Here is a 244121-nt window from a genome sequence, read left to right as displayed (position 1 = left end):
AGATCAACCAGGAAACGTAATTCGGAATCAAATTGACTACATAATGGTGAACAAGAGATTCCGTAATGGATGCCTATCGGTTAAGGGTTACCCCGGTGCTGACGTATCATCAGATCATGTTCCTGTTGTTGGTAAATTTAGGTTTAGATTCAAGAAGGTTGCAAAAAAAGTGGGACATGAGAATACTAAAAGATAAGAAAACAAAAGCGACAGTCGCACATATTCTTTCAGAGAAGCTAATTAATATGGAGCAAACATATAATGTCGAAAAATCACTCCAAAATATATGTGAAACCTTTAACAGCATCAGAGAAGAACATCTAATAGAAAAGAAAGAGATGAGAAAAAGTTGGATGAACGACAATATATTACAACTTATGGAAGAAAGAAGAAAATCAAAAAACAACAAAATAATGTACAACACGATTCAGAGACAAATAAGAACTGAAATAAGAAAGGCCAAAGAAAATTGGTTAAAATCACAGTGTGAAGAGATAGAGTCGTTAGAGCAAAAACATGATACGTTTAACATGCATAAAAAGGTGAAACAAGCAGCTGGTCTTCAGAAATCCAACAGCTAGCAAATTGCGAGACCAACAGGGGAATATGATCACAGACAGAAATCTGCATTTGGACAAAATACATAGGTACAGTAACTCTTTGATGATACTAGATCACACATCAGATGAAGTGGAAAGAGCAATATCACAACTAAAAGATGGCAAAGCTCCTGGACCTGACCATGCATATGCTGAACTCATAAAACTATTTAACACCGACGGTACTCAACGCCTAACCAAAATATTTAATGACATATATTTAAGCGGAGTAATACCAAAAACATGGTTGAAGTCGACGTTTGTTGCTTTACCAAAGAAAACAAAGTCCGCATCCTGCAGTGATTTCCGAACCATCAGCTTAATGAGCCCTTTTTTAAAACCATTTCTAAAAATTATACATCAAAGGATATATAGACTGTGCGAAGAAAAAATCAGCCGAACACAGTTTGGTTTTCGAAACGCAGTGGGTACAAGAGAGGCTCTATTCTCTATACAAGTGCTATTTCAACGATGTAGAGACGTAAATTGCGATATTTGTGCATGTTTCATTGATTACCATAAAGCGTTCGATACAGTAAAGCACGACAAGCTGATCGAGATATTAACCAATATTGGAATTACCTGTGATTTAATAATTATCAGCAATCTGTACTGGAATCAAACATCCTCTATCCGGACAGGCAGGAGAATCCGACGATATCAAAATCAAACGTGGGGTCCGTCAGGGATGTATACTATCCCCACTGCTGTTTAACATCTACTCTGAGGAAATCTTTCAAGAAGCAGTGGATGATGTTGAGGCCGGAATTCGAATTAACGGAGAATGTATCAATAACATAAGATACGCAGACGACACTGTGGTATTTGGTGACAGTTCTGAAGCCCTGCAGGAGTTAATGAACAGAATTGCGGAAGTCAGTCAGAGATACGGACTTTCACTGAACACTAAGAAAACAAAATGTATGATTATCTCTAAGAACAAACAGCAATTTGGACGAATAAGTGTGAATGGTCAACAAATAGAAAGAGTAAAAACATATACCTACCTTGGTATGAACGTCAATGAAAATTGGGACCATTCTATAGAAATCAAATGTAGGATAGAGAAAGCAAGATCTGCATTTCAAAAAATGTCAAAGTTGTTCAAATGTCATGATTTGTCGATACCCATATAAGTCGGATTACTGCGATGTTTTATCTTTCCTATACTGTTGTACGGAGTTGAGTCGTGGACTCTCACAGACGCCACCTGCAAGAAAATTGAGGCTTTTGAGATGTGGCTTTATCGTCGAATCCTGAAGATATCTTATACCGACCACATTACTAATGAGGGTGTTTTGCTGCGAATGCAAAAAGAAAAAGAGCTGTTAATCAAAATAAAAACAGCCAAAATCGAATACCTCGGTCACATCATGAGAAAAAGTGAAAGGTATGGACTGCTGCAACTGGTCTTAGAGGGAAAGCGAGGACCAGGAAGGCGAAGGATTTCGTGGCTGAAAAATCTACGTACGTGGTTCTACACAACCACTACAAATCTTTTCAGAGCAGCAGTGTGCAAAGTACAGATTGCCATGATGGTCGCCAACATCTGAAACGGATAGGCACTACAAGAAGAAGATGATAAGTCTTAGCAGTTCATACCGCTGTCCCCTCATTACGTGTTCCAGATATTGTAACTTTCTTATTTTTATTGTGTTTATAATTTCGTATTCTTTGCCCATTTCTCGCAATTCTTCCGTGTTAGTTTTTTTTGTGTCAATGCTTTTCTAAGCATCCTCCTGTAACACTACGTTTCAAAGGACTGTAGCTGATTTATGTGTTCTTGTTTCAATGTCCAGCTTTCAACTCCATATTGCAGTATCGAAAACACGTAGCATCTCAAATCTCTTACTTGTAAGCCTCTTAGTTCTAATCTAAGGTCTTTGTTACAGAGAATTGTTTTTATTTTTACAAACGCATTTCTTGCTATTTCTAGCTTAGCACTTATTTCTGTTGTTTGGTCATTATTGTCTGAAATCCAGGTTCCTAGGTATTTGTATTTATCAACCCTTTCTATCCGTACATTTACCAAATGTATGTTTGTATATTCTTGGTTTTCTTTGTTATTATCATGTATTTGGTCTTTTTTATATATATTTTTAGTCCATATTTTTCACACATCTCGTCAAAAATTGTCCTAAATTGAACTATACACTCAAACGGCCTATAAAGGTTTCCTGCTTTCATTTGGGCACTTTTCTTATTTTAATGGTGTAATTAGATAGGTACAGGTAATAAATGAAAAATATCAAATATTTTTTGGAAAAAACTTTATTAGAAAAATGTAAATTATAGATTCATATAACATGATATTTTTTGTGGTCCTATTGAAAGTTTATCGAAGATATACAGATTATCATATAAAGTGATATTTCTAGTGGTCCTATTGAATTTTTATCAAAGTTATACAGATTTATCTAACAATCGGGATGTAAATATTCCAAAATTTAATTTCGTATTAAAAGCTAGTTCGTTGTATAAGTATTATTTGAATATTTTAACCAATACTAAATACTACCATCCGAAAAATGCACTAAAATAAAATAATTTCAATTTATAATACAAAGTAGACAATTATTTTTGGTATTGTCCATTAATACGTATCTATCAGCTCTACAATGTTTGTTAAGAGTTTTCATAGCATAATTTTTCAAATATACAAATTCTTTCTTATATGTTCAATGCGCTTGCACATAGTATGTCAAAACTACAATAAATTAATTAAAAGATGGTGGAACAGAGGACAGCAAACTAACTACTAAATGCACTAAGTTCATCCCACAACATAAAAATATGTTATGTTTTATCCAGCTTAAAATAAATTGATGAAATTGCATCAACAAAATTCAGATAATTTGTAAAGTGAAGCATAATTAGTGTAGGAAAACCTGTGTTGTTAAAATAAAGTTGCCATTATAATACGATCAAAAATACTGTAATAATACAATCTTACAAGGGTATTTGTATTGGTTAAAAAGTTGTAACACTAAAAATAAATCGTTTTATAAGAACTACCCATTAAAAGTTCCCAAAATATATTATCTAGTTCTCCTAGCCTGTCTTAGTAATAAGTACTGCAAACCACTTTATACAATTGAGTCCATGGTTCCTTACCCGTGAGTCATTAATACCTGGCGAGATAAAACACATACTTTTTATCTAGCATCATTGTCTTCCACGCATGAAACTAAAGACCAACCAGCTACCGCCTGTTATTAAGTAAAGACACATGTTACTTTTATGAACGCTTTAGACTTAGTACATCGAAAAGAGATAAGTGGTGGAAAAATACGCTTGGGAATGTTTTCAACTGGAGTACAATTTGTGACGTTTCTGGTTTGTTTACTTGTGGCTGTCAGTTTGTTGGATTTTTTGCTGTTTTTTGTCCTGTTATGCTGTTTTTCTTTAGAAGTTATTTATATTACACAAACAGTTGTTTTTAAACTAATTTTATATTGGAGTTTGAAATTTTATGGTGTACATATAAGTTTATTTTATTTTGCCATTAAATTATACACCTACAAAGTTAACCTCAGTTAACACAGTTAAGGAACGGTTTTGTTTCCGTTTTTGTTAAGTTTCCGCAAAAGTGAAAGAAATGACAAAAAGAAAATATTTTATTGATTTTTTTTAGATTATGCCTGGTTATTATATTTACTATAATATATATTATTTTTTGAATTAAGCTACTTCAAATGTAGCTGTAATTCTGCACAAAAATTTTAAAGCAAAACTAACATTTTACATTTTATTTATTTGATAACGTCAAATTTTATAATAGAAGTAGCTACTGCTCCGTCATCGGAGCAGTAGCTACTTTCTGTCATTTGCTGTTGCGTGGGGTAAATTTTCGACTTATTTCGTATGTTTTAAATAATGATGCATGGGCAAAGAACCATGGACTTAACTGTAATTATTACATACATAAACCACCAAATGAAAGTAGTGATTTGTTAAAAGTTTCCATAAAAAATTTCATTAGAGCTGATTCAAAGTGGAATTTTTTATCATGTTGAGCAAGTTTTTTCTAATGTAGAGAATTCAATATTCCAAATAAAATTCAATACTGATACTACAAGAACGTAATGGGAGTTTATAAAGCGTGGTACGCAATTATTTCTTCCCGGTATTTTTTTCTGCAATTGCAGCCGATATGGTCAAAGGCAATGAATGTCTACTATCGTAAACAGTACATGGGATTAAACCACAACTGAATGTAATGAGGATTACATTTTATATTATTCGTATTCCTCGCTATATCATATGAGATTGCACACTGACGAAACACCTATGTCTTTCCCACTTTGACTTTACAGTATAGGGAACATAGGCAATGCATGAGAGTTTTTAACGCGGTGATTCCGATTTTATCAAAAAGAACTTGTAATCGAACATTAGCGAGATTAAATTAAAACTGTTTTAGAAAGGCAACCTACAATTTAAAGATTCATATGCGTAATAACTATAGTATATCAAATAAACTTAAACTCATACGAATCCTAAAATTGTAGACTGTCTTTCTACACTAGTTTTAATTTAATCTCTCTAATGTTCGATTACAAATTCTTTTTGATAAAATCTGCATCACCGCGCTAAAAACTCTCATAAGGACTGCATTGCCTATGTTCCCTATACTGAAAAGTCAAGGTGGGACGGACTATAGCCATAGTTTCTTACTATAACATTTGAAATTGCACACTGGCGAAAAACCATAAATGTACTCCACGTGTATCATATGATTGACAGTGGAGATTAATTCATATTCAATATACCATACGCTAAATACACACACACCGATTTTGGACGATCGATTTTATATAGGCCGTCCAAATTCCGATAGTGAACCACAGGTTTTAACGGGATATTTCACACACGCCGACCGCTTATCGGTGCCGGCGTGTGTGAAATGTCCCGTTCTAACATGTGGTTCACTATCGGAATTTGAACGGTCGATACAAAATCGGTGTGTGTATTTAGCGTTACAATTGTGAAATTTGTTACAATAATTGCATCTTTAACCCTGTTTCAAGTAGCTAGTGCCGATGCACACTAGCTAAAGGGGACCGACACATTACGTGCTGTCGAAGCACGGTGAACGGTTCGTTTTCTTTTTAAAAATAAAATTGTCGCCGGGACCGACGACTTTACGTGCCCTCCGAAGCACGGTGAAGAGATTGTATATAGAGTACACACTGGAGAAAAACCTTAAATGCACTCCACGTGTAACAAACGATTTACAGTGGAGGGAGATTAGCATAAATATTCATATTCAATGGAGAAAAACCTTACAAATGTGAAATTTGTTACAATAATTGAATCAGTAATTTTGAAAAGGTCACCTCCACTTTTTTAAATTTCACAGAAGGTAAAAAAACTTTTATGTTTAAGACTATTAGGAAAATATATGTTTTTATGTATTCTTTGGTTTTAATATTTACTATACTGTGACTTGCTGTTGCGTTTAGTAACTTTCAATTTCCGACTTATCATCGACTTATTTCGTATGCTTTAAATGATGAAGCACGGGTAAAGATTCGCGGACTCAACTGTAACAAACGATTTACAGTGGAGATCAGCATAAATATTCATATTCAATGGAGAAAAACCTTACAAATGTGAAATTTGTTACAATAATTGAATCAGTAATTTTGAAAAGGTCACCTCCCCTTTTTTAAATTTCACAGGAGCGGTAAAAAACTTTTTATCTTTAAGACTATTAGGAAAATATCTGTTTTTATGTATTCTTTGGTTTTAGTATTTACTATATAAGCTGATGAATATTTTAAAAAAGTTTTTTTTAATTATGAAAGACCTAGAAACCGCAATTTTTTGAAAAAGAGATGACCCGTTTTCATAATGAACAGGTATTTACAGATCATGTGGTAGAATGGGAAAATGAGTCATTTCTAGGAGATGACTCCTTTTCAAACTGAATTGATTTGCGGGGTATGCTGTGCTTACGGTAATAATATTGACCCGTTTTCATATGGAATAGACGTGTCTATGTGTATTAAATACAAATTCGACAGAAAGTGGAAATGTCAAAAAAGTGGAGATAACCCCTTTTCACAATGACCGATTCAATTGCATCTTTAACCCTGTTTCAAGTAGCTAATGTCGATGCACAGTATCCAAAGGGGACCGACGCCTTTAGGTGAACGGTTCGTTTTCTTGGTAAAAATGAAAATGTCGTGGTTTGTGCCGAGACTCGAACTCGTGCGCTCTGGCTTATGAGGCCAGTATCAACTGCAGAGTTACGGCCGTTCATAATTTGTTACAAATTAAACTTTAACGAAAGTTGGAGTGGAGAAACATCTAGCGATCGTGTTCCTTACTATAGCATTTGAGATTACAGACTGGAGAAAAATCTTAAATGTACTCCACGTATATCATACGATATACAGTGGAAATTAGCATTAAGATTCATATTCAATGGAGAAAACCTTACAAGTGTGAAATTTGTTACAATAATAATGTACCGAAAGAGCTACCGCAAGTAACAGGTTCCATCTCTACACCGCAGAAATATCTAGATGGAACACGTGATGAGGGAAGTGAGGTATTCCGAGCGTCCTTCGCGTCTGTTCTCGACCACCTCATTCCAATCGTGACGTGTTCCATCTAGATATTTCTGCGGTGTCGAGATGGAACCTGTTACTTGTGGTTGCTCTTTCGCTACAATATCGTATGGCATTTTTGCCGGAGGGATCCCTTCGGATTGTTCCGGCGCCAATTGCATCTTTAACCCTGTTTCATGTGGCTAGTGCAGATGCACACTAGCTAAAGGGGACCGACACATTACGTGCTCTCGAAGCACAGTGAACGGTTCGTTTTCTTTTTAAAAATAAAAATGCCGCGGGGACCGACGACTACGTGCCCTCCGAAGCACGGTGAACAGATTGTATATAGAGTACACACTGGAGAAAAACCTTAAATGTACTCCACGTGTAACAAACGATTTACAGTGGAGATTAGCATAAATAGTCATAGTCAATGGAGAAAAACCTTACAAATGTGAAATTTGTTACAATAATTGAATCAGTAATTTTGAAAATGTCACCTCTAGTGATGTAACGAATATTCGCATTCGCGAATATTCGCAAAATTTGTGCAAATGTTTTGCGAATATGAATATCAGAAAAAAGTAATTTGAAGATAATATTAGGTTAATAAAATCAAAATATCTTCACATCTCATCTTTTTTTTTTATTAAGGAAAGGTAACTTAACTTCGTATAATCACATTATCAGCCTTTACTTTATTTTATTATTTGGTCTTTTTTATTAAGCCTTAAGATTCCTTAAGAATCAGATTTATTTACACTAGATATCAATTAACTTCTCATTATAAATTTAGAAAATATTACAAAAATAGAAACAAATTAAAAAAACTGAATATTCGCATCCGCATTCGCGAATGTCGTAGCAGGTATTCGCATTCGTATTCGCGAATGTTCAAAAAATGACATTCGTTACATCACTACTCACCTCCACTTTTTTAAATTTCACAGGAGAGGTAAAAAACTTTTTATTTTTTATCTTTAAGACTATTAGGGAAATATCTGTTTTTATGTATTCTTTGGTTTTAATATTTATTATATAAGTTGATGAATATTTGAAAAAAGTTTTTTTAAATTATAAAAGACCTAGAAACAGCAATTTTTTGAAAAAGAGATAACCCGTTTTCATAACGAACATTAAAAGAAAAAAATAGTCATTATAATGTGAATATTGTTTATTACACACAGCAAACTGCTAAATACTAGCTGATGATTATTTTAAGTGTTTTTAAAAGACCTAGAAACCGAAATTTTTTGAAAAAGAGATGACCCGTTTTTAAATTAAACAGGCATTTACAGATCATGTGGTAGAATGGGAAAAGGAGTCATTTCTAGGAGATGACTCCTTTTCAAACTGAACTGATTTGCGGGGTAGGCTGTGCTTATGGTAATAATATTGAAATTGGAATGGAATAGACGTGTCTATGTGTATTAAATACAAATTCGACAGAAAGTGGAGATAACCCCTTTTCATAATCACTGATTCAATTGCATCTTTAACCCTGTTTCAAGTAGCTAATGTCGATGCACAGTAGCCAAAGGGGACCGACGCCTTTAGGTGAACGGTTCGTTTTCTTTGTAAAAATGAAAATGTCGTGGTTTGTGCCGAGACTCGAACTCGTGCGCTCTGGCTTATGAGGCCAGTATCAACTGCAGAGTTACGGCCGTCCATAATTTATTACAAATTGAACTTTAACGAAAGTTGGAGTGGAGAAACATCTAGCGATCGTGTTCCTTACTATAACATTTGAGATTGCATACTGGAGAAAAACCTTAAATGTACTCCACGTATATCATACGATATACAATGGAAATTAGCATTAAGATTCATATTCATTGGAGAAAACCTTACAAGTGTGAAATTTGTTTCAATAATAATGTAACGAAAGAGCTACCACAAGTAACAGGTTCCATCTCTACACCGCAGAAATATCTAGATGGAACACGTGGTGAGGGAAGCGAGGTATTCCGAGCGTCCTTCGCGTCTGTTCTCGAACACTTCACTCCCCTCGTCACGTGTTCCATCTATATATTTCTGCGGTGTCGAGATGGAACCTGTTTCTTGTGGTAGCTCTTTCGCTACAATATCGTATGGCATTTTTGCCGGAAGGATCCTTTCGGATTATTCCGGCGCCAACTGCATCTTTAACCCTGTTTCAAGTAGCTAGTGTCGATGCACACTAGCCAAAGGGGACCGACGACAACGGTTCGTTTTCTTTTTAAAAATGAAAATGTCGTGGGGACCGACGACTTTCCGTGCCCTCCGAAGCACGGTGAACAGTTTGTATATATAGAGTACACACTAGAGAAAAACCTTAAATGGACTCCACGTGTAACAAACGATTTACAGAGGAGATCAGCATAAATGAGGCACTCAGAGCAACAGTGACCTAAAACCACAATCCACTATTTTACCAAAACGCTTTTATTACATTAAACTTATCCCTTATTTAAGTATTTTCAGATAGTGGTTTTGCTTGAGCCACTCTGCATCTGAATATACTTAAATAAGGGATAACTTTAAGGTAAGAAAAGCTTTTTGGTAAAATTGCGTGTTGTGAGTTAGGCCACTGTTGCTCTGAGCGCCTCAAATATTAATATTCGATGGAGAAAACCTTACAAGTGTGAGATTTGTTACAACAATTATATTGTATGGCATTTTGCCAGGAAGATCCTTTCGGATTGCTCCGGCGCCAATTGCATCTTTACCCTGTTCCAAGTGGCTAGTGTCGATGCACACTAGCCAAAGGGGACCGACACTTTAAGTGCTCTCCGAAGCATGGTGAACGGTTCCTTTTCTTTTTAAAAATAAAAATGTTGTTTGTGCCGATATTCGAACTCTTGCGCTCTGGCTTATGAGGCCAGTATCTTGCCGCTAAGTTACGGCGATTCATAATTTGTTACAAATTGAACTTTAACGAAAGTTGACTCACGATTGGACTGGAGAAAAACCCTACAAATGTAAATCCTGTTTCAAACGATTCACACTGGAGATTAGAATCATTATTCTAATCCAAGAAAAGCATTTAAAATGTGTATCAAACAATTTATGCTGGAGAATAGAGTCAATATTTATATTCAATGGAGAGAAACTATACAAATGGAAATGTGAATCAATATTCGTATCCAATGGAGAAAAACCTTACAAATGTGAATCAATATTCATAACTATCGAGAAAAACCTTACAAATGTGAATCAGTATTTATTCAATGGAGAAAAACCTTACAAATATGAATAAATATTCATAACAATGAAGAATAACCTTACAAATGTGAATCAATATTTAGGTATACTTATTCAATAAAGAAAAAACTTACAAATGTGAAATGTGAATCAATCATATTCAACCCAGGAAAACATTACAAATTAATGTGAAATGTGAATCCATATCCATATTTAATGGAGAAAAACCTTACAAATGTGAAATGTGAATCAATATTCATAACAATGAAGAAAAACCTTACAGATGTTAAATGTGGAATTAATTATATTCAATGCAGAAAAATATTACAATTAATCTGAAATTTGAATCCATATTCATATTCAATGGAGAAAAACCTTAAAAATGAGAAATGTGAATCAATATTCATATTCAATGGAGGAAAACCTTGCAAATGTGAATCAATATTTATAACAATGGAGAAAAACCTTACAAATTAAAATGTGAACCATTATTTAGGTACATATATTAAATAAAGAAAAACCTTACAAATGTGAATCAGTACTTATTCAATGCAGATAAGATTACAAAAATGTGAAATGTTATTCAATGTTCATATTCAATGGAGAAAAACCTTACAAATGTGAAATGTGAATCAATATTGATATCCAACGGACAAAATCCTTACAAATGTGAAACGTGAATCAATATTCATATCCAATGGATAAAAACCTTACAAATGTGAAATGTGAATCAATATTCATATTCAATGGAGAAAAATCTTACAAATGTGAAATTCCTTTACAACACAGATTGTTGCATTAGTAACTAGGGAGAAAGCTTGCGCTATTAGTTTATTACTACGGCACAAATCAAAAAAATAACTTTTTTCATATTTTATTTTGGTCCAATATTATCTACATTACCATAGCGTAGATTATTGTAATGAACTTAAGTGTGAAATTTGTTTCAAGCAGTTTTTTAAATACTTGTAAATCCGCGGACAGACGCGGATAAATAAATAGTTAATGTATAATTTGTTTTAAGCAGTTTACTCAAGACTTGTAAATCCGCTGACGGACATATACCGACAAACGGCACAAACCAAAAAGAACTAATCTTTTTTCATGTTTTATTTTGGTCCAATATTAATAACATAGCGTAGATATATAGTGATGAGTTCCCTAATAACCGGCAAAATATCGTAAAAGATGGAAAACAGAGTACGTTGTGAAATAAAAAGGGATGAAACTAGTAGGTGGGAAATTATCAATAGAAACCTCTAAATTTATTTACATTATGTTGATAGTTTCCCACCTTCAGGTGTTTCGGAGGAGTTGGGCAACTACCACTGTGACAGTGACAGTTTTAGTTGACATACTCCTCCGATACATCTAAAGGTGACAAACTATCAATATAATGTAAATTTATAGGTTTGTATTTAAAAATTACCACCTCTACTAGTTTCATCTCTTTTTATATATCACGACGTATTATGTTTTCCGTCTTTTACGCTATTATGCCGGTTATTAGCGCACTCATCACTGTATTACAATGAACCCAAGTGTGAAATTTGTTTCAAGCAGTTTTTTAAATACTTGTAAATCCGCGGACAGACGCGGATAAATAAATAGTTAATGTATAATTTGTTTTAAGCAGTTTACTAAAGACTTGTAAATCCGCTGACGGACATATACCGACAAACGGCACAAACCAAAAAGAACTAATCTTTTTTCATATTTCTTTTTGGTCCAATATTATCTACCTTACCACAGCGTAGATAAACAGTGATGAGTGCTCTAATAACCAGAAAAATAACGTAAAAGATTGAAAACATAATGCGTTATGAAATAAAAAAAGAGATGAAACTAGTAGAGGTGGAAAATTATCAATAGAAACCTATAAATTTACATTATGTTGATAGCTTCCCACCTTTAGACGTATCGGAGGAGTATGGTACAACTACCACTGTGACAGTGACAGTTTTAGTTGAGATATTACTCCGATACATTTCAAGGTGGGAAACTATCAATATAATGTAAATTAATAGGTTTGTATTGAGAATTTCCCACCTCTACTAGTTTCATCTCTTTTTATATTTCACAACGTATTACGTTTTCCGTCTTTTACGTTATTTTGTCGGTTATTAGCGCACTCATCACTGTATTTCAATGAACATAGGTGTGAAATTTGTTTCAAGCAGTTTTTTAAATACGTGTAAATCCGCGGACGCACCGATACCGACAAGCGGCACAAACCAAAAAGAACTAATCTTTTTTATTTTTATTTTGATCCGATATTATCTACGTTACCAAAGCGCAGATATATTGCAATAGGACGGGATTCTGCAGAAAGGACAAACCACACATTGTTAAAACTGAGATATTAGCCAAAAAGTTTACGATAAAATTTAAAATTCTCTATTAAAAATAATTATGGCTTAACATTAGAATCGTTAATATTGTACCGATTCTAATGTTAAACGTTAATTATTTTTAATCGAGAATTTTAAATTTTGTCGTAAACTTTTTGGCTAATATCTCAGTTTTAACAAAGTGTGGGTTGGATCCTTTCTGCAGAATCTCGTCCAATAAATCGTTAGTGCGAAATTTGTTCTAAGCAGTTTAGCTGAGCGTAATATTTGTAAATCCGCTGACGGATATACAGTGATGAGTTCGCTAATAACCGCCAAAATAACGCAAAAAACGGAAAACATAATACGTTGCGAATAAAAAAAGAAATGAACCTAGTAGAGGTCGGTAATTATTAATCGAAACCTGTAAATTTACATTATATTGAAGTTTCTGACCTTTAGACGTAGCAAAGGAGTTTGGCAACTAGAACTGTGACATACTCCTCATATACGTCTAAAGGTGGAAAACTATCAATATAATGTAAACTTATAGGTTTGTATTTATAACTTCCCGCCTCTACTAGTTTCATCTCTTTTTATTTCACAACATATCGCACCTCCGCTTAAAGAGTGTCTTAAGTCAAAAAAACAAAGTTTCGAGAAAACGACGTTTAAAGTTTGTCCTACAACATTTTTGGGTTTAATTCAAAAACTATTAAAATTAGAATAATAACTATTTCAGTCAGTTACATGGTTTTTAAAGCTCTATAAAATAGCCTATTAAAGTATATTAAAGATATTTAAAAAAATGAGTTGTGACACTATACAGATAAAATAACGAAAAATTTACGAAATACACTGACCGGCACAAAAAACGGCCACCCCACAAAATGGGTCATATTTAATGTCTCGAATTTCCTAAGCCTGTTGTCCGATTTAAGTGATTTTTTAATATTATAAAGCCATATTCTTTAACAATATCGTTGTAATAATATTGTTGCTAGACAGGTAAATTATCATTGTATACCGGGTGTACCAATCAAACTGTGTTTTTTTTCTCAAAGTTTACCACACCCTGTGGTATATTCTAGTATTTATAAAATACTGAAATTAAAACCCGACTATAGCCTCAGGTTTTCTTAACATTCTGTTTTTTTATTCATTCGCTTATGTTGGATAATAAAAAAGTTAGGTACTTTAACAACTAGCCATTTTCTTCGTCAATACAGGGTGTTTCTAAACAAGTGTGACAAACTTTAAGGGGTAATTCTGCATGGAAAAATAATGACTGTTTGATTTATAAACATAAGTCCTCAAATGCTTCATTTCCAAGATACGGGATGTTGAATTTTTTTCTTACAAACTGTCGATTTATTTATTGCTCTAAAACCGGTTGAGATATGCAAATGAAATATGGTAGGTTTTAAGAGGTTATTATTGCGCATTTTTTGACATACAATTAAGAATTTTATATTCACGATTGGCGTGCATGCGGCTAATATTACCCCTATGCGCGCCACTGGAGATTATAAAATTATTAATTGCATGTCAAAAAATGTGTAATAACTGTGTCTTAAAAGCTACCAAATTTCATTTCCATAGCTCAACCGGTTTTAAGAGCAATAAATAAATCGTTAGTTTGTAATAAAAATTTCAACATCCCGTATCTCGGAAACGAAGCATTTGCATACGTTTATAAAGCAAATTATCATTATTTTATCATGCAAAATTACCTCTTAAAGTTTGCCATACTTATTTAAAAACACCCTGTATTGACGAAAAACAAGGCTAGTTATTAAAGTACCTAACTTTTTATTATCCAACATAAGCGAATGAATCAAAAAACAGAATGTTAAGAAAATCTGAGGCTATAGTTGGGGTTTAATTTCAGTATTTTATAAATGCTACAATATTCCACAGGGTGTGGTGACCTTTGAGAAAAAAACACAGTTTGATTGGTACACTTGGTATACAATGATAATTTACCTGTGTGACAACAATATTATTACAGCGATATTGTTGAAGAATAAAGCTATAACATAATAAAAAAATCACTTAAATCGGACAACAGGTTTAGGAAATAAGAGACATCAAAAATGACCCATTTTGTGGGGTGGCCGTTTTTTGTGCCGGTCAGTGTACTATTTATCAAAAGTGACACTTGCAGTACAGAATATAATATCATTATTATTATCTGGTTAACAGACTTATACTTTTTAATGATGTAACTTTAAATACGAATAACAATATTAAACACAAAATACTGCAAAAAGAAAAATAAATAAGTGATAAAAGTGTCACTAATAAAGTAATCGCATATACTGTCTTAACTCGACAAACGACGTTTTATACACATCTTAGATGGACAATTGCTTTGTACAAGTCGATATGTAACACTGTTTGTGTTCGGTGCGTCGTCGATTTTGGATAATCGTATAATGACACTAGTGTCATCTAACGATAAATATTTGACCCATAGACGTGACACTTTGTGAGATAGGAGTTTATTGTTTTATTAAACTGTTGGTGCAATAAAACCGATTTTAAATTTTTTTGAGTTATGACATTCTTTGAGCGGAGGTGCGATATTATGTTTTCCGTCTTTTGCGTTATTTTTACGGTTCTTAGTGCACTCATCCACTGTATACCGACAACGGCACAAATCAAAAGGAAATTTGTTTTAAGCAGTTTAGTTGATCATATCTGTAAGTCCGCTGACGGACATATACCGACAAACGGCATAAATCAAAAGGAACTAACCTTTTTTCATATTGTATTTTAATACACTATTATCTACGTTACGAAAGCGCAGATATATTGCAATAATTCGTGAATGTGAAATTTGTTTCAAGCAGTTTTTAAAATATTTGTAAATGCGCTGACGCATGACGGACGGATACCGAGAAACGGCACAAACCAAAAAGAACATTTTTTCATATTTTATTTTGGTCCAATATTACCTACGTTACCACAGCGCAGATATATTGCAATAATTAGTTTATTTGTTTTAAGCAGTTTAGCCAAGCATAATACTTGTAAATCCGTTGACGGACATATACCAACAACGGCACAAACCAAAAAGAACTAATCTTTTTTATATTTCCTTTTGGTCCAATATTATCTACCTTATCACAGCGTAGATATGCAGTGATGAGTGCTCTAATAACCGGAAAAATAACGTAAAAGATGGAAAACATAATGCGATATGAAATAAAAAGAGATGAAACTAGTAGAGGTGAGAAATTATCAATAGAAACCCATAAATTTACATTATATTGAAAGTTTTCCACCTTTGTACGTATGGAATGAGTTTGGCAACTAGAACTGTGACAGTGACAGTGTTAGTTGACATACTCCTCCGATACATCTAAAAGTGGGAAGCTATCAATATAATGTAAATTTTTATAGGTTGTATTTATAATTTCCCGCCTCTACTAGTTTCATTTCTTTTTATTCCATAACGTATTATGTTTTCCGTCTTTTACGTTATCTTACCGGTTATTAGCACACTCATCACTGTATTGTAATGAATCCAAGTGTGAAATTTGTTTCAAACAGTTTTTTAAAAACATTTAAATCCACGGACGGGCGGATACCGACAAACGGCACAAACCAAAAAGAACAAATCTTTTTTTTTAATTTTATTTTGGTCCAATATTATCTACGTTACTATTCGCTCCGTGCATAACTGATGCGACACCTAGCGTAGTCGCCTGAAATTTTTGGTGAACACAATTTGACGTAAAACATGTAATACACATATGACAGATTTGACGTTAATGTAATATTTATTTACCATTTTTGATAAAATTTATTATACACACAATAAGTTCGAGTGTCAAATAAACGTCAAATTAAAAAGCGGATATTTGGAAGTTTTCTGAAGAAAGTATCAATTTTAAGGGTTTTTCTTTACTTTTCGTTATAGTTTAGTTAGCGGTGTTAACATTAATTAAGTGTACATTGAAAGTAATTAGGCAGTGTGAATTTTAGTACCAGATTTTAGCATTACCTGGGTCTATTGAACTATTAATTTTGTGGTGTGTGTGTAACACAAAATGGAAATAGATGACTATAGGAATATAAAACCAGATAGGGGAAGGAAAGAAAGTCAGTATGAAAATATACAATATAAATAATAAAAATCAAAACGGCAATAATAAGGTAAGCGAAATATCTATTGAAAAAAAAATTATTATTCAATCATTATTCGCCAAAGTTGTCATATTTCGCCCCTACAGGCGCTGGCATAGTTTCGCTGCTTCCCCACCATGGTCACGCACGGAGCCAATAGCAAAGATATATTGCAATGGACCTAAGTGTGAAATTTGTTTCAAGCAGTTTTTAAAATATTTGTAAATGCGCTGACGGACGGATACCGACAAACGGCACAAACCAAAAAGAACAACATTTTTTCATATTTTATTTTGGTCCAATATTATCTACGTTACCACAGCGCAGATATATTGCAATAAATAGTTTATTTGTTTTAAGCAGTTTAGCCAAGCATAATACTTGTAAATCCGCTGACGGACATATACCGACAACGGCACAAATCAAAAAGAACTAGCCTTTTTTAATCATTAATGGGAAATTTGTTTTAAGCAATTTTCAAGCAGTTCCCATAGCATAAAATATGTTTTTTATTTAGAATATTGAATACCTTAAAAGAAAACCTACTTTCAATTTGCGTTTTTTACAACCCAACAAACCAGACTTGATTTCTGAACTATACTTAAAATGTAGTTTTCTAATCTAGATAGTTCTGATTGTACAATAAAACAATAGTATATACAAAGCAATTTGATATTAATAAAAATATATTACTGGCCTTTAGTATTTTTGACAACCTTTATATTTATCCAAAAATAAATATAATCCAGAAAGCAGTATGTATGATAAGATTAGTTATGAAAATTCTACATTATGTGAAAACGACTAATTTACGATGGAATATTGTAGTTTTCCATACTGTTTTTCCAGTGCAAAAAACTGAGCATATCAACTATGCGTGAAAATAGATTTATATGGTCCTTCCGAGCCGGATAGATGATAAATATACAGCTAGAAGGACCATTTTATATTTGTGAAAATTAACAGACCTGTTGCTTGAAGGTAAACGGCAGAAGGACGATGAATCATCCCAAGCAGGGAAAAACACGATTTTTTATAAAAACTTAAAATATGTTAACAGATATTTGTTAGATTATTAATAAAGTATTTAATTTTTAAAAAACGTATTTCTAAAGTATTTCTAAAGAAAGAAAGAATAATTTTTAAGTTCTAAAACTTGTGAAATTTCTGTTATGTACTATATTTGATAGGAATAAACCGCAATTTTAATTGAAAATCCATTATATTTGTACATAAAAGTATCTATATAATAAATAAAACAGTTTTTTGTTTGGTTGCTTTCAGGTGGTGAATATCTAAGATATCGTAGCAGATACAACCTTTGCTAATATTTTATTATATCGCAAAATAGTTGTAGCTTCTATTTGAATACCAACAGTATGAATATAAAACAAGTACACATGCGCAGCAATTTGTTTTATATAATTGGCTTTAAGTATTTTTCACATGATGTCGAATTCATTAATAAAGTTTATTCTTTAATACAAAATACTTTTGTAAAGTGCTCTATCCTCATTATAAACATTAATACAGTGTTCCCTAACAGTAAACATTTAGAATATATCAACAATAAATTATATAACAAGTGCTTATACTTGAGGTATGTGTGAAAATAACCTAATCACTTATATCTTTCTTGTACTTTATTTTATATGTTAAATGCTGAACATGGGTATCATAGGAACTGTGACCTAGTTCCACATTAAGAGGAAACAGTAGCGATCAACAGGTAGCGAAAACGCGTTCCAAGATTGCGGCTGTAATTTGGAATATTTTTTCGAGATATTTGGCACACGTATTCGTAATATAATAAAGAATGGCGGTACAGAGCCCAATTTAAAAAATATATTAATATGTGGAAATTGCTCTGTAATTAAATACAATATTTAAAAAACGAGCCTGTACCACCATTAAGAAGAACAAAAAAATACACTTTCTTCAAATAAACTTTTTTATCCGATGCCTAGATTTTGTGTCATTTTGGAACTACTAATGAAATAAAAAATTTTAGTAGTTCCAAAATGACACAAAATCTAGGCATCGTATAAAAAAGTTTATTTGAAGAAAGTGTATTTTTTTGTTCTTCTTAATGGCGGTACAGGCTCATTTTTTTAATATTGTATTTAATTACAGAGTAATTTACACATATTAATATATTTTTCAAATTGGGCTCTGTACCGCCATTCTTTATTATGTTACGAATATGTGTGCCAAATATCTCGAAAAAATATTCAAAATTACAGCCGCAATCTTGGAACGCGTTTTTGCTACCTGTTGATCGCTACTGTATCACCTTAAACAAAAATACAATTTACAATACCTTCAATGAGCAGGCATATGAGCAAATGAACGAATACTGAAGATTTTCATTTAAATGTGAAAGTAGGCCTGATGGCTCAAATGGTACCAGAAGTAGAAGTGAAGAGTGAAGACACCAAGTCCGTTTTTCCAAATGCTTTATAGGCGCCAAAGACGAAATGTGAGATGTTTAAGATATTGTCTGGGTAGCGAGTGACTCACTAATGAACTGACTAACTCCTCAACTCAATATAAAGCTGCCAGTCCACTGAGTTATAGAGTCAAGGAAGAACAGTGTCTAAAATTGACATGAAGCTCTAAGGAATCAGACTGAATGGAGAAATACGATAGAGATCAAAGTTCATCTAGATCTATGGCATAAAATAAGTGGTTATAATGTACATAACAAGTATTAAAATACTAGTACCTACTGTTTGTGTTTCTAAGTGATTTAGATGATTTCGACACAAACTCATATATTTTTGTAACCGATATATACATATATACCAAATAACTTCTTTTTTTTAATATAGTACAAAATCTACAGTTGACAATCTGTCCAGTCTTAACCGATTTAAATTTGACGATAAAATTTAAATTGCTTGTATACAAAAATTATTGCGAAGTTATCTGCTAAATGTACATAGCATTTACATAAGGTACATTAGGGTTGTAGAAAGTTTATTTCTTAACGTGTTCTTGAATATATATAAGCCACTATTGGTACTTTCAGTAATCATTATACAAAATACAATATGACTGAAGAAAATATACACATTATCTAAAAACTTTATTTGTAAATCAACAAAAATGCAATATTTTTTGAGAATGCATCTCGACATTTCGAGAAAAGCAAAATTAAAGTACTCAATGTCATTAACAAGAATGTCGCTCTACTTTTACAGGTAAAAGCACGTTTTCTGTGCCCTTTAAGCACAAATGCTGATCCCAATGTATGAAGACTTTAGAAACTTATGAACACCAACAATTCAATGCGAAAATTCAATGGAAAACGGAGCCATTAAACGATTTATATTAAAATTTCACGATTCATAGTGTTATAAACATATCGAGAACAGAAAGTAATAGAATACATAAATCTATTAAAACTCGATCAATTACAAATTGATTCATCTTCTAAAACAAAACTTCTTGTTGATTTTACACAGGACAATCTTTTCATGTTTGTGTCAGTGTCATTTGCCACTTGTCAAATCCCGTGACATCTAAACATTTTACAATGTTATTGGGTAGTTGTTTTTTCTTCATCACATTAGTTCGTTGGTTTTTATTTTGTAAAATTTGTTTTTTGGTACTGAAAAGTAACTTGGTTGGTCTACTAAATGGTAGAGTGCTCTTTATATACCTTTCAAATAACAAGAATTTAAAAAGTTTGCCCTTTGAAGTAGTTCTAGATGTAGCTTATGATTGTATATCTATATTCGTTATATCTTGTACTTTAATAATTCTTTTCTCTTCATTTCCTAGCAATATAAGTAAAACTGAATATAAAAAATTTGCCAGGCCACCTTCTAGTTGGTCATAGCTAAAATATAATACAGTAAATAATATTTTGCAATATTTTTGTTGAAGTAATCATTTTTTCAAACATAACACCATTTTAGTTTGTCTAATAATTTAAGGAGTTTTCGATTTCAACTTAACATTAAAATAAAAAACTTTATCATAAGCTCTTATCAAAATTTAACAAGTACAATACCGTAAAGTTCACCTAGAAAGTACAAAGAGTAATACATGTTGTTTAACATGACAAACATCTCGTAACGCGGCAGTTCGTAACGCCACAAATGGTAACGGCAACACTTTGTAATATCGACGTCAAAATCAATATTTACAGAGATTCTGGCAGTAAAGAAACCACTCACGAAATCAAAACTAGTCAACAACCTGACAATAGACAATAGAATGTCTTTAATATGGGTGCCAGGTCACGAAGGAGTGCATGAGAATGAACGAGCAGATATATTGGCAAAACAAGGCTTGAGAGAAACTTTTGAAGGCCCACAACCTTTCTGTGGCATCACTAAAGATGCTACGAACAACGAGGTTCAGAAATGACCGATAAGGAATCATCAAAAGAAATGGAGTCACTCAAGGGTAAATCCAGCCTAGAAAAATAATCAATAATATTGATAAAAAAACTCTCGAACAATTTGATGAACCTCAATAAATGAGAGATCAAAACGGTCACTGAAAGATAACTGGACATTGCCGTTTAAGAAACCATCTATACAAACGAAATGGAAGAAGACACTGCGTTACACATACTATGCCGTTAGAATGTACAAAGTGATGTGAGGCAGGATTTCACTGGTCAATTGAGGTTTGAACCAGAAGAGATCCTAAAACTACCAATAAGAAAACTGTTGTCTTCGTTGAGGCCACAGAACTCATTAGAGTTTAAGGAAAAAACAAGGTATGCTACAAAGCTCTTACCACCAAGTGCGAGAGACTAATGCGTCTCGCCTGATTTAAAAATATATTTCCTTTATCGTCGAAAATTGTAAATATTGCTTTCTTTATACTTTGTAGATGTACTTTCTTATATTTTAACACACAATAACAAAAAATTAGCATTATTATGAACCTGCCATTCTATAAAAAAAATACCCACCTTATTACTTAAGTTAAATTAATCCGAGACTTACTTACACTTTTTGAGTATTAGTCTAATTCGTGGTTGTTAGGTGTAGGTATTGAAGATTAGTGAGACTGTGATAATTGGTGATCAACAAGAAATGATTAGATTTAATATGCTGGACTAGTTACAGTTGTCGTTTGCCGACTGACTACTCTTTCTCCTTGAGCAAGTTGTCCACTTTTGATGGCCTTGAACTTAAAGAAACCGTCGATTCCGTACGCTACCATGCCGCAGAAGCCGAAGAACTAGAACAAAATAAACAAAATTAGCTTTGAAGGCAATAACATTCAACAGTTCTAAGTTAAAATGTGTGCAGAACGCTTCACCAGTTATTAAATGAACCTGGTGGATATCTCTTGTCCTTCACACAAGACGGGAACCAGCTTCTGTAGTGGTTGATAGCGTAGGCCTCGTACATATAAGGGCGGTTTGTCAACGTTGACGTCGCGGTTTACCTGAAAAACCCAACCACCGCGGTTCAAGTTAACATAGAAACAGATGCAACCGCTAGTTTACTAGCGTTTAAACTGGTAAATTACGGCATCGACGTTGGCAAACCGCTCTTATATGAACAAGCCCTTAGACTCTGATAATTTTTGTCGGCTCAAGCAAGGTGTAAATCGGTGTTGAAATGAGTAATAAACTTGGGAGGTAATTAGTTTATTTTGTAACACAAACACTATTTACAAATCACTGTACAATAATAACTATTACTGGATTTAATACAAAACATACATAGGTACATTTGCTAAAGTATTTTCCAGCTAAGAAGACCGCTTTGCAATTAAATGCCGATAACTTTATTACTAGCAGACCAGATAAGCGGCGATATATTTTACACTATCTTTATGAATAACATTTTACTGGTCTGTTGTGTCAATCACCACTACTCAACAAGTTTACGTTTATTCGTTTTAATATTTTATTGCAATAGTACGGAATATACACATACAGCGCGCTGGAATAAGTGTTACACCTTACCAACTTATTTATTTTTAACACATAAGTAAACGCTCGGACAGGTCGATTTTTAAAATAATCATAGTATATTATAGCATCAATGTTTCGAACTTTACGCGGTCCCTCTTCAGGTGACAGTGATAACTTTGATTTTTTTAAATGGGAAAGTACATCATGTGACACCTCATTTAAAAGCTTTTGAAAGACTGATTATAAAAATGTATAATACTTTAATCCTTTTTGGAACCGTAGGCGCAAAATTTCGGTCGAATTATTTTGAAATGTATTCATTTTTTTTTTTTCGAATCCTGAGAAAACTAATGAGTATTTTTGAAAAATGTATACGCAGAATGAAATATTACAGTATTATCGAGGGTAAAAAGTCCTTGAGAACTTCTATTTCAAATTCAAATATATCATTCAAAAGCAATTTTTGTTTATTCTAAGGGACTTTCAGCCCTCGGTAATAATGTAATCTTTTATTCCGCGTTTAAATTTTTCAAAAATACTTATTAGTTCTCAGGATTAGAAAAAATGAATGCGTTTAAAAACAATTCGGTCAAAAAACAAAGCAGAATATATAGGGAAACGTAATAGAGCAAAGATAGCAGTAAGGGAAGCGAAAAAGCTTAGCTGGGAAGAATTTGGAAAAGGATTGGAAGCAAATTACAAAACAGATAACAGAAAATTCTGTAATCGTATAAAGGGTTTAGAGGGAAAAAAGATAGGGAACAGTAGGAATCAAAGATAAAAATAACCAATTGAAAATAGAGACTACACAAATATTAGAAGTATGGAAACAATACTACGAAGATAAATTCAAACACGAAGAAGTAGAAAGAAATGAAGCAGGAAGAAATAGACCAGAACTGGAAGAGGAAGAGGAACCAGAGAGTATAAGGAAGGAAGAACTGAAAGAAGCTATAAACAATATTAAACTTGGAAAAGCGGCAGGAGAGGACCAAATAGATCCAGAAATGATAAAATGGATGGGTGAAAAAGGAGAGAACTGGCTATTACAGATATGCAAGGGAGCATGGAGTACAGAGAAAATCCCAGATGACTGGAAGAAAAACATAGTTCTACCAATATACAAAAAAGGACAACATAATGAATGCGAGAATTATAGAGCAATATGCTTGTCATCGGTCGCCTTCATGGTATACACGAGAATTATAGAGAAGCGTCTAAGATCAGTGATAGAGAAAGAATTAGAAGACGAACAGGCTGCATTCAGATCAAACCGTCAAACAAACGATAACGTCAAGATTATAAGGAATATAATAGAGAGACAATGCCGTAAAGGGGATGAACTATTTCTCATGTTCGTTGATCTGAATGCGGCATTTGATACGATAAACAGAGAAATAATGTGGAAAATATTGGAAAGCTATAATATACCAAAAAAGATGATAAAAGTCATAAAATCTATATATATGGAAGTAGAAGCCCAAGTACAAATAAATGGAGAAAGATCAGGCACTTTTAAATGGGAATTAAACAAGGAGATAGACTAAGCCCCCTCTTGTTTATAATAGTCATGGATACTTTAATCTAAAATACCTATAAAATAAAGATACCCTATAAAATACCAATAAAGATTAAGTCCCTTCTATACGCTGATGATATAGTTTTAATCACAGACACAGTAGAGAAAATGCAGAAACTAATAGATATTTGGCAAAAAGAGATACAGAAATTAAAAATGGAAATGAATCTCAACAAAACAAAACTTATGATAATGAATGAAGATGAGAAAAGAGGAAGGGATACTAATATAATAGTAAGGAAACAAGTAATAGAACACGTATCTACTTTTGAATATTTGGGAAATATAATAACAGATGATGGGAAAACGGACTTGGCAATAAGTAATAAACTGAAGAAGGCAACTAACGTGTATTACTCTTTAAATAATACAATTTTTGGAAAGTCAGAAATAAACAACAAAACTAAACTCAGAGTATATAACAGCATAGTAAATCCGATAATGACATATGGGGCGGAAACATGGATTGTGCAAAAGAAACATGAATCAATGATAAACGCGACCGAGATGAAATACATGAGAAGAATAGCCGGAGTTACGAAGTTTGATAGATTCAGAAATGAAGATATCAGAAGAGAGCTGGAACAAGAACCGATAATGAGGAAGATCGAAAACAAACAATTAAGCTGGTTTAAAAAGACTTACAAAGAAGGTACATGAAGCCAAAATGGGAAACAAAAGAAAAAAGAGAAGGCCGAGGAAGACATGGATTGACCAGATCCAGGATATAGGTGAAAGGAGACATATGAGTATGAGGGATATGAAGAACCTGGCCACCAATAGAAGCGATTGGAAGAAATGGATAAAAGGCGGAACCCGACATCCGACGCCCTGAAGGGCACTAAGGATTATGAGAAAGAAAGAAAGATATTTTTTTACCTTTCCTTGAATCTGTGATACATTCACCCAAAAAATATGTCCTATTGTACCTACCCAGTCCCATAGCTAGCTTATGGGTGATCAAATCACAAACTACACCGGTTCTGAATCGGCCATGACCGCCTCTTGATATACAGAAAAAAATTCAGATCCTTGTAACTTTTCCATACACATACTCACACAGCCACAAACATGTTCCCCTTCTTAAATAAAAATTGAGTAAAATTTCTGAGCACAGGCAACTTTTTAATGGTATAACTGATTTTAAAAATTAAACCTGCGTTGAAAGGGCATTGACCAATATTATCAGAAGCAGCAGAGGTCGGAATTAAATTTTCGAAATTGTTGGGAGTTTTGGGGACGAGAAAAACAGACCCTAAATGTTGAGGGCCGTAAAACTCACACCCTTGGACCAAACTGGTTGACATATGGAATTGGTCTTACCTAAACTTTGAGATGGGATTTGGTCCAGTTTTAAATTCAGTCAAGTTCGCATAATCGAAAACTTCTCGTACGTATATAATAATATAGTGTCGCAAACACATGCAAAAATGCATATAGGTGTATTTAAACCTATTTAATACCGGCAATATGTTTTTATAATACTACCTAATACAGAACAGAATGATCATGATCCTGTTGTTTAGTTTACAATAACTGTGGCCACCTGTTATTGTACATAAAAGAACGGTGATCATAGCGTGATTTAAAAATCATATTGATAGGTATACCATACCATCACAGTGTATACTGTTAATGATTTATATTTTTAAAAATTCGGGCGTTAATCCCGATAATTTCTTATCACCCTCGTATTTTACTAAAACAAAATAATATTCGTGGAATCCTTTATCATATTGTATATCCAAAGATTGGTTCTATTAATCATTTAATTCATTCTTATAACTAATTTGTAGGCGTTTATACAAGTACTTCAAAAACAGGTGCTTTAGTGTTTATCTCTTTAACTAGTACAGCAGAGCATTAGTTGAATAATAAATATATTCAATATGTATTTATTAATACATACTGTAATATCGAATGTATTTTCGTGATTTCATCTACTTATCCCGCATCCTTTTGCCTTTTTCTTCTTGTTTGTGTTTTATAGCTTTAACATTCTTATGTCTTCTTCCGTGTGTTCCTTTCTTTGATGTATCTGTTACCGGCCAAACCCGATTTCAGGACAAACTAGTTTGGCCTAGGCTAAACTAGTTTGTCCTAAGCGCGTTAAGATAAACTATATAGTATGGCCTTGGCCAAACTAGTTTGTCCTATCTCGCGTAGGCCAAACTAGTTTGTCCTAGGCCAAATTAGTTTATCCTGATATAAATACACACACTTCAGGCCAAACTAGTTTATCCTGAAGTGTATGTTTTTATATCAGGATAAACTAGTTTATAAGTTTATAAGTTTAAGTTTAGAAAACACTATTAAGAGTTGTAAGTATTTAGGGTAAATGATAAACCGAGATGGCACTTGTATGAAAGATATAGAAATGAAAATAGTGCTGGGAAAACAAGCCACGAAAGCACTCCATGGAGTGATATGGAAGAACTTCTTCTTGATGTGCCTATCCGTGAGGAATGTTGGCGATCATCATGGCAATCTTCACTTTATCTGCAGCAACGCGGAAAAGCTGCACAGATGTTACATTGAACCAGGTTCTGAGGTTCTTTAACCAGGATGTTCTTCTTCTTCCTGGACCTAGCTTTCCAAATATTTTTCTTTGCAGGATGGCTTGTAGGAGGGCATATCTGGATTCATTTCGCATAATGTGTCCAAAGTATTCCAACTTTCGAGATTTGATGGTGGTTAGTACTTCTCGGTTCTTCCCCATTCTTCTAAGAACCTCCTCATTTGTGACCCGATCAGTCCATGGGATTTTAAGAATTCTCCGATATAACCACATCTCAAATGCTTCCAATTTTCGGCACATATCTTCGTTCAAAGTCCATGACTCAACACCATAAAAAAAGACAGAGAAGACGTAGCATCTTAGCATTCTTACTTTTATACCAGGTTGATATAAAGAGAAAGGTTGTCATTTTCGGGGAAAATTTTCGTCGAAGTAAATCGGGAAAGCACGTCTGTATACAGAATTTAATTACGGTGAATTTTTTATTTGGGTGTTATTGGTGTAAAGTTAAAATCTTTGGGGGAAATGAATTTCGACTCAATTCAAGCTTTCTGCTTAACCCAGGTATAACATACCAAAAGGCACCGCCCGGAAAACATTCCACTTTGCGGTTCAGAGAGCCCATATGAAACGAGTCTTTGTACTCTATGCAGAGTATGGCATTAACAAAATAAGAAAATCTACGGTTTCGTTTTGATCAAAATCTGTCTTTCTCCATCCCCCGATAGCACTATTTCTAGGTCTACCTGTAGTCAAGGAGGCTCTAAGGAAGACAGATTTTTACCATTCCGACCGTAGATTGTCGATATAAATTAAAATAATTTATATCGCAGTATGGATAGAACGCCCTCTAACGGGGAATAAGCGAAATGAATTTCGACTCAATTCAAGCTTTCTGCTTAACCCAGGTATAACATACCAAAAGGCACCGCCCGGAAAACATTCCACTTTGCGGTTCAGAGAGCCCATATGAAACGAGTCTTTGTACTCTATGCAGAGTATGGCATTAACAAAATAAGAAAATCTACGGTTTCGTTTTGATCAAAATCTGTCTTCCTCCATCCCCCGATAGCACTATTGGTAAAAATCTGTCTTCCTTAGAGCCTCCTTGACAACAGGTAGACCTAGAAATAGTGCTATCGGGGGATGGAGGAAGGCAGATTTTGATCAAAGCGAAACCGTAGATTTTCTTATTTTGTTAATGCCATACTCTGCATAGAGTACAAAGACTCGTTTCATATGGGCTCTCTGAACCGCAAAGTGGAATGTTTTCCGGGCGGTGCCTTTTGGTATGTTATACCTGGGTTAAGCAGAAAGCTTGAATTGAGTCGAAATTCATTTCGCTTATTCCCCGTTAGAGGGCGTTCTATCCATACTGCGATATAAATTATTTTAATTTATATCGACAATCTACGGTCGGAATGGTAAAAATCTGTCTTCCTTAGAGCCTCCTTGACAACAGGTAGACCTAGAAATAGTGCTATCGGGGGATGGAGGAAGACAGATTTTGATCAAAACGAAACCGTAGATTTTCTTATTTTATTATTTTAAAATCTTTGGGGTTATACAGCAAAAATTGAAAAAAATACGATTTTCGGGCGCCATTCTGTTTATAAAAAAAGTAGCACATTATCTGCGGACTTTGCATACCTATATTATTAATATATACAATCATAAGATTCGATTCCAGCAATAAAATTGCTGGTAAATAACTTTTCTCTATTCTCCGATAATATGCCCAGACTAAATGGCCTATTGGTTAGAATACTTGGCTCCTGGATTTCACCCAGGCGAGTCGGTTTCGATTCCCGGCGTCGGAAATCCTTTTTGCTTTTAAAATTGACATTTTGACTTGAAAAATAATTGTTTTTATAATACTTTTTTATGTCGTGTCGTATAAATGATAAAAACGTGGTATTATAAAAACAATTATTTTTCAAATCGAGATGTCAATTTTAAAAACAAAAAGGATTTCCGACGCCGGGAATCGAACCCGACTCGCCTGGGTAAAGCCAGGAGCCAGGTATTTTAACCACTAGGCCATTATAGATGTAAGACACGGAGATAAATTTGACATTAAAGTTGTCGGGTTCTTCCATCTACTTTCGTATTTTATCTTTTCTTGCCTAAAGGCCCCGGACTCGCGCCAGCTGACAGACATCTTCGTTATCAAACAAGTACTATCTACCAAAATAAATTCATAGAGTCCCTGTTAAAATCACCGTAAAAATGTGACACTACCTCTCAGACAATAATTATAGAATTATTTCGTTTATCATTAACTTTACGACACACATAAATAAAAATGGAGAGAATTATATTTTATATAATTTTGATTTCTTTCTATATCTTGTTTGATAAGCGACAGTCATCATCATCATATAGGAAACCAGAGTAAACCGCATCATTATTTTCATTATGTTATCAGTTTCTTAGAAATTCTGGTATGCTCGTTATAGAAAATATTTTAGTAGGTTTTGGGACCACACTTTAACCAACATGATTCCTGTCATTTGACATGTTCTTCGTGTTCCACTAATTAAAATGCCCAGTTGGTGATAGACACCAGTCTGATTTTTGCATGAGAGTTTAATGAAAGGGCAACAAATCAATTGGATGTTCTATCCGAAAAAATACATCTGACGTTTTCGTAGTCTGACGTTCCAAATTTTTAACCTGTTCCACCATTAAAACTTCCCCTGTTCCAGTGTTTCCATATATCAAAGTTTGTCCGTCTAGAAACCGTTAAGCTATTAACAAATTTTCAGCTTGCTATTAATCAACTTTTTTTTCTTATGCGGGATCCAGAACTAATATTAAAGTTCTATACAGTAAGGTCTCATTTTATGCGGTGGATATGTTCTTCAGAAAAAGCACATATAAAAAAAATCGCATAAAAAAAGACTTTACTTGCATTGAAGAAGTAGGGATATGTTCCGTGGTTTTCTAAAATCACATAAAATGGTGGACGACGTCCACCAAAAATTGTGTCTTTGCTATTTTTTTCTCCATTGGGCCAAATAAAATCTTAAAGAAGGAATTAAAAACGCAGACTAACGATATTGAGATTGCAAAAACCTCTTCTTATGGAACATAAAATTTTACGACACTTAATTAAATGTTTCAATCCAGAAATCAAAACGTGCTGTTTATTATACTGCTACTTGAAATCAGCAACATTTAAACTCTTAAAGACTTAAACATTCAAATTTAATTTCAAAACAATTACAGGATATACTTTTCAACTTTCAATGCGAAACTCAGATTGATGTAATATATTGTACATCATGTAACAAGGGGAATACCCGAATTGCAAATCCTCAGATTACTGGCAACTGGATGGGAATAATTAATTATACTAGTTGTTAATAATATAAATTTTTGTATGAAATACAAACCGCACAACTTCAAAATTGCATTAAAAAAATCAGCAAAAAAAGAGACCTTACTGTATTTAAAAAAAGACCCGAGTTTCATTGAAAAGTCCCGGATTTCAGGTATTACTTTTCAGCCATGTCCCGAATTCGACTGAATTTGAGTTGGTCACACTTACTCATGAGGGCGGTAATATTTTTTTTAAGTGTGAACTAAGTGTCTATATTGATTTTTCTAATAGTTCTCAATGTTTAAAAAATCTTAAAAAACTGTAAAAATACTTACCCCAGCTGCAATGTAGGCTTCTTGGTGAAACGATATAGCTAAAGACGCCGCTATCAAATATAATCCGGTCCATACGGCACAAAATATGAATTCAATCTTTAGCCATGGCACCCTGTGGAATTTTTCTATAAGGTGGAATAAGTAGAAAGCCAACAGGATTCCGGTAAACCAAAATCCAGTCATAGCTACGAAATTGAAGAAGGCCCCTCTTGAGTGAGTCGCTAGCCACCCGCTGCATTCGATACAGATGAATCCTATTAAGTTGAGCGTCTAAAAAAAATGTTCCATCATAAATATATTTTTGCAAATACAATAACTAAATGTTACACATATCAATAAAGACAATTTACAAGTTTTAACAACGCTGCATTTTTTTACAAAAAAAAAATACAATATTTATTAACAATTCAAAGTTTTATCTCAGAAGAAAAATAAAACTTTTAATGAGACCAGGTTTGTGGTTACGCCTTCGTGGTTTCTATTGTAGACCTGGATCCCGCATACCAAACAAAAGTTGATTAATAGCAAGCTGAAAATTTGTTAATAGATTAACGGTGTCTAGTCGGACAAACTTTGATGTACGGGAACACTGGAACAGGGGAAGTTTTAATTGTGGAACAGTTTAAAAATTTGGAACGTCAAATTACGAAAACGTCCCATGTATTTTGTCGGACAGAATATCCAATTGATTTGTTACCCTTTCATTAAACTCTCATGCCAAAATCAGACTATTATTACTAACCAACATGATTCCTGTCATTTGACATATTCTTCGTGTTCCACTCATTAAAATGCCCAGTTGGTGATAAACACCAGTCTGGTTTTTGCATGAGAGTTTAATGAACTGGTAACAAAACAAATCAATTGGAAGTTCTGTCATACAAAATACATGGAACGTTTTCGTAGTCTGACGTTCCAAATTTTTAACCTGTTCCACTATTAAAACTTCCGTTAAAGTTTGTCCGACTAGACACCGTTAAGCTATTAACAAAGTGTCAGCTTGCTATTAATCAACTTTTTTTGGTACGCGGGATCCAGGTCTATTGCCAAAGTGGCAAATTCCAACGAAAACATGGTCTCGATTAGTGATGTAACGAATATTCGTATTCGTATTCGCATTCGCGAATATTCGTATATTTTTGCATATTCGCGCTCGCATTCGCATTCGCGAAGTTTGTGCGAATGTTAATATCGGAAAGAAAAATAATTTGAAGATAATATTAGATTAATAAAATTAAAATCTATTCACGTCTCACCTTTTTTTTATAAAGAAAAGGTAACTTAACCTCGTATAATCACGTTATCAGCCTTCACGTTATTTTATTATTTGCTATTATATAATAAAGCTTAAGATTTAGATTGATATACACTAAATATCAATTAACTTCTTAGTATAAATTTAGAAAACATTACAAAAATAGAAACAAATTCAAAAAACGAATGTGCGTGTACTTTGTACAGACGTAAGTTATACTTCTATTATATGATTTCAACGAAATAAATATATTTTATTTGTATTTTATTATTTAAAGATTAAACTAATTTTTACTTACACTTTCCAAAAATGTTTATTAAAATAATACAAAAAATGAATAAAAAATTAGAAAACACACGGATTCGAACCGGGGACCTTTCGATCTCTAGTCGAACGCTCTACCACTGAGCTATACTAACTTTGTTTTTACGGATTACAAGATTTCCAGACATAGTGACAAATAGATCAAGTGAAGTATAAAAATACTTTAAATATTACTTACTATCTTATTCCCGAGGAAGACAAATCCAGAGACACAAGAATTATAATAAATTTACTAAAAACACTGATATATTCTTTCCACACCCTTTTTCGACTGATACATACATAACTTAAAAGATTTAGCAACGAACTCCATACCGTCTGTGTGCGCATGCGCGCAGAATAATAAGAATTCACTCCCAATCGCGCCTAAAGAGGTATGCTTCTTTTCATGAGTATTTTTCAGTGCGTCACAAATGATAGAAAAAAGGTAAGTCCGTGATAATATACATTTTACTGACATGACATTTTAATTAAATCTGACAGTTACATTTTATTTGCAATTTGGCATAAAATCAAATCAAATTATATATTGTGATTATATTCGTAGATATTTTATATTATTCGTAAAGAATTTTTTTTTCGATTATAGCGCCATCTATTGACAACTAGAATAAATGTCACCGACGAAATGTAATCAGCGACGTGCGTTTTCTTCTGTCACATGCAATTTAATGAGTTAGAAAGAAATCGAAAAACTGTGACGCACTGAAATATCCGCATGAGAAAAAGCATATAACTTCAAAAACTGAATATTTGCATCCTCATTCGTATTCGCGAATGTTCAAAAAATGACATTCGTTACATCACTAGTCTCGATACTCATATACCGGATGGTGAATTGGAAAACGGGCCATAGGAAACTCGATGTAAAATTCTAAATTGTGTAATTCCTGCTTCCTTATTTATTTTAAGTCATGAGAAACTATTTGTGGAGGATTAAAATCTGTATTAAAAACAAAAGTTAAAATTGTTCTACGATTTAAACAGAGTCCAAAATTTTGAAAAATAGAATACATTTGCCATAGTAAGTGCGTAAAAGTAAGGCCACACGTTACTAATTCTGACAGTACGCAAACTACTGACTGAATAAAACATCTTTATTATTACTACTTTCTCCTCAACTGAGGACATCTTTTCGACTTTATTGTTTTTAAACAATAAAAACGATAAAATAAAAATACTGACAGTTCAAAATATTGTTAATATAATAACTTCATTGTGACCAAAGGCAACCTTATACACATTCTTGCACTGTGTGTGCCATAAATTTGGCAAATACTTTGATAAAATTTATTATATTTTACAAAATTTTGGAATGTGTTTAATTCGTAGAACAATTTTAACAATTGTTTTCAATAAAGATTTCAATCCTCTACAAATAGTTTCTCATGTCTTTTGATGTAGAATAATTAGGGAAGCAGGAATTCAACAGTTTAGAATTTTACATTGAGTTTCCTATGGCCCGTTTTCCACTTCACAACCCTGTAGAATAAAACTAATACAAAAAAAATTGGCCATCAAACGAAATCAAGAGACGTATTATATTTCAGCTTGTTCAAAGAGCGCATAAACAATCTTACTGGTTTCATTCTCATTAGAAATCATCAGAGGTTGTATATATGGATATCTCTGAAGAAACTAAAATAAACCATACGCCATATAAAATATAAAATAAACCATATTATAATACGTCTCTTGTCTTCGTTTCACGGTGAAATTCTTTTGAATTAGTTTTACTCCTATCTGAGTATCGAGATCGAGACCATGTTTTCGTTGGAATTTTGCCACGTTGGATAGACGGGTAGTGAGATTCAAATTATAGATCTCCCCTTAGTCTTCTTTAATTCAACATTCTTATGGTTTGCAAGTAATAGAAACCACGAAGGCGCAACCAAAAATTGGATCTCATTAAAAGTTTTATTTTTCTTCGGAAATAAAACTTTGAATTGTTTTAGACAGATATCGCTACGGCATCCATATGCTGTTTTTTGTCGTGATTCGATACTAGTAGGCTCGGTTTATTTTAGTTTGTTCAGAGATATCCATATATACAATATCTGATGATTTCTAATAAGAACGAAACTAGTAAGATTGTTTTTGGCGCTCTCTGAACAAACTGAAATACGCCTCTTGTTTTCGTTTCACAGCGAAATTCTTTCACAATATTTATTGTTTTTTAACATAAAACATATGGAAATTTAAAGAAAAATGTTCTAAAAAACATCAAACTTCATTTTTATATCGATAAACTTGTTCGGTGTTATTGTAAATTTCATGGCAAGAAGTCTCCAAAAAGTATAACGGCCAAAAAGCCAAGATCAGGCCCCACAGATGGGAGCCAGAATGTAGAACGATAATTATTTTATCCGGACAAATAGTGACTTTAGGTGGTAATAGCCGATCGTACACAAAAACAATTAGGCTCGTTGCTAATTCTCGGGAGCGTCACTGGGAGTGGATATGGATATGAATAACAGAAAGGTAACAGCTAGATAACAGCCAAGCTTTGACCAAAAAAAAACAAGAAATACTTAATTCTAGGAAACTGCAAAATAAACGCCAATAGATCTTAACCAGATATTTATAAAGCAAAATTATTCAGATAGCAAAATATTACATAGGCAAATCAGATATTACATAAGCAAAACTATTCAGATTAACATGCTTGTTTATATTAGGCTATTGATTATATTCAAAATCAGATAGCTAAAAGGAACTACAACGTTAACGGTGTTTTATTATTTCTTATGGTCAATGGACATCTATATATGAAAAAACCGCGGAGTGCTACCATTTAGAGGGGTGCGTTTTTGAGAAATGGGTGAATTAGTCCCTGGGCACAGGTTACATTAGGGTGAGTTCTATGCACTTTTAGTACAAACATATCTACATAAAAATTGTTCCTGGTGAAATTTCCTATCTAAATATCACTTTTTAAAGTCAATGATACTTTTTTTTACAAAAATATATTCAAAAGAAAAGCACAAAGAAACCCAAAAGAAAGAAATTTTGTTTTTTGTCCCATAACTTTTGTCTACGAGGATATAGGTATAGACATTGCTCTACAGAAAAAAAACCTACATATCTATTCTTTAAAATGTTGTTTAGTATAGGTAATTAGGATTTATAATTTTCGAAATATGATTTTTCAAAGTTCGCCACTCACAGCAATTTAGGGCAATTTTCCTTGTTATTTCGCAAATATTGTTCTGTAAATTTTTTCTACGTAACTTTAGGTATACACGTAATAGGAATAGAAATCAATTACCTTAAAAATGGTCTACTGTATAACGTTGTAAGACTTTTTTTAAAGAGATTATGGTTTTTCAAGGTTTTCTACTTTTAACGATTTTTTATAATATAATATAAAAATAAAATAATATTATTATAGAATATATTATATATTATATTATATATAGTATATATACTATATATACTATGTATGTATACTATATATAGTATATATTATATAATATCTAATATAAAAAAATATTATTTTTTACATTTTTTACGATTATTTTTGAAATTTCTCATTTTAACTTTTTTTTTCTTATACATGAATATACTATATATTGCTCAATAAAGAGGGCTTACTTTCTGTTCTTTAAAATGGTGTATCATCTATATTTAAATACATAATGGAAATCGAGTGATTCTTTGATATTTCTTTACCTGTATTACTTAAAATTATGTCTTTTATAAAAATTACATAAACATTAGTCTTAGAAAACATCACTTTAGTTAAAATTATTTAAACGTTGACATTTAAATAATTTTCAAAATCAAAGTCCATCTCTTCCTTCCTCTGACACCTCAGTTATCTTAGAGTGCCCACAATTAGTACCCATGCACATGCACCCTTTGCAGAATATTGAACAACTAATTTCTATCTTCCTACAACCGCAGTTTTTTGTACATCCTTTGGTACATTTACATGCTATTTTTTCAAGCAAAGCTTGTGGTGCATAAGCTTTGACAGTAAATATTGGAATTAATTCATATTTTGAAGTTTGCCCGGCCGAGTCAAGTGGATCCAAAGTATTACCTATAAAAAATAAGATTCAATCATAACACACAATCACATAAGAAAGTTATAATGAGGAATTTAAAAAATAATCCTAAAATCAAAAATCGTTGCAAGTCGTATTACATTTTGAAAAAGCATATCTTATTAATCCTAGAATTTTTTATAATACACCATTTTAAAGTAAATAGAATAAGCTTTATTTTTTGGTATATAAGATATACCTAAATGTAGAAAAAAAAGTTATAATGGGAAATTTAAAAAATAATCGTAAAAAATATAAAAATTCGTTAAAAGTATAAAGTTTTGAAAAAGATCTCTTTAAAAGAAGTCGTACAACATTATACAGTAGAACCTTTAAGTGTAATTGATTTCTATTCCTCTTACATGTACGTAGAAAAATTTGCCTAAAGTTACGTGGAAAAAAGTTACAGAACAATATTTGCGAAATAACAAGGAAAATTGCCCAAAATTGCTGTGAGTGGCGAAATTTGAAAAATCATATTTCGAAATCTGTAATCCTAATGACCTCTACCAAACATAATTTTAAACAGAAAATACGTAAGTTTTTTTTTCTGTGAAGCAATGTCTATACCTATATCCCCGTGGACAAAAGTTATGGTACAAAAAACAATTTTTTTTTCTTTTGGGTTTCTTTGTGCTTTTTCTTTTGAGTATATTTATGTCAAAAAGAGTATCTTTGACTTTAAAAAGTTATATTTAGATAGGAAATTTAACCAGGAACAATTTTTATGTAGAAGGGTTTGTACCAAAAGTGCATAAAACTCACCCTAATGTAACCTGTGCCCAGGGACTAATTCACCCATTTCTCAAAAACGCACCCCTTTAAATGGTAGCACTCCGCGGTTTTTTCATATATAGAGATTCATCGACCATATGAAATAATAAAACCCCGTTAACGTTGTAGTTCCTTTCTATAATACATAATCAATAGCCTATATTTATAATGCAAAAAATTATATCGCCAATAGAACAAAATCATCAAAAATAATAAACTTTTATAGCGACATAATCTACTAGCTAAATAAATTGTGGTCCTCGAGTAAATAAAAATATAGCAGTTCTTCAATCTCGCGGAAAAGAGTTATGACGCAAAAAGAAAAATCTGTTGTTTTTTTCGTGTTTTTTTGCTTCGTTTTTTTAATATAAATATTTTTGTCAAAAAAGAATTATTTTTACTTTAGAAAGCGACATTTTGATAGGAAATTTAATTTTTAATTTAATTTAACTTTTCTGAATATGTATATGTACAGTATTGTACAGGGTTATTCACTATATTTTGACCCCCCTCTAAACTGCCTTATTTACAGAATTAGAAAAAAATGTAAAATACAAAAGTTATTAGATTTTTAAAATATGTTTTGACATATAGATCGTACTAGTGACGTCATCCGTTTGGGCGTGATGACGTAATCGACTATTTTTTTTAAATGGAAATAGGGGTCGAGTGCTAGATCATTTGAAAGGTTATTCAATTCCCTATTCACTAATATAAACATTAACATGATTAATTATACAGGGTGCCCAAAAAAAATTTTTAATTAAATTAATTGACACAAAAAGAAGAATGTATGTAATTTATTTAATTCAAAATACATTCTACTGCTGTTACTTTTATTTCTGTTTTCTAACAGCAGTCAAATGTATTTTAAATTAAATAAATTACATAAATTCTTCTTTTGGTGTCAATTAATTTAATTAAAAAAAAAATTTGGACACCCTGTATAATTAATCATGTTAATGTTTATATTACTGAATAGGGAATTAAATAACCTTTCAAATGAGCTAGCACTCGACCCTTAGTCCCATTTAAAAAATAGTCGATTACGTCATCACGCCCAAATGGATGAAGTCACTAGTACGATATTATATGTCAAAAAATCATATATGTATTAAAAATCGAATAACTTTTGTATTTTACATTTTTTTCTAATTCTGTAAATAAAGCAGTTTACAGGGAGTCAAAATATAGTGAATACCCCTGTACAAACAGGCATAAAATTTATCCTAATAGGGATTAATTTAACCCTTTCTCAAAAACACACCCTTTTTAATGATAGCACTTTTAATGGTTTATTAATATGTGGGGGCCTATGTGACTATTTGGCGGCCTCTAAAAACTACATCAAAGAATGTACTACTCTAAACTATATTCAAATATTGCATAACGATACTTTCTTTTACGTAAAGTAATATAAGAGTTTTATAAATCAATAAATATAAAAACACAAGTAATCACCTTAACGACCTGACATCAATAATTCATCATTGTTAAATAATCTACTTGTTCTATCGTTTTCGTCATAAAATTGCATTAAATGTTTATTTCGTTTTGACACGTTTACTTAGATTTGTGGGTCGTAAGCTCATTTACCTATTGGTCCTACGAACCATATTTATGTTGTAAATAAAGTAAACTTAGTTCTAGTTTAATATTAAAAAGTGATGTATTTTATCACAGTATTTAATTTTACTAATGTGTCTACACTTTAAAGTTTTAAAGTCTCTAACTGAATAGGTTTAGGAGTGAGGGCTGTTTGTCTAAGTTAGTCATTCTGAATTAAGTATATCTATATATTTTTTTAATTTATTAATTTCCATAGATTCTAATGAAAGCTTAAGGCCTTTATTTTAAATATGAAGAATTTTTAACTGTTTATTAACAGTAATTCATTAACAGATGATGATCTAGAATCTGGAAGGTGAAGTGTGTACATCTGAATAGTTTATAGTGTATGTATTTCTATTTAATGCGATTTACGGCCTTAAGTACACCCATTTAGAAAACCATTACTTCTTGGTATCGTATTTTCCAATATTGAAATGAATATTAATATTTCCCGGTAGACAAGATCAATACTCGTTTAGGTTAAACACCCTTAGAAAAAATCCCGTTAACGACAAAATCGATAGATATGATCTCCTAAAAGTAATCTCATTATTCATCACCGATAAGCAGAGTTGAAAGACCTAATCAATAAAAATTAAAGTATTTTTAAGGTTTTTTTAATTATACTTCTATTAATAATTCACGTTCACTTCAATAAAATATATTTTCAAGGGGACATGACACTGTGCCAAGTGGTTGTTCAGTTTAAAATTATTCACGGAAATTTGGACAAGGAAACAATGCGCCCACTCATCTACTGAAGGTTTATTGCTCGGTATATAAGATAAAGGGGGCATATAATGTACCGATAAATAGGTTTTACATTATCTACAGTTCAGATATTAACACCATTTTTTATCATAAAACTATAAAATTATTCTATTGTATTACAAAAATAAAATATCGAAAACAATACCGTTTATAGAAATATCTTTTTTCTGGAGCTGTCCCGAAAACTAAACTTTCGGTATGATTTTTATTAAATCAAAAGTTCTATAAAAAAAAGTGGTTGCAATGTTCTTTAATGATATACTTCAGTCAGGTAACATTCCTTTCTCACTTAAGCGAACAAAGATAATTGCAATTCCGAAACCGGGAAAATCAAACGATAAGCCAGAAAACTACCGCCCCATAGCTCTACTCAGCATGATATATAAACTATTAGAAAAGCTTCTCCTCAACAGAATTAGTCACAGGATACTAGAAAACGTCCCCATTGAACCTGGCTTCCGCCCTCATCGAAGCTGTACGGACCAAGTGCTGTCATTAACAACTTTTATAGAAGCTAGTTTTCAAAAGAAACAAAAGACAGCAATAGTATTCATAGATCTAACAGCAGCATAATATGATACTGTTTGGAGACAGGGATTAATATATAAACTGGCCCGTATTATTCCCTGCAGAAAGATAATTAACCTCATTGACATGCTGACAAACAGAGCCTTCCAGGTCATAATGGGAAAGGAGACGAGTAGACAGATGAAACTTAACAATTCCACAGGGTTCTGTCCTTGCCCCTTTACTTTTCAGCCTCTACATATATTGCTGACATGCCTGAAACCGAATCTCGGAAGTTTGGATATGCTGACGACTGGACCCTTGCAACAAGCCACCAATCTTTAGAAACTACAGAAATCACTCTCACAAATGACCTATCCATCCTCAGCGAATGCCTTAAGAAATGGAGACTACAACCAAGTACTACAAAAACTGAAGTATCAGCTTTTCATCTCAACAAGCTGGCAAACAGAGAATTGCGAGTGTATTTTAATAACAAGCTGTTGAAACACAATAAATACCCGAAATACCTTGGGGTTACTCTAGACAGAACGCTCACATTCAGAGAACACCTGACGAAAACAGCAGCAAAATTGAAGACACGCAACAATATAATACAGAACCTCTGCGGCACTAAATGGGGGTCCACAGCATCAACTTTAAGATCCTCTGCTCTTGGCCTGATATATCCGGTGGCAGAATACTGTGCACCAGTGTGGCTAAATAGCAGGCATACCCACCTGGTCGACACTCAACTAAACCGTGCTATGCGTATGATAATAGGCACAATTAAGCCCACCCCTACAAAATGGCTACCTACCCTTAGTAATATAGCACCACCCAACCTACGCCACGAACATGCATTGGTTAAAGAATATAACAAAATAATGGACAGTCGCCAGCTTCTAGTCCACAACGACATCCCAGATATTCTTGGAAACCGTTTCCGATCCAGGTTAGCCTCTCTACAATCTGCTCAAGCGCTGCAGCAATCCAACTTTGACTTAAATGCCCGATGGAGAGAAGATTGGGAAAGTAAAACAGATCCGCATTAGCATAGTCTACTGGACATCATAGAAAAAACTGGCGAATTTGAACATCCTCGTAAGATTTGGGCAGCCCTTAATCGAATTCGAACAAATTGTGGAAGATGCGCCGACTCCCTCTACAGATGGGGTAAACTTCCCTCGCCTTCTTGTGGCGGTGCTGCAAGACAGACGATTAGACACATTGTTCAAGACTGCCCACGCAGAGCATACACAGGCGACTCTATAGACTTTGTAATGGCAACCGAAGGGTCAATCGAATATATAAAAAAAATTGGACATCTGTTTGTGATGCATTGTATAATGCAAGGGTGACCAAACTGTGGCTCGCGAGCCATGTGTGGCTCTTTGAAGGATTATTTGTGGCTCTCAATGGCAGCCATCATTTAGTCAACATGTGAAAACTCAATTTGGGCTCAAATGGTACCCTGAGCAGATTACATGTGATATTTTGTGCATCCATGTTCAATTCCACAATTATAATCAATGTTTACATGACGGATCAAGTTTAAAGGGTTTTTACCCGAATATTTTTGAATTTTGGTGGTTAGCATGTCAACATCTTGTCAGCACTGATGATGATCTGTTATCAGATCGAAAAATAGTTCTGTGATGGAGCCCTTTTTAGGGAATTTTAATAAATATACCTTTTATAAAGGATTTTACTTGTTTTTTTTTAATATAAATTAAGACTGTACATGCCAATTATTATTCACCCAATTCTTACATATGGAAGTAAAAGCATAAGCTATACATCAGTGGGAAATAAATAAGCTGCTGGTATTTGAAGAGATCTGGTATCTCAAAGAGATGAATTGACAGGATGGTGTAGAAGGCGCCGCAAAACTGAATTGGTGACTGTGTATGGTACTGAAAACTTGGTCAGACATAATAAAAGCTAAGATAAGATTGGCAGGTCATGAGGTAATATCAGAGGAAGACAGAGGATGGAAGGATGATGAGGAATCGAAGTATCCTGGCCTAGTAAAAGCTGCTTGTAGAATCATTTGCATATTTGAAACAACCATTTTTATTTCACTTTAAAATTCGTGAAATCCAAACACTGGGAGAAAAATTTAATACTTTTTTACATTTTTTCAATAATTGCGGCTCGCGAAAAATTCCAAATTTTGAAAAATGGCTCGGACTATCAAGGAGCTTGACCACCCTGTATAATGCATAAATCTAAATATATTCTGTGATGTACTTAAGCCATACGCTAAATAAAATAAAATTCTATAAAATAAAAATTCCATTTTTATTCAGTTGCAATGCGAAGGCAAAACCGTCTTATTTTTCACTTAAAACAGAGAGCTCAAACCAGCACTCTAAATCGACGATTTTCGACTCTATTTGGAGGCATCGTCAGAGAGACGTAGATTTACTGCTCTCTGCCCGAAGTGACAAAACTACGAAAGCTTATCCCCGCATTGCAACTGACGTTTATGGAGTAGGTGACTGCTGTGAGTAGTCACCTACTCCATAAACGTCAGTTGCAATGCGGGGATAAGCTTTCGTACTGCTGTGAGTAGTCACCTACTCTATAAACGTCAGTTGCAATGCGGGGATAAGCTTTCGTAGTTTTGTCACTTCGGGCAGAGAGCAGCAAACCTACCCCTCTTTGATGATGACTCCAAATAGAGTCGAAAATCGTCAATTTAGAGTGCTGGTTTGCGCTCCCTGTTCTAATAGCCCGGCTACACACACCGTCTTGCCTGAGAACATGCCTGCAGAGACTCGTTTGTGCAGGTAAGAGCGTGTGTATGGACGGCAAGACTGTATCGCACGCAGACCTCCAAGCGCGGACTGTACTCTCGTCGACATGCTGAAGATTTTACCTGTGCAGTTTTAGGTTCTACAGTTTTACTTGAACGTGTGGCCGGCAGTTCAGTCCGTTCTTCAGTTCCGCAAAAGTTTTCGAGGTGGATAGACCAAGACCAGACGAAATGAGCGGCATAAGAAGTGTTTCAAAACAATCTTAACTGAATTTATAGACTTATACAAATCTTTGCCGCCATTATGGAAGGTGAAGAGTAGAGAATATTCCGACAGGAATAAGAAAAATGAAGCATACGCTTTTATTTAATACGTAATATTTTATTTTTTTATTTTTAATTGATTCTAAAATAGGGAATTCTTAAAATCATATAATTTTTTTACCGTTTATAATATACCGTTAATATACTGAAACTGTTTTCTTGTGGCATGTTTAATGTAGTATTATCATTGTCAGTTATAGCGAAAAATGCCAAAAAACGCATTTTTGGATTTTAAATCGCTTATAACTTTAAAACTATTATTTTTTGAAAAAAATGTCAAGAAACTTATTTTATTTAGAATATCCCAAAGAATCTAGAAAAAATATCTATCGGAGGAAAATTGGAGATTTTTGAAATAGAGTGCGCCGCACCGGCAAAATAATCGGATGGACATGCATATTTAACAATTAAAAAACGACGGTTTAAATTAAGGTTAGACGCAATCATTCTTCAGAATCTTGAAGCTGAATGTTTAAACTTCAATTTAAGTACCTGGCAACCTCAAAAATGCTAATTTAAATATGAGATTTGAGGCCTCGAAAATGCGTATTTTCGCATTTTTCAGATTTTAAATCGCGTATATCTCGAAAACTATCAATTTTTGAGAAAATTTACAAGAGACCTTTCTTGTTTATAATGACCCACAAAACTTAAAAATATATGTTCCGGAGCAAAAAAAAGATGATGTTTTGTATTTGTTTAAAAAAAATTGTTAAACAATTTCTGCCCAAAAATTCCGGCCGGCACCCTTCAGATTTGTTTAAAGGAGATATTTTTGAACAGGAATCCAGAAAGAAACCAAATCAGAAATTTTTCCAGACTGGAGCGGTCTCACCAATGGACTAATATTGATTCTATACTGATTCTATATTGAATAGGGGAGTGCATATAAATTTTCACTTCGGAAAAAATCAAACAAGATAGAACTTTGTGTAATTTTATTATGAAATGTTAAATAAACAACATATCAAAAAGTTCTACTCGAGAAGTGGGTGCTTCATTTTTTATTAAACAAATGAACTACGAAATTAGATGATTTTTTAAATAACTCCGAAAATATAAATTTTAGACAAAAACTGACTTGACCATTGAAAAATTCAGAAAATTTTACAAAAAAACACCTTATATAAAGAATTTTCTAAAATTAAATCTGTATCTTCTATAATTTTTTATTTATAACGCTAAAGTCACCCTTCTCACAAACATTGGCGCACTGTAAACTAACGTATGTCGAAGTGCACGGTTGAGTTATTTTAATGTAATTCTTTAACTAATTGATCAAATAAAATTTTACAAATTGAACATGAAAGAAGAATAATTAAGCTATCTTATGGTTATAATAGAAAGAAATAAAATGTATGGGCATAAGTACGGTGTGGGCGGAAAGTGAGCCTTACATGAATTTTGTTTAAAAATGATTTAAAAATGTGTAACTAATACAAAAACTCTCAATTTTGCACAACTTACCTTTCAAGCATCTTACTAAATGATGTTTCATTCAAAAAAAATCTCAAAAATTTAATTCAAATGATATGACGTCTCAAAAATTAATTCTTAATTACTACAATTAATTGTAATTTTTGAAATCTTCGTAGTTTTATAGAATTACCACCACCTCAAGTTTGAACAGATCTATTATTTCAGATCTATTACAGTTTTATAAGTGCTTTTTTAAAGCTTAGGATGTAATCTTTAAAATGCACTGAATTATTTTACTTTAGAAATGAAATAAACTATTTCTTTTTAAGAAAATTAAGAAAGATAAAAATAATATTAAATAATAAAATTAAATAATATAAAATATATAATAACAAAAACCGAAAATTACCAGCTAAAAAAATGTTTATACAAAGTGATCAAAACTTTTTTCTGTAAAACTTACCTAAAATAAATTTAATAATAAACTTCAACAATAATAAATGTTCACCAAAAAATTTTTTTTAGCTCTTATACAGTATGTCTGCGTAACTTGGAACCTATTGATAACTTTTTTATTATCAGTTTTACGAAAAAAAATTAATCTTTATAAAATACTCTGCATCGTACCTATATAATCTAAGATGCAATCATCAAATATCAAATTTAATTAATGTTATACGAGGTATGTCAAAAAATATGAATTTCACTCAAGAGTAAAGTACCTTTACATTTCACAATATCGAAAATTGTTATTAAGAAAAGTTGTTTGGAATTAAAAAATTTGTTTTAGTGTACAAATTACATCCTTCAATTAAAACATTGTGAATAATAAAGGCACTTAACTCTTAAGAAAAATTCATATTTTTTACATACCTCGTATAAAATTAAAAAAGTTTGATATCTGATGATTGTATCTTACATTTTAGACCAGGGAGAGCATTTTATGAAGAATATTTTTTTTTTTTTTCGTAAAAGTGATAATAAAATAGTTATCATAATTGTAATAAAATGATGAGTATCCGTAATTTGAGAAAAAATTGAATTTTTTTTCGATTAGAATGATGTAACTGTATATTTAGACATAGTTTCGAATTTCAAACAACTTTTCATAATAGCATTTTTTGATATTCTGGAATATAAAGGTACTTCACTCATTAACCAAATTCATGTTTTTGACATAACTCGTATAAAATTGATAAAATTTGATATCTGATGGTTGAGTTTAAGATTTTTGACTATCCAGAGCATTTTATTAAGAATAACTTTTTTTCGTAAAATTGATAATAAAAAAGTTTTCCATGTGGTTACCATAACATGTATATAAACTAACAAAAAAGGTTTTAGAAAAATATAAGCTTGTTTGAATTTTTCCGAAACAATGCATGTTTTCGTTCTAATTGCACTCCCCTAGAAATCAATTTTAATGTTTAAGTAGGAACTGAAATTGTTTTCTTTAAAAGCGATCGATTATTGAATATTATAAAATGCATTAAGCTTCCAAATAGCCATTACGCAGTGCATGTAAATTATGAAATATCAGAAAAGAAAGGAAACACCTATCAAGTTATCGACTTAAACGAGGTGTTTTATCAACGCCAAATACTTCAACTTCAGGCTGCACTCGTTTGATATCAAATACAAAAATCATTAACAAGTTCATGGTCGACACGCTCGTCTGGGAGATAAGTCTCAGAGGAAACAATGAAATAATCTGCATATTTTAATTTTAATATAGCCATGTATTTGCATAATGACATGAATGTGCTATCCGTGTATGTGTTATTAGACATTTGATATTAATGGCGCTAATGGTTCGCTATAAAGAATGCCTATACACATTTTACAGGGATGAACAAATTTTTTATTAGCAGACTGTAATTATGTATTTCCCATCATCATGGAGCCTTTATGTTTCAAAATCTACAGGGTGAGTTTTAGTGTGACCTAAGTCGATAATAATATTGTCCAGGCTTGGATAATATGCAGAATTCTACATAGTGATTAATATCTACATGATAAAGCAAAAATACAATTTTTTAAATAGGACAGCCTGTATATTTTCTCATATTTACATTCCTCTCGTAATCCTTGATCTTACAATTTGAAGTATGACAGCACTATACAGGGTATTTAACGAGTTATTACAATTTTATTTCGAAATCAGTTTGAAATGAACACACTATACAGGGTGAGTCATGAGGAACTGTACATACTCCTACCTCGCATAGAGGCCCCTATGGGGAATAACAAATGACCATTAACAAGTGTCTGCTCCCATTGTTTAATATTATACAGGGCGACTTTCGCATTTTGACAGACATTTGTATTTGTCATAATTTTTGAACGGTCGGATCGATGTGTCTCTTATTTTGGTCAATCGTTACACTATTACCACCTAATCAACTGATTTATTCAAACTAGAAAAAAATCAGGTCCGGCTTTAAAAAATTAGTTCTTTTGGGTCTTAGGAAAAATTTCACCCTGTATACGCTTTTTGAAAACTCTAAAATGAATTTTAAAAATTAGACTAATGGTCAATTAAAATGGCATATTTATTTTTTCCCCACACGATTACTTAATTTTTTATAAAAAAATCAAATTTGACTATGAATTAAAAGTTTGGTAACATGAACCAGATTTTAAAAAAAAATAACTTTCGTTACAAAAATTAATTTTTTTTAAACAAATATTTACTTTATGTTACCACCCAATCAACTGATTTATTCAAACTAGAAAAAATCAGGCCCGGCTTTAAAAAATTAGTTCGTTTTGGTCTTATAAAAAATTTCACTCTGTATACGCTTTTTGAAAACTCTAATATGAATTTTACAAATTAGACAAATAGGCAATTAAAATGGCATATTTATTTTTCCCCACACGATTACTTAATTTTTTATTAGAAAATCAAATTTGTCAAAATCGCAATTTTACCATAAAAATAAAAAAATTACACGTTTTTCTTAGAATTGAAAGTTTCACCATTTTTTTTTTCTATAACACGTCTACATCTAAAACTCCCCATAACACTTCTCTTTGGACTCTATAGTTTAAAATAGACGTGATCAAATAGATAAATTTTAAATTTTTTCACTTAATTTTTGCGATTTAACTTTACAATTCACGAATCTGCACCTTTTATTTTTAAAAATTCATAACTTTTACGAGAAGAAGACTGAAAGTCTACAACAATTTTCATAGTCTTTACAATGGTAAGAGATATGTGCTGTAAAAATTTCAGAAAAAAAATATTAAAATGGAACAGAGTTGTAGTGAGTTAAACCGTGATTTCATTTTGTTTTCATTTTTAGGTTAAGAGGATCGGTACGTATTTTCGGCTGCAATGCTATTCAAATGGGGATTCATTTTTTTCGAATCCTGAGAAAACTAATAAGTATTTTTGAAAAATTTAAACGCAGAATGAAAGATTACGTTATTAGCGAGGGCCGAAAGTCCCTGAGAACTTATATAATGTTTATTTAAATAAGTTACAGGTGTGAAAAACTAAGAGAAAATTTAGTGTGATTTTTAATTTCAAATATCTCATTCAAAATAATGTTTTAATTATTCTAAGGGACTTTCTGCCCTCGGTAATAATTTAATCTTTCATTCTGCGTTTAAATTTTTCAAAAATATTTATTGGTTTTTCCAGGATTCGAAAAAAATGAACACAATTCTTCTTCTTCTTCTTTTTTGTTTTTGGTTTCGCTGCAAGGCGATTACCAGCACGATTTATAAGCGATCTTGACGTAGTCTGGTTCTAAGCCATACCAAAATCGCTGACTATGTTCTTGTAAGGAAGCTTTTGATGAGGTGTGATGATTATAATTAAATGAGATTAATTGGGTCAGGTTAAGTATGATTAAAAATTAAAACATAAATTAAATGACAAATAGCAACATAATATAACACGGATACATATAAACAGTTGAGCCTTGCAATTTGTAAGCTTATTTTGTTAATTGCTAGAAAACGCATTGCAGTTTATAAGCTTATTTGGTTAATTGCAAGAAAACGCATAATTACATTGACTGATTCTTCCGTTAAGGAACTTAGAATATTGTATATAGAGAGCGGTGTTTTGAAGTTCATGGAAATAAATTTTGTGTATATATCAAAATTAGGAATCACATTAATCGGGCATTCAAAAAAGATGTGGTTTAGATCCTCGAGACGACCACATTCACAAAAAGGATTATCTTTTATATTCATTTTATACAGATGTTGTTTTGTTAAACAATGGCCTGTGCGCATTCTAATGATGGTGGTAGTGTGTCTTCTATTTCTATATGGAAAATTTGAATACCAAGGTTTTGTAGGAAAGAAGTCTTGAATTGTTTTGTATTGCGAAGTCTTCTTCTGGACTAAAGATTTCCATTTTTCTTGGTACTCTTTTGTAATTTTTCCTCTGATGACTGATAGGGCATCCTGGGAATTCAGTTGTACTTCCATGGGTACATTCAGGTCTCTTCCTATTTTTGCCAGTATGTCAGCCTGGGTGTTACCAAATATATTAGAGTGTCCAGGTATCCAGGAAAGGAGAATTTTGGTACCATTCTCATTGGCTGAAGATATAAGTTTCTTTGTTTTTAGGGCCCTTATATCTGCTGAAGCAGATATGTTACATGTTTTAATATTGGTTATTGCATTGAGCGAATCAGAAAATATTATAGCTTTCTTTAGATGTTTTGTAGTTGCGACTTCCACCGCTTGATGTATTGCTATACTCTCTGCTTTGCTTATGCTTAGAGCTCCAGGAAGTCTTGAGGAGAAATTATATTCAATACTCGGGATGCATATCCCAAAACCTACCCTTTCTTTGTTTTTTGAGGCATCAGTATATATAAAGGTATGGTCTTTTCCATATTGTTCAGTAGTCATAAGGAATTTTTCTTTAATCATCGGGTCATATTTTTTGATATTACAATTTAGAATTGGAAGTGGATTCATTAGTGTATCATAGTCTAATTCATAGCATGGAAAATTTGGGCTTTTGTATATTTTTTTAAAATATGGAAAAAAATATTCTAATGCCGAAACCAAGTATGGTACATTATGCCTTGTATAAAAATTAGGTTTGTTTATAAGTCTTTTACGTATTTCAATTAGGAGTAATATTATGGGATGATTCTCAATAATGATGATTTTACTTAAAAATTTAGAGGCTAACAATAATCTTCTATGTTCTAGGTCCATTTGGGCAGACTCTGCCAAGATTGCCAAATTTGGTGTAGACTTCATGCACCCCAAACATATCTTAAGTCCCTCAAAAAATACTGCATTGAGTTTGTTGTTGCATTTTTGTGATATTGGGTTGAATAGGAAGGAACCATAATCGAGATGAGATCTGATCAAGGCATTAAAAACCATTAGGAGTGTTCGTGGGTCAGCTCCCCACCAGACTCTACATATTGCACGTAGGATGTTAATATTTTTCTTTGCCTTGAGTATAATATTGTCAACATGTAAGTCCCATGATAGATGCTTATGAAAAATTATGCCTAGAAATTTCACTTCATTTTTTAGAGGAATGGCTGTGTTGTTGATTTTGATTTCTGTTAGATTATCTCTTCGCCTACCCTTTGTGAACCATACAGCTTCACATTTGTCTTTGGATAAGGACAAGTCATGTTCTGCAAGCCAGTGTAATGTGTTTTCCAATTCTTTGTTTATTTTACTTACCATGCTTTGGATATCATATCCCTTAATATACAAAACCAAGTCGTCTGCATATCCACATATTTTAACTTCATTATTGCTAATACAAAACAATTCTGCTATATAAATATTAAACAAAATGGTACTTAAGGGAGAACCTTGAGGTAGCCCCTTGGTTGCCATGAAAGGTCCCAAAAAGTCACCATCATTAGATCTTGAATATAAAAGTCTGTTCTGTAAAATTTTGAACACAATATTATTTATTGCAGATGGAATATTTCGAAGTTTTAGTTTACTATAAAGTTTGTATATATTGACATTATCATATGCTGCTTTGATATCAAGAAAGATGGCCAAAACCGATTGGGAGGATTCAAAGGCTTCCACAATTGTGGAATGAAGGAGGGTCAAGTTGTCAGCAGTGCCTCTTCCTTTTCTAAAACCTGTCTGATGGTTGGTGAATGAACAGTTATGTTCTAAGGACCAATCTAGGCGATTCTTGATTAATATTTCTAATGTTTTAAGCACACATGAGGATAAAACTATTGGTCTGAAACTACTGGCCAAGAGTGGATTTTTGTGTGGCTTTAAGATATTTATAACATTATGGTTTTTCCAATCTTCAGGAAGGTTGTCACCATTTAGACAATTATTGTAGATATTCAACAGAAAATGTTTAGCTTGTAGTGGTAGATGTTTTATCATAAGGTAAGGAATGTCGTCCATACCTGGTGCCGAATTTTTTTTATTATTTACAGCATTGTTAAGTTCCCAGATTGTAAAAGGGGAAACTTGCTCGTTTATATCGTCAAGCTCAAAATTTGGATCAATAAAAACTGCAGACATGTTCTGTAGAATTTCTGTTTTAATGTTATCTGCTGGGTTATGAAATGTCTGGCCGTAATTTTTGTTATTTGAGAATTTTTTAACTTTATTCCAGACATAGGTAGTGTTAGATTCCTTATTTAATGATTCACAGAAGTTTATGAATTTATTTCTTTTTTTAATTCTGAGGTTTCGTTTAGTTTGGGCGATTATACGTTTAGCGTTTATATAGTTCTCTAAGGAAACAGATTGTTTAAAGTTTTGAATTGCCTGTTTGCGGCTTTTAATCCAAAGTGAACATTCTTCATCCCACCACGGATTTGAAGGTTTACCCTGTGTTCTACAGTTTTTATAGGGAATTGAGTTATCTGCTACTTGATTAACTACCTCCAAAAACTCATTGTAATTAGAGTTTACCGGTAAATCAAGCATTCCTGTTATCATCCCAGTGTGGAATGTATACCAGTCTGCTCTTTTAATATTTCTCATTTTGTATGTTTGTGTATAGATGCTATCATTTTTGTTAAACTCACAGTTGTTTATTATGACAAAGGTGGGGAAATGGTTGCTATTTCCACAATCTTGTATGACACCCCAAGTAGAACATAGAGCCATATTATTACTTGCTATGGCTAGATCTACAGCGCTAAGATTATTATTAGGAGGTTGAAACAATGTTGCTGACCCATCATTTAGGATAATTAATTCTTTATCAAAAATAAAATCATAAATATTTTTTCCTCCCTTATTGGTAGGACATTTATCCCATAGGGGATGGTGAGAGTTTAGATCACCTAGTATAATTAAGTTTTCTGTAGGTATGTTTTCTATTGTTGAGCTCAAGAAAGGAAGAGTTATGGCATTATTTGTATTGGAGTAAATGTTTATTATGTATAAGTTACCAATTTTTGTTGTTATGTATTGGATTTGGTCTGAGTTGTATTTCTGAATTGTAGAAAAAATAATAGATTTCTTGATACAAGTAGCTACTCCACCATATCCGTCATCTCTGTCCTGTCTGACAACATTATAATACTTCAAAGAAAAATTAAAATCTTGTTTAAGCCAAGTTTCATTAATAGCAATTATGTCAGGGTCTTCTTTGAAAATTAAGTTCGTTATGTTTTCCCTGTTTGATTTAATACTTCTAATATTCCACTGAATAATTTTTAATTTCTTTTTTGAATTCATGATTATGTGATTTGATATATGTTTAATTAATTAAAATCAGAATCAGATTTATCCTCTTGGTCCATATAGGACTCTACGTTTAATCGGGAAAATAAATGGTTTTTAAGTAAATTTAAGTTTTCTGATGATGTATTACTAATAAAATTTAAGCATGAGTTTAAAAAGTCATTTGAAGAAAAGGTATCAATATTTTGAAAGTTTTGCGATGCACTGGATTGCCAGGCTTGATTGGAGTTTTGTGATAAATTAGCTGAGGTTCTTGATTTGAAAGGTTCTGAACGAGAAAATGAGCTAGTGGGGGAAGAGGTTGGCTTTTCTGGTCTTAATTGCTGTGTATATATACTTTTTTCATTTGGTTGCTTATCTTGACGTTTTTGCACGACTCTCCGTTTGTTGTCGGAATTCAGAACCACCTGTTGAAAGGAACGTTTTACTGTAGATGATCTAAAATTGTTTGTTCTTCGTTGCGATGGTTCTATGGTGTTAGAATTATTTGTACTGGTACTTGGAGTATTTTCTAATGGCCTGCTGTTATTTTTAAAATTTGGAAAATCTCTCGGGTTATAAATAAATTTATTATTTGAGATGTATGATTTTGGAATAGCTTCACTTGCCTCAAAAAATGTCAAATTTTCATACGCCATCAGTTCTTTAATATTCTTTTGTCTTGTATATTCTGGGCAGCTCTTGTCAATAGATTTGTGAGAGTCCTTGCAGTAAAAACATTTTGTCATGCATACGTCTTCATGTTTGTTTTCCCCGCAATTAAAACATCTTTCTTTCCCTTTACAGTTTGTTTTTGTGTGGCCAAATCTAAGACAGTTATAGCACTGTGTCACTGGGGCAATATATGTGTCCACTAGTCTTGGTATGCCATAAAAAAACACAGTTTTGGGCATAAGAACGCCTCGAAATGTAAATAGTGTCGTACCTGTGGGTTCATAAGAAGTTACTCCATCTTTAATTACTCTTCTATTTAATCTTTTTATATGTAAAATTTCAATGTCATTTCCTGTATCGCAACACCGAAGAAGTTCTTTTTCATCAATATCTGTATCAATCTGTCTGACGATACCTTTGCAGGTTACGAAGTTAAAAGGTATATATATCTTGTATCCCTGATTTAGAAGTTGAGTGTTCTTAAGTAGCATGTTAGCCGAGTGAAAATTGGCAAATTCAACTGAAACTCTATTGAGCCCTTTACTATCTATTTTTTTAACGTCATTAAGTTTGAGGTTGAATATATCTCGAGCTATTTTAATTGTATTGAATGTGCCAATTTTTATATTCGGTATATTTGTAGATTCAAGATATACTACAAAAGGTCCATGATCTTTTTCGGAGTATGTATTAACCTTTTTTTCTTCCTGAGAATTATTGTCGGAAGTCTGATTTTGATTTTTTTCGGAATTATTAGTCATTGCAATTTTAGCCGGAGAAGAAGTATCAGGATAAGGGGGGACTGAGCCCCCCTTTTCCTCACTCATTGTAAGAAAAAACCAGTCAATGAAGTATTAATAACTAGAAAGCAAAAAGAAATAAAAAGAGCAAGCAAAACAGCATAAAAGAAAGCCGCTTGAAAAAAAAAAATATAAGCAAAAATGCTCAACTTACCTATATGCAAACACTTAAGCAACAACACCGGCGGTTGTTAGCTAGGTTAAGACCCTAAACTAGTGGCAAACTTTAACTGCTGCAAAACAGAAACTGTTCACACCTCGAAAGCGTAATGTCTAGTTTAGAAATATTAAATTTTTGGAAAATATTTCTTAAATTTAAAATACGCGGTCTGACGTTTCGTATTTTATTTGACGTTCACCAAAAATGAACACAATGCCGTGGTAATATTTTCCAAATCTATCTTTGTCTTACGACGCACTCAGCCGAATATAATATTGTCAGCATATTATATTGTCAGTCAGACACTGACAATCAGTGACAATTTTAAATATTTGACATTGCATCGGGAATATTTTGAGGTATTGATTAAATATTATTGATATATAGTATATTTGATAAATAATTGATGTAAGACGTGAACTTAATAAAAAGTTATTTATTGTGTATTATTTGTGGAAGATCCAAGCAGAGAATTCATCAGGATAATATATTCTGTGATCCAAGTATTTTGTTGTTAAAGATGTTCAAAACTGTAAGCGTTCCATAACAATATATTATTAAAAAATCACTTTAACACTTTTCCTCTTTTCTCGATTGAGTATTAGTTTTTGTTGTACAAATAAATTATTACAATCACTGAATACATAGTTAGTGAAAAAATTATCACAATTATTAACTGAATTAATAATTTGCAATTATAAAAATAACAGTTATCCAAGAACATTCAAAAGCCATCTCTTTAAATTAATGATGACATTTTCAAGTAGAATGACATTCTAGTAATGTTTACATATCCATACCAGTGTGAATTTTACTAAACGTAATTTGCCGTGTAAAGACAGAAAAAGTAGGGATACACGTAAAATATTTGTGAATTATGTACCCATAGCCTTAAAAAATGTAATTTGACAAATCTTGACAAATTTGATTTTTTAATAAAAAATTAAGTAATTGTGTGGGGAAAAAATAAATATGCCATTTTAATTGCCTATTTGTCTAATTTGTAAAATTCATATTAGAGTTTTCAAAAAGCGTATACAGGGTGAAATTTTTTGTAAGACCAAAACGTACAATTTTTTTAAATCCGGGCCTGATTTTTTCTAGTTTGAATAAATCAGTTGATTGGGTGGTAACATAAATTTTATATTTGTTCAAATAAAATGAATTTTTGTAATAAAAGTTAATTTTTTTAAATCTATGGTTCACTTTACCAAACTTTTAATTATTCATAGTCAAATTTGATTTTTTTATAAAAAATTAAGTAATCGTGTGGGGGAAAAATAAATAAGCCATTTTAATTGCCTATTTGTATAATTTGTAAAATTCATATTAGAGTTTTCAAAAAGCGTATACAGGGTGAAATTTTTTCTAAGGCCCAAACGAACTAATTTTTTAAAGCCGGACCTGATTTTTTTCTAGTTTGAATAAATCAGTTGATTGGGTGATAACATAAATGAAATATATGTTTAAAAAAAATTAATTTTTGTAATTAAAGTTATTTTTTTTAAATCTATGGTTCACTTTACCAACCTTTTAATTCATAGTCAAATTTGATTTTTTTATAAAAAATTAAGTAATCGTGTGGGGAAAAAATAAATATGCCATTTTATTTGCCTATTTGTCTAATTTGTAAAATTCATATTAGAGTTTTCAAAAAGCATATACATGGTGAAATTTTTTCTAAGGCCCAAACGAACTAACTTTTTAAAGCCGGACCTGATTTTTTTCTAGTTTGAATAAATCAGTTGATTAGGTGGTAAGAGTGTAACGATTGACCAAAATAAGAGACACATCGATCCGACCGTTCAAAAATTATGACAAATACAAATGTCTGTCAAAATGCGAAAGTCGCTCTGTATATTATTAAACAACGGGAGCAGCCACTTTTAATGGTCATTTGTTATTCCCCATAGGAGCCTCTATACGAGGTAGGAGTATGTACAGTTCCTCATGACTCACCCTGTATAAATAAGGAATAAATAAATATTTAAAATTAATGCTCGGTCCGCATTATTCCTTCATAACTTGCACTCTTATGTGCCAATACCAGTGATCAATCCAGTCCAGATGACTGGAATGGCGGTCTATTTTTCATTCCAGGTCGACACTGGCATGTGATCTACGGAAGATGGGGGTACAATAATTGGAGATTATTGCACAAGATCGGAAAGAGTGGAGGAAAATAGTGAACGCGGCTAAGACTGACGTACGAATTGTTGAGCCAAGAACGAAGAGGAAGAAGAATTTATAAGACTCGTAAATGACCAAAGGGTAATTTATATTCGTTAACATATAATTTATTATTCATAATAAATGTTTTATGAGAGTAAAAGGAAATTAATGAAAATACAAACTTGCTGTTTATGACTCTCTCTCCTGTCGTTTCCCCATTACTGAGGATCGTGATTTCTTCCAATATTCCTAACAATGTTTCTCCATTGGTCTCTATCTTCAGCTGCTCTAAGAGCTGCGCAGAATGAGTTTCCAGCTGAATGCTTTATTTGGTCAGACCATCTAGTTGGTGATCGTCCTCTTGATCTTCTCCCCGGAACGTTTCCAGAAACAATTAATCTCTCCAAACTGTCGTCACCTCTGCGAACTACGTGACCAAAGAATTGCAGAATTCGTTGCAGACATATTGTGGACAGCCTTTTTTTAATATTGAGTTGGTTTAGAATGGAAACGTTTGTCCTATGAGCTGTCCAAGGTATGCGCAGCATTCTTCTCCAGCACCACATCTCAAAGGCATCAATTTTTTGGCGCTCGCATGCGCGAAGAGTCCAAGTCTCTGCTCCGTATAGAAATATTGAGAATACAAGGGCATTCACCAGTCTCATCTTGATATTTTGAGAGATAGATCTGTCTTTCCAAACTTTAGTTAGGCGACTCATCGCATTTTTTGCCATACCAATACGTCTCCGAACTTCTGCTTCACAGTTACCATCGTTAGTTATACTAGACCCGAGATAGACAAAGGTGTTTACTATCTGGTATTCCTGTAATATGTTAGTCAGTTGAATAGTCTCAAATCTGTCGACCACCATTATTTTTGTCTTAGCTTTATTGATTTTCAGACCAACTCTATTGCTTTCGTACTCAACTCTTCGCAGAAGATCAAACATTTCTTGCTCATTTGCTGCTATAAGTGTAGTGTCATCAGCAAATCTTAAATTGGAGATTTTCTTACCAGCTACTGTTACTCCTCCGGCCCATCCTTCTAAAACCATCCTCATGACATGTTCACCATAAATGTTAAATAAGTCAGGTGACAACACGCATCCTTGTCTAACACCTCTCTCGGTCTTGAATTGGTTTGAGAACTTCTGATCTAGTCGTACTGTCGCTATATTAGACTGGTATAGATTTTTAATAAGTGTCACCAGGTGCATTGGTGCTCCCATTTCTATTAAAATTGACCACAGATTTATCCAGCTTACACAATCAAATGCCTTTTGGTAGTCAACGAAGCATATAATCATAGGTACTTGAAATTCTCTAGACTTTTCAATGAGTTGTCTCAGGTTCAGGATTTGTTCCCTTGTACCTTTACCCTTTACAAACCCCGCTTGTTCCTGAGGTATTTGGTAATGTAGATAGGTTTTTAATCTGTTTTTGATGATATGCAACAAGATTTTACTAGCATGTGTTATTAGTGACAGTGTGCGGTAGTTTTCACATCTGGTAGTAGTTCCTTTTTTGTGTAGTGGGATATAAATTGAGGTACACCAATCAGATGGCCATTTTCCTGAATTCCAAACAGCGACACAGATAGAATGGATGATATGTAATCCTTTGTCACCTAGTAACTGTAGTATTTCACATGGTATTGAATCAATGCCTGGGGATTTATTTCCCTTTAGTGATTTAATTGCATCTTTGACTTCAGCGAGTAAGACAGTAGGTTCTCTAGGGTAGTCAGAATGCCACTGATTTTCTGCTGATACCTCGTTATTTTTATATAGCTCGCCACAGTAGTTTCGCCATGTTTCCAATATTTCATCAGTATCGGTCTTTAAATTGCCTTCCTTATCTATTACAGACCACGTTTGAGGTTTAAACTCTCTGGTAAGGAGTTTGATCTTCTGGAATAAGTCACTCGGTTCATTTCGACAGCCATGTTCCTCTATCTCTCTGCATATTTGAGAGATGTAATCAGCTTTATCTTTGCGGCACTGTTTTCTGATTTCTCTCGATAACGCTCTGTATTCATCGTTTGTTCCGTATCTAGTTTTATGTGCTTTTCTGCGTTGAATCACAGTCCACGTATTATCGGATATCCATGGCTTACGGCCAGTGGAAACCGCTGCCTCACAGTCTTTTGCAGCCTCGATTACCTTATCTTTGAGATAGATCCAAGTGCTCTCAGGGTCATTATCTACTTGGTCTAAAGAAAGAGCATCTTCTAGGTTTTGTCGGAAGTCATTGATTTTTGATGGACTTAGAAACATGACTTTTCTCTGGGGTCTTCTTTTGGGGACTTTAAAACGAAGTCGAACGTTCAATACCAAGAGTTGATGATCGCTTCCACAGTCTGCGCCAGGATATGTTTTACAGTTGATGGACGACGATTTCCATCTTGATCTTATTAGGATGTAGTCTATTTGATTCCTTGTTCGTCCATCTGGGCTGCGCCATGTGTATAATCTCCGTGGATGATGTTGATATAATGTGTTTGTAATTGTAAGATGTTGTTCTACACAGAACTCCACTAGACGGTCACCATTCTCATTTCTCTGTCCTAGTCCATTTTTGCCCAGCACTCCTTCAATATTTTCATTAGATGACCCCACTTTGGCGTTAAAATCTCCTAAAATTATGACGAGTTCACGATTCGGAATAGCGCGAACAGTTTCTTCTAAACAACCATAGAACCTGTTGATGTCTTCTTCTTGTGCAGCTGTTGTAGGAGCGTATACCTGGACAAGGTGTAGGGTATTGGTGGATATTCTCATTTTAACGGATATTATCCTGTCATCAATAGTATTATATCCAATTACGCAGTCGTTAAGTAATGACAGTTACAAACTTTCTCAGTCTTTCAACTATTTTTAATGACAGTTAGCCAATAATATGCCGGTAAGTAACTACTAAGTGTTTTAAATATCCAGGAAAAAGAATTTAGGCAATTCGGACACGACAGAATGTAATTTGTTAAATAACCGAAAATAAAACAAAAGATTAAAGTCAAAAATAAATTGGCGCCTGATTGTAAAAACCCACACTTTATCATGTCGTGTGGTTTCACTGTCGCCATCACTGACCAGCCGATGAAAGTGAACCAGATATTATTAAAATGCAAATGAAATTTTCATGCCAGTGTCGCGGTAACGCATGCATGAGTCTCGGTGTAGTATAACAGTTTTGATTTACGGTACTTCTCATATCATAACATTAGTTCAATAGTTCAAATAATAAAACTGTTGTGACAGTTACGTCTAAACTAACCTTTAACGACTTAATAGGGAACTTGCATAAATTTTTAAATTCGAAAAAAATGTTATAAATCACAACAGAACATAATTTAAAACATGTATCAAAGATAAAAAAAGTTTTAGAAGAAGACTAAGTTTTCACTCTAATGGCATACAGCATATCCCACCAGAATGAAAACAATGGGAACCTTCTCTGGTTACACCTCCGAGGCTTCTACAATTTGCAAGCCATACGGATGCTGAGACTAAGGAAGATGAGGGAATTCTACAATTTACAATTCACGTCCCATCTGCTCAGCGCGGTAAAGTTCCAACGAGACTGGTTCCCTTCATACTCCACACAGAGTAAATGTAAATAAAAAATGAATAACCATTTTCAATTTCGTTGCAAAACGAAAATACAGCTGAACCATATTCCAGTCCAATCAGAGGGTGCTGCAAGCACCTCTACCGGTTTCGAAACTTATTAGTCTCTCATCAGGAGGCACATATGCTGCTCTCCCTGATCCAACCAAAACAAACCCCAGCGTGCAGTCCCGAATTGCAACGAACGAATCTATGCCGCTTCGTTCGTTGCAATTCGGGACTGCACGCTGGGGTTTGTTTTGGTTGGATCAGGGAGAGCAGCATATGTGCCTCCTGATGAGAGACTAATAAGTTTCGAAACCGGTAGAGGTGCTTGCAGCACCCTCTGATTGGACTGGAATATGGTTCAGCTGTATTTTCGTTTTGCAACGAAATTGAAAATGGTTATTCATTTTTTATTTACATTTACTCTGTGTGGAGTATGAAGGGAACCAGTCTCGTTGGAACTTTACCGCGCTGAGCAGATGGGACGTGAATTGTAAATTGTAGAATTCCCTCATCTTCCTTAGTCTCAGCATCCGTATGGCTTGCAAATTGTAGAAGCCTCGGAGGTGTAACCAGAGAAGGTTCCCATTGTTTTCATTCTGGTGGGATATGCTGTATGCCATTAGAGTGAAAACTTAGTCTTTTGCTAGCAGTTGCCGCTAGGGCATCTATGCCGTTTCGTTCGTTGCAATTCGGGACTGCACGCTGGGGTTTGTTTTGGTTGGATCAGGGAGAGCAGCATATGTGCCTCCTGATGAGAGACTAATAAGTTTCGAAACCGGTAGAGGTGCTTGCAGCACCCTCTGATTGGACTGGAATATGGTTCAGCTGTATTTTCGTTTTGCAACGAAATTGAAAATGGTTATTCATTTTTTTTTTTTTTTTTTTTAAAGTTTTGTTTGTCTTTCGTTTGGCCCCTAAAGACGATTAAAAATTCAAATTAAAACAGGTGGTCCAAAACGCATAGTGACGTCATATAGTTGTGCATGTACATTCTGCACCAACAAAGTAAACAAAATTGTATATAATTTTAAATTAGACACTATAAACGTCAGTAGAAAATACAGTTATGTAACGTCACAAGCGTTTTTGATCGTTTGAACTATTTTACATTGGCTAAGGGTTCTTCTAAACCAAGGCCAGAAAACAGAAAAAAATATATAGATTTTAAATTATCTTCTAAGTTATTATGAGCTTTTACCGCGTGAAAGTTTGGAAATATTATTTTTAAAGGAAACTGAATAATATTACGTAATAAAAAAATGTGTAAGTTCCCTCATAGGTTTGGCATTCGTTTTGACACTGACACTAAGTTTTATAAATATATTTGATAATTTCTATTTCTGATATATTTGAGTGTTTTTAAGATATATTTTTTAAAATGACCGAAGAGGGTTTTTGTAAAGGGCAGTCTGATAAAAGATAAAAGAGTGAAAATTTTTCCGTCGGAGAAGTTCGGGGAGTTAAAGCAGATAAGTAAGTATAGGTCTGGATCCCGCGTATGAAAAAAAAGTTGATTAATAGCAAGCTGAAAATGTGTTAATAGCTTAAGGGTGTCTAGTCGAATAAACTTTGATATGTGTGAACACTGGAACAGGGGCAGTTTTAATTGTGGAGCAGGTTAAAAATTTGGAACGGTCACAGCACGAAAACGGCACATTTATTTTGTCCGACAGAACAGACTTAAACTCTTCGAACAGAGATTAAACTCTCATGCAAAAATCAGACTGCTATTTATCACCAAATGGGCGTTTTAATGAGTGGAACATGTAGAATATGTCAAATGACAGGAATTATGACAGGTAATAAATAGCAGTCTGATTTTTTCATGAGAGTTTAATCTCTGTTCGGAGAGTTTAAGTCTGTTCTGTCGGACAAAATAAATGTGCAAGTTTGGAAATATTATTTTTAAAGGAAACTGAATAATATTACGTAATAAAAAAATGTGTAAGTTCCCTCATAGGTTTGGCATTCGTTTTGACACTGACACTAAGTTTTATAAATATATTTGATAATTTCTATTTCTGATATATTTGAGTGTTTTTAAGATATATTTTTTAAAATGACCGAAGAGGGTTTTTGTAAAGGGCAGTCTGATAAAAGATAAAAGAGTGAAAATTTTTCCGTCGGAGAAGTTCGGGGAGTTAAAGCAGATAAGTAAGTATAGGTCTGGATCCCGCGTATGAAAAAAAAGTTGATTAATAGCAAGCTGAAAATTTGTTAATAGCTTAAGGGTGTCTAGTCGAATAAACTTTGATATGTGTGAACACTGGAACAGGGGCAGTTTTAATTGTGGAGCAGGTTAAAAATTTGGAACGGTCACAGCACGAAAACGGCACATTTATTTTGTCCGACAGAACAGACTTAAACTCTTCGAACAGAGATTAAACTCTCATGCAAAAATCAGACTGCTATTTATCACCAAATGGGCGTTTTAATGAGTGGAACATGTAGAATATGTCAAATGACAGGAATTATGACAGGTAATAAATAGCAGTCTGATTTTTTCATGAGAGTTTAATCTCTGTTCGGAGAGTTTAAGTCTGTTCTGTCGGACAAAATAAATGTGCCGTTTTCGTGCTGTGACCGTTCCAAATTTTTAACCTGTTCCACAATTAAAACTTCCCCTGTTTCAGTGTTCCCATGTATCAAAGTTTATTCCACTAGACACCCTTAAGCTATTAACAAATTTTTAGCTTGCTATTAATCAACTTTTTTTTCATACGCGGGATCCAGACCTAGTACATATATTATGTATATTATACTCCCATTATACCTACTAATTTTATACTGTGATTTTATTCTGATTATTATTCTCATAAGTATTTAACGATAAAACTTAGTAGGTACACACTTCCTATTAAGTATAGTGATCAAAAAATGTCATTACAATATAAATATTTCCCGTATTTCGCGACGATGCTGTGGCCAAATACCCAAGTAGGTGGAGCAAAATAAACTAAAGAAGAAGAAGAAGAATATACTTACTTAAGAATATAACCCTCCCACATCACTGATATAACCATATAAAAAAACTAATGTAAAACTATGTGACGTCACGGGCCGTCTGAACTACTTTAAAATAAAGAAGACTTTAAATTTGTATTTCTAAGTTGTTATGAGTTTTTGAAGCGGGAAATTTTGGAAATCTCATTTTTATACAAAACTGAACATTATTATGTAATAAAAAAAAAATGTGAAAGTTCCCCATTATAGCTACAGCACTAAATAAAGCATTGTGATGCAATAATAGGCGAGTGGTTTAGCCCCTTGAGTAGAGAGTCAATCCAAGCCAAGTGGTCCAAAGGTGGTTGCTTGACTATTTTTTATTTTTCTACCTTTTAAACTTCAGTTTATAGAGAGTACAAAATTGCAGTTATTTTATTTTTTTTTAAATTATTTTGCCGATGGCGGCCATTTTTCTTAAAGTGTATCGATCATTTCCACGGAAAACATGGCTTCGCTCTTTAGCCAATATTTTCACTGAGGTCTGTCCTAGAATAAATCAAAAACCAAACTTTTTAGAAAATGTACGAATAGAGATAACCACAGAGGATAGAGTTTCTAAACCTTATAATACAGGGTAAGATCTCAGTAAGAAGCGGCTAAGACTGAAGAAAAACATCCAGGCGCCGAAATCTCCGAGAATAGTAAGAGTAAGCATCAAGAGGCATCTGCTAATCTGCTTCGAGCTGCCGTAAATAAAGTATTATTGCCAATATGATTGCCAACGTTCGATAATTAGACAGGGTACTGAAGGAAGAAGAAGATGTATGCAATTGAATTTTGGGCATTTATTGTTGAATTCAGAAATGGTTTGAAGTAGTGATGTAAGAAGAGAATACTCTCTTGAGAGTTGCTGCGTTATTAATCGTGCTAAGACGATACATAAAAAAGAAAAATGAAAAACGGAAAATGTGGATACGGCTTTTCTAAGTAAACGCGAAACAATGAGTAATTTAAGTATGGAAATAATCCTAGACAATTATTTGTTTAACAATTTTACAAGAATGTCAAAAAGTGATTTCGAACTATTAATAAATATGATAGGGCCAAGAATAGAGAAGAAAGATCAAACATGAGAAACGCAATACCAATGTCAACAAGATTAGCAATTGTTATTACATATACTAAAAGTTTTAGTTTAATGTATTTGTTCAGCGTGCACTACTCTTCCATTTGTCTCATATTTCCAGAAGTATGCCAAGTTCCACAACTCTGGACGTAAATGTACTGCATTAATAAACCTTGTGATTGTGATTTCATTTGACCACGTATTCATATTTTCGTATGTTTTGACAAAACCAAATTAAATTTCAACAGAGTACAGGAAATGAAGAGGAAATACAGAGCAACATGCAAAATTTTCCACAGCAGTTCGACTTTATCAGCAACGCATCAGGCACTGCAATAGTGTTCAAATACCAGTAAGATTTCGGCCACATGGCTCAGCCAAACGGCGATATTTTCATTAGATGGCTGTAACGTTGCCAGAAACATACCAAATATATATTTTCGGCTACATATTGCTTCAAATAAATAGTATAAAGAACAAAGAAGGTATAGAGACCAATAATATAGAAGAAATTATACAGATAACACAATAATATTATAAAAACCTCTACAATACAAAACAGAAACCAACACAAGAAATCCTTAAGCAACTACAAATAAAAATAAAAAATTTCAATTCCGACTTACAACTTACAACCAGAAATCAGTAAGAATGAGATAAAAAGAGCACTCAAGGAGATGAAGAATAATAAATCGCCAGGAAAAGATGGGATAACTGTAGAAATGCTAAAAAATGGTGGGAAAACAACTAGAGAAGTTTTGTACACATAGTTATGAATAAAATATTAATGACAAAACAAATACCCAACACTTGGAACGAAGCAGTAACATTGTTACTACTTATTTAAGAAAGGAGATAAAAAGGATCTAAAGAATTACAGACCCATAACTTTACTAAATGTGATTTACAAACTATTAACCAAGATATTAACAAACAGATTAACAACTAAATTAGATGGATACCAGGCAAGAGAACAAGCCGGATTTAGAAAAAGCTTCAGTACAAGTGACCACCTTTTAACGATGAAGATATTAATCGAAAAAGCTAACGAATATCATACCCCGCTATACATGGCGTTTATTGACTTCGAAAAAGCATTTGATAGTGTGGAACACTGGGCAGTAAAGAATTCCCTACAAAACAGCAGAATAGACTACAGATATACCGACTTAATTACAAATATATATGATAAGGCAACAACAACTATTAAGCTAATGAAACAAACGGAGCCTATTAAAATAAACCGAGGAGTAAGACAAGGAGATGCCATCTCGCCCACGCTATTCAACCAAGCGCTAGAAGATGTGTTCAAACAACTACACTGGGATGGCTTGGGTATAAACATAAACGGACAATATCTGAATCACTTACGATATGCTGATGATATTGTATTAATAACAGAAAGAAGTGAAGAATTACAAAGAATGATGGAAGAACTAGATAGAGAAGCGACAAAGATAGGACTGAAGATGAATTACAGTAAAACAAAAACCATGACCAATCAACAAGAAGAACTAATAATTACAGTGGCACAAACAAGAATAGAACAAGTAAAAGAGTATATATATCTAGGACAAATCACTAGATTAAATAAAAAAATCAAACAGAAGAAATAAAGAGAAGAATAAGATTGGCCTGGGCATCATTCGGAAAACTGTCTTATATTCTAAAGAACAGAAAATACCCGCAATACCAAAAAACAAGAGTATTCAATCAATGTATACTCCCTGTTCTAATATATGGCTCTCAGACATGGACGTTTACAAAAGAAACTATGGAAAAATAGCAAAGACTGAAAGATCCATGGAAAGACAAATGCTGAACATTAATATATGAGAGGAAAAGAAACGAATGGATCCGTAACAAAACAAAAGTGAAAGATGTCTCTACCCAAGTAGCAAAGCTTAAATGGAAGTTCGCCGGACACACCCTACGGCAGAAGGATGAAAGATGGACTAAGATGATTATACATTGGAGACCGTGGAACCACAAACGAAAAAGGGGAAGGCCACAGATGCGATGGTCGGATGACCTGAAGAAACACACTGGATCAAATTGGATGCAAATTGCCCAAGATAGAGAGGCATGGAAGAAGCAAGAGGAGGCCTATATCCAACGATGGATGTTTAGAGCTGATTAGATAGATAGATAGATAGATTGCTTCAAAAACTAGCCCGTCTAAATGCCCCTTTAGACGTAGACCAATCCGTGACTGAGCTGGCGACTCGTGAAAATAAAATCCCACAACTTCTAATCAGTACATTGAAATGCAGAATGTAGATGACCAGGATGAGCTAATGATAGAAATACATTCTGAAAATTTTAGGGCTCACGTTTTTCTGATTAATAACCACATCCATTACTTGCATTATTTGTTGATAAGAAGAAACTTTCATTTTTTTATCAAATAAATTTTGTGTTCTCTGTTTTTGTATTTTGTTTATATATAAATAACACTGTTGTTTAGTCTCATAATTTTGTATATAATTTCATGATTTTTTAATACCCTATTTCATGTTCAACAATATCCCTAAGTGCGTCATAGGGTTCATTCTCAGAAAATGCTCGAGAATATTATCTGAATTTTCATTCTCGAGAATTTTCCAACACTAGTTTGAAGTGGTCTATGCCGTAAGTTAAAATTTAGTCAAATAAAATATTACTTTATCAATATTTTTTAATGCCCGTGCATATTTCAGGTATATATTTTTATCAAAAGCAATAAACAAAACACAAAACCATGGTTAACCTGTTGACATGCATGCAACGTTTTGTACACATGGCTCCTGTAAATTACCTATGCATAATAATTATGAATCTAACGTTAATGAATACCATGAGAACTATGTGTCAGTTTTATAAATAGTATACTTCATCAATTTAATACTTTTAAATTGATGCTGACCTTTACAATAATAATCGTTTATAATTAACATATAATCACATAGAAATGATTAATTTATTAAAATTAGAAATTGTTATGATAGTGAGATCAAATCTACAAAAATGGCGTGAACAAATTGTGTGTTGTAATTATATCATATTTCATATTTTATTTAATACTCATTGATTACATTATCAGCTCAAACTGGTTTTAGTAAAACCGTTTTACCATTCTGTGTCAAACACATATAATACTGGATGACCACATCATTAAAAATTCGATCTAGAATTAATAAAATTAAACTTTTGTTTTCTACAACGCTAAATTACTAGCCACTGAAATGGATTTTAAGAGGATATCAGCAAGAAAATCTAGACTAGAACAGATAAAGGCACGTATCCACTATGTTCGCGCTCCGCGCTCCTAAACCGTGCAACAGTGCGTGCTCCGCCTCAGCGCTCCAATCGGTGGCGGTTTATATACAGGGTGTCCCCGAAAATAGTGCGTTCCTTTAAGGTATGGATATAAAACACAATGTAGAACACTATAACATTTTTTTCTAAAATTAACCGTTTCCAAAAAAAATTATATTGTTCTCCATATAAGCGAACTTTAATTTTCATGAAATTTAAAAAGTTGGCATCAGTGTACAAGAACTGTTAGTGATTTAGGTTATTGGCACCAGAAAAATATAGGTCAGACAGGTACACCTGCAAAATAATTATACCACCCCCCACCCCATGTTTGAAAATAAAAAAACAAGAATTTATTTGTTTAGGATGAAGACAGGGTTTAATGTAAATACTAAAGGCTAATGCTGCAGCTATTTTTAAATTGTGATTGTCTATGTTTAGTTTTTTGTATACATAGTTGTCAGATTTCAATTTACACACCAAAATGTATTTTGGTTTTTTGGCCAAACGGTTGAATTTAGAAAAAAATGTTATAAGACTTTTTGAAGTTATACTTCTTTACCGGCGATATGAGGGTGAATTTTTATATGTTAAAACCTATGATCCCGGCGCATGCGCATTATAACTTTGTTCTGATTGGATGTTCAAATGACATGTCAAAAATTATTCAATATGGCGGCTGTGGCACAGCTGTAGTTAGATTATTTATCGTTGTTGCGTTTTAAAATTTGTATAAAAAGAAACAACAAACAAAAGTTAATTAATAGTTATACTGCCTTTTTAAATAGTTTTCATATACCTATATTTTTGGACTATTTTGGACAAGGAAAACTCATTCTAATTTGGTAAGTAGTTTTTATTATGATCATATTATAATTATACATTTGAATTAGGTTGAAATACAGTAGAGCGTCGATTATCCGAACTAATTGGGGGACGTAGGTGTTCGGAAAACCGATTTGTTCGGATAATCGAACTACAATATATTGATACATATTTATAGTCATACATATTGATCCACAAGTGAATAAAAGCCATATTTATATACCTACATATTTATTTATATCTTGATAATGACAACTAGCAACTAAACAAAAAAGTGCAGTCTTTGCAACAACATAATTATTTTTGGATACAATATTGAAGAAAATTGAAGATATTTTAAGCGTCAATTACTAACGCTTGTTCGGTATTCGAGTGCGGGACGCGGGAGTCGATAGTTCGAATAAGCGGTCGTTCGGTTGATCGATGTTCGGATAATCGACGCTCTACTGTACATTTATTTTCTCAAGAATGGGGATTTTAGAGAGAAATCCCAAATTAGGTCCGATTTTTATTTTTAAATTATGATTTTTTGGCGTAGATTTATTTATCTAGTAGGTATGTAATGCTTTGATTTACATACTTAATTTGATTACCAACAAAAGTTCTACCAATCTTCATCTAATATATTGTTTTCTTACTGTTTTGTTATATTTTTATATTTTCTTCCACAAAATTTAAACTACATAATTTAATTATATTCAAAACAACTGTCAAACAGTGAAACGTTCAGTTACCCTATTTTTCCACGTGACAAATAATGTGGAATTGGACGAGTGAGTCTAGGCTTCGATTACGAATCAAAGCGCCACGAAATTCACGGGTTCGATTTCCGATGCAAGTTTTTATTTTTTTATGCATTTTATGATTGTAAGTATATTTGTTATATATTTTTTTTTCAGAAAATGCGTATTTAAAATTTTTGCCAACAATTTATTATCGTTCAGAAATCATTTTTTCTTTGTGGCATTTTTCAATGTGTTTGTGCGCGTTTTATTCTTTTATTTTTTTAAATTTTTGGTATTGTCTTAAAAATCACATAATATGTAGTAGAAGTATAACTTCTTACGTGCGTACAAAGTACACACACATTCTTTTTGTTTGCTCTACATGGTGCCTTCTACCTATACCTTATTAAAGGAACGCACTATTTTCGGGGACACCCTGTATAGAGGAGCGCATGCCGTATCCATTGGAACAGTTGTAGGAAGCGCGATGCGCAAGAGACAACAGCTAGTACGGACACGTAAAACGAATGGAGGAAAGAAGAATCCCAAAAGAAGTATTAAAATGGACCCCCACAGAAAAACGAAAACGAGGAAGACCGGCAACCACTAAAACTATATTCTAATCAGTGGCGGCCGGTCAGGGTCGGCAGTGCCGACCCACATATTTATAGATATAGATTTTTTAAATATTTGTATCTGTGAAATAAAAAAAAATCTATCAGATAATACAGACTAAATTTTATTCATGGTTTTTAAAAGAATTTGATCAATCCGAGCGTTAAGTGATCCCTGCGCATAACAGACTTCTCAAAAAATGAATGATCCGAGCCATTTATCTGACTTTTCGGCTAGCCGTCCCTAACATCCGTAGCTTGACAATTTACACGTAAAACTCAACGACATAACAAGTCGATGAGCAAGCGAACATTACTTTTCTCCGTGGGCAATAGCAGATACGGCATGGCAGGTTAAGCGCCAAGTACGGCACATTTCGGTCTGCCGGTCGGTGTTTCATTTGGAAGCATGCATCGGTAGAAATTGTCAAAAATAATCACGCCGTTTTACGTCGTTTAATTGATATTGTAATTTTTTTAAGTTGTCAGGAATTATCATTTAGTGGACATGATGGATCGAAGCATTTGTTAAAAATCAAAGTAATTATAGAGAAAATTGTTTTAGAAATACCTATTTACTTTCTGATTCGAAGTGTATTCGTAATACAGAATGAACTAATACATATAATCAAATATTTAAATTTTGAATAACGTTGTTGAATCTGAGATTTAGAAAACCATTTGCTTTTCACTGAAAGTAGATGAAACTTCTGATTATCATGTCATTCACAATTATCAATTATTTTGTTCGATACGCGTTACGTGGTAATATTTATGAGAGGTTTTTAGGTTTTAGAGATGTGAGTAAAAGCAATAAGGCAGAATATATTTTTGGTGTTTTAAAGAAGATTCAAATTTTTTGATACCAAAAATAAATTGGTAGGGCAAACTGGGGCAATCTTATGACGGCGTTGCTGTGCTGAGTGGTGAATTGAATAGTCTCCAGGCAAAAGTTAAAACTATTGCATCACAAGCTTTATTTACTCACTATTATGCGCATATAATGAATTTAGTTTTACATGATACGTGTAAAAAAATAAAGAATATCGTCTTTTCTTGCCAGTTTAGCTCACCTAAACGGATTAATGCTTTAGAACAAATTTGTTTCGAAAAAAAAAGCGAACAGTTTGTCAGACGCGATGAAATTTTAAATCTCGGTTAGTTTTATCTAAGCAGATTATCTCTTATAGTTTTAGTATCTGTAGCAGATTTTGATGAACAGCTTTTGGAAGTTTTTGATTTTATTATCGAAGGCGATGATTTTGAAAGTGGCGATACCTCGATCCGTGAAGCAATCGGTTTGAGAACTTTATTAAATACTAATGACTCTTTCAATATTTTTTTAAATATTTTTAAGACAGAGTTTGCCCAAGATATTCCTTGTTGTTCAAAATCAGTCAACTGACATTATTTATTCTAAAAATAGAATACGAAAGCTGGTGCAAAATCTCAGAGATTTTCGTAATGATAGTAGTTTCCAATATATACGCAGTGACGTTTTGAATTCGCTTGATATTTCGGAACCACCCCAAAAAAGACAACGACATGATACATATCTCGAAAAACGAGTAAGTATATCTTGAAATTTTGGATACCTACTATTATATATGCAAATAGATACTCGTTTTTTGAATTTTGAAGATTTGCAAATTGTTGACCTCTTTGACGATTTAAAATTTAAAAGTTACGTTCGCCAAAGAATTTCCAAGATATTTATTATTACAAGTTAGGTACTTAAAAATTATGCTGGTCCAAATATTTTCAGAAAGTGGGATAAGTTGCACAATATGTATGTATAATTCTATGTAGTAAGTACTGCAATTCATTACAACAAACTGTTTATCACTTTTCTTATTACCACCAATTTCTGCCTAAAAAAACGGGATTTACCTTGTCTCAAAAGAATCAACACGTATTGTCGAAACACCATGAAACAAGAGAGAATGTCAAGTACATCAAATAAAAAAAAAGCAAAAAACAACAAAATCTCCTATGATGAATTAAGCCTTTTAGTTTGATGGTATACCTATATGAGGAGACAAAAAAACCTTGCCGACCCTGTCTCCAAGGCAACGAGCCGCCACTGATTCTAATATGCAATTACATCCTTCTAATTGAAAAAAATTATTTTTTTGAAAATTATGGATAACTCACATTATTTTCAGTTATTTCAAATCTGATAACTCTTTTATTATTAATTTTACAAACAAAAGTGAATCTTAATAAAAAGTTCTGGATGGTCTAAAACCTAAAATAGAACCAACTTATATCAAATTTTATCAATTTTATATGAGGTATGTCAAAAAAGATAAATTTAGATCAAAAGTAAGGTACCTTTTTAGTTCAGAATATTTCAATTAGAAGGATGTAATTACATACTGAAACATAGTTTTTAATTCTAAATAACTTTTTACTCTTGAGCGAAATTCATATTTTTTGACATACCTCATATAGTGTCTCTGGTATAACATTCATAAAATTTGATATAAATGGTTGAATCTTGGGTTTTGGACCATGCAGAACCTTTTATAAAGAATAATTTTTTTCGTAAAATTAATAAATCGTTTTCCATATGGATACAGCTTACAGGGACATACTGTTATATTATAATACCTATATGTATATAAACTTTTGTTTTCACCCATTTTGAAAAAATGTAAAAACTATGAATTATCCATGTCTGTCTGTCCCAGAGACTTTGTAAACACAACTCCTCCGTCGTTACACAAGACAGAATGACAAATGAGGTATCGAATGAAAGCTAAAACCCAATTATGGTATTAAGGTGAGAAATTTGGCCTAGGACTTCCAGTTTTAGAGTTGCAAGCGGAAGAACTGTTTTAAAGTCGCCGAAATAGTACAAGCGATGTATTATTCGACGCGCCTTAGCAAAACGAGAACAAGATATACTTTTGCCTGTCTGTTCGTGATCATTTGACACTTTATATAGACATCACGTTGCGTTCCCAAGTAAACCTCCATATTCATTGTATAAAAGTTCCTTGCATCAGGCATCGCAAACAGCTTTATTCCATAACGGTTAGGTTTTAAAGGAATATTCTGACGAAATCTACAGTGCCCCCAAACACAGTTCCTTGAGAAATATTTAAATTTTGAGCAATGTTATTGTCCAGAAGATCCTTTGTTATATACCGCAACAATGGAATTTAATAAATCATTAGATAAACACTTTTCGTGAACCATTTTGACCATTAACTAAATTAAATTGTTCAAATAATGTCAGAAATTATTTCATCAACGCACACTTGATAATATAATTTTCAGAAAAAATTATACAAGAGATTTTATTGGATAAATGACTATTTATCATTGATTGGATGATGATCCAAGTAATTTGTGCCAGATATTACTTATTCTTTATGTTTATTTTATAATTATTTTAGTTGATAAAAATATTAGATACTGTTTATTAATTGAATGGTATGCTGGAACAATGTTGTAACTGCCAATAGTTTCATATGTAGGTCTTCCATAGAATAACGTTCTGTATGGGGAAAATAATGTACTGCCGACCGTGGAAAGATTACAACACTTTACTTTATGCATCATGCATGCATACAGTCTATCATATTACGCTCATAAAGATTCCTTTTTTTTTTTTCAAAATGATCTATTACCTATAACGTGATTTCTTCAAGTTGTTGACAAAATTTGATTTGATATTTACAGTTTCAGTATAGCGTTCAATTGGCAAAACCACATTAGTCCATTAAAAAATTACATTTAGGGTTTTGCATTTTTCGGAGGAAGCAATTTTTTGTGTGTAGGAGGGGTTAGTGTAAGCCTAAGTTCGTTTGTGGGGTTGCCGCCATTGCTCCCGACTGCCATCTTGGAAAAAGGGGTGCAAAAGGTTGTTCACGCTGTATCACAAAAACTAGCAGCCCTACAGAAAATTTTGTAAGACATTATTTCTAGTAAATTAAATTGTCCAAAAATTTATTCCGAATATTGTGTATCATAAAATTAAAAATAAAAAGTTATAGAGGTAAACAAAAATAACAACATTTTTGAACAAATTTTCTTTTGAATCTGACATTAAAGCAAATTATACAGGTTGTTTCAAAGAATAATTTTCATTACAAATTTGTTGAATTTTATTAATTTATCTGGGTTTTACAGTGTTCCGAAGTTGACAGAATTCTTGAATACTTGTAAGTAAGAATGCGATGAAAATGAACCATTAGGCCTAGTTTTCTATATTTTTTTCTTAACATTGATATGTTATTATTAATTTATTATCGGCTCTTTCCCCACCACAAAACTTAGAATATCATTGGTTTTTACAATAATTTCTAATCAGTGTACATTTAAGAGAATCATAAGCCTCAGGTAGAAAAGGCCCAAGTTATTGCTTGGAGACAAATGGACATCTGCCTGCTATTACTGTTATTACATATTATAATTTGCCTCAACTGAACATTGAACATGCCCGAATCACCTTAACTAGTGCCACCCACAAACTTCTTCTGATGTACTAATTCAAATAACTGGAGATATCAAACAAAATTACATTAGATATGTATCATCTTCCAAAGTTTCACAGAGTATGGAATTATAATCAATACCAATTAAACAAATTATTTTCTTTTGTTACTTGGTAATACCAAAAAATAATAATTAGGAAAAAAACTTATGATATAGTCGGTTCGCTAAACTCAGACACAACTGGCTAGTGATTTTAGTAGCTATTTTTTTTGTTTTTGGTCAATTTTACCAAAATTGGCAAAATTACTAACTATTTAGTAAATATTTTTTTGCCAATTTTACCAAACTGGCAAAATTAATTACTAAAATGACTAGAAAGTTGTGTCATGAGTTTAGCGAACCGACTATACCAGTGTTTCACATTAAGAATGGCAACTTCAACATTCCTAATTTAAAGTCATGCAGGAGTTACTAGAATTACTAGAACTGCCAGCCATTTCAACCTCTCGATCCTACTAATGACCTTAGTACTTGATGCAGTTAATTATAATAAAATTAAAAACAATAACCACTCAATCTAATAAAATTTATACACGAACTATCTGTCTCACTACATGTGTGAATTTTAATGATATAATACAGATTTTATTATGAATGATAATATTATGATAAGTGATTTAAGTGAAATATGAACCGATTATTAATGTAAATATTGATCTTTGATGAGTTGATTTAGTTTTATGAAACATATAATTTTCTGATTTTGATAAGATGTCTAGATACAATTAGGAGGGAAGAATGATATTCATATCATTTTTTTAGGGGCACACAGAATGAAGTGGTGCATCACTTCACCATTCTATATGTAGCTTCTTTTACATAGCCTCATACAAAATTATCAGTATACAGTAAAACCTCCGTTAACTGAAACATCGTTTAACACAAATGGCTGTCAGTTTCAATAATTTTGTCAATAAAAAGTAAATTAAAAAAAAGCAATAAAATTAAGGAAAATGAACATGCTTTGAGTGTTTTTTTAAAGAAATCTTCTATTTTCTTTTGTTTTTCGCTTTGACAACAATGTTTTGCAGCTATATCTCTCCAATACTATGTAATTTGATAAAAGAAGAATACAAAAAACAATGTTATTTTTAATTTGAACCAAAATTCTTGTTATCTGGAACGGCCTCCACCCAATTATTTCAGTTAACGGAGGTTTTACTGTTTAAAGTAAACGATTTATTAAAACAATACCAAAAATTAAAAAAATAAAAGAATAAAGCACACGCATACACATTGAAAAATGAAACAAAGAAATGATTTCTGAACAATAATTGAATGCTATGCTGGAACAACGTTGTAACCGCTAATATTTTCATATATGTGGGTTTTCCATGGAACAACATTCTAAATGTGCGAAAGAATGTACTGCTGACTGTGGGGAATGTTATCAGACTTAATTTTGCCTGTTTTGGTAGTTTGAAAATTAGTCAACCTTCAACTTTCGGTGTAACAACGTTGTATGTGTTACAGTGGGTCGTCTTTTGCACCAACTTTTCTGCATTAAAACGAATGTACAATGTTAAATTAGCAGCAACTGTGCTACTACACACTTGAGTTGCTAGTTTAACCTTTAAACTACTTAGATTGAAAGTATGCAGAAGCCCAGTGAGTTCTGCAACTTTTTGCCCCAATCTGTTTGCGAGGAGCAGGGCCTCGTTTAGGTCAAGTGACGCCCTAGGCAATTCTCTAGTAGCCGCCCTTCAAGCATGTACCATTTTTTCGAAAAAAAAATTGCAAGCAGATTTTTTTATTTAAATAAGAATACATAAAAACTGTCGTTCCAGTTCGATCACACAGATTTCTTTCTTGATTTTTCTTTGGAAAAATTATCTATAATGTCATCATAATTTATCGCCTTTGTTACATCACTTTCTATGGGCAAAATCGACAAATTGTTAAGAAGTGCTTGCGTCATACTTGATCGGAATTTATTTTCATGACTATTTTCAATTCTTGACATTTTCGAAAATGACCTTTCATCGGACACATTGGTTGGCAACTGGGGGGCACAAATAAATGCGCAAAGCAATATCAAAATTAGGGAATATATCTTTCAATCCACTCTTCTTTAAATATTTAGATATGTCAATTATTGGTGATTGGTGATTTTATTGTGGTATCCAAATGACCCTTTAAGTGAATGCATTCATGTATGAATGATGTAGGTATCTATTAGTGCAGTCAGTGAGGGTATTTGGCTTCGAATTCCATCCTACTGCATCAATTTACTTGATATTTTCACTGTAAGTAGGGAATAGCTCAAGAAACAAAGTCTACCCTATATCCTATGGCGCTTTTAACTTAGGGGTGGTTCCCACCCGTTCTCGTGGGTGGAAATTTTTTTATCAAACTTACACTGGAAGTGACCAGAGAACATAATTCTAAGCAAAAACTGTTTTATAAATTTTTTTGAAAACTCAATACTTTTTGAGTTATTCGTGGTTAAAAAGTTGCCATTTTCATTGAAAAATGACACTTTTCGGAGACTGTTTTTTGAGAATACCATAAAAATTGTGCATCTAACGAAAAAAACCATATAAAACATTTTTGTAGTTTATGAAAAATCAGAGAGATTTATTTTTTCATAAATCTTCTAGGTTTAATAAAAAAAGAGATGGTAGGTGGAAAAAGATTTTTTTTGTGCATGCTCAAATCGGTGTATTCAACTTAAAATAACAGAGAAATGGTCGATTTTAGGGGTATAATGGTACGAATACATTTTGTAGTGGGTAGAGCTTGAAAAAGCCTTTAAAACGAGAACTGTTAAATGTCGGTTACATTCAAACTAAGCGAGATATGGTGCAAAAAAACTTATGACTAATGTATTTTAAGGAAAAATTCGTATAAAATAAGAAATAATATATATAAATATAAAAAAAGTATATTTAACGCCTCATCCACCAGAATTTAAATGCATCGTTTTCCTTCTACAATACCTACTACTATAGTATTATTTATGTATTCAAAAAGTTGGGCGGGTTTAAAATGAATGGTTTTTGAAAAGAGTAAGATCAAATTATAGAGCACATTTTTAAATTTCCTTAAAAAATCTTCCTTTTTCTCCATGTAATTCGAAAGTGATAAGAGATACGTAAAAAGATACCTTACAAAAATGTAGGTTTTCTTTTAGATAACAATGTTATTTTTCTTTCAGTACTGTGTCTTATTATCATTTTCGAGTTACATGGAGAAAAAGGAAGATTTTTAAAAAAATTTAAAAATGCTCTCTAAAATTTGATCTTATTTTTTTCAAAAACCATACATTTTAAACCCGTCTAACTTGTTGAACATAGAAATAACACTATAGTAAAAGGTACTGTAGAAGTAAAACGATGCATTTAAATCTGGTGGATGAGGGGTTAAAATATACATACTTCACATTTTATCTTAAAATAAATTAGTTATCCTTTTTTGTTGCACTATATCTCGCTTAGTTTGAATGTAATCGAAATTTAACATTGCGGTCGTCTTAAAGGTCTTTTCATGCAGTAATTACAAAAGATATTTATAGCATTATACCCTTAAAATCGACCATTTCTCTATTATTAAGTTGAACACACCGATTTGAGCATGCACAAAAAATGTCTTTTCACCTACCATATCTCTTTTTATGTTATCACTAGAAGACTTATGAATGAACTACTCTCTTTGTTTGTATTAGTTTGAATGTAATCGAAATTTAATATTGCGGTCGTTTTAAAGGTCTTTTTAGGCAGTAATTACAAAAGATATTGATAGCATTATACCCTTAAAATCGACCAATTCTCTATTATTAAGTTGAACACACTGATTTGAGCATGCACAAAAAAATATCTTTTCACCTACCATATCTCTTTTTATGTTATCACTAGAAGACTTATGAATGAACGAATCTCTTTGATTTTTCATAAGCTACAAAAATGTTTTATATAGTTTTTTTCGTTAGATGCATAATTTTTAAGGTATTCGCATAAAACTGTCCGAAAAGGCGACATTTTTCAATGAAAATGGCAAATTTTCAACCATGAATAACCCAAAAGGATTGAGTTTAAAAAAATTATAGAACAGTACGCCCACTGCCTTTGCGGTGCTGCCGACGCACGACGGCCCAATAATCCCTAAATTTACAACTTCTATCCTTTTTGAATGAATAGTGTTAAGAAAGTGCAATTTGTTTTCTAGAAATGAATGCCCACTTATATTCCATTGATGGATGTACTATGTACTTAAATGTTATTCGATTTCAATTTTTATATACAAATATTTTTTATACAGTATTTTTGCCGCCCTCTCATAATTTGCAGCCCTAGGCAACTGCCTATATTGCCTAATGGATAAAGCAGCCCTGGCGAGGAGAAAAATGCATGATTCCATCAAGGTTGCAGAGTGTCATGCCATTACTGTTTGTTATGATAGGATTCAGATGTGAATCAACATACAAGTTGTCTCTTTGGCAGGGCCTACTTTGATAGGATTTCAAAAATAGAATAATCAAATATAGTTTGATAATATTGAGGAATAAGTTTGTCCATTCCCAGGTTCATAGACATGCAAATTAAATGCAAAACTGTAGCTGCTATAAATTGTTTTTTAAAATGATTCAACCCCCACATCCATGATACCTATATAGTAAAGAAAACCAAATTTTGATTTGAAAAATTGTGCAATAGTGCATTCTGCATAAAGACCATGCTTTAAAGAACTTACCACTTGAACACATTTTAGTATTCCAGGTATGGTTCTAATATAGAATGGATCAAACCGCACATTGGTTTGAACTGTAGTAGTACTGTTTGTATGTACTGTAGTTGTGGTAGCAGTCTTTCCTGGAAAACCTGGATCCGCCATTTTAACCTAAAAACCGGAATTCTTTAGATATTATACAATAATTTAAATTTATAGTTGAGTCAATAGAATACTAAATGATGTCATTCAAGGTGTAACTAAAACCGAGGATGTGATTAATTTCAAAAATCGAGGAAATCGTATAAAAGATACGAGATACGCTATTTTTATCTTGGCAATATGTCAACAGGATTATTTGTGTTTAATAACATTATTTATAAAATCATTGATTTTTATATCATACCTACTTAGTGTAAAAATACACTTGGTTCATTACCCAATTGATATCTTGTAAAATTGAAAACGTATGCTTACCTGTTATTGAAATTAACTATTGCTTAGAAATAATTTTATTTTACAGTATTTTCGCCTAGTAGGCTTAGAACATTATTTTATTTTTCACCACACGCTAAGCTACCTCCCGACGCTTATCAAACTCGACAACTATTTTTGAGGGGGCGTCGCCATAAAAAGCAGGAGAAACCTGTCAGATGTTGCGCAATCGCAGTATCAAATTTAATTATGAAATAGCAAGTACACATGCTTGTTAGTCAGGAGCGGGTAACTTTATCATTTATAGAGGATTTAAACAATGTATATGATGGAATAGTTCATCGATTTTAGTTCAGCAATAAAGCTAATTAAATTAACACACAACTTGTACTTCAACTGGAATTTTCATCTTCTGAAGTCAGGATTTAAAGCCATCTGATAGGATTGCAAAATATTCAAAGAAAAATATTACTTTTCCTCTAAAGTAGTACTAACATGTCTTATGTCTCTATACACAAAAGGAAGGAAGCTTTGTGTTCACATTATGTAATGATTAACTATAGTCATAAGTTTCAGTAGTGGTTCTTCAAACATTTTTTTGTAATTTACAACCATCTAAATTGTTTTATACCAATATCTTCTACTATTCTGCTTCTTACGTTCATGATTTAACGTGTAGCCCCATTCTTTAAGAGGCTACAGTAGCGATCAACAGGTAGCAACAAACGCGTTCCAAGATTGCGGCTCTAATTTTGAATATTTTGTCGAGATATTTGGCACACATATTCGTAATATAATAAAGAATGGCGGTACAGAGCCCAATTTCAGAAATATGTTAGTAAATACGTGGAAATTACTCTATAACTAAATAAAATAGTGAAAAAAGGAGCCTGTACCACCATTAAGAAGAAAAAAATAATAAACTTTCTTCAAATATACTTTTTTATCCCATGCCTAGATATTGTGTAATAATACTAAAATTTTTTATTTCTAACAAGAAATCGAACATATTATAACTAAATAACTAATTAGGCAACATAGAGAAATTATCACTGTCATTTTGACAAACCTGCATCAGATTTTCTCTAATCTGTTCTGTCATCTTTATCGATATCTCTTCCTGTTCAGTGCAGTAGTGTGTTCATTTAATAATTCGTTATTGTTGTTTCATAGGAAAGTAGTGTTTATTGATAGTTAATTTATTATAATATATTTGTTGTTGTATAAGTTGTTGGCCTCTTTGAAAGAATAGATTGTTGTTAATTGTGCGTTTTAGGCCCGGTCTTTTCACCTCCGAATAAATATTTATTAGGAAGTTTATCCGGCAGATTACATGTAAATATGTCAAATAAACCTCCGAATAACTTTTATCCGGAGGTGAAAAGACCGGGCCTTAGTTATATGTAGGTAGGTAATATATTTTACGTAAAAATATTTCGAATTCTAATGCGAGTATATAAAGTTTTAGGAAGAATTTTTATTCTAAAAATATTATCAATAGTTTAACAAAATGAAAAAAGTAAATCAAACGAAAAATAAAGTGAAACCTTCCAAGAAAAAGTCCATTAAAAACCGTGCCAAAATTATGCAAAAATCGAAATTTGTTTAGCTTCACAACAAAAAATGATTATATTTATTATTGTTTTATTATTAGATATTTCATGCAAATACCTTTCTAAATACCTATCTTAACATAAAATTTTTACCCATTTTGGTTTATTTTTATAAATATCTATTTATTAATAATAAAATCGTTTTCTATTACTTCCATTTAGCGCGACTATGATATTGTCAAAATATTAATCTTAGATAATGTCAAAGATTACCACTGTTGCCAAAGTTTATGATACTATCTCCCGAAATTATATTTTGTTGCTACCTGTTGATCGCTACTGTTTACTCTTAAGAGTAAACAGTAGCGATCAACAGGTAGCAATAAAATATAACTTCGGGAGATAGTATCATAAACTTTGGCAACATTGGTAATCTTTGACATTATGTAAGATTAATATTATTGACAATTTAACTCATAGGCGCGCTAAATGGAAGTAACCGAAAACAATTTTGTTATTAGTAAATAAATATTTATAAAAATAAACCCAAATGGGTGAAAATTTTATGTTAACATAGGTATTTGTACAAAAAAATAATAATAAATAATAATTTCCTTGTGAAGCAAAACGAGAGCAGTCTTATTTTATTTAGTTCATAGAGCGCCAAAGGCACTCTAGAACACCCTTTAACCCTTCTTAGGGTCCCATCAGAGGTGCATATTTCATTCTCTTTGAACTACTAAAATTCGGGCTACCGTTATCGGTTCACAACGAAATGATGGCATGAATGCCGTGGCGGTATCTGCTAAAGACGAACGAAAGTTTTACTTCTAATATTAACAATATCAAAAATAAAATAAAACTTAGAACTAGTCTTCTGGTTAAACCAATCGTGGCTTGTGGCTTCTAAAATTTGCAAGCCAACGAATTGCCGGAGCTAAGAAGGCCGAGGGAAATCTACCAGGTTAAGTCGTACTTCATGGAATGATTATTTATTATTTTGATTAGTTCTACTCGTAATCTGAGTATTCGGAACTAAGCTTTGTTGGAATTTTACCGTGCTGGACAGGCGGGAAGTAAGATGCAGCCTGATAGATCTTCCTCGGCATTGTTAGCTCCTGCACTTTTTATAAAAATACACTTTCTTTAAACTACTAATGAAATAAAAAATTTTAGTAGTTGCAAAATTACACAAAATCTAGGCATCGGATAAAAAAGTTTATTTGAAGAAATTGTATTTTTTTGTTCTTCTTAATGGCGGTACAGGCTCGTTTTTTTAATATTGTATTTAATTACAGAGTAATTTCCACATATTAATATATTTTTCAAATTGGGCCCTGTACCGCCATTCTTTATTTTATTACGAATACGTGTGCCAAATATCTCGAAAAAATATTCAAAATTACAGCCGCAATCTTGAAACGCGTTTTTGCTACCTGTTGATCGCTACTGTATCACCTTTAGCAAAAATAAATTTTTTCGGGTTCAAAAATTGCAATTTTTCGATTTTAAGTTCAACCGCGTTTATCTCGAAAACTATGCATCCTACGAAAAAACTTGTCAGAACAGTTTTTGCTTAGAATGACCCAAAAAATACAAAAAAAAATGTTTTGTTTTGCGAGAAATCGCTCTTATGTAATTCCTCAAGTTCTTTGTTTATAACAATCTTATCGACATCCGGATCAACTGTTACCCAACAAATTCGTGTTCTACGGGTCAAGATACATAAAAAATCTTGGGTAAGACCATCTGAATAAAGGAGGCCGTTGTACCCCCTTGGCGACAGGACTATGAATATCTACCTAAAAAAAATTGGCATTTGTACTGTAGTCAGGATTTCTGTACCTAAACATAGATTTATTACGAATTTCATTTTCATGGGAAACAACTTTTCACACTTTTTTTATGTATGACAACAGTAGATTACTTCTCATAGGTACTTACATTGTTAAAATTTGTGGTGGCTCCAATTTCGATGTTCTCATAATTTTGGCACAGCTTTTAATGGACTTTTTCTTGGAATTATTCGCTTTATTTGTCGTTTGATTAACTTTTCCCATTTCGTTAAACTATTGTTAATATGTTAAAAATAAAATATCCTCCTAAATCTTTATACTCGCATTAGAATTCGAAATGTTTTTACGTAAAATATACTTACCTACCTACATAGAACTGAACTAAAACACAATTAACAACAATCTATTATTTCAAACAGGCAACAACTTATACAACAACAACAAAAATATAATAAATAACTATCAATAAACACTATTTTCCTATGAAACAACTATAACGAATTCTTAAATTAACACACTACTGCACTGGACTGATCAATAAAGATGACAGAGCAAATTAGAGAAAATCTGACGCAGGTTTGTCAAAATGACACTGATAATTTCTCTATGTTGCCTAATTAGTTATTTAGTTATAATATGTTCGATTTCTTGTTAGAAATAAAAAATTTTAGTAGTTCCAAGATTACACAAAATCTAGGCATGCGATAAAAAAGTTTATTTGAAGAAAGTTTATTATTTTTTTCTTCTTAATGGCGGTACAGGCTCCTTTTTTCAATATTTTATTTAGTTATAGAGTAATTTCCACGTACTAACATATTTCTAAAATTGGGCTCTGTACCGCCATTCTTTATTATATTACGAATATGTGTGCCAAATATCTCGACAAAATATTCAAAATTAGAGCCGCAATATTGGAACGCGTTTGCTGCTACCTGTTGCTCGCTACTGTAGCCTCTTAAGCTGATGTGCTTTATTTTTCTAATATGGAAAACCCTTTTGTGTTCTGCGAGATTTAACGTATGTTAAATCTCCTATGAGTTTGAGCGATTTTCAAGTTTTTGGACAACCACAATAAATCAATCACCACATGTAAGTTATTGTTTTTCTGTAGCTGGTGTTATTCCTGTCCTTTTTATGTGTTTGGCTATATCAGTTGACATTTTAGTTGATATCTGTTATGTTTCTATTATAACTTCAATGTGGCTATGGATTATGCGAAATTAATCCAGATATACCCTCCTACAAGCCATCCTGCAAGGAAAAATATTTATAAAACGAGTGCCAGGAAGAAGAAGAACATCCTGGTTAAAGAACCTCAGAACCTGGTTCAACAAAATATCTGTGCAGCTTTTCCGTGTTGCTGAAGATAAAATAAAGATTGCCATGATAATCGTTAACATTCGTCACCGATAGGCAAGACATCAAGAAGAACATGAAGTGAAATAATGTAAGCTAATAATTGGTCAAGTTGCCTATTTATTCCTGTAAAGCATACCAGAACCTATATCGTCCACGTATATCCACCAATAATATTTCCAATAAATCCTTTAAATATCAGATATTTTTATGCATCATCTACAAACAAATATTTCAGAACGCCTGGTATTCAAACAGTTTTTATATTGGTGAAGATATGTGGACCATATAATGGTATGCTTTACAGAAACTAACAGGCAATTGGACTATTTGACCAATTATTTTAGCTTACATGAATGAACTTCATACTCCACAGTTACAATGAATTTACAATAAAAACAGAACAGAATTAGTCCATAAATTTCCTAGATTTCAAAATTATCAAACTTGAAAATAAACATTAGTGTTATACGTATTTCATAAACCTACCCATACCGACACAACGATATACAATTCAGTGTCCCATCCTACACAACATAAATAGAAAAGACATCCTCACACATACCCACAAAAGACTTGGGTTTTAGAAGGATTAGGTCCCAGGTAATTCTGTAGGAAGTACGCCGGCATTGTTCCACTTCTTTAAAATTATTTCCTTGAGCACATATTGCGGGATCGTCAGCATAGAGAAATGCTATCTCGAGGATCTCAATGGTTGTTGTCTCTATACCGTTTACGTTCGTTGTTCCCACAGATGAGACTATGGTTTGAGTTCTCACAAATACCGCAGTCCCATGCTTATCGTCTGGTATTTCTGCAATCAATTTCATACCTGAATCTTTCAGTCACTTTCAGTGTCTATGGGTTTCCTGGATGCACAATACCTCACATTTCGTGTTTTTGCAGAATTTTGATCTCTATCTATCTATAAGTGAGGTTTCTACAGCCTCTGCCGCTTCTCGCATTTCGACCGCCATCTTTTTCTGTCCATCCATTCGTCTTCTTTGATGGCTCTATCTCTCATGATGTGCCGTACATTTTCTTCCCAGGCAACTGAAGGCCTTCTAAGGTCAGTCAGGGTAATTGGAAACACTATTTGAAATATCATGACATCTAAGCATTTGAAATTTATTTAAAAATATAGTGTTTTATATTATAATAAAATAAATGCTTTTGGCTATTATACGATAAGTCTACAGTAGAATGTCTTAAAAACTAGTAATAAAAGTCACAAAAAAATAAAAGATATTCAAAGATTCCATTTACCCCAGAAATTTTAAGAAAAAAACTAAAAAACGGGGTAAAAGTAAACATCAACAATCTCAGACTTTTAAACATGTACGTACCAATACTGTTTTCATTTTTTGCTGACCATGCAGTAGACACACTTCCATCTTATCAGTTTGTATGTTTCTACCCTTTATGCGGTTGTAAATAACGCAATGTGGAATACTTTAGTAAGCAGCATCCTCCCTATATGTTATTTTTTTTGTTTTAACGTCTGCCACCATATTTTCTAATTCATTCAAAGAGTATTTCGTTGGTTCACTCTTCTGTATGTACTTGCTCAGCATTTTGAAAATGGCAAGACTTGTAATAAAACAATTTCCTTAACATAAAAATTTGATTTCCATTTAACTCAGATGGTTTCCATTTACCCCTAGTTGTTTTCATTTACCAAATGCTCAATATTGAAGGGGGTAATTGTGAACACTTACTGTACTTACTTCTTGTAGTAAAGAACATTCAAATTAACATTTTAGGCCATTTAAATATTCTTGCATTAGCTATAAATTATATAATCACTATACTTAACTAATACAGAGAGATGAAATTTGTAAAATATTGGCACTGTTTCTAAATCGATTTGTGTTTAAAAACATCCAATTTAAGTTGCACAGAATGGACATTCACTTGGCTTGTAAACAACTACTGAATAACATTCCACAGAATAAGCAAATATGGAATTTTAATTCTATGTATATGATATTGTTGCCATATTTCATTTCTAGCCGTAGGGAGTACTGTTTTCAATCACCCCTGTTTCCAATTACCCTGACTGACCCTACTTCTTCTTCTTTGTTGTAGTATGTAATTTAAAGCTTTCTTTGGCCATCTATCTTCATTCATTCGTTTCACGTGACCATACCACACTAGTTGTCTCGTTTCAATTCTATCTACATCTACACTAGAATATATACAGTATTTGTCCTCCTTCTAATATCTTTATTCCTGATGTTATCTTTTTTGGATATACCACCCCATATAGCACAGAACGTCCGATGGACTTCCATATAACGTACATTTAAAGTCCAAACGTCCATGGACCAAAACTGGACGTACTATGTACGTCCATTACGCGACGTCCATTGGACGTTTGATTTCAACGTACATTGGACATCCATTTGTGGTCCATGGAGATTTTACACAAAACGCGACTATTATTATCAGTAATTAAATGTAGCTTCTTGTTTCAATTAAAGCAATATTATTAGTAGAATACAAGAAGCTTCTAATAAATGTAGTCACATATTTTTTCATCATCGAATTAAAACACTGAACCACTATAATTATTTTAATTAAACCTATATAATATTAAATGATGATAAAACGATGGTAAACTTTTTCAGAATAACGGAGCTACATCGCGCATCGGTAATTGTAGAACTTACAATAATTAGACACTACCAATTTAAATCTTAAATGTGCATTTTGTAACTGTTAAATTTCCCGCCAAACTAAATAAGAATCTTCCTGACAACGTTGTCGCTCTTCACGCTATCGGTCGTAAAAGGTAGTATTAGGCAGGTACTTTTAGGGGATTATCGCTGTTAATTGTTGTGGAATACTGAAGGAGGATTTATTTATGATAATTCACAGAATGGCAAACCCGCTTGCAATTTACAACCGTACTGACTCTAAGTTCTAAGAAATAATGTTTGGAAGGAAACAGAACACTCAGAACAGAACAGAAATAAACCTCTTTTAATGTGCATGCTTCATAGGGCGCCATTATCTGAATTTTGTCTTTATTAAGTTATTACATACAATATAATACATCCTGTGATACCTTTGTGTTTGCTGTTTATCGTGCATTAATGAAGTTCCTATAATAAAGTATACATAATAAAGTTATAATAAAGAGAAATAAAAAAGGTATTTTGTGTAATATTTTAAAGTATAAGTTTAGTATTATAGGAACTATTTCCTATACCTAAAGGCTTTTTGCTATGTATGTATTCAAAAAATTATGGACACTAGATTGCTTTCTGAAAAGTGCCCTACAAAAATGTCCATAAGACGTACATTGAATGTACATCAGATGTACATTGAATGTACATAAGATGTACACTAAAAGCTTCAACAACGTACACTGTACGTTTGTAGAGGACGTTCTATGGACGTCCAATTTTGTGAACTCTGGACGTTCGTTGGACGGCCATCGGATGTCCATTGTACCTTAGCGGGACGTCCATTGGACGTTCCAATGTACACAGATGTACGTCCATTGGATGTCCATAAAACGTACCTACTTGTGCTATCTGGGACACGCTCTCCTTAGATAGTCCATTTCTACCTACTTCTATCCTTTTTCTATCTTTTTTCGTGATCTGCCAAACTTCTGCCCCATAAGTCATAATAGGCTCTACCAAGGTACGATAGATTGTCAATTTCGTTTTTTGTCTTATATCTTTAGACCATAGTAGAGAGCTTAGAATGTTTACCGCTTTTTTGCCCTGCTGCGTTCTGTTTTTTTTGATACAATGTCTTTTTTGACTGTATGATACCCTCAATATTATTATGCTCGCTATTGTCAGTGTTGGTTCCGAGAAGAACCGTTGTGGTTTTATGTTTGCCATCGGATTTGGTTTGGTCCGGTATTAGATAAAGTAGTTACACAGTGGGGTATACAAACTGATACTGTAGCGACTATAGTATTTTTACTACAAAAACGTTATTACGTAGGTCAAAATTTTTGACGTAAGAGAACTGTCAAAACATTAGAATGTGACTTTTCATTATTGCTATGTTTAGTATAAACACGGCAATAATGAAAAGTCACATTCTGATGTTTTGACAGTTCTCTTACGTCAAAAATTTTGACCTACGTAATAACGCTTTTGTAGTAAAAATACTATACCCACAAAGTTACATTGGTCAAACTGGTAGGACCTTTAACGAACGCATAGCAGAACACAAATGGCTTTCAATAATAGAAAAACAGATTCTACTTACGCACTTCACCTTCTTGAATCCATTACTTCTGGTTCACAGTGATCATAAAGTGACTCGACAATCCGTTGCGAATCTTGGTCTGTTCGCAAAGAAGTTGGCACTCCTGTCGATTCCTGACAACTTCCTTCCATCTTCTGACCCTTAGAATTTTCAGGTTACAATGGTCAATGGATCTTAAAGTAATTGAAAATCCTTGGATATTCTTGCTTTAACCTAGGGGAAGGTGGTGTGGTACACAGTGAAACAAAAAATGAATTATTGGCGATTTAATTGTTTTAATCATCGATAAGAACTGACAGCTTCAGCCATAATGATTTTTGGTATTTTGTGTATCACTTCCACAAATATAAAGGCCTAAAGTTTTAATTCAAAAAAGTTATGTAACTTTAAAAATAACCTTGCACATGTCTCAGTGTGTACCACCCCTGGTACACATTGAGACATGTTACTAGTACACAGTGAGACACATGATATATTCCATAGTTCGATAAGAAAAATAAAAAAATAGTCAATATAACTTCGTAAAATACTTATATATTTCCCAAGAAAATATAAGAGCTGATATCTGAAATGAAGGCTAATTAGCGAACGTCTAGCTGACCAAAATTTATTTCAAATTTATTGTAAGAAGCTGTCAGCCTCTTGTTATTGCGAAATGGAGTTGGATTTGGAAGAACAAATCTGACATCTTCTTTCTTCACAAAAGCAATATCAGGAACAGTGGGAAATACGAAACACGAGGCACCTATTTTGTTGGTTTTGCGCATAAAATTGACCTCTACTTCTGAAATGTTGCACGATACAACAAGTCCCACGTAAAATGTACTTTTGGGCTTTTCTTTGAATTTCACTAAAACATAATCACCCTCTACAGGGTCACGATTGCAGTCAAATGCTTCATCATCCACTGGTCCTATCCAAGACTCATCGTTATCATCACTATCTCCCAAATTAAAAGCTGGTTCACTTTCATCCGAAGAACTCTCAATGTTCACAACACGGGTAACTTTATGTTTCATTGTCGAAGAAATCAACTGGTTCCGTTTTGCTCGAGCGCATTTTTCTCAGGAGTGCTTGTGACGATACTACTTTTCTTCTTCTCTCTCGACTTCCTATTAACTTTTCTTGCCTTGGCCTTAGGATATCCTTGCAATATCTCTGGTGAAATGAAATTTTTATTTTCTTTGGTATTTCTAGAGGGTGTTTCAGGACATGGGTCTAGAGGAACAGAGTTTACAGCCGATGATGCTGGAAGGCCATTATTGAAGGACTCCTCTTCTACAATTTCCGTAGGACGATCTGTCACTGCCGATCCAAGAAAGTCGCTTTCTCTAAAAATATTTGGATTGAAGGGACATATTCCTGTTTTTTTAAAGCCTGACCGAATATTTTGAGGTACGAGAGCTTTATCGTGTGCTGTACCAACCAACTCAGCGATATTATATATTGTGATAGGCGTTCCTGGATGATTCAGTAGCCAAGCCTCACATGCAGCATTATAATATGCCTTGAAAGGCCCAAAGACAGCCACATCTAAGGGCTGGAGTTTGTTGCTATAATGTGGGGGCAACGTCAAAATATGGACACCTGCTTCTCAAGCCTTCACGGTTACTTCCACTGTGACGTGGCTCTCTTGGTTATCAAATATTAGCAGCGACGGATTTTCTTTGGAACTGCTGCTGTATTTGATAAAACGTTCTAATACTTTTAAAAAAGTTCTGCTGTCATCAAACCTGAAGGGTTAGCTAGTCCCAAACTACCTACCACGAGGTGCTCCATTTAGCATATGCTCTTTAAAGAATTTACGTGGAAACACCATCACTGATGGACAGTATGTGCCAAGGGCGGAAATTATACAACAGGTGGTAACGAGCACACCATGTTCACCACTAATGCAGTTATTTACTTGCTTAATCCCTTTTTCAGTCACAACTTTTTTAAGGTCGTGGACAGTTTTTGTGCTAGTCTCATCAAGATTAAAAATACGTGAACTCTCAATTAAAATAGGATATTTTGAAGATTATCAAAAACAGCTGAACGTTGTGTCGATTGAAAGAAGTTAAGCGTGCCAAGCTACATGCCTCAGTTTGTCGTATGCTCAACTTTTTTCTTTTCATAAATGCACGAAGCCAGTCGATACCGGCCATTCTACGTTCTGTCCATGATTTTGGTATCTTCAATTATTACATCAAATGCGATGCGTCTTACAGCTATGGTGGTTAGGCCGTACGCCATATTAGTGCAGGTTTTAATGTAGTTACACATAATATCTTCCTGTTCATCTGTAAAAATTTTGTTCACCGAATAATTTGGTTGCATAATGATTGGTAAATTTTCAGGATTATTTCTTTTCTTCTGCACATATATCTCTGAAGGGTTTGAAATTTGACATCAAATTATTGTGCGGCTTGTCTTAATGAACATATTCCATCAATGACAGCATTAAGAGCGTTGGACATCTGTTCAGCAGAAGCCTTGCCAATTTTGCGTGGAACATTAAGTTTTTTAGGCATCTGCAATAAAAACGGTATCATTATATTCAGGTAATTGTGTTAGTACTCATTTGTGGTACACAGTGAGACAGTCCTACTGTGTACCAGTAATGCTTGTCTCACTGTGTACTGTTGGACGTTATTTTGAAATTTACCATTTTGAAAAAGTACAACAACTTATATGTTCTAAACAACAACGTACCTTGTTCACAACACCTGATGCGTCAATATTCAGCTGGGATCACTCAAAAACTGCTTATAGTTTCAGCAAAATATTCCTCTCCTCTGAATATTGGTTTAAATGTAACTTTATACTATCGAAAACACGTTTTAGTTAAACACATTTACACCATATTGCAAAAATAACAATAGTAGCGACATCTGGGATGTAATATCCCTCCTTAAGTAGATTGGCGAAGCTAAAGGAAGAAAACTTAAGAATTTAAATTGATTGTCTTACTTTGTACCGCGTCTCACTGTGTACCACCTTCCCCTATGTATATTATTCTTTTTTCTTTTAAAAATAAGAGTTCTAGGTAAATATTTATAATTTGTTTAAAAAGCTAATATTTAGTAAAACATTTTTAGCTATTAGACGGAAAAGCGCCTTATAATATCCAGTAGTTGAAACATTTTTGAAGTACATTTTTCTTTCGAAAGGCTTTCAGGGAAAATTCATTCAGCGCCGCCTATGTGCTCATTAATTAATATTTTAAACGACTTTAGATTTAGAAAGAGGGCAGAGAAGAATGACCCCGATTTAAAATAAAAAGTTATAGACATTGAAAATATCTATAAAACCCCTTTAATATAAATAATTAAAAAGGCAGGGTTTTATCTGTATTGTATCTTTACATAGGTTTCAATTTTCAATTCAATTTTTTAAATAGACAGTCTCTTCTCTGTCAAATGTCAATTTACCCATGACAAGATTGTCACACTTTTGTCAAAAAAGAAATGAGGATAGAATAGTGGTCAGTCATCTTTAGTAGTAACCTTAATTTATTATGTACTTTTCACTTATATGTTAATAATTAAATAACTGTTGTATCGACCATTTTATACAGGTACTTGAAAATGTCTAACAAAGTTCAAAATCGGCGATCAAAATGGAATCTTGATTCTGTCAGGTTAGTACAACATCCATGTTTTGTATTTCTTGTAATAATTCATTGTAATTTTAGAATAACTCGTGTATCCACCGAACCGTTAGCTTCACCTCCAGGCTACAGCTCATCTACCATCGGTTCTAACAGTGAAGTGTCTAAAAAGACTGACGTGTCTAGATTAATAACAAAGAAATCATGGGACTTAGCTCTAGCCCCCATGAAACAAGTACCTATGAACCTTTTTATAATGTACATGGCCGGGAATTCCATATCAATCTTCCCCATCATGATGGTCGGAATGTTGTTGATGAGACCTTTACAAGCAATTTGGTCTACTAAGGCTACTTTTAAGATGATGGAAACATCTAACGCCATTCTACAAATGATTGTGTATGTGTTAGGTAACTTCGTAAACATAGGTTTAGCTCTGTATAAATGTCACAGTATGGGGCTGTTGCCCACTTACGCCAGCGATTGGTTGGCTTTTGTAGAGCCCCCAATCCGACTTGAATATTTGGGTGGAGGAATACAACTATATTAATTGTAATATTTTTTATTTATAATAGGTGTAGTTCTTAAAATTAATAAAAACATGTAATTAAGCTTAGATTATTTTTTCCTATGGCTGTCTGCAAATTCCTTTATTTTATCATATAGAGCTGTTGGATCATCAACTTTAGGCACCTGTAAAATAAAATCAAATTATCATATAGTAATTTAAACAACAGATGTGGCTTACATAGATGCATAATATGTATTAATAGTGAACCAGTTTGAAATAGACACTGAACAATGTTTTGACTGTGGTCACTATCAGTATGTTTATAATTTTTTTTTAATATTTTCATAGATAAATCAATATTATTTCGAATTATATGAGAAGTATAAAGAGGTATAGTAAATGGTAGAGATGTAATTCTTACATAAAAATAAGTAGGCTTAGAGATGTATGTGTCAGAGCAAATAAAAAGTACCTACCTAGATGAATACTATTAGCAGTACCAGTAGAAAATAGGATAGAGATAGACCAAGACTATGTGATAAGAATGGGAGAGGATTCCAGACCAAAAAGAGCACTGAACACTAGTACACAGCGATGTAAAACACAGTAAACAGCGATGCACAAGCCCTGTTAGGAGTCTGTGTATGGAGAAGAGCAGTCACAGACAAACAAGGGTGGAGGCAAAAAATAAAGGACGCCAAGGCTTAATTTGGGCTATAGTGTCATAGAAAAAGAAGATATACTGAGATGGAGGGTCATTGTGGATGAGGAATATTAGTACAGCAAATTGGCAACAGTTGGAGATGGACAGAAACGACTGGAGAAGGTTGAGGCTCAACTAGGGTTGTGGCACCACTGATGACGATTATATTATATCCTTTTTTGTTATAGTTTACTGTACCTTTTTTGGATTTGGACACTTGGACTTTTTTGATATTTCTTTCCATGATTTCCTCAAGTACTCTTAAATCTCAGTGAATAATAGCTTAACACTTTGGCTGAGTTTAGAAATAATTATGTTTTCGAGGTCGCTGAATCCGAATATGAAGTTTATTTTTATCTAGATTTGGTGGAACATGTTCAAAAATCAAATTTTATGCAAAAATGCAAAAAATCAATTTTGATGATTTTTCATATTTACCTCGCTGTATCTATGGTCGCTATAAACATTTCCTTTTGAAAATTTTACTGTGTCATCTTTGAAGAATTTAGATAACAATGAGATTTGTCTGAGATGTTTAAACAAATTAAAATTAAACAATTTGTCGTAAGATTTCGTTAGTTTCATGTTTACATAAAAAAGTTGGGTAACAAACATTTTAGGTTATAATTTTAATCAACACAGGATTAAAACATAAGTCATGAAGAAGTTTTCTGGAAAAGTTTAATTCAAAATATGTAATAGGAAAAAAGTTATGTGACTTTATAGATGAGTGGCACTCCCCCAAAAAAACGCTTATTTCTCGAGATACTGACCATGGTGTGGTAACTGGCTAATTTTGATCATACTTTATGTTTTTGATAGTGCTGAAAACGAAACTATTTATTTTGAATTTTAGATGGAGGAACATTGTCAAAATCGCAATTTTACCCTAAAAATAAAAAAAAATAAAATTACGTTTTGAATAAACTAAAAAGTTGGTTACTCAACTTTTTTAAGTACCTAAACATGAAACTAACGAAATCTGACGACAAAATGTTTAAAAATTAACAACTCCTCTTTTAATTTGTGTAAACATTTTGGACAAATCTGATTGTTATCTAAATACTTCAAAGATGACGCAGTAGAATTTTCAAAAGGAAATATTTACAGCGATGTAAAATTGAAAAATCATCAAAATTGATTTTTTGCATAAAATTTTATTTTTGAACATGTTCCACCAACTCTAGATAAAAATAAACTCCATATTTGGATTCAGCAACCTTGAAAACATAAAGAATGACCAAAATTGGTCATTCACCTTAAATTTGATTTTCGTGGTCGGGATAACATAATTTTAGGGGTTGCTACCGCTCGCCTACATATTGAGGATGTGCTGGAGGGTTCTATGGTGGCAGAGCACAGAAATGAGCAACGGTTTGCTGCAAATAGGTTGGTTCTGAACAACAGTAAAACTAAACAAGGTATTGGGTTTTTAGGAGTTCTTTTGGACCCAAAATTACAGTGGGGCCAACATATTAATACCTTGTGCAAAAAAGTCTCTATTTTGAGAACCCTTTCAAAATGAATCTTAACCCGCCATTACACGCGCTATGAGGAAATCCCTCACCATATTTGTTTATAACCAATGAAATTGTGTAAACTAATACGATAACCTTAAGCACCCAGGAATGCCTTTAGCATGGTTTATGAGAGGGTATGAAAAAGTTATAGAATATTTCAGGCGGCCAGTGGCTGTGTGATAATTGAAAGAAGAGACATCCCTCTTCAAGTGAGGGAATTCCTCACTGCGCGTGCAATCACAGTGAAATCACGTTTCTATTATCTCAAAGAAACTTTTAGGTTTTTATTTAATATTTAGGTAGGTTTAATTAAAATATTATTGTTTGGATTAGGTTAGGAACAGTGGCACACCGAGGAGGGGTTTGGGGGTTAAAATCCCACCCAGAGCATATAGAAATATATATAAAAGGAAGTAGGAAAATGTAACTTGTCTTTCACAAATAATACAAAAAACTTTCGGTGCCCAAGCAAACCCCCCCCCCCCCAGAGGAAAATTCTAGGTGCGCCACTGGTTAAGAATCCATTTTTAAATTTACCTATTCTAATTGGGAAATAAGCCACAATTTAACTTGAAAAATTGATTTTATTGACGTTTCGAATTCCACCTCGGACGTCGTTATCAAAATACAAAATATTAATAGTTAATCACATAAATGCCACAAAGAAATAGCTTCAGAACAGTTTTTAATTTTAATTTGTATTTTTAGTAAAATGAATTCGAGTAAAGAACGTTAATTTCTTCAGTGGCTTGCTGAAATTGAAAATTAAGAAAACTTGCTTTTGATCTATGTTATTTTTACTTTTGTTTTGTTAAATTAATAAAAAAAATTGGTTTACGAGACTTTCTATAATATGTGAGTACAACCCATTTTATATTTATACATGTTGACATTCATTCTTCCTCGAAATAAGTCGAATTGGTGTAGGTGAGGGCGACGCTCATACGCGTGCAACCACGTCACAATAGAAGACGCGTGTAACGGCGGGTTAATGGAGATTATATTTATATACTACATATCACTCCATATTCCACTCATATCTTTCATACTCTATCCTTGTCTGGGGTCATGCACCTGATACTCACAGAGTACAGAATATTTGGTCTTCAGAGAAAGGTAGTGAGGATCCATGCCGATTTGAGATTTAGGGAGGCCTGCTGTCAGGCTTATTAAATTCATACTCATTATGTCAGAGAATTCGTACTGTACCAGCATATTACTCCTTTGATTCAGGAAGAGGAATACCCACCTTTATAGAAGTATGGAAGATCAGCAATGGTTCAATACTAGGCACAAGCAGAATGTGATACCAGCATATTGGCATTAAAAGAGATGAAGTAAAAAATTTTTATTACCTGATAGGCCTGGATCCCGCGTACCAAAGAAAAGTTGATTAATAGCAAGCTGAAAATTTGTTCATAGTTTAACAGTGTCTAGTCGGACAAACTTTGATGTACGGGAACACTGGAACAGGGGAAGTTTTAATTGTGGAACAGTTTAAAAATTTTGAACGTCAGATTACGAAAACATTCCATGTATTTTGTCGGACAGAACATCCAAGTGATTTGTTACCCTTTCATTAAACTCTCATACAAAAATCAGACTGCTATTACTAACCAACATGATTCCAGGATTGTGCTTGTGCAGGAGGTAATCCAGCTGTTGATGTAGCACAAGCTTATGGTTACCTAAAATTTTACCAACTAAACTCTTTACCTAATGACAGAAATGTATTTTTAGACCAGCATAGGGATTACGTACATTCGATACGCATCGTATCCGCCATGTTTTCCCATAGCGCCTTACGGGAAAACATGGCGGATACGATGCGTATCGAATGTACGTAATCCCTATGCTGCATAGGGATTGCGTACATTCGATACGCATCGTATCCGCCATGTTTTCCCGTAAGGCGCTATGGGAAAACATGGCGGATACGATGCGTATCGAGTGTACGTAATCCGGGCCCTGGTTTTCTCTAACGATAGGGACTTGGTTGTCACAAGAGCGGGTGATCCTCTCTTGAACTCTATTGAAAATAGTTTACATCATTTCGGCTATGAAGCTAGTTTGATGGCCTTAAACACATCCTCTTCTTCATGTCTGTCCTATGATGAATTCTACTATGATTTCAAGAACGGCAACTACTTTGAGTTTAATAACTTCTTGGCTGCTATAGATTGGCAGGAATGCTTAGGTTATAGCGATATAAATGTATCAACTCAAGTCTTCAATGAAATTCTTGCTACAGGTATCGCTTTTTTTGTACCTTTGAAACGCTATAGATCTTCTACTTTTCCTAAGTGGTTTTCTCATGATCTTAGATGTTTGACGAGAGAAAAGAAGTATGCCCACTCTCTGAACATGAAGAATCGGTCTGATGTTAATTATTCCAATTTCTCTCGTCTCCGATCAGAATGTAAACGGTTGTCTGATGCATGCTTTTCCCTGTATATTAGAGGTTTAGATGCTGAATTCCAGAATAACCCTTATTCTTTTTGGAAATATATTAGGGATAAACTGTCTAGTCACAGCCTTCCTGATTTGATGTTTTATAATAAACGGTCAGCTTCTAATGGACAAGGTATTGCTAATTTATTCAAAGATTTCTTTCAAACTGTTTACTTACCCAGTAATACCGATCTCAAGTTACCCAGTGCACATTTAGATAGCAACATCGGTGCTTGCTTCAATATCACTGACTTTACTGTCACTGATATTTTTGATGGTTTATGTTCTCTTCCAAATAAAACTTCCAGCGGTCCAGATGGTGTTCCTAATTTCCTTTAAAAAAAATGTGTGCACTGTTGTTGGGCCATTACTGTTATTATTTAATAAATCCTTACAGTCTTCTACATTTCCAGGTGCTTGGAAGGAGAGTTCTGTTGTACCCATATTTAAAAAAGGTAAGAAGAATGACATAGAAAATTATCGTAGTATATGCATTCAATCCACAATTCCCAAACTCTTTCTCAGCACGGTTTCTGAATCTCAGCACGGTTTTTGCAGACAAAAATCTAGAGTAACGAATCTAGTTTGCTACCAATCTGATCTCTTAAAGCATATGGAAGATCGTAAGCAGATTGATGCTATTTATACGGATTTCAGTAAGGTATTTGATCGTGTTGATCACCAAATTCTCCTTGATAAATTGGCATCCATAGGTTTTCATGTCCATTTTGTTGAGTGGGTTAAAAACTTTTTATCTGGTCGTACCCAAATAGTTAAAGTGGGTGGTCTTTTTTCTGATGTTATTACTGTAAGTTCTGGTGTTCCACAGGGTGGGCATACGTCTCCCCTGTTTTTTGACTTATTTGTTAATGATATCGTTAATTGCTTCTTATATAGTAAATGTTTAATGTTGGCTGATGATGTAAAATTTTGGCGAGTTGTGAATGATATTGAGGATCAGAAACTTTTACAGGCTGATATGGATCGCTTATTTGATTGGTGCATTTGCAATAATCTTCAGTTATGTGTTGAGAAGTGTTGTTGTATTAGTTTTTCCCGTAAGTTAAACAGAATTGATACTGCTTATCACATAGACAGTAAACCTCTTAGATATGTCTCGTCTGTTAGAGATCTAGGTGTTATCATGGATGAAAAGCTCTCATTTGTCGAACATATCAATTCATTATCCGTAAAAGCTTCTAAATTACTTGGATTTGTTAAAAGAAACTCTAAATACTTCTCTATTGATGCTGTTAGGTTGATCTATTGTTGTCTAGTCAGATCTATATTAGAATATTGTTCGGTAGTTTGGTCTCCGTACCATCAAATTCAAAATTCATATTGACACTATTGAAAAAGTCCAACATAAGTTCCTAAAATACTGTGCTTATAAAACTCAGACTTATATTGAGAACCATGATTACACTGGGATTGAGCAACGTTTATCATTAGCTCCCCTTAGTGTTAGGCGTGATATTTCAGGAGGTGTCTTTGTTTTCAAAATCATTAATGGACTTATTGATTGTCCCAGTTTGTTGGATAGTATAAGATTTAATGTTCCATATCCAGGTTTACGCTACAATGTTACCTTTAACACTGCCTTTCACAGAACATCCTACGGTAGTAACATGCCTTTAGATAGATATATGTGCTTCCTTAACGGTTTTGATATGGATCTGTTTAATATAAGCCTGGGCCAACTGAGGAGATCTCTTGCCATGTGATAATTAGGTTTCATCTTGCAATGTTGTTGTATTTTATTATTGTATTTGTGTATTCTAACTGTTATATTTTGAATATCTTGCCTGGTCATTTTTCAAGCCTTTGCTTTTCTTATTTTTACTTTTTATATTTTAATGAATGATTGTACCTCATTTTTTTATTGTATTTTTACTGTTAATGGGGTTTTCCCGTGGGTAAATAAGTAAGTAAGTAAGTAAGTGATCCTTTTAAGGGCTGCTGTCACAGTCATTCCTTCATCCAACCAGGTCAACAACACCTGGAGAAGCCTTCGACGATAGTTCCGTTTCATAGCCTCTAAAACTCCTTGGTCCAGAGGTTGAATGAGATATGTGACGTTTGGTGGCAAGAACACAGCTTTAATGTCACTGCTAACCAACAAAATTTGAATCTGGATGAGATAGCGCGTTGTCCAAAAGAAGAATAGATTTTCTTGGTAGATTTTTCTTTTTTAAGTGGGCCTCAACAACGCAAACGAACTCGTCAAAAAACCAATCTTCAAAAATTTGGCTTTTTGAAAAATTTTTCAAAAATTTACTACCTCGGTTAATCCAGAGGGTCGGTTAGTCGGAACTCGTATAATCGCGATTCCACTGTAATATGAAAAATGTCGCTAAAAACTGTTGCTAAAAATGTAAACTCAAAATCATTTAAATCTCCTAAAAAGCCTTTAGCCAACTGAACTGATTTGCAGTCTTCCATCTTCCGAAAAAACGAATACTGCCCATCATAGCACCCATCCAACTGATCCAACTAAAACTTTACTAGGTGAATATGGTGGATTTATTTTTATATTTATCCGCACTTGCTAATCTGGGTACTACCAGTGCCGATATGATGACGTCACATTGCCATGACAACCGTTGATACTTGTGCAGATGAGAAACGAAATTTCATCCACGTCTTCATCTAACTGCTTGAGTCATAGAAGTCAAATGACACAGGTCAGGATCTGACCGTCAACGGCCTACAGTTTTAATTTTTGGATTACATAATGAAATTCTTTTTTAATTTTTGGATTAATTAAAAAAGAGTAGGTTTATAATTAATTTCAGCATTTATATATAATATATAATATAATACTACTTATATTTTTTTATTTTTTTGTCTCAATTTAATTATATTTTTGGTGAAGCTCATCTTCACCTACTTCACCTGGCCGGCCGCCGCCGGTCTTAGTATGTAGTGGAGGTTTTAATATCAATAGTTTAGATTATTAATAATATTATTCTAAATTTTTAAAGATATTCTGTATAGTTTTAATTTATTATAATTTTGAATCCTAATACTTAATGAAATATTAAATTATCTTATAAATGTACCTATAAATAATGTATTTATTGAATATTATCATAATGAGTTATGGTATTTTACTTTGTATTTATGGGTATTATGACTCAACATTAATATATAATTTGAATCGGTTATAAAACATATATATCCAATTTAAATATTCCATTGTTCAATACAATAGAAAATTGGCTTTTAACACATTAGCTGCCACTGTTATCAAAATGTGTTTTGTGCTACTTGAGTCAGGTGCCACTGGCGCCTTTTGGCGTTCATAACATGTGGGATTAAATGGGGTTCTTTTCGTATTGGCTCCATACGAAAGTGACTGAACTATAAGTGGCAGCAAATGTATTAATAACGTCAGTTAATAACACTAGTCAACAAATAAATAAAATTTTTTTGCGACAGATGTTAAAATGGCTGTACCGTGGAGTTTAAAGCGCCCTGAATGCGAATTCAAACACTAAAATTTTCCACCACATATAGATTTTGAGTTATCTTCTTCTTAAGGTGCCGTGCATTTCTGCGTAGGGGTCCACGCATACATTGTCTTGTCAGGTGAAATGTTAGATTTTTAGTTATAGAATGCATCAAATATTGCTGTTTATTATAAAAATTCTTTTATACTATATACACACAAGGTCAGCACTAGAAACAAAACTATAGTAAGTCTTTTGTACACAATTTTGTGCATATCCCAATTTTCCTATAACACTATGTGGATTAACACGAACACACATTTTATCCTGCATAGTAAAAACTAGGATAGCTCCTGGTTACGGTTCCTAAATATTATAAGTTTTACTGGCTAGTAAATTCCATTTAAAAAAATCCATTATTGTAATCTAGAACCTAGAGTTAAGCATGTCTTTGGACAAGTGAAGGTCTCGAACTAAATAATGTAATTCGGCTTGTTGGATGCAATAAGGTGCTTTTCGTCGCTTTCGTGAAAATAAGAATCATTCTTTTCTAATACATCATCAGGTTTACTTTTATCGCCATACATTTCCAAATCTTCCTCCCAATTTGCTGTGGGTCCTGGAACTGGTAAATCTTCTCCATGGAAAACCGGCTTTATTGCTGAGATAATATCTGGATATTCAATTTTATGCTTGCTTTTTCTTGAAAACACAGACACTTTTGTCATGCAGAAGTAACAGTTGTTAAAACGGTTTAGAACTATTTAAGTTTAAATGGGTAGGTTTTACTGATTAAGGATTACCTTTGGTTTATTCTTTATTTAGATGTTAATGTGTTATTCGTAGACATTAGATATCCCAGTGTTGTCAAATTATGCACAAGTTTTAGAAAAAATGGTAATTTGATAAAATCACTCCCCGATATATTGAAAATGCCTGTTTTAAAAAAAAATTAGTAAAATATTCATAACTCAAAAATCGTAACTCATTTCTTTTGAAAAAATCATAACTCAAAAATCTTAGGTGTTAGTAACTTTTTATCATCATAATCATATTCAGAGAGCCAATATTAAAAAAAAAACAGCATATTGCATTCCAGTCGCAAATTGGTTGTAAACTAGTGTAATCAGTCTCTTTTATTTGAATATATTTTTAAGAGTTTCTTCTGGAAATTGTTCATTGATTAGGTAAAACCGTATTTCATAAAGAATTTATTGAGAGTCTTATACAGTGTATATCATAACTTTGTCATTTAATTCAAAACTTTGATTTCCATTTTTTGTGAAAATTTTTAGGAATTACGTAATCTTAAACCAAAAATGTATAACTGTAAATATATTCTAATTATACCTCTAGTAATTAACCAAAAGTAAATAATTAATATCAATATTTGTTTATTTTATCTTGAACTTATTGGTGAGAAATAACACTAATTTACTGGTACTTACATCATAATTTTGGCTTAGATATATTCCAGCATAAAGGCCGATCAAAAAAGACACCTAAAAAAGAAAATTTGAAAAAATAATAAAAATTTAGAAAATTATTTTCTTACAAATCCCCTGAACATTTTTGAAGGTTAATTGACTGTCACTGTCAAAAGTGTCAAACTAAATGATAGTAGCTAAACGCGCGGCAACGGTAATTTAACTGTCACAGATTTTTTGCTCGACAAGATAAATTTGTTTTATGATAATTATGGGATAAAAAAAAGACTCTTTTCTTGATAGTTTAATGGTTAAATTTTACTTTTGTAATCTAATAAATCAAAATTAAAAATTTACGAGACAAGCAACGAACACACATTTCAGATTACTCAGAATTCAGAACCAGAACTAAAATGAACAAAGTATTTTTATTTTAATCTGTCAACCGTCACCGACTAAAAGGAAAGATTACTTTTATTTTATTTTTTTGTTTTCGTTTCTAGATTGATATTCTAGTTTTTAACTTAAATTCAGTAGGATGGATAATTCCCTAACAAATTTTGGTAAGCTATTTATAAAACCATATGATATATATTTGCTTAAAACCAACCATATTGAAGACCTATTTTTATAAAACACCTGATCTAGAAGTCATAAACTAACATGTTTACAAAAATTTAATAAGTTGACGATATCCAAATTTAGAAATAATTTTTTCATCAAATCAAATATATTATTCAAGGTTAAATATTTAATTGAAATTCTTTACTAATATGCTATTGCTACATTTAAAATTATTAGATTTTTGTGGACAGTTTTCTGATTGTCATCCCTTTTCCAGAGCTGTCTTCATAATTTATTATTATCTTTAAGATTATTTTATATAATATTAAAGTGTTTTGTTTTAATACAAAGAAAAACAAAAGCTGTAGATTTTATGCCACATAAACTTGTGCAACATATGGTTGAACACACTTTATATTATTTTATAAAATTATAATACTAACTGAAGCTGTTCAGAATGATCAAATGTTTTTTCATTGATATTTTGTCCAATTTTGTACTTAGATACTTATCAGGAAAAAAATTACTATTTATGAGTTTTATTCATGTTTATTTAACATAAGATAGGTCTTTTGTCTCTAAATATTTTATTTTGTTTTTTGGTAAAGATATGAACAGTTTTTTTATTGGGAAATTGCTGTCAGATGGATGCAATTTATCTAAAGCCCTTAATAAAGATAATATATTAAAATCTTTATTGCTGGGTTCATACAATTATTGAGTTTCAGTTACAAATTAATTAGACGGCTTAAAAGTCTACTGTTTACATATTATAAAGGCCATATTGGTTGTAAGGGGATGTTGCTGATGCTTTTAGAGGAGCATAAGAGGTATCACAGGGATGCAGTGGTGGACATAGACATTTGGGGCAACATTAAATTGGAGGGTCCGAGAAGTTAGCTACAGATATAAGGAAATGAAGCAGTGACAGTGTTGCCATGTGTTCTTAAAATAAATCGGAAAAGAGCATGTGATGTATTTTTATTAATTTATGTATTATCATGGAAAACATTAACTATGTAGATAAAATAACAAGAAAATTTTTTAAATTTCTCTAATTATGTCGACATAACAAGATTTTAGTATCAATAATAAAGTTAAAAAGTGTAAAATAAGTAAAATTCTGCTGTTTTAAGATTTTACTTAACATTGACTAAAGACAGAAATATTAAATATAATGTAAATAATAACAGACTCCAGAATATATGCAACTGAAAACACAGATATACAAACAAGTCCACAGAAATATTAAAAAGCTGTGATAATAACAGGCTCCAGAATATATGCAACTGAAAATACAGATTACAGAAGATACAGGTACATTAATTCCAAATAATAAAATAATAAAAAGAAATATTTATAATATAATAAAAAGAAAGTCTTAAAATGTATATCTGCAGAACATCTGTGCAATCTGGCAAACGCAAATTTAAACGTTCTGACTCTATTGCCAAATCTCACCAGGAATCTATTAGGGCAATTGCCACAAAAAATTTCTAGTAATTAACTGCAATGAATATCAAAACAAACAACAAATATTTATTCGTTCGTGTTTTACATGAATTAAAAAATATCAAAATCCATAGAATAATGTAAAAAGGTAGTTTTTGAAGCTTTCTCTGTATATTTGAAGCCTGCAATATATCATACATTATATACATTATAATCACATGGCAACACTGTCAAACTTCAATTCAACGTTCTATGAAAATCTAATGTGGCTAACTTCTCGGACCCTCCAACTTAATGAAGTCCGACATTTGCTTGTGGAAAGGGGAACTTTAAATGAAACACCAACAAAAAGACATAAAAAGAGAAACCCAAACTACCTACATAAAAGACATAAATAATAACTTATTGGGACCGTGCAAGTTCGGCAAAGCGACACCTATTTCTACGCTCTGCAACTTTATTCGCACTTCTAATTATATTGGCCAATTATATTAGTCCTGGTTACTGGATAATTGTCAAGGCCATAAACCAAAAAAATAATAAGAAAAAATAAGATTCAGGTTATGTTATTAAAACGTAGACAATTGTATGTAGTAAATAAAATTAGTTATTAAAATGCAGTACTGCAAGCAAAATACAATTAATTAAATTTACCTTTATATAATAATTGCATAATATCATATCAATATTGTGGAGCAACATATAATTTTTCTTCTTCAATGACAGTAGATATGAAATGTACGTCAATTTGACAATTTCAATTGACAATATGAATTATTTAAGTTCCCTTAATTTTCCTAACTAGAGGGTTTATTGGGTTGAATTTGTCTGTCTGTGATTTAAGTTTCATGTCAACTGATCTAATTTTATGTTTCAACCATTTTTAAAACCAAGCTTTTATAGTGATCTTGTATTAGTTTTTTTCCTAAATACAGTAAAATAAAAAATCGTCAGGACTTTATTTTATATAATGTGGTTTTGGGCAGATCAAATGCCAGTTAAAAAGGCCCCAAAATTAATTAAAAATAATAATAAATAAATGATAAACTTAATTAATTCAATTTTAAAAATATTTAAATTTTAAAAATACAAACAATCTAGTATCCAGGTTCTCATTAGTCTACAGTACTGCCTACTGTACTTTTTTTTTCTTTAAGAATTTTCCCATTTCCCTCCCCATGTATCCACCACTGCAGGGATGTCACTGCACCACTGACACTTTTGCTATTTGTCAATGAATACCAGTTAGTACCAAAATACTCAAAGTGTGTAATGTTCACAGATTATTTAAAATTGTATAAAGTAGTTGCATGTGAGGTTGATACCATTAATGTGATCTTCAAACTTATTTAAATGCCTTTTGAAAATGGATACAAGTTTATAACCTGTTTGCAGCCACAGGTATAATAGTTCCATTTTATCTTTGCCCATGGGGCACGATTCATTTTCAAATAAATTAAATCAAAACGTACACCAATGTGTGTAGTATATAGAATACAGTATACAAAATGTATATACACATCGACGTTCGTTTCACTTTATGTTTTGACTTAATTTGTTTGAAAATGAATCGTGACTCATGGGAAAAGTTAGAGTGGATGAATAATAACAATAATAATATTATATTGTAAGCTATAGAGACAGCTAAATATTTGCTTGTTCACTTTTTCATTTGAATACTTAGATTTGTTAAAAGAAATTGTGTTGAGCTAGATTTCTTTTTCAGTATCAGTTATTTGGTCTCTCTTCTATCAAACTGAAAATGGTAACAAAAGGCAAGAGGAGGAGGTTAAGAGAGACAAAATGCCCTCACCCCCCAGAATTCAGTTTTCTTTATTTTGTTATGTTCTACGTGAATAAATAATATCACTTAACTCAATTTTAGCCCACCTTTCCCCTCTCCTTATCTGCTAAGATGTTACTTGTTCGTTTTTATTTATTTTTTCTTTAGTAGGCTGCAATAAATTTAAAAATTTCAAAATTTTTATTTTTTTAAAAAAGTGTCTATTTTTTATAGACCTGTATGTTGAGCATTTTCCCCAACTCAAAAAACAATGATATTTTTTCAGGATTTTTAAAGAGTTTTTGTGATTTTTTGCATATTTTTTGAGATTGATACAATATATTTCTGATTTTTCAGATTTTTCCGTAAGGTGCGCCTTCAAAACCAAAAAGAAACTGTTTTTTTTTTCGTGGTTTTTGTTGAACTTTTCCATTGTATAGACTATAAAATAGATCAAATCAAGGTTTCTTACTGGTTTTGATGTGACTGAGTCCTTTAAGAAATTCAAAAATTGGGCGAAACACCTTTAAACCCCCCAAAAAACATGTTTTTCTACATTTTTGTGATTTTTAGCGAGGTTAATCAGGCTATTTGAGACTGATATAACTAGAATCACTTTTTTCATTTTTTTTAAGTTTTATGTGTTTATGAAGTAAGACTTGGAAATATATTTTTTCGGTAAGTTGCAGGTTGTAAGTTGAAATTTAAAAATTTCAATAAATTCACAGACGTAGTTCAGGCTTTTACAAAACTTGTTTAATTTTTAATTGCAACCAACCAAAAAAAAATAAAAATATAAAATGACGTTATAGCAGTTGAAAATGAAACTAAAGGACAACTTGTACAACTTTCAGTTATCTGTTATTGTATAGTTTGCACATTTTTTTTTATTTATTTATTTATTGCTAATTTACAATCTAGTACTTCAATACAATAATATACCTCGTCCAATTTACTTACCGTTGCATGTCATCCGCGCCATAGCCTGTGACACGATACCAACACGAAATATTTAGGCGGTGGGTGTGTTCTTTTTTAGAATCAAAATGATTCTAAAGCCTACCGCCTAGATATTTCGTGTTGGTATCGTGTCACAGGCTATGGCGCGGATGACGTGCAACGGTAAGTAAATTGGACGAGGTATAAGTAAATATGATGTATGTTCTTGGCTTGTGGCAGGTGTCGTCCATTGACGACTCTCTGGAATTTACATAGCAGCTAGGTCTTCTGGCCAAAGTCTTTTCAGACGTCTGTCAACCAGTGGGGGGTTGAATAATTCGTCTATGAGATGGTTTGGGTGGTCTGCGCTGCGATTCATGTATCTTCTGGAGTGGTCAGCAATCACATCATTGATAAAGGGGATGTTGAGGTCTGCATGAAGGGTTTGGTTTGACACATACCATGGGGCTTTAGCTAACATACGAATAGTTTTTGACTGGAATGTCTGTAGTATTTTGGTGTTGGATGGTTTGCTACAGCCCCACAGCTCGATTCCGTATGTCCACACTGGTTTGAGTATTGTTTTATAGATGGTCAGTTTGTTTTCTAATGAAAGTTGCGATCTTCTGTTGATTAGCCAGCTCATATTTTTAACTTTTAGGTCGAGGTGTCTTCGTTTGGCTGCAATATGTGATTTCCAAGTAAGTTTTTTGTCTAGATGAAGGCACAGGTACTTTACTTCTGTTTTTATTGGTATAGGTGAATTATTTAGGTGTAGTTGTGGACATCTAATTCTTCGATTTGTGAAATTTACTTGACAAGACTTGTTTGTGTTGACATTTATTTTCCAGCATTTAAGCCAGTCTTCTAGTTCATTGAGATGATTTTGCAATTTGTTAAATGCTAATATTTCGTTGATGTCTGATGCTAATATACCAGTGTCATCCGCAAATGTTGCCATTAGTGTATTTTCGCTAATAGGAATATCAGCAGTGAAGATTTGGTAAAGGAATGGGCCAAGTACACTGCCTTGAGGTACTCCGGATTTTATTTGGTGGTAGTTGGATAGAGTACCTTCGTATTTAACTTGGAAGTATCTGTCGGACAAGTATGATTTAAGGAGGAGGTAGATTTGGTCAGTTAGCTGAGTTTTTATTTTAAAGAGAAGACCCTCGTGCCTCACTCTATCAAATGCTTGCTGTATATCAAGGAATGCTGGTGTAGACAGATTTGTTTCCCTTCTAGGCTCTCTTTTATTTTGTTGACTAATCTATGGCACTGTTGTATGGTTGAGTGATTTGAGCGAAATCCAAACTGATGATCTGGGATAAGGTTTTCTATAGGTATTATTGTTTCTATTCTGTTAAGGATTAACCTTTCGAATACTTTTGATAAAGTCGGAAGAAGACTTATTGGTCTGTACGAACTGGCTTCAGTTAGAGGTTTACCAGGTTTAGGTATCATTATAATTTGTGCATACTTCCATTGCACTGGAAAATAGCATAGTCTCAGGAGGCTATTAAAAATAATGGTTATTAAGACGACACCTTTTCTTGGGAGTTTTTTTAAGATTTCGCCAGTTATAAGGTCAAATCCTGCAGCTTTATGAGGGTTAAGCAGGTTGATTTCGTTACGGACTTCGTTTGGTGAGAAGTATTTTAGTGGTAATGATAGCTGACAGGGTGCATTGAGGAAGTCTCTAATTTTCTCGTCGTTAATATCGTTGGCCTGTGGGGTGGAGAAGACGGTTGATAGATGTTCTGCAAATCTGTTGGATTTTTCTATATCTGATCAAGCCCAGGTTCCATCATTTTTCCTAATTGGTGATTTTTCATTACTACCGGCTTTTTTAATTTCTTTGTGCCTTTCCAAGGAGAGTTGTCGTCAAGAGAAAGGTTTGTGACATATCTTTCAAAGGATTCGTTTTTGGCTGTTTGGATAGCGGAATGAAGTCTGTGTGTGAGCCTGTTTAGATTTGTTTTATCTATCGCGATTTTTTGTTCTTTGCCATTTGCGACGGGCTCTTCTACTAGTGTTCTAATGTGGAGGGGTATACTATACCTTTCATGAATGGTTTTTTCCTTTACAGGAGTAGCTTTCCAAGCGGCCTGTTGTATTTGTCCCGTTAAATATTTTACAGCTTCTTCAATATCGTTTTTGTGCTTGAGTCGAATGTCAAGAGATATTTTTTCATTGATTTCTTCTTTGAATTGAACCCAATTCGTGTTACTGGAATATAGCCTTGGAGCAAGAGTTTTCCAAATTATATTGGTACTTAAGGTAATCAAGATGGGACTGTGGTCCGAATGTAGATCAAAACTGGGGGTGATGTCGCTGTGTACAGTGGGTGATCATATTATTAGAGCCACCTAGTAAAATTCAATGTTTTAGAGGAAGGGTATGTAATTGAGCTGTATCATATATTAATGGATTTGTTTCCATTTGGCTGTCTTGTTACACTTTATGAAAGTGCAATAAATAGTCTGACAATAGTGGCAACACGCATGTGTGTCAATGCGTGACTCAGATGCCATTGTTTGTCAGTGCTGCCCAGACTAGCTTGCAACTCGTGTGCCCATTATTTTGTATTCTTGGTGTTTAGAGTTTTAATAAACTTTTCGAGTTTCCATTGCTCTCTAGTGATATTCTGACAGGCCTATACTATTCTTTATGAATTTAGTAAAAATTGCGCATTCGTTACACTAGTGGTACCAGAACACCATGGGAAATCCAAAGACATCTCACCAAGCAAAATAGCAGAAATTAAAACTTTAATATTCAATACTAATCACTCCAACAGAAACATAGCATCCATTTCTAAAGTTTCAAAGGCAACGTGGACCGTATAAAGAAAAAACTTACATACCATTATTAAACAAAAGTATAATTTTCTGAGGTGGCTCTAATAATATGATCACCCACTGTATTTCAGGTATTCCCTTATAGTTCAGAGAAATAAGGAAAAAAAATATCGTGTTAGTGACACATCCCCCTCCAGGCTGAAACCAAATTTTTCGAGTAATATGGTCATCTATAATAATAACCTATATGTTTCCTGCAGCCTATTTTGATGATATACATAGTTATAAACAAATGAAGATCAAAAAACGGTAAATTTTCGCTTTTTTCGTCTCTTACTAAAAAATTGGGCATTTTGAACAAATTTGAGAGTAATAAACTCATAAACCGTATAAAAAACTTCAATATGGCGTTCGCTGAATATGTCTATCCTTATTGGTTACTTAGAAAATTGCCAAATAAATCATAAATTTTGAGTTTTTATAAATATTCATAACTTATGTAAAAATTAACTTAGAACCTTCTTATTGCATGGAATGCTGAGACTTATGGTGCTTAAATTACACCCTAAATTCCAAAGCAATTGGTCAAATAGTTTAAAAGTTATTTAATTTGTTTATCCAAAATTAATTTTTTTTGCAACACTATAAGTCAGAAAATGATGAAGTTACAGTAATATTTTGGATAGTTTATGAAAGAAGAAAATTTACAGTATTAATTTAATTTAAAAAAAACGACAAAAAATAATTATAGATATTGCAAAATAATTTTGCAAAAACATGTGAATTAAAAAAATGGGGGGGCTAACTTTGTCCCTAAGTGTCCTAGAACAGTTGTTTTTCTTTCTAAATGTGTATAAAAATTCAGTCTTTCTAAATATGAAAAAATAATTTTTCTACGGGTAACGGTTAAAAAGTTATTCTAATTGTTTTTAAGTAAGCAAAAAATGGACATGTTTTTGCAAAATAATTTTACACTGTTTAAAATTATTTTTTGTCATTTATTTTTAATTAAGGTAATAGTATAAATGTTCTTCTTTCATAAACTGTCCGAAGTATTATTGTAACATCATAATTTTCTGACTTATAGTGTTAAAAAGAATTTGGGAAAAATAAATTAAATAACTTTTAAACTATTTGACCAATTGCTTTGAAATTTAAAATATAATTTAAGTACAAGAAGTTTCGGCATTCCGCTTAATAAGAAGATTCTAAGTTAATTTTTACCTAAGTTACGAATATTTATAAAAACTCAATATTTATGATTTATTTTGCAATTTTCTAAGCAACCAATAAGGTTGGACATATTCAGCGAATGCCATATTGAAGTTTTTTATACGATTTATGAGTTTCTTACTCTCAAATTTGTTTAAAGTGCCTAACTTTTTGGTAATAGACGAAAAAAGCGATAATTTACCGTTTTTCGATCTTCATTTGTTTATAACTATGTATATCATCAAAATCGGCTGCAGGAAACATATAGGTTAATAATATAGATGTCCGAACTACTCAAAAAATTTGGTTTCGGCCTGGAGGGGGATGTGTCACGAGAAAAACCTTATTTCTCTGGACTATTAGTTATAGCAAAGTCTAACAGATCAGAAATTTTGTTGTTATCAGTGGGCCAGTATGTGGGGGTACCAGTTGTTAGGTATTTCAGGTTATTATCTTGTATGATCTTTAATAGATTTCTGCCTTTTGGAGATATCAGTCTTGCTCCCCAGGTTGTATGTTTTGCATTCCAGTCCCCTGCCACTAGGAAATGTGAGCCAAGTTGTTCAAAAAACTCTCTGTATTCCTCCAGATTGATGGTGTGGCGTGGTGGGCTGTACATAGAAGCTATTGTTAATGGAAAGGTGAGCGCATGTACTTTTATGATAGTACTCTGAATTTTGTTGGTGATATATGGAGCAAGTTCGTAGTGTCTTATAGCTGTACGAATTATTACAACTGAACCAGCATGGGCTGTTCCATCTGGATGGTTTGCGTAATAGACAGAGTAGTGTGGAATTTTTATAAAAGACCTCTCAGTTGTGTGACTCTCGGATATAAGCAAGATGTCTATTTTGTTTAATTTTAGAAATAGTATAATTTCTTGCACATGGTTTGTTAGACCATTTGCGTTCCACTCTGCTATTCTAAGTGAGTTAGCCATTACGACGTTCTATTTATCACTGTTGTAAGCATGCTTAGTATCATGCTGTTTTGGTTTATCAATTGTGCAAACATATTTTTAAATTCGTGGAGGAATTCTGTAAGTTTATTTGAAAGGTCTGAATTATTGTTGTTGTCTTGTGAAGAAGTATTAGTTGCTGCAACTTGAGCATATGTTACGTGTGATTGGTGTATGTGGTGAGCATTAGTGTTATTATTATTTAGGCTTGCAACTCTAGGTATAGGAATGCTGCTTGTTATATTTTTGTTTTTCGAATTTACTAGGTCTTTATATATAGCACATCCTTTATAGTTTGCTGGATGATTGCCATTACATAAGGCACATGTTGCTGGTGTGTCGCGTGCTTTTTTGCAGGTTTTTGTGTCATGTGATCCACCGCATTTAACACAGGCGAATGGCCTCAGGCAGTAACTTTTTGAGTGCCCGTATTTTTTGACACCTTGTGCATTGTACTATTGTATTTTTTATTCTAGGTGGTTCTACTGTTATTATGCAGTTTCGTAGGACTTGCAGGTTAAATATGTTTTTGTTGTTTTCATTTGGCTCTATATCGACAAAGAATAAGGGAAATGGTTCTTTGGTAACTCTATGTCTAACATTAATTATGTTGCGAACTTTAAAACTCTTATTATTTAATTCATGCGAGATATCTCCTGTGGGTATTGAATGGTGTAATCATCTTATGACAACTCTATAAGCCCTCTCTTGTTTCGGTTGGTAAGTGTGATGTACAATGTTTTCTTTTCTAAGGTGCTGTATGAGTGTCTTGTAGGTGTCGTGAGTTTGTAGGGTTAATTTTTACTGTATTATTTGAAATGGTTTTGGTGTAATAGGTTTCTGCCGCAGTTGCAGTTGAAAGGTTTGCTATCATAGCACTATAGTCAGTAACTCCATAAATATAGATTGGTGGCGGTGAGGGATCTTTTTTGGTGATATTTGTGTTTTGTGTATTTGATAAATTGTCTGTTTGTTCATCTAGATTTTCTTTTGAGAGGGAATCAAATCTGTTTTGTGTTTGGATTTGGTTGGTAATTTCTGAAGTTGTTTGTCTTTTCACCCTTTTTCTCTTATTGCCAACTTCTTGCCAAGGATGTTTATTTTCGTTTTCTGTTTCGTTAAGTTCTATGTCGCTATCGCTATCCGTGTAGTTATTGGTGTTTTGTGATGATGAGAGTGAGCATTGAGGGTTTGTGGATAATGTTGTGTATTGTGACTGAATAGGGTTTTGAGTGTTTTGAATATTTTGTGCAGTTGATTGACTAGGAAATTGTACTTGGTTTGGTATAGCTATTTGGGTTGGAATAGGTATTTGGTTTAGGCATGACATTTGATTTGTTATCTGGTTAGATGGTGTTTGATTAAAATACAAAAATGGTACTTGCGGTTTTACTGCCGTTTGGTTTGACTGGTTCTGGTTATTTATTGTTGGGACATCCTGTTTAGCAGCGGTGCTTAAAAGGTCGATCGCCAAAGTTTTTGAAGTCAATCGCGATTCACGGAAAAAATACAAATGGAAAAGATATTATGTCTGCTATCAAAGAAGTCCGGTTGTCACATCCAATGGTTACTAGACGTATCGAAATCATGGGCAAATATTTGGAAAGCTTGGAAATTTGGAAAGTTAAAATTGATAAATATTATGAAGTGTATACACTTTTCTTTGCAATTTGACGAATCAACCGATATGGCTGATACCGCCCAGTTGTGTATTTTCATTCGGATGGTATTTTCTGATATGTTGGCTAAAGAAGATATGTTAACAATGCTGCATCTGAAAGAAAAACTCGCGGAAAAAATACAAATTTTGTTTGAAATTTACAATGATTATAACCAATACGAGCTACTGATCTACAAACTAGTGTGTATTACAACAGATGTTGCACCCTCCATGACTGGCACTAACAATGGATGTGTTGCTTTATGTCGAGCTGACGATGACTCTCTATGGTTTTTTTTTATTTCATTGCATCATTCACCAGCAAGTTTTGTGTTCCAAAATTTTAAATATGGACGACGCCATGAACATGGCAACAAAAATTGAGAATTCAATCAGAGCGCAAAGACGTCTTTTTAAAGAGCAATTAGAAGCTAGCGACACTGTGGGACACATTTATTTACTTTTGCATAAAGATGATAGGTGGTTAAGCCGCTGAAAATTTTTTGATAGGTTCCAGGAGTTACTTTTAAAAATAATTTATTTTCTAGAAGAACGAGGGGACGACATTCATCTACTTAAAAACGAAAAATGGTGATCTGACTTTCGTATCAGATATAACAAATAATTTGAACCTCCTTAATTTGGAACTACTTTAGGGTAAAAATAAAACAATTACCGACATTATGAACGCAGTCCATTCGCAGTGATGAGAAGAGAAAGGATTTAAACAACTTTATATGGTTAAAAAAAGTGTAACCACCCATTTGAATTTTGTTTATTCTGAGACGAAGCTGCAATAAGTTCACATCGAGTTTAAAAGACGCTTTGCTGATTTTAAAAAAGTGACAGATATTGTAACATTCATGTCTAAACCATTTTCTTATAAAGAGATATAAAAAATTGCTACCGAAATATCCGTTACTTTTAATATGGAGATCATTTCTGTCCAGAATGAGGTACTGAAAATAATTCCCGATATATACATACATCTTAAATCCAGAGCGACCGATACGAAATTTTGGTCTATCATATCGTCTGACAAATATCCGTTTTTGAGACAAGTAGCTCTGCAGCTCACAGCATTCATTGGATCACCGTACTTTTGTGAGTGTGAATTTTCCCAAATAAATGTAGTGAAATCAATGAAAGTTAGTGAAGGTAGACTAACCGGCGAAAATCTCTCATCACTTGCGTCTGGCCCTCGGTAATTACGTGAAATCATATGAAAAACTTGTGGATGATATGTAGTGCTATGCATCAACATCCAAATTAATTACAATTCTCTGTAGTTACATCTTTTTATCAAATAGAAGTGTGCAATAAAGTTTTGTGTTTTCAAAATTGTTTTTTTTTTATTAGCAGTCGATCTCTGGACGCTTGCAGTTTATGTGGTAGATCCCACGCAGTATAAGTCTGAGCACCACTGCTGTATAGTATTCATTTGTTGATAAATTGGTTGGCCATTATTATCAAATCCTAATAAATTCCCCGAAGGGAACATATTTCTTTTGTTTGTTTCACTAATCACTTAGTTTTTGTTACTTTTCACTTTAACAATTTTTTGATGCTGATAGGATAATGACTAGTTAATTAGGTAGTTTTACGATAAGGAAGTTCTCTAGCGCTTTGAATGACGGTACATGTTCACGCTTCGAGAATCACATTGCTACTCATAGTTTGCACATGTATTTACAATCAGTTATCTTTTAGAATTAACTGAGAGCACCATAAAAATCGATCCAGATTCTGAAAACGGTTCTGGATCTGACAAAAGTGACCCAATGGAAATAGTAAGTATAGGCGATGCTGAATCTTCTTCCAGCAATAAGTCTGATGATGATTTCGATAACAATTTACCAAAAACTGTTACCCTTTTGAAACACGAAAAGACTGGAGCTAAGGTTTATCTTATTGGTACAGCACATTTTAGTAAAGAATCACAAGAGGATGTAGCAAAAGTAAGTGATATTTTTATTCAGCCGATATATCTATATAGTCCAGAAAGCCACTGCGCATCCGCTAGGAAAAATATTCTAATTCGGATTTTTTGCACAATCTTACTCAAAAAGGACTCCTTTTAACAAATTTGCATGTTGCCAGGACCAAAAGGTGGCCAAAAAAATTTTAAATGTTTTTTTTTTGTTTTTTTCCTAAAATGATTTTTTTTGCATGGAAAAAAGTTTTTTTAGGTTTTTTGGATCATTCCAAACAGAAAAGGTCTTTAGTGACTTTTCACTAAAAATGATAGTTTTTGACACATAGGCGATTAAAAATTTAAAAATTGCGAAATCGGCCATTTTTAACCCTCAAAAACTATGTGAAAAACTGAAAATTTGAATGTTGCCAAGGTAGGTAGATATTCTTTAAACATCGATTGATGAAATCCCGAAGAGTTTTTTGCAATACAATATTCAAAACTCCTTTGTTTTTTAATTGCCAATCAAGCGTGCGCGACACTATTTTCCACCGACAGTATGGTGCAAATGAAAGGAATAAATTCGTTATTTCGTAAACCGGCGACTTTAAGGAAAAATCCCGAAACACGTCGATTTTCAACGAAACCATTTCGTTTATAAATTCGCAAAAGTGTGTGTGTGTTATTGCGTTGCAGCTCCAGCAATACACAGATCAGATTTATCGATGGATTCTTATGTAGCTTTTCTTCTGAATCCAAATCTGAAAACGGCATTTCTATATTTCTAACCGTTTTCGAGACAATCGACCTCAAAGTCTAAAATGTGACGCCACATTCGTTTTATTTTCTGCCGACACACTACACGTCCAGCTGAAATCGTTGCTATTAAGTAGGCTAGTTTTTAAATTTCGATTTGTTAAGCAAAGCATAGGTTATTTACATTTGAGTTTGACACTTCGTGAATGTCAAACTAAATTTTAAATTAAGTATTGATAAAACATCAATTACATTTGATAGTGAATTTAATTATTATATAAAATAAATAAGATGTTCAAAAATACAATTTGAGTATATTTTAAAAGCAATAATTTATTAACAGCTTTAAAAAGGTTTATACGAGTATACGGCCTCTCCTTTATGATAAAGGGACTGTTCCTTTCGCTATAAAATTAAAATATAGTCGATTCGCTAAACTCGACACAACTGGCTAGTGATTTTAGTAGGTAATTTTTTGTTTTTTGCGAATTACTAATTGCCTAGTAATTATTAACTAATTAGTAATCATTTTTTTTGCCAAATTGGCAAAATTATTGACTAAATCACTAGCCAGTTGTGTCTGAGTTTAGCGAACCGACAGTATATGAAATAATATTGTTTGGTATAAAAAATTATGGTCTGATATGTGCAATTACATCCTTCTAACGGAAAAAAAATTCTCAAATTATGGATACCAACAACATTTTCATTTATAACTCTTTTATTTTTAATTTGACGAAGAAAAGTTATTCTTCATAAAAAGCTAAAAGCTCTTCATGTTCTAAGATTTATGATGCAACCATCATATATAAAATTTTATTAATTTTATACGAGGTATATAAAAAATATGAATTTCGATCAAAAGTAAACTACCTTTATAGTTTATAACATTTAAATTAGAATGATATAATTGCACATTAAAACATAATTATTAATTCTAAACTACTTTTCATAATAGCAATTTTCCATATTATGAAATAAAATACGTAAATAAACAAAGTTTTCGTTATGATAATGCTCGCATTTTCAGCTTGTTATTTTTAAATTATGATATTATGGCATATATGGTATACTAGTGACGTCATCCGGCTGGGCGTGATGACGTAATCGATGATTTTTTTAAATGAGAATAGGGGTCGTGTGGTAGCTCATTTGAAAGGTTCTTCAATTATCATAATTATTTATACAGGGTGTCCTTCTACTTCTTTTTTGTCAAATAATTTAATTTAATAAACAATTTTTGAACACCCTGTATAAATAATTATGTAAATGTTTATATTACTGAATAGAGAATTGAAGAACCTTTCAAATGAGCTAGCACACGAGCCCTATTCTCATTTAAAAAAATCATCGATTACGTCATCACGTCCAGATGGATGACATCACTAGTATATACTATATATGCCACAATATCATAACTTAAAAATAAAAATCGACCTGTTTCGGGATTTTTCCTTAAAGTCGCCCGTTTACGAAATAACGAATTTATTCCTTTCATTTGCACCATACTGTCGGTGGAGAATAGTGTCGCGCACGCTTGATTAGCAATTAAAAAACAAAGGAGTTTTGAATATTGTATTGCAAAAAACTCTTCGGGATTTCATCAATCGATGTTTAAAGAATATCTACCTACTTTGGAAACATTCAAATTTTCAGTTTTTCACATAGTTTTTGAGGGTTAAAAATGTCCGATTTCGCAATTTTTCAATTTTTAATCGCTTATATGTCAAAAACTATCATTTTTAGAGAAAAGTCACTAAAGACCTTTTCTGTTTGGAATGATCCAAAAAACCTAAAAAACTTTTTTCCATGCAAAAAAAAATAATTTTAGGAAAAAACAAAAAAAAAACGTTTAACAAATTTTTGACCACCTTTTGGTCCTGGCAACATGCAAATTTGTTAAAAGGAGTCCTTTTTGAGTAAGATTGTACAAAAAATCCGAATCAGAATATTTTTCCTAGCGGATGCGCAGTGTGGCTTTCTGGACTAATAAAGTTTAATAGTTGGTTGTTTTTTTTTGCTTATAAAATTTATACGAGAGTTATCAGATGATTTTAACTTGTTTTTCTTTTAGGTTATAACAAATGTTCTTCCACATATAGTTGTACTAGAATTATGTAGTTCGAGGACAAATATTTTATCTTTAGATGAGGAGACTGTCTTGGAAGAGGCCAAAAATATCGATATGCAGAAAATTATATCTACAATTAGGACTAATGGAGCGTACAACGGTTTGATGTATTTACTATTATTAAATTTGAGTGCGAACCTTACAAAGGAAATCGGAATGGCTCCCGGTGGCGAATTCAGAGTTGCTTATAAGGAGGTAAGATATAGATATCATAAACTAAGTAGATGTTATTCTCAACCTTTTTCCTTTTGAATTTCTTGAATATCAAAATAATTTTATGAAAACACCTCAAACGTAAAGACAATGATAAGAATCAGCTGGAAAAGCGACCAACATAAAGGTCCTAACGAAACTGAATAACCATACAGAACTAGTCTGTATTATTAAGATTAGAAACACAGCTTACATCAGTCATATTATGAGCCACACTAAGTATGAACAGCTGCAACTAATCTTGAGGGAATAATAGGTGTCTTTGTGAGCCTTGGCATACCTCAAAACATTCTTCCATCCCTCCCTGTTGATTGCCTGTCATCTCCATGCTCTTAGTTCAATCCTCCGTAAATCTCCCAGCACATAGTCCAGATATATGAGTTTACGTCATTTAGACAGTTTATTTTATTGATGGTTTTCATAATATCACATCACCAAAAGGTTATAGAGTTCAAGACCTTAAGTTAGAGTTCTTCATAGACCCTGTTCATTAACTTCACCATATATGGTTCTCAAAACGTTTCTTTCAAATATTCATAGTAACTCCTCATCTCGCTTTGTCATTTAATTACCTATGTTTCTGATCCATAAGTGAGCACTGGATATTATTGTTTTCTAAAGTTTGCACTTTGTTGCTTTTCTTTCTGTTGATATTCTTTTATTTCTTTGGATGTGTTTTTTTTTTCAGTCCAACAGTGCTCTTATGTAGCGGTATTCTTCTACCGTAGCTTTGTGACATATCTCAGGAATGGGTCAGTTTTTTGTGAAATGTTATTCAAAATCTGATCTAAAGCATGCCACACTGTTTGTAAGCTGTTATCACTGTCGGAGGATTTTTTAATAAAAGTGGATTTGATTTTTTACTTGAATTATCAAGTAAAATTGATAAGTTTTAGTAGAACTACTTTTAATAAAATTACTGTTAATAAAATAAAACCATGAAAATTTTTTTGCAAAATATAACTACTAAATTGTATGTTTGGCATTGTATAATAAAGAAATATTCTTTTTGTTTTGTAGGCCTCAAAGATTCCTCACTGTAGAATACATTTAGGGGATCGGCCGATAAATATTACTCTTCAAAGAGCCTTAGCAAGGCTTACCTGGTTCCAAACTATAAAACTGGCGTGGCATCTACTCACATCAAAAGATCCTGTTAGGTGAGTTAATATTTAGATTAATAAACCACGGCAAATCGTGTAAGACTAATTGGAAATATATTTCTGTTGATTACTTTAGAAAACACACTGTTGTACAACAAAAACCGAACTTTTTGGTGATTTTTAACAAAAACGCTATTATAACGGTTTAACTTTTGCAGTAAGGTATTTGTATTATTGAATTATGTTAAAAGCATTTTCCCCTTTGACTGACATCTATACTGTACATAAATATAAGGCTTTTAGGCATACTGCTACTGGACGGTATAATTCTTTTCTACCTATGAATTCTCCAGAATATTATGATTATTTTTCTGACCAGTTGGATGAAAATATTAAAGAAAAAATTCTGTATCATTAGAATTTCAAATCTCAAAAACACTTCTTCACAAAAAACTTTGACAATGAAAAATTTGGGAAATTTAGAGCATTGATTGTTGAACATCCCCTCTGTGTACCAGATTTAATTACTTGTGTCTTTTTGTAGTCATAAATCTTTTAAAATTCATGACTGAAAAGGTTGTCAGGAAAATGGAGGATGGTATTATGTGGATATTTTGAAGACTTCCCTGAATTGGGCTTTATGTAGGCAATATGTTTATTGCTGAAACGTTGGAGAATGTGTCTAAAGGTGAAGTACAGTAGAACCCCGATTATCCGTGCTCCTTGGGACCGGACGTGGCACGGATAATTGAAAAGCACGGATAATCCGAACATTTATTTCTCATATATGATACAATATGTACACACATACATATTTGTACATATGTGCCTACTTCTTTTTCTGGTGCCATATTAGGTCCCCTAACGGTGGCAATAACATTGGCGAGTTACTCACTGTCTTCAGCTAATCGGAATAGTTATTTAACACTGTGTATTCCTATCCAATCGCGAATGTTCTTGAACCATGACATCTGATTCCTTACAATTCCTCTGCAGCCCCCGATTTTACCTTTCAAGATAAGCAGAAGAATTTTATATCATTTGCTTGCCAATCAATGCCAACTTCATAGATTCGTGATAATAATGCGAAAACGTTCACCTTTCCACTTCTGTATAAAATCTCTGCCTGTTCAATCGATCGTTAAAACATTTCTCTTGCGTTTACAACTAGTTATTACCATTTTAAATATCAACACGTGTTAAGAATATAGCAGAGTAGTGACTCTAGCTTTCAACTAAATCTCACAAATTCGGCGTAACTTATAGAGTTTGTGTTGACTGTCGATTAACGGTGAGGCTATTTCGAAAAAAACATAGGACGGATAATCCGCAGCCCGGATAATCCGCACATGGATAATCGGGGTTCTACTGTAAATTGAAAAATAAATGCGCTTTAAATAAAAAAAGACTTAATTTTTGGACACTAGATCAAAACTTTTCACATTATCCTCGTACTCAACTAAACTGTTTTGGATGTATGTCTCTTTTAGTTTTGTGTTTCTTGGAATATATAAATACAAAAATCATAAAGCAGTCGAGTTATAGTGATGGACATGACAATGTGTTGGAATCATAGACATAATAAAAGGGTAGACCAGGCAAGGTATGGGCCGCCCTGTGCATCGAGGTGTAACGCCAATTTCAATGGACAATATTCACTTTGACTGGTCTAGCCATCTATGTCTCTCACATACACGGAATCGCTTTGTAAAAAGAGATAGACAGACCACCGACTGACTGCCCGCCTATGTCTTGTCTATCCTTAATATGTCTATGGTTGGATTGCCACAATACAACATTGGAGCATTTATAAAGGTAGGCAACTAAGAGCAAGACCACAGATGAGCTGGGTAGATGACATTAAAAAAGTAGCTGGAACAAATTAGAAGTATTTTGATAGAAATCGATGGCAGGAGTTAGGGGAGGCCTATGTACAAACATGGACAGTAGAAGCTTAAGAAGAAGATGATGACAATGTGTGGAAATATCAGTTGCGCCCAGGAGTTTTATAATGTTAGTTTAAAGAAAAATTGGAACTCGGGCAACACTGCATTGAGGAACTGTAAGTTTACATTACTCAGCAATAAAAATACATTATAATATGTACTGTTAAATATTTTCCAATAATATTAACCATTCATTATCACATGTTTAGTTTAGTTTCCATATAAAACTATGTAGTAAATGATATCCATGCCAATTAAATGTTAGGGGACAGACGACGCCACTTCTTCTAACTAAAGATCTATCTTGTAGTGATGTTGGCCACCACATTGACCTATCTTATTCACAGCATTTACAGCAGCTCGAAATAGATCAGTTGACTTTAGACCAGTGCACTTCCTAAGATTGGTCCGCAGGTTATACATCTACGTCCAGGGCCTCTCTTAAGATTGCCGTCTCAGTATTGCCTGTAGCATCAACTGTAGAAGTCGGTATTTACTGTTACGCATAATGTGGCCAATGTATTCCAATTTTCTGTTCTTCATGATGTTAACAATTTCTTTACTTTTCTTAGCCTCTGGAGAATAGTTATGTTAGGTGTGTGGTGTATATATGAGACCTTTAGCATACGTCAGTAGCGCCACATTTCAAATGTCTCTACTCCATAGAGGAGGACACTAAACAACTGAGACGACGCCACAGTAACAACTATTAGCAAATTAATTCTATTTTCTTTTTCTTATCAAGTGTTCTATTCGTACCCGACTACTTTCGTACTTTATTATTTCCATATTTTCTTCACATTTCATATTGTTTCTTGGAATATATCAATATTTAAATATGTTAACCAATATTTTACTAATTTGTGCACTATTTTAGTGTAGAAGAAATTGAAAAATGTAAAGAAAAAGACATGTTAGAGCAATTATTAACAGATTTGTCGGGAGAATACCCGGCATTTAGGGAAGTTTTTCTTGATGAGAGGGACATTTTTCTAACAAATTCTCTACAACAGGCAGCTGAATCAAGAAAGTCACCGGCAGATAGTAAGTTTTGCTTTTTTTTTATGTCATACAGTTTATCTCAAACCCTTTTTTCAGTGCGTCGTTAATTTTAACGTCACATAGGATTTAGTCGTCGCTGGGCCATCGAGGTGTAAACATCGTTAAAGCGCTCCGAAAAACCGGTGATTAAGAATTCTAATTATCTTATCAACAACAATAAAAAAAACCCATTAGCGATAAGTGAGGAAAACAAAACAATATGTTCCCTTCCGGGAATCTTATTGGGTTCAGAAATGGACAACCAGTTTATCAACAACAAAACATACAGAGTGATCCAATAAATCTACAAATGACACAAGCAACCAATAACCAACTACAGTGGCAGCCAACAATGATGAACCAACCAGAAAATTCAATGAACATGAATATGCCAACTATGCAACAACAGTATCATACAACTCCTATACAGACAGTAAATACAAACTATTACTCTCAACCAGTTCAGCAGTAAATACCGACATCAAGTAAAAATAGTGCAAATATCGAAGACAGAGAAACTCACTATATGACATCAACCAGCGAAGATGAAGAAGAAAATCAGACAAACAGTAAAAACGCATGGCAAGTCATGGGAAGCAATAAAAGGAAGAAAATACATAACAACAAACAAAATCCAAGCGAAATTGAAACAGGTAACCGATTCCAACCGCTGTCGAAAGAAACAGAAGAAAATACTGGAAACGCAGAAACCAACAAAATACCGAAACCTCCACCAATATTTGTACACGTGGTACAGGATTTCAACGAGATGACAAAGCAATTAGAGGAAATAGCGAAAGAAGAAGAATACCAGACAAACAGTTTAATAAACAACGTTGTCAAAATAAATTGTGAAACACCAGAAATATACCGAAAATTGGTTAAGGAGTTAAAGGAAAAAAATATATACCATCACACGTACCAACTAAAAGAAGAACGAGCCTTCAGAATTGTGATCAGATACTTACATCACTCAACCAATACTGATGACATAAAAAGTGAACTATCTCAGTTAGGGCACAAAGTGAGAAACATAGGCAATGTGAAACAACAAAAAACCAAATAACCACTTAATCTCTTCTTTGTAGATTTAGAACCCGCTCAAAACAATAAAGATGTCTATAATATAACAGGCCTACAGAACAGAGTAGTACTCATAGAACCTCCACGAATTCAAAAAAAAAACAGTATAATACAGTGCACGAGATGCCAACAATATGATACGGATAAGTGTGCTGCATAAAAACGCCTTATAATCCACTTATACAAATTAAATGAAACGTTATGGTGTATTTCTTTAAGTTTACATTAATAGAAATAAAATCCACAAGGAAAAGAATACATTTTTCGTGTAGTTGGCTGTGTACCATCAATAACAAAAATTGGAAAAAAATCCTTTGTAAAAAGTATAAAATTTTTATTAAAAATCTCTTTAAGGGCTACATCACACACCGTTTTCAATTTTATTAAAAATCATCATCAGTGTTAAAACAGGTTCTATGCCAGCTGAGCCACCAAAGAAATATTAGGGTAAAAACCCTTTAAATATTATATATTTGCATTGAAGGTGCATACTTAATTAAAACTGCATAGGATGGATATAGATGAAACATAAGGGCATTATTCTGTTTCATCTATATCCATCCTATGGAGTTTTAATTAAGTATGCACCTTTAATGCAACTATATAATATATATATATAGGGTTTTTACCCTAGTATTTCTTTGGTGGCTCAGCTGGCATCCAACCTGTTTTAACACTGATGATGATTTTTAATAAAATCGAAAACTTTCTGTGATGTAGCCTTTAAAGGGATTTTTAATAAAATTTTTATACCTTTTACAAAGGATTTTTTCCAATTTTTATTAATAGAAATATTCAAATAACATTTATACGCATACACAGTACGTAAATCGTACAGCTGGACATAGGGAATGTATATTGAAAGAATTGTGGCAACTGCGCTAACCTGTGTTAGTTGAAGCTCCTGTTCGAGTAGGCTACCTACGAGTTTTTGGTGCAATAGAGCTGTTAGAACGAATAGAATGAGTGAGTTTTGAAGCAAGGCTGTCCCATAAACAAATCAAAAACAAAGTTTATGATTAATGAGTTAATAATTTTACTTTAATTTTTAAAATATTTTTTATTTAAAAACTAATTTCAAAATTAACATTCTCTTAGGCCAAAAATATTTAGCTACTACATTGTCATATTTTGATGTTTATTTGTGTCAATCGAAATGAGTTGTTTAGGAATGACAAAAAGACTTATATTAAAAGCAAAAAATATTAATTTAGATATTATCATTGCATGGATCCCAGGGCATTCCGGAGTATTAGGAAATATTAAAGCTGATTCACTTGCTAATGTAGGTCGTTGTCTCAATTGTCCAGTAAACATAAAGGTGGAGAAAGATGACTATTTTCCCTTTTTAAAAAAAATGTACTGGAATGAATTTAAAAAAGAGTGGAAGGAATATTTTAAATATAAAGGTTAAAAAGGGTTCAAGGCAGGTTTTGTTTATATTCGATTCAGAGTTGGACTACCATCTCCATATAGCAACTATTTCAGCATCCTTATGCATCATCAGTGAAGTTTATGCAGTCACAACTCTGAAGGGAATATAAACATTCTGCCTCTTTTAAGGCAAACCATCGCGATGCAATGAACCCACCTTTTGAGACGCAATCCAGCGACATCTCTCGTATTACGAGGAAAACAACGACGACGAAAAGCCCCAGATACAAAGTTTACTACTTTTTAAACAATTAGAATAATATAAAGGTATTTGGTATCAACAGCTACAACCAGTTTTCAAAAATAGTCCTTGGTATCTCAATGTTCCTTACATAGATAGAAGACATATAACAACTATTATCAGAATGCGTACAGGTCACTGTTTGGTTCCAAATCACCTATTTAAAATGGGGATAGTAGAACATCCTTATTGTGAATGTGGTCAATTAGCAGATTTACAACATGTGATTCTTGAATGCCCTATTAATACTGTGCAAAATTTTGATTTATATAATGAATTAGCTAAAAATGGGTGCCCAACACCCATATCCCTTACAACCCTTCTTTATAAACCGCAGTTGGTTCTTATTAAACTTTTAATACATTTTTTGAATATACACAAAATTAAGTTATGAGGAAAGTAAAATATTGAAAATAAATTAATAACATAAATGAATATATTATAAATAATTTGAAAAATATGTCAAAAGTACACGTGAAAATATAATTCGTATAACCGAATAATATAATCGTTTGTTTCTATATAAACATTCTGTAATCACCTGGGTCTTTCACTATACCTATCTGAGGCAACAACATGGGATTGTGTAATGGTCAGGTGTTGCCCTGTATAAGAGAAGTTTGTGCCTTTTTTGTATTTATTCCATGCCAACTCAAAATTGCCTGTAAATAAGATATAGAAGAATAAGATTGTGTAATGATCAGCAGTTACCCCTGAGAGAAAAAAGTTTGTGTCTTGTTATATTTGTCCCATGCCAACTCAAAATTGCCAGTAAACTCAAAAAAAAAAGTAGAAGAATAAGATTGTGTAATGGTCGGCAGTTGCTCCTGAGAGCAAAGTTTGTGTCTTTGTTGAATTTGTCCCATGCCAACTCAAAATTGCCAGTAAACTAAAAAAGAAGTAGAAGAATAAGATTGTGTAATGGTCGGCAGTTGCTCCTGAGAGCAAAGTTTGTGTCTTTGTTGAATTTGTCCCATGCCAACTCAAAATTGCCAGTAAACTAAAAAAGAAGTAGAAGAATAAGATTGTGTAGTAGTCGGCAGTTGCCCTTGAGAGAAAAAAGTTTAATGTCGTTGAAAAAAAAAGTTAAGTTTTTGTATTTGTCCCATGCCAACTCAAAATTTCTCCTAAATCAAAGAAGAAAAAGAAGATTGTGTATTGATAGACAGTTGCCCCCTTAGACAAGGAAAGAGAGATTGTCCCTAGCGTGAAATTTTTTTTATCTTGTCATGTTTGTCCCACACCAACCAAAATTTCTAGTTAACTAAAGAAGAAAAAGATGAAGAAGAAGAAGAAACAAATTGTACAATGTACTAACTCCAAATTGTAAGTGAATAAGGGATTTTTCCCTTGTTCCGAGACGATGAGCTGGCCAAATACCCAAGTAGGTGGAGGCCAATAAACTGAAGAAGAAGAAGAAATGAGTTGTTAATTTTGAGGTTAATGCTCCTTAATTCTAACGACCATATTGGAGATAACAACCAGGAGATAAAAATAAACTATACAGAACTTTGGCCAATTCTAAAAGATAATATAAAAAATGAACACAATCATTATTGGAAGTCAAAAGTACAAATTAAAGGAAAATGATATTCAGAAATACAAGTAACATTTCCAGAAAAACCCTGGTTTCACAAATTCCCTTACATAGATAAAAGGCATTTGACAAATATAATAATAATGAGAACAGGGCATTGTTGCACAAGCTCACATCTATATAGATTAAGGGCCGGTTGTTCGAACGCTAATCAAAAGTGATCATTATCAAATATTTAATTACTGTCACCAACTGTCAATGCCAACTTGGTTTGGGTTGTTGAAAACATAATTATGGAATACAATGATATAATTAGTTAATAAATTATGTTAATAATTGTTATGTTAATTGATTAACTAATCTCATAATTATAATTAATTATGTTTTCAGCAACCCAATCAAAGTTGACATTGACAGTTGGTGACAGTAATTAAATATTTGATAGTGATCATTGTTGATTAGCGTTCGAACAACCGGCCCTAAAAGTAAAAGAACATCCTTACTGTGAATGCGGAAAAATTGAGGATCTAGACCATATTCTTCTACAGTGTCCAATAAGAGTATCCAAGCAGTTTAATCTGAGAACCGAACTTACCAAATTAGTAGTACCAAAGAATTCCAATGTTCAAAATATATTGCAACATCTTACTCATGAACAACTAGAGGCAGTGATTATTCATTTAAATATTAACAAAATGAATTTATGAATTTAAAATTACGTCAGTTACGTCCCCCAATATTCCCCTGGTTACTTGGTAAATCAAGGCAACATTTTTAGGTTTTTATTTCAGTGTTGCAGCATTGCTTATAGCAAGACGAGATGCAATATAATCAAATGTACTGGCAGATGCACAAGTATGCAAGCCAAGAAAGAGAGTAAGAAGAAGAAGAACAACCATATTGTCATCGAGAGAGCTCAGTTGCCACAATTATCTCAATATACACTCACCGGCACGAAAAACGGGCACGCTAAAAAATGGGTCATTTTTGATGGCTCGTGTTTCCTAAACCTGTTGTCCGATTTAAGTGATTTTTTAATATGTTGCCTTGTTCAGCCTTATTCTTTAACAATATCTCTGTAATAATATTGTTGCTAGACAGGAAATTGTCATTGTATACCGGGTGAACCAATCAAACTGTGTTTTTTCTTAAGGGCAGCCAAAGTCCGAAAATTGAATTTTTTAAGTTTTTTGGGTTATGATTGAAATTATTCTCTGAAATCTTCTCTTCCCAACGATATACAGGGTGTTTGGTAAAGAATGAGCCATAGCTTAACCTCAGGTTTCTGAGATTAAAATAGGCCGATTTAAGCTAACTTACCTTAGTACAAAGTTTATAATAACCGAGATACAAAGTGTCAAAGTTAAACTTTTTTTTTATTTATTATTGAATATTTCCTGACAGGTATGAGATAACAACATGAAATTTGGTATGTGGGGGTTTTTTGGGTCGAGAAAACTAAATTCCCTACCAAAAATTATATATTGCCCAGAGGGCGCCACATAGGCCTTTCAGCACTCATTTATTACGTTCAGTTTTTTTAATCCCTCACTCTGTATAATTTTGACATTAAAATTTTTAGTGTCCTATTAGTTTTACTTAAAAAAGGTATACTTCTTTCATCTCCCTAAACTCAACCGCTTTCGAGATAAACGCATTTTAAATCTGCGATACACCATCATTTTTAGCATAATATAGTTACACCCGAAAAATAACTTAAAACCATAAAATTATCCAAAAATGTATCGCAAATTTCTTCAAATGGAATTTGCGATGCAATGACATAAATTTGAGAACTGGCACAATTATAATGGTTTTAAGTTATTTTTCGGGTGGAACTAACATACAATGATATGCTAAAAATGATGGTGTATCGCAGATTTAAAATGCGTTTATCTCGAAAACGGTTGAGTTTAGGGAGATGAAAAAGTATACTTTTTTTAAGTAAAACTAATAGGAGAATAAAAATTTTAATGTCAAAATTATACAGAGTGAGGGATAAAAAAAATTGAGCGTAATAAATTAGTGCTGAAAGGCGTATGTGGCGCCCTCTGGGCAATTTAGTTTTCTCGACCCAAAAACCCCCACATAACAAATTTCATGTTGTTATCTCATACCTGTTAGGAAATATTCAATAATAAATAAAAAAAAAGTTTAACTTTGACACCCTGTATCTCGGTTATTATAAACTTTGTACTAAGGTAAGTTAGCTTAAATCGGCCTATTTTAACCTCAGGAACCTGAGGTTAAGCTATCGCCCATTCTTTACCAAACACCCTGTATATGTAACACATTATAGTATAAAGTATAAACTATCCATGGTTACAAAACTATTTGTTTTCTGAACGTTTGCACTCAACTTACCGTGTACCGGTAGCTTTATAGCCTATTAGAGTGTTTTATGTTTTTGAGATTTCCCGAATACTACGTTTTTAGCTTTTGATGTCAGATATCTCTGGTTCCTTAGATGATAGAAGGTCCAAATTTTTACAGTAATTGTAGATAGATACTATCTAGTCCCGCGTAAATTTTTATTGAAAAATGTAAAATAAAAAATAAAATCTAAACTTTTTTGGGTTTTTTTTGTAAGAGTATTTAAAATTTTTTTAAAATAAATGTTTCTTTCGCTCTTTATTAATAAATAAACTTTACAAAAATCTACGCGGGACTAAACAATACAGGTAGTTTCAAAATAAAACAAAAATTAGGTCTCTAATGCCCGATTTCACCAACGATACCTAAACAGTTGCCTTATTAAGTAATTCTTATCGATAGGAACTTCCTAAGTCAATAATTAAGAACAATAGCGTTTCACAACTAAAAGAACTGCTTATCTAGGAAATTCTTTCCTAGGTATTAATTCGGGTACGTTTGAACTATTTTTGATAAATAAAAAGAAGAATACGATGACATTACCTTACTTTTTCGATTATTTGTCATTATTGTTTGTTTGCCAAGTTGGTTTTATTCAGTTTTGTACTGTTATAGTTATTTTATTTAGTAGTTAGTTATTTGTCAATTAAGTTTGTTAAGTTTTGTATGTTATTTGTATATGTACAGTGAAATGGAGGAAAAGAAAAAAGTTGTAAATTTTACACATGACGAAAAATTAAAGTTAGTTGAATTGTCATTAATGAAATAATTTTAAAATAAATAATATGTTAAAAATTGCTTCTTTCAATATTAAGTTTTTAATGACATACTTTTAGTGATATCATGAATGGATTTTTGAAACACAACACTAGTTTGTTAGGTAGTAGGTAGACTACATAATTTTGTCAATAGACCTGTAAAACACTCCCAAATTATTTTCTATATTTTCCAACACATATTATATTATCAATATAAAAGAAAATACACGATTACAACTAATATACCTAATATTAAAGAATAACAGAAAAATAAAGGTAAGAAGCAAATTATTGACAAACGTCACAAGTACATTAGTCAAAATTGTAAAAATATAACCTGACTGTCAACGATAAGTAATACCTAAAGTTTAAGGAGATCGAAAACGGTATCCTAACGTAAGGTAATGCTTAAGCGGTTTAGGCAATTATTATCGTATGGTGAAATCCGTTTTAGAGTTAGTAAGTACCTAAACCCACTTAGGTAATTCTTAAATATTTAGGTATCGTTGGTGAAATCGGGCATAAGTGCTTTGGTTGCAGAGCTATACGACATAATGTTAACATTGTCGTTAAATGGGACTTTGGGTGCCCGTAAAGTTCGGAACACCCTGTGGAATATCCTAACATTTATAAAATACTAAAATTAAAACCCAACTATAGCCTCAGGTTTCCTTAACATTCTGTTTTTTGATTCATTCGCTTATGTGGGATAATAAAAAAGTTAGGTACTTTAACAACTAGCAATGTACTTCATCAATTAAGGGGTAATTCTGCATGAAAAAATAATGACCGTTTGCTTTATAAACATATGTACGGAAATGCTTCGTTTCCGAGATACGGGGTGTTGAATTTTTTCTTACAAATTGACGATTTATTTATTGCTCTAAAACCGGTTGAGGTATGCAAATGAAATTTTTTAGGTTTTAAGAGAAAGTTATTGCGCATTTTTTTACGTACAATTAAAAATTTTATATTCATCATTGGCGTGCATACGGGTCATACTACCCGGTCATGTTACCCGTATACACGCCAATGGTGAATATAAATTTTTTAATTGTACGTCAAAAAATGCGCAATAACTACCTCTTAAAACCTACCAAATTTCATTTGCATATCTCAACCGGTTTTAGAGCATTAAATAAATCGTCAGTTTGTAAGAAAAAAATCAACAACATGTATCTCGGAAACGAATCATTTGCGGACATAATATGTTTACAAAGCAAACGGTCATTATTTTTTCATGTAGAATTACCCGTTAAAGTTTGTCGCACTTATTTAGAAACACCCTGTATTGATGAAGAACATGGCTAGTTGTTAAAGTACCTAACTTTTTTATCATCCCACATAAGCAAATGAATCAAAAAGCAGAATGTTAAGAAAACCTGTGGCTATAGTTAAAAAAACACAGTTTGATTGGTATACCCGGTATACAATGAAAATTTACCTGTCAACCAACAATATTTACAGCGATATTGTTAAGGAACAAGGCTATAACATTATTAAAAAATCACTTAAATCGGACAACAGGTTTAGGAAATACGAGCCATCAAAAATGACCCATTTTATGGGGTGTCCGTTTTTCGTGCCGGTGAGTGTAATACAATGTATGTATTTATGTATATAAATATGTACCGGGTGTCCCAATAAGAATGGCTCTCGGCCATATATCAGGAACCGTTTATAGTAGAGCTTTGAAATAAAAAATTTTATAACAAAAGTTGCCTCAGGAAAAGCCTGGAAATTATTTTCATAATTGTAGGTCCACCGCTAGAGGGCTTAATTGAATATCAAAAATAAAAAAATCTAAATTTTACAAAATTTTCCTAATGAAGGGGCACTGGAAATTCGATTATTGTATTCTTCATCAAATTCTACGCATATTTGATTTAACAAGTCTAACTCTACCTTTGCAAATAAGAGGTGGGGGTGAGTGGGAACCTTGTTATGAAAAAATGTCTGTAAGTCCGGTTCTGCTAAATAAAATTTTAAAAACTGGGTCTTGTTGAAGACAGATCTTTTTCTTCAATGTAAGCGTGATAATTTTGTACATCCTAGTAAGTAATAAGCCAGCTGGGAGGCGTTATTTAACTTTTTTCAGAAATCTAGTTTTCTTTGGAAAATATTAAATACAAGTATGCATTTTTAATCATCCTTTATAAAATTATATTAAATAAGCAATAGAATAGCGAAAACCGCATGTCGATATCTTTTTTCTATCTCAAGATATCTCGAGAAACGTGTAAATTTAATACATAACTGTTACTATCACCGTTAAACTAAGCTAATGAAAAGTAGTGTGCTGTGGAAAAAAACCAAATAACATTTTCCAGATGTCAACGTATAAAAATATAATTAATTAAAACAACAATATAAAGAGAAACAATACTATTAAAATTAAATATAACACAGAACAAAAAGAACTACTTAGTGACGACCTAAATATTCAAATTGTTGCCCATCATACACTACTCTAGAATACATTATCCAGAGAATACTAAACGCCATTCAAAGCATATCGAGAGCAGAAATTGAGACTGCTGTTCAATCTACTCTTGAAAGAGTAAATGTTGGCAACGAAAATGATGGGCAAAAATTTGAACGTTTATGTCATCACTAAATAGTTGTTTTTATTTCTTTGTAATAGGGCTTTTTAACGCTTCTCATTTGTTTCAAGCCTCTGTCATATGCCGTATAATCCGTGTATAATATTAATATACGAGATATGAACGAAGCTCGAAACAAATGAGAAGCGTTGAAAAGACCTAATATACGTTGACAGCTGGAAAATGTTTCTTTGTTGTTTCCATAGCACACTACTTTTAATGGATTTCGTTTACCGGTGACAGTAACAGTTATGTTTTTAAATTTACACGTTTTGTAAGATATCTCGAGATAGAAAAAAGGTATTAACATGCGGTTTTCGCTATTCTGTTGCTAATTTTATCTAATTTTGTAATATGGTATTAAAAATGCAGGTTTGTATTTAATATTTTCCAAGGAACACTAGATTTCTGAAAAAAATTAAATAACGCGTTCTAGCTGGCATATTACTCAGTAAGTTGGTTCGAAATCATAACTTTTACATTGACGAAAAAGATCTGTCCTCAACAAGACCAAGTTTGCAAAATTTGATTAAGCAGAACCGGACTCACAGCCAGTTTTTCATAACAAGGTTCCCACTCACCCCCACCTCTTATTTCCAAAGGTAGACTTAAACTTGTCAAATCAAATATACGTAGAATTTTATGAAGAATACGACGATTGGATTTCCAGTGCCCCTTCATTAGGAAAATTTTGTAAAATTTAGATTTTTTAATTTTTGATATTCAATTACGCCCTCTAGCGGTGGTCCCACAATTATGAAAATAATTTCCAGGCTTTTCCTGAGGCAACTTTTGTTATAAAATTTTTTATTTGAAAGCTCTACCATAAACGGTTCCTGAGATATGGCCGAGAGCCATTCTTATTGGGACACCCGGTACAATGATGTTCCCTATGTCCAGCCAAACGATTTATGTACTGTATAATAAAATGTGTCTAGTGGCTGTAATTCCAGTGTACTTGGCTAAAAGATTCTAAAAGGAATATACCTACGACTTAAATATTTTGTGTTGTTATCATGTTATTTACGCGGGTGACGTGCAACGGTATTTATACTGTACGATCCATATCGATGGCCTAGAAGCAATACCTCGTAAGTGCATCTGTCAAAATTTGTGGTTTTTAGCAAAAAACTTGTTATCGGCGGCCTAGAAGCAATACCTCGTAAGTACCAAAAAAATCACGCTTTTGGCGCCGCAATACTGACATACTTTTTATATCAATCGCTAGACTGGTAAACTTTATAATATAAACTTACAAAACAAACTTTTACGTTATAATCGACATTAACTACCATAGCAAAACAAACACATACGAGGTATTGCACGCAAAAATATTTAGGGGAGGTATTGGCACATGATGAAAAGTATTGCTTTGCGCCTTTATACTTTTGGTGATTGGTAGAAACGGTTTAAATGAGTACTGCGGCACCAAAAGCGTGATTTTTGAATTTTTGGTACTTACGAGGTATTGCTTCTAGGCCATCGATATTTGATTTCAACTTATAGTCCGTTCTTTAACGGTAAAATATTGCAAAACCTCTAAATTTTAAAGAACCGTTTGGATTGACATGAAATTTGGCATACACATAGCTAACAAGTAAAAGAAAAAAAGTGATATTGTGCCGATATGTGCTTTTGCCCTGGGGGTGGTCTTCACCCCATTTTGGGGGTGAAAAAATATTCGTACAAAGAAAGTCAGGAAATGGATAAACTGGCTAATTTTAAGTAACTTTTGTTCTATAGATTTTTTTCACTAAGTCAATACTTTTCGAGTTATTTGGCAGTAAATATGTTCATTTTTTCAACAAAATAACCACGCTTTTAGACGGTTTTGCGCAAATAACTCAAATAGTAAGTATTTTGTCGAAAAAACATTCTTAGCAAAAATATAGCCTGTAAAAAATTTTAAAAAATGGTGTATATATCACGTCTCTACACCTAGTAGAAGCAGAGTTATTGCTAATGAAAAATAGGTTCATATTCGTCAAATTCCAAATGGAATACTTTAACGTGAAATAACCAAAAATGAAGCACATTTCGGGGAAAACTCATTACAACTTATTTAAAGTGTTTAAAAAAAGCTTCATTTTTGTTTTATAAAAAAAATTTCTAGCATCAAAATTAAACGAGTTCAAACAACGCTCAAAATAAAGTATAAAGTTAGTCCCTTTTGTTTTTGGTAAAAAAATCGAGAAAATCACCCCCTAATTAGTATCTTAAATGAACTTAATCGTTACGACTTCACAAGTTTCTTGACTCGTGTATATATTGTTTATATGATCTGTAAGTTTCATCGGTTCAAAGTCCCTATTATTGAAAGGGCTGTAGTTAAAAGGGGTTGAACGAGTCACTGATTACGAATGTATGCAAATTTGGAAACACCAAATCTTAATCAATTTTTGTCTAACAGAAAAACAAAAAAATACATGATATTCAGAAAAGCAAATCTGACTTTTTTGTTTTTCGAGATTTTTGGTGTCTCTAACAATTTTTAAGATATTTTGAAAAAAAGCATATTTTTCAAAATTTAAATTTTTAAAAATTTTACTTTGAAACCAAATTTTTTCAAAAATAAGCACTTTGAACCGATGAAACTTACAGATCATATTATAAACACAACATAAGTAAAATAATTTGTGGAGCGGTAACGATTAATCTCATTTAAGTTGCTAATTAGAGGGTGGTCTTCCCGATTTTTTTTTTTGCAAAAACAAAAGGGACCAACTTTATTTTGAGCGTAACTTGCTTACATTTAATGCTAGAAACGTTTTGTAAAAACAAAAGCAAAGCTTTTTTTTTAAACACTTTAAAAAAGTTAAAATGGGTTTTCCCCAAAAAGTGCTTAATTTTTTGGATATTTCACGTCGAAATATTCTATTTGAAGTTTGGTGAATATGAATCTATTTTTCATTGGCTATAACTCTGGTTCTACGAGATCCAGAGACCTAACGCGTACACCATTTTTTTTACTTTTTTGTAGGCTATATTTTTGCTAAGAACGTTTTTTTCTACAAAATACTTACTTTTTGAGTTATTTGCGAAAAACCGTCTAAAAATGTGGTTATTTTGTTGAAAAATGAACATATTAGAGAGATTTTGCACCTCTTATTTTGCAATTCCGTTATGGTTATCGTTATACTACGTCTGCGCAGTAGTGAATATATGATCCGTTATCGTTATTAAACATAAGGGATTCCGTAATTTACGAAGGTTTAAAGTAGTGCTTATCGTTATCGTTATAGTAATGGTTAAATTGCTTTGTTGCCAGAATGTAAAAAAATCAGTAAAATTACATTTACATAGATTCTAATTTTGATTACCTATAATATAAAAATATCAAAAACTGTGCAAGTATATGCTTAAAATTACAATAACGTTGTGAAGTGAGGTTATGTTTAAATAACGATGACACGAAAAACCTTCTTGACATTCTGCAAAAACTCTGCTTTTTAACGTTGCCGTAATCGTTATGCTTAATAAAGTTAACCATAGCGGAGTTAAATCAGCGGTTATTTTAAGAGGTGCAAAATCTCTCTAGTCACTCGCAAATAACTCGAAAAGTGTTGACTTAGCGAAAAAGCTCTATAGAACAAAAGTTACTTAAAATTAGTCAGTTTACCCATTTCCGGACTTATTTTAGACATATATTTTTTCACCCCCGAGAGGGGGTGAAAGTCACCCCCAGGGCAAAAGCACACATCGGCACAATATCACTTTTTTTGTTTGACATGTAAGCTATACGTATGTCAAATTTCATGTCAATCCAAGCGGTTCTTTAAAATTTAGAGCAAAACCCATGAAAGAATGGACTATTAACAATTAATATTTGCAGGTTATTTCGAGCCGGAACCTCTTCGTATCGTAGGAGTAGTCGGTATTGGACACGCAGCAGGAATAACGAAACTTTGGCCGCATAGTCAAGAGGAATACGTGGCTCCCATAATCAAAATTCCACCACCATCTGTAACTTCCAAAGTCATTCGACAGACTTACAAAATATCGGTTCTAGTTTTGGGAGGTTATCTTATATACAAGTATGTTCCAGTACCGAAATTTTTAAAAGAGAATGCTCACGTTTTTGCTCAAAAAGTTTTAACTAGTATAAGGGCTGAAAATACATTTAGGTTAAGTATAAACTGAGGTTGTTGTAGTTTTATATTTTGAGAAATTATTAGATCGTCATTTCGGTTGTTTTGGCTATGTATATTTTTGAATATTGGGTCTATTGAAAAAAAAAAAGAAGTATTTGCTTTTACTTCCTCGTATTTAAGTATATACTTAATAGTTATTAAATAAACCATTAAAGAAATGACCTTATTCAATTACTATTAAGTAAATACTTAAATACGAGGAAGTAAAAGCAAATACTTCTTTTTATTCAATAGACCCATCGTCTCTGTTTCGACTAACTTAAAACTAGCAAAATTCGCTTTATAAAAAACAAGAAATTTTGGACATCTTGGATATTAGTGCACCCTATGTAACGCACAGCTGAATCTTATGTTTGTGCGTCACAGTGTTGCCATTCCATTTCTTTCATAATTTCAATGAATGTTAAATGTACCTACAAGAATAATAGAATAAGAACGTTTACTTATCCGTCATTATATACTACGTAGAATGACAACTGAGGTGTCAAATGAAAGCTTATAATCCAAGGATAGTACTAAAGGTGAGAAGTTAGACCTAGATTGTCTGTCCCTCAAAAAATAAGCGTTAAATTGGGGATTTCTAATGTCGACATTAAAAGTTGCACTATTTTTTTTCTATAAAACATTTTGATCTAAAACTTACCAGAAAACTTCTTTGTACTCTCTACTTTCAAATAAATGTGATTAAGAAGCTAAATTTTAAACTTCGTCACACAACTTTTGCGATTAAACTTTGCATAACCTTTATCATAATAAGAATAAAAACTTGAAGCAGGTACCTTTGTCTTCAGAAATGTTAGAGCTATATACTGTAAAAATTTCAGAAAAAATATTAAAATGGAACAGAGTTGTAGCGAGGTAAACGCTATAGCGTTTTACATGTCTGCTCTAATGGGGATCAAGGATAAGATTAACTACATATATACTTTGGGTCGAAATGGGGCTAAAGAAGAAGAAACAGGCATATAAAGCTTTTTGCGATACAGCAGGTCGTGGAATCGTTAGGGGGGGGGGGGTAAGAGGGTTTAAAGAAGACTAACTACCATAACCAAATAAGCAAAGGATACTTACACAGACTTGAGGACTTTCCTACTATTTAAAGAAATTTGGACGCCGTTTGAAAAATCCTCAAATTCACATATCGAGTACTTACTGGACATATTCCGTACTTATGGGAACCAATTTAGGGACATTCATCTTAGATTCCTCATTGGGTCAAACTGGGCTATTATTTACCATCCTATGGCTTCTATGCCATTTCTTTTTCTTTACTCTAAAACTTATTTCGTTTGTATTAGACATCTGATTAATAATTCTCCAAAAAAAGGTTACAGAAATAAAAATAGGTACATTTTATAATGTTTATTTAAACCTTTAGACTTTATTTTTACTCTGAGAATAAACATGTTCTCAAACAGGAAATGAATAATAAAAATAACTATTAATTTTTAACAAGACTTTACCATTGACAATAAAGATTTTACAATCTTTTCTATTTCCAAAAATACACAAAGTTTATTTATTATTTCACATTATTTTTACATACATAATAACTCTTTAGAGCAGTGTATCAAAACAAAGTTTGACTTATGCTGTCAAGTCAAACGTCACTGCCATTTTATCTAATTTACATAAAACTTTCCGAGAGTCCATGTTGAAAACAAACTATTAAAATATTTAAAACCTTTACCAAATTGATATCCACTTGTGAATTTAATTAAAACAAATATTATTTCATACCTTTTTTAAAACAAAATCCATCGTCACACGTCAAACTTGGCACTTAACCAAAATTTTCCATCCAAGATTAAGGAAGCATTCAATTCTAACCAAACAGGAAACAGGACCAAAGTTGAGACCAAATCAGAAATCGCATCCGGGAATCAGGAATTGAATACAGGAATATTACCATAACATCATAAAAATAGCAACAGCTACACAAAAGACAGGAACCGCGCACTTCTTTACCGGCATACCAAACTGCATCATAATAATACTGTATACTCGATTTTCACATGAATATATCCAACGTAATGCTGTGAAATTTTGTACCAATATTCCTTAATATTTACTGGACAAATTGCAAGTCCTTCACTTCGTTTACCATAACGAAAAAAGCCAATTTTAAGCCGGAAAGTGCAGTTCTCTGCGAGTCTGTGAGTTCTACGACGTAAAGCGATGTTTATCTCTCAAACATGCCTTTAGGACTAACTATTTTTCTTCGTCACATCTCTCGCGCCACTCGCGCGTCCAGCCGGTGACTCTTTCGGCTGAAAACATTGACCAATCGTTCGAGACAACTCAACAATCTTTCAAAATTCAGGCCAATAATAACAAAAATGCTTACCGCTCAAAAGAAAGGGAAAAATACCAGAACTTTTCAAGGATTCATTCTAGAATAATGAATGTTTACACAAATAAACAGAAAATTTCCTAACGTTTTTCAATGTTGCGAAATATTGAAATATTTCCAACAGGAGCGGCTTAGGAAATTTTAATGATATATAAACTCGCACAATAAATTAGAAAAATAGATATTTTTCTTGGGATAGGATATAAAATTAATGAATTCTATTAACAAAACATTGTAGCAGAAATTTGTAATGCTACGCAAAAAACGTGATTTCATTTTATTATTATTTTTAGGTTAAAATTGCGATTTTGACAATGTTCCCCCACATAAAATTCAAAATAAACCTCATTTTCGTTTTCAGCACCCTCGAAAATATAAAGTATGAATAAAATTAGCCATTCACCCCTCCGTGGTCAGTATCTCGAAAACTAAGCGCGTTTTTGAGGGTGTCCCGCTCGTGTATAATATCACAAAAAATTGTAACGTGATAGTATGAAAAAATAGAGGATACGGCAACGGTGTTACAAGTGATGGTCGGATCCAATGCCAGAATCTACAGAGACATATTAGGGTGCACTAATATCCAAGATGTCCGAAATTTTACCAAATAATATTACGAAATTAAAGTTAACAATTCCTTTAAATTTCCTATTATTTTTGCAACAAATTTTCGTTATTTTTTTACTATTTATCCCGACAAATGCTAACACAGTATAATACCGATGTATAAAGTCATTGAATATTTAGTTTTGTAAAAAGTGTAAATTTTTCATGAGGATATTTTACCGTTGTTTTGGTCTATATAGAGCTTATTTTCTAAATAAAGTATGTTTATATTTATTGTTTTTATTTTTCTCAATACCTCAACCTCAGAGCACATAATATGAGTGCATCATAGGTGACAGAAAAAAGGTACGTGCGTGATTATACACATTTATAACATTTATTCTAATTGTTAATCGATGGCGCTATAATCGAAAAAAAAATGATTTACCTATTACATAATACACTCGCCGGCACGAAAAACGGGCACCCCAAAAAATGGGTCATTTTTAATGTCTCGTATCTCCTAACCTGTTGTCCGATTTAAGTAATTTAAGTAATTTTTTCAACACGTTATAGCCCTATTCGTTAACAATATCGCTGTAACAATATTGTTGTTAGACAGGTAAATTTTAATTGTGTACCGGGTGTACCAATCAAACAGTGTTTTTCCTCAATATTCACAACACCCTGTGGAATATTCTAGCCTTTATAAAATACTGAAATTAAAACCAACTATAGCCCCATAGTCCAGGGCCCATCTGTTTTGAGATGGACGTTGAGAGGTGACTCAAATTTTTTTGCAGAAATTGCTTGAAAATAACTCAAATAATAATATTTGAGTTATCCTCCCTCTCAAAAAGGTCCCTAACATTGTTTAAATAATTAAAATGTCAAAAAATGAAGGAAAAATTCGATTTTTTTCTTCGTTTTTTGATTATAACTTTAAAAGTATTCATTTCCCAGAAAAGATGTACTGACATAAAAGTTGCGTAATTAAATTTCCTATAATATAAAATTAGTTAAAAGTTGAAAAAATAGTCACCCTTGTTGCAAAATAGCAATATTTGCGAAAAAAATCATACAAAAACAAGTATTCGCATTTTACGTTTTTCAACCATTTTTGCTACACTTATGACCCTCATATTTTACCCAGAAAAACTTTATGATACAGTAAAATAATACTGTAAATTTCATTAAGATCGGTTCAATAGATTTTGCAATCCAGCTTTCGCAAAAACAATTCATTTTTTCAAAATGTTACAGGACTGAAAATAAAGCAGATAGCAAGTTGAAATTTTTTTTGCGTATAGAAGTGTACTGTACCTTTCATTGGCAATTTGCAAAATTAAAATCGATTAACTACCACGGCGTCAGAAATTTTTTTAAATAAACATTAATTATTGGTGCTACGCGCAGGACAGCGGTGTTCGATTCACATGAAGTTGATTTCCACCAAAATTTTTTCCAATCTTCATCTAATAGATTATTTTCTTACTCTATATTTTGTTGTATTTTAATATTTTAATTCCACAAAAATCAAACGAATTTTATTATTGTTTGTGAAATATTGTTTAAACAATTGTATATGTTTAAAAATAATAAACATTTATTCTCAAGTTAAAATATATGAACAAAGAAAGTTTTTGCTAAAAAAAGTGTTATTTCAAAGGATAGAGTACCTATGTGTTTTTATTTTGCAATAAACAAATTTATTTATTTATATCGAAATGCAATAAAAATTAAAATGTATCAATAATTATCAAAGGTCATTGGAATGCCCAATCAGAGCAAACTATCCGGTGTCCTGCGCGCAACACCAATAATTAATGTTTATTTTAAAAAAATTCCTGACGCCGTGGTGGTTAATTGATTTTAGTTTTGCAAATTGAAAATGAAAGGTACAGTACACTTATATAAGCAAAAAAAAATTTCAACTTGCTATCTGCTTTATTTTCAGTCCTGTACCAGTTTGAAAAAATGAATTTTTTTTGCGAAAGCTGGATTGCAAAATTTATTTTGCAAAATCTATTGAACCGATCTTAATGAAATTTACAGTATTGTTTAACTGTATCATATAGTTTTTCTGGGTGAAATTTGAAGGTGCTAAGTTTAGCATAAATGGTTGAAAAACGTAAAATGCGAATACTTATTTTTGTATAGTTTTTTCCCAATTATTGCTATTTTGCAACAAGGGTGACTATTTTTTAAATTTTCAACCAATTCTATATTATAGGAAATTTAATTACACAACTTTTATGTCAATACAACTTTTCTCGGAAATGAATACTCGTTAAAGTTATAATCAAAAAACGAAGAAAAAAATCGAATTTTTCCTTCATTTTTTGACATTTTGATTATTTAAACAATGTTCCGGACCTTTTTGAGAGGGAGGATAACCCAAATATTATTAATTGAGTTATTTTCAAACAATTTCTGCAAAAAAAATTGAGTCACCTCTCAACGTCCAGATGTACTAATATTTTTACAGATGCGCCCTGGTCTACCAGGTTTTCTTAACATTCCGTTTTTTTATTTATTCGCTTATGTTGGATAATAAAAAAGTTAGGGACTTTAACAACTAGCCATGTTCTTTATCAATACAAGGTGTTTCTAAATAAGCGCGACAAACCTAAAAAAGGGTAATTCTGCATGAAAAAATAATGACCGTTTGCTTGATAATCCTATGTCCGCAAATGGTTCGTTTCCGAGATACGGGATGTTGAATTTTTTCTGACAAACTAACGATTTATTTATTGCTCTAAAACCTGTTGAGATATGCAAATGAAATTTGGTGGGTTTTAAGAGGTAGTTATTGAGCATTTTTTGACATACAATTAAAAAATTTATATTCACCATTGGCGTGCATGCGGGTAATATGACCCGTATGCACGCCAATGATGAATATAAAATTTTTAGTTGTATGTCAAAAAATGCGCTATAACTACCTCTTAAAACCCACCAAATTTCATTTGCATATCTCTCAACAGGTTTTAGACCAATAAATAAATCATTAGTTTGTAAGAAAAAATTCAACATCCCGTATCTCGGAAACGAAGCATTTGCGGACATAGGTTTATCAAGCAAACGGTCATTATTTTTCATGCAGAATTACCCCTTTTAAAGTTTGTCGCACTTATTTAGAAATACCTTCTATTGATAAAGAACATGGCTAGTTGTTAAAATCCCTAACTTTTTTATTATCCAACATAAGCGAATAAATAAAAAAAGAGAATGTTAAGTAAGAAAACCTGGCGCTATAGTTGGGTTTTAATTTCAATATTTTATAAAGGCTAGAATATTCCACAGGGTGTTGTGAAAATTGAGAAAAAACCCAGTTTGATTGGTACACCCGGTACCTAAACAATGAAAATTTACCTGTCTAGGAACAATATTATTACAGCGATATTGTTAAAGAATAAGGCTATAACGTGTTGAAAAAATTACTTAAATCGAACAACAGGTTTAGGAGATACCAATCCATAGAAGAAGATACCATCAAAAATGACCCATTTTTTGGGGTGCCCGTTTTTCGTGCCGGTGAGTGTATATACCGGGTGGTGAATTGGAAAACGGGCCATAGGAAACTCAATGTTAAATTCTAAATTGTTGAATTCCTGCTTCCCTAATTAGTTTACATCAAAAGTCATGAGAAACGATTTGTAGAGGATTAAAATCTGTATTAAACACAAAAGTTAAAATTGTTCTACGATTTAAACAGAGTCCAAAATTTTGAAAAATATAATACATTTGCCATACCTAAGTAAGTGCGTAAAAGTAAGGCCACACGTTACTATTTCTGACAGTACGCAAACTATTGACTGGATAAAACATCTTTATTATTATTACTTTCTCCTCAACTGAGGACATCTTTTCGACTTTATTGGTTTTTAAACAATAAAAACGATAAAACAAAAATACTGACAGTTCAAAATACTGTTAATATAATAATTTCATTGTGACCGAAGGCAACCTTATTCACATTCTTGCACTGTGTGTGTGGCCTAAATTTGGCAAATATTTTGATAAAATTTATTATATTTTAAAAAATTTTGGAATGTGTTTAATTCGTAGAACAATTTTAACAATTGTTTTCAATAAAGATTTCAATCCTCTACAAATAGTTTCTCATGTCTTTTGATGTGGAATAATAAGGGGAAGCAGGAATTCAACAGTTTAGAATTTTACATTGAGTTTCCTATGGCCCGTTTTCCAATTCACCACCCTGTATACGATTAAAATTTAAAGTTCGTCCCAGTCTTTCAGTGTGTCATTAATTTTGACATCATATATGATTTTAAGAATTGCATGACATTTTAGGTAAATCTGACAGTTGTCAGAATCGTAATCAGCCAAATATGAAAAGGATATTGCAGTATAACCTTTTTATTTGCAATTTGGCATAAAAGCAAATCAATCGTGTTTATTGCATTTATAAGGTACTTATCTTCTTTGATTTGTATAGTATAAATTGTACAGATCATAGTCGTATAGATAATATGTAAATCATTTTTTTATTATAGCGCCATCTATCAACAACTGGAATAAATGTTATAAATGAGGATAATCACGGACGTACCTTTTTTTCTCTCACTTCCAACTTAACGCGTTACAAAAAAATCGAAAAAGTGCGATGCACTGAAAGAAGCCTCTGAGGAAAAGTTTTACCTCTCTATAAGCATGGTTTCTCCTATAACAAGAAGTAGGGAGATAGTTTCTAGGGCCATACGTGGTTGGGCATTCAACTAAAACACTTGGCGGCAAATTCAAAATGTATGTTTTAAAATGATTTATGGGTTGCATGTGTTAGCCCATTTCAAGTGGACTGTAGAAATAAAATTCCGACTTACTCACAATCTGTTTTGAGTCAAAAAGACGACCGAACCGGTTTCTGGCACTACAATGTACTGTCCATCTTCAAGTCAAATGATGCCGGTTCAAGGAATATAGTAAAATAGACGCGTACTAAGCACTCATTTATGCTATGGTGCCGTCTAGTGGTTTGCAACTTCATTACAAATCGAAAAAGTGAGATGTATCTTGAGAAGGTGATTGGGAAGCAAACTATTGTTTTTGAATTTTAAGATTAATTCGTGTGAATTGTTTCTTATTTATTGAAATTTTTTTGTAAATGATCGTGATGTAGTATATATAGGTCAGTTGCGTGCTGGCCATATAAATGAAACGGTGCAACCACCGAGAGGCCGGCCAAATAAGTTTTATTCACAAAACATTTTAGATGTAACAAATAGCCTGATAATGGAAGGTAAAATGAGGATGGGAGGCCGCTTTTCTATAAAACACCGGGCCGATTGAAAAGTTACAGCAAGCCACTGGCATAGGTCACTAAGTGGAAAAGAAAAATTCACACATGTAGATAGTGTCTAGGGTGATTTTGGAACGAAATAAAATAGGATAAAGCCACCTGTCATTAATATTCGCGATTGAAACGGAATATAGTGGGCAGGTCGAATGCAGGAAAATGGCCGATATAAATGGTATAAACAAACATTCAATCGAGGAACACAACAATACCGATTTGATTTAAAATATTTTAATGTACTCATAATGCTCAAATTTACTAAAAATTTCTTAATATTGACCAAATTCCATTCAAATCAATAATTTTCTGGTTTGTTTATACCACTTATAGTAGTTTAAATTTATTCCACCAGAGGTCAGATACTTTGTTTTTCATCGCGAATACTGTGGAAAAGAATTATGAGGTCGTTTGGATAAAATTAGGAACAGACACAGGAAAAACGGGTCACACACTAAACAATTGAACTACATCTGGGGGCTTTTTTGTAATAGGGAGAAAAATAACTTTTCCCAAATTAGGAATCACTGTTTTTTATAACTACAGTCACTACTACAACAATAACTTTCTCTTGTTGGTTTTTATTATTCTTACTTTGCATACCAGTACTTGCTTCAACGTTTCTCTGTTCTAGTCGGCATATTTGGTGAGTATTTTGTTGAAAAAAATTTAACATCTCGCCATTTCGTTAAATTAACGGTATCCCATTTTAGTCTTTTGGTGCTATTGACTCCTATTTTTAATTTTGCAGACATATCATTTTGGGGTATTTTCTCTTACTTCTAACCATGATACTATAAATAACAATATAGGATCTTCCCGTAGCGCAAATACGTCCTAGTTCGCGCATCGCATGACGTAACTGGAGACCGGAATTGGAATTCTTGTTGTTAGCTTATAGTCCAGGCTGTATCGTCGCCCCCGTTAGGCAACATATTCCAATTCGATTTTGTTGCACAAACTCACTTAAAAAGAGTTCCGTATAACAAATACACAGAGTGCCGCGGTCGGAAAATTGTTTAAACAATTTTTTTAAACAAATTTAAAAAATCAATTGTTTCACTTCGTATAATTTTTTTAGATTCTTTGGGTTTATATTATGAGCCAAAAAGGTCTCTTGTAATTTTTCTCTAAAACTGACTGTTGTTAATACTCGATTTAAAATTTGAGAAACGCGAAAATGGCCATTCTCAAGGCTCAATAACTCGGTTAAAAATTATTATTATGAAAGTCAAAAAGTGACTGAATCAAAGCTGAAAGCGCCCCCCCCCCCCTACAGGATTCTGAAGAAATTTTGTCATTATTTTATTACTAAGCTGTTATTTTAAATTATTGTTAACCATGAGCGCTAAGTGAGGCGGCCGTCAATGTGATGCAAGTGAGATGCACCATTAGACGGCCGGAATGGTGCATCTCTTTCGCACTCACTAATGACGGCCGCCTATATGCAATTAGCGCTCATTGTTAATAATTAAAAATAACAGCTTAGTAATAAAATAATGACAAACATTTCTTCAGGATCTTGTAGGGTGGACTTTAAACTTTGATTTGGTCACTTTCTAACTTTCATAGAAATAATTTTTAACTGAGTTATTAAGCCTTAAAAAGGCGATTTTCGCGTTTTTCAAACATTAAGTCGCGTATAACGTGACAAAAATAAATTTTAGAGAAAAATCACGAGAGACCTTTTTGCTTATAATGACCCAAAAAATCTAAGAAAATTGAACGAATTAATTTTTTGAATTTGTTTAAAAAAAATGGTTTAAACAAGTTTCTGACCGCGGCACCTCCCGGCACCCTGTGGATTTGTTATAAGGAACTCTTTTTTAGTAAGTTTGTGCAAAAAAATCGAATCAGAATAATTTAAATAACGGGGACGACCATTCGGACATTACAAACCATTACGAACTTGGGTCTCCAGTTACGTCACGACTCCCTTTCTCTTCGAGATGCGCAATATATTATCTTGTTATTTATAGTATCATGCTTCTAACTGTTCCCACACGTGTGTCTTTCTATAATATCAAGGGTTTTCAAGAGATATCAATTTTATAACCCCCTTTTTAAATTGTTTATTCTTTAAGTAGGTATGTGGTCACGTCAGATCACGGTTCAGAGAATGAAAAAAATCGAGCACTTTAAACATAATTATATTACTATTTATACAATAAGATCTTTAAAAAATATATAAACAACTGGAAGACTCTTTGGCAGGATTTTTGTAAGTACTTAATAGTATACTGCCAGTAGTTAGTAGTTTTGATTTTGTTCAAAGTTCGTATCTACTTTACACATTTTTTAGTTAGGCATTATTAAAAAAACCTTTTAATGATCTCAAAAAAGTAAATAGTACGCCATTTCAGAACACTTTTGAGCCTTGAGAACCAAACTCAACCAGGTTATTTAAGATCAGTTTCAAGTGACGAAAAAACGGCACTTGAAGAAACGGTCTTGTCACCTAATGTTACTAAATGTTGTATTTATTATTTTCTGTCGATTTTTCAATTATTTTAACGTTTATCCGACGATTTTGTGAAACTGTTAACGTTTTTTCGAAGTTTCTTATTATCTATTTTTAAAATAGATTAAACTTTTCTTGTCATTTCTTCAACTAGTAGCTATAACGCTATTTACAAATAAGTGGAATGTTACTTCAGTCACAACACTTGTAAATGTATATCGTATAAAGGTTTGATATTGTTTTATTGTCATACGGATTATTAGGATTTTCACTACACTGATTCATTCGGTATTTGTATAAAAGCTTCCTTTGTTTTATGGAATGGAAGCTTGGACCTTGAATGCGGCATCAATGAAAAAATTGGAATCATTCGAGTTGTGGGTGAATAGAAGAATTCTCATAATATAATGGAGAGAACACGTTACAAAGAGGTTCTGAGAAAGATGAATAAAGAAATCGAAATCTTAAATACAATGAAAACAAGAACATCAGAATATCTCGGATATAGAACACGTAGAGCGAAATACAATTTGCTCCAACTGATTAAGCAGGGAAATATTCAAGGAAAGAGAAGCATAGAGAGACGTAGAATATCATGACTGCGCAACTTGAGGAAATGGTACGGATGTACATAAATGAACTTTTCATAGCAGCCGTCTCTAAAGTCCGAATAGCTATGATGATTGCCTACCTTCGTTGCGGAGATGGCACTTAAAGAAGATATAAACTTCGCTACGAATATTGAACATAGTGTAGAATAGGACGAAGATTCTGTCCACTATAAATGAAATTAATTGGTAGTAAAAGAAACCAAAACCTATTCAAGAAACCCTTGATAGATGATCAGGCAGATGTACAATAGTTAGAGAAATATTCGACAACATATGATATGCTGAAGACCTTTGTTAATCTGTACTATCGCCTCCCTCTTCTTGTGGTGTATGTGTTCTATCGCCTGTTCATATGGTTCAGTATACATAGTCGAAACTGTCCGATATGTAAAATCCGAATATAAGACCATTAAAGATTTATAATCTGGTCTTTTCTTCTATTCTGCACTATTTTGTGATTTTTTTAAACACTTAATACAATTTTAAGTAGATACGAACGGTAATAATTGATCTATATTTTGTCAGCCGCACAACGAAATCCTAAATTCGAGGCAGAACTATCTTTTGTATTAGATGAACGGGCGGCACATCTGTACCGCCAACAATAGGACTTATGGCATAAATACGATCCTCCTTTCTTCACCTTTGTATCCTGTAAAATTGTTAAAAATATTTTTGTGTTAGCTCATGAAATAAAAATCAGTTTGTGTGATTTGTTACAAGTAAGTATAAAATAACAATTTTCCAAAAATTGGATGGATGGACTTATGGATGCCCACTATGGGGGGTGTACTAGACCCCCATAGTGGGCATCCATAGACTAAGTCATATAACAATAATACAAAGATTCCAGAACAAAATACTAAGAAACATTGTGGATGTTCCTTGGTATGTGACAAACAGTGACATCCATAAGAACCTGGAAATGGATGCTGTGGATATAATCATCAAGAAGATGGCAGGAAGTCAGATGCAACGACTTCATCATGGCATCTACACTCCTAGCGGAGTGATTGCCGCCCTCTTTGGGCTCTTCCGATTCGTTTGTCGCGGTGAATCAATCCGCATTAACATTTTGGTTTTACAACTGGTTGCGTGACTTGGCATCTTCTACAATTTTCCTCCATTCGTTCCTGTTTTTGCTTCTGGTTACCCATTCTCTGACTCCCATCTTCTTAAGGTCCTCTACTATCTGGTTCTCCCATCTATTTTTGGGTTTTCCTCGTGGTCTGCCTGATACAGGTCTCCATTTGGAAATTTTCTTGATAACGGCTTCTGGATTCCTCCTTTCTATATGTCCCATCCATCTGAGTCTCTGTGCTTTGATAAATCTGACGATGTCTTCTCCTTTCAGAAGTTCTCTTACTTCGTGGTTCATGAGTTTTCTAAATTCATTATTACCTAAGTTTAGTGGTCCTGCTATCCTCCGAATTATTTTCCTTTCTAGGATACTCAATCTTTCTTCCTCTTTCTGTGTCAGACACATTACTTCAGCCCCATATGTGATTACTGGTCTAATTGCTGCTTTGTAAATTTTCAGTATTGTATTCTGAGTAAGCTTCTTATCTTTGAGGAAGTTACTGTATTTCCAGTAGGTTCTGTTTCCTGCCTGGATTCTTTCATTAATTTCGATACTTCTATCATTAGTTCGATTAACTGAGACTCCAAGATATTTAAAATGTTCTACCTTTTCAAATTCATATTCACCAATATTTAAGCTTATCACATTAACTGGGTTTTTTCTTGAGCATGTTAGGTATTTTGTTTTGTTCTGATTTATTTCTAAACCCCTTTTGGATGCTTCTTTGCATAACTTCGTAAATTCTTCCTTTAAACTGTTTAGGTTTCTGCTAATTAATGCTATGTCGTCAGCATACGCCACAAGTTGCGACGTCGATGTTATAATCGTACCTTTCATTTCTGTAGCTCTTATTGTTCCTTCTATAGCGATATTAAATAGTGACGTTGATAGAGAGTCGCCTTGTCGTACTCCACTTGCTATTTCTATATTTTTGGTGATTCCGTTATCTGTAATTATTGCTGCAGTCGATCCTTTCATTGTCATTTTCGTAAGCTTTATAAGTTTCATTGGTATATCTAGGGTTTTCATGTCTTTTATTAGGTCGGGTCTTGTTAAGCTGTCAAAGGCTTGCTTGAAGTCTATGAAAAGGATGTTTAAGTCGATATCATGTTCGTAACATTTCTCAATTGACTGTGTGATTATGTGAACTGCGTCTATTGTTGACCTTCCCTCTCTAAATCCGTGCTGGTAGTCTCCTATTTTAGTTTCAATGTATTTTGAGAGTTTTTGTCTGATTAATGATGTCAATATTTTGTAGCAGCTGTTTAACAGTGTTACTCCTCTATAGTTGTTACCCTTGTTATTTTGTGGTGTCCCCTTTTTTAAGAATCTGAAATATCCATCCAGTTTTCCATTCTTCGGGCATTCTTTCTTCTTCCCAAATCCTTATTATTAGGTCGTATGGGGGTGTACTAGACCACAAAGTGGGCATCCATAGACTAAGTCATATAACAATAATACAAAGATTCCAGAACAAAATACTAAGAAACATTGTGGATGTTCCTTGGTATGTGACAAACAGTGACATCCATAAGGACCTGGAAATGGATGCTGTGGATATAATCATCAAGAACATGACAGGAAGTCAGATGCAACGACTTCATAGTCACGAGAATATTGGTGCAATTCAGCTCCTCGATCCTACTGGGCAAACTAGAAGATTGAAGAGGATAAAGCCTTGAATGAAAAGCAGAGCATATAACATGCTTGAGTGTGTGCATGTTAGAATAGTGCACTACCTTGTTAGTTTAAAGAAGGGACCCTATAAAGTAAGCTCTTAGTTTTAAGGAAGAGTAGTAATTTAGGATAAATTTAAAATTGCTCATTAAATTATCATAAATGACCAATGTAAATGTATTTTGCACATTAGGCAGAAACTAAAGTGATTTGGTTTGATTTATACTGAAACTTGGAAGTACTATTGTAGATATAAGTTTATTTTTGATGTCAAAGAGTCAACCTATCCAATAAGTATGTCCAGAGTCCTGCAATGGATCTGGGTTCTGTCGTTAAAGAGTATGAAGCTCTTTCAAATTACTTTACCTCAATCAGAAATAATTTTGCCATTTATGAATAGAAGCCAAAAAATTGTGCTGAAATAAAACATACATATAAAGAAATAAGAAACAGAAAAATAAAAATTAAATTTGACGAGGGGGCCGATGACGAACTTTTCAGCTAGTGATAAGATGAAAATCCACACATTCTGTATTATAATCGACTCTCTGATAAGAGACCTGAATGGACGTCTATAATCTTGCCGACTTATTTATCAACGTTTTCGTGTTATAACACATTTGCCAAAATTAAACAATGAATAAATTATTAAAGATGCTGAATATCTAATACAAAATAAAGACGACCTAGATATATCATTCATGCATGAATGCATTCACTTAAAGGGTCATTTGGATACCACAATAAAATCACTTCTTCTTCTTCAGTTTATTGGCCTCCACCTACTTGGGTATTTGACACCAATTGACATATCTAAATATTTAAAGAAGAGTGGATTGAAATATCCTAATTTTGACATTGCTTTGCGCATTTATTTGTGCATCCCAGTTGCCAACGTGTCCGTTGAAAGTTCATTTTCGAAAATGTCAAAAATTAAAAATAATTACCGATCAAGTATGACGCAAGAACGTATTAACAATTTGTCAATTTTGTCCATAGAAAATGACGTAACAAAGGCCATTAATTATGACGACATGAAAAATCAAGAAAGAAATCTCTGATGTGATCGAACTGGATTAACAATTTTTTCTGTTACATGTATATAAACATCGTAGTTTACTAAATCCATTTTTAGAGTATTCTTATTTAAATCAAAAAGTATGCTTGTAATGTTTTTTTTTTCGCAAAAATGGTACATGTTTGAAAGGCGGCTACTGGAGAATTGCCTAGGGCGTCAATTGACCTAAATGCGGCCCTGAATTTATGATCAGATTGTAATCGTAATAATCATCATTGTACTGATGATTATGGGAAATAACTTTTAAATGAGAGTTGCTGCATATAAGGAAATAATCATTAACATGCGTGCTAACTTTTGAGATAATAATGCCGTAAGAATATGTGACACATATTTTAGATAATACCTACAGGGTCATTTTTCCAATTATCCTGTGTCCATTCCCAAACATTTCCAGCCATATTATAAAGCCCATATTTGTTTGCAGGAAACGAATCCACGGGGCTGGTAAATACAAAACCATCTTCAGCAGTATTAGTATGAGGAAACTCTCCTTGCCAAATGTTGGCCCTGAAATGAAACAACATAAAAGAAATTTTATACAATTTAAAAAGTTATACGGAAGATAACCTATCTTTTTTTAAAACAATGGAACCTATCTTTGGAACCAAGATTCCGGTGACAACCTGAATTCGTACCTTCTAAAAATTTTTAAGGCAAACGAACGATGAATAAAGCAGACTAGGGGGAATATAAGATTGCATTCCACAATCCATCAATTCATCTAGGTAAAATTCCATCGAATCGTGATTCCTTGTACTCAGATAGGAGTAAAACTGTAAAAATGAAAGATAGTTAATATTTCATTCCGTTTCAGAGGCAACCACCATCTTCTTACGTACATTTCACCCTTTTGGGATCTTCAGAAAGGCCTGTTGTCTACTCTGAATCGTAACAAAAACCAACCGTGTTACTAAGCAAAATTATATGAAATAATTTGCTGGTAGATGCTGTAGCGACAACTATTTAAAACAATGAGAAGTCTTAGATCCGAATCTAAGGCCCGTATTCATAGTCGGTACTCAAGTCAGCGTCGATGCTCAAGGTCGACCTTGAACAAATTTGTGTTTCATAAACCGTTCTCAAAGTGAAATGCGGTCTTGAAGAGCCAAAAAATGACACTAATGACAGCTGAGTCTCAAGTCGTCGATAGACCTACCTTAAGTCTGCGTTTCTAACCTAACTTTGTTTGTTTATGTTTTACTCTGGGCTAATTAGCAAAATTCATGGAAAAGTTATTTACCAGCAATTTTATTGCTGGAATCGAATTATAAGATCCTATATATTAATAATATAGGTATGCAAAGTCCGCAGATAGTGTGCTACTTTTTTTATAAACAAAATGGCGCCAACGATGTTTTTCACGATTTGCTCCGACGAAAATTTTCAACAACAACTATAATTTTCAAATAAAGTTTTAGGTAAGTAATTATTAATCAATAATTAAATAACTTAGTGACATCAAAGATTTCTTGGTATAGATTGTAATTCCAGAAGCTGGTGAAAATTAAACGAATATTTTAGCAACAATTCAATTGTTAATTAACAATTCACGATCGCAATAATAACCAAAATAATCATGATACATTGATCAAACTTATAAAGATTATAAAGATGAGATGCTTGTTTAATATTTTATCGACAAAATATAAATTTTTCTTTTTTTTGCATAATCTTTAAATTTTGAGAAAAAAAAATAGTTATAATACGTTGGTCTAATTAGTAAAGTACAAAGAAAGGTTATTTACCAGCAATTTTATTTCTTTAATCGAATTATAAGATCCTATATATAATTCATATAGGTATGCAAAGTCCACAGATAGTGTGCTACTTTATTTATAAACAAAATGGCGCCAACAAATCGTATTTTTTTCAATTATTGCTCTATAACTCCGAAGATTTTAACTTTACACCAAAAATACTCAAATAAAAATTCACCCCAATTTAATTCTACATAGAGGCATGTTTTTCCCGATTTGCTCCGACGAAAATTTTCCTCGGAAAACGTGGGTTTTCCCAACAAAATCTCGAATTTTCAAATAAATTGTTTGGGCCAGTAATTATTTATCAATAATTATATAGCTTGGTGAAATAAAAGCTTTCTTGGTATAGATTATAAATTCAGAAGCCGGTTAAAATGAAACGAATATTTTAGCAACAATTCAATTGTTAATTAACAATTTACAGTCGCAATAACAACCAAAATAATCATGAGACATTGATCAAACTTAGAAAGATTATAAAGGTGTGATGCCTATTTAATATTTTGTCGACAAAATATAAATTTTTCATTTTTTTGCATAATCTTTAAATGTTTTTGAAAAAAATTGTTATAAACAAATTAACATTTCTTAGAAATTGTTTATTATATTCTAATTTTAAAAAATACTTAAAATGCGTATTTCATAGGTCTTGAAAATGAATGCTTTAAAAAAATTTTCCAACCATTTGCAAAAAAGTTAGGAAACAGCAAAATAAATATACGATATCTCCATTGTTTATAATTTGTTTTAATTGTTTCAAAGCTTAAAAGTGAGTCTATGGTACAATCTAATTACTCACAAAGAATGTCAAAAATTAGTGCAATGGTTATATTTTAATCAAAGATTAAAAATACTTTTTTTTGTAATTTTTAGCGCGAAAGTAGGCTTGATACAGAGCCGGAGATAAAATGTTCACTCGAAGCGACTGACACGCTTAAACTCGCGCGAGTTGTGTATGTGGGCGGGTAGCTACGGTACTGTATTATTCTACTTTCGCGCGTGTAAATTACAAAAAAATATATTTATAATCTTTAATTAAAATATAACCATTAAGCTGATAATCGATATTGTTTTATAAATAATTAGCTTGTACTTTAAACTCACTTCTACGCTTTGAAAGAATTAAAAAAAATTATTAACACCGTAGTAATCGTATGTTTACTTTGCTGTTTCATAACTTTTTTGCAAATGGTTGAAAAAAAGTTTTAAAGCATTCATTTTCAAGATATTTGAAATGCGCATTTTAGCTATTTTTTAAAATTATAATATAATAAAAACTTTCTGAGAAACGTTAATTTGTTTATAACTATTTTTTTTAAACATTTAAAGATTATGCAAAAAAATAAAAAATTTATATTTTGTCGACAAAATGTTAAATAGGCATCTCATCTTTATAAGATTTCAAAGTTTGATCAGTGTATCATAATTATTTTGGTTATTATTGCGACCGTAAATTAATAATTAACAATTGAATTGTTGCTAAAATATTCGTTTAATTTTCACCAGCTTCTGGAACTATAATCTAAACCAAGAAGGCTTTTAAGTCACCAAATTATTTAATTATTGGTAAATAATTACTTATCTAAAACTTTATTTGAAAATTAAAGATTTTGTTGGGAAAACCCGCATTTTCCGAGGAAAATTTTTGTCGGAGCAGATCGGGAAAAACACGTCTCTATGCAGAATTTAATCACGGTGAATTTTTATTTGAGTGTGTTGTAAGCGAGTAAGTTTATTTGAGTGAGTTATAGAGCAATAATTGAAAAAAACACGATTTTCGGGCGCCATTTTGTTTATAAAAAAGTAGCACACTATCTGAGGACTTTGCATACCTATATTATTAATATATAGGATTTTATAATTCGATTCCAGCAATAAAATTGCTGGTAAATAACTTTTCCCAAAAATGGCCTATTCTCCGATTATCAGCCCAGACTATTTGAATCTTGATTGAATATTAATTTTTTCCAATTCAGTTCGACTTCCAATCCATATTTTTTCGTTTTTCTAATTACAATAAAAAATGTATGAAGAAGTTGAAGAATTTTTAGAGTTTATTGATTGTGTTGAAGAAGAAAATCGCCCGGAAAGTATACAAATTCGTGATAAAATTATATCTAAAATCCAATGGAGTTTTAATATTTAATTTCACAGAGCATTAACTTAACAACAAAGATTGTATGCTACTTGTATGTAGAGAAATATAACCAGTTTTTATGAGGTTGCCCATTTTCCTAATGTACAGGTTCTCGAAGGGAGATTATGTATATTGTTTTTCAAGAACGCAGTTATCAAGTTATGACATCTTAATATTTGATCCAAGTGCATTAGCCAAACTGGAAAGTAATTTTGTGTCTTTCTCTTGTTCTACATTCAACTGGAATTTGTTTATTTATTCTGAGAATATATTATTGAATCCTTGTATTATGTTAGATACATTCTTTTTATTTTATTCCTCAATATGTATTTTTATATTTTATTTTAAAATAAATGAGTATGAGTTTCCCTCCTTTTAAATAAGTGTTTATTTGACAAACCTTTCCTTACCAATTATAAAGTTAATTATGCATGTAAACAGCAATATACTATTTTTTATGCAGATGACATTGTTGCCTTAATAAGAAAAAACTGAAGTTGGTTAGGAACTTGAAAGGTGAAGCAAGAAAATGCATGTCTATAAACGAAACCAGAACAAAATATTATATTGAAATGTGTGGAGAGATAAAATAGAATAAATTTGTCACACTAAAAACAGGAACAAAGGGATACACAATTCTGGACCTCTGAGGTAAACTACACTGTCATTTCGAGCAACTGTGTTTGCAACAAAGTTTAGAGCACTTAGGATGTTAATAAAGATCTGATATATCCCATAATTTGTTGAAAGTCAATATGACCATATTTTAATGATAATACATTACCAATTTGTATAATCCAACTAATAAAATAAATGGATTAAAGGAACTTGTTTAAAATAACACCATGTCGACATAGTGTAGTTTACCACCGAGGTGCAGAATTGAAAATGCCAGTATTTGGCATTTTAATTTAAGTGTTTGGGAGTGACAATAATTGATAAATGTAGAAGAAGGAAGAAGAAATATAAAACATACTTCTAAAAGGAAGCATGGCTGAGGAATATCAGTGATTGAACTAACCTTAGCGTTGAACAGATATTTCATATTGCAAAAAATAGAGAACCGTTTAAAGAAGTGATTGCCAACCTTCGTTAGAAGACAGCACAATAAGAAGAAAAGGAAGCAGAACAATGGTATAAGATTGAAGTCAAAAATGTATGTAGGGCAGCTATAATTCAAATATGTAGGTATATGAAACAGGCATTTGACCAGTGGCTTCGTATGATTGTGACAATTGGACAATAAATAAGAAAGATGAAATGAAAGTAAACATCTAGAAAAGAAAAGTATTGTAAGAAATTTTTAGTGGATTTAGGCACCAGAGTTTTATTTGCTCAGTAAGAAATAAAGGAGATCTCCCAGTGTTTTCTCTATGTACGTACTTTGAATAATATTTCATTAGTACCCATTACTCCCCACCAAGAATAAAGTAATATCACAGTATTTTGTTATAATGGGGTAATATTCACAAATATATACACTTTTGTGCTGTTATTTGGGTAAGATTGTTAATATTTTATATCAATATTGTTTTTGTTGCTTGGTACAAAATCCTTCTAATAATTTAAGTTTATCTGACTCATTCATATTGACAAGGGACGATTTCATTGAAAGATAGTTCTTTCTTCTTCTTCTTCTTAGCCTTCTATCGTCCACGTTTGGACATAGGCCTCTCCCAACTCCTTCCATCGGTCTCTATCCTGAGCAACATATTTCCATATTCGCAAAGATAGTTCATTCGATTACATAAAATCAAATTTAACTTAAGAATATCCGTCAGAAAAATCATAGCATGTGATTTGTCTTTAAAAATTTAAACATCAAATAAATTTAATTTCAATCTTAAATTGTGACTTATTCCCACGGAAATTGTAAACTGCATTTTATATTAAGTTCCAATGTCATGGTTTGTTCGTTAGTTCTTTGTTTTGTAGTTTTAAGTCTGATGAGGTATATAAACAGAAGAAAGCTGACACCATTAATAGGTTTGTTCTAGCAAACAGTCAAACTAGTCGGAAACCGTCAACAAACAGTTGGTCATTGAGAAAACATAATACAGTCACCAGTGCTATCCCTCTACTCGCGCTGGTCCACTATTCGCTGATGGTTTCAAATCGTTTGAAACTGATACTAGAACAAACCTAATAAAACGGTAGGTACATACTATGAAGCACCCAAGTTTTTCCTTCCTTTCAGTGAGAAATAAAGGGTATCTCCTAGTGTTTTCTCTATGTTCTTTGAATATTTGATTAGTACCCATTACTCCCCATCAGAAATAAAGTAATATCACACTATTTTGTCATTTTTAGTGGGGTAATATCAATATCCACAAATAGCATTGACATTTAGAATTTAAAACAGTTTCATGTTTTCAATATCATACATTTATCTTGAATACCTACATTAACTCCAAAATAAAAATAGATACATAGGTATATTTATATTAACATAAGTATAAACAGAACATTATTTACATGTAGGTACCTACATAAAACCATTGTTTTAAAGATCCAAATTTACAATGCAATAATTTATCACAAACACAAATAATAATGAAAACTATGAGATTCCGGATATTTATACCGATTACCAATAACCTCTGAAATAATAGCTCATTATTGAATTAGAAAAAATAAAAATGTTATCTTCCCACCCATATAATAAATTTTATTTAACTTAAGCATTTATTTTCAAAAAACAAATTATGTAAATAAAAATATTGCAAAGATAATTGACAGAATCTGCATTTTATTTGGTGTCCTATGTCAAATTTACTAAAATTCCCTAGATTTCATTGCTTGAGCACAACCTTACCCGAGAAAATCCGAAGTATCGTTTATGAAACAGAACGAAAACTTGAGCACGACGCTGCCGTAAGGTCGACTTGGCTGAGTACGACCTCAAGTTCGGCTTGAGTACCGACTATGAATACGGGGCTAAGACTTCTAAAACCTAAGAAATTTAGGGTATCCCAATCTTGTTGATTATCAGCAATAAACATTGAGAGGTATTGACAAATAGTTCTATTATGTCTTTCGATCATTCCGTCTGATTGCGGGTGGAGAGGCGTAGTTCGAGTTTTCTTAATACCCAAGATTTTCATTAATTCTTGCCATAATTCTGATTCAAAATTTCGTCCCTGATCAGAATGCAACTCTAAAGGAACTCCATGTCTTGATACGACTTGTGATATGAATGCTTCTGCTACAGTAGTCGCTTCTTGATTAGGAAGGGGTGCAATTTCAGGCCATTTTGAAAAATAATCCATTGCAACCATTAAGTACTTGTTACCTCTCTCTGTCGTTGGAAGTGGACCGAGAATATCCACTGCAAGTCGTTCAAAAGGCTCTCCGGAAAGATATTGTGCCATTTTACCACGACTTCTTGTTCTATGCATTTTGGAATTCTTGTAATTGTTTATTTAACACATTTTTCTCTTTCATTAGTTTCTGGCATTTGTTTTCCAGATTGGACTGTGTAGTTATGTATTGGTTCGAATTACCTTACACTCTTCTTGCAATATTGACATATGTTCTCTTAACCTTTCTATTTCATTTTTACTAATCGCTAATTGCTCCTTCAAATGAGTAACTTCAGATTCCAGTGTACTTTCTTTCTTTCTATGGTCAGCTGTAGGAAATCTGTTTCTTAGTGACCATCTATCATCATTTCTAGTGGAACTTTGTGACAGGCTTCTGGATGTCGAACTAGGCGACCTCCTAATCTCATTATTTGATTCTTCTTTCGTCGCCTGGAATTTATTTCTGCAATTATTTTGCAAATGTCCCATTCTTTCACAATTAAAACATCTTCTGTTCTGACTTTGAGATTGTTCTTGCATACTTTGCAGTAAGCTTAATATCTGGGATAAAACTAGTTGTTCGTTATCTGTGGTAGTGACTTGCTTATTTTTTGTAAATCTTATTTCTTTTAACTGTGGAAGAGATGCTAAAATTCCATCGAATCTTGATTCCTTGTACTCGGATAGGAGTAAAACTAACAAGAACATTAACGACAGTTAATATTTCATTCCGTTTCAGAGGCAACCACCATCTTATTACGTACATTTCACCCTTTTGGGATCTTCAGAAAGGCCGGTGGTCTACTCTGAATCGTAACAAAAACCAACCGTGTTACTAAGCAAAATTATATGAAATAATTTGCTGGTAGATGCTGTAGCGACATATATCGAAAACAATGAGAAGTCTTAGATCCGAATCTAAGACTTCTAAAACCTAAGAAATCTAAAACTTCTATGTTGGAACCAAGATTCTGGTGACATTCTGGTTACGATTCAGAGCAGACCACAGGCTTCTCTGAAGATGCCAAAAGGGTGAAACGTATGTAAGAGGATGGTCGCCTCTGAAAGGAAATGAAATATTATCCCCAGGAGCAGTCGCGCCGTTAGAAAAAATCAAACATTTTATTCTTCTCCGTGATAACTTGATAAATTTTGCAGCATAACTTTCCACTCGTAAGTGCCTCGAGACGATTGTAGTAATGCGTTGGAATTTTTTTTTATTTTTTTTTGTGGAAAGTATGGCTTTGGTGAGAACCAATTAGCTGTAAAATTGTTAGAAATAGATATTATTAACATAACAAGTAAATAAAAATATTATAAAATGAAAATTTGTTTTAAATTCGTATTAGATTTTTTCTCATCGCGCAACTGCTTACATGACAGAAGTGAGGGCGACTGCTCCCGGGTTAACTTATTTTCATTTTTTTATCATTTTTTTAATTCATGTTAAAAAAATCAGTATTATCTTTAACAAAAGAAAAAATTAGTAAACGCAGAAATAATGACAAACATGCTGTTGACATTTACAATAAAAAAAGCAAAATAACATTTACCAATGCTGTCCTTTTGGATGTAGTTTGTTTCCCCAAGGATACAATTTTTGTTTCAATCCCCCTCTACAGGCCAGTTCCCATTCAGCTTCCGTAGGCAACCTTTTTCCCAAATATTCACAATATTTAACAGCATCATTCCAGGAGACATGAATCACTGGATGATTCATTTTACCTGACAAATAGAACAATATAAAAAATATATCGAGGAAATGTAGAAATCAAAGACAAAATTGTTTTAATCTTTAATCTCTTAAGCTTTGGTATCAATTTTTTTTTAATTCAAATCTAAGCTTACTACAGTAGACTTCCTCTATAACGAGAACTGAAATGGCAGACTAATTAGCTCATTATAAGTCGATCTCATTATATCAGACAACAATAATATTGTGCATACATATGAATATGTAGTTTTCTAAAACATTAACTTCCTATAATGAAGCCATTCCGAGTAATATAAGATGCTAAATATTATTTGAATGGCACTTTTGAAAAAGAGTCGGTGGACAAACAAGAAGAAGTTGACAGGCGGTGGAGTTTATTATATCACTGGCCTCGGTAAGTACACAGATTTTAGGCATTTATGTATAGAGGCAGCTGGGGTATTTATTTATAGTTGTCATTGTGCCAAAAACAGGTAAAGACACATGTTCTTCCATCTCATTTTCCCTCGTTATAACCAAATATGCCTCGTTATAGAGGTATTATAGTTCAACAGAAATTTCATGGGACACCTAATGTACCTCATTATAAGTGAAACCTTGTAATATCCGTGTTCGTTATAGAGAGAGTATACTGTACAACTAGCAAGAATGTGAACACCAAGGCATGTTCATCGAGATTTTTTAAATGGATATGGTAACAATTCAAAAATCCTATAATTTTTAAAATTCATGTATGTATTTCGCTTCCCATTCTGTACATGAGGTTTCAATATGCACCTTACAAAGATTCAAATGGTAAGAAGTTTGTGATAAATATTTCAATTCCATCTTAAACTTCAGCAAAAAACACTTATGTCCAATTGCACCAACAAATAAACGATTGACTTTTGATTTGGATTGCCCGTTTATTTTAAAATATAATATTTGTCAAAAAACTGTCAATTAAAAACAGCAATTTTAATGATTCTCCCGAAAATATTAAATTTATTACCATCAAATATAATAACAGAACATTTATTTTTCTTTTTTTTATTTATTTATTTATTTATACTGCACATTTACAGCAATGATGCCAATTATAAATGCACAGTTGGTCAATACAAGGCAATAAGAACATACAATAATTTATACAATACAATAAAACAAATACACGTTAAAACAATAAATAAGGGTATCACAGTTTATGTAGCATAGTACTCTTTTTCATATTATATAGGTCAAGGTCTTCACTCATTGCCATTAAGCAGTTTGCCATGGGGGAGTTTGCATATTCTGGAGTTATTTTAAATAAAGTGTGTCTACATCTTTGGTCTTTGGTCTGGTACATTAAAATTTATAAAAGAAAGAATCAGAGGAGAATCTATGATTTGATAAACTATATTAAATATGAAAATGATTTGGGCATTTCTACGTCTTTCGCTCAATAACACAGTGTCAAAAAGCATTCTCTGCAAGTTATAGGAAACCTTAAAAGGATAAATCCCAAATTTCCTCACATATAAAGACCTCAAAAATTTCTTCTGAATCCTCTCTATCATATCACCATGTGATATGGTGGAGGGACTCCATATGGTACAACAATATTCGAGTTTTGACCTCACATATGCATTAAAAAGCTTAATTGTAGTGTCACAATAAAATTCTTTACTGGATCTTAGGATAAAGCCTAACTGTCTATAGCAATCATTAGTTAGTTTGAGAATGTGCTCATTAAGAGTAAACAGTAGCGATCAACAGGTAGCAATAAAATATAACTTCGGGAGATAGTATCATAAACTTTGGCAACAGTGGTAATCTTTGACATTTATCTAAGATTAATATTATTGACAATTTAACTCATAGGCGCGCTAAATGGAAGTAACCGAAAACAATTTTGTTATTAGTAAATAAATATTTATAAAAATAAACCCAAATGGGTGAAAATTTTATGTTAACATAGGTATTTGTATGAAAAAATAATAATAAATAATAATTTCATTGTGAAGCGAAACGAGAGCAGTTTTATTTTATTTAGTTCATAGAACGCCAAAGGCACTCTAGAACACCCTTTAACCCTTCTTAGGGTCCCATCAGAGGTGCATATTTCATTCTCTTTGAACTACTAAAATTCGGGCTACCGTTATCGGTTCACAACGAAATGATGGCATGAATGCCGTGGCGGTATCTGCTAAAGACGAACGAAAGTTTTACTTCTAATATTAACAATATCAAAAATAAAATAAAACTTAGAACTAGTCTTCTGGTTAAACCAATCGTGGCTTGTGGCTTCTAAAATTTACAAGCCAACGAATTGCCGGAGCTAAGAAGGCCGAGGGAAATCTACCAGGTTAAGTCGTACTTCATGGAATGATTATTTATTATTTTGATTAGTTCTACTCGTAATCTGAGTATTCGGATCTAAGCTTTGTTGGAATTTTACCGTGCTGGACAGGCGGGAAGTGAGATGCAGCCTGATAGATCTTCCTCGGCATTGTTAGCTCCTGCACTTTTTATAAAAATACACTTTCTTCAATTTTTTTATCCGATGCCTAGATTTTGTGTCATTTTGGAACTACTAATGAAATAAAAAATTTTAGTAGTTCCAAAATTACACAAAATCTAGGCATCGGATAAAAAAGTTTATTTGAAGAAATTGTATTTTTTTGTTCTTCTTAATGGCGGTACAGGCTCGTTTTTTTAATATTGTATTTAATTACAGAGTAATTTCCACATATTAATATATTTTTAAAATTGGGCCCTGTACCGCCATTCTTTATTTTATTACGAATACGTGTGCCAAATATCTCGAAAAAATATTCAAAATTACAGCCGCAATCTTGGAACGCGTTTTTGCTACCTGTTGATCGCTACTGTATCACCTTTAGCAAAAATAAATTTTTTCGGGTTCAAAAATTGCAATTTTTCGATTTTAAGTTCAACCGCGTTTATCTCGAAAACTATGCATCCTACGAAAAAACTTGTCAGAACAGTTTTTGCTTAGAATGACCCAAAAAATACAAAAAAAAATGTTTTGTTTTGCGAGAAATCGCTGTTATGTAATTCCTCAAGTTCCTTGTTTATAACAATCTTATCGACATCCGAATCAACTGTTACCCAACAAATTCGTGTTCTACGGGTCAAGATACATAAAAAAATCTTGGGTAAGGCCATCTGAATAAAGGAGGCCGTTGTACCCCCTTGGCGACAGGACTATGAATATCTACCTAAAAAAAATTGGCATTTGTACTGTAGTCAGGATTTCTGTACCTAAACATAGATTTATTACGAATTTCATTTTCATGGGAAACAACTTTTCACACTTTTTTTATGTATGACAACAGTAGATTACTTCTCATAGGTACTTACATTGTTAAAATTTGTGGTGGCTCCAATTTCGATGTTCTCATAATTTTGGCACGGCTTTTAATGGACTTTTTCTTGGAATTATTCGCTTTATTTGTCGTTTGATTAACTTTTCCCATTTCGTTAAACTATTGATAATATGTTAAAAATAAAATATCCTCCAAAATCTTTATACTCGCATTAGAATTCGAAATGTTTTTACGTAAAATATACTTACCTACCTACATAGAACTGAACTAAAACACAATTAACAACAATCTATTATTTCAAACAGGCCAACAACTTATACAACAACAACAAAAATATAATAAATAACTATCAATAAACACTATTTTCCTATGAAACAACTATAACGAATTCTTAAATTAACACACTACTGCACTGGACTGATATCAATAAAGATGACAGAACAAATTAGAGAAAATCAGGGCCCGGATTACGAACACTCGATACGAATCGTATCCGCCATGTTTTCCCATAAGGCGCTACAGTAAAACATGGCGGATACGATGCGTATCGAGTGTACGTAATCCGGGCCCTGACGCAGGTTTGTCAAAATGACACTGATAATTTCTCTATGTTGCCTAATTAGTTATTTAGTTATAATATGTTCGATTTCTTGTTAGAAATAAAAAATTTTAGTAGTTCCAAGATTACACAAAATCTAGGCATGCGATAAAAAAGTTTATTTGAAGACAGTTTATTATTTTTTTCTTCTTAATGGCGGTACAGGCTCCTTTTATCAATATTTTATTTAGTTATAGAGTAATTTCCACGTACTAACATATTTCTAAAATTGGGCTCTGTACCGCCATTCTTTATTATATTACGAATATGTGTGCCAAATATCTTGACAAAATATTCAAAATTAGAGCCGCAATATTGGAACGCGTTTGCTGCTACCTGTTGCTCGCTACTGTAGCCTCTTAAAGGAGAAGTTGCTAGTGAATAACACCCCTAGATCTCTGATTTTTGTTAACCTTTCAAGTTTTACTTCATTAATAAAATAATCTGTTCTTATGATTTCTCGCTTTCTAGAAAAAGTCAATAGTTTACATTTTGACTCATTTAGGTTCAAATCATTATTTTTACAGAATGTGGATATACCTCGAATATCTTGTTGTAAATTAATACAGTCATGTTCGTTCTTTATTGTAAGAAATAATTTTAAATCGTCTGCAAATAGAAGAAACTTGGCAAATTTTATATAATCGGTGATGTCATTTATGAACATAACAAAAAGTAAAGGCCCAAGGATGGAACCTTGCGGTACACCTGACCTGGTTATAAAACTGTCTGAGTAGCAGTTTGCAAGAAAATATCTAAAAAATTATTTTTCTTTAATAGAATTAGCAAAGATCTATCATTATTTTCAAGGATCACTGTATTTAGAAGTATAATTCAGCCCCATTTTGACTACTGTTCAAGTGCTTTATATTTAGGTGATAAAGGATCAATTCAATCATTGCAAATTTTGTATAACAGAGGTATGAGAACAATTCTTCGATGCAATCGCTACACGCCAATTGAGATGATGTACTCTACTTTAGGTTGGTTTTCAGTTCAACAAAGGCTTTACTACCTTACTATGGTTTTCATTTTTAAATTAAAAAAAGGAATGCTGCCTGCATATTTTAATGAATATGTTACATTGAGGGGTCAAGTTCATTCATATACCATTAGAAATATTGAAGATTTTGATATTCAAAAAACTAATAAACATAGCACAATGACATCCCTGTTTTACAAATGTATGAATGAATTTAACCATCTTCCCCCCAGTGTTAAGAATGCACTGACAGTTCAAATTTTTAAAAAATTACTAAAGACATATATTTTACCTAGATAAAAAATAATTTTTAATAAATCTGTATGTGTTGTATAATATTGCATGTATTGTATATTGTATTTAATTAAGCAAATTCATATTTAAATATTGTTAGTAGGATTTCTATTTCAATAAAGAATTTCAAATTTCAAATTTCAGTTCCCAAATTTGACTACATTAGTACGGTTGGTAAGGTAAGATTCAAAAAATTGTATAAGCTTGTCAGAAAGTGCATATGACCTCAGTTTTTTTAATAGTACTGAATGATTTACTCTATCAAAGGCTTTTGCTAAATCAGTAAAGATAACATCAACTTGAGAATTATTTATGGACGAAGCAATATAGTGACTGAAAATGCACAGATTTGTTTGAGTTGATTTTTTGTTTATGAAACCATGTTGTTCTTCCATTAAAGTTTTTGAAACATGAGTATACAGTCTATTGTACATAATTTTTTCCAAGATTTTTGAAAGAGAAGGCAATACTGTTATAGGACGATGATTTGATATTAAACTCGTATTTCCAGATTTGTGGATAGGAGTTATTCTACCTGCCTTAAGCGCATCCGGAAATGTGCTTGTCTCTAAACATTTATTAAATATAATTTGTAGGGGATGTAACAGAACTTCTGAATATGCCTTAAACAGGTAAGAAGGAATCCCATCCACACCTATAGATGCACTACTTTTTAAAGACTTAATTGCAATATTGATTTCTTCTAGAGTTATACAATCAACACAATTGTTCAAGTCCATATTCCTTGTACGAGTCTGTTATTATTAAATTAGTGTTAGAATGTATAGATTCAAAATAATGTGCAAACGCATTTGCTATATCACTTTCAGATTCGTAACATTCATCTTCATGTTTATATTTATATGCAAGTGTTGAATTTGTTTTCTTTCGAAAAGGGTTCAAATTTAATATTTTTTTGGGGAATCATTATAATTTCTAAAAAAATAAAAACCTTATTTTGTAAAAGGTATATTATGTATTTAAAATCCTTAAAAAGGGCTGTATCACAAAACGTTTTCGGAATCAATATTCCATCATCAGTGCTATCACAGGTTTACACGCTTTAAGCCACCAAAATGTACGGGTAAAAACCCTTAAATTGATTTTAAACAGTTGGGGTTACATTATATTATCTGATTTAGAAAGATGTTTAAAATATTTCCAGATTAACCCCTGGCATCACATGACATCAACCATATTGGTTGGAAAATTGAAGGTAGACCTCTGCCATGTAAGGTCTACCTTCAATTTTCCAACCAATATGGTTGATGTCATCTGATGCCAGGGGTTAATCTGGAAATATTTTAAACATCTTTCTAAATCAGATAATATAATGTAACCCCAACTGTTTAAAATCAATTTAAGGGTTTTTACCCGTACATTTTGGTGGCTTAAAGCATATAAACCTGTGATAGCACTGATGATGGAATATTGATTCCGAAAACGTTTTGTGATACAGCCCTTTTTAGGGATTTTAAATAAGGTTTACCTTTTACAAAATAAGGTTTTTATTTTTTGTGATTTATGGTATACAGCCAGTACAGGAATTTTTCCTTGTGATATTATTAAAATTTCTGTTTTTAATTTGACAGTTTTTTGACAATTATATTTTAAAATGAACGGGCAATCCAAATCAATCATTTATTTGTTGGTGCAACTGGAGATTAGTGTATCTTCGATTGAAATAAACAAAGTCCAAATATTTATTTTACACATCTCAATTGTTTTGGGCAAATCACTTAGTTGTTTTTGAATTGCTTCTAAAAAGCATCAACCAATATAATTCAGTGTTGTATGTCTTAACCAGTGGGGGTATTTTTAGCAGCGAAAAAATCATCCATGTGTGAGAATTGAATGGATTCTAGAATTAGATCCAGAGGGGGTCAGTTGCATTGAAGGGGACAAGCCATACCAGCTGTTTAGCCGGTATGGGTGATTGTTTATTGTTTGAGTGTTTGAAAACACTTGGAGATCGAAAGTATCTTTGAGCAGTAGTGTTATTTGGTGATAGTATGCAGTGTATGAAATAGTATGAGGTAATCACATATTTGCCAAAAAGTTATTCTTCAGAGATCTGATTTGCAGTGTGCCAGTAAAAAGTGGTTTTGCTGTCTATGTCTTTGGTGCGTTTTTCTTTTTGATGGAACAAATTAATGTGAGCTGAAATTTTCTATGGAAGAAAACTCCATTTTTTACAAATCGCACCATCAATGCAAGACTATCATAACTCAAAAATTGCCATTTTTTGTTTTTTATGAATCTGTAATGGTAATGGTTAGTCTAACATAATGAAAGAGTATTATAACTCAAAATTTAATATAAGACATTATTAAACAATATTAATGTTAAGTTATAATACTCTTGCATTATGTTAGACTACTTATTACCATTACAGATTCATAAAAAACAGAAAATGGCAATTTTTGGGTTGTGATAGTCTGGCATTGATGGTACGAAATAATGTCAGTGTTTAATGGTAGTGTTGTGAAAAAATGATAACTCTTAAAATTATAAGGGAATTACTTTATTCATGATACCTAGACATAGACTTCTTTTCCTATATCCTATACGTAGTTATATTATTTCGAATATTTACTGTTTGTATTCATATAAACAGTACAATCAAAATTGTATTGTTGGAAACAATGTGCACAATATTAGCTCAAATATCACGTTCCATGCAAATGACTCGAAAGATGTTGTTTTCTTCGAGACTGACTTAAGAGGTGAACGATGTCTGTCTAAGTCATCTGCATGGAATGTGATATTCTGTTCATATTATTTATCTAATATACCAACCTTCTATTGTAGAATCTGGTCCTTCAGGATGTTTCCAAGACACTCCACTCATTTTTATCCACCATGGGGCTTGAGCAGCTCTGATATCTTCATATTTTTTTCGTTCTTTTTCAGGAAGGCACATTTCAAATAAAAAACTATCTCCAAAAACTTCAGCCTCTGTTTTATACCCTGTTTTTTTAACAAAATCATAAAATTGTTGGTTCGACACTTCATATTTATCGAGGTAAAATGTATTAACAGTCACATTACGAAGAGGGCCTTCACTGTCTGCCTCAAAAACAGGTTTATTGGTTCCCATTTCAAAAATTGTACTTTCTAGTAGCACCATATGGGACGTATTAAGCAACTCATTTTCATTATTGTCTCTAATTTCATTTGAATCTTTTAGATACTTATGGCTTGGATCAAAATCATCTTTGCATTGACCATTTCTATTTGTACTACACCCACAATTTGAGGAAGTATATTGAATTGTACTCACAATAAGTACTATTGATAATTGATGTAAGTACATGGTAAATAGGTCGAAATTATTGTTATTGGTTTAGTTTAGTCGTGTATCATCTTAAAAACATCTGGAGTATACAATCCACTATTTATAACATTTATAATAAACAAAAAAGTGTCAAAATTCTAGGTTATCATTTATGTGATGTTTATATCTTCTTCTTTTTATTTATCTATAATAAGTGTCTTAAATGGTCTTCACAAAACAACTCATGCAACTACGTCTATACCAATAATATGAGTACCTTCAAATACACATTTAAAAGAGAATAAATATTTGTAAACATTTAAAGTAGAGAGTACACTTTGATCCATTTTTAGATTTTTTAGTATTTAAAATTATTCTATTTTTTTATGCCAACTGATTTCGTTAGGGGGGCTGTTGTAAAACCTAAAAAACATTTTAAAAAAGAAGAAGCATACATATTTTTTGATTGGTTTGATTTGTGTATGGTTATAAAATAATAAAATATAAAATAGTTTATTCCAAGTTAAATAAAATGACCAATACTCCTACTTTAAGCAATTCCAATGGAGTTGAAGATGAGGAAATGCCTGATACTAATAATGTTTTTAAAACTAGAGAATTTTTGTACAAACTTATTATAAGGTAACCTTACATCTTTGTAGTCAACTTTTATTAATGTTTTTATTTTAGTCAATTATTGTACGATGGATATCAAAATGTGGCTACATCATTACAACAAGCTGTTCAAGCCGATCCGATTAATGCCCCTAGTGATAGATTGTATCATTTAACAGTAACAGGACTTGAACATGAACCCAGTATTAAAGACAGACCAAAAACGTCTGCAATTGGGAACAATCTAATTGGCCCAGGATTAGGTAACTCATATTATTTATTTATTTCCGATTAAATCAGGTCTAGGGTAATGTCCTGGGTATTCTCCTTTACCTATTACAAACTCAATTATCTGTCTCTCCATTAACCGTCAGGATCCATATATAAGTTGTATTGACTAATAATGTATAAGCAAAAATTAAGTCATCAATTCATTTTGTTTGAGCATTTCGATAAGCCAAACGAATTGTTAATTTGTGATGAGGAGTCAAATGGCTGTCAATTTCTGACAGATGATGAAATGGCAACAGAGGTGGATGAAACTGTGCCCGGATTACGAACACTCGATACGAATCGTATCCGCCATGTTTTCCCATAAGGCGCTACGGTAAAACATGGTGGATACGATGCGTATCGAGTGTACGTAATCCGGGCCCAGATTTAGAAGCTGTCAGAGACTTGAAATTTGATGGTAGCAATGATGATGCTATTGCAACTGACAAATTTGTGTAAAGAAGCTAGAGAAGCTGCATCATACATGCAATAATTCATCGAGTGGTATTCTCGAAAAGAAGAAGCCAATAAAGTAGATTGCATGATCTTACGCCGATTAAGAAATTCAGCTGTTGCAAAATGTGAAACAACAGTAAACAAAGATTTCAGAATATTTTAACCAAATTGATTTTTTACAAACACAAATCCCTCATATTGTTAAACAAAACATACAAATAAAATTTGAGAGTTAACTGCCTTTTCAATTGATTATCCGTCATACCCTTTGTCCGGTGCCCTATCGATAATCGAGGTTCCACTATATTTACCGCATATATCCCAACCACTGAAGCAATGCAAATCTTAACATTTGCTGATGACACCACCATAATCTCTGTCAATGAGGACCCTATTATCAGGTCTGCACAACTGCAAAACCACCTTCACCAATTGGGAACATGGCTCAACAAATAGAAGGTGAAAGTAGACTAAGTCAACCCAAGTTACTTTTACAAACCGAAGGGATGTCCAACAATAACATTAAATCATACACAATTACCAGTCGGCACACAAGTTAAATATTTGGGACTTACCCTTGACAAAAAATTAACATAGAAGCCGCACATTCAAGCCAAGAAAACCCAGATCAATATCAAAATACGACAAATGAACTGGCTTATGAGTTGAAAATCAAAACTCACTATTGAAAATAATTTACTACTGTATAAATCTAGATCATCCCAGAAATCTAGAGCCACCAAATATCAAGATAATACAAAGAGTCCAATAAAAAATATTGAGAATGATATTCAACTTGCCCTGGTATGTAAACAACAAAACCCTACATGAAAAATCAGCCACACATTTGGTAGAGAAAGAAATTTGAAGAATCACAAAGAACTACCTTGAAGAAAAGTCGTCCAAATGATGAAGAAGACTGCTAAACACTCCTCCCAGACTTCCAAGACAGCTGAAGACACTATGGTCAATGGACTTAATAAATTAAATATATGATCTAATGTAAAAATATAATAGGAGGGCTGCGAGGAGGGCTGCCATAGGGCAGCATCTCCCTTACATATTTAACACTTAAACTATTTACTTATAGCTTCGATGAAGCAGATTGTAAATTAAAATATGTAATACACTGACTGGCACAAAAAACGGCCACCTCACAAAATGGGTCATTTTTGATGTCTCGAATTTCCTATACATGTTGTCCGATTTAAGTGATTTTTTAATATGTTATAGCTGTATTCTTTAACAATATCGCTGTAATAATATTGTTGCCAGCCCGGTAAACTATCATTGTATACCAGGTGTACTAATCAAACTGTGTTTTTTTCTCAAATTTCACCATATCTTGTGAAATATTCTAGCATTTATAAAATATTGAAATTAAAACCTAACTACAGACTCAGGTTTTTTTAACAGTCTGTTTTTTGATTCATTCGCTTATGTATAAAAAAGTTAGGTACTTTAACAACTAGCCATGTTCTTCATAATTACAGGGTTTTTCTAAATAATTCCGACAAACTTTAATTCACCATTGGCATGAATGCGGGTAATATTACCTGTCATATTACCCATATGCGCGCCAATGGTGAATATAAAACTCTTAATAGGGAACTTGCATAAAATTTTAAATTCGAAAAAAATGTTATAAATCACAACAGAACTTAATTTAAAACATATATCAAAGATTAAAAAGTTTTGTTTGGCTTTCGTTTGGCCCCTAAAGATGATTAAAAATTCAACTTAAAACAGGTGGCCCAAAACGCATCGTGACGTCATTCGTTTAAATTATGTTTACATTCTTCCAAAAAAGTAAACAGAATTTAAAATTAGACATTATAAACGTCAGTAGAAAATACAGTTATGTAACGTCACAAGTGAATGATCGTTTGAACTATTTTAAATTGACTAAAGGTTCTCTAAACCAAGGCCAGAAAACAAAAAAAATATATAGATTTTAAATTTGTACTTATGCTATTATGAGGTTTTAAGGCGTGAAATTTTGGAAATCTTATTTTTAAAGGAAACTGAATATTATTATGCAATAAAAAAATGTGCAAGTTCCCTATTAGGTTTGGCATTCGTTTTGACACTGACACTATTAAATGACATTTAAAATAATTCAAACGATCAAAAACACTTGTGAGGTTACATTGTATTTTCTACTGACATTTATAATGTCTAATTTTAAATTTTGTTTACTTTTTTGGAAGAATGTAAACATAATTTAAACGAATGATGTCACGACGTCTTTTTTGCCACCTGTTTTAATTTGAATGTTTAATCATCTTTAGGGGCCAAACGAAAGCCAAACAAAACTTTTTAATATTTGATACATGTTTTAAATTATGTTCTGTTGTGATTTATAACAGTTTTTTCGAATTTAAAATTTTATGCAAGTTCCCTATTGCATGTCAAAAAATGTGCAATAACTGTGTCTTAAAACCTACAAAATTTCATTTGCACATCTCAAGTCTCAACCGGTTTAAGACCAATAAATAAATCGTCAGTTTATAAGAAAAAATTCCACATCCTGTATCTCGGAAACGAAGCATTTGCAGACATATGTCGGTATATGAAACGGTCAATTATTTTTTCATGCAGAATTACCCCTTAAAGTTTGTCGCACTTATTTAGAAACACCCTGTATTGATGAAGAACATGGCTAGTTGTTAAAGTACCTAACTTTTTTATTATCCAACATAAGCGAATGAATCAGAAAACAAAATGTTAAGAAAACATGAGGCTATAGTTGGGTTTTAATTTCAGTATTTTATAAAAGAATATTTCACAGGCTGTGGTGAACTTTGAGAAAAAAACACAGTTTGATTGGTACACCCAGTATACAATGATAATTTATCTGTCTGGCAGCAATATTATCACAGCGATATTGTTAAAGAATACAGCTATAACATATATTAAAAAATCACTTAAATCGGACAAGTTTAGGAAATTCGAGACATCAAAAATGACCCATTTTGTGAGGTGGCCGTTTTTTGAGCTGTTCAGTGTATAAAGAAAAATATAATTTATTTATTTGTTACCGGAATTCATTTACAAAAGTTTTAAGAAAGCTACACAAACACCTCAACAACAATAAATTTTTAAAGTATCAAATATCTCAGAATAATAAACTATAACAAACTTTAATATAGCTACCAAAAAAAAATTAAAAAATATGGAGAATGTATTATTTCATGTTTTATATTTTAATATTTTTAGATTTGGAATTCGAAATGGAATCCAATGTCCCAGCACCAGAACCAGCCCTTTATGAAACAGCCTACGTAACTTCCCATAAAGGAAACTGCAGGGCAGGTTGTTTTTCAGCAGATGGTCAACTAATCGCTACAGGTAGTGTAGACGCTAGTATAAAAATATTAGATGTAGACAGAATGTTGGCCAAATCTGCACCAGATGAAATGGATCCTTCAAGAGGGGAACAGCAAGGACATCCTGTCATTAGAACTCTTTATGACCACATGGAAGAAGTTACTTGTTTGGAATTTCACCCTAAAGAACCATTTTTATGTTCTGGAAGTAGGGATATGTCAATAAAGCTGTTTGATATTTCTAAACCTAGTGTGAAAAAGGCTTTCAAAACTATTACTGTGAGTACCAGCTAGCATAATTAACTATAACTGTAAAACTTCATGTTTGGTTATACAAGGTGCAGCATTAGTACAAGCAGCAGCACATTAAAAAAGATAAGTTTGTGTAACTTTTTCAACATGGGCGACCCTGCATATTTGAAAAAAAATATTTTTAAACTATGGTTCTACCTATGCCCAAACTTTTACTTAAGGTACTAGTACACTTTAGAAGACCAAAAATAATCATTTTTTTCAAGAATTTTTTTCTCAGAACCTTTATTAAAAATGAAAATAAAACTTTTTACATATTAATATCTAACTCTTAGGGAGTACAAAAATATATCTATTTTTATTTATGCACGTACACTAATATTGTAGAGGGCGCAAAAGTCGAGGCCTCGAAAAATGATGGCGGACAGTTAATCTCAGGATTGTGATATCTGAAACAAAAAAATCGTACTGCATTTGAAAAAGGAAGGTTTCATACGTGACAATTTACCACAATTTGACCAAAAAATAAAAAATAAATATTGTTTAACCATGAAAAACTGAAGAAAAACGGGCGATTTTTTCACAAAAATTTTTCAAATTTCCTTAAAATCTTTTTTTTTGCGGAATTTTTAACTAACGGTGGTAAATTGTCACATAAGATACCTTCCTTTTTCAAATGCCGTAAGATTTTTTTGTTTCAGAGATCCCAATCCTGAGATTAACTGTCCGCCATTGGAACTACTTTTTTCGAGGCCTCAACTTTGGCGCCCTCTACAATATTAGTGTACATGTATAAATGAAAATAGATATATTTCAAAACTATTACTGTGAGTACCAGCTAGCATAATAGGGAACTTGCACATTTTTTTATTACATAATAATGTTCAGTTTTGTATAAAAATGAGATTTCCAAAATTTCACGCTTCAAAAACTCATAATAACTTAGAAGGACAAATTTAAAGTCTTCTTATCTTAAAATAGATCAAACGACCCGTGACGTCACAGGGTTTAACTATGTGGTTCAGTTTATGGTTATATTTACGTATATTCTTCTTTATTGGCCTCCACCTACTTGGGTATTTAGCCAGATCGTCGTCGGGGAATAAAGGAAAAATATTTATATTCTAATGACATTTATCGTATGTCATTGTAATAAAATATACCAGTTTGTTGAGATTGCAGTTTGATACAGTTTTTGAAGGAAAGGAAAGAAGGTTTACTATTGAAAATAAAACCATTTTGTAAAGTACAAATTTTCTATGAATAGTTCAAATGATCAAAAACATTTGTAACGTCACATAAGTGATTGTATTTTCTACTGACGTTTATAATGTCTAATTTAAAATTATATATACAATTGGTGTAAAATGTAAACATACAACCCCGTGACGTCACGACGCGTTTTGGGGTGGCTGGTATAAGTTGAATTTTTAGTCGTCTTTAGGAGCCAAACGAAAGACAAACAGAACTTTTTTATTTTTGATACAGGTTCTAAATTATGTTCTGTTGTGATTTATACAATTTTTTTCGAATTTAAAATTTTATGCAAGTTCCCTATTAACTATAATTGTAAAATTTCATGTTTGGTTATATAGGGTGCAGCATTAGTACGAGCAGCAGCACATTAAAAAAGATAAGTTTGTGTCACTTTGCCAATATGAGCGACCCTGCATATTTGAAAATATTTTTAAACTATGGTTCTATCTATGCCCAAACTTTAACTTAAATAATTTTTTTTTTCATATCTTATGACAAACGAGTAATTGGACTTCCTCGTACTAATGCCCCACCCTGTGTATCTCTTAATAGAAGATGAAAACACTGACATAATCAGCCGTGTGATGAATTACCGAAGTTATTTTTAACGTTTGCGTTAAAGTTAACATAACTATAACATATAACTATCTCCATAACTATAAAACGTAAATTCGGTGTGATGGATCATCCACTGTTATGAGATGAGTTATTTCTTAGACGTTATAGACGGAAGAAAATATTAAGTTGTCTAAAAAGAGAACCTTATATAGAATCAGTACAAGTTGGAGCGAGAAAGAGAATCATGAGAAGTTGGTATACCTACCTACCGGCTACCGATGACCGAACAGTGTGGTTCGGTGGTGAATCGTAAAAGTAGATAGAAAGAATACTAAATTATTTTTATTTATACTAATTATTTATACTAAATTTACATTCAAGATGCAGTAGAAATAAACAAACCAAGACACGTTAAATGCTACTAGGAGCACTCCCGAATCATAATTTACAATGTATAAACTTTGGAAATCATGATTTGGGATTTACAATGTATATAATCACATTGTAAATTACGATTCGGGAGTGCTCCTAGTAGCATTTAACGTGTATTAGTTTGTTTATTTATACTGCATCTTGATTGTAAATTTAGTATAAAATACTTGGATTTGGATGTTTATAAATAAAAATTTCAATTTGTATCTCTCGATTTGATTTTTGTGTAATTTTTAAAATTGCATTACCCTTCTATTTTTAAATTATTAGTTTTCTTTTTCATTTTCAACGAAAACTTTTCATTTATAAGGTTTGTTCGTAGTACGATCCAATCGATCAGCAACCGTTGCCAACCATCAGACGCATGCGCAGTTAACAGTTAGCGCTGCGCAGTTAACAGTTCGAGTTCGTAGACTACGAACGCGCTTGCGTCTGACGGTTGGCAACGGTTGCTGATCGTTCTACGAACAAACCTATAAATTCGCAAAATCTGTGTGTTATTGCGTTGCCGCTCCTGCAATACTTAGAGCAGATTTATCGATGGACCAGCAAATCTGAAAACGGCATTTCGATATCTCTAACCGTCTTCGAGATAATCGACTTTAAAGTCTAAAATGTGACGTCACAATCCTTTTATTTTCTTCCAACACACTAAACGTCAGCTGAAATCGTTGCTAGTAAGTAGGCTAGTTTTTTAATCTGAATTTGTTAAGAGGAAACAGTAGCGATCAACAGGTAGCCAAAACGCGTTCCAAGATTACGGCTGTAATTTTGAATATTTTTTCGAGATATTTGGCACACGTATTCGTAATATAATAAAGAATGGCGGTACAGAGCCCAATTTGAAAAATATATTAATATGTGGAAATTAGTCTGTAATTAAATACAATATTAAAAAAACGAGCCTGTACCGCCATTAAGAAGAACAAAAAAATACATTTTCTTCAAATAAACTTTTTTATCCGATGCCTAGATTTTGTGTCATTTTGGAACTACTAAAATTTTTTATTTCATTAGTAGTTCCAAAATGACACAAAATCTAGGCATCGGATAAAAAAGTTTATTTGAAGAAAGTGTATTTTTTTGTTCTCCTTAATACAGGCTCGTTGTTTTAATATTGTATTTAATTACAGAGTAATTTCCACATATTAATATATTTTTCAAATTGGCTCTGTACCGCCATTCTTTATTATATTACGAATACGTGTGCCAAATATCTCGAAAAAATATTCAAAATTACAGCCGTAATCTTGGAACGCGTTTTGGCTACCTGTTGATCGCTACTGTATCACCTTAAGCAAAGCATAGGTTATTTACATTATTTGAGTTTGACACTTCGTGAATGTCAAACTAAATTTTAAATAAAGTATTAATAAAATATAAGTGGCATTTGATAGTGAATTTAATTAATATATAAAATAAATACGATGTTGAAAAATACAATTTCAGTATATTTTGAAAGCAATAATTTATTAACAATTTTAAAAAGGTTTGTACGAGTATTAGTCGAGGAAATGAAGCTGAAAAAATGGCAAAACCTCGCAATTTTTTCGTCCAGCATCGATTTGTACAAAAATTTGGGATTAGGCTCATTACACACTCTAGTTCATTTTCTATATTGAGCCGTTGTACGCTTTTGGTTTTGTAAGAGTGAAAACTACCCCTAGTTGTAAAAAATTATAAAATAACATTTTAAACTTTAATATTCTCAACATTTGGTTCTTATTAGTTACATAATGAATGTTTTATGCTTTAAGATATACTATCATAATATTTCAACCTTTAAAACCACCCTTGTTGGAGCTATATATAAAAAATCTACTTATCCTAAAAGAATAATTTCGGCTTGCATTGATTTACATAAAAATTTGGGATTAGGATCATCTCACCCTGTACTTCATATTCTATATCATGCTTAAGGGCGCTGATTATTTTTAGGGGTGTAAACAACCCCTTATTGTCAAAAATTATATAAAAACATTGTATACTTTAATATGGGTAAAATTTGGTTTTGATTGGTTAAATAATGATTGTTTTATACTTTAGGATATAATATCATAATATTTCAACCCTTAAAAACCACCCTTAATAACATTACAGTTTTTATAAGTAGATATTTTAATAGGACTATACAGAAAAAAAAGTAGAATTAAAGAATTACAAAAACATTTATTTACACAAAAATACGAATTTACAAATATGTACAAATACAAATACAATAAGTTTTTTAGTCATCTTCCAGTATACGAACCGGTTCTGTGGTATTATTATACATATATTGAAAATTATCCATAAGCGGACTATCCGAATTTTTCGAAAAAAAAAATCGTTTTATAAACATAGCTCCTTCATTTTGGGCGGTGAAAAGATTTTTCAAAAATGACTTTGTAGGATTTTTGAAGAGTTATAAGACTGTGTAAACTAAATTCCGTAAGACCCTTAGTTTTTAATTAGGGTGGGTTTAAAGGGCTCGAAAAAGGGGGAGTTTGCTCGTAAATAGAGGTTTTAAACAGCTATATCTCGCTAACTGTTCACTGTAATGAAAATCTATGTACAAGGAACTTTTAGTTAATAAAGAAGCTACAATTTGGTAAACTATCATTTTTTTCGTATCTCCAGTATTTTCGGAGATATTTTGAAGTAAAAGGTGAAAAATGGGAAATTCCAAAAAATTAATTTTTCTTTAAACTCTAATTTTTCTAAAATTAGGCCTTTTAAATAGGTCAAACTTCTTGGGTGTATTGATAATACAAATGTAAAACGAATTACAGAAAGGTAAAGACCAATTTTTAATCAGGAGGGTAATTAGGGGGTTGTTTTCACTGATTTTTTCATAGAGAAAAGCAGGTACCGACCTTTTTTTGATCATAAGTCGCTTACTTTTCAGACTAGAAACTTTTTATTATTTTTTTTTGAAAAGCCTAACTGTATAACTTGAAAAAAGATTATTTAAGTTTTCCTCGAAAAATGCAAAGTTTTTCCGTTATGTTACTTTGAATATTTCAAATTATGCATTTGACGAAAAAAGCTAACTTTTAACATGCCGTATCTCGGTTTGTATTGATCTTAGCGATATTACAGAAAAATAATTTGGTTTGTGTTATTAAAAGATACAATTTTGATGTCTACAGTTTTTTTTATTAAATGCATATTTTTCGAGGTATTCTCAAAAAACCTTTTAAAAAAGTCGATTTTTTCATCGAAAAAATGTTACTTTCAAGCGCGAATAACTCGAAAAATATTAGTTTTACGAAGAAAATGTAACAAACATTTTTTTCTTATATGTAATCACTTTTTACATCGATTTACATAGTTAAAATGTAATAAAAAATTCCCGCCCCGAGATGGGGTGGCAACCACCCCCAAGGTTTTAGCGTACAGCGGCATGATATAGAAAATGATCCTTGGTCTATTCCCTACCTTCTGTGAAAATTTCAAGTAAATCCATGCTGGACGAAAAAATTGCGAGCCAAATTGCTTCATTTCCTCGACTATATACAGCTTCCCCTTTAATGGGAGTACCTAATGATAAATGGACTGTTCCATTTGTTATGAAATGAAAATTGTTATTATAGTCGGTTCTCTAAACTCAGACACAACTGGCTAATGATTTTAGTAGGTAATTTTTTTGTTTTTTGCCAATTTTGCCAAAATTTGCAAAATTACTAATTATTTAGTAATTATTAACTATTTAGTAATTATTTTTTTTGCCAAATTGCTAAAATTACAGACTAAAATCACTAGCCAGTTGTGTCTGAGTTTAGCGAACCGACTATATGAAATGGTGTTTGGAATAAAAAATTATGGTCTGATATGTGCAATTACATCCTTCTAACGGAAAAAAATATTTGAAGATTTTTCTCAAATTATGGATACCAACAACATTTTCATTTATAACTCTTTTATTTTTAATTTGACGAAGAAAAGTTATTCTTCATAAAAAGCTCTTCATGGTCTGAGATTTATGATGCAACCATCATATATCAAATTTTATTAATTTTATACGAGGTATATAAAAAATATGAATTTCGATCAAGATTAAAGTACCTTTATAGTTCACAACATTTAAATTAGAATGATATATGTAATTGCACATTGAAACATAATTTTTAATTCTAAACAACTTTTCATAATAGCAATTTTCCATATTATGAATTAAAATACGTAAATAAACAAAGTTTTCGTTCAGCTCATTTTTATTATTGTTTTAATTTTATTACCTACGTGTTTTTAATTGTTATCTTAGATCTAGGTTTTTGATAATTTCGTGCTGCTTTATATTTGGTATTAAATTTGATTTATTAAAAATAAAATGCCGCACAAGGTCCTGGGACAACCTGAAGTAGCATTCTACGTTAAATATTCACTTGATTTCTATCTAAAAACAAATCAAAACATAAACCTAACTGTATTAAAATATGAACCCTCTGTATAAATCATAATTTAAATAAGATTATTAACCTTTAGGGTATTGAACAGATATAAAAACAATAATTTTTAGTTTTGTATCACATGTTTATTATGCATGAACTTGAACTATATTTGTTATGATTTAGATCGGTATAAAAACATGCTGAGCAATCAGTATGGGGATATAGATAGATAATTATTAACGTAGTATGTAGAGGTCGAGGGGCTATGAATCATTAGTGATATTATTTACATATTGGTCGTACCAGTGAATAAAATATAATGTATCGAAGATGTATTTATTCTTTTTAATTAATTAGAACCAGAAGGCATTAACATCACACTATTTATGACATAACCTTATAATCCTTAACATAACTACAGAGCTATCTCACAACTTGAGGTTTAACCTCGCCTTATAAAGTGACAGTTGATATATCAGATAACTCAAGAACTGTCAAGAAATAACGCAAGTAGTTAAGTTAAATATGATATATCTAATCACACCAATTCGAGGATTATAACTTAACTACAGGATAACTTTACGTTAAGGATAACTTCAGTCATCCATCACAGTGCTGAATATCTATGTTTTATTACTTTAAGGCTCTTATTTTGTTGTTTTAATTTAAGGAATCGGAATCGGTGAAAGCAATATCATTCCATCCTTTAGGCGACCACCTAATTGTAGCAACCAAGCACCCAGTCATACGTCTTTACGATATGAACACCCTGCACTGCTTTGTGTGTTCTTTTCCCAAACACCAACATACTGCACCTGTAACAAGTTTAAAATGGTCTCGAGATGCCAAACTGTTTGCTTCCAGCAGCAAAGATGGCAACATTAAGATTTGGGATGCTGTCTCAAATAGGTGTATCAACACTTTGGTAAAAGCACACGACGGGATGGAAGTTTGTTCCGTGCAATTTTCAAAGAATGGAAAGTATTTGCTATCTGCGGGGAAGAATTCCATTTGTAAATTATGGGAATTGACGACTAGTAGGTGTTTGGTGGCTTATACAGGTAAGATGTTTTCTTTTTTAATATAAAAACAAGCAATAGAACTTAATATAAGCCCTAGGTTTTCACTTAAAGTGACCAGAAGTGGATATTTGAACTCTTTGTGAACTTTATGTCGATTGATATACAGGGTGTTAGTAAATAAGTATGAAAAATTTTAAGAGCTAATTCTACATGAAAAATTAATGCCAGTTTGCTCTATAAACATATGTCCGCTAATGCTTAGTTTCGGAGATACGGGGTGTTGAAATTTTTATTTCAAACTGATAATTTATTTATTGCTCTAAGACCAGTTGAGCTATGAAAATGAAATTTGGTGAGTTTTAGGAGGTAGTTACTACGAATTTTTGACATACAATTTAGAATTTTGTATTCATCATTGGCGCGCCTACGGGCAATGGTCTGAATTATTTTAAAGAAAAAAATAGTACGCCACTGAGATATTTCGAATTAAAAATTATTTTTAAATTCCCCGTCTAATTTATGATAAAAAACCTTTCTTGCCTTTTTTTCATATGATACACCGCTTTTATGCAGAAAAATAAAACATCTTGGCGCGTATTTTTCATTTCTTAATACATCATCAAGAACTATCCAATATAATACATAATACTAAACTAGAGCAATAACAGAAAATATTACTAATAAGATTTCAACTAGGTACAAAGCTGCAAGAAATGTTTAAAATGATCTCCTTTACAGATAACAGAAGAATTTTATATTCATTCATCATTGACGCGCGTACGGGTAATGGTCTGAATTGTTTGAAGAAAAAAATAGTACGCCACTGAGATATGTCAAACTAAAAATCATTTTTGAATTCCTCGTTCAATTTACGACAAAAATCTTTCTTTCCTTTTTTTCATATGAGGCGCCGTTTTTATACAAAAAAATAAAACATCTTAACGCTTACCAAGTATTTAAGGTAGTTTCCATATGCATAGAAACTAAGTTCAAATACATTGTAAACGTTAAGATGTTTAATTTTTTTGCATAAAAATAGCGCCCATATGAAAAAAAGGCAAGAAAGATTTTTTGTCGTCAATTGAACGAGGAATTCAAAAATGATTTTTAGTTTGACATATCTCAGTGGTGTACTATTTTTTTCTTCAAAAAATTCAGACCATTACCCGTACGCGCGCCAATGATGAATATAAAATTCTTCTGTTACCTGTAAAGGAGATCATTTTAAACATTTCTTGCAGCTTTGCACCTAGTTGAAATGGTATTAATAATATTTTCTGTTATTGTTCTAGTTTAGTATTATTATATTGGATAGTTCTTGATGATGTACACCTGGTTCCAAAAAAAACTGATATGACTCTTGAAGCGTAGTTTGTAGAAAATTGAGCAGTGTATTTTGAAGGATAAATACTTAATATTTACATACTGTCAATGTCACTGCCAAATCCTAAAATTTGTCAGATAGCTTATTCTGTTCCACGGTTATTAGACTTTATTATTAATCTTTATTATTACTACTTTCTCCGCAACTGAGGGTACTTTATCAACTGTATTGTTTTTAAACAATAGATGATAAAATAAAAATATCGACAGTTCAAAAATGTGAACATTATTGCATTGTGTGTGGCCTAAGTTTGGGCTGAAAACTGAAATGTGTTTTATATATTTTTACAAAATTTTGGAATATGTTTAATTACGTAGACCAATTTTAACAGTTGTTTTCAATACAGATTTCAATCCTCTACAAATAGTTTCTAATGTCCTTTGATGTCCAATAATTAGGGAAGCTGGAATTTAACAGTTTAGAATTTTACATTGAGATATTGCAAAATTGTGACGCATGTCAAAATTCTCAATGTATTTTAATTGTATTCATTTTTTTCGAATCCTGAGAAAACTAATAAATATTTTTGAAAAATTTAAACTCAGAATGAAAAACTACATTATTACCGAGGGCTGAAAGTCCCTGAAAACTTCTATATTTATTTTAATAAGTTACAGGGCTGAAAATAAAAAAAGCGTGATATTTAATTTCAAATATTTCATTCAATAGAAACTGCTTGTTTATTCTAAGGGGCTTTCCGCCCTCGGTAATAATGTAATCTTTCATTCTGCGTTTAAATGTTTCTAAAATACTTATTAGTTCTCTCATGATTCGAAAAAAATCATATTACGATTCAAATGACAGTACTCTCGTAAAAAATATGCAAATATACAAAGAAACCTATCGGCTTCTCCCAAGAGTTCGGAGCCGTTTTTTAATAATTATTAACAATGCAGTGCAAAAACGCTTGCACTACAAATCTTAAAAGATTATAACTTAATACGTGTTCTCTATTTCTTAAGTTTTCATTTATTTATATTGAATATTAATTTGTTTTGTTGTATAATTCACGTTTACAATAATTATGTGATCTATTTGATGTAAAAAATATCATTTATATACTCTTTATAAAATACAGGAATTCAAAATAATATAAACATTTAGACCTTAATAATTAGTACAATTTATGAATTAACATAATATGTAATCAGTTGTTTGTTGTTTGTTTATTTTATTATTTGTCTGTCATAATAAATATAATGTCAGTTTAATCAAATACACTGCTCAACATGATCAAATCTTACTAAGAGTCCTATCAGTTTTTTTAGGAACCGGCTGTACATATTAAGAAATTAAAAATATGCGCCAAGATGTTTTATTTTTCTGCATAAAAACGGTGCATCATATGAAAAAAAGGCAAGAAAGGTTTTTTATCATAAATTAGACGTGGAATTTAAAAATAATTTCTAATTCGAAATATCTCAGTGGCGTACTATTTTTTTCTTTAAAATAATTCAGACCATTGCCCGTAGGCAATAAAATTCTTAATTGTATGTCATAAAATTCGTAATAACTACCTCTTAAAACTCACCAAATTTCATTTTCATAGCTCAACTGGTCTTAGAGCAATAAATAAATTGGCAGTTTGAAATAAAAATTTCAACACCCCGTATCGCCGAAACTAAGCATTTGCGGACATATATTTATAGAGCAAACTGGCATTAATTTTTCATGTAGAATTAGCCCTTAAAATTTTTCATACTTATTTACTAACTATATGTACATAAAAATATTTGGAAAAACATTATTTTGTTCATGAAAACTTAGAAAAAGATTGAGTTAGTTGATTTTCTTTGTCATTGAATGTACCGATTTAAACACGGTGGATGACGAATTTGGAGATAAAGGGTTTTTCCTGTTAACATATTGATGTTTATGGATTTAATGGTAGTAAAATGTCAAAATTGAAAAAAAAATGGAGTTAGTGGATTTTTCCAGTACGCCAACGATATGATATAAATCCGAAACTAAATATTCGAGTTCAATTTTTCAATACGCGTCGATTGATATGTCGAATGTATTATTTCTACGACTATAATGTGTCACTTCCGGTTGCAACTTTCAAAAATCAGAAGGGATATAAAATCCGTAAGTGTATATTTGTTCTCGTCTTGCTATGGCGCGTCAAATAATATATCGCTTGTACTATTTTGGCAAATTTAAAATGGTACTTCCGGTTGCAACTCTGGAACCGGAAGTCCGAGATCAAATTGCTCACCCTTAATACCAAATTTTTGGTTTATAAGCTCTGTCCTAATGATGGAGGAGTTGTGTTTATGTACGTACACTCAAACTGATAGACAGACAGGCATGAAACTGTAAGTATATATTTGTTCTTGTCTTGCTAAGGTGCGTTGAATAATAAATTGCTTGTGCTATTTCAGCAACATTAAAACACTACTTCCTGTTGCAACTCTGGATAAGGAAACCAAGGAACTAAAAAATGAACTTTTTTTTTTATTCTGGCCTTGGTTCAGAACCTTTAGCCACGTAACTACATATAAAATTATTATTCGTTAAAATAAAGCTTACAAATAACAATGCCTAATTATATATTAAAAAAAAATGAACTTGAAATATTAAAAAGCAATTTAAAAGGGAATAGTTCGTCGGATGAAAATACTCTTGCAGAAATTTATGAACGTCAACAACGCTCAAATAATTTGATGATCTTTAATATGCCTGAATCCAACAACGATATGGAAGCAGTAAAGTCAGTTTTTATAAAAATTACCAATGAGCCCATACCTATTCAAAAGGCTGTTAGAGTAGGAAAGAAGAATAAGTCTGGTAACAGAAGCCTTAAAGTTGTCTTACCCAGTAATTATGATGTCCAATCTAATTCCAAAACAGCAAGCTTATGAAAAAAATATGAAGACGCAACTACAAGACCGGACTTCCAAGGGCGAACAAAATTTAATAATTAAGTATATTCGTGGTGTACCTCAAATTGTTACAAAAAACTAAGTTTTAACCATCTTCATAAGTCTCCTTTTTCTATCTTTTATCAAAATTGCCGTGGATTGCGCACTAAACTTCGTGTTATTAGAAACAATTCGTAGTGAGTTTGTTATGAAATAATTATATTTACTGAAACTTGGTTAAATGACCAAATATTTGACTCAGAACTTGATCTTACTGATTATGTAATATATAAATAATGTACTTGCGTTTTAACTAACCCTGTATTTGATATAAATAAAGAAAATTAGCAATATCAATAATTCTTGAAAATTTTGACAATACGTAAAAAATATGGCATTAATAAACCATTGCTGTTATTTTTATTTTTATTTATACAGGGAGTTGAACTTGTTACGATTTTCATATAAAATTGGTTAAAACTTTGTAAATAGCCTGTATAACATAACAAACCTTTATATTTTTGTGGTGGAAAAGTTAACAGGATTTCGAATTTAAAATAAAATATAGGGTGTTCCATTAAAAAAAAACATAGTTTGGTCTACCACTGTGTTATCGAACACCCTATAACATTCTAACTAATTTTGTAATGTGAAGCTCAAAGGTGGCTAAAATTTTTGTTATTAACTTTTATTGCTATCTATTGCTATAGCGGATCTATTGAGCTTTACCCCAGTAATCAATCACCCTGTATAACACATGGAGATGAAAAGTCGCCATTTTAAGATAACGCACAAAAGTCAACAATTTACTTACTTTTACTTATGAAAAACCTTGGAATATGCTACATACAATTAGAACGATAAAAAAAGTACATAAAGTGAAATAAATATATAGCCATATATTATGTCTTCTATAGCATGCAAATTTACTGCAACATTGGCATCGTAAGCGAATCCGCATAGGCTGGGATACTTCCGACTTTTGACGTCATCGGGACATTGTGATGCAGTTTCACCTGTTTTGTAAATAGAGCCACCCTTAACATTTCCTGCAGGACCGTAATTACAAGCTAAATAATAATTGTTTCCTTCGTGCGCTCTTGAGCATCCAATGCGCGTCGTCTTAGCCCAGACAACTTGAGTAAAGTGTCCAGTTTCCATCCTAAATTCGAACTTCTCGAAATCTTGTGCAGACATATTTTTAATTTCCTTATACCACGCTTTTACTGCTGACATTTGGGATTTTTGTGCAGATCCTGCATGAAGATTTTGTCCTACAGATTTAAATTTTTTTGTAGCTAAACATTTATCGTGTTTCATTTCACATTTATTAGCGGTGCAAGAAGCTGAGTATTCGAGATCAAAGTCGTAATTAAGAACCATCATATTGGCTGCAGACGGAGCACCGCCCTGTTTTTCTTTTCCGCTTGCTATAAAATTTCTCAAATTATTGTGTTCTCGCAAAAGATGATTTCTAAACTCATCATCCATTGGCAAAGAAACACAACTGCTTTTAATATGACGACAATGACCGCCTCTTAAACACACTACATTCGTTGTACCATCTGCACAATTTGGCCATTTTTCTTTGCATTTGTCCCAGGAATAAGTTATATTAGAGATCATTAAAATAATCACAACCATTAATTTTATATGAAGAGTCATATTAAAAAATATATTTTTCAGTTATTTTGTAAAGTTTTCAAACATGACAGTACATCACGTTCCTAAAGCTCAACTCAAATAGATTAGTTATGGTTCTATGATTTTAACTGTTCTTTCCAGTGATTGGTTGTCCAATAGCCTTAATTTATTCTAATAATAATAATAATAATATTTATTTATCCTTTAAGACACAATGTATAGGACATGTCATTAGTTTTACAAACAAACAAACAATAAAATTAATACATTTATAAATTTTATAAAAATTTTAAGGTTTTGATAACATTTAATAACATTTAGGTAATATTTCTGTCCGAAACAAACTCTTCCACAGTATAATCACATTTGGTAAGCAATAAGCTTTTAATGGATTCCTTAAAGAAATATTTATTCATTGTTCTATATTTTTTTGGTAAAACGTTAAACAATCTAATGCTCATATACTTTACTGACATTTCAAATTTACTCGATCTATGACCAGGTACGCTCAGCAAGTCGCCACCTCGCGTCGAATAATTGTGGAAACTAGAATTTCTGTCATACATATGAATATTATCAACAGCATATAGTAACATTCTGAAAATATAAATACATGGAAAACTTACAATGTTATTCTTAATAAATATGGACTTACAGCTCTCAAGAGGTCTAATTCCAAACATTTTTCGTATTATACGTTTTTGTGTTATAAATATTCTGTCACTGTTGACTGCATTCCCCCATAAAACTATGTTGTAACAAAGTCTACTATAAACAAGGCTATAGTATACATTTAACAGCGCAGAGATGGGCATAATATTTTTAATAGGGGATAATGCATAGTACGACTTATTAAGGGACTTACTGAGCATGTCTATGTGAACTGACCATTTTAATTTTGAGTCGAGGTGGATACCTAAAAATTTTGTATGATTTGAGGAATCCAGCAGTACATTGTTAAAACTTAGGTGTAGTACAGGATTTACAGAATTTAAGTTATTAAAATATATTACTTTTGTTTTGTCTACATTTAAAATTAGGTTATTAAATCGACACCAGTCATTAAATCGAGCTAAAAAACTATTGCAAGTAGATGCCAATTTCTCATAGGTCTGTGCCGAAACCACAAGAGAAGTATCATCTGCAAATAACGTCAGGTCCAAAACATCAAACTGGTTAGATGCATCGTTAATAAACAACAAAAAAATCAGGGGTCCTAATACAGAGCCCTGTGGAACTCCCAGATTAATAACACGTTCCTCCGAAACAGCTTCATTGATTTTAACACAAATTATCCTATCTGATAGATAATAGATTAGCCAATCTAAAAATATGCCTCTAAAACCAATATTATACAGTTTATTGCTAACAAAACGGCTATCAAGACAATCAAAGGCACGGGTTAGATCAAAAAAGAGACCTGCCACATATTCACCTGCATCCAAAGATCTGTAGACCCTTTCACAAAATCTGCAGGCAGCAGACTGAGTGGATCTACCTGTACGGAATCCATGCTGACAATCGCTTACAATTCTAAATCTACCCAAAAACTCAGACATACGGTTATATGTACACAAATTTCTCAAATACTTTGGAAAGTACACACAATAAGGAAATAGGTCTATAATTTGAAATGTCTTCCGGACATCATTCTGTGGTTCATCCACGAAGCCTGCAGTATTAATACTATTCCCATTGAGTATATTAGAGGCTACAGTAGCGCGTCAATGCACTGGCTGATTATTCAGGAGAATAAAAGGCAATAAGAAGAAGAAGCCATTGACTTACGTTTACTTACTAGAATTAGCCCAGTTAGGATACCATTTGACCTTACATTAGGAGCTGCCCCAAATTTTATTTTTCTAATCTTTAGGGGGGTCAATAGTAGTATAAATTTAAAATCTCGACTGAATTTGACCGTTGCGTTAGCCGCCATCTTGATTTTAAACGAGAACCGTTTTTGCTCAATCTCTCCGCCATTTTCAACTTTTCGACAAAAAATATAGAAACTGAAATTGTGGAAAATGTGATTTTCTATAATTTCGTTTATTATAATTTTTTTCGTGCGGTCCATATTTTCCGAGTTATGGGGAAAAACAGTGACAGCTAAAGCATAATTATTGATTTATTGAATTATCTCGTTTATTATTACTTTTACAACAAATTTGAACCTATACAAAAATGAAGAGAATTCAATTTTGTACAATTTTGTGCTCTTCCATTTTTTTGATAAATCAATATTTAAGGTAGTAAGTATGCGGTAAAGGCGTGAGCGTAAGACCCGATTGATTTTAAAGCAATTGTTTTTGTTCAATATCTTCCCCATTTTCAACTTTTCGACAAAAAGTGTAAGGACTGAAATTGTTGCAATTACGATTTACTACAATTTTTCGAGAGAACCAGTGGCGGGTCTAAGAGGGGGGGAGATGGGAAAATTCCCCCAACGGGGTCCAAAATAAAAAATAAAAAGTTTTGAAATATTCAAATATGTTAGCTGACATGAAACTTAATTATCGACAGACCAAATTCAACCAATAAAACCCGCTAGATAATAAAATTAGTTGAACTTAATGCATATAAGTTATTATTTATGTCTTTTATGTACTTAGTTTGGTTGGTGTTTCATTGGAAGTTTCAAAAATTGTATAAAATATATTTCTCTTTATTTTTGTTTATGTACAATTATGTCGTAAAGTTAATAATAAATGAGACAATTCAATAATTATGCTTCCCCTCCGCTTCCAGTATTTTCCTCCTTAACTCGGAGAATATTGATCGCATAAAAAAATTGTTGAAAAGAAATTGTAGGAAATTGCGTTTCCAACAATTTTAGTTCCTACCGTTTTTGTCGAAAAGTTGAAAATGGCGGAGATATTAAGCAACAACGGTTCTCCTTTAAAATCAGTATGGCGGCTAATGCAACCGCGGAATTCAGTCGAGATTTTAAATTTACACTACTATTGATCTCCCTAAAGGATATAATTATAAAATTTGGGGCAGGTCGGAAAAAAGATTCAATTCAGTAATTATGCTCCCCCCACCACTTTTTACTATTTTCCCACTTACTTAACTCGGAAAATATCAACCGCATGAAAAAAATTGTTAAAAAGAAATTGTAGGAAATCATATTTGGAACAATTTAAGTTGAAAATGGCGTAGATATTGAACAAAAACAATTGCTACAAAATCAGTCGGGTCTTACGCTCGCGCCATTATCGCATAGGGGAAGGACGTCGAAGATGACGCACCTAAGCAAAATACATTTTATTTAAGGGTAAAAAATATTTAAGCTAACTTTGAATGCTACGAGCCTGTAATTTGGACATTTCTGTAACCAATTTCTAGGATTATTTTTAAATTCAATAAAAGGAAGTATTTTTTATGCGGCTTTAAAAAAAACGCTTTTGCTCCATCTTACCTTCCACCGAGGGAAAGATGACGCACAGTGATGGTGAAGATGGCGCATGTAGGTATCTATATTAAAAGCGCAAGTGATATGAAAAGAAAATTTATTTTTTAATACTGAAAGTAAGAAAATGTAAACAAAGCTTTTTTAACATATTAACAAAAGTCACAAATGTAGTTTTCGGGACTTTTGGCTCCACTGCATTCTTTATGCACCCATTGTCCACAACTTGTGCATCTGAACCATGTTTCCGTCTTTTTGCCGAAGTCTCCACATAATATGCAGATATCAGTTTCACCTCCCTCGTTGATTATGTCATCCAACTCATCGTCATTGCAAAGACCTTCTTCATCAAAATCGCTTTCTTCAGTATCGCTATCCTCCAAGATTTTTTTGTTTATTTTTTGTTTGATTATTTTTTGTACTTTGGCTTTCCCTTTATTTTTATTTAGTTTCAATCCTGCATGATTAACCAATACTTGTCTGGTTACTTTTTTCTTTCCTTCTTGCGACTTCGCCAGTTTTTCTTTTTTTTTATTCTCTTTTTCTTCTAAGAATTCTTTTAAAGGGGTGCTTGTTAGAATTTCAGAATATTGCTTTTGTCGTCCATATTTTCTTTTAATTTTTTTATTGGGCAAAGGAACTGGAGAAATAAGTGAAAGAGAAATATGTGGACGTTTGGTTATTTCATTTTGTTTTGTGGGGGTTGTGTGACGACTTTCAGGAGACTGTCGGCTGGTTGATGGACGTGGTAATTCTGGTTCTCTTATAGATGGTGTTGTTATTAGTGGAGGTGTTCCCTGAGGTGCAGGTTCAGGAGAAACATCTCTATCCAAGCTATCATTGTTTAAATTATCAGCAGGAAAAAAGTCATCTTCTGTGAACTTATCAGAGTTTAACGGAAAAATTCCGCACGTTCCGAAACCAGAAACGGCCTTATCAATATTTGCCACCTGATCATATGCTAACTTAAAAATCTTGGCGACATCATATGGAGTAATTTTATCTTCAAACTCTGAGTTGCTGATCTTAGATTTTAGAAAGGAATTGCAATGGCGACCATACGCATATTTTAATGCAGAAAAAAATGACACATCAAGAGGTTGTAATTTGTGGGATGTGTGGGGTGGAATACTAACCATTATAATCCCATTCTCTTTGCAGTAATTATAAATATCCAGTGAAATATGGCTCGAGTGATTATCTAATACTAACAGCACGGGATTATCTGGACTAGACAGGACTTTTTTTTGGAAATGCTTCAGCCATAATAAAAACATAGACGTATTACTCCATCCATTATCCGTGCAGTTGTAAATCGCACCGCTTGGTCCATTTTTCTGAAGCTGTGGGCTCATCCTCTTCCTGGGAATTATAAATAATGGAGGTATGTAGTTACCGGAGGCACTGAACGCCATTATTACCGTGATATTCTTCCCTCGTTCCCACGAAGAAATGATTCCAAACTGCTTTACTCCTTTGGGTCCAAGTCTTTTACATGATTCTTTAGGAACCGTAGATATACCGGTTTCATCAACATTGTAAATGCGATCTGGCAGAAATTTATATTTTTCTTGCACTGTTTCCAAATTTTTAAAAAAGCGGTCTACTTCTATTTTATTGAAGGCTGTTATTCTATTAATGCTTGTAGCTTCTGGCTTTCTCAAGGAAATTTGAGGATTTCGTTTTATAAATCCTAGATACCAGTCTTTTCCAGCCATTTGTTTATTCTTATTAAAATTGTGTTTAATTTCATTGCGTTCTGCATAAGCAAATGCCATGGTTCTCAGCTCTATGCAAGTGATACCAAAAAATAAATTGGCCAGCTTGAGAACATGATCTAGTATCTCCTTTTCATGATGTGCCGAAAACAATGGGGCTCTACCAAGAGACTCTGATTTGACTTCCTTTAATAAATTTTTAACCTTAAGTTTTCGGATGCCTTCTGGTATTGAAAATGCCCTTGCCACTTCCCGAATTTTACGACCATCTCTACAAATTGCATTCAATGCTGCATTAAGAGCTGCTGCAGAAAATGATCCTCTCTGTGTTTTTCGTATATATTTTCCCATTTCTAAAAAAGAAAAAGATGCCTCAAAATGCAAAATAGACACTAAATAATAAATATTCTATACTCCATTGTTATTTAAGGTAATGAACTGAAAAGGCAAAGATGACGCACTATAACAGCAAAGATGACGCAGTCTGCGTCAACTTAGCCTGTTCAGCATAACCTACAAAAAATGGTTATCAAAATTATCCATCATCAAATATTTAACAGATAAATCCTCGCTAACTGAAAATAAATATCACCTACTCCCATGAATATGAAGAAAATCCAATGGAACCATTTTTAAACAACTTACCATTAATATTCGCAGTGTCAAAAATAACAAGAAATCAACGTGTATCGCGTTACTCTGCCTCACAGATACTAAACAGTACGAAAGCTGACCGATGAAGTTTTAAAGTAATAGTAGTTTCTAAAGGAGGGCGCCACGGGTATAAAAACTGAATTTAGTGAAGTACTTGATAAAATACAGAGGTGCGTCATCTTAGACGCTGCGTCATCTTCCCCGTCCTTCCCCTACATACTACCTTAAATATTAACTTTAGCAAAAAATCGAAAGAATCTAAAATTGTGTAGAATTCAATTCTCAATTCTCTCTATTTTTGTATAGAAACATTTTTGTCGTAAAACTAACAATAAACGAGATAATTCAATAATTATGCTCTATTTATATATAACTGTCACTATTTTCCGCTATAACTCAGAAAATATCGATGGCACGAAAAAATTGCAAAAATAGAAATGATAGAAAATTACATTTTCAACAATTTTAGTTGTTATACTTTTTGTCGAAAAGTTGAAAATGTCGGAGATATTGAGCAAAAACGGTTCTCGTTTAAAATCAAGATGGCGGCTAACGCAATGGCAGAATTCAGTCGAGATTTTAAATTTACACTACTATTGACCCCCCCTAAAGATTAAAAAAATAAAATTTGGAGCAGCTCCTAATGCAAGGTTAGGCCTGTTATTCGTCTAACCCGACTGGACTAAATAAATTACAATCAGTAAACTAGGAGGACAGCTTGGATATTAGTGCATCCTATGTAGCCCACAGCTGAATCTTATGTTTGTGCGTCACAGTGTTGCCATACTGTTTTCTTTATTTTTTTCATAATTTCAATCAATGTTAAATGTATCTACAAGAATAATATAATAATTTTATAAGAACGTTTACTTCTCCGTCATTATACCAGGTAGTGTATTCTTTTATTTATCTTAATTTATTATAATCATTCATCTGTTTGATTTATCTATTTATTTATTTTTTTATAACAATTTAAATTATCTTTGATTTAAAAAGATTTTTACAGTTTATCTTCATTGATCTTTCTTATTTATCAGTTGATCTTTATCTTATAACAATTTTAAGGTAACTTTGATTTAAAATGCCTCTTTTGAGCTTTTTGTATTAACTTTACTTTATTGGTGTTTCAAAACTCTTTTTTAATTTATTATAATCATTCATCTGTTTGATTTATCTATTTATCTACTTTTTTATAACGATTTAAATTAACTTCGATTTAAAAACATTTGTACAGTTTATCTTTATTGATCTCTTTTATTTATCAGTCGATCTTATTTTTTATAACAATTTTAAGGTAACTTTGATTTAAAATGTCTCTTTTGAGATTTTTTGTATTAAAAAAACTTTACTTTATTGGTGTTTCAAAACTATTTTTTAATTTATTATAATTATTTATCTACTTTTTTATAATTAACATGCCTCTTTTGAGCTGTTTGTAAAAAACAAGTAATTGGACAACTGTCCAAGGTTTTCACCCTAAATAATCGAAAGTAGAACTGGAAGTCCATATTTGAACCCTTCCTGTAACTTTGCGTCGATTGATATACGATTTTACTAATTTTGAGTCATATTTACTAAACTGTGGGTCATAATTGTTTAAACAGAAATGACTTCAAAATCGAAATTAAAGATTCAAACTCGACTTTTCAATACGCTTCGATTGGTATGTTACATGTATTTATTCGACTATAATATGGCACTTCCGGTTAGAACCTTTTAACCGGAAATGATATAAAAACCAAAATTCTACATTTGTTCTCATCTTGGTAAGGCATGTCGAATGACATATTGCTTATACTATTTCGGTGACTTTAAAACAGTACTTATGGTTGCAAATCTAAAACCGGAAGTCCGATGTCAAATTTCTCATCTTTTGTCATTCTACCTGGTATAGTAACGGAGGATTTAAATTCGCGGTCGGACGGACAGACGGACCTCGGTTTATAAGCTTCCATTTGACACGTCATTTGTCATTCTACATGGTATAATGACGGAGGAGTTGAGTTTACACACAGACAGACAAGACGGACGGACGGACAGACGGACGTGGATAATTCAACGTGTTCACATTTTTTCAAAATTGGTGAAAACAACAACATAATAAACTTTACTTAATTGGTGTTTCAAAACTACTTATTTTTTACACATTACACAATATTACAAGGTTTCTAGCAAGTTAAACTTCACAATGATTTAAAATAATCAATTAAAAAGCTATCTACATATACATAACATATTAGAACATAAATATCTAAAATACACAAATGATACATTTCCCACACAAATATAATATCACAAAAAATTGTAATGTGATAGTATGAAAAAATAGAGGATACGGCAACGGTGTTACATGTCATGCTCGGATCCAATGCCAAAATCTACACAGACATATTAGGGTGCACTAATATGCCCAAACTAGAATACAGGGTGTAACAAAAATACAGGTCATAAATGTAATAACATATTCTGGGACCAAAAATAGTTCTATTGAACCTAACTTACCTTAGTACAAATGTGCACATAAAAAAAGTTACAGCCCTTTGAAGTTACAAAATGAAAATCGATTTTTTCCAATATATCGAAAACTATTAGAGATATTTTATTGAAAATAGACATGTGGCATTCTTATGGTAGTAGTATCTTAAGAAAAAATTATAGTGAAATTTGGACACCCCATAAAAATTTTATGGGGGTTTTGTTCCTTTAAACCCCCCCAAACTTTTGTGTACGTTCTTATTTAAACACAATATTTTTAAAACTTTGTTGCTTCTTAGTACTTTTTCGAAAAGTCAGTGTTTATCGAGATATTTTGAATATTTGTCAAATCCACCACATATTTGTATATGGCTAAGTACGATTATGGAGACTTGGTAATAATATGAAAATGTATTTATGATTTACATTTTTAGGTATATTTTGAACCATATTAAAAAAGAAGTAATATCTCGATAAAAAGTGCCTTCTCGAAAAAATACAAAGAGGCAAAAAAGTGTTAAAAACACTGTATTTAACTAATGGTACCGCAGTAAAAGATTAATTGGAACATACACAAACATTTGGGGGATTTAAAGGAACAAAACCCCCATAAAATGTTTATGTAAACATTTAAAAAAGAAGCCACAACTCGATAAAAACTGCCTTATCGAAAAAATACTAAGAGGCAAAAAAGTTTTAAAAATATTGAATTTAACTAATGGTACCACAATAATAATTTAATTGGAACGTACACAAAAGTTTGGGGGGTTTAAGGGAACAAAACCCCCATAAAATTTTTATGGGGTGCACAAATTTCACTATAATTCTTTTTTAAGATGTTCCTGCCATAAGAATGCCACATGTCCATTTTCAATAAAAAATCTCTAATAGTTTTAGATGTACCTATTCGAAAAAATCGATTTTCATTTTGTAACTTCAAAGGGCTGTAACTTTTTTTATGTGCATATTTGTACTAAGGTAAATTAGGTTCATTCGAACTATTTTTGGTCTCAAAAGATGTGATTTAATTAATGACCTGTATTTTCGTTACACCCTGTATATTACTAAACTGTAAAAAACTATAAAAGTGAAATAAATATACATATAGCCATATGTTTTGTATAGGATGCAAATTTACTGCGACATTAAAATCATAAGCAGTGCCGCATAGGTTCGGGTACTTTTTACTTCTTTCTATCTTTCAGGGACATTGTGTCGCAGGTTCACCTTTTTTTGTAAACAGCTCTATCAAGCCTATTTCCAGCAGGACCGTAACTACAAACCAAAAAATAAGCTTCTTCTGAGACCGATCTTCCGCATCCAGTGTGTGTTGTCTTAGCTCAGATAACTTGAGTAAAGTTTGATGTGGTATAAAGCGGTTTCCAATTGTCGAGAATTCCAGGATTTATTGACGGTCTTATAATTTCCAAATACCACGTGTTTGTACCACCCCGAACGTCTAATCCCCCAGAAACCTTATGGCCTCACAGAAAGCCACAAGTCTCTTAAAAGGCAGCTCCCTCACCTGGCTCGGCTGTATATATATGCCGATCCCAGAATCTGCCACCTCTGATAGGCCAATGCCGGGCATTCTCAGAGGACATGTGAGGAGGTTTCCTCCTCCTCATTACATAGACGGCACCGTGAGTCATTCGCCAGTGGAAGCAGATGAAGGTGCCGTCGGAGTCTACAGTGTCTGTGAGCATACTGACCACCAGGGAGCATCTTCTACGATCTAAAAGAAGCAGTTGGGCTGTGAGACTTTTGAATGGCCCCACTATGTGGAGTCTAGCCTGTATCAAACCTCCACAACTGGCCCAGGAGTCCTGGAACCTCCGCAGAAGAAGCTTCCTGAGACTACCCCGACCAGTACTGAAGGGCACCCCAATCACAGGTTCGGGTACCTCAGGCAGAGTGGATGAGCCTCGTTTTATCAGGGAGTCAGCCCGTTCGTTGTCTTCTACACCTGTGTGTCCCGGTACCCATACCAACCTAACCCTGTTGGTCAGAGCAACATCATCCAGTGCTCTCCTGCACTCAAGAACCAGTTTAGAGCTGACCTTGGGCGCTTCCAAAGCCCTTAGCGCTGCCTGGCTGTCATAGCAGATATAGATGGTCCTGCCTGAGCAAGAACTGTCTGTAATATCTTAAGCATATACCAGGATCGCAAAGATCTCGGCTTGAAATACTGATACATGATAGCCGAGAACCTGGCTAGACTCAAATCCGATTCCACCACCTTACACTCCAGCACCTACCCGCTCGTCCATTCTAGACCCATCTGTTAACCAGTTGAGCCCATTCAGATAGATTAGTGTGAGTTCTCGTTCTACCCACTCATCCCGGTCAGGAAATTAAACCAAGAAGGAGGATGAGAACTAAAATTGAGGGGCCATGCTGTCCTGTACCATAGAAAGCACAGGACAATACTCGTTAGTCTGTCTCCAAATTGGTCGAGGAAATGAAGCTGAAAAGATGGCAAAACCTCGCAATTTTTTCGTCCAGCATCGATTTGTACAAAAATTTGGGATTATGCTCATTACACCCTCTAGTTCATTTTCTATATTGAGGCGTTGTACGCTTTTAATTTTTTAAGGGTAAAAACTACCCCTAATTGAAAAAAATTATAAAATAACATTTTAAACTTTAATATTGTCAACATTTTGTTCTTATTAGTTACATAATGATTGTTTTATGCTTTAAGATATACTATCATAATCCTATCGTAACCCTTAAAACCACCCTTGTTGGAGCTATATATAAAAAATTTACTTATCCTAAAAGAATAATTTCGGCTTGCATCGATTTACATAAAAATTTGCGATTAGGATTATCTCACCCTGTACTTCATATTCTATATCATGCTTAAGGGCTTTGATTATTTTTAGGGGTGTAAACTACCCCTTATTGTCAAGAATTATATAAAAAGATTGTAAACTTTAATATGGGTAAAATTTGGTTTTGATTGGTTAAATAATGATTGTTTTATACTTTAGGATAAAATATCATATTTCAACCCTTAAAAACCACCCTTAATAACATTACAGTTTTTATAAGTAGATATTTTAATAGGTCTACACAGAAAAAAAGTAGAATTAAAGAATTATAAAAACATTTACATATTTACACAAAAATACGAATTTACAAAAATATGTACAAATACAAATAGTTTTTTAGTCATCTTCCAGTATACGAACCGGTTCTGTGGTATTATACATACTTTGAAAATTATCCATAAGCGGACTATCCGAATTTTTCGAAAAAAAATTTCTTTTTATAAACATAGCTCCTTCATTTTTGGCGATAAAAAGTTTTTTCAAAAATGACTTTGTAGGATTTTTAAAGAGTTATAAGACTGTATAAACTAAATGTCGTGAGATCCCTTACTTTTTAATTAGGTTGGGTTTAAAGTGCTCGAATAAAGGGGTGCTTGCTCGTAAATAGAGGTTTTAAAGAGCTATATCTCACTATATTTTCACTGTAATGAAAACCTATGCACAGAGAAATTTTAGAAATTAAAAAAGCTGTAATTTAGTAATCTATCATTTTTTTTTCGTATCTCCAGTATTTTCGGAGATATTTTGAAGTAAAAGGTGAAAAATGGGAAATTCCAAAAAATTTATTTTACTTTAAACTCAAATTTTTCGAAAATTAGGCCTTTTAAATAGGTCAATATTTTTGGGTGTATTGATAATACAAATATAAAAGGAATTACAGAACGGTGGTGACCAATTTTTAATTAGGATGCTAGTTAGGGGGTTGTTTTCCCTGATTTTCTCATAGAGAGAAGCAGGTACCGACTTTTTTTGATCATAAGTCGCTTAATTTTCAGGCTAGAAACTTTTTATTATTATTTTTTGAAAGGCCTCACTGTATACTTGAAAAAAGATTATTTAAGTTTTCCTCGAAAAATGCAAAGTTTTTCCGATATTTTACTATGAATATTTCAAATTATGCATTTGACGAAAAAAGGTAACTTTTAACATTTTTTATTATTTATTTATTATTTATTATACATAAGCAAGGGCAGAGGGACAAGTCCCTATTATGCCCAAAAACAAAGAAATTACATAACTAACCTAGTAGTAGATACAATATAAAACAAAAAAAAAAAAAGATATAATTTTTGTTTACATAAAAAAAATAAAATAGTTCAGCTATAATAAGAAACGGTCAAGTCTGTTTTTAAACGTGTTAGTAGAGGGGGCCGTGACAATGTTATCACTAAGGTTATTCCAACTCTCGAACACTCTATTTGGTAGGAAGTTCTGCCTTGATCTCGTAGAAAAGTTCTCTTTTTTAAGTTTGAACTGGTGACCTCTGAGGCGTTCATCTTGGTTTATAGTAAACATTTCGTCGAGATTTCCGAAACTGAATTTTAATATTTTAAAAGTGGTTATTAAGTCTCCACGTTGTCGACGAAGTTCGAAGGAAGTTAGATTGGCCATACTAAGTCTCTCTGCATAGGAGGGTCTTCTCAGTCCCAATGGAATTCGAGTTGCTTTTCTTTGGACGTTTTCCAACAATGTTTTGTCTCGAACCAAATCAGGATGCCACGTTGGACCAGCGTATTCAAGAATCAGTCTTACGTAAATAGTGTAAAGTTTACAGAATGACTGCATTGAAACTCTCGAAAAACACCTCCGAATAAGATATAGTCTGGAGTTCGCACGTTTACAAATAGAAGTAATGTGGTCGGACCACGTTAGACTGCTGTTTACGATAACACCAAGGTCGTTTTACGAGAACACTGAATCTAATGGTCGCCCGTTAACAAAATACGGCACAAGTGGGTTGTTTTTACCAATTCTAAACACTACCCATTTTTCCGCGTTTAAGGGTAGCAACCATTGGGAACACCAAGTAAAGATAGAGTCCAAGTCCCTTTGGAGGGTTAACTGGTTTGTCATAGGATTGGCATATATTTTTGTGTCATCAGCATAGAACGATATTTTACTGGAAACATAATAAGGAACATCGCTGGTATAAACCGTAAAAAGCAGAGGTCCGAGGACAGAAACCCTGAGGCACTCCACTTTCGACTAACCTGTCCTGTGAGAAAGATTCGCCAACTCTAACTTTGTATTGTCGATCTGTCAGGAAATCGTCTATCCAACGAAGTAAAGTACCGCGAACTCCGAAATGTTCTAGCTTATGTAGAAGTCTGCGCTTAGGAACACGGTCAAAGGCTTCAGAGAAGTCTAGATAAACAACGTCGACCGGCTGCGAACTGTCCAGCCAAGGGATAGCGTCCAGTCGTTAACACAATGTAGGAGATTGGTTAGAGTAGAGCGGCCAGACACAAATCCATGTTGTGTTGGAATGACATGTTCCTGGAGAAGGAATTTAGTCATCTTCTCGGAAATAATGGCTTCCATGACCTTACCAACTTCTGACAGCAAGCTAATCGGACGATAATTGTTGGGATCGAGTTTGTTGCCTTTTTTAAAAATAGGGGTGACGGATGCTAATTTCCAACTAGGGGGTAAGGAATTCTGGATAAAAGAAGTCTGCATAATTAACGTTAAAGGTATTGCAAGCGTGTCTGCGCATCTTTTTAACATTTTTGGTGTTAAACCATCTAAACCTGGTGAAGCGACTGTGCGAAGTTTCATTAAATATTGTTTGGCATGATCCACTGTAAATTCGACGTGCTCTAAGGATGCGCCGACACGGTTACACCTATTAGGAGGTAGATTGCCATCATTCGATTCTTTAGTAAAAACCTGTGAAAATGCTAAGGAGAGAGTTTCGGAAGAATCTGTGTCAGAAGAGCATAAAGTCTGATTAGGTTTTTGTAGTATGGACTAGCATAAAGGTATGGACACTTTAGATGTCAATGAGGATCTTATGTATTTGTAAACTTTTTTAATGTTACCGCTTTCAATAACACTTGTTTCAAAATTACGTCTTAGTTTTTAGAAATGTTTGTAAGTTATTTGAAAATCTGCGGTGGTTTTGAAAATCGCTGTAAAGCCCGGTCTGTTTAAATTTCCGCCAGAGATGTCGTTTGTGATTAATTTTTTCTGTTGCCGTTTGATTAATCCACGGTTTAAGATTGTTTTTATAAGTCTTACGGATGGTAGTATTTTTAGAAATTATATTGTGGACGGTATCGAGAAATGCAGTCCACATTGATGAAGGGTCGTTTAAGTCAGCAAAAAACAATTTCCAGTTGATTTGAGAGAATTCAGCGTCGACTTCAGAAAAATCTGTTGTGGTGTATGTTACAATATTATTTTTGCGGGGTAGTATTTGATTGAATTGGATGTGAGCCGTTATAACTGCATGATCTGACTTTCCTATAGGAGAGCTGATTTCGAGAGATGAAATCAGCTCAGAGTTACATGCCGTAACTCGGTTTGTATTGGTCTTAAATATATTACAGAAAAAGAATTTAGTTTGTGTTACTAAAAGATACAATTTTGATATATACAGTTTTTTGATTAAATGCATATTTTTCGAGGTATTCTCAAAAAACTTCCTAAAAAAGTCGATTTTTTCATCGAAAAACTATTACTTTCAAGCGCGAATAACTCGAAAAATATTAGTTTTACGAAGAAAATGTAAAAAACATTGTTTTCTTAGAATTACTTTTTACATCGATTTACATGGTTAAAATGTAATAAAAAATTCCCACCCCCCGAGATGGGGTGGCAACCACCCCCAAGGTTTTAGCGTACAGCGGCATGATATAGAAAATGATCCTTGGACTATTCCCTACCTTCTGTGAAAATTTCAAGTAAATCCATGCTGGACGAAAAAATTGCGAGCCAAAATGCTTCATTTCCTCGACTAAATGTCACAATGGCCCATCCGCCCATTCGTTCCCAACCAGTATCCAGAGCAGTTAAGATGATAGGCTGCCATCATGGCTTGGTGCTCTACAATGAGATGTAGAGGAGGTAAATCCAGCAGAACCTCAAGAGCTGCCGTGGGAGTGGTCCTCATGCCTCCTGAGATGCCAACCGTTGTAAGTGAGCCAACTGGACCTTCACTGAAGACAGTCTAACCCGGGGCCACCACACTATTGCTGCTTATGTCTATAAACGCAGCTAAAGAAATATAGAAAACAAATGCACTGGCTGATTATTCAGGGAATAAGAAGAAGAAGCAATGGACTTACGTTTACTAGAATATATTACAATCAGAACTGTAAAAAACTATAAAAAGTGAAAAAAATATATAGCCATATGTTTTGTATAGGATGCAAATGTACTGCGACATTAATATCATGAGCAGTTCCGCATAGGTTCGGGTACTTTTTACTTCTTTTTACCTTTGGGGGACATTGTGTCGCAGGTTCACCTTTTTTGTAAACAGGTTGACTAAGCCTATTTCCACCAGGACCGTAACTACAAACCAAGAAATAAGCTTCTTCTGAGACTGATCTTCCGCATCCAACGTGTGTCGTCTTAGCCCAGACAACTTGAGTAAAGTTTGAAACGGTATGAAACGGTTTCCAATCATCAAAAATTGCAGGATAATTAATCAGAGCCGGTCTTATAATTTCCAAATACCACGTGTTTGCGGCTTGCATTTGTGATTGTTCTGTAGGTGCTCTATGATGATTTTGTCCTACCCTTTCAAATCGTTTGGTACGTCTACAGCGATCGCGATACATGTCACATTTAGTAGCGGTGCAAGCCGCTGATCTTTCGAGATCGTAATCGTAATTAAGAACCATCATATTGGATGCACCCACAACACCACCCCTTGTCTCCTCCCCGCTTGCTAAAAAATTTCTCAAACGATTGTGTTCTTTCAAAATATGATTCCTTAATTCATCGTCCATTTCCATAGGTCTACAATCTCTATTAACAGGAGGACGACAACGTCTTGAATCACACATTACATTTATTTGATCCTCACAACTTGGCCATTCTTCTTTACATTCGCTCAAACTATCATAATCTTCTAACATGGAATAAGTTATATTAGAAATCGTTAAAATGATTAAAACCGTTAATTTTATATAAAGAATCATTAAAAATATCTGTTTCAGTTATTTTGTAAAGTTTTCAACATGACAGTACGACAGTACATCATCTTCCTAAAGCTCAACTCAATTGGATAGATATCATTTTAACTGTTCTTTTATGTGATTGGTTCTCCAATAGCCTGCATTTATTCTGTTGTTCATCCACGAAGCGTATCCATTGAGTTTGAGTATAAAGATTGAAATTGAAAATTGAAAGTATGTACCGGGTGTCCCAATAAGAATGGCTCTCGGCCATATCTCAGGAACCGTTTATAGTACAGCTTTGGGAAAAAAAAATTTATAACAAAAGTTGCCTCGAGAAAAGCCTGGAAATTATTTTCATATTTGTAAGTCCACCGCTAGAGGGCGTAATTGAATATCAAAAATTTAAAAATCAAAATTTTACAAAATTTACATAATGAAAGGGCACTGAAAATCCGATCATCATATTCTTCGCAAAATTCTGTGAATATTTGATTTCACAAGTGTAACTCTACCTTTGCAAATAAGAGGTGGGGGTGAGTGGGAACCTTGTTATGAAAAATGGCTGTAAGTCCGGTTCTGCTTAATCGATTTTTGCAAACTTGGTCTCGTTGAAAACAGATCTTTTTCGTTAATGTAAGAGTTATAATTACGAAACAGCCTAGTAACTAATATGTCAGCTAGGGGGCGCTATTTTATGTTTTTCAGAAATCTAGTTTTATTTGGAAAATATTAAATACAAGTATGTACTTTTAACCCTGTATTACAAAATTAGACCAAATTATCAACAGAATATCGAAAACCGCATGTCGATACCTTTTGTCTATCTCGAGATATCTTAAGAAACGTATAAATTGTAAACAAACTGATAATGTCACCGGTAAACGAAGTTAAGGAAACCAAAGTGAAAACAGGTAGTGTGCTATGGAAACAAATTAGAGCGGGACACTTGCGGAGTGCCCACAGAAGTGAATATTTCTCATAGATTCAATTATATTCGGTTCGATTCAATTCGATTCCATTTAATTGGATTTAATTTTATTTATTATAATTATGTTTATAATTTAATATATTTAAAATATACCCAAATTTTACCCATTAATTTTAGAATTAACAAACTTTCAAAGGAAGTTTTACTTCAAATTATTATTATTTAAAATGAATAAAATGTTTAAAAATACAATTTGAGGATAAGTAGGTTGAAAGGAATAATGTAATCAACAAATTTAAAAAAGTCACTTTTGTATAACGGCCTCCCCTTTAATGAGAGTATCTAAAAATAAATGAACTCTTCCATGCATTATTTACGATTAAAATTTACACGAAGTATTTACTATACTTCATCAGTAATTAAATTTTTAAATTAAAAAATATCGGTTACATTATTAAGAAAAATAATAATTTAAAGCTTTATGTATCTTTATATCTTATTAATCCTAATTTTAACGGGTAAAATCACTAGTATATAATATTATGTATTAAATTAGGTATATATTATATATTTATATTAAATTATAGATATAATATATATTAAATAAAATTAAATCTAATCGAATGGAATCTAATTGAATCAAACGAATATAATCGAATCTATAATAAGTATTCACTTCTGTCGGCATTCCGCAAGTGTCACGCTTTAATTTTTTTCCACAGCACACTACTTGTTTCCACTTTGATTTCCGTAATTTCGTTTACAGGAGACATCATCAGTTATGTTTAAAAATTAACACGTTTCTTAAGATATCTCGAGATAGAAAAAAGGTATCGACATGCGGTTTTCGATATTCTGTTGATAATTTGGTCTAATTTTGTAATACAGGGTTAAAAGTGCATACTTGTATTTAATATTTTCCAAAGAAAACTAGATTTCTGAAAAACATAAAATAGCGCCCCCTAGCTGGCATATTACTTATTAGGCTGTTTCGTAATTATAACTCTTACATTAACGAAAAAGATCTGTTTTCAACGAGACCAAGTTTGCAAAAATCGATTAAGCAGAACCGGACTTACAGCCATTTTTCATAACAAGGTTCCCACTCACCCCCACCTCTTATTTGCAAAGGTAGAGTTACACTTGTGAAATCAAATATTCCCAGAATTTTGCGAAGAATACGATGATTGGATTTTCAGTGCCCTTTCATTATGTAAATTTTGTAAAATTTTGATTTTTAAATTTTTGACATTCAATTACGCTCTCTAGCGGTGGACTTACAAATATGAAAATAATTTCCAGGCTTTTCTCGAGGTAACTTTTGTTATAAAATTTTTTTTTCCCAAAGCTGTACTATAAACGGTTCCTGAGATATGACCGAGAGCCATTCTTATTGGGACACCAGGTACAGCTGGTTCCAAAAAAACTGATACGACTCTTAAAGCGTATTTTGTAGAAAATTGAACAGTGTATTTTGAAGGATAACTATTACTTATTATTTGCATACTGTCACTGTCACTGCCAAATCTTAAAATTTGTCAGATAACTTTTATTCTTTTCAACCGGTTCAACCTCAAAAAATGGCTCCAGATGCTGGCAAAAAACTAAAATCAAGAATTGTAACGAAATTAGAATATGGTTGGTCACTATCTGCCGTAGCGAACATTTTTAACGTAAGCAGAACAACAATTAATAAAAGATGGAGAGAACAAGAAACTCTCGAAAGAAAGCAAGGTTTGGGAAGAGCTCTCTGAAGAAGACAATCTCATATATTTCACGCAGATGGACCGAAGGCTACAAGCTGTTATCACTGCTGATGGAGATATTACAAAATGTTAATTTTATCTTTACATACCTAAATTTATAGTTTTGGTCTTCCAGACCCTTGCTTTCTTTCGAGAGTTTCTTGTTCCTCCATTTGTATTAATAGAAAAACTGTGGTTATGCTTATGGTAAAATGTTTTGCTGCCTCTGGTAGTGCCCAGTTATCTTTTAATTTGGTTACAATTATTGCTTTAATATAAATATTGTTGAGTTAAGTCGTTTGTTTTTTTCCTTAATAATAATAAAAATGATAACGACAACCCTATTTTATGTAAAAACTATCATTTATATACTCTTTATAAAATGCAGAAATTCAAAATAATATAAAAATTTAGACCTTAATAATTATTACAATTTATGAATTAACATATAAGTTTGTTTATTTTAACTGACTTTGACAGTCTGTCATAATAAATATAATATAATGTGAGACCAATCAAATACACTGCTCAAAATAATCAAACCTTACTTAAGAGTCGTATTAGTTTTTTTAGGAACCAGCTGCACATAATACAAATGAAATTTAGGGCCGGTTGTTCGAACGCTAATCAAGAAGTTGATTATAATTAAGTCCCCTTAACAACCATCAAATAACAACACCCCTCATTCGTACGTCAATCAGTTTATTGTAATCAATTATGTTAATTATTAATTAACATAACAATTATTAACATAATTGATTATAAAATCTCTTAATTGTAATCAATTGTTTTCAGCAACCCACCCAAAGTTGACATTGACACTTGGTGACAGTAATTAAATATTTGATAATGATCAGTTGATTCCATTTTTGATTAGCGTTCGAACAACCGGCCCTTAATGTGCTTATTAATTTGAGGACTAAAGAAATGAGACTACAATTTTAATATAAAAATAAAATAATTAATTGTAAGTCTATCACGACGACACTGTTTATATTGCTTGTCGCCTTTGAAACATGAGAAGGCATTTTTGCCAGATAACGATATGGTTTTAGTGTAAGCACTTCCGAACAATTTGACCAATTACACTTCAGTATTGCTCAATAAGATTCGTTAGAAAGTAATAAGCCACACTCGCGTCCATGTGGACTAATACCAGGAGTGATCAATTACAAAAGTTTATCCTTATTTTTATGCTCGATGTAGAATTACTGACCTGGCCCCAAAAATTCGCCTGTCCCAATTCACATGGTACCTACTGTGGTGGTTGGGGTAGTTACCCCCGATGATGGGGTTGATTAAGTTGAACACTATTTACCAGACATATATTTATTTGCCAACACTAGATATACCAGTAACGAGTTGGTGGACGAAAGTCTATATTCTAACTACATTGTTGGTTAAAAAATAATGAATGATCTCTCGTTTACTTTCTCTGTATCTATAAATAAATCGTAATTGTTTTGTTATGATTTCACACCTGACTGTGACCATGAAATATTAAAAATTAGTCCTGTCACCAGGGGGGTACAACGGCCTCCTTAATTCAGATGTACTTACCCAAGTTTTTTATGTATTTTGACCCGTAGAACACGAATTTTTTGGGCAACAGTTGATCCGGATGTCGATAAGATTATTATAAACAAAGAACTTGAGGAATGACATAACAGCGATTTTTCGCAAAACAAAATATTTTTTTTGTATTTTTTCGGTGATTCTCAGCAAAAAATGGTCTTACAGGTTTTTTCGTAGGATGCATAGTTTTCGAGATAAAGGCGGTTAAACTTTCAAAAAATCGAAAAAGTGCAATTTTTGAACCCGAATAACTTTTGATTAAAAAATAAAATAGCAATTCTGCTTACTGCATTTAAAAGTTCAAGTCAAATTATATCGGTTTTGATTATTTGCATTGCTAAAAATTAAGTTTTGCTTTGTTAAACAAAGCCATAAACGTAAGTACGTAATCTACGTAGAAATTGTCTGTATGCGCGCCAGTCGTTGGATTTCAAATGAGAAATGCGTTGAAAACATCATTCAATCACTATGTGTTTATAGCTTTGTTTAACAATAAAAAAATAATTTTTAGCAATGAAATAATCAAAACCGATAGAATTTGACTTAAACTTTCAAATGCGGTAAGCAGCATTGCTATTTTATTTTTCAATCAAAAGTTATCGGATTCAAAAATTGCAATTTTTTGATTTTTTGAAAGTTCAACCGCGTTTATGTCGAAAACTATGCATCCTACGAAAAAACTTAAAAACATTTTTTGCTTAGAATGACCCAAAAAATACAAAACAATGTTTTGTTTTGCGAAAAGTCGCTGTTATGTGATTCCTCAAGTTCTTTGTTTATAACAATCTTATCGACATCCGTATCGAGTGTTACCCAAAAAATTCGTGTTCTACGGGTCAAAATACATAAAGAAACTTGAGTAAGTCCATCTGAATTAAGGAGGCCGTTGTACCCCCACTGGCGACAGGACTAAATACTAAATTGCTGACTACGCGTTTTTTCAAAACGAGTGGTCTACATTGCAGAATCAATGTCACCTATTAAACAATAATGTTTGTGTAAGACCTTTAAAAATTAAATCGATATAGATTATTCTTATTTTTTTATGCTAATATAAATCCTGTACACTACTTTACAAGAGTAAATACTCAAACTACGTAATCGTCTTCACGAACATGGATTGATTGTAAGACGGCCAGCTAGAGTACCTCCTTTGACCCCTGCATATCGTAGAGCCAGACTCTTGTTTGCAAAAGAACACATGAATTGGATGCACAGTGTAGTAACATGATGTTTACTGACTGAGTCCACATTTCTTTTAAATCATGTTGATGAACGTGTTAGAATCTGAAAAAGACCAGGCGAGCGGTTTTGGAGGAATCAATAATTCAATAAACTCAGGCTTTTGGCGGGATAATTTTATTTTTATTTTCAATTATGGTTTGGGATGGGATAACTTTAAAGGGTCGCTCTGACCTAGTAGTTATTTGGCGAGGGACAATGACGGCAGAGTGTTACATTAACGAAGTTCTTGAACCACATGTCCCATTTGCTGAAAATGTGGCTTCAGAATTTATCCTTTAGCAAGATATCCTCATTGAACACATTTGGGATACACTCAGGAAGCGTTCTTGCTTGTGCTTACTAAACGGGTCGTTCCAATGTAGTAAATAAGTATTGATTATTTTTGAAATGAGTATTTGTTCATTAACGTTAATAATTTATTATTAAAAGTTAATAATACCTGCTTTTTAATCTCTCTGAAGTTCTTAAAAATTCCAATATAATTTCAAAATTAAAATTCATCATTAAATTGAAGAGAACCAGTAAACTTAGTTTTTTGTGCTCTTTTCAAATATGCAACCGGATTTTGAAAATTTCAATATACATGTTCTTTTTTCAAGGTCACAATGAATTTATATATTTTTTTAAATCCGGAAATGGATTTTTCTTGTAATTAGTAGTTGGATGGTTTAGGTTCTAAATGAGACATATGTCTACCAAATAGATATCAAAAAATATACAAGGTGGTTCTAAAGTTGTGGATCCAGAAAGAAATGGACAAAATCGATCAAACACACTGTAACACGGCCCAATGAAACACCCTGTATATTAATTACATATTTTATTTTTAGGCGCTGGTACTACAGGCAAACAAGAATATGAAGCTCAAGCCGTCTTTAACCATACCGAAGATTATGTTCTCTTTCCCGATGAGGTTACAACTTCTTTGTGTGCATGGAACTCAAGAAATGCTTCCAGAAAACAGCTGATGTCTTTAGGACATAATGGCGCAGTAAGACTGATTGCTCATTCGCCTACTCAAGCGGCATTCTTAACTTGTTCCGATGATTTCCGAGCAAGATTCTGGTACAGAAGAACGCCAACATTGTAATTGTGTGTTTTTCGTAAAATTTGTCACTTAAAAGCATAATATAAGTTTTTTTTAATTAGCGACTGTCTTTCATTTATGATTGACCACTTTGTTTGGCATTGGTAAAACAGGGTAACACTTAAACAAACTATGGACTGTATTAATAAATGCGTTCATGAAGAAATATTCATCATCAATGGTGCTGTAGCCCTATAAAAGAGCCTCGACCTTCCCAGGTCTATTATGCCAGTCAGTTCTATCCATTTCCAACTGTTGCCAGTTTGCTGCGCATATTTTCTACCATCCTTCCATCTGAGCTTTAGCCTACCCATTTCCACTTCCCACAGGTTGTGACATAAGGATTCTTCTAGGAGGGTTGCTCTGCTGTGATCTTGCTAGATGTCCTGATCATCTTAGTCTTCCTATTTTTATAAGATCCAGATTTAAGATATTTAAGATTTTTATAAGTCTTTACCACCAAATAATGTTTATTTATATCTGTGGTATATCTCGTAGTTGTAGCTCCTCCTCCAAACACCATTTTCACATATACCACCGAATATTCCTCTCAGGATCCTTCGTTCAAATATAAGCAGAAGGTTTTCATCGGCCTTGGAGATGGTCCATGTCTCCGATCCATATGTCCACACTGGTTGTATAAGGATTTTATATTATTACCATTTTTATTCAGTTGCAATGCGAAGCCAAAACTGTCTTAATTTTTACTTAGTGGCATCTGCTAAATGAAAGTCTGAAAGGTTTTTCAACCTTATAAAAATATTTGTAAAATAAAATACTTTTAAAATTAATTGAAAAACTTATTGGACCATTTTATTGGTGACAACCCCCCATAGCTTCCAAAAATTGCAAGCCAGATGGATGCTGCAGTGAAGACAAAAGGGAATTCTAAAAAGTTGTAATTCACAACCTCGTCTACAGTTTGGTAAAATTCCAACGGAAAATGTACCTAGTTACTCTATAGGAGTAATACTAATATAAAATAAAAATGTATACCATTTTTATTCAGTTGCAATGCGAAGCCAAAACTGTCTTAATTTTTACTTAGGTTAGAGAGCGCAACCAGCACTCTTATCGACGATTTCACCTCTTGTTAGAGGCTCTTCAGAGAATGCATAGGCTGCTATCTCTACTCCAGGTAAAAATTTTCGACACTTATTAGTCCCCCATTGCAACTGACGTGAAAGTTGTAGGTGCGTAGCGGCATCTGCTAAATGAAAGTCTAAGTTTTTCAAAAAAATCGCGAAGCCAAAAAAAATTGCAACTGAATAAAAATGGTAGACATTTTTATTTTATATTAATATTACTTCTATAGAGTAACTAGGTCCATTTTCCGTTGGAACTTTACCAAGCTGTAGACAGGGTTGTGAATTGCAACTTTTTAGAAGCCATGGAGGTTGTCACCACGAAAATGGTCCAATAGGTTTTTCAATTAAAAATCTTTTAAAAGTATTTTATTATAAAAATATTTTTATTAGGTTGAAAAACTTAGATTTTCATTTAGCAGATGCAGCTACGCACCTACTACCTTCACGTCAGTTGCAATGGGGGACTAATAAATGTCGAAAATTTTTTCCTGGAGTAGAGATAGCAGCCTATGCATTCTCTGAAGAGCCTCTAACAAGAGATGAAATCGTCGATAAGAGTGCTGTTTGCACTCTCTAACTTAAGTAAAAATTAAGACAGTTGTGGCTTCGCATTGCAACTGAATAAAAATGGTATACATTTTTATTTTATATTAGTATTATTCCTATACTATAGAGTAACTAGGTCAATTTTCCGTTGGAACTTTACCAAGCTGTAGACGGGGTTATGAATTGCAAATTTTTAGAATTTACTCTTGTCTTCACTGCAGCATCCATCTGGCTTGCAATTTTTAGAAGCCGTGGAGGTTGTCACCAGGAAAATGGTCCAATAAGTTTTTCAATTAAAAATCTTTTAAAAGTATTTTATTTTATAAATATTTTTATTAGGTTGAACAACTTAAATTTTCATTTAGCAGATGTCGCTACGCACCTACTACCTTCACGTCAGTTGCAATGGGGGACTAAGTGTCGAAAATTTTTACCTGGCGTTGAGATAGCAGCCTATTCATTCTCTGAAGACCCTTTAACAAGAGGTGAAATCGTCGATAAGAGTGCTGGTTGCGCTCTCTAACCTAAGTAAAAATTAAGGCAGTTTTGGCTTCGCATTGCAACTGAATTAAAATGGTATACATTTTTATTTTATATTAGTATTACTCCTATAGAGCAACTAGGTCCATTTCCATTTTCCGTTGGAACTTTACCAAGCTGTAGGCGGGGTTGTGCATTGCAACTATTTAGAATTCCCTCTTGTCTTCACTGCAGCATCCATCTGGCTTGCAATTTTTAGAAGCCATGGAGGTTGTCACCAGGAAAATAGTCCAATAAGTTTTTCAATTAAAAATCTTTTAAAAGTATTTTATTTTACAAATATTTTTATTAGGTTGAAAAACTTAAGACTTTTATAGTTATTTTTGTTTTTTGACTTAAGTTTCTGCTTCTCATATGTCTACTCAGTCCAAAATGGTATTTGTTTGTTAGGAGGGATGTTCGATATTCACCAAAGTATCGATACATCGTATCGATACGTATTGTTAGGTTCTGTATTGATACCCTATGATATCGTAATCAAAAGTATCGATACAAAATATCGACATCTTTATTTTGACATGCACGCATGCGCAGTATGGGTTCCGTCCCTTATTTTTGTCCTGTAATAAAATGCAGACCACGTGCAGGCCACCTGGCCCACCCACCTATAATATTCAAGGAAAATAAAGGACAAACTTTGGAAGGAAAATAAAGGACAAAGAATTCTCCAAACCGGTGTTGCAAAAGGTATTGCATAAAATAAAGGGTTGAATTTTCGATACGATATTATGATTCGGTGTATCGATACCAACTAATGTATCGATACAAAATATCGAGTATCGAAATATAAAGTATCGATACGTATCGAACATCCCTAAGTTCGCTTGATTTCTTCCGTCATGACGTTCTGCTTAGTGATCAGGGAGCCTAAGTATGTGAATTTGTCCACCACTTCAAAGGTAGGAGTTATCAACCGTGAATTGGTGACCGATGTTTTTGGCTCTGTAGTTAAGTGTTGATGCCATCATCTTAGTTTTCTCATCATTTATTACTTGCAGGCTCATATTTTTTGAGGCATTTGAGATGTTATACATCTCTTCTAGCTCACGTGTTGTGCGGGCAACTATAGGTCCACATCATCTGCATATGCCAAAATTTGAGATGATTTATTAAAAATATTTCAAAGCGACATTAATACTGCAATCGCCAGTTAACTTGGCGACAGCGAATATGCACAACGTCACAGAGACTGATGATCATTCCCTAAGCCACTCTGCATTTTTGGGTTTGTGCGTCTCGCCAAGTTAACTGGCGATGACAGTAATATTGAAAAATATTACTAAAAGATTTTTACATTGAAAACTTATTGGTCCATTTCCCTGGTGACACCTTCAAGGCTTCTACAATATGCAAGCCAAATGGATGCTGCAGTGAAGACAAAAGGGAAGAAATTCTACACTATGCAATTCACAACCCCCGTCTGCAGCTTGGTAAAGATCCAACGGAAAATGGACCTATAGTTACTCTATAGGAGTAATACTAATATAAAAATAAAAATGTATACCATTTTTATTCAGTTGCAGTGCGATTGCAAAACAATCTTATTTTTCACTTAGAATACGGAGCGCAGTCCAGCACTCTGAATGGACGATTTTCGACTCTTATTGGAGTCTCATCGGAGAGATGTAGGCCTGCTGCTCCATACTCAAGTGACCAACAACGAGAGTTTATCCCCCACACCGCAACTGACGTGAATGGATTAGGTGACTAGCGTCATCTGGCAATTGAAAGGTAAAGTTTTCAATCCTAATAGCGACATTAATAATATTGAAAAATATTACTAAATTCTATTAATGTCGCTATTAGGATTGAAAACTTTACCTTTCAATTGCCAGATGACGCTAGTCACCTAATCCATTCACGTCAGTTGCGGTGTGGGGGATAGACTCTCGTTGTTGGTCGCTCAGAGTATGGAGCAGCAGGCCTACGTCTCTCCGATGAAACTCCAATAAGAGTCGAAAATCGTCGATTCAGACTGCTGGACTGCGCTCCGTATTCTAAATGAAAAATAAGATTGTTTTGCTTTCGCATTGCAACTGAATAAAAATGGTATACATTTTTATATTAGTATTACTCCTATAGAGTAACTAGGTCCATTTTCCGTTGGAACTTTACCAAGCTGCAGACGGGGGTTGTGAATTGCATAAGTGTAGAATTCCTTCCATTTTGTCTTCACTGCAGCATGCATTTGGCTTGCATATTGTAGAAGCCTTGGAGGTGTCACCAGGGAAATGGACCAATAAGTTTTCAATTTAAAAATCTTTTAGTAATATTTTTCAATATTATTAATGTGGCTATTAGGATTGAAAACTACCTTTCAATTGCCAGATGACGCTAGTCACCTAATCCATTCACGTCAGTTGCGGTGTGGGGGATAAACTCTCGTTGTTGGTCACTTAGAGTATGGAGCAGCAGACCTACGTCTCTCCGATCAGACTCCAATAAGAGTCGAAGATTGTTTTGCTTTCGCATTGCAACTGAATAAAAATGGTATACATTTTTATTTTTAAAAATATTTCTTTTATTGTCTATTCGGGCATCTTTGAGCGCCTTTTCCAGAGCTATATTGAATAGGATACACGCCAGTGCATCTCCCTGTCTCAGCCCAACATGCGTTTTAAACGCCTGTGTATTTCGACTTTGCAAACAACTTTACGCATTGTAGCCTTAACCAATCTTATCAGTTTATCGGGGACGTAGAAATCATCCATGGATTGACACAATTTATTTCTTAAGACACTATCATAGGTCGATTTAAAATCTACGAAAAGTGGTATGTGTCGATATTGAATTCATTGGTTTTTTCCCGTACTTGCCTTGGCACAAAGATCTGGTCTGTTGTTGATCGACCGGGCATAAAACCACTTTGATATTCGCCAAGAAGCTCCTCTGAATATGCACTAGGCGACCATATAAGATACTCGAAAATATTTTGTATGCTGTATTAACCTGGGAACAGTCGCGCTCACTTCTGTCACGTAAGCATTCGCGCGATTAGATTAAATCTAACAATACGAATGTAATAGTAGGGGAGTAAAGTATGCTAAATGTGCAGTGACTCGAGCGTTATGGGGACCTATTGGGTTGTGAGTAGTAGGTCCTAAAACCAAAAAAGTTAAGTAAAGTTTTCCATTTTAGTGGGGACTTTCCATTTTTAATTTAATTTTCCATTTCCAACAATCGTTTTTTAGAATATAGCGCTATCTATCCAAAATTCGAAAAAATGTCTCGAATAAAAGTTACTTATTTTTATGTAAGGAATCCAAATCTGCAATAAAATTGGAGGCTCCCATTTAAAATTTTAAAGTAACCCCCCACCCCACCTCCGGGTGGGGTGGTGTTTGGTACCATTCGATAGATTTTTCAAAAATATTGAATAAGTGTATTTTTCAGTTTTTCGATCTGATGTTCATTTCGCGATATATCGCGGGATTCGTATTTAAAATTTTACATTTACACCCCACCCCTCTCCGTGGAAAGTCGTGTTTGGTATCATTCGATAGATTTTTGAAAAATATTGAGCACGTATTTTTTAGTTTTTCCATCTGTCATTCATTTAGCGAAATATTCGCTTTTTTCTTGTGAAACTTTTGGACTCGCCCATTTCCTTACGCCTCGCTCAAATCATCAGATTTTTGAAATATACTCTGTTTTGCATGTACTTCTTATCTTAATCTGACGATTTCGAGCTTTTCTAAGGCAGTGGCGGCTCTTGGCTTTAGGGACAGAGTCGGCAAGGTTTTGTCTCCAAAGGCTTCAATTTCATAGGAGATCTTTGGTTTTTGTTTTTTTTTTATTTTTTTTGTTTTTACTTTATCGTACTATATACGTAGTATAGTATAATAGATAAAGTTATAGGATCGTGCAAAAAAAATTTTTCAGATTTCACTTTTTTTCGACGTTTTGAGTCCCCCTGAGTCTAAAAAGCAAATAAAAAAAACATGTCGGAAGTATGTACGTACGTACGTATGTCGCCACCGCCCAGCAAAAACTACTGGACCGATTTTGATGAAATTCGGTATGAGTAAGTTTAAGAGAATTTTGTCGAGAAACTAAGCTTTTCAAAAAAACCTCTCAAAGGGGGGCCGAAATAGGGGGGTTATTTAGGGCCCATTTTAGCAAATTTTGACCGAAATGAATGAAATTCAACTCAAAGTAAGCTCATCGATAGGTAAATAAAAATACGGAATTTGACATTTCCAAATTCAAAATGGCGGCTAACATGGCCGACCGCCCACCCGACACATTTCCCTATCTATCTAAAAACTCGTTTAAGATAAGTTTAATTTGAAAAAGTCTTTATATAGCCTAAAGATGGGGCTATAAGAAGGATGTTATCGTTTTTCAGAAAAAGTTACGGGTTGCCTATATTTAAGGGGTCAAATTTTGACATAAATTTGAACTAGATTTTCTCAAAAAGGGCTCCAAGGAATTTTTTTATTTTTTGATATATTTTTGATATCCTATCAGTAAATTGAATGACATTAGTCATATATCTTAACTCCCCATAGGAGGGGAGTTATGAATTTTTTATAAAAAAATATTCGAGTGCCCGTAACTTCCTTCTTAATAGAAACTAAAATTTGAAATTTTGCAGACATATATGGTACTTTATTATCTATTATCACAATAAATTTTACCAAAAATATGGCTTCCGGTTGAACCGGAAATGAATAAAAAATCTTAATTTTTTTAGATACTCCCTGTATATTTTAACATATTTTGAAAGAATGCAAAATTGCCTTTCCAAGGACATAAAATTCATTGCTGTAGCTCAAAAACTCGAAAAGTTACGGTAAATAGAAATTTTGCTATAATCTTATGTGTGTCCTCTCTCACGCGTTCATAGCAGAGCATTATTGTAGGGCAGTCAATGAGGGTATTTGGCTCCGAATTCCATCCTACTACATTGATGTACTTGATATTTTCACAGTAAGTAGGGAATAGCTCAAGAAACAAAATCTACCCTATATACTATCGCGCTTTTATCTTGGGGCGGTTCCCACTTCTTCAAGGGGGTGGAAAATTTGTTGGTCAAAATAAGCACGGAAGTGGCTAAAGAACCTATTGCTAAGCAAAAACTGGTCTATACTTTTTTTTGAGAACTCAATACTTTTTGAGTTATGCGTAGTTGAAAATTGGCCGTTTTCATTGAAAAATGACACCTTTTCGGACGGATTTTTTGTGAATACCTTAAAAACTATGCATCGAACTAAAAACACTATATAAAACATTTTTTATATTATAAATAATAAAGAAATTCGTTCCTTCGTAAATGTTCTATTTATAATACACAAAGAGATATGGTAGGTGAAAATAGTTTGTTTTTTGGTGCATGCTCAAATTGGTGTATTCAACTTGAAATAACAGAGGAACGGTAGTTTTTAGGTGTATAATGCTACCAACACCTTTTGTAGTGTTTGAAAAGGCCTTTAAAACGAGCACCGTTAAATGTCGCTTACTTACAAACTAAGCGAGATATGGTGCAAAAAAATATATGACTAATGTACTTTAAGGAAAAATGAAAAGTATATACATTTAACTCCCCATCCACCATAATTTAAATGCATTGTTTTCCTTCTACAATACCTTTTAATATATATAGTGTTATTTCTACTTTCAAAAAGTTGAACGGGTTTAAAATGAATGGTTTTTGTAAAAAATGTGATCAAATTATAGAATGAATTTTTAAATTTTCTTAAAAATCTTCCTTTTTCTCCATGTAATTCGAAAATAAAAATATTTCACCCCTGAGAAGTGGTGGGAACTTCCCCCATGATAGAAGCGCCATAGTATATAGGATAGACTTTGAATTAGCAGATTGGGCTACTCCCAAAATTTCATTAAAATCCATGCAGTAGGATAGAATTTGGAGATATCTTGTTCTTAATCTCGCGCATTGACTGGCGTAATCGAAATAGAATGAAATGCAAATATTGTAAACTATTAATTTCTCAGAAAAATGAACTAATTTGAAATGAAAGTATGACTATAATATTCTATTGATTTATGCAATAATCTACACATCTATAGTGTGTCCTCGAAATATGGCATCGAACATTTTCTCAAATGCAGGAATTAATGATGCGTAGAACCATAAAATACTTCCAAGTACAGTAGGTGTTTCTAAAATATCAAAATAACGAGTAACTTTGTTATTTTTATAGAATATAGAACAGTATCTAGTACCATAACGATAATAGATCGGTACGATAAAGTTCTCGGGCGGCCCTTCCGTCCAGCGTTTTTTCCTATAAATTTAGAAACTATACCTGTTTATAAATTAACTCTAGTCTATGTTGTTTCGAAGTAGCAAAATGGGTTATAATGTAATTGTAAAATTTATTATTGTTTTGGAGGGATTTTAAAAGTTTTTTTATCGACATTTGAGACAAGTTTGACATTCTCTCCTGTTTCATGGTGTTTCGACAATACGTTTTGACTCTTTTGAGACAAGAGAAAGCCCGTTCATTTGAGACAGAATTTGCCCACATTTGAGTACAATAATTTATTAATTTCGGGAACAGTTTGTTGTACCTAATGAATTGCAGTATATAAAATTATACATAGTCTGTAACTTATCCCACCTTCCGAAAATATTTGGATCAGAATATAAAACTGTTAATTAATTTTCTTATTTTATTTGATTAAAAAATGATGGATAATTTTTAATGAACTTGTCTAATAGATATTTTGAAAATTCTTTGGCGTAACTTTTAAATTTTGAATAGTCAAAGAGGTCAATGACTTATAACAGTGAGTAAATAATAGTTTTGCCTGGTGCAATTGTTTTAACTTTTGTCCGGAGACCATACAATTCACTGGACACAAAAGCAAGCCCCGTCATAAATTTGCCTTACCAATTTATTTTTGATATCAAAAAATTTAATCTATCCTTTAAATTAAAAAACCAAAAATATATTCTGTCTTATGGCTTCTACTCACGTCTGAAAACCTAACAACCTCTCATAAATTTAGACGTAACGCGTATCGAAGAACAATTATTGATACTTGTGAATGACATGTTACCTGTATCAGTAGTTTCGTCTACTTCTACCGAAAAGGATCAAAATGTAACTACTAATTGATTCTTTCATTCTGTGCTGTTTTAGGTACGCCGGTATATTCTTCGAGTCAGAAAATATATTAGAAAATTCCAGATCGTATTTGTTAAACAATTTTATTTGTTCTCTATAATTAACTTGATTTAACGAATGCTTCGATACAGAAATCCTCGATCTGGGGACGGCATGCCGTGCCGGGCTTTATAATAAGATTTCACGCAATCGGGTGCGGGTGCATGGCTATAGGATCATTAATTTGAAAAGTCTCTTACGCACAGCGCACAGGGATCACTTAACTAACGTATCGGGATCGAAGTCTTTTAAAAACAATGAATAAAATTTAGTCTGTATTATCTCACAGATATATTTTTTATTTCACAGAAACGAATATCATCAACTCCGATTAAATTAAATATTTAAAAAATCTATAATGTGTCCATAAATGTGTGGGTCGGCACTGCCGACCCTGACGAGCCGCCACTGTTCTAAGGATAGATTTTTTTTCGGTCCCCCCTTAACCCTTAAACGCTCAACCTTCTTTAGGTTCCATGTACGCCCAATGGTGGGTAAAAAATGTCCACCTCGAAAATAGCTAATATAGTTATTGAGAGTTGTTGGAAATGGATTAAACTTAAGATTCTTATGCTTAATAAACACAGCATCTTCTAAAATATCAATATCAACAATTTACAAACCTTACAACAAAATTACAATGTACATCAAAATTAACATACCAGTAAAAGCCAGTAATTCAGATTTGTCGATTTTCTATACATTCTTCCTTTCAACCTCCTCATTGGCGGATAATTATGTAGATTAGGTAATTATACGTCGATAATTATATGGATTATCTTTCTACCAACGAGAAATTATATAGAAACCTTTAGTAACAAGTTTTACAAAGGGTGTACTTTTTATTAACTCAAGATATTACTTTTATTTTCAAAAATATAGGTAGAACCAAATTAACATTCGATAAAGGGCTGTCTTTTTAACAATAAATAATTTTTTTTTAATTTTTAAACACGTAATAAATTTCAAGGGAATACGCATTAGGTGGACATTTTTTACCCACCCTTGGGAGTTTAAGGGTTAAGGATTAAAAGCCAATATATGGTAGAGGTACATTTTCAGGGTACAAGATTTCTCCCCATGTAATAATCTGACGCGCTCTAGTAACTGCAAAAATCTCCGTTTGGGCTCCCCTACAATAAAACAACTTTTTATTTTATAATATTTTTATCTACTTGTTATGTTAAAATACCTATTTCTAACAATTTTAAAGCTAAAAAATAAAAAAAAAACCTACGCATTACTACAATCTACCGCGAGGCACTTGTGAGTGGAAAGTTATGTTGCAAAAGTTATCACGGAAAATGATGAAATGTTACGATTTTTTCCAACGTCGCGTCGTCGCGACTGCTCCCGGGTTATAGACCGATCAGGGAACAGAAAATTTTACGAAAACCTCCCAAAAAATAAAGGAAGGATCAAAATTTGGGAATAGGTAGTTGATATTGTCTATTATTATATAAGAAAAAGTTTACAATTCTACATCCCCTCCATTTTACAAAAATTGGAAAATACGGGGTGAAAAATTATACGTTCAAAATAAGTAAGGAATTGGATAAAACGACTGATTCCAAGCAACTGGTGTTCTATAGAGTTTTTTTTACTAAGTCAATACTTTTCGAGATATTTGAGAGTGAATATGTTCATTTTTAACAAAAAAAAAACATGTTTTTGGACGGTTTTTCGGAGATAACTCAAAAAGTAAGTATTTTAGCGAAAAAAATATTCTTAGCGAAAATATAGATTATAAGAAACTGAAAAAAAAATCGTGTATACATGAGGTCTGTTGACCCAGCAGAAGCAGAGTTGTAGCTAATGAAAAGTAGGTTCTTCTTCTTGAAATTCCCAATCGAATATTTCAATGTGAAATAACCAAAAAACGGAGCACTTTTCGGGGAATTCATTACAACTTGTTTTAAAGTGTTTAAGAAAAAGGTTTATTTTTGTTTTAAAAAAAAACTTCTAACATTAAAAGTGAGTTACGCTTAAAATATTGTTGGTGTCTTTTATTTTTTGGTATAAAAATGGCGAAAATCGCCCCCTAATTAGCTTCTCAAATAAAATTAATCGTGACCGCTTCACAAGTTACTTTACTTATGTATTGTTTATATTATCTAAAGTTTCATTGGTTCAAAGTGCTCAGGTTTAAAAAAAAATGGGTTTAAAATAAAACATTTTTTTTTAATTTTGAAAAAAAAAATGGAATTGTTTGTGGAATTAACTTAAAAATTATTAGTAATACCAAAAATGTAAAAGAGTAATAAAATGTACGTTTTGCTTTTCTGAATATTTCTGATTTTTTGTTTTCTTGTTAGACAACAATTGGTTATGCTATGTTGCTGTTCAAAATTTGCCTAAACTCGTGATTAGTTACTCGTTCAGGCCATTTTAACTACAGCTTTTTCAAAAATAAGCACTTTGAACCGATGAAACTTACAGATCATATAAATAATACATAGAAAAAGTAACTTATGAAGTGATAATAATAAAATTTATTTGTGATGCTAATTAGGGGGTGATTTTCGCGATTTTTTTACCAAAAAATAAAAGGGACCAACAATATTTTGAGCGTAACTCACTTACTTGTAATGTTATAAGTTTTTTTAAAAAACAAAAATAAACCTTTTTCTATACACTTTAAAAAGTTAAAATGAATTTTTCCCGAAAAGTACTTCGTTTTTGGGTTATTGCACATTGAAATATTCGATTTGGAATTTGACGAAGAAGAACCTACTTTTCATTAGCTGCAACTCTGCTTCTTCTGGGTCTACAGACCTCATGTATACACCATTTTTTTTTCAGTTTTTTATAAGCTATATTTTTACTAAGAATAGTTTTTTCGCTAAAATACTTACTTTTTGAGTTATCTCCGAAAAACCGTCCAAAAAGACGTTTTATTTTGTTAAACATGAACATATTCACTCGCAAATAACTCGAAAAGTATCGACTTAGTGAAAAAACTCTATAGAACAAAAAGTTGTTTAGAATTACTCATTTTATCTAATTCCGGTCTTAATTTGAATGTATATTTTTCACCTTAGAGAGGGGGGCATTCTCCTACATTTTTGTAAAATGGAGGGGATGTAGAATTGTAAACTTTTTCTTATATAATAATAGACAATTTTAACTACCTATTCCCAAATTTTCATCCTTCCTTTATTTTTTTTGGGGTCAGATTGTTCTTTGATCGGGCTATTAAGGAGGGTTATTCCCCTATAGTTTCTACATTCCAATTGATCACCCTTTTTATGTAGAGGACAAACGATTCCAATACACCACTCTTCCGGGATTTGTTCCTCATTCCAGGCTCTCAGTATTATTTTATATATTTGATTAGTCAAAGTAAGTTAATAAGTTCCGCATCACTTCCTGGAAATTTATTATTTTTTTGGGTGTTTTATTGCATCCCGAACTTCTTGAAGAGAGTTATTAGATAGAGAGAAATGTTTGCTTCGTACCTTATACCTGGTTTATCGAAAAGAAAAATGAAACTACATTTAAATTGTTCTTTTATTTTATTTCGGAGGGCAGAAACTGTATTTAACGTGTTTTAAACAATTTCCAATGTGTGCTACTCTACATAAATAACATTTAAGGCTTAAGTCGCATGCACCTGTTTACATTTGGTATATCAAACATATATACAGTGGTCATAAAAGAACTTTGACTTTGTAGATGTATTTTTTTACATAGAAAAACAAAAATAATATCTACGCCTAATACTTAATATAAATTTCAACAAGTTTCAAGTAGAATGTCTTCTCTTAATAGGTACTCAGCACTATTTATTTTCTATCACTTTTAATCGAGATCGATTCTAGTCTGTATCTGTAACGAACCGCACTGTAGTTTACTGCCTCTCATTTTGTTGAAGGATAACTTCAGATCTTCCATCGATATGGGACGGAGAGTGTCGTGAAACACTTCTTCCTCTTCGTCATCTTTTTGGGAAGACGCAGGAATGGGAGTATCGATATGGTTCCGCAAGTAGTCTCTGACTCTATACACAGAGGCGTTTCTGCACATTTCTCTTAAATCGGAGCCTGAAAAACCGTCGGTAGATGACGCTAGTGCTTCCATATCCACATCATCTGATACTGGTTCGTTTTCTAAAATTAACCTGGAAGAAAAATATGAAAAAATGGTCATTGAAGGATAGTGAAATATATAGTTATATTAAATATTATGTTTATAGGATTCTACAATCACCAGTTCGGATTTCGACAAAGGCATTCAACAATACAACAATGCCATCGCATAGTAAACGCCATCAACCAGTCACTTGAAAACCAGCAGTACTGCACAACGGCCTTTATAGACATCAGTCAGGCTTTTGACAAAGTCTGGCATCCAGGCTTGTTATGCAAAATAAAAAGAATTCTCCCAGCAAGTTACTACAACCTACTGAAAGCCTACCTACACGAACGACAGTTTAAAGTAAAAGTTAAAGAAGAAGTATCTGAACACAAGCCCATTCACTCTGGCGTACCACAAGGGAGCATACTAGGGCCATTATTGTACATACTCTATATACAGGGCTCTTCAGATAAAACTATCCACCTTAAATAACTTTTGAACCACTAATTTTTAGAAAAAACGCAAAAACACGTCAAATAATAATTGAAGGGAGAGACATTATGCCATATTTAAGCTTGCCGTCAAAGGCACCCTCTCACCCCCCGTATCATCCCTTAATTTTTTTTAAATTACTATCCCCTTTTTTATTTCATATTTGGATTCTCCTCTTTGTACTGATTTTAAAAATGTATAACACTTGATGCTTAAAGTGATTAGTTTATGAGAAAAATATATACAAAAGCAAGAAAACCGGATTGAATAAAAATTATTTTTTTAAATTTTATTACGTACAAACATTTAGAATGGACATTTTACTACCAAAAATTTTAACAATAATTATTCAAAAATTTTAATAATTATTCAAGCTTTCAAAAGTCATTTTTAATAATTATTGTTAAAATTTTTGGTAGTGAAATGTTCCTTCTAAACCTTTGTATGTAATAAAATTGTTAAAAAAATAATTTTTTTCAATCCAGTTTTGTTGCTTTTGTATTTATTTTTCTCATAAACTAATCACTTTAAGCATCAAGTGTTATACATTTTTGAAATCAGTACAAAGAGGAGAATCCAAATGTAAAATAAAAAGAGGGTAGTAATTTAAAAAAAATTAAGAGATGATACGGGGGGTGAGAGGGTGCCTTTCCCGGCAAGCTTAATATGGCATAATGTCTCCCCCTTCAAGTATTATTTGACGTGTTTTTGCGTTTTTTCTAAAAATCAGTGGTTCAAAAGTTATTTAAGGTGGATAGTTTTATCTGAAGAGCACTGTATATGACTTACCCACAAATGATAGAACAACCATCGGGACATTCGCAGACGACACTGCTATTTTTGCCAAGCATGACGATCCTACTGCAACAACCCAAAATCTCCAAGAGCATCTAAACTCACTTGAAATATGGCTAAAGAAGTGGAAGTTTAAGGTAAACGAAACAAAATCATCCCATATAACATTTACTCTCCGGACTGGAACCTGCCCACCGGTAACTATCAATCAAATACAAATACCACAAAGTAATCAAGTCAAATATCTAGGACTACACTTTGACGGTAAACTCAAACACCATATAACAAAGAAAAGAATACAACTTGACCTAAAAACCAAAGAACTTTACTGGCTCATCGGAAGAACACCTTTCAATAAAAAATTAATACAAAATTATAGATACAAACAAAACTTAGGATGACATACGTTATTTATCGATTTTCAACATGCATGTAACTCCAAAGTCGAAGGATGCTTGCTATATGAGACCATGACTGAGGTCATTAGAAATAGCAGAAAAGCTTATAAAGCTATGATAATGACGATTAGGATCACGATAAAAAGGGAAATAATGGAAGAAAGCTTTTAAGGCAGCTAACAAACAGTGAATAGAGGTTAAAAAAAAAGGGGGATCCGCTTATCAACTAATTTATTCAACCTAGTATTCACAAATCGTAAGAAGATCAAATATGATTACAAACAGGACTATTTTCAATAGCAAGGATCAGTGCATGGTATACGAGGATCATGTGGTGATCATCCGTTTCTTCTTCCTTTAACTGAAATCGAAGATCTAATAAAAATTCGAGAATTTTTGCTGAAAATCTAGGAGTTTCGAAAATAACCAGAGAAACTTTTAAAGCAAATGATAAAATTACATTGAGTACAGAAAAATGTCGACATTTAGGGATCCAAACGACATCATATCACCAAAAGAAAAAGCGATGTGAAATGTGAAAAAAAATTGTTGAAATTGGCACAGAAAACGTATCGAATGCAGTAATTGTTATATGGTAGGGCTCCAAGACCACGTGATATAATGATGGAGATTAAAATATGGATTTGATCAGTTAATAGACCATTTTAACGGTACTATACAGTATCGCCGGTCCGGAAGAAGAATGACGTAAAAAAGCAAAAAAAAAAACGATTTTTAAATATTTAAAATAGGGATTAAATGAAGAGTAATCGTCCAGGATCATCGGTATGGCGTTTATTCTTACAACGGTTATAACGATACCAAAATTATTTGAAATTTCGATCCTGTTTACATCTGTATAGTTCAAGCAATCTATATAGTGTAATGGGTAAGATTTTTGTAGCTTTGGGTTGTTCTTCTTTAATATTAGTCCGGCAGCTGGTGTTTTCTGGTAATTAAATATGTAGTTAAAAATATTTATTTATACTTAGGTAAATACCGTTAAAGCAGGACATAATATTGTAAGTGTTAAAATTAATTTTATCAATTTTTTAATAACATTTAACCTCACAGGGACCTCCCTCTTACCGCATGCTTGCATTAATAACTGATGTAGAATAGCTTTTATAATTAATCTTGTTATTGTTAGAATTACTGATAATAAAAGAACTTTATAAAAACACAGTTAGATCTAAAATTACTTTAGGTATACAGTTCAAAACTTTTAAAATTCAGCACAAAATGCAAGCATGTCCCCGCTCTTTTTTTATTAAAAATACAAAATCTAAAAATATCTTTTTAACCGAGTCTTTTCATTAGTACACTTATGCTTGGAAAATGAATTGCACAACACAACAATTAAAATACTGATACGCTTAACTCATTTTCTCGTTCTTCCGTATTTTCTTCGTCACTACCATCGCCCAATTCAATAATAAATTTATTTCCACCATTAATGTGGAAGTGCCCAATCTTCTTATAATATTCTTCTACTTTGATCACTTTGGCGATTCTTTTCTGCCAGTCTACTTTGGTAATATTGGCTACTTCTTTTTTAATTATCTCAATTACCTTTTTGTCAAATTTAGGAAATGTATTTGAACGCCTTATACTTGGTTTTAATTGTCCCCAAATTAACTCAATAGGATTGAGAACACAAAAGTAGGGGGAAGTCTCAATATAGTGTGTCCATGCTTTTCGGCAATACTCTCTAGAGCAGCGGTTCCCAAACTGGGGGGCGCGCCCCCCCAGTGGGGCGTAAGGATATGTCAGGGGGCGCGCGACACAAATTGAACGTTTAATTAAATTTAGGTATTCTTTCTAAAATTCTAAATTAACCGCTTGTTAAACCGTGTCTGTTAAAGGCAGCTGATATTATTCTGGGAAAGCAGAGTAAACGAAAGTTATCTCAAATACCTCTTTCTGACAACACTGTGAAACGTCGCATTGATGATATGGCCGAAGACATATAAAACCAGGTAGTTGATGCAGTAAAACCATCTTAATTTTTTGCTATTCAGCTAGATGAGAGTACAGACATAGCACTATGTTCTCATTTAATTGTTTATGTTTGGTATATTGAAAACGAGATCTACTCTTTTCTATAGAGTTAGAGACCACGACAAATGCTATTGATGTTATAAAAGCAGTGTCAGAGTTTTTTGACAAACATGATCCCTTTTGGCAAAAACTGATCGGTGTATGTACAGATGGCGCGCCTTCAATGCTTGGTTTTTGCTCAGGCTTTGTGCAATTAGTAAGAGAAAAAAATGCTGATGTGACTGGGATACATTGTTTTATACATTGATAAGCCTTGGCAGCAAAAACCCTTCCAAGTAAACTCAATGGTGTCTTAAAGTTGTGTATTAAATTAGTGAATTACATAAAAAAACAGTGCGTTGAATACTCTACTGTTTAGAACGCTTTGTGAAGATTTAGAAAGTGATCACAAAACACTACTATTTCATGTACATAAATTACGATAGCTCTTAAAAAGAAACATGTTGGCAAGATTATTTGAACTTCGAGATGAAGTAATCACCTTCTCGGTACAGCAAAACCAAAATGAACTAAGCATGGCCTTTAAAAAACATTGTACCCAAGTAATATTGGCTTATTTGTCAGATACCTATGACTCGTTGAACAGCCTTAACCTAAAACTGCACGGCGGAGACTCAAATATAGTTACCCATCGTGATGCGATCCAGATGTATATTCAGAAATTGGAACTTTGGAGGCGTAAAATATCAGCAAACGCCTGCAATGATTCAAATTTCTCTAAAGTAGAGTCAATCTCGGAAGAAACACGCTTGAAGGACATTTATGAAGGATCAAGTTTAAAAATCCAAATTTCAAACCATTTGGAGAGCCTAATTGAAGAGTTCCAGAAATACTCCCCAAACACTTGCGACGTTAGTATTTACATAATGTCAATTGACCCATTCCATGTCAACATAGACTCCCTGCCTGAATCACTGTAAGAAGATGCTTTGCAAATAAATACAAATTATTTTTTGCATGATTCCTCTGCCAAATACAACTTTGACATAATGAACAAACCTTCATTTTTGTTAAAATATTTCAAAGTGTATCCAGGTGTATCACGGGAAGCTCTTCATTTATATTTGCCCTTTTCAAGCACCTATATGTGCGAAAAAGCATTTTCAACAATTGTGGCAAGTAAAACAAAGTATCGGAGTAAACTTGATGTTGCTAGTGACTTGCGTTCTGCACTTACTAAAACTCAGCCACGAATAAGCATTAAGCATACCTACTAGTAAATAAAATAAAAGCCTATCCATCTCACTAACCAACCTAATCTACTTTTATTTTATTAATAATTTTTGTATTTTATGAAAACTGATATTGTTGTAGCTCATGAGAGTATAAATAAATATGTTTTGTTTTCACACAAAAGTTATTGTTAGGGGGGGGGGGGGGGGGCGCGAGAAGCTTTCAATTCAACAAAAAGGGGCGTGGTACAAAAAAGTTTGGGAACCCCTGCTCTAGAGCGTATAATTTTCTAAATTGCTTCGTGTGTAGAACTTCAATAAGTTGTTTTTTTGTGTAAAAATCTTCGAAATACAAATCATTTTCCATTAAAAAATTTTGCAGGTCAGCTTTCTTTGAAGATGTATTTGGTATTTTAGTGAGCTGTCGGGAATGATAGGAAGCGTTGTCAAGCACTATTACGCTGTTTTTCTCCAAGTTTGGGATCAGCGAGTTTTCAAACCAATCTTCAAAAATGTCAGCTTCCATATTCTTGTGGTAGTCAACGTTACAATCTTCCATTTTCTTCCCACATAATTTTAAAGCATTCGGAACCCATCCTTCACTTCCTCCGCAATGTACAATAATTAGCTGCGAGCCTTTATTCCTTTATTTGCAGGCATTTCTGGTATTCACATGCTTGAACCATCTGTCCATCCTTTCTTTACTGTATCGTGGGTATCATACCAAGTTTCATCTAAATAATAAATTCTCCTATTTTCTTGCCTATATTTAGTAATTTCTTCTAGGTACATATTACGTCTGTTGACTATTCTTTGGCTTTCCATAATTGCTTGACGTTTATTTATTTTTTTGAACTTAAAGCCCATTTTTTTTATCCAATTTTGAAGAGTTTTCTCACAGAAGTTCATATTTCGACCGGTTGTTTCCAATTTTTTTCTTATTATTTCTATTGTAGGTATTTCATTGCTTTTGTAGCAGTCGTATATTGTGGTTTTCAATAGTTTTACGAGTGAAGGATTTAAAGATCTTGAAAATTTGTAGTCACATCGTTTCTTGCGATGATAGGTTTCATTTTTAACTATTTTATATACAATAGAAAGTGGAATTTCTGTTAAATCAGAGGTGGCTTGTGCCAATAGTGTTTCATCGAAGCCGAATTTCGTACGTAAATTTTTGTATACATTCAAACATACTTGCTGTGTTTCTGCATTTAAATGCATTCGAATCTTCTTTACGAGCTCTTTTTTTTTTTAGTAATTACATTCACACTAGCACTGGCAATTTCTACAATATCAGCGTTATCGTACGCGATATTTACATTATCCCACGGGCGCCACATCACTATTCACATTAATTAAATTACAATAATCAACACTTGACACTCTCCAAACGAAATACTAAACCAATATTCAAAATAATTACAGGAAACAAAACACTCGTATCACTTAACACACGTACACTCCAGTACTAACACACTGCTAGCTACCGAACTAAAACTAAGGTTTTGCACGAAACTTGTGAATAGATATGCGGGGGGTCTGGCCGTAAAAACACAGATGCTTTCAAAGGGCCGCTTCTTAAACGTTTGACCTAATATCTATATTTGAAGAATATCATATTTCACCGGCTTAAAGCTATTCCACAGTATTTTTTACTTGGACAATAACACTTTCGTTACACCCTATATGGCATAATCGTTGGGACCGCGTTTTGTGTGGGATTGGATCTGTGAGTTCTTTTCGTTCTCACAGTGATAAATTCTTATTTCCTCACATTGATGTGTATCTTGTCGATCGTACGGTTCTCAGGATTTTTAGCGGTGAATTGGATCATCCGATATTGTTTTGTTTATCTTCGACGTAGATAAGTGCCTCGAGTATTTACTATACTGAGAAAAACGGTCTGTCTTTATGCAGAATATGACGTGATTGTCTTTGAGTGTCTCAGTGATGCTTTATGGGAGCTCGCCGACAAAGAGCTAATTGATTTTGGAGACAAATATGTCTGGATGTCGCTGTTATGTTTATTTTATAAAGATTAAATGACTCTGAGTGTGTTTATGTAATCTAACAAGTGTTCTTATAGCTGACTTAAGCATTTTCCATGAGAACGGGCCTTCGCTGTGACTACGTCCAAGTAAGCATTTTTTTGGTGAGAAAAATGGGTGGAGTGAAATATTGAGCTCTCTTTGTGTATTCTTTTCATTGATTGGTCGAGCTGTTTTGGTATGCGTTAGACTCGTTAGAGGGTTGAACTTTAAGCGCAATTTTCAACTTGTTATTGGCAAAGATTTAATTGATTTATTGTTTTGAATCTGTAATTGGTCGTTGAATTGTTAGTAGGAAGATCGTGTGATGATTTTGGAAAGGGCGTTTTGGTTAGCGTCGGAGGAGAGAATGAGTTCCATCTGGGCCGTCTTCAAGTTAAGTTCTGTTATAGTCGTCATGAAGTGAAAGTTCCAGTTAGTTTCCAGTGAAGTAAAATGTAGTTACAAGTTCTTCGGCCGGCTGATAGAACTCAGCCCGGCGACACTCGACACATGGCAGACAGAGACGTGAACTCCGGCAATTATTTTAGCTGTTGTTAGGCTATTGTCAACAGGCTAACAGCCACGATATAAAATTGAAAATAAAGTTCGTTTACTAAAATGCTACGTATTCTCCGTTCTTTTATATGGCGTGGAGTCATGGACCTTAACTGAAGCATCGCTGAAGAGACTCGAAGCATTTGAGATGTGGTGCTATAGACGCATGTTGAGGATTTCCTGGATAGACAGAGTTAGCAACGAAGAAGTTCTACATAGAATGGGTAAAGAGCGCGAACTAGTCGTAACCATAAAACGTCGCAAACTGGAATACCTGGGCCATATAATGCGCAATGAACAACGATATGACCTACTTCGGACCATACTTCAAGGTAAAGTGCATGGGAAAAGAGGTCCAGGACGAAGAAGAATATCCTGGCTGCATAACCTGCGAAAATGGTTTAACTTAACCACTACCGGACTTTTCAGGGCAGCAGTCAACAAAGTCAGAATAGCCATGTTAGTGTCCAACATCCGTAACGGATAGGCACCATAAGAAGAAGGCTATTGTCGATATTTGTTTACCACTTTTGGTATCATTTTTTTACATGCAGTCAGATCCAGGAATTATGCAGAAGAAGCTTTCGTTTTGTGTTACTAGATTCAACACCCTAGTTAAAGCATGAAGTTTGCTTCCATTTTAATATTTTTTGATTCCGTTTAATGAACAAATCACTTTTAATATTTTTGTTCAAGTAGAACTAATTTGCTTTTGAGAATACAGAATGCATACAATGCTGAATTTTTCTATAAAGATTTTTTTATGAACTAGGGTTTCATCAATTATGTACTGTTGCTGTATCAATCATTTATAAAGTGACTTTAAAGTGAAGTGAAATCGCGCCTTGGACAACCACCAAAAGAAGCAGGACAATGATTGTAACACAAGGTATAATTTTTTGTTATGTAGAACTTTTCTTTCATTTTTTTTTGTTTGGTAATCTCGATCTCAATTTGTAACACCATGAGATCACAGATTCGTAAATTCATTTTTTGTTTTAATAAATAATGTTTTATTTGCTAATTACCATCTTATTATTTCTCTTTTCCTTCTCTCTTGAATCATAAGAACAGTAAAGAATTAGCTGAGTATAGTATAGAGTATAATATAGAGTAAGATAAGGTAAGTTACGTTATAAGTATTTTATATATTCTGTGTGACTATGTTTTTGTTTTATTTTGATTGATCTATCTTTCCTTTATTTCTATTTTTTTGTATAATTTTTGGTTCCCTTTAGGTAACCAGTGGCGCCCAATATTTTATTTTTTAATTTGACATCCTTATTTTGATTTTTCTATTTTTTTTTCATTTCTAAGCTAATAAGAGTATACTATTAACATCTCTTAAAGATCCATCCCCACATATCTTCCGATTCTGAGCTTACCGTGGACATGTTCTTCATTGGTAACATTCCCTAATATGACAACATCTTGTCAAAATTCTATTCCCTTTTCATGTGATACAAATGTCACCCTCTTTTGGGGCATGTTATACGGTGGCTTTTATTTTCATCCCTATCGGTTCGAATTTAATTATTCCCCCCACTTTCAACACTATCTACAGTTACGTCATTGTGCATCTTAAAATTTTTCTATACGAAAAACGATTTTTAAATATTTAGTACGGCGTTTATTCTTAAAACGATGGTTTTTATTTTCACCTCTATTGGTTCGAATTTCAGTGTCTTAATTTAATCCCCCCATTTTCAACCCTATTTACAGTTGCGTCAATGTGCGTCTGAAACAAGGTCTAAAATGGCAAATATTTCAATGACGCAACTACCCTGTAGTGGTTCAGCACATAGTTACAGTTCTGCCATTTTTGTATCATCTGTAGATAGTATTTTAGAAGTTAATTACGCAAAAAATAGGAATTGACAAAATTTGCAGTTACGTCATTGTTCTTATTTATTTATTTATTTAACGGAAAATCTCCTTTTTACAATATAAAGATATATAGACATTTTTAACACTAACCTACTAACAAGTAAATATATCACAATAACATATTACCAACATAAAATACTGAAATTATATAAAATACAAAAATTACATAAATACTCCCTCAGTTGGTTCCTAACAAATAAATATATCACAATAACATATTACATTAAATACTCCCTCAGTTGGTTCTTAAACCTGGTTTGACTAACTCCCAGCAGATCTGTAGTTTTATTAATTTCATTACCCAGTCTATAAAATCTAGATATAGGACGATTATATCCGTAGTTGGTATAATGAAAACTAATTGAGAATAATGGTTTATCTCTAATATTTATAGTGTTTACTTTAAAGTTGATTAGCTCCAACAAATCCGGGCAAGTTATATTACCCTCCAAGATTTTATGAAGAAATAAAAGATCATTAATAATTAAAGTTTTTTCAATAGACAACAACTTTAAATGATTATTTATTCTCTGATAAGAAGAAAATTGAGGCATATGTAATCTCCACCGACAAGTTCTCAAAAACCTATTCTGGACTGCTTCCAAAGATAAAATATGTGATCGATAATGAGGTGACCACACTGGTGAAACATACAATAGGATGCTGCGTACTAAAGATAAATACAAAGTCCTGAATGTAGAAACAGAAAATTCTCTAGAGTTTCGAGTTATAAATCCTAAAGTTTTCAAAGCTCTACTAGTAATAGATCTTAAGTGTGAGACAAATGTCAAAGAACTGTTAGCCTTATCTTCTTCAGAGGGATGGCGACATGTGAGCATATGTACATAATATTCATAAATTTACTATTGTAACAAACAGTACTTATTATCTACCGTGGCTGAATGGAGCAAGCAATCCAAATCCATTAAAAAAACATTATTTTTCTCAAAAACGTTAACTAAAAAGATACACATACCTCATGATCTGTCTCCTTTGTGCGGCGTTGGGCATTGGCACGTGAAAAGTGGCAGGCATTCTTCGTAGAATGGCTTTATCCAAATCCTGGGGTCTATTCGTGGCACCCATCACAATAACGGTACAATTCAAATCTGTAATTAGACCGTCCCAGAGTGACATAAATTGTGCTTTCATCATAGCCGTAGCTTCGTGATCTGAACTTGTGCGAGACCGAAGGAAGGAATCGATTTCATCGATGAAGATGATGCAAGGTTGAATTTTAACGGCCAACGTGAAGACGGCAGCTGCTAGTTTTTGGCTTTCGCCGTACCATTTGTCGGTCAGAATGGATAGATCTAAGTTGATGAAACGGGTACCGGCTTCTCTAGCGGTGGCTTTTGCGATAAGAGTTTTTCCACAGCCTGGAGGTCCGTGTAGAAGTACACCTAGAAATGATTTAAAAAATTGTAAGAAAAACATAAGAATTTTAATAGCAAATTACGATTTGTCATTAATAATGTGATATGTAATCTTATTGCCTATTGTTCAAGGGTTTACAAATTTCGGGAGTCGCAACAATTATTATTTTTTACTATTTATGCAATTGAAGTTTATTTATTTAACAGTAGCCTAAGAGCTAGTGAACCCTCCGACTAACGGTCGTCCTGTAATGCTAGAAATTTTTCTAGTGATAATTTATAGCACACCAAGGCTAAAAACCATGACCTGGCAGGCATCAGCGGTGCACGTGTATCTACCAGGTGAATCGAAAAGTGCAAATTTAGGGGGTAAAATAAACTTTCTCCTGTAAGGTTTAAATTTAAGTATGTGTTTGAGTAAGTCATTTAGAAGAAATGTGTACAATGACAGGCGATTCTGAAGAGCATAAGACCTTGCCAGGCGAGGGGAAAGATTAGGGGTTTTTCCTAAAATTATTCTTTTTGCATCGAACAAATTTTTTTTAGGTTTTTTGAATTATTCCAAACAGAAAAGGTCTTTAGTGATTTTTCTCTTAAGTTAATAGTTTTTGTTATATAAGCGATTGAAAATTTTGAAAATTGCGAAATCGGCCATTTTTAACCCTAAATCGGACATTTATCTAAAAATTTCAATGTTGCCAAGGTACGTAGATATTTTTTAAACATTGATTGATGAAATCCCGAAGAGTTTTGTGCAATAAAATATCGAAAACCCCTTTGTTTTTTTAATTGCTAATCACGCGGGCGCCACACTGTAGTATAAGTGAGGACGTTTGAGTTTGCATACATTCATTATCTCGAGAATGGGCAAATTTCAAGAGAAATCCTCAGACAGGTCGATTTTTATTTTTGAATTAGGACTTTTTGGCATATATATATAATACTAGTGACGTCATCCATCTGGGCGTGATGACGTAATCGATGATTTTTTTAAATAAGAGTAGGGGTTGTGTGATAGCTCATTTGAAAGGTTATTTAATTCTTTATTCAGTAATATAAACATTAACATAATCATTTATACAGGGTGTACAAAAAAATTTTTTCTTCTATTTGTCAAATTTAATCAAAGTTAATTTAATAAAAAAAATTTTGTACACCCTGTATAAATAATTATGTTAATGTTTATATTAGTGAATAGAGAATTAAATAACCTTTCAAATGAGCTATCACACAACCCCTACTCTTATTTTAAAAAATCATCGATTACGTTATCATGCTCAGATGGATGACGTCATTAGTATTATATTTATGCCAAAAAGTCCTAATTTAAAAATAAAAATCGACCTGTCTGAGGATTTCTTTTGAAATTTGCCCATTCTCGAGATAATGAATTTATGCCAACTCAAACGTCCTCACATACTACAGTGTCGCGCCAGCTTGATTAGCAATTAAAAAGTACAGGCGTTTCCGATATTGTATTGCAAAAAACTCTTTGGGATTTCATCAATCAATCTTTAAAGAATATCTTCCTACCTTGACAACTTTGAAATTTTTAGATAAATGTCCGATTTAGGGTTAAAAATGGCCGATTTCGCAATTTTCAAAATTTTCAATCGCTTATATAACAAAAACTATTAACTTAGGAGAAAAATCACTAAAGACCTTTTCTGTTTGGAATAATTCAAAAAACCTAAAAAAAAATTGTTTGATGCAAAAAGAATAATTTTAGGAAAAACCCCTAATCTTTCCCCTCGCCTGGCAAGGTCTTATGCTCTTCAGAATCGCCTGTCATTGTACACATTTCTTCTAAATGACTTACTCAAACACATACTTAAATTTAAACCTTACAGGAGAAAGTTTATTTTACCCCCTAAATTTGCACTTTTCGATTCACCTGGTAGATACATGTGCACCGCTGATGCCTGCCAGGTCATGGTTTTTAGTCGTGGTGTGCTATGAATTATCACTAGAAAAATTTCTAGCCTTACAGGATGACCGTTAGTCGGAGGGTTCACTAGGTCTTAGACTACAGCTTTATAGAAACTGACTTAATTTGCGACAAAATACAAAATTGCATATGAAAGATGCACTCTTCACATTTAAAACACATGTTGATTTTTGTCGATATCGAGTTTTCACCGTTGAGTTGATACAAATTTTATTTAAAAAATTGATCTCGCGCGAGTTATGGTACAAGAGCCCCAGAGGTCAGCGATCCCAATCAGTAGTTTTACCTTTTATATTCAGCATTTAGATTTTATATAAAAGTAATATCATTGTAATTAATTTCAATTATTTTCGATCAATAAAAAGTGAAGTATATTTGTAAAAGTTAATAAAGGGTCTTTTTAAAAAGTACCTTAACGAGTTTAAACCTTTAAGTTGCTCGTAACTGACATTTAAAATTCGCTTTAAGCATTGTTTCTGAGGAATCAGGTTTATTCTACACGAAAAGTGCTAATAAACATTTTTGTTAAAAATTATCTCAGCTACATTTCTTGTTTGAAACATTTTTTTCTACGGCATATGGCGCTTGGTAAATCAATGTTTTTCGTTTCCCCCTAAGGGGGAGGTTTTGGGGAAGTCCGGGGGTTGGAATGTCAAAAATTTTTTGCCCCTTTTTTGTTCCCAAAATTGACATTTTCAGCAAAATTCAGCGTAAAATATTTCACAATTCAAAACTATTTTCGACATTTTGACCTATTGGTTAATTTATTTGAGTTATAAATTAATAAGAGGGGCCAAGGCGATACTCAGGATCATCCAAAATCATTATTATATTTTATATCGTTTGTATGTTGGAATTATTCATTTACCAGTGTCGAAAGCAAAACCAGTTTAATAAGCAGATTATAAGTAAATACTTTTAAATAAGCCTTATCTTGCATTTTTATCTTGCAGTTACTAAAATTTTAAAATTCAGAATAATAAATAATTTCATGCCGGCATTATCATTGCAAAGTTATGGTTTTATTTTATCAAAAGCAGATAAATGCAGACTTACTAATATAATAAAATGAGCAATAAAAAATGCCAAAGTTAACTCTATACTGGAATCAAGTATTCAAATTTTAAAACAGGTCAATAAATTTAAGTACCTAAATCCTAATCTAGAAATAAGATCGAAAATAGAAAGGGCAGAATATCATTCGAAAAAAATCGAAAGACTGCTATATAATTCTCGAATAAAATTCGATTATTTTTAAACAAAATGCTACATCTGGTTGGCTCTTCTCTATGCAGCTGAGGCATGGACCCTTAAAACATCTTGTGGAAGAACTTCCAAAATTGGAAGTCTTTGAAATGTGGATCTACCAGAGAATCCTCAAAATTTCGTGGACATCACATACCTCAAATGCAGAAGTACTGCACAGAATATGCAAGGAACAAGAACTTTCCAACACTGTGAAAGTTAGAAAAACATCATACTAAGTCACATACTGAAAAATAATAGTACAGTAGAGCGTCGATTATCCGAACTAATTGGGGAACAGGGGTGCTCGGAAAATAGATTTTTTCGGATAATCGAACTATATTGATATAGCAATACTATTTATCCATAGGCGAATGAAAGCCTTATTTACATACATCTTTACATACATGTATATCTTTGGTGAACAATAAGATAAAAATTAAACAAGAAAGTGCTGTATTTTCAACAAAATGAAGATTTTTTAAGCATTAAAAATCTTCAATTTTCTTCTGCCGAAGCAATCCTACCCGTTTACGAGCGGCTTGGTTACGTGTTTTTTAACCATGTATCTGGCAAAGTGTTTCAGAATGGATTAAAAAATATGAAATTTGATTTTTGGTGTCAGTTTGGCATCACAAACTACATGGAACAAAGTTAAAACTCCCTGGGAACTAGGAAGGAGAAATAGGTCTCCCCAGTTTTTTTTAATAAACCTCTTATATACAGCATCTCTACATCACGTGTTTAAGGCAAGCTTTATCGTATTACGATTTCTGGATCTGTCAGACGAATTAAGCCAGAATATAAAGTTACTAATGCCCGTCTTTTGTTTTTTATCCGTCTTACCAACCTACCAACTTTGTATTCATTGGATAAATTGGTTGCAGATTCACCTCCCTCTAACCGTTTGTTAATCTCGTGTTTATTTTTTCATAGAAAAGAAATTACATTTAGGCATTTTCAATCGAGTTTTTACACGACAAGTCGGGACTTCGGATAAGCGGTCGTTCGGTTGATCGACGTTCGGATAATCGACGCTCTACTGTACCAATATGTTCAACTAATAGTGAAAGGAAAGATTGAGGAAAGAGAGGGATATAGTCGGTTCGCTAAACTCAGACACAACTGGCTAGTGATTTTAGTAAGTAATTTTGCCAATTTGGTAAATTTTGGCAAAACTGGCCCAAAACAAAAAAAATTACCTTCTAAAATCACTGGCCAGTTGTGTCTGAGTTTAGCGAACCAACTACAGGAAGTAAAAGACTATAGTGGCTAAGAAACATCCAATAATGGACAGAGGGCTAAATTTTGAACAGCTTATAAGAACAGCTGAAGACAAAGAAGAGTTTGCAATTGTAATAGCCAACCTCCATCGAGAAGAGGGCACTTTGAGAAGAAGGAATCAAGTACCAACACCTAATCGTCTATATTCGTTGCAAGTACCAATATAACTGGAAACACACAGATTGTGGATTGTTATGTCATGTGATGTCCTAACCATAGATATATCACACCACTCTGAAATCTAAAACTGTTCTCCCGTGTGACAGAAAAATATTTGAAAACAGAGTAGGCTTCTCTTTCTAATCAGAGGCAGTGGTAAAGTCATGTGGTAGATAAACCCAAGTTAATTAGCAGATTAGAAAGAGATGCCTACCCCATTTACAAGCATTTTTCTCTATAGCACAGGGGAAACAGTTTTAAATTGCAGTGTGCAGTTTAGGTATTATATGTCTATAAGAAACCACAACCTCAACAATAACTGTAAGTAAATAAAAAAATGAAAATATCCTCCTTTAGTAGTTTTATGTTTATTTGGCTGAAATATTAATAAAGAATGGTTTTTAAAAGAAAACTTACCTTTTGGTGCTGTCGTAAGTTGTGAATCAGCAAACAATTCTTTTCTCTGAATAGGCAATATTACAGTCTCCCTCAATTCCTGGATAAGCCCTTCCAGACCAGCAATACTACTCCAAGTTACTTTAATATCTTGGGGATGAACCAAGTGAGCTGCTATCATCATCTCATAATCATTTAATTTCTCAATAAGTACAGGTGCATGTCCTGTAGCAGATAATCTGTGAACAATATTAAAAATAAGTAGATAAGTTTAAAATTATATGAAAATTTCATGATTCTGTATGCTCTCTATCTGGGGTTGCTGTAACATTATTGGCCTTGACTCCAAATTCAATAGGGTTACTTAGGAACATACTCAGGTACCCAAGTTTCAAAATCTTTTCCTTCAAGAAATATTGGTAACAGTATAGTAAGAGGGTACAGCCTCTATGTCCTGTAATTTATATCAATGCAAGATGCATTACATCATGAATTTCTTATTTACTAGGAAGAATTTCCTGTAGCTGGCTGTATACCATTAATTACAAGTAAAATTTAATAAAAAACTTTGGTCTTGGTAAAAGGTATATTATTTTAAAAAGCCCTATAGGGCTACAAACATCGAACAGAACGTTTTCGCTCTAAAAAGAGCATCATCAGTGTTGCAAGAACATGGTGAGCCAACCAAAAAAATACGAAGGTCAAAGCCTTTCAAAAATGGACTAAAAGTCACATCAAAATGCTAACATAGCAAATTCCAAGTTGCCTGTCAGCTCTTGTAACACAATGACCTAATTTGTTACCTTTGACCCACTTACAACGTGTGGGAGTCATATGTTATCCTAGGGCCATATCCTTAGGGATTATATCCATCCTTTGGAATTTGCTATGTTAGCATTTTGATGTGACTTTTAGTCCATTTTTGAAAGGCTTTGACCTTCGTATTTTTTGGTTGGCTCACCATGTTCTTGCAACACTGATGATGCTCTTTTTAGAGCGAAAACGTTCTGTTCGATGTTTGTAGCCCTATAGGGCTTTTTAAAATAATATACCTTTTACCAAGACCAAAGTTTTTTATTAAATTTTACTTGAATTTCTTATTCTTCTTGTAGCACTAGAACCTGGGGTGGGTCTTGGCTAGTGTTGCCAGGTCCGATCTGTTTCTAATCAGTACATAAGCAAAAACTAATCGGGATTTAGGGTTGTAGATCGGGACAAATAAACAAGGGACAGCATCCATGTGCTTGCAAATTGTAGAAGCCTTGGAGGTGTCACCAGGAAAGTGTACCAATAATTTTTCAATTTAAAAATCTTTTAGTAATGTTTTTAATATTTTCAATTGAAAACTACTTCATCTTTCAGTTGCCAGATGACGCTAGTCACCTAATACCTTCACTTCGGTTGCAATGGGTGGGAAAGACTCTTGGTGCTGGTCATTTAGGATGTGGAGAACAGTGCCTACGTTCTCTCCAATGAAGCTCCAATAAGAGCCGAAAAAACGCCTGAAAACAGGATTTCTTTTGTCGAAAAATAAACATTTCAATCGTAAATAACTAGAAAAGTATTAACTAAGTTAAAATTCTATAGAACTAAAATTGCTTAGAATTAGTCAATTTATCCATCTCCTTAAACGCACGGTTTTTCACCCCCCAAGTAACTGTCACCTCCTGAGTAAAAGCAACCAACGGCACAAGCCATCCAAATTTTTATGCAATTCGGAGTTGATCCTGAAAATTACACGGTATCACAGTATTTCCAGTACATTTACTGGACTACAAGGTGTTTCTATAATCTGTATTTAATCCTACATAATAATAATTATTAAATAAATTATTTATTTTTTATTAAAATTATATTTTTTATTCGATTTTGCTGCTTTTAGGAGTGCCTTGTTTTTATAACATAGTTATAAAATTCAATGCAATTCCTACTGAAATTGGTTTTTGTGGGTGAAAATCGGGACATTTAGTGTTTCGATCAGGTACAAATCGGTAGGCATCCCTAGACCCCTGAAAATTGGGATGTCCCGCGCAAATCGGGACACCTGGTAACACTAGTCTTGGCTGATTGCACAACTCGCTTCCATCTCAAATGGTCATCCATGATAGTTGGGTCAGTGGGTAGCTCCATCTGAGCATATGTTATCACTCCTTCACATTTGTGGAAATCCTAGGGGCCTTCTTCTATCGGGGACTTCCTCCCAGATTAACTTGGCAAGGTGGTTATTAGAGAGTCTATGAACATGGTTTGCCCATCTTAGATGTTGGCATTTAATCTCTCGGACTATGTTGCTAGTAGCCCTATACATATGTTCGACCTCAGCATTTGGGTTGTGATAAGCTCCAACGATTCTTCTGTGGATTTTTGTCTCAAAACATCCAAGTTTTCTTTCCATTGCTTTTGTCAGCATCTACGTCTCACACCCATACATGAGCGCCAGTCTAATCAATGTTTTATGTCCTGATTTCTGATGCTCGTATTAGGCTCTTAGACTGAATAGTATTGTGGAGGCTATACATACATCTGTTTGCTGCCTGAATTCTCCCTTTTATCTGTTCCATGGTATTGATATCTGCAGTAATTGTTGCAACTAGATATTTAACTCTCCACTCTTTCAAAGTTATATGGGTCTATTGTAACATTTTGGTCTACATATCATTGTATCATGGGTAGATAGAGTCAGTAATATAGAAGTATTAAGGAGAATAGGCAGAGACAGGGAAATCAAAAACACAATAAAAGAAAGAAAATTGCAATAACTCGGACATGTGATGAGAGACCAAAGATATAACATCTTGAGACTCATAATTCTTCATAATTCTGAAAGCTCATTCTAGCATTCATAGATCTAAGGGCAGCATTTGACTCTATAGAAAGACAAATTATATGGAAATGCTTGCAGAACATGAAAGTACCAAGTACACTGATAAAAATAATTGAAAATATATACGGAGTAGTAAAAGGACGTGTACAGATAGCAGGAGAAAGATCTGAAGAATTCAATTGGGAAAGAGGTATCAAGCAAGGAGACAGTCTTAGTCCGCTACTATTCATAATAGTCATGAATGAATTGACTAGAAATACTGGAGAAAGAACGAACCAAATACAGACAACAATAGGATACCAAAGATTACAGCCAATAAAAATAGAAGCCCTATTGTATGCAGATGACATAGTCCTTATAGCAGATTCCGTGACAAAAATGCAAAAACTCATAAATATATGGACAGAAGAAATAGAGAAATTAAAAATGGAAATAAACATCGAGAAAAGTAAAATAATGGTCATCGGCGAAAAGGAAGAAAATGAAGTAATTATAAAATGCAAAAATACTCAACTGGAAATAGTTACAGCATATGATTATCTTGGAAGTATTATTACCAATGATGGGAAAATAGACCTCGAAATAACAAACAGAACTAAAAAATCAAATAAACTGTACTACGCACTAGCGCCAATTCTGAGGAAAAAAGAATTGTCCCACGAAACAAAAATTAAAATATATAATACGATTGTGATACCGACGATACTGTATACAAGCGAAAATTGGACTTTACAGAAAAAGCATAATAGTAGGATAAATGCAATTGAGATGAGACATTTACGTGCTATAGCCGGAAAGACCAAATGGGATAGAATAAGAAATGAGACAATAAGAGGGATAACTAAACAGGAACCAATAATGAATAAAATAATAAAGAGGCAATTAAACTGGTATGGACATCTGATGAGAATGAAACCTAGTAGACTAGCAAGGAAAATTCACGAAACAAGGAATATTACAAAAAAGAAAAAAGGCAGGCCGAAGAAAAAATGGATACAGCAAATAGTAGAAGCATCAAACAGGAAACGCTAGAAGAAATGAAACTAATAGCACAGGACCGAAAAGAATGGAAGAGATGGGTGAATATGTAGCTAAATTAAACCCAAATCCGACACCTGAAAGGGTATAAGGAAGGGAAGAAAGAAAGAGAAAGAGACTCATAATTCAAGGAAAAATAGAGAGCACGAGAAGCGAAGGAATGAGACGCGTTTCCTGGATGAAGAACCTGAGAGAATGGTTTGGTTGCAGCTCAAGGCAACTGTTCAGAGCAGCTGCCTCGAAGGTCAAAATAGGCATGATGATTGCCAACCTTCGTCGCAGAGACGGCACTTAGAAAAGAAGAAGAAGATTGTAACATTTTGCTGTACTCTTATCGCATCTCTTTTGTCTGTTAACTCATGAAAAATTACATCTTAAAATTTGGTATAATAGCATGTATGATGAACTAAGAACAACATCTAAAAACACATTGTTTGTGAGTCTCAGAAATTACAAAAAGAATGGGCATTTTCTCCTAGTCATACAAAAGTTTAAGCTTTGGAAACTAGTTATACTTAGAGCCAGATGAGTCACTGGAATCACCAAAGTGAATTAAAAATATTTTGTCTAAAAATGAAGCAAGTTCCTTACAATAAAAATGCACATTTTGCCAAGAACTTCAATAACAATTTATGATTTTACAGTATTTATCAATTTGTTAATCCACTAGGAACAGGTAGGTACTTCCCAGGTACTACTTACCAAATCCCAACAATCAAGTAATTTCTAAATTTATTACCTTTTCAACTGCTCTTCTGCTTGTCGTCTTGCCTTTTTCTTGCTTTTATTGGTGGGGTCAACCTGGTTCATAATCCATTTTATACTTAAAAATGTAACTGCAGAGACAAGGGTTAACCTCACCACCAAGCCTATTACTTCGTTCTTTGTGAAGGCAGTGTCTGCCATTTTTGTGAATTACTTGAACTGTTTTTAATATTCTTCTATGATGTAATGTTAAAAAGGAATAATCATCTTAATTTTGAAAATGTAAAACTAATTTTTTGTTCTAACTTGACGATTCAATGACAGACAATGAAGAAAAACTGCGTTTGCGCCACTTGCGCTTTGAGTTCTGAGTGTATGTATCATGGGACAGTCAAATTTTGTTGAACGGACTCGGTCTGAAGATAGGCAACCTTTTTATCGTTATCCATGGTTAGATGAGAATCCATAGGCAGAGACATATACAGGGTGGTGAATCGGAAAACGGGCCATAGGATACTCAATGTAAAATTCTAAACTGTTGAATTTCTGCTTCCCTAATTATGTTACATCAAAAGTCATGAGAAGTTATTTGTAGAGGATTGAAATCTGTATTAGAAACAGAAGTTACAATTGTTCTACGATTTAAACACATTCCAAAATTTTGAAAAATATAATGTATTTACCGCAGTAGGTATGTGTGGGCATGTTAGGCCACACGTTATTATTTAACTGACAGTGAGCACATTATTGACTGAAGAAGATATCTTTATTATTAATACTTCTCCTTAACTAAAGGTATCTTATCAACTTTATTGTGTTTTAAACAGTAATTGATAAAATAAATAAAAAAATTGACAGTTCAAATTGTTAATATAATAAATTTATTGTCAA

The 244121-nt window shown here is 32.8% G+C and overlaps 8 protein-coding genes and 1 non-coding gene across 20 annotated transcripts; 3 read left to right on the top strand and 6 right to left on the bottom strand.

The window, feature by feature from the left end:
- Positions 1 to 2852: 2852 nt before the first annotated feature.
- Positions 2853 to 78659, bottom strand: LOC126887881 (CKLF-like MARVEL transmembrane domain-containing protein 4). Of its 11 annotated transcripts, XR_007699260.1 has the most exons (6): positions 78507 to 78659; positions 78054 to 78200; positions 30454 to 30723; positions 8087 to 22011; positions 7605 to 7659; positions 2853 to 7042 (listed from the first exon to the last, which is right to left on the bottom strand). XR_007699260.1 is itself a non-coding variant. In XM_050655777.1 (4 exons), exons 2-4 carry the CDS (start codon positions 78192 to 78194, stop codon positions 21874 to 21876), a joined length of 549 nt encoding a protein of 182 aa, XP_050511734.1. In that variant the 5' UTR covers positions 78195 to 78200; positions 78507 to 78659; the 3' UTR covers positions 2853 to 21873. The 11 variants fall into 11 exon arrangements, 1 of the variants encoding a protein (XP_050511734.1); XR_007699261.1 differs by having other exon boundaries at positions 2853 to 5803; positions 7529 to 22011; XR_007699259.1 differs by having other exon boundaries at positions 7605 to 22011.
- Positions 32052 to 32127, bottom strand: Trnas-aga (transfer RNA serine (anticodon AGA)). Its single transcript has one exon. It is a non-coding gene; the product is annotated as a tRNA-Ser (tRNA).
- Positions 78660 to 90781: 12122 nt separating the features above from the next.
- LOC126887879 (ER membrane protein complex subunit 4) lies at positions 90782 to 91613 on the top strand. The gene is made up of 2 exons (XM_050655775.1): positions 90782 to 91027; positions 91082 to 91613. The coding sequence occupies exons 1-2, from the start codon at positions 90975 to 90977 to the stop codon at positions 91545 to 91547; spliced, it is 519 nt and encodes a 172-aa protein (XP_050511732.1). The 5' UTR covers positions 90782 to 90974; the 3' UTR covers positions 91548 to 91613.
- LOC126887875 (formylglycine-generating enzyme-like) lies at positions 91544 to 168417 on the bottom strand. Of its 2 annotated transcripts, XM_050655772.1 has the most exons (5): positions 167740 to 168407; positions 159595 to 159766; positions 151190 to 151349; positions 101083 to 101136; positions 91544 to 91690 (listed from the first exon to the last, which is right to left on the bottom strand). In XM_050655772.1, the coding sequence occupies exons 1-5, from the start codon at positions 168254 to 168256 to the stop codon at positions 91616 to 91618; spliced, it is 978 nt and encodes a 325-aa protein (XP_050511729.1). In that variant the 5' UTR covers positions 168257 to 168407; the 3' UTR covers positions 91544 to 91615. The 2 variants fall into 2 exon arrangements, with proteins under 2 accessions (XP_050511729.1, XP_050511728.1); XM_050655771.1 differs by lacking the exons at positions 91544 to 91690; positions 101083 to 101136 and adding an exon at positions 146066 to 147655 and having other exon boundaries at positions 167740 to 168417.
- On the top strand, positions 101279 to 138908 carry LOC126887874 (traB domain-containing protein). Its single transcript, XM_050655770.1, has 6 exons — positions 101279 to 101624; positions 114141 to 114388; positions 117176 to 117427; positions 118466 to 118605; positions 121372 to 121538; positions 135397 to 138908. The coding sequence occupies exons 1-6, from the start codon at positions 101600 to 101602 to the stop codon at positions 135702 to 135704; spliced, it is 1140 nt and encodes a 379-aa protein (XP_050511727.1). The 5' UTR covers positions 101279 to 101599; the 3' UTR covers positions 135705 to 138908.
- Positions 168418 to 168649: 232 nt separating the features above from the next.
- Positions 168650 to 209540, top strand: LOC126887873 (cleavage stimulation factor subunit 1). The gene is made up of 5 exons (XM_050655769.1): positions 168650 to 168859; positions 168908 to 169095; positions 172781 to 173169; positions 180433 to 180823; positions 209222 to 209540. Exons 1-5 carry the CDS (start codon positions 168750 to 168752, stop codon positions 209479 to 209481), a joined length of 1338 nt encoding a protein of 445 aa, XP_050511726.1. The 5' UTR covers positions 168650 to 168749; the 3' UTR covers positions 209482 to 209540.
- Positions 185833 to 186742, bottom strand: LOC126887877 (scoloptoxin SSD976-like). The gene has a single exon (XM_050655774.1). The coding sequence runs from the start codon at positions 186695 to 186697 to the stop codon at positions 185885 to 185887; it is 813 nt and encodes a 270-aa protein (XP_050511731.1). The 5' UTR covers positions 186698 to 186742; the 3' UTR covers positions 185833 to 185884.
- Positions 202055 to 202988, bottom strand: LOC126887876 (scoloptoxin SSD976-like). Its single transcript, XM_050655773.1, has one exon. The coding sequence runs from the start codon at positions 202917 to 202919 to the stop codon at positions 202080 to 202082; it is 840 nt and encodes a 279-aa protein (XP_050511730.1). The 5' UTR covers positions 202920 to 202988; the 3' UTR covers positions 202055 to 202079.
- Positions 209541 to 222284: 12744 nt separating the features above from the next.
- On the bottom strand, positions 222285 to 243575 carry LOC126888811 (outer mitochondrial transmembrane helix translocase-like). Its single transcript, XM_050657197.1, has 4 exons — positions 243265 to 243575; positions 238685 to 238902; positions 233232 to 233658; positions 222285 to 222908 (listed from the first exon to the last, which is right to left on the bottom strand). Exons 1-4 carry the CDS (start codon positions 243429 to 243431, stop codon positions 222590 to 222592), a joined length of 1131 nt encoding a protein of 376 aa, XP_050513154.1. The 5' UTR covers positions 243432 to 243575; the 3' UTR covers positions 222285 to 222589.
- Between the last annotated feature and the right edge of the window lie 546 nt (positions 243576 to 244121).

Source organism: Diabrotica virgifera, chromosome 7 (assembly GCF_917563875.1).
Source record: "Diabrotica virgifera virgifera chromosome 7, PGI_DIABVI_V3a".
Lineage (NCBI taxonomy): Eukaryota > Metazoa > Arthropoda > Insecta > Coleoptera > Chrysomelidae > Diabrotica > Diabrotica virgifera.
The sequence above is the reverse complement of the archived record's forward strand: the minus strand, read 5'-3'. Positions and strand labels throughout refer to the sequence as shown.

What these genes read in the sequence shown, in the direction of transcription:
- LOC126887876 (XM_050655773.1), bottom strand. Translation starts at nt 202,919, where the DNA reads ATGATTCTTTATATAAAATTAACGGTTTTAATCATTTTAACGATTTCT.
- LOC126887881 (XM_050655777.1), bottom strand. Translation starts at nt 78,194, where the DNA reads ATGGCGGATCCAGGTTTTCCAGGAAAGACTGCTACCACAACTACAGTA. An exon ending in TACTAAAATGTGTTCAAGTG is followed by an intron (nt 30,724 to 78,053) that starts GTAAGTTCTTTA and finishes CATTTTTTTTAG; the next exon opens with ACGCTCAACTTAATAGGATT. An exon ending in AAGCCTACATTGCAGCTGGG is followed by an intron (nt 22,012 to 30,453) that starts GTAAGTATTTTT and finishes ATTTTGTTCTAG; the next exon opens with TTCTTCGGCTTCTGCGGCAT.
- LOC126887874 (XM_050655770.1), top strand. Translation starts at nt 101,600, where the DNA reads ATGGATAATTCCCTAACAAATTTTG. An exon ending in CACAAGAGGATGTAGCAAAA is followed by an intron (nt 114,389 to 117,175) that starts GTAAGTGATATT and finishes TTTTTCTTTTAG; the next exon opens with GTTATAACAAATGTTCTTCC. An exon ending in AAGAAAGTCACCGGCAGATA is followed by an intron (nt 121,539 to 135,396) that starts GTAAGTTTTGCT and finishes TAATATTTGCAG; the next exon opens with GTTATTTCGAGCCGGAACCT.
- LOC126887873 (XM_050655769.1), top strand. Translation starts at nt 168,750, where the DNA reads ATGACCAATACTCCTACTTTAAGCAATTCCAATGGAGTTGAAGATGAG. An exon ending in TCTAATTGGCCCAGGATTAG is followed by an intron (nt 169,096 to 172,780) that starts GTAACTCATATT and finishes TAATATTTTTAG; the next exon opens with ATTTGGAATTCGAAATGGAA. An exon ending in AGGCTTTCAAAACTATTACT is followed by an intron (nt 173,170 to 180,432) that starts GTGAGTACCAGC and finishes TTTTAATTTAAG; the next exon opens with GAATCGGAATCGGTGAAAGC.
- LOC126887879 (XM_050655775.1), top strand. Translation starts at nt 90,975, where the DNA reads ATGTCTAACAAAGTTCAAAATCGGCGATCAAAATGGAATCTTGATTCT. An exon ending in TGGAATCTTGATTCTGTCAG is followed by an intron (nt 91,028 to 91,081) that starts GTTAGTACAACA and finishes TTGTAATTTTAG; the next exon opens with AATAACTCGTGTATCCACCG.
- LOC126888811 (XM_050657197.1), bottom strand. Translation starts at nt 243,431, where the DNA reads ATGGCAGACACTGCCTTCACAAAGAACGAAGTAATAGGCTTGGTGGTG. An exon ending in GCAGAAGAGCAGTTGAAAAG is followed by an intron (nt 238,903 to 243,264) that starts GTAATAAATTTA and finishes TATTGTTCACAG; the next exon opens with ATTATCTGCTACAGGACATG. An exon ending in ACTTACGACAGCACCAAAAG is followed by an intron (nt 233,659 to 238,684) that starts GTAAGTTTTCTT and finishes AATCATTTCTAG; the next exon opens with GTGTACTTCTACACGGACCT.
- LOC126887877 (XM_050655774.1), bottom strand. Translation starts at nt 186,697, where the DNA reads ATGACTCTTCATATAAAATTAATGGTTGTGATTATTTTAATGATCTCT.
- LOC126887875 (XM_050655771.1), bottom strand. Translation starts at nt 168,256, where the DNA reads ATGTACTTACATCAATTATCAATAGTACTTATTGTGAGTACAATTCAA. An exon ending in ACCAGATTCTACAATAGAAG is followed by an intron (nt 159,767 to 167,739) that starts GTTGGTATATTA and finishes TCTATTTGTCAG; the next exon opens with GTAAAATGAATCATCCAGTG. An exon ending in CATCCAAAAGGACAGCATTG is followed by an intron (nt 151,350 to 159,594) that starts GTAAATGTTATT and finishes GTTTCATTTCAG; the next exon opens with GGCCAACATTTGGCAAGGAG.